General features: G+C 44.2%; 5 protein-coding genes and 1 pseudogene across 22 annotated transcripts in view; 4 read left to right on the top strand and 2 right to left on the bottom strand.

Annotated features, from left to right (window-relative positions):
* Nucleotides 1-7352: 7352 nt before the first annotated feature.
* Nucleotides 7353-19604, bottom strand: YWHAH (tyrosine 3-monooxygenase/tryptophan 5-monooxygenase activation protein eta). The gene is made up of 2 exons (XM_035017458.1): nucleotides 19330-19604; nucleotides 7353-8820 (listed from the first exon to the last, which is right to left on the bottom strand). Exons 1-2 carry the CDS (start codon nucleotides 19414-19416, stop codon nucleotides 8167-8169), a joined length of 741 nt encoding a protein of 246 aa, XP_034873349.1. The 5' UTR covers nucleotides 19417-19604; the 3' UTR covers nucleotides 7353-8166.
* A 4594-nt stretch (nucleotides 19605-24198) lies between these two features.
* On the top strand, nucleotides 24199-27526 carry CUNH22orf24 (chromosome unknown C22orf24 homolog). Its single transcript, XM_035016723.1, is given in 3 exon segments — nucleotides 24199-24797; nucleotides 27413-27476; nucleotides 27478-27526. Coding segments are annotated over 3 exon segments (408 nt in total). The 5' UTR covers nucleotides 24199-24502.
* A 21862-nt stretch (nucleotides 27527-49388) lies between these two features.
* On the bottom strand, nucleotides 49389-171766 carry DEPDC5 (DEP domain containing 5, GATOR1 subcomplex subunit). Of its 11 annotated transcripts, none has more exons than XM_035017450.1 (43): nucleotides 171724-171766; nucleotides 170758-170881; nucleotides 168084-168171; nucleotides 167642-167688; nucleotides 166169-166254; nucleotides 165420-165503; nucleotides 164368-164417; nucleotides 156051-156120; nucleotides 150164-150242; nucleotides 148832-148893; nucleotides 143746-143815; nucleotides 143352-143424; nucleotides 133387-133490; nucleotides 133030-133104; nucleotides 131525-131659; nucleotides 130637-130698; nucleotides 130438-130511; nucleotides 125693-125762; nucleotides 123562-123598; nucleotides 122758-122878; nucleotides 120282-120502; nucleotides 116578-116781; nucleotides 114504-114639; nucleotides 113421-113518; nucleotides 103056-103121; nucleotides 99738-99894; nucleotides 99110-99270; nucleotides 95529-95646; nucleotides 94880-95047; nucleotides 93480-93699; nucleotides 92317-92450; nucleotides 86138-86246; nucleotides 82798-82863; nucleotides 72824-72978; nucleotides 70394-70471; nucleotides 69746-69878; nucleotides 68007-68115; nucleotides 66521-66745; nucleotides 61035-61204; nucleotides 56226-56397; nucleotides 53423-53483; nucleotides 50613-50695; nucleotides 49577-50445 (listed from the first exon to the last, which is right to left on the bottom strand). In XM_035017450.1, the coding sequence occupies exons 2-43, from the start codon at nucleotides 170813-170815 to the stop codon at nucleotides 50156-50158; spliced, it is 4779 nt and encodes a 1592-aa protein (XP_034873341.1). In that variant the 5' UTR covers nucleotides 170816-170881; nucleotides 171724-171766; the 3' UTR covers nucleotides 49577-50155. The 11 variants fall into 11 exon arrangements, 9 of the variants coding, with proteins under 9 accessions (XP_034873339.1, XP_034873341.1, XP_034873340.1 ...); XM_035017449.1 differs by lacking the exon at nucleotides 171724-171766 and adding an exon at nucleotides 171555-171710; XR_004681453.1 differs by lacking the exons at nucleotides 170758-170881; nucleotides 171724-171766 and having other exon boundaries at nucleotides 49577-49707; nucleotides 50051-50445; nucleotides 168084-168826.
* On the top strand, nucleotides 156353-156761 carry LOC118018681 (annotated as a pseudogene).
* A 3498-nt stretch (nucleotides 171767-175264) lies between the features above and the next one.
* PRR14L (proline rich 14 like) lies at nucleotides 175265-231411 on the top strand. 6 transcript variants are annotated; one of them, XM_035017442.1, is made up of 10 exons: nucleotides 175977-176188; nucleotides 177165-177287; nucleotides 183383-183908; nucleotides 197643-197715; nucleotides 207073-212236; nucleotides 215927-215998; nucleotides 216675-216846; nucleotides 217417-217523; nucleotides 224808-224879; nucleotides 226963-227238. In XM_035017442.1, the coding sequence occupies exons 3-10, from the start codon at nucleotides 183435-183437 to the stop codon at nucleotides 227225-227227; spliced, it is 6399 nt and encodes a 2132-aa protein (XP_034873333.1). In that variant the 5' UTR covers nucleotides 175977-176188; nucleotides 177165-177287; nucleotides 183383-183434; the 3' UTR covers nucleotides 227228-227238. The 6 variants fall into 6 exon arrangements, with proteins under 6 accessions (XP_034873335.1, XP_034873338.1, XP_034873333.1 ...); XM_035017444.1 differs by lacking the exons at nucleotides 175977-176188; nucleotides 177165-177287 and adding an exon at nucleotides 175265-175408; XM_035017447.1 differs by lacking the exons at nucleotides 175977-176188; nucleotides 177165-177287 and adding an exon at nucleotides 175313-175329.
* A 27938-nt stretch (nucleotides 231412-259349) lies between these two features.
* Nucleotides 259350-288358, top strand: part of PISD (phosphatidylserine decarboxylase) — a 48315-nt gene continuing 19306 nt past the window's right edge. Inside the window, exons 1-3 of one of the 3 annotated variants that reach the window (XM_035017436.1) lie at nucleotides 259350-259455; nucleotides 269248-269327; nucleotides 280401-280576. In XM_035017436.1, coding sequence (XP_034873327.1) covers nucleotides 259391-259455; nucleotides 269248-269327; nucleotides 280401-280576 — 321 coding nt within the window. In that variant the 5' untranslated portion in view covers nucleotides 259350-259390. Of the gene's footprint in view, nucleotides 259456-269247; nucleotides 269328-280400; nucleotides 280577-288358 lie in introns of those variants that run through there. The other 2 variants (XM_035017437.1, XM_035017439.1) reach the window with 2 other exon arrangements.

Here is a 288358-nt window from a genome sequence, read left to right as displayed (position 1 = left end):
CACTCCTTTTAAAGGCGGCCCCGGACACTGCCTGCCTCCTTAAATACTGCACCCTGTGCTCCTCTCTTGCCTGCTCTGCTTCCTTATTTGAGAGAAAGCAGGGTCACGCCCCCACCCCAAGTCACTCATGCTATCCCAAGTGCCATCCCAAGTCCTTCCTCACCCTCACGGTTTTTGTTTTTTAAAGATTTTATTTATTTGAGAGAGAGAGCGTGAGCAGGGGCAGGGGCAGAGGGAGGGGGAGAAGCAGACTCCCCACTGAGCAGGGAGCCCACCGCCATCCCAGGACCCCAGGATCATGACCTGAGCCAAAGTCAGACGCTTAACTGGCTGAGCCCCCCTGGTGCACCATCCTCACGTTTTATCTAGTGCTTCAGCAAATCCTGTCAGCTCTACCCACTGTGTCTCTCCATCCCATTGCCACCACCCAGGTCCCCACCACCCAATCTCCCTCATTCTTCCCCACACAACAGCAAGGACAAGATTTTTTTTTTTTTTAAGATTTTATTTATTTATTTGAGAGAGAGAATGAGAGAGAGAGAGAGCATGAGAGGGGGGAGGGTCAGAGGGAGAAGCAGACTCCCTGCCGAGCAGGGAGAAGGGCAAGATTTTTTAAATGCAGACCGGATCATGTCTCCCACTCCTCAAAACACTTCCATGGGGCTTCCCAGTACTCCAAGGTCCTCCGAGGCCTGGTCCCTGACATCCTCTCTGTCCTCACCACCGACCCAGCTCCCTCCAATGCCACATTGGCCATCACCTTTCAGTTCCTGGTGCTCTGCATGCTTCCTTTGCACATGCTGTTCCCTCTGCCGAACACTTCTCCCCATTCCATCCCAACCCTACTTAGTGAACTCCCCTCCTGCCCAGGCTGCTTCACATACTTTCTTTAAACAGGTCTCTGGTGTTCTATGCCTTCCCTTCCTATTCACTGGGTAATTAGGATTAGCCCCAGCCCCAGCACATACACCTACCTCTGTGAGGTAGGGCAGGGACCCAGGTTGGTTTTGCTCACTATGGTTTCGCTGGTGCCCACACAGAGTTAAATCAATGCTTGTTCGATGAACAATAGGTGAGGTTATGAGTAAGGTACCTGCCTGATTTTGGGTGGGGGCCACACTCCCTGGTTTAGTTGGAGAGGCCCAGTGTTTACCTGTCATCCCGGTGTAATAATAATAATAATGGTGCCCATGTTCACTCTCAAGTGTCCCAGTTTGGCGATACATTATATGGTCAGCCTAGTTATTAGAAAGGAGAAGAGGTTTACCCCAGAGCTTCTTTCCCACCCCCACACTGGTTTCCCATTTTTCCCCTACAAGCCCAAAGCTTTTTCTTCTTGCTCCTGAAATATTTATCTTCTTTTAATATTCTCCCTGCATTGCCCCAAACCCCAGATATACATAAGAATTGTTTGCCCATTTCACTGCAGGACTGTCCTCCCGGAGGGTTGCCATGGTGATTGAATGATGTCACTGCCCTGGAAACAGTTGCCTAGGAGATGAGTGATGTCACTTCCAGGAGGTGATTGCCATGGTAACCGTCTCATGAAACTAGGGGGTGGCCAGGAAAGTGAAGGGGGGTGGAGGGCGGATGCAGAAGGGACAAATGTGAAGGGCGGAAGGAAAGGGGGGGGGCACAGGAAAAAAGGCCAGGAAGAGGATGGGGACCATCCCAGAGCAGTTGAAAATAACAGAATCTCAGAAATGAAAAAGCACGAGAAGACCACCAAAAGCACCCACCTCGGTTTTAGAGGCTGCCGAGAGGCCAGGACTTGCTCAAGGTCACACCACCGATTTACAAAGAACAAAGAACAAAGCCTGAGGCATCATGAGATCCCTGTTTCTTATGTGGCTCATCGGCAGACTTGGGTGGTGAAATAAAGGATTGGTTTTGGTCATTTCTTTTTAAAAAAATTCTGGTTCAAATCAATCAATTGTTCATGAATTCAACAAATTCTTGTGTGCTGTGTGCTAGGCCCTGTAAAGAACCTGAGTGACATCTTCATGGTTACTATAATATTTATATTTTTACATAGAATAGAATAGAATATATATATTATGTGTTTTTTGTATCTCCCCCCACTAGAGTGTTAGCCCCATGAGGACAGGCAATACACCCTGCCCAATGTCTACCATATAGTAGGAGCTCAGTGTGTTTGTTGAATGATTGAAGATGGAGTGATGCTGCCATTGTGTGGTACAGAACCATAGTACAGGAACCCAGAGAGAGGGTGGTAAGTCACTATCAGGGAGGAAATGGGATTTCATAGATAGGATTTGAATAGGTCAAGAGAAGAAAGCCATTGCAGAAGGGAAGAGTAATGGCTTGAGCCAATGTGAGAGCAGGTTAAACAGGATGGAGCCAGCTGCATAGAGGTGTCACCTAGTGGTGCTTTGGTTCACCTCTTGAGTCATACTGTGGCTGTAGCACCTATGGGCATCCCCCCTTCTGGAAGAAGGAGCTCCAAGGATTAGGAGGAAGAAAGGCATTGAAGTCCATGCTGCTGGATATTCCTGGAGTCCTGGAGGTAGGGGTGGTGCAGGGACTGATTTGAAGAGGCAGATGTAAAGAAGGGAACTGAGAGAAGTCTGGCTGACAAGGAAGGAAAGGGTCCCACAAAGGAAGACCTGGAATGTCAGGCTTCCAGCCTCTGCCTGAAGGCAACATGCTCATGAGAAGAACAAGCACTTGGGAACCCTGTGCATGACATGCTTTGCCACTTCCCAGCTGTGTGCCCACATGAAAGTCTGTTTCCTCTCTGAGCCTCTCAGTTGCAGCTACAACCTCTTTCACAGGATTGTTGGCTTTGATTTTTAAAATGTATGTAAAGCCCCATTTAGCAGGGTGACTGTTAAGTCACCCACAGAAGGCAGTCAGCAAATGTCATTTTCCCGCTCCTCCCTGGTACAGTCTCTGCTTTCCAAAACGGCATGGGAGATAGACTTTAGGAAATTGAACTTGACAGTGAATTCCTTCATTCTTTAGCTCACCCAGTCTTTTGGAGCCCTTGCTTTGCTAGACATAATAGGGCCCCACGGCCCAGTAGAGGTGAAGGAGAAATGTACACAGTAATTTGGAATAATAATGCAAAGACTGACCCAAAGTCACCTGGCAGAAGGGTCCCAGACAGATCAGAGGTTTCGTAATAGACAACTTTTCATTAGGCCTGAAAAGGAGGATTTGATTTGAGTGGGATGTTGGATAGATTGGAGAAGAGAAACCAGAGAGGCAGGAAGGCAAGCTATTTATTGTACTTTCCTAGGACTCCTTTTCTCCAAATGGGGATCAAAAAACCCATGGTGTAGTGGAAAGAGCCTTGGAGGACGGCCCCAGTTTTGATCTCAGCATTACTCTTACTAGCTCATACCACCTGATACCTGGTTTCCTCATCTGTTAAAAAGATTATCAAAAAAATAATTAATTAAAAAAAAATTACCATTCCTACCTTCCAGGGATGCTGTAAAGATCCAGAGACCACACACCTGAGGTGTACAGAACATAGTAGGTATTTGAAATGGTTGCTTTCATCAGCCCAATGACTGGGTTTTATAATGGAAGATGATCTGTAAGTCCCAGCTAGCTGTGAATCCGTGTTTGTGCTTCCCTGGAGGGTCTCCTGAAAACTGAGGACCCTCCTGGTCTCTTGAATGACAGGCAGTCTGTAAGAGTGTATAGGATGGGGACACCTGGGTGGCTCAGTCGTTAGGAGTCTGCCTTCGGCTCGGGTCATGATCCCAGGATCCTGGGATCAAGCCCCACATCGGTCTCCTTGCTCAGCGGGGAGCCTGCTTCTCCTTCTCCCACTCCCCCTGCTTGTGTTCCTGCTCTCGCTATCTCTCTGTCAAATAAATAAAATCTTTAAAAAAAAAAAAAGAGTGTATAGGAAGAGTGTGTGGAGGGCCCAACAGTTGGAATGCAGCCTAGTTTACAGAGCCAAGAGACATCCAGAACTCCCCAGTCTCAAGAGATTTAAGATGGCCAAGTATTTACCCAAGAGTAACTCCATTATCAAGAATCCTATACCCTAAAGTAGTCCAAATGTCCATCGATTGATGAATGGATAAAGAAAATGTGGTATGGGGGCGCCTGGGTGGCTCAGTTGTTAAGCGTCTGCCTTCGGCTCAGGTCATGATCCCAGGGTCCTGGGATCGAGCCCCGCATCGGGCTCCCTGCTCCGTGGGAAGCCTGCTTCTCCCTCTCCCCCTCCCTCTGCTTGTGTTCCCTCTCTCGCTGTGTTTCACTCTGTCAAATAAATAAAAAATCTTAAAAAAAAAAAAAATGTGGTATGTGTATACACACACACACAGAGTGGAGTATTATTCAGCCATAAAAAAGAATGAAATCTTATCATTTGCAACAACACGGATGGAGCTAGAGATTATGCTAAGTGAAAATAAATCAGTCAGAGAAAGACAAATACTGTATTTCACTCGTATGTGGAATTTAAGAAACAAAACAATAAGCAAAGGGAAAACGAGACAAACCAAGAAGCAGACTCTTAACTATACAGAAAAACTGACGGTTACCAGAGGGGAGGGGCTAAACAGATGATAGGGATTAAGGAGTGCACTTCTTGTGATAAGCACTAGATGATTAAAATAAAAACTTTAAAAAAAATCCAATACCCTTTCCTCCAACTGAAACAAATGAATTTTTTAAACATTTTTTTCTTTTGTTTTTTAAAGATTTTATTTGAGAGAGAGAGATTGAGAGAACGAGTGGGAAGAAGGGCAGAGCAAGGAGCCCGACATGGGACTCGATCCCAGGATCCTGGGATCATGACCTGAGCCGAAAGCAGACGCTTAACCGACAGAGCCACTTAGGTGCCCGGAAAGGAAAAGAAAAAAAAAAAAAAAGGATTTTTGAGCAGTTTGAGGAGTTATTGAAAATCTGAAGCAAGGGCGCCTGGGTGGCTCAGTTGGTTAAGCGACTGCCTTCGGCTCAGGTCATGATCCTGGAGTCCCGGGATTGAGTCCCGCATCGGGCTCCCTGCTCAGCAGGGAGTCTGCTTCTCCCTCTGACCCTCCCCCCCCCTCATGTGCTCTCTCTTTCCTCTCATCCTCTCTCTCAAATAAATAAAATCTTTAAAAAAAAAAAGAAAATCTGAAGCAATAGCACCAATAAATTTAAAAATCCCTTTCCAAATAGAATTAATTCAACTCTAAATGAAAATATTAAAAGTGGGGCGCCTGGGTGGCTCAGTCGTTAAGCGTCTGCCTTCGGCTCAGGTCATGGTCCCAGGGTCCTGGGATCGAGCCCCACATCGGGCTCCCTGCTCCACAAGAAGCCTGCTTCTCCCTCTCCCACTCCCCCTGCTTATGTTTCCTCTCTCACTGTGTCTCTCTGTCAAATAAATAAAATCTTTAAAAAAATATATTAAAAGTACTGAAAGTGTCCCCAGAATGGGATGTATGCCACATTCATTTTTCCTTCTCAATCCCAAGAGCATAGTAAAGAACCATGAACAAAGATTTAAAGAATCTGAATGTTAGTCTGGGTTCTATTACCAATTTTCCAGTGTGACTCTGGAAAAGCCATTTCATTTCTCTGGAGTTTAGTCTCCCCTGCTCTAACACTGAGATGACCCTATCGTTTCATAAATTCATCTTGACAAGTTTTAAAACATGAATGAGCAAAATGGGAAGGAAAGCTTTGGGATCGTGCAGTTGAGAAGGCTGCCAGGTTTATGGCACATGTATAGTTCCCTCAGGTGCTCTCAAAGAATCCCATTTATCACTTATGGAGCTGAAGTGTTAATTATGTGTCCTTACTTCCCCACAACCCCATTCCCAGACCAAAGAAGATGCCTTACACACAGTACTTTGAGTTGAATGAAAACATATTACAAATCCTACACTTACTAAAAATGAGACGTAAGTCTCGAAAAGTTGTGTGGCTTGTCAAGGCTGCCTGCCTGGAGCATGGCACTGGCAGAACCCAGGGCATTTAGCACTCTGGATTAGGAGTCTTCGGCCGTCCTCTGCGGCTTAACCAGCTGTGTGAATTCCAGAGGTCCACAAGCTCTGCACCTCAGCTTTCCTCATTCACAAGGTGGGGACAAAACCTTTCATTAGACAGCTATGAAATGAAAACATGAGTGTTTTTCTTAAAGCTCTTCCTGTGAAGGGCATTTCAAATTTAATAAATTTTAATGTCTACATGTTTATCACAGGCAAGTATCTTGGCTACATAAAGCTGGTAGCCTTAAAATACCTGACCTACTAACTGAAGAGAAACTTAATAACCACTTTTAGCTAACAATTAGGTCAACCTGAAACAGGCTTTTTTTTTTAAATTTATTTGAGAGAGAGAGAGAGACAGCCAGAGAGGGAACACAAGCAGGGGGAGTGGGAGAGGGAGAAGCAGGCTTCCCGCGGAGCGGGGAGCCTGATGCAGGGCTCGATCCCAGGACTCTGGGATCATGACCTGAGCCCAAGGCAGATGCTTAACAACTGAGCCACCCAGGCGCCCCTCAAACAGGCTTTCTAACGAGTATTTTAGGAGCACATGGGTCCTACCTCTACTTCAGAATGAGAAAACAGGTTAACTTCTAAGCTTAAAAGATCTGTGCTCCACCACAACAGAAAAGTTCAAGGACAGAGACCATTGCCATTCTCACCAGTCTAGTCTGAAGCTTTAGTCAAGATTAAGGTATTTTAAGACCTTTGTGTAACTGAACCAATCCACTAACAAGCACGTTTGGTTCCTGGGCACCAAGCTGCAGGTGATAGAAACTGCGAGGGGCTCGAGTCCGTATCACCAGAGAATGAGGTCTAGCTGGGAATGCTAAGCCTCAAGAGAAGCCTTGGGGTAAATGCAGATGGGAGAGAACTTAAGGTGTCCGGCCTTTTCCTTTTTTAAACGTAGATGGAGGCTTTAAAGATTATTTCAGGGATCCATTTTATTGTATCTAATACAGAAAGAATATGAAGAAAATGAGGACATGTGTAAGCTCAGTATCTACCTTGAGTGTTAAATATCAACCGACATTCCGGTAGGGTGGGTCAAGCTACACCCTCCCAAGTTAAACAGAGGCTTGACCTTTCACTGGTCAGGTGCTATACTGAGGAAGACCGAGCATTTTTGTTTGCTCAACTCCCATACCAGCACCAGTTATCAGGAAGAGTGGATCAGAGAGGCTATGTAGACTGGGTTCACAGAAAACAACTGAAAATTCAGGAGTCTAATTAGTGTATACTGCAAAATGTGTAATGGAATCAGAGAGCAAGAAATCTTACTATGCCAAAAATGCTTCAGTGTTTGAGACACTAAAAGCAGGATTAAAAATGGTAACCTGTTAAGAGAGCTCCTTGGGGGAGAGGGGAGGATGTAAACCACACACATAGGCAGAATATCCCCAAAGCAGCATTTATTTACCCACTGAATTCCAAAACATTTAATTTAGAAGTCTGGCATTTCATAATCACCCATCTTGATTGACGTGGGCTGACACACATGGTGCTGTCAGGATGCACAAGGACAATAGCCAAAGAGTTTACAAAAACTAAATCCATGATTCTTAAACAATCGCAACCAAAAAAAAAAAAGTTACAGGTATCAAAACTTTTAGATGCATTGCATTGAAAAAGAAGGTTTGTGCACATCATAATTTAAAGAGGCAAAACAAGGCGCTACTGAAACCTCACATTAAACAGTTTATTATAAAGCTGATGGAAAGGAGGAGTGGTCTCTTTGTAATCAGCTTCCCTTAACAGTTTTCCATTAGCTGAAGAAAGAGGTGGGAGGGGTGAATTCATTTTTTTGCATGCACAAGATGTACTGCTTAACAAAACACTATCAGCTTGTTTTAAATGATCATTTAAATATCAATCGTAGCCTGTGTTGGCTAATTCTCCTTTCTAAACTTCCCCATTGCTTTTGCTTGGATTTCACATAGATCAATAGGCATAGAATGCCTCATTCAGAACGCACTCATCTGCACAATTCGAAAAGGGAGCCCCTAAGGGCTTAAAGCAACCATCAATCCAGCAATGCCCATGAAGATTTATCTGCAACTGCTTCCCAAGGGGCAGGAGAGCAGATCTGAGTAGCTGTGCTGCCAATACAGATAGGTTTAGCACTAGATATTTAGTGATTGTGGCAAGGAAGAATCAAGTGATGATGGGGGGTGGTGGGTGAAGGAAGGGCCCGGGACCCGAAGACTCTTCAGTTGCCTTCTCCTGCTTCTTCATCCTGCTGGTCGCTGGTCCAGAGGGTGAGGTTGTCTCGCAGCAACTGCATGATGAGCGTGGAGTCCTTATAGGAATCCTCGTTTAGTGTGTCCAGCTCAGCTATGGCATCATCGAAGGCTTGTTTGGCTAAGAGGCAGGCCTGCTCAGGTGCATTCTGGATCTCATAGTAGAACACGGAGAAGTTGAGGGCCAGACCCAGCCGGATGGGGTGCGTTGGCTGCATGTGCTCTTTGCTGATTTCAAAGGCTTCTTTGTAGGCAGCCTCAGAAGCTTCGACCACACTGTTTTTCTTCTCCCCGGAAGCTACCTCTGCCAAGTAGCGGTAGTAATCGCCTTTCATTTTCAGGTAAAATACCTTGCTCTCATACTGGAAATCATTGCAGTTCTTGATTAGGAACTTGTCAAGCAGAGCCAGGACATCATTGCACACTGTTTCCAGCTCCTTCTCAATCTTCTCCCGGTAAGCTTTAACTTTCTCCAATTTCTTTTCATTTCCATCAGCCATGGTTTTCTGCTCAATGCTGCTGATGACCCTCCAGGAAGATCGCCTGGCACCAACCACATTCTTGTAGGCCACAGAGAGGAGGTTTCGATCTTCATTGGAAAGAGGTTCATTGAGCTCTGTCACCTGCAAAATCCCCAAAAGATAAACACTGAGATCCAAATCCAAAAATCTTAGAAAGAAATCTTCCTTTGAACCTAATCAACAACCCTTCTCAAGCCAGCGTGGACAAGCTGGAGAAAAATCAATCAGACATGGATCCTGTCTGAAGGAAGACTGTAGTCTAAAAAGAAATAAATACTTGAAACAAAATATTCAGTGATAAGGGATTTGAGAAATTCGTAATTCGGGCCTTTTAAGATGTTGCCTTCATCTTGGTAGAGGTATGGGGATAAAGATAACCATGGAAAGACTGTGGTGGTACATAGCAGTGGATGAAAAAGCCCGGAGGTTCAGCTATTCTACAGAAGGTATCGTCAACAATAAGATCATACAAGTCCTTTGCCAAATGTTTTAAGATTATAGACTGGAAGTACATTCCAGATTCTACTTCCAACTTTATATTCTAGAAAGAACTAATCACACCTCCCTCAAATACATATTAACAGATAAAAGCTTCACAGATGAGATCAAACACAGGTCAAGTGGCCAGAGTTTTGCCCTGAGTGGTTACACAAGAGAATCCTACTGGTACACTCAGACCTCCCCCAATCCAAATGGATACATTAGTGACAGGAACCTGCCCCCAGCCTCTGCTAAAAGGAAGCACAGTTACTCAGCAGTAAGCGCTACTTTGACCTACCAGTCAGGAAACCCTGACTGGCCATCAAGGATGGAAGCACCAATTACTTTTAGGAGAAATGTTAAATTTCATAAGCTGTAACTTTCTTTCAGTAGTTCATGATGCCAACTCTACGTGAGCCAGCTATGTACTTAGTAAAAAGGGCGCTGGACTTTGTTGTGTTGTTGAATTGTGTCCCCCAAAGTTACACTGAAGTCCTAACCTCAGGACCTGTGAATGTGACTTATTGGGAAATAGGACCTCTACAGATGTAATCAAGTCAAGATGAGGTCATCCTGTATTAGGGTGGATCCTAAATCAAGGGACTGGTGCGCTTATAAGGAGTGGGAGATCTGGAGACACACAAACACAGAGAGAATTCCATGGGATTACAGAGGCAGAATTGGAGTGATGGGTCTACCAGCCAAGGAACGCCAAGAATTACCAAGAGCCACCAGAAGCTAAAAAGTGAGGCAAGGAAGGATTTTTCCCTAGAGCCTTTAGAAGGAGCACGGCCCTGCTGACACCTTGATCTTGGACTTCTAACCTTCCCAACTGCAATAATATAATTTGCTCTTTTAAGCTACCCAGCTTGTGGTGCTTTGTTTGGCAGCCCAAGGAAACTAATAGACTTGAAATCAGAAAAACCTGGGTCTGGGCCCCAGCAAAGCCACTAATTTCTAAATTGGCCTCTATAAAGTAGGGGGATTCCTTAATTGTTACTGGTAAATGTCTTTAATTTCCAGAAAAAAAGAAAAAAAAAAAACATTTAGGAAACCATACAACACTCAACAAAGAAAAATATTACTTAAACTATAAGGACAGAAACTCCTGCAATTGAGGGGAAAGGGTTTTGTAAAGGCCAGGTTCCAGGGAGAAAGTTATTAACAGCATATTAAAACAGACATGCTTTAACATGGATTGAAAAGACCGAGCAGTGAAGAATCAGAAATTCTAAAGATCAAAAAAATTAACTCAAGAACATAAGCAACAAATATAATCATTATGTGTAAAATTAGAAAACTTGTGCTAAGTTCTTCATTGTCTACTAGGAACCCCCTCCCCAATAAAAATACCAACAATTCCCCCATTTCCCTGTCCCCAGCACCCCTACTCTTTTGCTACAAATCCCTAGCCTGGGATTGTCCCTCCACCTCTGCCTACTCAATCAAACCAACCCCACTTTTTTCTTCAGTGTGGTCTTTGGCTACAGGCTTCCTCTGCCTATCCCCTAGGAGGGCTGCCTGCAAACCAGGTTCCTCATTCCTCCTCACACAGAGGTTGAGTGGTCTCCACACTTTTCTCAGTGCTCTGCCCCAGTCCCAGGCAATCTCTCTACTAACTCCAAATCCATGCTCCCTTTCAAATCCAGGTGAAGACCTGTAAGCCCAATGGTTTTCTTCTCCAGTGAGTTCCTTCAAACACATGCTCACATTTGTTTATTGGAAATATAAAGAGACTTTATTTTTGTTAATATGGTCTTTTTAGGAAGAAACCCTTATAAATTAAAATTCCATCTTGAATCCTCCGACAAATCTGATTGTTGAATCCTCTCAAACGACTCACTTTTCCAGGGCAATATTCAGTAAAACATGAGGCAAGCACAGAATTCCAGAGCTCCTTAGCTCCTGCAATAAGTCAGTCTAAGGGCACTTGACATTAAAATGCAAATGATATCTATAAGGAGTCACTAAGATTTCACCCTGTGGCTAATAAAGCTGCTTGTTAAGTTCACAAAGACACACCAAGGTAACTCCCCAGAGTGTATCTTTAAAATTGAGTGCATATGTGAAATACAGAACACCTTTATCACCCAGGGTGTTTGTACAATAGATATTATCATCACTAAAAAAAAACACAAAAAACCCTAAGAAATCTGGAGCTTAGCCTGAGCTAGCTATGTGACCTTGTCTGGGGATCAAAAGTAAAATAAGGGGCACTGGTCTAAATGATTTCCAAGGACCTCTTCAGCTCTAATATTCTAGGATTCTGTTTTTCCTGAGCAACAATAAAAGGTGTGGAAAGGCACGAGGTTGGTATTAGTGTAAATGAAATTTGGTTGTTTCTGTAGGTTTCAGGAATTCATGCGGCCCTTCGCCATCAGCAATAAATTGCCCAAAAAGGCTCCTGGGCAATATTTATAATGACACCTTCACATGAAAAATCATTTACTAGGAGTATTAGTGTTTATGTAACAATCATCTGGTTTCCTGCCAGTCTGAATGAATCACTATCAGCATCAGCTGAGTGTGACTAACAGCTAAGCAAGCATTGTTCTTAGAACCCCAGCCAGGGCCTAATTAGGAAATAACTAGATACGTTTAAATATAGTATTTTTAATCCTCCTGGGTTACAACTCAGGAAAGGGAAACTTATGGAAGGAAGATCATTTTATTACTTGATTGGATAACTAAAGGAAACTGAGCTTTCCCCAGATTGGAAAAGTATAGACCAAAGTGAAATCAGATGGCCTATTAAAACAAACAAGATTCACAGCCAGTCTTGATTTGTTAGCACCAGTTCCCAATATTTCAAATTCCAAACTACTGGAGGCAGGAGAGCTAAGGAAAGTCGGTCACACACCGAGAGAAGCAGACACTGGGAGGCAATGTAGCGCAAGAGAAAGGAAAACGTAACTAGCAGTCCTAACCCCTCGGTACTAAAGCAGCTGGATGGTCATCTGCACGCATAGTCTGGGGAGATGATTTAGTGCAGCTTTACAATTAGAAGTTTCCAAATGGTTTCTAACTGGGAACGTGAAGCAAAGACAAGACACAGAATTTTCCAGATAAAGAGACCTGCCCAATGGTTCTCAACCTCCTCTCTACTCCAGCCATTTTCAACACAGCCTCATTTCTGCCCCGCATCGGCTACCCTCAGGGCAGCCATTCCAAACACGACGTCCTCATGGGGCAGCACCACCTCTAAGGGACTCCTCACCTCCGTTCACAGCCTCTCTGCCTTCTGCCTTCCTGTTTGCCTGCCCACCTCCCACCCCACTTAATCCAACTCACACACTTTGGAAACCTTAAGTTGGTGAACCATTCCCATTTCTAAAGGCCCATCTCTCCACCTCCCTTAAGGATTGGACACCAGGCCAGCCACTTGACTAATGTTCTGACTGATGTCCTTAGCATACCGCCGCCTTGGCTGTGCCAACTCCCAGCCCGGGGGCACTCACTTCACCCCATTTCCTCTGCTCTAGGACTACACAGTACTCAAAGTTACAAATAACCTGATAGGCTACTAACTCATTTATCTTCCTATGACACCATTCGCTTACTCAAAAATCCCTAAGGGCCTCCTCCCACTAACTCACCAGGCAATAAACTATGTGTTTGTGAGTAAAAATAGATCCACTGCCAAAAATAGCACAAGGACTATTTGGGAAAACTTAAAGTCTTAATCTGGGAAACATCCAACCTCAAAAGTAATACTGAGCAAACAAAAAATGCCACCCCTGGACGGCCAGGCCACACTGCCAAAGTCAGGGTAAATGTTACTTCTCCGGAAGGGCACTCCCATTCTTCAGAGCTACACGCACCCACTACTATCCCATCTGTGATAGTTACCCACACCCACTTGCTACCAACAAGCTTGCCTTTGGTATGAGTTTACAACAGGAGAAAACGATTCTCGTGAACAATTAGGTAAACATAACCACATCATAAAATCTTTAAACTTCTTTGGCAGAGTCCTGTATGTATTAAAAAAAGAAGAGGGGCGCCTGGGTGGCTCAGCCGCTGGGCATCTGCCTTTGGCTCAGGTCATGATCCCGGGGTCCTGGGATCGAGCCCCACGTCCGGCTGCCTGCTCAGCGGAGGCCTGCTTCTCCTTCTACCCACTCCCCCTGCTTGTGTTCCCCCTCTCGCTGTGTCTCTGTCAAAATAAAATCTTTTAAGAAGAAAGAAAGAAAAAGAAAAAGGAAAAAGAAAAGTGAGTCAGGGTATGAAAGATTTTTTGGCTGACTCTTCCCCAATTTACTACCCTCCGAGTGAAGATTCTGCCTGGTCCCAAGATGGCAAAGTACCCATCTGTCACCATTTGCCCAGGCCTGGATAGACCACTCCCTGTCCTCACTAGGGCAAGGCTGCAGTTCTAGAAAGCCAAAGAGAAGCTAAACTTCAAGCTTAGAGCCGATGAGTTCAGGTAGTTAATATCCACTCAAAGCTTAACATTAGTCAAAACAGCCACCTTTGTTATCATGGAGAGACTGCCTTTTCTTACTCTTGACATAACTGAACATTTCTGTAGGGATTGGCAGGGATTAAATACAACCCATCTGAATGGCATTACTGCACGCTACTGTCCCTGGAGGCACCAACACTGAAAGCCTCAGAAGCTGTGCCAGGTTCCGATCGCAGGGAAGTGCCACCACCCACCACCACAACGGGAAAGCCACTGCAGCGAGGAGTGGGAAGAGCACCCGAACGGTGGGGCAGCAGACGGGTGTCCTCTACTTGGACGCTGGAAGGAATTTTACCAATAACCCAGACAATGAAATGTTAGGGCCTATCAGCTTATAAAATAGACTAAAAAAAAATGTGTGAAAACAACTGGTGCCAAAGATATGAAACAATTTCTTAAAATACCATGAATATAATTTAACATAGTTCTGCACTTCTTAATTCACAGCAGGAATTCAAATTCAATTAATACTTTACTTCTTAAGCTAAACGAAACTCCTGGTCTTCAGAACAAGCAAATCCAAATGCGTGAGTCTGCCTTCTACACTCCCCTGCTATAGCTAACAACCATACATGGCAGATTCTGTTTTTAATCAAACTTGGCAAAAATGACTTACATCTGATAGATGAAACTACTTGTTCACTAAGCCCACTTGTGTAAAGGGCCCGCAAGTTAGTCACCAACAATGACTAATGCCAGAACATATACTAGAAATACTATCCCTTTCGTGATCCTGGGGTCCTGGGATGGACCCCTTCAACGGGCTCCCTGCTTGGCAGGGAGCCTGCTTCTCCCTCTCCCCACCCCACCCCACTCAGCCTCTCTCACACGCTCTTTCTAATAAATAAAACTTTAAAAAATTTATGTATATTATGCCTTAGCCTCATGGGCCATTATTATACAGTGGTTATAGTGAGAGTTCTAAATTCAAGAGTTCAGGTCTTGGCTTTACAACCTGACCTCGAGAAAACTAGCCTCTTTAAATCTCATTTGTAAAACGAAGTTAACAATTATCCATAGTCAGTCCATCCAAAGTTGTTATGAAAATTAAATGAGAATGTACACATGGGAGTACCAACTACCATTTACTGAATGCCTAGTAAGTAAAATGTAAGTTCCATAAACTTGATAAATTGTAACATAGAAAACACATTTGGGGGCGCCTGGGTGGCTCAGATGGTTAAGCGTCTGCCTTCGGCTCAGGTCATGATCCCAGGGTCCTGGGATCGAGTCCCGCATCGGGCTCCCTGCTCGGCGGGGAGCCTGCTTCTCCCTCTGCCTCTCTCTCTGTCTCTTATGAATAAATAAAATCTTTAAAAAAAAAAAAAGAAAACACATTTGGGGTATCTCCTTCCAAACCATATCTGGAAGTGTGACACTGCGTTCTACCACTAATATGAAATTCAAAGCTCTGTGAACTGTTCACCAATTGAAGTCCTTTTAATTCAGGCTACTGCAAGAATCGAGAACCTTCTTTCTTTCCTCAGCCAATACATGGCAAAGCAATACTTACGTTACAAATGACCACTTAGGGCGCCTGGGTGGCTCAGTTGATTGAGCGACTGCCTTCGGCTCAGGTCATGATCCTGGAGTCCCGGGATCGAGTCCCGCATCCGGGCTCCCTGCTCAGCGGGGAGCCTGCTTCTCCCTCTGACCCTCCCCCCCTCTCATGTACTCTCTCTCATTCTCGCTCTCTCAAATAAATAAAATCTTAAAAAAAAAAAAAAATGACCACTTAGTGGGAAATAGTACTCTCTAGTTTATACATATTTCAAACTACAGTACTGATGTGGCTTTGAGATTTCACACTAACCACAATTTTGGTACACCTCAAAATCATCCTTAGTTTTAATATCTGCAACACGGGTTAGGTCTCACCCTGAGAAACTCAGTCGAGCTCTCCACTTTTATACACCACCTGCTCATTCCCCCACTTCCCATAATCTCACAGCTGTTGGAGTAAGAGCCTTTTGCCGCTGGTTGGGCCAAGTGCCTCTTCCTCTCAAACTGTTTAAGCTGCAGCTTTATTTCCTGCACTCAAGATTTCTATAGATATTCTTCAAGTCCTTCAGATGTATTTCTGTCCTCTGTCAACTTTGTAATCAACTGTATCAATGTTAAAACACACCATGCTATCCCAAATAATTTTAATGTTTTATAAATTTAATTACAATCTGTTTTAATATAAAAAGATGACTTAAGGCAGTAAGAGACATGAATGATGTCCACCCATGAGTATTCACCAGAAATCTGGTTATTTACCCTCTTTCCTTAAATCACTTAAGTCTAATGCACTGACATTTTTATCCCCCTTTATAGGTTTCATTTTTTAATTTAATCATTTGAGACACAGAGATACAGAGAGAGAGAGAGAGCATGAGCAAGGGGAGAGGCAGAGGGAGAGGGAGAAGCAGGCTCCCCGCTGAGCAGGGAGCCCAATGTGGGGCTCGATCCCAGGACCCTGGAATCATGACCTGAGCCAAAGGCAGACACTTAACCATCTGAGCCACGCAGGCGCCCCTATTTCACTTTCTTATAAGATGGTATGATATCCATTTTTCAGAGGTTATGTTTGCGTAAGGTCATTTCAAGCCCAGCAGAGAGAGGACCTGGGTTCTTAATCTTTCACAATGCTTCTTCCCACTGTTTCACTCTTTGCAAGCTGCTAGGTATGAGATGAGGAGATCTTGAAGACACTCCTTTAGTTCACTTCAAACGCATTTCTTGCCTCCTCACATTATGGGGTGAGGCAGGGAACTGCAGTTCTCAAATGATTTGAGGCAACACTACTGTTTCCAATATGCATGATTTTTCTTAAAGCTTACCGACACCATCCTCCAGGTGACACTGGTAGCATAAGGAACATCAATGATTACAGGCAGGCATTATTAGGTGACCATTTAAATTATAAAGAAAACAGAAAACAAGTTAGAAGAGTAAGACTGAAAAATGACTTGATAGCAACACCAACATTACTAGTTTTACACTTCAAAAGACTCGAAGCCAAGAGATGTTAAAGTTCAAGGTTACAGTGTGGTGATATCAGAACATCTCACTCAGGTTGCTTCCCTGTCCACCCTAGAGCAGTCTACTTACCTGTCCACCACCCTGAAGAAAACCCACATAAAAAGGTTACCAGAGGGCGCCTGGGTGGCTCAGTCGGTTAAGCGACTGCCTTCGGCTCAGGTCGTGATCCTGGAGTCCCGGGATCGAGTCCCGCATCGGGCTCCCTGCTCGGCAGGGAGTCTGCTTCTCCCTCTGACCCTCCTCCCTCTCGTGCTCTCTGTCTCTCATTCTCTCTCTCGCAAATAAATAAATAAAATCTTTAAAAAAATAAAAATAAATAAAAAAAAAAAAGGTTACCAGAATTCCTTTTTTCCAAAAGCTCAACTTTAAGCCTATGATATTAATAAAATGGGGGCTGAGTCTTCCCAATAACATTAAGAATTTAATGTACAAATATCAACTTAATAGGTAAAACTAAGAAACTGTCTCCCACTGAACCCTGCCAAGTCCTTTCCAATTAATATATTCTATTAATTTAGATGACAAAAAAAGTTCTGACTTTTTAAAATGAGTTACATTGAAGGAATGGTTTATCACAATTCTCAGATGACATAATTGGAGCTTGGATTGATTTTTCAATGCTGAATGGCTTATCCAACCCATCAATCATTTCAGATAAGATATTACAGATTCTCAACACACGGGAGGGTCCATTACTTTGCAAAATGCTACCTTTAAGCCTCAGAAAAAAATCTGTGAACACAAGTTTCTAGCTACAGGATAGCATTATTCAAGCCTGCTTATGAAGACCAGAAAGCCAATTTTGTTCTCTCCCCAAACTGTATTTCATTCCGGTTACATCTCTCAATCCTTTCCTTACTTCCCATTTCAAGTTGCCTCAGGTTTCCCAGAGCTCCAGAATGTCCTTTCTAGCCATCTTCCCTTAACCTCAATTCACCTTTATTCAAGCCCCACTCACAGGGTGAACGAAGGCCTCACTAAAATGTCTTGAGGCCTCAGCCTGCACAATCCCAGTGCCACTCCATTATTGGGGAGAAGACGTTCACTCAAGTGTGACTTGCTGTGTGACTTGCTGTGTGAAGAGAAGTGGCTCTTATCCCAAAGAAAATTAAGCTCAGAACCCCTTCAGAGGAAATGTATTCACAGATTCTGTAAAATTTGCAAAATTAATATTTTACATTTGCGTCCTTGAAGAGGGCCCCCTGAATTACAAAGGCTTCAGATCCCAAACCTAGCTTGTCCCTGGTTTAGACTAACCGGTGACAGCATGCCAGGGCTCAAATCAGGATCACCTTTATCAACAAATGAGTGGTAGTGCTGGTTTCTAAACACACCTAGTGCAATGTTTTAAAACAAGGACACCACAGGAAAGCTATCTCTTCAAGTGTCTGTCTTAGCTGGATAAATCCTAAATATTGACCTCAGCAACGTATTTCATATGATACTAATACCAAAGCCTTAAACGCAGCTCTTCAAATGATTCTGAAATTTTAGGGAGCCTCTCGATTTGTGGATTTATAAGAAATCTCACAAAGCCAGCAAAAGGACAAATGAGCCATAATTCGGGTCAGTAACTGTCAGGCTTCAGCCCGCTCAAAATTAGGGTGCAGATTTCTGAGTCCCAACCCTAGAGCTGCAGAATCTTTAGGTCTAAGGTGGGGCCCCGGCGGATCCTCCCAGATCTCCCGGAGGATGTACACTGGTTGAACGTAGCAGGCTGGTGGCCGTCAGTTGTACCTCTACCACCGTGTGACCTTGACGCAGAGAAGTAATGTTCATTTAGAGAAAAGGTAAAATAAAGAGACAGGGACAGTAAGAGGATAACCGGAACTCTTAGTCTCATATATGCAGGTGGTGTCTAATCCACGGTATGCGCTAGGGTGTGGCCGGGCACGAGTCCTTCACCGGAAATCAAGTTGCAGAATCAATCTACGAAGATCTCGGGAATGCAAAGGCACACAGCCCTGTCTTGCCAAGAAGTCACGTCTCATTTTAATCTCCAGGCAGATGCTCGCTGCATCAGACCTGGGAGTGGGGCCCCACACCCACCGCCCTCCAGCTCGCGTCCACGTCTAGACTGCAGGGTGGGGGGTCTTCGCACACAAAGCCAGCCCCGGGTGTGGGAAGATGGAACGAGAACGATTGCGGCGAGTAGAGCGTAACAGATCGGGATCACACAGACTTCAGGTGGTGGCAGAGAAAACCAGGAGAGACAGAGCGCCACTCACTAGGTGATTCTTTATTACGAGTTGGGGTATGGAGGAAGGCGAGAGGGAGGCGAGCCCCCACGTTGGGCAGAACGGTCTAGAACGAGGAATGTGGCTCTCTCACGTTTCCTCGGGCCCCCTCCCCCCCCACCCAGGGCTCCGAGCTGGGATACGGCGACCCCCGCCCGCCGGAAAGGGGCCACTGTCGCCCACCCTTCCTCGTGGGGCTGCATTCCTCCCCCGAGACCCCACCCCGGCCCGGCCGCAGGAAATGGCGGGGCGGGCGCGGGAAGCGCGGGCTGCCGGCGGGCGGCCGCGCCCAACGAAGTCGCGGGGTCGCCCGGGGCCGGGAGGGAGATGCCGCCCGGCCGCCCATCCCTCCCCTACGCCGGGCCCCCCCAGCCGGCCAACCCGGCCTCCCGGCGCGCTCACCGCCTTCATGGCGGAGGCCATGTCGTCGTAGCGCTCCGCCTGCTCGGCCAGCCGCGCCCGCTGCAGCAGCTGCTCTCGGTCCCCCATGTCGCTCGTGGCTCGGCCTCGCCTCGCGCCCGCACCGCTCGCCCGCTAGCTCGTGCGTCCGCTCCCTGGTCGCCGCGGAGGCCGCCGCCGCGCACGCGCACTGGCTCGCCGGCCGGCCCAAGGCTGCAGGCTGCAGGCAGCGCCGCCGCTCGCGCCCTCTCGCTGGCTCGCCCCGCACGCTGTGGCTCGCGCCGCCGACGCCGCCGAGGGAGGAGAGGCGGCCGCGCGGGGGGATGGGAGGATGGAGGACGCCTGCGCAGTGGGAGCAGCCGGGCCTGGCGGCGGGGAGCGGCGGGAGTGGGAGGGGGGAAGGGCGGGCCGGCCCTAACGGTCTATTTCAAGGTGACGTCACCTACTATAAATAGCTGCCGCCGCCGCCGCCTCCGCCGCCCCGCCCGAGAACTGCGCAGGCGCCCTGTGAGTGCTGCATTTTACCGCCGCATAGGTGGAGGTGGGAGAAGGGAGAGTGGGGTGGGGACTGCGGAGCCCGAGGAGGGGGCGCGGTGATGGCGGTTGCGTAGGTAGCTCAGTGTCACAGCTCTTCTTTGAAGCGCGTCTCTGAGGCCAGGTTGGAGGTGTGACTGCAGAAGGACCCAAAAATCAAATAACCCTACTGTTTGGAAAAGCCAGGAGGCTGTGTGCCCGGGGGGGCGGGCCGGGACCGCCCCCGCCGTGTCGCCAGCCTTGACTCCAGGCTGGCCCATGGGCTCCCTGGGGACGCACCCTCTGCTTGGATCCGTACTGGCCAGGGCAGGATCGGGCCTAGACTTTGTCCAGACGCCCACCTGCCACTCCCAAAGACACGTTTCACACCCAGCGGGCTGCAGAGCTGTGCTCCCACCTTGACAGTTGACTTTGGGCATACTGTGCCTTCCATGAGAGGAGGGACAGGATGGCCTGGATGGGATGAGTAACATGACATATCTACTAGGAGCCAGCCCAGTGCTAGGCCTGTATAGGTATAAACATATTTAGTCCTCACAGCCCACCACGCAGGTGGGCACACCTGGTCTCCCCATTTTTCAAAGCCAGATTAGTGACTTACTCAGGGTTACACAGCTGGTAATTGGTGGAGCCAGGATCTGAGTTCAAACCCAGGCTGAACTTCCTTCTGTGGCAAAAAGGGGGGTGGATGGGCTGACTGGTCACTAAGCCCATCCCTGTTGTTGCATTCTATGCTGAGGGTCCCTCATGCTAGGCCCTGGGCTGGGCCTTGGACAAACTAGGAAAATCCCAATGACTAAAACATAGCCCCACTTAAGTACAACACGCCAAGGGTGGCACAGGAGAAGGGACCTTAGGCTCTCTGAGAATTTTATCGCATGCTCAGCACTGGGGGAAAGAGTAGCTATAGAATAAGTAAGATACATCCTCTTGTCATAAGCTAGATCTAAATACACAAGTGCAGGTAAGCCGGACTTTGAGGGAGATGAAAGTCAGGGAAAAGGTATTAGGGAGTGGGGTCCAGCACAGACAAAGGCTTAGCAGTGAGGACAGAAACAAAATCTGAGAGACAATGAGAAGAAAGGCCTGGCAGTGGGGAAATGAGGTTGGGCAAAACAAGATAATGGAGTGTTTTAAATGCCAACCTGAAGATTTGAGTTATTATCCTTAGGTAATTGGGACCAGAAGAGGTGTGGAAGTCCCATTTCAAGCCAAGAATCTTGGTCTGGAGAGTACGATGTATTTGAAGGGAGAAGTGAGGGACTGGACCTTAGTTTTACCATCTAGCAATTGGACTCAAAGGACTATTAAATGCACCGTAGAATAGAAATCCTGAAATGTCCAAGCTGGTAGGACATTAAGAGTCACTGTCATCCAACCCTTTATCCCATATAAGGAGAAACTGAGGTCTGAGGAAGAGAGGCTAGCGCCAGTTTGCACAGTGAGCAAGCAGAGCTGGGGTCTCCATACTAGGTCTCCTGTCTCTGGGCCTTCTTCTCCCTGCTGTGACACCAAAATGAGGACCTCAGTACCCATGAAACAGGATTTCAGTGTGAGTCTGAGCAGAGGCCCCCACCACAAGTTTTCACCATGCTTTGAAGAGTCACCTTTGCTAACTACAAATGGAATTGAGGTTAACAAACTAGGCTGATCTTTCCCCTGGTGGATATCTTTAAAGAGCATGATAGATGATAATTAATTGTCCCCCCCCCCATGAAAATGGCGTTCCAGTGAGAGGTGGGAGGAGAGCCAGCGCTGGGAGATTTCTATGTTTCCTTCCAGCTTTTAGAGAGATTAGAGGCCTTCCAGCTTTTCTGATCATGCTGGATTCAGACTGATTTCAAAACAGTGAAAATTAGGTAGAATAGGGCATTCTAATTCTAATAAATGTCAATGGGGGACACTTTGGTTCTCCCATGAAGCTTTTCTTGTCTTCTCACCAAAGTTCACTGTCTCCACTTCCTCACCCCCCACCCACCTCTCAGTCCAGTGTACTCTGGGTCTGTCTGCCCCTAGTCCTTCACCTAGACGGCTCTCACTGTGGCCACCAGCAAGTAGCCACCTGTTGCCAGTCCAAGGTCATTTCATAGTTCTCACCTTCCTAGCCCCCTTGACCACCCTGGGCACAACTGCTCTCCCTGCCTAGACAGGCTGTCCTCTAAGCCTCCATGACGCTGCACCCTCCTGGCTTCCCTCTGCTGCCCCACTGCTCCCCTTCTCTGGTCTCCTGCGTGGGCTTGTCTTCTCAGCCTACCCTGAAATACTGGGGTTCTGCCCCAGGCCCTCCGCTTTCCTCACTCTGTTCTGTCCTGGGCGACTCCATCCACACCCACTCTTGAGGGAACATATGCCCCATTCCCAGCTCTGGGCAAGGAGCTTTGCAGAAATGGGTATATTTTTTTCCCTCAAGATTCCCCCCTGTAAGGTAGGTACAATTTCCATTCCCATCTTATAGATGGGAAAACTGGCTCAAAAATGTTCCATGATTTTGGGTGTTACACGCAACTAATGAATCGTTGAACACTACATCAAAAACTAATGAGGTACTATATGTTGGCTAACTGAACGTAATAAAAAATAAATTTCAATGTTCCATGATTTGAATAGTCACAGCTGGTAATCAGCAGAGTCAGGATTTGAACTCAGGTCTGTCCGACTCCCAAACCTGATGGTCCAACACTGCCTTTTGGTGTTAGCTGAGAACGTGTGACTCCCTTCCAGGATCATTCAGATTGTAAAAAGTATACACAAGCCTCCCTACCTGGAGGTTACACACTCTGACCAGCACCCATTTTCACCCTTCGGAAAGGGCTGCCAACTCAAGCCTTACAAGTAAAGCCCAGGACAGCTGCCTTGGACGGGACATTTACTCCCAGGGTTCTAAGTCCCACCAATAAAGTTGTTCTCTTTGAACAACTCCAGAGAGAGCCCCTGAACCAGGTCAAGGGGACTAACCATGAAGGCCAAACACACCATGTTGCCCAGAGCTCAGAGCAAATCCTCAGTGCAGAGGCCACGTCTGCCGCATCTTCGTCCGGTACAGTGTCTCTTGCTCTGGGAACAGAGCAATCTGCCCCTGGCTACCTGAGGACATGTGAGTGGTGTGATGGGGAAGAAGGATCTGCACTTAGTTTCTTTTTTTTAAAGATTTTATTTATTTATTTGACAGAGAGAGACAGAGCGAGAGGGGAACACAAGCAGGGGGAGTGGCAGAGACAGAAGCAGGCTGCCCGCGGAGCAGGGAGCCCGATGCGGGGCTCGATCCCAGGACCCTGGGATCATGACCTGAGCCGAAGGCAGATGCTTAACGACTGAGCCACCCAGGTGCCCCAAGGATCTGCACTTAGTTTCAAATTCTACCCTGCTAGTTACCAGCTGAGTACCTTTGGGCAAGTCCCTAAAACAGGACTAACCACACCTATTTCTTTGGGTTGGGGATCGGCAAGAGCACGTATATTCCTCACCTGCACGGTGGCGACACATGGGAGGCACCAGCCATCATGACCATAGAACGAATAATTCCTTGCTGCGTCCCACCCTGAGCCAGGGGTAACAACTGTTCCTCCTGCAGAACTGGATTTCCAAAGCAATGCCAGAACCCGCCACCAGAGCTGAGTGAATAGGTGACCCAGAAAAGGCACGTCCTGTTTTTTTTTTCCCCTCAGGTACTCTGGGACACTCTGAGGTCCCTGAGAAGTCTGGACACCAAGGGACATACGACAGAGGAGATGTGGTATTATTCTGGAGAGATGGCTTTCACCCTGTTGGCATGGTTACCATCTTGAGCAAGAGGGGCCGCCTGCCCACATATTAGTGTCACCCACATAGGATTGTAGGGTTTTTCCCCACCAAATGAGGCCTCTTGCTGCCCAGGTAACCTTGCTGATCCTAAACCAGTGATAACACCACCACCAACAGCATCAGCGGTAGCTGCCCAAGGGTCGACATTTTCCCCCCTTATATTATCTCACCAAATTCTTACAACTCGTGGAAGGAGGTTGTTATCCCCATTATATGGATGAGGAAAATGAGACCTAGAAAGATCACCTGCAGCCTCCCACTCACACCCACATTCTGCCACTTGCTGTGGCCTCAGGGTCCTTTTACTGATACCAAATTGCACCCCACCCCTTCCCGCCCGCCACTCTGTGTCTGAGACCAGCCTGAGCCCACAGATCTCAGGACCATCCAGAGCCCTTCACCACTCTGTCAAAGCCCACTTTGGGAGCAATTGGCTCCCCAAGGCAGTTTTTGGTATTACGAAGTGTGAAAATGTCCTGGTAGCTACAGTCTGTGAGCTGGTGGAGCTCAGAGCCCATTCTCAGCACCCGCCCCCCACAAGCTGGTTCAGAGGAGTTCAGCTCTGAAGAAGGACGGCAAAGCTGTCCCCCATGGAACCACAGTGAGAATAAGGGCAAAAAAAAAAAAAAAAAAAAGGCTTTTTTTGCTTCAGTTCTGCAGATGGTCGAGGAGCTTGTGTTTCTTCACCAGAATTTTCTAGATCCTTTGACTGGAACCATCTGGGTAATTGTCTCAAGCTTCTGTGTGATTCCCACTGAGGTGGAACCAGGTGGGAGGGGCTGTGTGGCGCGTGTGGTGCTGTGACTTCCCCTCTCTGAGCCTTGGACTTCTTGTCTGTGAAATGGGAGTCCGCACTGACAGGATGGTAGAGTTCGTTCTTTCTTCCAGCCCTGAAGGTCTAGGGTATTTCACTGCTGGAGGTTCAGCAAACAACGGCATGGCAACTCGAGAGGATGAAACGGGGCTGCTTCAAAGGTCCAGTGTTTGGACCCCGAGTCGAAACGAGTGGAGGAGGGTAACAGGGACCCACTCCATAGCAGGCCGGGCGCTGGGGGGGGGCAGTGCACGCCACTCAGTTAAGGTAAGGTCAGTATTGTCGTTCGATTTTACAGATGACGAAACTGAGGCCCAGGGAGGTTAAGTGTCTCGCTCAAGTGCAGCGCAGACAGCAGGGGTCAGGAGCCTGCATCCGGACCCACTCCACCTTCATTCTTCCCACTGCAGCCCCTGATCTCCTGAGAGCCTTTTGGTTGTTGAGCTAGGAGCATAACCGTCCTCCACTGCTGCTTAAACCACACCCCGGCAAGTAAGCAAGGGGATCACTGAGTTTCCACAGAGGTTTCCTGCCAGGCAACTGTGCTAAAAAAAAAACCATCTTTTCCTACCTAGTATGTTAGTAGGAGGTGAGCAGATTGCGACAGCCTTCTGTCTTCTTCCAGACAACAGTGGCAGGCTGGTCCCCAGTCAGGAAACAACAGAGGGACCCGGGAGGACCAAAGCCATAGGAGAAGGCTGACCCCAGGGGCGTGGCTTCTGCACACACAGGAGACACAGACCCACGGCAGACCCACTGGAGTCATAGATAGGACCCTCTCCCGCTTAAAAGATATAAGCTCCTCCCTCCTGGCCTTTCATCACGTGCCCCTGGGCCGCCTTTCCGAGCTCATCACCTACTCCCTGAGCATCCTAGGTTCACCACGTTCCCAGCCTCCATCCACAAGTTTCTACCAACTAGAATGTCCTTTCCCATCCTGCTGCCTCTTCCTCTGCTTCGAAGTCCTTTAATGGCCAGCAGAGACCTCACCTCCTCAAGGGAGCCTTCCAGGTTCTCCGTCTCCTGATGGAGAACTCTCCCCTCTGCCCACTCCCCCAGGGACTCTGGCATCCACCACGTGCATAGAGTTATTTTGGTAAAGCTGATGTGTGCTGGCCAGCTGTTAAGCACCGAGCATGATGCTATGCAATTTCACATAGGATCTCATTTAATCTTCACAACAACGATGAGGTGGGGATTCCTCTTATACCCACTCAAACGGATGGGGAAACTGAAGCTCACTTACCCACGGTCATGGAGCTAGTGGGGGCAGTCAGAATGTGCACCCAGGTCTGTCTTTCTTTCTTTCTTTCTTTTATTTGACAGAGAGAGAGACAGTGAGAGAGGGAACACAAGCAGGGGGAGTGGCAGAGGGAGAAGCAGGCTTCCCACGGAGCAGGGAGCCCAATGCGGGGCTCGATCCCAGGACCCTGGGATCATGAGCTGAGCCTAAGGCAGACGCTTAACAACTGAGCCACCCAGGCACCCCACACCCAGGTCTTTCTGACTGTCAAGTTCACGCTCTGCCACTTAACACCACCACTTTCTAAGGAAGTTGCCATTTCCCTTGCAGAATGTAAACACTGGGGAATCATTCCTCATCTGAGCCCCCACCCCCGGGGTGCACCTCTCCACGAGTGAGTGCTGAATTGAATCTGATCACACCTTGTGCATACTGCAGAAATTCCACCACTAGAGTCCTCTTGGTGAGTGGCAAAGTCTTTCAGGAGGCGGGGCACTTTTAATCAGCTGACAGCCAACTGACTAATTGACAGCTCGGGGGGAAGATAAGCTAAAGGAGTGAGCAAAGGGGAGGAAGGCGAGATTGCAGGTCAGAGGAGGCTGAAAGGCAGAGGAGGGCTCCTGGGTTGAATGGGGCAGTTTTTCAGACCCTCCTCAAATCCTGGCAATTCCACAGTAGCTGGGGAAGCCTGGGCAAGGGGCTGCACCTCTCTGAGCTTCGGTTTCCTCCTCCGTAAGATGGGCCTGTTGCAACAGTGCTTGCTGTTCACGCTAGACACCCCGGGCTTCCACCAGAGGAATGAGGTTGTGCTGAGGGAAAGAGTGGATGCTGCCTCCTGGGACAGTTGGTGGATCAGCCCAGACTGAAATGCCCTCCCCATGAAATCACTGGGCCCTAAAGGCCTGGGGGCATCCAGGAACTCACAGGATCACAGACTCACAATAAGGGTCTTAGAGACAGCTCAGGTTGGCTTTCTAGCTCTCCGAGACAGCCCCAGATGGTTCCAAATCCAGCGTCCACTTGCTCTGTGGCCTCGTGCCTGTCACTTTGCCCCTCTCAGACTGGTTCCTCATCTTTAATATGGAAGTAAACGTAATTCCTTTGCCATAGCTCTGTGGATGGAGGATGAGACCCCAGACCCCTCTGGGGTCATGTGTCCAGCCCAGGGTCTAATCCACAGTATAACCCCAGGCATGTCAGGTCTCCCCTCTGAGCGGCACTTTCCCTACTCACCAAATGGGGGTAAGGATTCCTGGCAGAGCAAAGGGATTACATGAAGGCTGTTTTCCTAACAGCTACCCCTGAGCTCTCATGATGCCCCAAGCCCTGTGCTATCACCAGCCATGGCTGCATTTAGTCTTCATAGGAACCCTGTGAGGTGGGAACTCAATTTGCAGATAAATGGCTAGGAGGAGTCAGAACCAGGATCTGAGCTCTGAGCCTGTTCCCTCTGCCTGGCACACTTATCCGCCTCTTTCCACGCCTAACTCGGGCTCCTTCTTCAGGTTTCAGCGTTAACCCTGGCTTCTCTGGAAGGATCCCTCAGCCTCAGGCTGGGCCGGGCACCTGCTCTGGCCCTCTGCCTTGAGACTTTTTCTCCCTTCCTCCGCCAGCCAGTGGGGGAGGGAGCCCCAGGAGGCAAGGTCACACTTAGAGCTGTATCCCCAGAGCCTAGCACTGTGCTTGGCTTACAGAATGCATCATGTCAGCATCAGGATGCCACCCAGTCCCTGAGGAGCCGGGGAGATGGGAGGAAAACTTGGAGTCCTGCCATGCCTTACATTAGCAGCATCTTCTCTGAGTCCTGACAGCCAGCCCCTGGGATGCCATTTGAGCCAGCTGAATTCCGGTCACTGTTTCACCTTGGAAAGGCAGCCACGGCCCTCACCAAGCAGCCCGGCAACTGATGTCACCGTTAATATTTAATGTGGACTCCACTGCGGCAGAGCTGCAGGCTACAGGAGCTGGAGGGGGCTGGGCCGCATCTCCATGGGTCGTGGGGAGGGCATAGATGGAAAAGGGGTGCATAAACCGGAAAGCCCCCAGCAGAGGAGCATTACACTGGCCCGTTTTAGTCCCTGGCTTAACTCAGAAAGAGCCAGCGCAGCATTTGCCTGCAGGGGGACAAGGAGACTGCTGACTGAGCCCAAGCGATAAACATATGGGGGATTAGGGGCTCCCGGGGAGATTTCCTGGAGACAGTGGGAGGGTGAACCCTGGCGCCAGCCAGACCTGGACTCCACTCCACGTTGGCACTGTGCAGCTATGTGACCGGGGAGCAACTGCACCACTGAGCCTCTGTTCTCCGATCTGTGAAATGGGAATGATACCTTCCTTGAGGGGTTGTTGTGAGAGGATTCAATAAAACAAGTGATCTAGATAGAGGACCCAGTTCAGTACATACTAGGACCTCAGTAAATGCTTCCCCCAAACCAGGTGCAGGGCCTGAGGTTGGAGAGAGGAGACCTGAAGGTGTTTCACCCATTCACTGGCCAGAATGGCCGGAAGAGAAGGGTCCTTGTGGACCATCTCTTCTGATCGACTGGCCCCCTCATTAGACGGACGAGGATGCCGAGGGCCCGGGAGGGAGCAGAGGCTCACACAGCAGAGCTGGGGTCTGACCTGGCCTGCAGTTGCCTGCTTGCCTTCCACCAGTGATGATGAGGAGATGCCCCCATTCCTTGATGGGTGCTAGACAAAGCAGGACCCTCATCCTCCACCCCATTCCTGGTCTCCCTCCTGTATGTTTCCCTGCAAATCCTGGGAGCTTCCCAAAGTGTAAATCTGACCATGGCATTCCCTGCTTAAAACCCTTCTGTGGTCCCACGCTTAGGGTTGCCAGAGAAAATACAGGAGGCCCAGTTAAAACTGAATTGCAGATAAAGAACAAACGATTTTTCAGTATAAGAATGTTCCAAATATTGCATGCACATAATTACACTAAAAAATTCTTCATTGTTTGGGGCACCTGGGTGGCTCAGTCAGTTAAGTGTCTGCCTTCGGCTTAGGTCATGATCCCAGGGTCCTGGGATCAAGCCTCACGTTGGGCTCCCTGCTCAGCAGGGAGCCTGCTTCTCCCTCACCCCCCACCCCCCGCTTGTGCTCTCCCTCTCTCCCTCTCTCTCAAATAAATAAATAAAATATTTTTTAAAAAAATTCTTCATTGTTTATCTGAAATTCCAAGTTAACAGGACAACCTGTATTTTTATTTGCTAAATCTGGCAATCCTACACAAACAGCCTTCAGGAAAAAGGTCAGAGTCTCTCATCAGCCCACGAGGCCAATTGTAGCCCCAAGCTCATCCTTTCCCTCTCTTGCACATGAACTCCCTGCTCTGGACACAACTTGTTGCCTTTTCTTGAGAATCCCAAGCTCTCCCTCCCCTCTCGCCTTTGTAAATGCTATCTTTTCCACTGGGACCTTCTCGGGACCTCTTCCTCCTGTCGCTGCCCCACTGAGCTTGACCCAACCCATCCTCAGGCTTCTCCAGCATTACTGTTTTCTCCTGGAAGGCTTCCTGACTCTCCAAGCCTGAACGGTGCCTCCCCTGGGTTCCCACTGTGGGGCAGGTCCTCTGCCTATCTCGTTCACTCAGTGCAGAGTAGAGGCTCATCAAACATTTATTACATTGGACTGCTAAATTCTACAGCCCCCTTGCACCTCTGCTATCAAGAGTTTCCTTCCTTCAGCTAAATCCTACATGCCCTCCAAGGCCCTGTTGGAATCCTGCCTCCTCTAGGCCTTCCCCAGGGCCCAATCCTGCCAGTTCAGTCATCATCCAGCGTAGTGAGCAACCTTTTCAGCCCATAAGCTCAGCAAGAGTAGCACCCCTCAGACTCTCCTGTGACCTGCAGTGCCCAGCACAGTACCTTCCTGCCAGATGGTGCTCAACAAATGCCAGTGTTTGGAGGATACCAAACCAAGCTCCTGTGTCTGATTCTCCTCCTCCTCCTCTCAGAGGTCAGTAACTGAAATCCTAACCCTGCCCTGAAGCAAAGCCTCCTATGGATGACAGGGAAGCATCTTTAGTTCCCATCTGACAGAACAGCAAACGGAGGAAGTGGAGGAACCATTAGTTTGTGGTTCAGGTCTCTGGACTCCATCCTACCCCAGGGCCTTTGCACCTGCTCTTCCCTCTGCCCAAAGTACTCTTCCCAAAGATCTTTACTTGGATGATGTAGCAGATTAAATATGACCATAAATATTTTGGCACTCACCCCTTCAAGAGGTGGTGTCTCTCCCCAGCCCTTGAATCCAGGCTGGCCCTGTGACTTGCTTTGACAACAGAATGTGGCAGAAGTGACCCTTTATGAGGTCAGAGCCTAAGCCGTGCAGCTTTTGCCTTCCCCCTCTTAGAATGCTGCCCCTAGATCACCATGTAAGGCCAACTGAAGGATGAGAGGCTGTGTGACAGGGGGCTGAGGGGCCCCAGCCAACAACCAGTACCAACTTCTAGAAGGCTGAGTGAGGCCTTCTTGGACCTTCCAGCCAGCTGTGCCTCCAGCTGCATGTAGGAGAAATGGACAGAGGAACCACCCAGGCCAACCGCAGGCTCATGAGAAATAATAAATGGTTGTTATAAGCCACTAAGTTTCGGGGTTTGTTACACAGTTTGGGTTTGTTACGCGGACATCAATAACCTACAACTGCCTCCTCTTCATTCGGGTACCTGCTCAGATGTCACCTCCTCTGAGACAGTCCTTTCTCGACCATCCTGGCCAAAACAGCACACTCCCCACCACTCGCTCTCTATCCCGTTATCCTGTTTCATCCTTCCTGAGCATGTGTTACCATCTGAAATCACAATGTATTCACTCACAGACTTGTTGTCCATCTCCTCCACCAGGCAGCAGGCTCCATGAGGCCAGGGGTCCTAATGGTTTGTTACCTGCCATCTCCCTAGCACCCGTGTGGGGTCTGACACAGGGAAGATGCCACAAATTGGTGGTGGTGGTGGTGAAATCATGTGCCTGCCCCTTGCTGGTGCGGCACTTCAGGGGGCAGAGTGGCAGGCGTGAGCTCCCACATTGCTGAGTCCTCCAAAACCAATGTCCTTAGGAGGTCAGGAAGGCAGGCCAGGTGTCTGGGTTTGTGTCAGGGGCAAGAGCTCCAGGGAGCCCAAGTTGAGCAGGAATGAAAGGAAATTGCCAAAACGTTCATTTTCAGCAGGGGCTCAGATTCAGACCAAGGAGGTCACTGGCTTTCTCCCTCTGTTGCCGATTACCGGCAGCCCAGCCATGCTCTCCTGAAAGATCACAAAGCTGAGAATCTAGGCAATGGGAGACAGTGTCGAGGACACTGAGTCACTTCTCAGGGGCCAAGGGTTTCCGAGTCCCTAACACAAAGCAGATCCTCTGAGCCTACTTTCTCCAGTGCCAAAAAATAGGTAAAGCCACAGCCTCAACTGAGGAAAAACTGCACAGCCAAGAGCAAAAGATGCTCTCAGATGCCCCGTCAAGTTACCATGCTGCGTTCTGCGGGGGCAGCGCGCGCATCACCACTGTCCAAGCCCGGCTGCTTTCAAGCAGGTCCCATGCTGAAATTCTGGCTGCAGTACTGAGTAGCTATGTGACTTTGGCACGCCACCTAACCTTCCTGAGCACCAGCTTCTGCATCTACAGATGGTGCACAATGAAGACCAAACGTCTAAGGTTGTGATGAGGAGTCAATTAGATTGCACATGCTCAGCACAGCTTCAAGCAACAGAAATGATAAATGGATTGTAGTTCAGTTTGTGAGTATTTCTTCACCTATTCGTGTGCTGGCAGTGGTTGGGTGGGGGGAGCAGTGTGTGGAGAGCAAGGTTTGAATGAGACACGGACCCTTCCCGGGGATTGGAGCCACATTTAGGGGTTGCCTGGCAGGGACTAGGTTTACAGTGTGAACCCCTTGGTCCATGTTGGAAACATTGGAATGCCCGATCCTACTTAGCACTGTTCTCAGGCCTTATGAGAGGACCCCTCAGAGCAGTCCTTCAACCCTCCTGGAGGCCCCCTGGTATGGATAAGGCAATGGTTTGGAGGTAGAGCCCTGGTAAGGATTTAGGAGGCCAGGGTTGGAGGCCCAGCTCTGGCACTAATAAGCTGTGTGACATGGAATAAATCACTTGCCCTCTCTGGGCTATGTCTGGTGTCCTCATCTATAAAATGGGTCATTCGTCCCTGAATTACCAACTCACAGACTGGTTGGAGGATCAGATAATGATTCAGATGCAAGAATGCTTTGGAAAGCATTAGCTGTCTGATGAATAAATCTATTAAAACTGAAAGGATTATGGGAAATCCCTGTAACCTTCTGTTCAATTTTGCTGTGAACCCAAAACTGCTCTAAAAAAGTCTATTTAAAAAAAAAACCCGGGCGCCTGGGTGGCTCAGTTGGTTAAGCGACTGCCTTCGGCTCAGGTCATGATCCTGGAGTCCTGGGATCGAGTACCATATCGGGTCTGCTTCTCCCTCTGACCCTCCCCCCTCTCATGTGCTCTCTCTCTCTCATTCTCTCTCTCAAATAAATAAATAAAATCTTAAAAAAAAAAAAAAAAACCTGGATTCTCTAGCAAAAACCCTCCAAAGCTTTTAAATTAAGCAATATAATACGAGTTCAAATCCTAGATTGCAACGTGCATGATTCTGGGCAAATGAGTTAATCTCTGGCACTGCCAGAGGCTTGGTTTTTTCTTCTGCAGGAGACAGGAGCCCCGAGGCAAGAGAAAGGCAGGGAAGAAGCTGTCAGATACAAGACAGATGAGATAAAGAGATGAAGCCTACCAGCCTCCCAAACCCCTGGGCAACACATGGAGGAGGGTTCCCCACCTGACTGCGAGCTGAGGTGGGGGCTACCTGTTCCTTTTGCATCCCCTGCACCCCTTTGGATCTCAGCTCCACCCCAGGTAGATGGTGACTCAAGTTCTGCAGAGACTGGTCCCTCTGCCCCTGTTGCCATGGCGCTGCAGCACAGCCTGGCCAATCAGGGAAGAGACGGGTATCTGAGCCTCTGTTGCTAAAGCTGGAGCAGGACGCCTGGCCAATGGGAAGAGCAGCAGAGTGGGGCCACCATGGAAACCTCAGCCCCAAGGTTCCAACTGCGTTTTGTCTCCATGCCTCATTTGCAGGGGCGGCAGGGCGGGGGGGGGGGGCGGGGGGGGCGGTGTTAGGCTGGGTTTTCTGCTTTCCTTTTTGGCAAAGAGCATCTCCTAGCCCCGGGAGGACATTCAGGAGTCACAATAGGGGTGCATGACAAGACGCATCTTCAAAGAGTCAGAAAGGACGCCAAGCTTAGCACAGCACAGCTTCGGATGTTCCCTTCGTTATGCTTTCCCCATACGCTCAGTATCACTTGCGTCTTTGATCTTAGCCCATCCCCCTGGATCTACCTAGCCCCATCTGTCCTAAGAAATGGCTGTAGACTGCAGAAAAAAAAAAACCCACCTCCCAAGTAAGAAAAGGAACACAGGGTTTACCCCCAAAAGGATGCTCTTCTGTCCTGTAGCTTTGTGGCTTGGCACAAACTGCCCCACCGCTTCCTCCAGGTGCAGGGTGTGAAGGAGGATCGAGACCAAGGTCAGACACAGGTGCTGCCCCTGTCTATCAAATTTGAAGATTGGGCAAATGGGCTCTGTGATTCCTTTCAGATCTCACATTCTAGACTTAATGCTCTTCAGGCTCTGAAAAAGCAGATCTACAAAGAATAACTTTCCAAGGGGGGGGGGGCTGTAAATGGTGCCAATGGACACAAATAAGACTCAGGCTGCTTTGTGCCCTTAAAATGCCAGACTAGCAAGGCCATCGGTGGTAGAGCCGAGGCCCGGAGGGGTGCAGCTGCCCCCTCAAGGTCACACGGCTAGCTAGATGCAGAGCCAAGGCTAGAAGCCCTAACTCCCAGGTCCAGCTCTTTAGCTTGTAACGTGCAACCTCGTTAAACCAGCCTTCTCACCCCCGTGCAGGCAACCAGGGAGCTATGCATGCCCATGCTGCCCCACCCCTTATTTTGCAAACATGGGCATAATAACTTCAAGGAAAAGTGTGTCCAACCTGTGCCCCACTCTCTCCAGTCCTTCACTCTGTTGCCTGGCAACAGTTCTATCCAGAAGCCTAGGTGTCATCCTAGAGACCACTCCTTCACCCTCATCCTTCCCACCAAACCTACTGCCTGATCATTTCATCTCCTAAATGGCCTTTGAGTCGCCCACTACTCCCCTCCCCCCACTGCTTTCCCCGGCTGAGGTTCCATCATGAATTTCCTGGACGGCTGTTGGCTTCTCACAGGCTTCCTGCTTTTGCACTTGCTCATCCCATCCCCCACTTTCATTTTCTGTAACCACAGCCAGACAGTGTTTTAAAAATACAAATCTGCTCATGTTACCTGAGGCTTGCTTAGAGCCTTTAAGTATAGTAATCAAAATCCTTAACATGCCCCGGAGGCCTTCATTGTCAGGCTGACAACCCCAACTTCATCTTGCCCTTCCATGTGCTCTGCTCTAGCTGCCTGGAACATTCTCACCCCTACCACACCCTCAATTCTTCTAGTTACTCCTCCTCACCCTTTGGCTGTCTGTTCAATGGTCACTTTCTTGGGGAGCCTTTCTTGACCTCCCTGAATCGGTCACATTGCCCTGTTACAGGCCCTCCTGGCACCATGCACGCCTTTCATCTGTACCATATTATCACAGTTGCCGTTTTACACTTGTCCATGTAATTATTTGATTCATATCTGTTAGCCCTGCCCCACTTGTCATAAGCTTCAAAAAGGCAGTGACTTTTTCTTGTTCTATGCCTTAAACATATGGATGAGTGGATGGATGGATGAACAGGTGTATATATGGATGGATGAATGGATGGATGGATGATGGATGGGAGTATGGATGAATGAGTATAGAATGGATGGATGGATGGATAGACAGGTGACTGGGTCTACGTATTACTGGATGATAGGTGGGTGAATAGATGGGTGGGTGTATGGACATATGGATGGATGGATACTCTCATTTTCCCCAATTTACTTAGAACTAATCATATCTCCCTCTATTCTGTGGCTAGCCTTTCTTCCCCTTATTCATCAACATACACCAAGCATGTCTGATGTGCCAGGAATGTGCCCACAGTGTTGTCAGAGCCCAAGAAAAGAGGGATCATCATGCCCTTGCAGCTTATTTTTTATGTGTGTTTTTTATTTTTTGAGAGAGAGAGAGAGAGAGAGAGTGTGTGTGTGTGTGTGTGTGTGTGCAAGGAGGGAGAGGGGCAGAGGGAGAGAGAGAACCTCAAGCAGGTTTCACAGCCAGCACGGAGCCCAACATAGGGCTCAATCTCACAACCCCTAGATCATGACCTGAGCTGAAATCAAGAGTCGGACACTTAACCAACTGAGCCACCCAGGCGCCCCTGCCCTTGCAATTCAGATATTCATAGCTACTTCCAGTTAACACTTACTACTGTGTGCCAGAGACCACTGAATGCTCTCCTCCTGGGAAACACACTCCTTGCTCTCTACTTATCCAGAGCCTAGCGGTGCCTCAAGGGTCAATTCTTCCCTGATCATCCAGCCCATGCCTGATCTCCCAGCCTCAGAACTGCCCAGCACATAAGTCTGGGCCACTCTTGCTGGTCCTTGCCCACAAACTACTTCATATTATCCTTTCTCTGTGAGTCTCTTCCTCTCCACCAGACGCTAAGTAAGCTCCCTGGGGACAAGATTCACGTCTCAGGGAAGGCCAGTGTGTGGGCTGGGCATTGTAAACACACTCCCTTATATAATCCTTGCAGGAGCCTGAGGGAGGCATGATTACCCCTATTTTCAATAGGAGGAAACTCCTGCCTGAGGTCACACAGATAGTAAGTGGTAAAAACGGTGCTGAAACCAGGTGGGTTTGAATCTAAGGCCAAGGTCCTTAATTGGCATTCACCCCCAGCCTGAATATTTTCTCCAACAGCCCCGGATGTAGCCGCTCCCTCATCCCCCCCTCCCCGCCCCCGCCCCGCCGCCTGAATACTGCCTGGGTAGAACGGCCTGGCCTATTGTTGAATACTGGCCTGGCCTATTGTTGAATACTCACCTGTCAAAAACCTTATTCTAGGGGTGCCTAGGGGCATCTGCCTTTGGCTCAGGTCATGATCCCAGGGTCCTGGGATCGAGCCCCGCATTGGGCTCCCTGCTCTGCGGGGAGCCTGCTTCTCCCTCTGCCTCTGCCCCTCTTCCTTGCTTGTGTGTTTTTTCTCTCTCTCAAATAAATAAATAAAATCTTTAAAAAAAAACAACAACAAACTTTATCCTAAACCGGGGTGAAGTTTGGGGTCACTGGGTACCAGTTTCAGACAGGCACATTTTGATTTTGCAACTGCTACCCAGTGACCCCATTTCTGCCCCCTGTGCAACCAGAACAAGCATGCCCCCCTTCCACACGGCAGCTTGTCATTAATTTACAACCAGCTCTTATGTCTCCCCTACGTCTTACCGTCTTCGGGGGTGAGAGGGCTGCAGAGAGAGTACTAATCTGGAACTAGAGAGAGCCTGGGTTCTCATCCTGGCTCAGCCACTGTCCACGGACCGGTACATTTCAAAACAAAATTAAGTAGGTGATTTGACAAACAAGGGCATTAAAAAACAAAACAAAACAAAACCCTATCACCACCTCCCATCACCCTCATTTCATAATAGAAAGGGCATCCTGACACATAAAGTAGGGCAGACAATCTGAGAATTCATTTAGCTTTATGAAAACTCCCTACATTGTCCCCATTTCTCTCATTTCACCGTGTCCCGGTACAGACCCTGTTGGGGACTGGCCCAGGTCTACAGCCTGCAAGGACCTCTGCTCCAACCAATTAAAGAAAACGCCATCAGCCAGAAAAACAAGAACAGAGCCCCCTGCTATCAGGACACAGTTTCGAGAGGGAAGGAAAAGCTGAACATGTCTGGCACCATGGGTAGCGGAGCTCAGGAAGCGAGACAGACTTCTCCATTGTGTCACAGCCTCATGTCCAGGTTCTGTCTTGGCTTAGATGAGCAAAGGCCGTCCCTACCCTTGTAACTCTGTGGGCACCCCTGAAAGCATGTGGCAGGCAGGGTCTGCCCAGGACCATGTTGCTCACAGGTGGAACCTACTAGAAGTCAGGAGGACTGCTGCGGCTGGAAGGCCGGTATAAAGCCTGGTCGGTTCTGAGAAGACAGCAGATTTTTCTCTTGGGGCAGATCTGTGCTTGATCTGATCAAAGCCTCCAAAACAAAGGCCTCCTTGCCACTCATTCATTCTCCTATTTATTTACTGTTTATAGAAGGCCTACTGTATGCAAACCTGTGCTAACATTGGCAGGGGTGAAGGTGAGCACGGAATGACTTGGTCTCTGTCCTCATGGGGCTCAGAGTCTATTAGGAAAGGCAGATATTAACCTAAATGTAGGGGATGGGTGCAAACGTATGCGTGTGCCAAGTGCTGGTGCAAAGGCTCATGCTGCCGCGGGAGCGTGAGAATAAGGGAATTGAGCTCGCCGGTGGTCACAGAGGCTGGGGCGGTCATGACCAAGCTGGGATGGGAATGAAGAGCAGGCATCGACTGACCAGGTGAAGGAGGAGGGAAAGCAACTTCCAAGTGCCTGGTGTGGGACGAGCATCCACCACGGGAAGAGCTGAATGGGGCCGGTGGGACCGCACAGGGGGAAAGTGCCAGAAAAGACGTGCAAGAGGCTAAGGCTAGAGAAGGAGGTGGGGGACTCACGGGCTAGTTAAAGGCGCTGGGTCTTTTTCTTAATTGAAATAGGAGACCACTGAAGGGTACTGTAGGCAAAGTGGCACGAGGTAAGTATTAATACTTGATGGCAGAGAGGGAACACCTACCTCCTCCAGGAAGGAAACTGGGGTGGATGTTGACCTGGCTTTGTGCTGATCACTTTGCAACACAGACACATAGCGAACCATTATGTGGGATGCCTGAAACGAACACGGTGTATTACATCAAGTATATATCAATTTAAGGAACCAGTGATGCAGGGCACCTGGGTGGCTTAGTCGGTTAAGCATCCGACTCTTGATCTCAGCTCGGGGCTTGATTTCAGGGTCGTGAGTTCAAGCCCCACGCTGGGCTCCATGCTCCGTGTGGAACCTACTTAAAAAAAAAACCAAACAGTGATGATGGTAGTGATGGTGATAAAACTAATAATAGAAGGGCACCTGGGTGGCTCAGTCGTTAAGCGTCTGCCTTTGGCTCAGGTCATGATCCCAGGGTTCTGGGATCAAGCCTGCTTCTCCCTCTCCCACTCCCCCTGCTTGTGTTCCTTCTCTCGCTGTGTCTCTCTGTCAAATAAATAAATAAAATCTTTAAAAAAAAAACTAATAATAGAGTTAATGTTACTGAACGCCATGTCCCACACACTGCTTTAAGATTCTTTATGCATCGGGCACCTGGGTGACTCAGTCGTTGAGCGTCTGCCTTCGGCTCAGGTCATGATCCCAGGGTCCTGGGATCGAGTCCCACATCAGGCTCCCTGCTCTGCGGGAAGCCTGCTTCTCCCTCTCCCACTCCCCCTGCTTGTGTTCCTGCTCTCGCTATGTCTCTCTCTGTCAAAAAAATAAATAAAATCTAAAAAAAAAAAAAAAAAGATTCTTTATGCATCCATTCATCCAGTCCTCACGTTTGCCCTGTGAGGCGGGCACTATTAATATCCCTGTTTTACAACTGACAAAACGGAGGCACAGAAAGAGTAAATAACTTGCCCAAGGTCACACAGCTTGTAGGTGGTAGAGTTGGCAGATAAGGGAGTGACCTCTGAGCACCTAAAGAAACTGCTCTCGTAAAAAAGTCATAGGACCGGGAAACACTGTCCTACAAGAGACGGCTGGGGACAGCAACCTGTAATAAACTTGATTTGAACAGGCACTCACTGAACACCTACCATGTGCTATGTATTCACATTGAGGTGAGTACTGAGGATTTGGCAGGGACAAAAAACAGTCCCAGAACTTACATTCCAGTGTGGAGAAAAGACAATGCACAAGTGGGCAAACAATGCAGATGATTTCAGTGACGAAAAGGGCTGTAAGGGAGAGATAACAGGGTAGTGTGATGGGCAGTGACAGCAGGGGATGGTGCCTCTCTAGACAAGGAAGGCCTCGCTGAGAAGGCAGCAGGTGACACCAACAATGAGAAAGCAACTCAGCCATGATCTTGGGAAGACGGTTCCAAGAGGGGAGAGTCGTGCAAAGGCCCCAAGGCAGGGACAACCTTGGGGTGTTCACGGAACAGAGAGAAGAGACGCTTCATTGTTCTGAGTGAGCAGGAAGAGATGAGAATGGAGACAGATGCTTCCAGATGCCCAGGCCCCATAGGGCCTTGTGGGCTGTGCAAAAAGTTGGGATTTCATCCTGAATTGATGGGAAGTCACTGGAGGGTTTCAGGCAGGGGAATGGCACAGCCTGTTCTATGTTTAAAAGAGAGCGTGTTGGCTGCTGTGAGAAAAATACATTCTTTGAGGCAAAAGAGGACGCAGGAGGACAGTCAGGTTGCCGCTGCATCAGATGAAGGTGGAGGTGGTGAGAAGGTCAGATTACAATATATTTTTGCTAATGGATTAGATGTGGGTGGAGTTGAGGGAAGGAAATACAGGATAACTCCAAGGCTTTCTGCCTGAAAAACCGGGTAGATGATGGTACAGTGACTAAAATGGGGAAGACTGTGGGAGGAGCAGGCTTGGGTGGGAGCCGGGAGGACACAGCTAAATCAAGAGTTGTGTTTTACACATATCCAGTTTGTCACCCTCTGAGAGCACTCAGGAGAGGCTGAGAAGACAACTGCACAGACAGGCTGGAGTTCAGAGGTGGGGTCGGGGCTAGAGATCTCAGGTTGAGATTCACGGGCATGGTAAGGTGGTGGTTAGAATCACGGGACTGGGTCGCCCGAGGAAGGAAATGCAGAACAGAGGTCCAGGGCCCACAGCCCGGGATCCTCCAGTGTGTGGAGACTGGACGGAGCCATGGAGACCAGCAAGAGAGGGTGAGGAAGGTGGTGAGCGAAGGAGACCGCAAGGAGAGTCCAGCCTGGCCCAGCTCTCCGCTAAGCTACCTTGTTGTCTCAGGCAAGTTGCTCCCTGTCTCTAGGCCTCAGTTTCCTTTTTGTAAATGGGGGCAGGGGGGGTGGTGGCCCTACCCATCGCTGAGGTGGTTCCCCCTGGATCATTGTGTGATACTCCCGTGGCCTCTTGCCAGATGAAGAATCAAAGCTCAGGCTTGACCACTTTGTTTCCAGGCCTTCTACGATGGGCTCTCGCTGGAAGAAATACAAAATACAACAAAACATAGCCCAAAGTCTCACCACCGAGGGGCAGGGGCAGGGCAAGGTTATGGGACCTGGAGTTGAATCCAGATCTTGCCATGTGCCAGCTGGGTGACCCTGATCCTTACAGGTACTTATCTGTACAAGGCAGCCAATAATACCCACGACGAGGGGTTGTTGCTAGAAATAAACCAGGTGGCAAGCCAAGCACCCCACACAGCTCCAGGCATGTGGTCAATGCCACACTTCCTTTCTCCTTCAGGAAGATTTCTTCCCTGAATCAGAAGAAAAGGACTCCAGAGTGGCTCTACCCTTGCCGAGCAATGCAGCTCTCCTGCCGCTCTCCTGCCACTCAGCCCTGGGGCTGCCAGCTCTGTGCCGCCTCTGTCCCTCACCTGCATGGCAGGTGGAGTCTGCCAAGACTGACTGGTCAGCCGGCTGGAGCCTGGGGCCCTGTAGGGGCGGGGAGGCAGGAGGGGGGCATCCGCTTCTAGGGCTTCTAGGGAGCTGGGCCTGGAGCCTGGATTCCTGGCCCGGCTCGGTCACGGTTAGACTAATGGCTACACTTACCAGGCATCTCCAGGGTACCAGATGCCCAACTAGCGCTTTACCTGAGGGTTTTTCAGCAATTCTGCTTGCATGGTGAACATATTCTTATTGAAAAGATGAGGGACCTGAGGTCCAGAGAGGAGAAAGGCTTGTCTGAAGTCACCAGGCCTTCCAGATATTTCTCTTCAAGATGTGTCGAACAGGGGGGGACCCCCTTAAGTAGCCTATATCCTGTGTGTGCTGGTCTCTGCTTCCTTCTCCAGCCACACAGGCCCCCAGCCTCTGCCCAGGGCTCACCAAGCTGCTTTCCCTCTTAGGTTCTTCCAGCCGGGAACTAGCCCCCTTTCCTCCCAACTCTGCCCATTGCAAGCTCTGCCATCCATCAGATTTCCATGGAAATGCCCAGAAATCCTTCCCTGGGTCCTAGACTAGGTTGGGGGCTCCCCTTTAACCTCTCACAGCAACCCCTCCTTGGCCTTTGCTGCACTTCTCACAACGAATTATTTCACAACCATAACACTAGAGAGCTATGTAACATTTTGTTGGCCATCCTTCTCCCTCCTGTATCCACGCATGATACCTGGCACATAGACAGCTCTCGATGTTTGTTGACGGGAGAACGACCAAACTTGTGAACATGAATGAGAGAATGAACCACAAGTGAATCTCCCTCTTGCAGTGATGAGCTAGCTGCGATTCTGCCAGGAGACAGAATACTTGTATAAAGGGCCGTCTCCCTTGGAGTCTAAATAACAGAACCTGGGAGAAACAGTGTCTTCCAATCATGCAGAAGCCGCCCAAGGAGGCATGCGCGAGGAGACCCCAAGCCATGTGTGTTGGGAGGTGGACACCCAGCTCCCTGCATGGGTTAGGTCCCCAGACCTTGTCTGTCCCCCCCACTCCCAATCTCGGACCCCAGAGGGGGCCACCAGTCTCCTGGTTCCTGCAGGAGATGGTGGCAAGGGGGTGGTGGTCAGACTTGCCTTGTGTCGCAAGGGGAAGTGCGCCCCGTTTTACTTCTGCTTTGAGGCAAGACACATCCTGTGTGTCAGACCACCCAGGATTGCTCCTGTCCTAGCACCAGCCACCAACTGTGGCCAGTGTGGAGATGAGGCACTGGAGAACCTGGGAATGTGGCCCTCACTGCCATGTGGGGAGCCCAGGCCCCAAGCCCTGAAATCCCTACTTCCAGGACTTGGCTGCCCCACCATGGAAGCCACCTTCAGTGGGCTTCTTGCTCCCATGCCCCCACTTCTTTCTCTCTAAGGGAAGAGCCCTGGGGGTGGAGAATCCCTGCGTTCAATCCCTCCCCCACCATGTGTGCGCTCAGTAACCTTGGCTAAGTCCGTCCATTTCCGAGACTCAGTTTCTCCTCGGAGGAGTGGGGGTACCACCACCTAGCCGCTTCCCTCGGGCTGTCCTCAGGCTTCTAACACTCGGCCCATGGGCATGCACTTGCTTGGAGTTCACTGTAAGAGCGCTTGCTATTACCTTTCTTCTGCTTTCTGTTGCTCCCTTCTCAAGCTTCAGACTAGCTGGTGCTGGACCAGGTTCCAGGGACATCTGCCAGACACATCCAAAACAGAATGTTTGGTCTCCATGAGGGGAGTATTTACAGGCCTGCCTTAAAATTATGGTATATTTTGTGTGCCATTCGGACCACTTCACAAAGCCGATGGCATTGGGTCTTCAACTCCGATTCCTTGAAAGAGGCAGAAGAAACACCGTCCTTGCCCCACCCCCAAACTTGAGTTCCAACCAGTCAACTTGCTCAGGATCATGCAGGTAGTGGGCATGGAAGTCAGACAAGAACTGCAGGGACTCCACCTGGTTGTGCAAGGTCTCAAAATATTTCATAGAACTTAACCCCCCGGGGTCTCACACCCATCCCCCAGACTCAGCGTGGTTTTGGGAGCTTGGACAGGCTGAAACTGGAACAGGGTTTCTGGCTCACTGAAGAGAAAGGGGATAATGAAAGAGGATCATTCCCCGCCTGTCCCATCAGCGATGCCGGTTGCCTCCTCGGAGCCTGGGTATGTTTAAAGCGGACTCTTCAGATTTAGGACCAGGAAGAGCAAAGCCTGACAGGTGAGCAAGGTGTCTTGTCTCTGTCCCCTCCTCCCTAAGGTGCGACCCCAGGGCCCAGGCTGGCTCAGGGCTTCCCAACAGTGGACTGTTTGTCACTCTGGTTTGCACCCTGGAACTTGACAACACTAAGCTTCCCTCTGGAAATCAGCTGTTGAAAGTGTGGGCTGAGGTGGGCAGGTTTGGAGAAATTGCTCTCCAGTTTTCTCCCCGTCGGGTTTTGACAGTCACGTTCTCTTGTCTGGTCTGGTGCCAAAGCCGTCCCGCCCTCCAGAATCCCTTCCCCAACCCGTCCTCCTCACCTGCCCGGAGAACTCTTACACAGCCTTCAAATCCCAGGTCAAATGCCCCTTTCTGCAGTCTTCCCAGTTCCTCTGCATAGAATTAGGCCCCCTCCTCTATTTCTATAGCGCTTTACGTCTGTGTCCCTCCACCAAGAGTGCAGGGCTGACATGGGTTCAGTTTTGCATAACTGTTGGCCGAATGAATGAATTCAACCAATGCTAAATGAGCCCCTTTGTGTGACGGGCACTTGCAGTGGAGGACACAAGGATGAGCAAGATGCGCTCTGCCCTTAAGGAGGTTATATCCTGGAACGCCTGGGTGGCTCAGATGGTTAAGCGTCTGCCTTCGGCTCAGGTCATGATCCCAGGGTCCTGGGATCGAGTCCCACATCGGGCTCCTGCCTCAGTGGGAAGCCTGCTTCTCCCTCTCTCTGCCTCTCTCCCTGCTCACGCTCTATCTCAAATGAATAAATAAAACCTTAAAAAAAAAAAAATTCTATGTTATTGGAGAGACAAACTCTATGTACAAGGAAAGAGAAACACAAGAGCCGTGCCACAGCATGTAAACACTCAGTATGGCCAGGATTCTAATCCTGCTTCTGTCCATAACTTGCAGTGTGGCCCTAAGCAGGTCCCTTAGCCACTCTAGCCTTGGCACCTAGCAAGAGTAATGGCTATAGGAGATTGGGCATGGGGCTGCCATCAAGAAAGGATTTAGAGCCCCATAATCAGGGGCAAGTGGCATGTATCTTTTCCTCCAAAGTCACAGGAAGGAGGGGCCTGCCATCTGGACCTCTTCCCCGATCAGAATCTAGTTCAGGGTGTCTCAACCTCAACACTACTGATGTTTGGGACTGAACAATTCTTTGTTGTAGGGGTTGTCCTATGCATTATAGGGTGTTTAAAAGCACCCCTGAGATGCTGGTAGAACTTCCTACAGTTGTGACACCCAAAAGTGTTTCCAGACATTGCCAAATGTCCCTAAAAGGGGGGCCAAAATTGCCCCCAGTTGAGAACCGCTGGCTAGCACCTGGTTCTCCTCCAGTGCTGTATCCGATGATCTGGAAAAGGGGTGGGGGTTTTGAGAAAGCGTCAGGACAAAAATCTCACAGGCCTCTGGCAGAGCCCTGCCCGCCCTCTCAAGCTTGTGTCTGCTCAGCTGCTGATGACACACAGGATGAGGAGAGGCAGGACATTTTGCCCTGTAAAGGGGTGCCTTTCCTAGGACAGCGCCTGGTCACACCTACCTGTTGCTCCCAGACTGCGGGGAAGAGAAGAACCCAGAATGTGAGCTACTGGGGTTGGATGAACAAAGACATTAGGAAAATGTTTCTCTCCCAGGATGCCCTGGGCTTAAAAATAAAATTCTCTGTCTCTTTTTAAGAGACACATGAGTATTAACGGGGAGAAATTGGGCCTGGATAAGCAATCTGGTACAATCCACAGTGCGCAGAGAGGAGGTAAGGGACTCAGCTCCCATCCCAGCTGCCACCAGCCACCTCAGAGACCGACAGGGACTCCCATCCCCTCTTGGCACTCAGCTCTCCTGCCAGTCGAGGAAAGATCTGACATCCTGTGATCCCCAAGGCTTCTCCCAGACTCATTGCCAGAGGAGTTCAGATGAAAATGTCAGGGCTCAGAGAGACGGGTTGCTGGTGGTCATAGAGCCACAACTCCCACCCACCCCTGTGCTTCCCACAAGGGTGGGAAGAGATTTTCTTCCTGAAGGACTATGTGCTGATTCATTGAGGAAACAGATGAATCTTGCTGCAGCCAGAGAAGCAGATGGAGAACAGATCTAAAGACTGGTAGGAATGAGTCCTTGGCGCCTGGCTTTGCCCCCACAACCCGTGCATCCCAGGCCAGGCACTGGGCAAGTGTGTGGCATGGCCTGAAAGCCAGGAGCTGCCCAAAGCACGTGCAGGCTAAAGTCAGGGGCTGTGGGGCTGGAAGGGAAGGAGCAGACAGGGCCTTCCAGAGAGGAGCCTGGAGGTGAGGAAAAGCCACCGGCCCCCGCTCAAAGTCACAGCGTGCTCCCAGCAGAGCGCCTGTATGTGAGGCCACATTCACATGTTACACAGCATCTGTACACCAGCAGGGCTGGACCACACACAGTGCAGTCAGCTGAAAGGAATACGGGACCCCTAGCCAGAGCCCCAGGTCCGAGCAGTGGCGATGCCTCACTGACCCAGCCGAGGGGGTCAGCACAGCAGGCCAGGCTGGGCTCTGGGGTCCCACAGGCCTGATTCCCAGCCCCGCTGTTAGCTGTGTGGCCCTGGGCTTCACTGCCTGGGCCTTCCACTCTCATCTGGTATGATGATGGTTGATAAGATTACCCGATGTAGTGGCACGTAAAGTACCTAGGCTACATTGCCCGGAACACAGCCAACACTCAAGAAATGGAGTGACTGGGGCGCCTGGGTGGCTCAGTCAGTTAAATGTCTGCCTTCGGCTCAGATCATGATCTCAGGGTCCTGGATCGAGCCCTGCATCGGGCTCCCTGCTCAGCGGGGACCCTGCTTTTCCTTCTCCCTCTGCTCCTCCCACCCCACTCGTGCTCTCTCAAATAAATAAAATCTTAAAAAAAAAAAAAGAAAAAGGAGTGACCATTACTATATGTACCTGAAATGTTCGGGCTCACTGTAAATTGGCTTCTATTTAGCTCTCTGTCCCACTATTTCCTATCCATGTTGGCAAAGCCTCACAGACTTCCTCAGTGTGTCAGGCGTATACCATGTGTTTCTTCCTTGTAATACCTCAAGTTTCCATTTTAATTATTTTGATGGGTCTCTTCCTACACAGGGTATATGGGCGTCCATGCCTATCCCATGTAGTACTTGGCAGTTCCTGGCCCAGCCGCGTGAGCTTTGGTGGTCCTGTGCCTTCGGCAGCCCCGTGCAGCCGTCTGTCTGCTGTCAGATGTCATTTCTCTCAGCTGTCAACTATGTTGCCTTTCTGTGTGTGGCTTCTAATCTGCTTTGGTCTAAGAATCAGATTTCCAGGCTAGTTGAAGCTGCGTGTAGAGTACTCAGGGAGAAGCCCAGAGAAGGAATCTGGAACAGGGTTTCTCAAATGGACCACTGAGAACAGAGTGTCTGTTTATAGTGGAGAGTCCCAGACCCCCCCGAATCAGAATCTCTGGGAGAGGCTCTGGAATCTGCAATTTATGCGAACTCTTTCACACGGGAGCACTAGAGAACTAACACAGCTACTACTTCTGCTTTGAAGCCTTCTTGGCTTATTTCCATTCCTTTGGTAGAGGGGAAGGGTGTTATGCTAGCTCATTTCTTTTCCCATCAGGTTTTTCTGCATCTCACACTCTGTGTGGTTCCCCACCCCAGATTCATTTCTACATTCAGGAGGCCGATGGTGCTCCTCAGGTGTCCGAGGGCCTGGGTATACCCCAGCACAACCACAAAACTGAGAAATGTCTCCAGAGCTGCTCAGCTTCAGGCAACAACCCTGTTCACGACGAGAAGGGGCCAGGGTGGCATGGTCAGAAAGCCCTCTTCCTGCTCTTGGCAACGTGGCACCTCTGACAAGAGAAAAACTTCTCAGCAGAGGTTCTTGGGACCTAGATAAGGCAGAACGACCATAGCAAATAGTTAGTGGAGTACAGACCTCTGGGCCAAGTGGGGACACTGGGCTCAGCCTCTTGACCACTCTGACTCCTATACATCCCACCAGGTCCAAGGCTACTTCCTCTTTAAAGACTAGCCTGTCCACTCCAGCTCTCTGATTATTCCCTTCTCTAAACTCCCGGGGGTCACAGAGTCTGGGGCAATTTAACAGTTGATGTTGAGGGAGGGCACAATGTTCCAGCCACTGTCCACGCTCTCTACCCACATTCTCTTGTGTGGTTTTCAAGACCCTGGTGGTGGTACTAGTGTCTCATTTTACAGATGAGGAAACTGAGGTTCAGAGAGATGCAGTAACTTACTCAGACTCACATGCTGGCAAGTGGCCCTGCTAGAATATGAATCCAGCCACTTGCCTCCTACGCCTGCCCTCTCAACCTCCATACTACTGACTATAACCAAATGCTTAGAAAAACACTGGGCCTGGGAACTGGAGGACTGGTCCTTGTCCCGGTGCCACCTAGAGCCTAGGACAGGTCACTCCCTGTTTCCTTAACTGGGAGAAAATGAAAGGGTTGGGCCAGATCTCCAAGAACCCCTCTGCTCTAAGGCCTTGTCTTACTGGACCACCCTCATCCCCGCTTATACTGGGGTGAGCCCAAGGCATGTCATGCATGTATCTGGGCCTTGATGCCCCATTTCTGAACATTAATAAGCGCCCTCCATGACTTAATTTAGGGAACCAGATTGGTGATTGCATCAAGATCCTCCTTACAGTCCATGTGCCCCTCCTTTGTGCTGGACCCTGTGAGGGGCCCTGCCACGTGTACCTGCTCCCTTGGTCTCACCAGCTCACTCACTCGACTCTCAGTGACTAGACAGTGTGCAAGAAGAAATTCTCAGCCTACGGGGCTGAAAGGGGTCAGCAAATAATTACATTGTCACAAGCAGAGTAGAAGAGCAACACTCAAGAGAGGTGTGTGTGGGGGGGGCGGGGTTGGGAAGAAAGGTGAGGCCATGTCATCTCTATCTAACCCATGAGGAACCACACTCAGGAGACAGAACATTCTTAGCTCTCACAGCGAAGAAATGGCAGAGCTGGGATTTAAACCCAGGTCCTCTTGGCCCCAAGCTTCCTGCCTTTCTCTCTCCACCAAGGAATGGTTATTCACGTTTATACACCTGGTGTGGGGCGTCCCATCTGCACGCACACATCCCTCATGTCTAACCAAATCACACATTTCCCCAGGCTGGGCTCTCTCCGCATTTGGGCAGCAGGCATGGAGGGAGGTGGGTGGGCCTGAGGGACGGGTGATGGTGGAGTTGAACGAGGCTTGAGTTCTACTCCCAGATTCTGGCTTGGACAAGTGGGTGGAAGGAGGTGCTGCTGGTCAGAGAGGAAGAATGTGGGGGAACTAGGATTCAAGGGCATAGGTGTTTCAGGCCCAGCTCTGAAGGGTGAGTGGCTAGCATTCTACTCTCTAAGCCTTCTTTTCTCGGGTCATTTTTGGAAGAGAGGAGGGCGGAAAGTAGGATACTGAGGACCACACATGTCTGTGCCACACGATCTGAGCCGGACAGGCCAGTGGCTGCCACATCCAGCAACATCCAGCAGGAAGCTGGCTCAGAAACAGGGCAAAGAGGACTTTCCATCCGGGAATGTCAGAGCCGCCGGCGTTTGTTTACTGCCTGCTGGGTAGTAAGTGCTTTCATACACCTCTGTCTTCTGGTCCTCTCACCACACTAGCAGACAGTCTCCCATTTTATAAATGAAGGACGTTGACGCTTAACAAAGAGTGAAGGTTTGTCTGAGGGAAGGGAAGGTGAGAAAGGAAAAGAAAATGGGATTTTATCAGGGACCAGTTCCTCACCAGGAATCAACCCGTGTGCTTTCACCTATATTAACAGATGCATTCTCTCAAAATATCTACATGTAGCACAAATAGCTCCAATTTATAGATGAGGAAACGGGCTCCATTAAGTAACTTAAGAACCCCGTGCGGGGAGATTCAGATGCAACACCCAGCACCTGGCCCTTGAGTCCAGAGTTCATTCATTCACTCCATGTATTCAGCCAACATCATTTCTCCAGCATCTGCTATCATGCTGCACATTTAGGAACAAAGAGACAAACAAAATAGGCAAGCTTCCGTCATGCTAGCGTGGAAATGTGCCGAGTGTTGCCGGGGAAGTACAAGGTGCTGTGGGAAGACCTGACAGGTAGCCCACTGTGCTTCTCTGGAGAAGTAACACATGAGCAAAGAGCTGCTGAACGATGACCAGGAGTTAGCAAGGCAGAGTGGGCCTGGAGAGGAGGAGTGTTCTCAGCAGATGGAACAGCATGTGCAAAGGACCTGAGCCGCTAAAGAGTTTGTGATGTTCCAGGTGGCTGGAGGAACAGCCCGGGACCAGATTGTACATGGCTATGTCTAAGATGTTTGAAGTTCAAGTACCCAAAGACGTCTAAATAAGTTTAAATAAGTGGCGGGCACAATCAGAGTGGTTTTTAAATAAGACTGTGAGTGCCAAGTGAAGAATGACCTGGAGGGAAAGCAGAGATGGGTTAGGGGGCTCTCCTAGCCATGCAAGAGGAAGAGGAAGATGAAGGAGGGCTGCGCTGAGCTGGGCGAAGCAGCAGAGGGCCTGGGAAGAAGTGGGTGGATTCGCAAGCTACTGAGGAGGGAAATCAACAGGGCTTGTGTGGAGGGATTGGGGGGAGGGGGGTGGCAGTACCTGTCAGGTCCCCTCTATCCTGCAGCCCCTCACCCCTGCCACCAGCAGGTTAGGGCAGGGTGCTAAGGTTGAGGCACCATGTTGAATCTTATCCCTTTAAGAAGTGGGTTCTAAACCTTGGAGTCAATAGACTTCCTTTTTTTTTTTTTTTTTTTTTAAGAATGCCTTGACATCCGCGTGCCACACCTGGGCTCACCCACTTAGCAAAGATTCACTCCGCCAGCACAAGCCTGCGGCTGCGCCTACTACTATCTGCTCTGCACACCAGGTCTGAAAGAAACGATTTTGCTCTTGCCCAAGGGCCTGTGAAAAGACATCTTTCAGAAAATCCACAGCCAGACTCTCCAAGACAGTGAATTCTGCAGTTCTCCTCACCTTCTGTGGCTGCCTCATTTGCCACTATGTCCCTGGCGATGGGGCCCGACTGCCCAGCCGAGGATGGGACTGCCGCTGCCAGGAACCAGCTGGGGGCCAGAGATCCTGCATGTGGCACTTTATTCCTGCTTCTGATATGTACAGGTATATACAGTTGGTGTGAGCCTATGGTACACTATTTCACAAAATTATCTTACATCCTGTGCACACTTTCGGGCGGGAAGTGGCAGACGGCTCCGAAAAGCCCACGGCTGGCAGAGGGAAAGGATGCTCCCAGGAGCCACCCCCTCTCCAAGGACATTCATGGGGGCTGCTCACCCCCCGCCCCCAGTACTGAGGTCCTCCCACGGACCATCTGGGCCTCCCACCTGCTCTCAGCGCTCGTTTCTTCCTGAGTCTTTCTCCTCGAGGGGAAGAACATTTCGTGGGGTGGGGTGGGGTGGGGGAGAACCAGCAGCAACGGCCCCCACTCACCGGCAGGGGCACTGCCGCCTGCCGCCCAAAGCCCGCCTGCCCCTACTGGACACGGACAGCAAGAGCCAAACCCTCCCTGCGCTTGGACCCGGGCGTGGCCTGGCCTCATGGGGCGCTGGCATGCATCTTCTCCAGGCAGCTTGTCCAGAACGTGACCAGCCGGTTGTCGCGGTTGATGCAGAAGTCCGTGAAATCCCTGAGCAGCCGATCAGCGAACTTCTCGTCCCCCGTGGCACTAGAGCGCCACGTCTTGGTCAGCATGGTGTTGTAGGCCCAGTTGTAGCCAACCCGCTCGTCACAGAACATGCTCTGGCTGGTGGAGCTCGTGGAGTTCCGCCGCCGCCGCTGCCCCGAGAACTTGCGCCTGGAGTAGGGCAGCTGCAGGAACACTGTTCCTGAGGAGCAAGGGGAGGCCCCGTGTCACCGCCACCAGGAGGGCCCCCCCTCCCCAGGCGGCTGCGGCAGCTTGGCAGACACAGGCTCAGTGAAGGGGAGGAGCCCCCGTGCACAGGCTCCCACCACAGGGACCCACCTGCCCCACGTTTCGCCTGGAGAGTCTCACCTGTAACGTGGATGTACTGAGGCTTGTTCTCGGCAGGGAAGTTAAAAGCAGAGGCGGAATATTTATCTTGCACAAACCCAAACCTAAGGACAGGAAGACAGACAGATTAGGGCCTTCTTAGATAAAGGGACAGGGGGAGCAAATGTGGCCAAGAGGACTTTCTGACAGCCTGAGCTACAGGGACCTGGGAAAATCTCTTTCAAGACAGAACATTCAGGCTGCTTGTTTTCCCTCACCAGACCTCCTCCTGCCAGGCCTCCAGTCATCTCCAAGAGGCTGAGAACCCTCTTACCAGCTGCACTCCACACCCAGCCCTGTCTCTGCCCTCTACCCCTCCCCCTGCATGCCCCCCAGCTGTTCAGTCAGACCATCCCTCTGGGGACTGTCGCCCTGTCCCCTCCCGCATCTCTTCTCTGCCTCTCCCTGGAATCCACATCGGGTCCGACACCGTGCTGGGTGCCCATCCACATAAGGAGAAGGGGAAGGTGCTTATCTTAATTCACCTTAGCCACACCTCTTTCCCTTAGGTTCTCCCAGCTAAGCACATAGTAGGTTCTCAAAAAAGGCTCCAAATTGAAATAGAATGAATTATCTTAATTGAAATCCTCTTCTTAAAAATGAGGAACCGAGTCTGGGGCTCTCGGCTTCGCTGTTCCATTCTGGAAATGGGCAGGAGGAGCCACTTTTCATCTATGACTTACTCGATTCTGCTTCTCATCTATGGTTTGTTCTATTCCGGGTTTTTCTATTTCCATCATACACATTTATTACAGCTCTACCTGCTAAGTGCTGAAAAGGACGTGTTAACAGATGTGGCTCCCGCCCCGAGTCTGAGAGGTTTATGTAATGAAGGCAGTGATGTCGGCAGAACTGAAGGAGGTAAAACACCTGTCTCCTTGCGTTGCGTCCTCTGTATAAGCCGCCAGCTTCACACTGGCTTTCAATAATTACTTATCAGAGAACACATGAAGTCAAGGCAAGTTACATGGATCAGTTAACGTGCACAGCAAGCCCCAACATCTATAGGCTGATTCTACCATGTGTAGGAATGCCTCTGGATTTTGCCTTCCTTCCCCTTTACTTTTCAACCAAGGCTGTTTATTTACTCAGCATGGATCAGCCTGACCAGATTCTTGCCTCATTTCTTCCTTAGGTCACCAGGGAAGACCTTTAATTTTAAAATGGCAATTGAACCCCACGGTGCTTGGCCCCCCTCACTGTCCACTTGGGGAGCACTCGAGCCAGGACTACAGCGAGGGTGGGGGTGGGGGGCACCCATCCCACCATGTAAATGTGAAGGAGGAGCTGGGGAGCCACAGCAGGGGGGCCCAGGGAGGCTGGACCAGTTTCTTCTTTTTTTAAAAGATTTTATTTATTGGACTAGTTTCTAACTCTTTCAGAGATGAAACTTATGGGCGGGCTAATGTTTCATTTCAGAGCCACATTCCACCTAGAGTTCCATTCTGTGCAAAAGCTACTCTGGGCAAGGCACTTTGCTGGGTGCTGTAAAGGGAAACAAAAATGAGAAAAATGCATACCCTTGCCCTCCGGGGGCCCCTAGATTAGGATAAAAGATGGACAGAGTATGTTGGGAAAAAGGGAAGGAGGGATCGAGAGAGGAGGGACCTGGGAATCTGGTGGAGCAAAGTAGTGGGGGTTTAGAGGAGAATGTGTTAGGGGGGAGATATAGGTGAGTTTGGTGGGTCTAGGTGGGGAAGAGAGCGCAGGTTTAGGTGCAGGGACATGCAGCGGAGTCCACGCAGTGATTTGTGGGGATGGGACAGAAGACATGAAGAAATCAAAAGGCCACGTCGCGCGTGACATCTAGCCAGCAAAATCCAATCACCACCCAATGATATCCAAGGGAAGTGTCAAACCTGCTTATAACTCATCAGTTGGCTGGGGTCTTCCTAATGATAACCCCTGCCTACCCAGGGCTTCCTAGGTGCCAGGAACTCCAGAGAACCCTCCCAACAACCCAGTGAGTGGTGAGAAAACAAAGGTGAAGCAGTTCCAGAACTTGCTCACGGTTCCTCTGCCGCATGCTGGTGGAGGCATGCTTCCCAGATCGGCGCCCTTTGCCACTGACCCACTGCGCTCCCTACCTTCTGCCCCCAGTCGGCACCCCCTCCTGCTGGAAGGAAGAAGCCAGACTGTGGTGGGCCGGGGGCGGGAGCGGGGTGCAAGGTGGAGTGGTAACAGCTGAATACACTTGAATGAGGAGATGGCAGGACACTGCAGACGGTGCCACAAGAGGATTATGGAAGTGGGAACAGAGGACTTGCTACTGCCATGATTAACACGAAGCAGCAAATGAACACTGCGTGGTGCGTTCTAGAGACAAAGCTGGACTGGCCTGAGGGGTAGGCAGCTAAGCCCAGGGAAGCCCCTCCCTGGCATATATTCTAGTGCCTGTAAATACCTATGGACTTATCTATTGCTTTTTAACCCCCATTATCTTCTCAGCATGTGTCAAGGGGCTCTTGAAGCGTTTTAGTTTTTCATCTCATGTCATCTCCTGGACAGCTTGGCTCAAGGTCTAGTTGGAGGCTAAGGAGGGAGCTCTGTGCTTTCCCCTCAACTGGAAGAAGGTAATGTGGTCTGGAAAACAACAGCTACAGAGATTGGAGGGCTAATGCTTATCTTTGAAACCAAGGCAAAGGGTCCTGCAGGGTATTGGCAGCGAGTCGCTCTTTGGTGAACTAGATCCGCTTCCCCAGAAATGAAACAAACTGGGTTTGGGTTTGGTGACTGACACTCACGACAGTCACTGACGCCCTCCCATGATGCCCTCTTGCTAGGGGACAAACCTGTGTGCTATGGCTTCCTGGAAAAGGTGCATTCGATCCCAGTACGTTTCCGGTTCAAAGCCTGAAAGGAGAAAAAAATAAATGCCAGGGTGTGATCCCAAGGTTTGTAAATCTCCCTGGGTCTGGCCTTCTGTACCCTTCACTTCTCTGGGCCATTCTTCCCCCTTGAGCTTAAGCGTGGCTTTCCACACTACCTGCTTTTGAGAGACCAGCCGCCGTCCCAAGGAACAAAGGTGCATTCTCACCACCCCTTCCCTGAAGCTCTATTAGGGTCTAGAAAGGCACTGAATTGGAGTCCTCAGCAACCAGTGTGAGCTACCAGAACTCGAGGTAAGACTCATTCTAATGACTTCCTATGCCAAAAGTGGAAAGGAACATGATATTAAAATACAAACAAAAAGATAAGCTTTAAATGCATGTTATCTGCTTCTAAGGAGAAAAGAAGAAAAAATTTATTACCCATTCTCCATTTCCCTACAGGAAAGACAATAGTACAAGCTCCATTTTAGGGGTGGGGAAATTGAAGCAAATAAATATAAACACTATTTTTGGAAAAGTGATGGGCTGGGGAGGGCAGGGGAGCAGACGAGTGCCTCCCCCCATCACCCACATCATGGCTCCAGCCTCGCTCCTTCTGCGGTGCTGGTGTGAAGACCAAGAGCTGACGAGGAGGTGGAGCGCTGAGGCAGGCTGTCGCTCGGCAACAGGCAACGGGCCAGCGCTGCTCTTGGGACTGAGATGCTGAGGGCTGGAGGAGCAACTGCACAAGACATCCTGAAGAACAGGGGCTCTCTACTCTCTCTACATTTGGAATCTTCTATCTAGAACACATTTGAGGGCTCTCGGCAACCAAAGAGCAAACAAGAAAAAAGACTTTGGCTTTAGGAGGTAAAAACACAGCAGATCCCTTGTCAGATTTTTAAGCTTTTGAATCCACTGTTATCGGAAGGGGAGGTAACAGGAAGAGAAGTAGCATAGGAGCAAGAAAAGTGATTTTTAGAGTCAAGCCCTTATTCCTTTAAACTGGGACTCCTTTCTTCAGCTGTAACCATGGCAACCAACAGAGGCTGCTGGTCCCGAAGCCTGGGTTACACCAGGCAGGGAAAACCAGCAGCTCATACAAAAATGTCCTCCAATGCCAGCCCTGCCAGCAATCCTGTGCGGTGACAGTGAAAGTGGAAAACCCCCAGAAGAGTCTGGCTGCTGTGGGGGAAGTGTCTCCCGAGCATATTAAAAACAGCAGCGTGAGGCGGTTGCCTGGCTGGAAATCATCAGATACGAATATAATCATGTGGCACTGCAGGACTGCAGTGGTCCTCTGTTAGCCACCGTGAGGTTAAACGAGAAGGGGTGTGTGTGTGTGTGTGTGAAGAGCACTTTGTCAACTCTACGGGGCACAGGATCTATGGCCTCTGGTGGCTCTGTGGGGCCCACCTCGAACCCCAACCATCACTGAAAATACTGTGTCTATATAAAAATGTCTTCTGAGGGGCGCCTGAGTGGCTCAGTCGTTGAGTGTCTGCCTTCGGCTCGGGTCATGATCCCAGGGTCCTGGGATCGAGCCCCGCATCAGGCTCCCTGCTTTGCAGGAGGCCTGCTTCTCCCTCTCCCACTCCTCCTGCTTGTGTTCCTTCTCTGGCTGTGTTTCTGTCAAATAAATAAATAAAATCTTAAAAAAAAAAAAAATGTCTTCTGAGATGTAAATAAAGAATATACAGATGGGCCTCTGGAACACAAGCTGTTTGTACCACTGGGGCAGCCTGTCACAGGAAAAGCGCAGGAAGGTTTAGTGTGGCCTCCCTGACCTAGCGAGACCTCTCACCCCCTGGGCTGCTTCTCTTCTACCCACCATGACACAGACTTACACAGGCACGGGAAGAAACCATCTTCCTCACACCAAAAGTTCTTCCTTTCACATTTATAATTTCTATATCTGAGAAATGAAAGGGCTGCTGACGTATCAGCAGCAATTCTAACTTTTTTTTAAAAAGGTCATTTGTGAGCTCACCAAGAGCTCTGTAGGGGCTATTTATATGTTCATCGAAATAAGCAATTAATTAATGATAGAAAGTTCTGTGCTGTGTGAAGACTTGTCCTTCGATCTGTCCTACACCTGCCCTCAGAGATCTGCTGGGCCAGGGTGGAGCAGCAGGGCAGCCCCGCCCACTGTCTGCTCCCGACGGACAGACAACCCCGTCCCAGGGAAAGGGCTGTGACCAGAGTCCTGCTGTCTTCCTCTGAGCCCCCTCCTGCTCTGTCTTCCTTGAGATGCAGGACTCGAGCCACATGTGTGTTCCAGGTGCTGACACGCTACAGCTTTGCACAAGAGGACGCTGTAACCTGTTTTGTATCAATGCCTCCCTTTTTCTAGCCTGTTTACATGAAACAGCAGATTCAAGCCTCCCATAAGGTTCAAATTCCCAACCCCAAAGCCAGTCAGGTTGCAGCACGGAAAGGAGAGCGTGGGGAGAATACCAGTGCCACTCGTGATTTACAGTGTATCACACCCTCTCCCACCCACCATCTGCTCCAGGCCTCCTGAGGGTCTTCCCAAGTTGGCAAGGCAGCGTTAAACTTTATGTGCTCTCATTTGAGGAATAAGGAATTTAAGACAATAAGTGACTTGTCCAGGGTTACCTGGCCACTAAGTGAAGAACCAGCATGAAACCCAGATCCTTTTGGCCCCCGTGTCCAAAGGCTCCCTCTGTGCCCTAGCCTGCCTGGATTTGATGCCCAGAGAGGTGGCCCTGGGGGAGAGGTCTTACTCGTGGAGACAGAACGTCCAGAGGGGAGTGTCTCTTACTATCAAACAGGTGCTCACTGCCCTCCTTGAGCAGGCAGCTGGTGTTGAGTGGGATGAAGAGCTGGGCTCGGAGCGGATCGCCATACAGGTAACTGGGCAGTGCAAAGGGACCCTCCAGAACGGGGACCAACAAAAAGCCGCAGGAAGTGGCTTTGCGATGCCAGCCTTGGACCTGGTGGGAAGCACAGAAACAGTGTCACCTCCAAGTGAACTCAGACAAGAGAAAGTACTTCCCCAGGAGCGAAGCCGCCACCGTGGCAGCTTACATATTGATTGGCATGTTCATTTATTCACGTTCACTGGCTCCAAACGGGTCCTGGGTAGGAAAGAGCACAACTTAACCTCCTCTGACAAATACTTGAAGAACTGTGAGTTAAGCACACAGCTCCTCCTCCCAGCCCGAGCTGCTGCAACTCCAGTTTCTTCTGGAAGGAAGCGATTGGAGAGAACTATTTCTTGCCTCCTAAACAGCCTTCTCATTCTATAGGATGTTGGCGGAAGGTCACAGGATATAAGTTAAGTCCTTCTAAATTTGTCCTTTATCAAAAATTTACGAAGCCCAAAGTATCAAATAGGAAAACAATCCACTCAGCCTGGCTGGAAGGGACATGATGAGGGCGCAAGATGACAGTGGTGGCCTCTGGCCAAAAGCGATAAGCTCTGACCTGGCAGAATGAGAGTCTTTCTTCAGCAAACTCCCAAAAGCTGTCTGTCCAAAGACTCCAAACGAAAGTTAACTGGGGCAGCAAGACAAACCTCCCCAGCAGTACCATTTCCTTAGGGAACAGTGGCGATTTTCTACGTCTTAAGATACTTTTTGAACCAGAAAACTACGTATATTGAAAAAAACAAAACTGATGCATGTGGCTCTGTCATACAGATAAGATTTGTGTCAAATGTTATTTCAAGGGACGCCTGGGTGGCTCAGTCGGTTAAGCGTCTGCCTTTGGCTCAGGTCATGTCCCAGGGTCCTGGGATCGAGTCCCGAGTCGGGCTTCCTGCTCAGCGGAGAGTATGATTCTCTCTCTGCCCCTCCCCTGCTCATGCTCCCTCTCTCTCTCTCTCAAATAAAATCTTAAAAAATATATATATTTATATATATATATATATATTAGTTTGAGCCACAACATGACTTAAACCAATATGACTACATTAAAAATTGAGGGGAACCACTCTTAGCTTTTTTTTCCCCAAAAACACTCATAACAACAATACATCAACAACAAAAACCAAGATCTCTGTTTGACCAAAATAATTTCTTCTTTCTTTCTTTTTTCTTAAAGATTTTATTTTTAAGTAATCTCTATAGCCAATGCAGGGCCCAAACGCACAACCTTGAGATCTAGAGTCGCGTGCTCTACCGACTGAGCCAGCCATGTGGCCCTGCCCAAAATAATTTCTAAGGCTCTTTTTATTTTACGTAAATTTTAAAATGTCATATTTTAATATAATAAATATTACATATTATAAAATTACATAATAAAATGTGATTTATAACAAATTTGGACACTACCTTAAAATAATAATTAATCTACACTAGAGATTTCTAAAAACTTAACAAAATACCATTGACCCTTGAACAACACAGGAGTTAGGGGCACCAACATCCTATGCAGTCAAAAATCTGAGTATACTTTTGACTCCCCCAAAACTTAACTACTAATAGCTTACTGTTGACCAGAAGCCTTACCAAGAAGATACACAGCTGATTAACATATATTTGTATGAGTATTATGTACTGTAGGCTTACAATAAAGTAAGCTAGAGAAAAGAAAATGTTACTAAGAAAATCATAAGGAAGGGGCGCCTGGGTGGCTCAGATGGTTAAGCGTCTGCCTTTGGCTCAGGTCACGATCCCAGGGTCCTGGGATAGAGCCCCACATCAGGCTCCTGGCTCAGCGAGGAGCCTGCTTCTCCCTCTCCCTCTGCCTCTCTCCCTGCTCATGCTCTCTCTCTCTCTCTCTCTCTCTCTGTATCTCTGTGTCTCAAATGAATAAATAAAATTAAAAAAAAAAAAGAAAATCATAAGGAAGAAAAAATACATTTACAGTACTGTATTTATATATATTTTAAAAATCCATGTATAAGTGGATCCATGCAGTTCAAACCCGTGTTGTTCAAGGGTCAAAACTGTAATGATAAAGGGATTAGCAGCTTTCATGGGTTTTACATGAATTGGTGTGAAAAGTGTATTTTGAAAAGACAGTTGCTATATTCCCCTGGGGAGATAAATACTCTTCTTCCTGCCAAACTGTGACTATATGTGTGTGTCTATGAATGTTACGGTTGTGTTGTTTGAGATAGGATTATCTGGTAGGTAGGGCTTCCAAGGAGAAGGCTTAGCCTACTGGGTCAGAGGGTTAGTTCTGGCTGGAGGGAGTGGTTATGCCAGTGTTGACTGGCTGGAGCAGAGCCAGTGTCCTCTGTAAGCTGAGCTGGACAGGTGGCTGGGTGTCTTTTCTTTTTTTTTTTAAGTAGGCTCCATCCCCAGCATGGACCACAACACAGGGCTTGAACTCACAACTGTGAGATCGAGATCTGAGTCAAGATCAAGAGTCAGATGCATAACCCACTGAGCCACCCAGGTGTCCCGCTGGACATCTTTTTTGATCTGGACCTTGAAAACATTCCAGTGTTCCAGGGTAGGGGTCCACAGAGGTGCTAATGCCATGTAGAGGCAGACTGGGGCTGGGCAGACGGAAACGCAGACAAATCCCTTCCCCAGGATATCATGCCCTGTGGGACAAAACTAAGCCTCTGAGCCCTGGATAGAAAAACGATACGCTGCCAGCATATGCTGTGCTCACTCTCTTTGGTCATCTCCTAGCTTTCTGTAAAGTCTTTCTGAACCTTCTGGCTGCTCTCAGCAAGGCGATGGGATGCTTGCGCCAGTGTGGGAGGTGAGCAGGACTCTGTTAAAGCCACAGAAAAACATTCTTCTAAGGCGAAGGGGAGAGTGTATTAAAGGAGTGGCAGGCTGCAAAGATGGTTCAAGAAGATACCTGGAAGATCCTGACAGCCTGGCTAAGGAGGGCTTATTCTACAGACACTGGACCAGGGATGGGGGTGGCTGGGCTGGCTTCTCAGTGCGAGCACCGAGTGACCTGATTAGACAGACTGGCCAGGCGGACTAGGAGGACGAAAGACAGGTAGAAGACCAATTAAAAGACGGCTCCTCAGCTTTGGCACTCGTGACATCTGGGCTGGTTAACTGTTTGTCCTAGAGGCTGTCCTATGCGATGCATTGTAGGATAATGCACAGCATCCCTGGTATCTACCCCGCTAGACGCCAGTGGCACTCTTCCACCATTTGTGCCAAGTAAAAATGTTTCCAGATATTATCAAATGCCCCTCTGCCTACAGGGGCAAAATCACACACTCCTCCCACCCCTGTTGAGAGCTAGAGTTAAAGGCAGTGATGTTCACGGATGGGGGACTGGTTAAGTAAACAATGATACAAACAAACAGAATATTCTGTAGCCCTTAAAAACAATGAAGCAAAACAAAAACACGACAATGAGGCAGATTTATTTATACCGATACTGAGGATATATAAGTAATAGGACAAAACACATTGCAAATACAGTTGACCCTTGAACAACACAGGTTTGAAATGCATGAGTCCACTTACATGTGGTTTTTTTTTTTTTAATAAACAGAGTACTGTAAATGCAATGTCTCTTCCTTATTATTTCCTTAGTAACACTGTCTTCTTTCTAGCTTACTTTATTATGAGAATACAGTATATAATAAATAGAGCATACAAAATATGTGTTAATCGACTGTTTATGTAATCTTTAATGCTTCAGGTTAACAATAGGCTATTCGCAGTTAAGTTTTGGGGAAGTCAGAAGCTTTACTTGGATTTCTCACTGCACAGAGAGTCGGCATCCCTAACCCCCCGGCTGTACAAGTGTCAGTGTCAGTAGTCCAAGCTACCATATCTGTTAAAAAGAAAAAAGGTAACAAAGCTTTGTATGTGCACATACTCTCTAGAAGTACATTCAACAAAGTGGTAGGGTGGCTGCTTTTATTTAATGATTAAAAAAATGTTTTTTAAGATTTTATTTTTAAGTAACCTCCACACCCAAAATGGGGCTCAAATCCACAACCCTGAGATCAAGAGTTGCGTGTGCTCTACTGACTGAGCCAGCCAGGGGCCCCAGGAGGCTGCCTGTATTTTTTCCTTCAAATTTTTATTTAAATTCTAGTTAGTTAACATATAATGTAATATTGGCTTCCGAAGGAGAATTTAGTGATTCATCACTTACATATAACACACAAGTGCCCTCCTTAATACCCATCACCCATTCAGCCCAACCACCACCCACATCCGGGTGGTTGCTTTTAGATGGAAGTCCCCAGGAACAGGGTAAGGGTGGGAGAGGGACTTACTTTTACTCTAGACCAGGGATTCTCAATTGGAGGCAATACTCCTCCTCCCTGGGGACATTTTTGGTTGTCACAAGGCGGGTGTGCTCCTGGCATTTAGGGTAGAGGTCACAGATGTTGCCCAACATCCTACAAAGCACAGGACTGTAGGCAGTCCCCACAATGGAGAATTATCTGTCCCTAGATGTCAAGAGTGCCAAGGCTGAGAAACCCTAATCTAGCTCCTTGTCGACTGTTTGAATTTTTTACTGTGTTTAAATTTTTTTACAAGGCTATTCCAAAGAGTCCAGGTGAAAGGTAATGGGAGCCTGAACTAAAGGGAAAAAAAAGGGACATGAATCTCTACCAAGCACCCGCTGTGCCCCTTGGCAAGTTGAGCCAAGGCCCCGACCACGACACAAGGGAGGAGGCTCTCACCATCTCGAAGAGGACCGCGGCAGTCACGGCCATCCAGTGGAGCTTGATCTCAAAGGCCGCATTCAGGGAGAAGTTGCCATGATAGTAACAGCTGCACCACTCCAGCCGGTCTGTGCGGTTGTTCACGTCCACATCCAGGGTCACGGTCCTCTGCTCTGGGACAGTGGCCGCTGCATCAGCACATTGGAGGGGCCCAAGGAAAGAGAGGGAGAAGGAGTGGGATGAGGTGGAAGAACAACCAACCAGGCATCCAGATATAAAAGTGCAGAGTCACCTATTAGAAAATCACAGAAACTTCCTGCAAATCACCTAGTCCAGAGGTCAGCCAACTTTTCCTAGAAAGGGCCCAGTAATATGTTGGGTTTTACAGGCTACGTGGTCTCTGTTTCAGCCACTCAACCCTGCCATCACAGTGCGCTCACTAGCAGCCAGAGGTCTATAAATGAATAGGCCGGGCGGTGTTCTAGTAAAACTTTACTTTCAAAGCCAGAAGGATTTTTAGGGCAGTAAAACTATTCTGTGTGGGCGCCTGGGTGGCTCAGTTGGTTAAGCGACTGCCTTCGGCTCAGGTCATGATCCTGGAGTCCCGGGATCGAGTCCTGCATCGATCGGGCTCCCTGCTTGGCAGGGAGTCTGCTTCTCCCTCTGACCCTCCCCCTCTCATGTGCGCTCTCTCTCTCTCAAATAAATAAATAAAATCTTAAAAAAAAAAAAATTAAAAAAAAAAAAAACCTATTCTGTGTGATACTATCATGGCGGATACACGCCATTACCCATGTGTCAGAACCCAAGTGGATAGTGGGGGAAGTTGTGCAGGTGCTCAGGCAGGGAGTATATGAAAACCCTGTGTACCTTCCACTCAATTTTGCTGTGAACCTAGAAGTGCTCTAAAAATAAAGTTTATTATAAAAGAAACAAACAGATGGTAGTCCAGATTTGGCTCGCCATAGTTTGCCTCGCCCTAATTGGATCCAACTCCTTCATTTACAGATGAGGAAACAGCTGCCCATGGAGGAGAAATGCCTTGACCAAGATCAGAGTCGGAACCTCAGCCAGGCTAAACCCCAGATCTTCCCCCTCCAGTGACCCACAAAGGGACACCACTGGACAGACAGCCCAGACCACAGTGAGGAGGAAGTCTTGCTTTTCTGGTTTCAACCCAGGAAGACAATAGTTCTAGAATCTTTTCTCAAGAAATGAAACCTCATGATGAAGCTCAACACCCTGTTCCATCAACTGTGTTGCTCAGATTCCAGGTTGGTATCAAACTAGTTCATCCTATCTGGAACTCTTGCTCAGAAATCCTATTCAACCCAAGATAGGGATGTTTTAAGGATGGGTCAAGTGTCAGTGGCAGTTCCTGACCAGACTAAAGGCCTGAAAGAGGCTCAGAAGTAACGGAAAGATCAGGGCTCTGCTCTGCCTGACTGGGCAGTGCCAGATGTAGGGTTTCTACAGACTATTATCAGCTCCTCATTCTCCCAGCCCCCACGAATCCAAAGGTATCTCTTTATCTGAAGCCATCAGTTTAGTTCTGGGTTTTGCAGGTAGAAGCCCTGAGTGGCTTTTATCACTGACAAGGATAAAACGGCTCTTGAGTCAGTGATTTTAATGAACTTCTGTTGGGAGAGGTAGTAGAGCTACAGCTAAGATGCTGACGGCCCCCTGGGCGGACTGATATTCAGCTGCTAGGTATACAGCTCATGCTCTCAAAACCAGAGCATGCAAAATGGGAAACGTTCTTCCTCTGGAGTTGGAAGATCTATGCTCTGCCATTTAGCCAGGTGCCCCTGAGGGCACTGCTTCAGCTCTCCTGGTTTAGTTCCTCATTTGCAAACTGAGATGGTGCCCACCCAGCTGCTTCCAGGAGGAGGGGTGAGGATCAAGGAAAACATGGCTGCCAGGAGGTTGCAGACTCACCCCTCTTGCCTTCTCCTTTAGCCACCCCACTTGCAACTCTCCTGTTATTCCTTCCTCCCCCATTTATGCTACAAGCTCACCAATGCTCCATCTGAGGCCTGTCCATGACTCCCATGGACACGGCTCAGCTGCCTGGGACACTTCAGGCTAAAGAACATGGTGGCTCCGATGCTAAAAGTCTCATGAGAACTAGTTTCTGTCCCCGCCTTGTGTTCCTGATTCATGGCCCAACCACTACACAGTAGTCTTTTACTTAATAGCCCCAGTCAAAGGAAGAAAGCTTTGCTCTCTGGTCTTGGACGGTGTATTCCTCCCCAGGGTGCGGGGGAAAGCCCGGGTCACAAAACAAAGGGCACTTGATAAACACCAGCAGTGACCTCGCCATCTCTCCTTTCCCATCTGGCGTATTCAGTTCAGAACAGGCCAGTCTGAGGAAGCCCAAGGAAGTGTCCTGTTCAGCCAAGTGCTTACAGGCTCAAGAGTCCACTGGCTTTCACTACTTTCAGGGTGAGATTCAGCAGTATGGACATGGCCAGTAGGCTACTGATGTTGACAAAGGTGTAAGCCCCAGCTGAGCTGCAGCTTTCGGCGGCGAGTTCTCTGAATCACTCCTTAGCTGCATAAGAACAGACTTACTCATGTTGGGACAGTGAGATACAGTGAGTCCCAGTAAATAGGGGCAAACCCAGAGAAGGAGCCGGCTGAGGGTCCTTCACCCGGGTCACAGTGAGGGGGCTAACAATGACCTGGGGAGGGGATCAGTGCCACTGAAGGAGAAGAGACTGCAGTCTCAGGTAGGGCCCCAGGGATCAACACTCACAACCGGAGCTGCTGAGAAACAGGAAGAGAAGTCACAGGAGTGAGTGCCCTGTTGGGGGGAGCTTTCAAGAAGCAGCTGGCTCCCCACTTACAAGGAGTGGGGATGGAAACTGCTCACGCGTCAGGGTCTGGACCGAGGGGCTTGGCAGCCTCTTCTGATCCTGAGATCCAGTGGGGTGATCAAAAAAATGAGCCTGCTTCTCCCTCTCCCTCTGCCTGCCACGCCCCCCTGCTTATGCTTTCTGTCAAATAAATAAATAAAATCTTTAAAAAAAAAAAATGGTTGAGGGGCGCCTGGGTGGCTCAGTCGTTAAGCGTCTGCCTTCGGCTCAGGTCATGATCCCAGGGTCCTGGGACTGAGCCCCACATCGGGTTCCCAGCTCCACGGAAAGCCTGCTTCTCCCTCTCCCACTCCCCCTGCTTGTGTTCCCTCTCTCACTGTGTCTCTCTCTGTCAAATAAATAAAATCTTTTTAAAAAATAAATAAATAAATAAATAAATAAAAATCAGATAAAAAAAAAAAAGGCTGAGAAATCAAAAGGTGTGTGAGTGGGCTTAAGGGATGCGGTGCTGCTTCTCCCTGGGTCTCAGATGCCCCTGCAGCTTCACAGCTCAGCGACACAGGATGACATGAGTGGAGAAGGAGGAGTCACCACGGGCCAGGGCAGACAGGATGGGTGGCACCCGTCAGGAATATTAACACAGCTTTCTGCTGAGAAAAACAGATTTCCAATTGAGAATCTGAAATGTTTAAAAAGGAACACGTCGAAACAAACAGAAAGGGGAGCAGGTCATAAATGATATACAGGCCTTCTTTCCCCTATAAATCATGTTAATTTTTTTTTCTGAGGCAAAAAAAAAAAACCCAACACCGGCGACGGTCCAATTCAAAGACAATTCCTCTTTCTCACTTCAGTAAATGACACAGCGAAAGTCTACATTCTAACCTGAAAAAAAAAAAAAAGCTGGGAAGAAGTAGCTCATACCCTAACACAGAGGTCTGAGGGATGTTACTGGACAGAATGAGCAGTGATAATGCTGTGCTGGGTTTAAAAGGATAAGAAACCCACTTCCTGTGCGAGGGGTGATGGGAAAAGAAGCAGATGAGTGACATTCTACTACAATCATGGGAGCCCTGGAAAGCTAATAAAAGGATAGCTTCAAGAAAATATGCAGACACGTGAGATTCTGTCCGGTTCAGAATCAATGCCGACCCCCTAACACCCACGTGCAAACCCCAGGGGAAAGACGCCTGCTTAATAAACTACCTGCTAAAGACATAAATCCTCTCTTCTCCCTTACTCTCCCTCTGTTTTGGACAGATGACTTATTTTTCCATACGCTGCTCCTCTTTAAGTGCAATTTTTCTGACGTGCCTAAGAACCAGAGCTAAACTGAAATGATTTGAATCTCACCTCGAGCTTGGGACTGTGGCGGACAGGAGAGGGTCCTGCCAGCCTGCTGCAGGAGGAGACTTTGGAAATGAGGATGTTCATGCAGAAACTGTCAAGACAGCCTCCAGAACCAGGATGATGACGCAAAGGGGACAGTTCCTAGGCGTTTTCCAGAAGCAGTAACTCTAACCCAGGAGTAAGTGGGGACATTGGGCAACGTTGGGAGATATTTTGTCACACTGGGTGGTGGGGGGGGTGTGTGTGTGCTACTGGTAACTAGCAGGTAGGGAGTATGTGGCCTCTTTGTTCCAAAAGACTTCAAGGAGGGACAGAGTCAGAAATGCAACACAAGGAAGAGGGTAAGTCGTGACTACCTGGGGGAAAGAGGAGCCACTCTCTTCACAGTTTTGTCTTCTCCATGCCCCCCTCAGCTCTCACACACAGTGCTGGGCATGCTGGGGTGAGGTTCAAAGCCACATCTGGATCCAAGTGAATCTGAGGATCTGGAAACTATGATGACTATTAACATTTCCATTCTACCAGCTACGTAAGACTTCCAATGAGCTGGGCATTTCCAGGCAAACTAAGTAGAAGGTGGAATTTCCCTGGACTTTGGTCTATGTTACATTTCCTTCCTTCCTTCTAGAGGGTTTTTAGGATCTCTCCAACCTGCCATTGAGGTGAATCTCATGACACTTTACCTAGAGCATGCATTGCCTAAAGACATTTACAGCCCAACCCATCAGTCCAGTCCTTGAGAGCAGAGGTCCAATCTCCTACCAGAGGTCACCACCATTCAATAGTGGGTAGGTACCCCTATCTTGGAGCTGCAGGAACCGAGGAAAGGAGGGAAGACTCTTAATTTATATCCCTTGATGTGGTGAGCACATTTGGGGAGGAAAGGCGGAGAGAAGATTCACGCTCAGCCTCAGTGTTTGGAATGGACAACCTCTAAGATTCCTTCCTCTTTTGACATCCTAGGTCACTAAGGTCCCAGGAAGGCTTCTGGCAGGTACTAAACCAGCAGTGAGCACCAGTTCACATCCCCTGTAGTCTGGGTGCTTCTTGGGAAAAGTGGCCCCATTGTCTATTCTCTCCTATTTGTGCAGGTTTAGCACTGTGCCCTGATTTGAGAGCTCTTGGACACTTGTTCATTGGTTGGGACAATAATGAGCTTGACCCACTCGGTCAGTGGGAGCTATAACAGAAGCCCACTGTGTGGACAGAGTACCAGTATAAAAGGCCCAGTGACTCTAATCCTGGTCCACATGACGTTGTCCCCTTGGCTGACTGACCCGCTCCCTCAGCCACCCACCAGCGCATCCCCAGGCCCCATCTGGGCCGAGCATCTACCTAGAAGCGCAGCTGCCTGGCTCCGGCCTCCAAAGCTGCGGCTGAAGGAGCTGTGCCTGCTTGCATAGGAGGCTGGCCGGCTGGGCAGCCAGGGCAAGAGGAAAGCAGGAATCTCGGAGTGCAAGAGCTCTTCAGCTACAAAGGCCACCTCAAACCACTTGCGCTGGAAGCTGGCGAAGTCCTCCACGGCTGTCGTGTGCCAGGTGGTGGGCTGCTGCATGGCCACTGGGAAAAGCAAAGGGGAGAGAAAGTGCCCTCAACACAAATGCCTATTTTCTTGCTGATGCAAGGCTGAACCTTGAAAACACGATGCTAAGTGAAAGAAGCCAAACACAACAGGCCACTTAAATGAAATATCCAGAATAGGCCAATCCTTAGAGACCAGGGTGGCCAGGGGCAGGAGGGAGAAGGAGTTTGGCAGTGATTGTTAATGGGCACAAGGGTTCCTTCCAGGGTGATGAAAATGATCTGGACCCTAGACAGAGGTGGTGGTGTTTGCACAATACCGGGAACATGTGGAATGCCAGTGAAGTGTTCACGTCAGAATGGTTCATTTTTATGTTGCGTGAACTTTTCTTCCATTAAGAAAGATTTTTTATCTTTTTTTTCAGTTTCATACCTCTAATTTCAGAGCAGGTAACAGTAACCAGGTTTTTTGGTTTTTTTTTCTCCTTGAAGGTAAATAACTATTAGTCCAAGTGAGAATTCAAGGGGAGAGGCGGCAACGGACACACTAGTCGCTACCAGGAAAAAACCCGCACAGCTCCACTTCCAACACGTTCTTGGATAAAAGAGCATAGCGAGGGGGCACTTGCTGCTTCATCTGATGTATGATTCCCGAAACCCAGAGGCTGAGAAGCCGTTTGTCTGCAGGATGGAGTCACTTCCAGCCAAGGTCCCTGTGGGCTCTGGGTGGACTGGAGCCGTGGCTCTGAATCCTGGGTGTCTCCAGCACCATGTGAGCCAGCTCTGACCTTGCTGGAATGGGTCCCCTCTTGGGAATTATGTTTTCTCATTGAAAGGAAAAAAAAAAAGTTAAAATGTATCTTAGAAAACTTGCTAGGACTTGAGTCTTTCTAGGGTAAGAAATGGGAGTCTAGCAAGTAAAAAGTGCTGTAAGTTATAGGTAAGAGCCTATCTATACTCAGAACCACCTGCACTGGATGGGGACGGGGGACGGGGCTCTATAATTAAAATTAGTAGCCAAAAAATGGCCCATGGGAATTTCCTCGAACCAGATTCCTTGGCCTCTTGTAGGTTTATCTTCCATCCACACTGTTCTGACCAAGAACATACCATAGCTTTAAGAAATACTCGTCACTCCAGTTCTGCTTAAATTAAGTACAAATGCTCAGGAAGTTGACAGATCTGTCTACTTAGAATACGAAGTCACACAAGGAACTCAAGAAGCACCATCATTTGAAAAAGCAAGCCACCAGGAAAAACACTTGCTCCTGTGGGCAACAGCAGTCGCCTCATCTCTGACCTCGGTCAGGTTCTTTGTCCATGACTATCTTGTAGAAATAGAAGCCGTAGATGAAGGTCCGCCAGACTTCACCAGATGCATGTGTGATGAGCTGTTCTTCCAGCATTTTCTAAAAGGACAGACATTGAAACTTTGAAATTCCTGTGGAGGAACATCTTAGAAGTGCAGCCCTCAGTTCCCTGGAGTCAAGGAAGTGACTGGAACATTGAGGAGACCCTACTCTTCACCCCCCATCAGCCATGATGATTGCTCTTGATAAATGCTGCTCCTGAAGTAAATTATATTATACAATGCAAATGCATATTATAGTATCATCAATTATTTCAAATATACAGGGAACTATAAAGACAATCCATGTATACCACCACGCAACTTCAACAAACTTAATATTTTGCTATACTGACTTCAGATCTTTTAATTAAAAGACAAAACAAAATGTTCTATGGACTCTCCCATGTCCCATTCCTCTTCCTCTCTCACCAGAAATAAATGGTTAGTGTAACATTATTCTCATGCATGTTTTTAATAATTTTATTATACACACATGTATTGATAGAGAATGAGGTATTTTTGTGAGATTTTAAATTTTAAATAAAGGGCGTAATACAATTATCATTTTGTATATTGGATTTTCACTCAACATCCTGCTTTGGACATTTGTCCATGTTGATACATGTCCCTCTAGCTCATGCATTTTAATGGTTGTAGAAGCATTGCATTGTGTGAACAAGGAAATCTGATTCTCAGGGAGATGGGAGTATAAGTAATAGGGCAAAGGCCATGCAAAACTCCCTAAGAGACCCTCAAAGAGAGAACTGATGATTGCATGCTTATTCAAATCAGTTACTGATTTTACGTTTCAGGGATGACAAGCCTGCTGGTCAGCAAATGGTACTGATTTCTGTGTGGACAGGATGGTGTGAACCACATCAGCCAACTTGACCTTTCCTACTCTTCTCCTCTCCAGTTTAATTCCAGTTCTGAACAGTGTCATTAAATTTAGCAAGTGTTTTCTAAGTGCCTACCATGTGCCAAACAGCATGGTGATATGGAAATGGGATGATAAGAGGTAGCCCAGGGACGCCTGGGTGGCTCAGTCAGTTAAGTGTCTGCCTTCGGCTCAGGTCATGATCCCAGGGTCCTGGGATTGAGTCCCAAATCGGGCTCCCTGATCAGCAGGGAGCCTGCTTCTCCCTCTGCCTGCCTTCCCCCGCTTGTGCTCTCTCTCTCTCTGACAAATAAATAAAATCTTAAAAAAAAAAAAAGGTAGCCCAGCCCTCAAGGAGCCCAGTCAAGGTGGGAGACAGTGGAATGAGACAGGCAGAATCTTCCTTTTGTTGTGCTAAGTGCTCTGACAGAGCAAGGACAGGGTGCCAGAAAGTCCCTGCGGCAGAAGCTTGGGAGTTGACCAGAGGGAGATGGGGGCTGGAGGTCAGAGGGAAGGCAATTCCTGAAAATCTTACAGACTCCTCCAAGGTTTAAGAGGGTGGACTCCCTCCAGAAAGCTTCAGTTCTGATGCGACATTCTGCCGGGTTTTTAAGTCAAGGAAGGTATAGTGTCTTTCAAATCAAGACCTGCGTGTTCATCGACTGCAGACAGGCCTCACACTTACTAAAAGCAGAGCCTCACCAAAACCGGCAGGTCTCATTACTAGAAAGACAGCTGCTTCAGAGACGGGCTCTGGTTTCACGGGGGCTCTGAGCGGACGGTCCCACGGGCCCTGCCCGCGCTGTCTCACCTGCATGATGTCGATAGCCATCGCCTGCGTCTGGACGCCCTCCACGTTGTTCACCAGCCAGTGCACCACCTCCGCACTGATGAAGCAGCATGGCGAGAGGCCCTTCTGTTCCGAGAGCAGCTGGACTCCTGTCCTGAATTGCAACGTGGCGGGCACGGAGCAGGGTTATGTGTGCACGGTGGCAACAAGCAGAAAGAGAACATGAAAAAGGAGGGACTCCCACTAGAGCATTTAATATCTGAAGGCTCCGCACAGTACAATTTCTCTACACTATTCCTAAACCCACAGAAATCTGCAAGACAGGACAAAAGGAGGTGTTATGGGGGGAAAGGAGAAGAGGAAGGAAGAAGGATCTGACACTTAAGAGAATTACCTTTAGCTGTCAAGCATTATACTAGGTAATTTACATAATTATTTCATTTAATCCTTAGGCCAAACCTGCGACTTAACCACAAGTATCCCATTTTACAAACAAGGTAATAAAGGCTCAGAGAGGTCAAGTAACTTATGCTGGGTCTCACAGCTGGTGAACAATACAGCCAGCTATGAATCCACCAAATCACACTGTCTGAGCATCTGAGCGTCACTGTGGCTCAGGGCTGTGAGATCCTCCCGCCCTTACACTCCTACATGTGACGAACCACTTACGAGGGGTGTTTCATGGCTTCTAGGATCTCTGTCAGGGTGGAGGATGAGGTTAAGGAGCTTGCTGCCGGCTGCTGAGAGCTGTAAACAGAGTGTCCAGTCAGCAAAGCAAGGGGGTAAGAGCACGAACCTCAGGGACCACTCTCCCTACTTCTTACAGAGCCAGAGGCCAAGGATGACGTTGATACTGACGGCGTTCAAGCAAATCCTGGGCACCTACATCCTAGGGCCATCTCATGGGGGGTTTCCTACTTCCAAAGCGTCCACGTTAAGATAAAAAAAAAAAAAAAAGAATCAAAGTGGTTTTGTGTCCAAACTTGCTTCCCTTAACAGGCATCTCCCCTTCTAATAACACCTCAACCACTTCTAAGAGATCTCCCTGCACAGCTCTGGTTTTACCCCCAAGGCTTTCCCCACCATTTAACCTCACCAGAGAATGCTAGGTAACCTGGTAAGAGCAGGGGAGGCAGAATTCCAGTATCATCACTTGTCAGCCGGAGGGACTCTAGTTTCCTCATCTGAAGACGGGGATGATATTATTCCTATCTCTCGGGGGTGTTGTGAGGCTGTGTGTAGAGCTGATACCCACAAAGCCCCAAATGGTAAACAATACTGAACAATAACAACAATGTCAACTTTTTGAAACTCTGAGACGTTAAAGGTGCAGGTGAAGGTTGAAGAGCTGGGAGGTGTTAGGGTTCGGGTTTGAATCCAGATCTGCCTGTTTCCAGAGCCCAGATCTTTCTTGCGCCTGAGTTCTTCCTCAGTGGTCTGGCAGTACCTTTAAACATGCGTAATACTCAGCAGCTGAGCCCAGATCACTGGGCATGGGACACTCCTAGCAGCCCACCATACCAAACCTGGGGCTTATTCCAGAAGCTCCTCAAGTCCATAAAACCTCTCCCTTTCCTCAGTCTCAGCCCCCTCTTCCTATTTGGAGGGTCCAGGACTCAGTGGAGCATTTCCGAATCTCAGGTTTAAAAAAGCCTGTGAAGAACCCCCCCCCGCAACAAAGAGAACTTCTTTCTAATGCCTGCGTCCCCACTACAAGAGTCTGAACAAGAGGCTGTCCCGTCTGCACGAACGTCTTCAATGGCAGAGAACTTAGCTCCTCTACGCAGCCCATTTCCCAAGGGGCAGTACCAACTGCTGATCAGTTCTTTATCACAAAATGGGACCTGTTCTTTGTCATTTTCGTCATTGGTCCTGATTTGTGTCATTTTTGGTCTTCTCATCTCCAGCCTAAGAATCCCCAGTTTCTCTTTTCTTCCAAAAGCAGAACAAAACCTGCTGCTCAATGAGGAAGCAGAGAAATGCACTCCCTCCCTAGGCAGGCCTTCCAATCTCCACGTCCAGAGCCAAAACTCACAGCCAGGCTTGACAGGGATACGGGCCTGGGGGACAAAAGAGACTAGAGAAGTCCAGGCTGTCTGCTGCCTATGAAGTGATCCTCATCCCTCCTGGCCAGAGGGAGTCAGGTGCCCTGCACCAGATGCAGGTAAAACCGGCAGACCAAGGGACAGAAAGGAAAGTGGGTGGCTGCTGGCTGGGGCCAGCCAGGTGAGCTGCCACGGAGGCCTTCCGCTCTGAGATGAAGGCATGTAGAAGTCACATCTGAGACCGTTTCGCCAAGGACTGGTCAGTCAGCAGGACAGTGAGGCAACCAGAACAGACTGGGCAGAACATTGTAAGGCTAACACAGCTGGGAAGGAAATCAAAAAGAAGTTTTTCAGGGGCGCCTGGGTGGCTCAGTTGGTTAAGCGACTGCCTTTGGCTCAGGTCATGATCCTGGAGTCCCGGGATCGAGTCCCGTATCAGGCTCCCTGCTCAGCGGGGAGTCTGCTTCTCCCTCTGACCCTCCTCCCTCTCATGCTCTCTGTCTCTCATTCTCTCTCTCTCAAATAAATAAATAAAATCTTTAAAAAAAAAAAAAAAGTTTTTCAGATGTGACGAATCACATTAAAAGCTGGGGCTCTTTCTCAAGTAAATGAGGTCCAAGCAGCTTCTTTTTCCTCTGAATACTCAGGAATAGGAAAAGGACAGCTGTGGTCGGGTACAACCTGCTGCTCATTCATTTCCTCAAGCTGTCGATACTGACGTCCGCAGTCACGCACCAGGTGTCATGCTGGGTGCCAGACTCAACAGGACAGACTGGGTCCTGGCCCCTTTCCCAAAGCCCACTCCTGCACAATGTCTGACACTTTCCTGTGTCTCTGTGGGCACCTGTTAGCTGTCCGGTAAGGCAGGCAGGGCACAGATCCTGAGCCCCATCAAATAGGTGCTGCTAAGACCTGAGTGCCCCGGGCTTCCAGGTAAAACTCATGGCTGAGTCAGAACGTGGGTCTGGGACTCTGGACTCCCAGGCTCCACAGCCTTTGAGGCCAGACCATCCCCAGTGCCCAGAAGCATAAGTTCGGTCATTCTGAATCTCACCTGCTGTCACCGGAGTTTGCAGAGGGGAAGCTCTGTTCCCCTGAGTTCTGGGAGTTCCCAAAGGCCTGGCTGTTGCCTCTATCCACAGATTGGCTTGTGCTTACCCCCAAACTGGTGCTGTCCAACACTGGGGTGGCCGTCTGGTCCACAGACACCTGTAGGGGATTTGAAAATGAACAAAAAAAATTGTTTAAGGCTATTTATACACGTGATCCTTCCCATTCCTCTCTCCTTCCCAGTCCCCAGTGGTCCCTGGTGGAAGAGCTAAAGGGGTCCAGCCCAGGCTCATGAATTCCTGCACCCCACACCACGGCTGATAGGAAACCGTCGTTCACAGTGAATCCCCAGAACCAAAGAAATGGCTCCAGCACCTGACTCAAACCACAGATTTACACTAAAGAAAAATCTCCACAGAAATAGTAAGGAAGGCAGAAGTATTCCTGTGAGACTGAGAAGCGGGAGAGAGAGAACACAATTAGAGACAAATGGGTGAATATCCCAGCAAGTGCCCTCCCTCACCATGGCTTACCCTTTGCCACCCCAACCCTCCTTTCCTGTGTCTGTCTGCTAAGTGCCCAGGCTCAATCCTCAGAGGCATCTGATAGCTCCCTTCCTTCTCCAGCTTCACGTCTAAAGAGAGGCCTAGTCCTGTGGCCTCGCTCACCTCTGCCGACTCAAATGTATGTCCAAGTCACGCCTGTTCTCCCAGGGGAGGCTGTAACAGTCTCCCACCCGACTCCCCCGACTGCAGCCTCTACCCCCGAAGACCTTACCTGCCAGCCACCTCCATTTTCATCCTGCTAAAAAAACCCAGCTCTAATCCCATCACTCCGTGACTCTGAAATCTTTCAGGTCTCCCCATGAGCTACCAAACTTGCAGAGCCTTGTGGGTCCAACACAAACAGCCTGACCTGTGATGGCCCTGCACGGCCCGCCACTCACCCACATACACATTTCCAGCCAAATGAGACCCCGTGTGTTTAATCCCATCTGTGTGTTCCGCCGACCTGAGGTGCCCTTCCCTTCAACCACAGGCTAAAAACCCATCAGTCTTGAGGGCAATTTCAAATGCTGCTCCCTCCATAAAATGTCTTCTGACTCCACCCCAGCTCCCAAAGGAAAACCATCTCTCTCACTCTCTACTTTGGATCTCTATAACCCCCTCCTGGCAGGTGCCAAATTTTGCTTCATGTAATATTGTATCGGTCTCATTCCCTTTAAACGTCTTGGAGCACAGGACTATGACCTGTTCACCTAGAAGGGCCGTACTGTACCTCACAGCAGATATCTGGAGACTAGCAAGCCTTTCAGAGCACTCCAGGAAAAATCTTACTTTTAGTCCCTCTTACATGGGGTTGGTTCTTAAGTACTTCCGAATGGAGCCTTCTATTACCAAATCTTTTGTTGGATGTTGTAAAAGTCACTCCTTCTAAAATGGGGTGTCCCAACCTTGGCAACACTGCCATTAGGGGCTAGATGAGTCGGGGGGAGGGGGGCGCTGTCCTGTGCCTTATAAGATGTTGAGCAGCATCGCTGGCTTTCACCTACTAGATGCTGATAACACCAGCCCCCCATCATCACCCCCTATTCCCAGCTGTGACAATTAAAAATACCTCCAGATACAACCAAATGTGCCCTGGGACACAAAGTTGCCCCCAGTTCTTAAAGAACCATTCTCCTACATCAGGCTCAATGATTTGCAAAAAGACCACACAGACTTTGCTAGCACCATAAATACACAGAGAAATGCGGCAAGAAGCAGCTTGCAATTACCAATCACCATCTGCCTCTAACCAGCAAGACTTAGAAACAGGTACTTTACCATAAAATTAAATGAGAAGAAGCTAACTGAGGGGCGCTAGACCCAGCTCTTAGGTGCTACCTTCCAGACCCCTACAGTGGGGTTAACTCTCATCTACAGCACCTGAGAACTGCCCCACCAGCCTAAACTACCAGAAATTTACATGATTCCTACAGCTTTATTTTAGCAGGAATGTGGTTCAGGAGTTATCCTCTGAATCAGAAATTGGCAAACATTTTTTGTAAAGGAGCAGAGAGCAAATTATTTTAGGCTTTGTGGGCTAGATGGCCCTGTTGAAACTACTCAACTCAGCATGAAGGACAGAGGCAGCCAGACAATGTAAATGAATGGGCGTGGCTCTGTTCCGGTAAGAATTATTTATAAAAGCAGATGGTAGGTCAGATTTGCCCCATAGCTTCCTGACCGCCTGTACTATATCATATGATGTCCATCTTTCAAGAGGCTGCTTAGATCTTAATACCATGAAAGGTTATGCTTCCCCTGAGCAAATGGTTTGCCTTTATCTCATGACCACTCTGAATCCTGGAATAGATATTTCCCACTTTTCTTTGGCTCCCAGAGAGTTCAGGACTGAATTTAGCACAAAACTCTAGATAATTTATAAGACCTCAGATGACGTCCTATCTTATGTTTTTCTTTTCCTATATTTCCCCATTTAGTCACATTTTATTCTGGAGGTTGCCTTTACTTTTTAATGCACCTGAAGTAACTTTCTGGAATAAACAGAAAGCCAAGGAAAGCTGGATAGACAGAAGGGCAGTCTTTGCGCAGAGGCCTAGAAAAGGCAAATAGAGGGAGGTGCTTGGTGTTGGATGTAACTCCATTAAAAAAAAAAAAAATTTATTTTAAAGTAATCCCTACACCCAAAGTGGGGCTCAAACTCACAGCCCGGAGATCAAGAGTCACATGCTCCACCAACTGAGCCAGCCAGACACCCCAGAGGCAACTCCATTTTAAGAACCTTGTCCCAAATCCTCCTTACAGAGGGACTCCATGTAACTTGCGTAGACACCCCCACCTCCAGGAGCTGCAGTTGAATCTCTCTGTCCTCTTTTGAGTAGGCTACAGTTAGGGACTTGCTTCCAAAGAACAGAGTATAAAAAGGGAAAAATAGTAACTTCATAATGGAGACAGCTGACAAATACTACATTACTAAGTGATGAAGGTTCCTGTGACCAGTGATGTGTGGATCCCATGTACCCCCTGGTATGATGTGATGAGAAGCATACTTCACCGCTGAGGTATTCTTGTCAAGAACCTATAACTCCACCATGAGAAAAACATCAAACCAGCCCAGAATCAGAGGCATTTTGCAGGATATCTAGCCAGGGCTCCTCAAGACTCTCTATGTCATTAAAAAACAAGGAAAGACTGAGAAACTGTCACAGACCAGAGGACACTGGGGAGACATGAAAACTAAATGCAACTTGGTACCCCTGGATTGGAGACTGGAACAGAAAAAGGACATTAATAGAAAAACTGGTGAAACCCAAATAAAATCAGGGATTTAGTTAACTAAACAAACAAACCCTCATCAGCAACACCAATCCCCTGTCTCCTTCCCCTTTCCCACATGCCCAAAGCCATGGGAGAAGATGAGGGATGGAGCTCCACCAGGGATGTCTTAGAGGTTAGCACCATCCACAACAGGCACCCCCAAGGACCCTCCAACTTGTGTGCCTGTCAGAGCCCCACTTTCTTATGCTGGAGGACCGTCAGCCACCAGGAAGCTGCCAGATCTGCCAGCCCAGCACTCTAACTGTACCTTGAGGGTGGGTAGACATAACATACTGCTATGTCTTACCAGGAGACAAAATGGGCTTTCCCCTCACCTGGCTCCTTTAGGGCATTTAGTGGCATTATAAAGGGACCCGTGACAGAATCTCATATTCAGAGAGCTCGGGAATAACTCCCAGTTCCATAGCCAGGTTTCCCAAGGTTTGTAATATCAGGGAAGGACAGAATATCCTTCCAATCAAACCTCTCCCCGCTGCCCTCATGGAGCTTGCCATCTGGGAGTGGGAAGGAAAAACAGACATTAGACAAGGAATGTCCATATTAGGACAGCTCTATGCCCAGGAGGAGCTCAGGATTTCTGATCTCAATTGAACCACATTTTCTTCACAGGTACAGCCTCCCTCTTCTATATGTCCATCCCAGCCTCTGATTCTGAGTGGTTATTTATATTTTCATATCTCAGCACCACTCTAAAAAAAAGAAAGAGATTATCAATAAATAGACATATAATAAGATAAAATAAATACATGAGAAAATCCAGTGAACAATGATAGAAAAAGCGAGAAAAAGAGTAAACAAGGGTAGGAAAAATGTGACATTCTAGATTCTCAATAAGTACCTCGATGATAACATTTTTTTTTTTTTAAGATTTTATTTATTTATTTGACGAGAGAGAGTCAGCGAGAGCAGGAACACAAGCAGGGGGAGTGGGAGAGGGAGAAGCAGGCCTCCCGCCGAGCAGGGAGCCCGATGCGGGGCTCGATCCCAGGACCCTGGGATCATGACCTGAGCTGAAGGCAGACGCTTAACGACTGAGCCACCCAGGCACCCTCGATGATAACATTTTAAATGTCTAGACCTGTTCCATGCAATACAGTAGCTACTAGCTATATGTGGCTGTTCAAATATAAATTAATTAAAATAAAATGTAAAATTCAGTTCCTCAGTTGCACCCGCCTCTTGTCAAACGCTCACTAGTCATGTGTGACTAGCCATCTGTGTTGGATAGCACAGATACAGAACATTTCCATCAGGGCGGAAAGTTCTATTGGACAACACTGCTCTAGAGCAAAGGTGGCAAACAAAAATATGATAGGGACCGTAGATCTATATTGGCACAGCTGGCTATTAAAAAAAGGAAAGGAAAAGAAAAGGAAAGGCCACGGGCTGCTCCAAGGCCCTGTGACTGTTGCCGGGAAGGAAGCCAGGCCCCATGTCTAGCTTATTTTATAATACAAGACAGAAACCTGGTTTCTGTATGAAACCTCCTGATTTTTAAATATTTCCAACCACTTCAAAAATTAAAAATGCACAGCAAGGCTGAACATGTTTTCAGGAGCTGGGAATGAAATGAATGTCCTGCAAAGTAAAACTGTGCTCCTGGCCAAAGTCTTGCACATAGATTTCTGATAAGAACCTGACTGACGGGGGAGGGTTTAGAAGAGGGTAACAGTTGATTAATATGACCCTAAGGTCCTCCGGGGGTGGGGGGAACTGAGCCCCCGGGGACATGAGCTTTTTGTTCACTCATGTCTCCAAAGAGAGAAAACAGATCAAAGGGTAAAAAGTCCACTTCGGTCAGTGACTCTGACTTCCCAGGGCTCCCACGAGCATGCAGAAAACTGCGGCCCTAACAGCCGTGGCTTCGAAGTGCACTCTGCAAAAGCCTGGGGGCCTGCGGTACATTGCTGGGGCCATCACAGGGCGCCCCTGCTGGGGGCTGGGACCCTTCTCCAATCTCCCACATACTTAAGCCAGAATGGTTCTGTTTGTTGGGTGATAGTTCGGGGTTTGGTGTAATTTATCCACCAGGAAAAAAAAGGGTTCCACTTTTTTTGTTCTTGTTCCATTGTTTAAATAAACATTTTTTGTGTCTATCTCCCCCATCAGTATGTCCAAGACAGCACTTACTGAGCCACTCCTAAATGCCAGGCTAGGTGCTGAAGAATCAACAGGGAGCAACACAGACATGGCAGCCGCCCTATGGGTGCTTACAGGCTTACGGTCTCATGAAGTTGGGCACTAATCAAATCCCAGTCATACAAACACAGAGGTAGAACTGGGAGAAGAGCGGAAAGGAGGCGCACCGGAGCTATGTGAATCTAAGACGTAGGATTTGACTAGATGGCTAGGAGTTAACCAGGCACAGAGAGAATACTGTGTGCCAAGGCACTGTGGCAGGAAACCTGGTGCCTAGAGCAGTGTGGAGAAAGGCTCCTGTCACTAGAGTCCAAGAGTGAGGAAGAGGATGACAGAAGATGAGGCTGGAAAGGGAGGGAGGGCCTTGATCATGCAGGCCCTTCCAGGCCATCATAAGGATTTTGGCCTTTATCCTAAAGGAAAGAAAGGATAGACTGAATGTGTACCCCCAAAATTCATATGTTGAAGCCCTAATCCGTAAGTGATTATATTTGGGGGTGGGGCCTTTGGGAACTGATTAGGTTTAGATGGGGCCATGGGGGTAAAGCCATGATGGGATTAATCATAAGAGGAGAGACCAGAGCTCGCTCTGTCTGCCACCTGAAGACATAGGAGAAGGTGGCCCTCTGCAAGCCAGAAGAGGGCCCTCACTAGGAAGTGAATGTATCAGCACCTTGATCTTGGACTTTTCAGCCTCCAGAACTATAAGAAGCCAATGCGCTGCTTAAGCCCCTAGTCTATGGTGTTCTGTTACAGCCGTCCAAGCTAATACACCGTGGAAAGGTAAACCCTGGACGCAGGCTGGGAAACAGACTGCCAAGGGCCAGGATGGAAGCAAGGAGACCATGCTGGAGGCTCCTTCAGGACCAGGGTGAGAAATGGTCATAGGGACTGGGGGTGGGGCGGTGGTGATGGAAGTGAAAGAGAGAAGCAGGTGAGTTCTTGCTGGACTGAGCCCCTGAGACCCACGCCTGCTTGTGAGAGTAACTGGCTGGGGGTCAGGGGATGGGGGAGGAAAGAGAACCTAACATCAGCTCAGGCCTCAGGTGGCAGGAGCCTGTTCCGCTTGACTGTGATATTCCTTCAGGCTCCAAACTACAGACTAAAGATATCAGGCTGACTTCTGAGGAAAATCTCATTACCAAGGTCTTCTCATGCCCTCCAAATTCTTGTGTCAAGTTTGTGATGATAAAAATTGATTTCCAGAGAGCAGGGCACAGAGAGAACTGTGTCGTTCTGTTCCAGTTATCAGACAGAGTGACGTGTTCATTATCATTAGAATGATGAACTGGTGGCACAAGGAACCTATTTTCCAAGACTGGTGCACGGCCCTGTTCCCTGGAACCCTCTGCGCACAGCTGTCTGTTTTAATTTTACAGGCACTTCCTACCGTGAGCAGTGTCAGAGTCTAGGTGATGCCCTCCTCCCCCTTGGCCACAAGGAACCCCTTCTGAGCAGAGAGCTATTGTGAAGGGCAAAAATCACAGGCAACACCCTGGCGACTCAGTCAGAGCTGCAGGACTTACTTTTATGAGGTCCAACAGGGTCACGCCAGAATTTCAGAGATAAAAGGCATAGGAGAGGTCACCCAGGCCCAGCACATTTTTACACACGCACACACTCAGGGAAAATAGCTGACTGGCCCAATCAAGCTTGTTCACTACCTGGTACCCCCAGCCCCTGTCTTCCCTCCCCTCTCCCACACATAGATACATGTATGGGGAATTTACTACGTGCCAGGGTCTGAGCTAACCACACAGATGCTTCATCTCAGTTCCCTCTCACAGAAATCCTACAAAGAAAACACAATTAGTCCTATTCTGCAGATGAGAAACCTGAGGTTCAGGGAGGTTAGTATAGCTGCCAAAAGGCTCACAACCAGTCTGACGCCAGAGCCTCCACACTGACAGTCTTTTTTTTTTTTTTTTAAAGAATTTTTTTTTTTTTTAATCTACTTACTTGACAGAGAAAGAGAGAGTGGCAGGCAGAGGGAGAGGGAGAAGCAGGCTCCCTGCCGAGCAGAGAGCCCAACGTGGGGCTCGATCCCAGGACCCCAGGATCATGACCCAAGCCAAAGGCAGATGCCCAACCAACTGAGCCACCCAGGTGCCCCTACTGACAGTCTTTTAACATGTAGCACCATTCTCTTAAGGAGCTCATGACCCACTCTTCGTACTTCCTGGTCTGGGAATTAGGATGGAGAGCAGGGGCTGCAGGAATGGGGGAGTAGTCTCTAATAAGCAGCTGTCTGAAATGGACACAGAAACCTGGCACCGTAGGAATCCTATCCTAATCCCAGCCAGTATCTGGCCACCACATCCCATGCAACATGCAATATTGTTTCTGCCTCAGGCATTATTAGAAGTGTGTTACCTAGTTTCCAAATACGTGGGGCTTTTCTAGTTATCTAGTTGTCCTTGACCTGTTACTTAACTGCTTGGTGCACAGAAAAATGCTTTATAGGATTTCATTCCCTTGAAGTCTGTTGAGAAATGCATATTCTTTCTAATTCTCAAAACTACACTACAAAGAAGATATTTTTATTTCCTTCAAATGAGGAAACTGAGGTTCAGGAGGTTAATTCACATGCCTAAAGCAGCTCCCTGGTACAGTGCTGAAGACGAAACCTGAAGGGAGCCCTCTGACTTCAGTGCCCCTCTCCACGCACCGTGTTAGAAAACAAACACAGCAAATTCCATGTTACGTATATTTTAACACAACAATAATAAATAAAACAAACAAAAACAAATCAAGCACAATTTCATTTGTATCAGTATAGAGGATCCCTCACTATATATGAGCAGAGACAATTTTTTGATTTATGTGTAAGCTTAACAACACACTTGGTCGGTCATATAAACTTTATTCACGTGCCTCTCCCAACAGCTCATTTTTATATGTGATTTCCAACTGTGGGAACTTGTCATTTTTGTTCCATCTGGAATTCCACCATGTGAAGCTGTGGGGACTGCTACATTATTGCGGGACTTATAAAATAATTCTCTTCTGGCTCTGCTGATTTTTCTTATGTTAAATTCTAACCCAAGTCCAAAACTTTTCACCAGAGTCTCTTGTTAGAAAGTAAAAGGTTAATAACTCCACCCTGAGTTTGATTTACACCAAAAATGCAGCGTGCCTCCCACACTCAGAGATCAGAGATTCTTGATTAGAACTCAGATCCCAATCAGGATTTGGCCAGGGTCACACAGCTCACTGGGAAAAGGCAAGCACAGACCTCTGAAGACCTGCACAGACAGGCACAGCACCATCCAACCTCTTAAGAAAGGGAAGACTCCAATGCTCACTACCCCCTTTCCCTCCAGGCACAGTGTGCTAAATGGTGCAGGGGCTCAGCCACTCACGACTTGTGTGCCTTTGACCAGATAATGTATTAAACCTCAGTTTCTTTATCTGGAAAATGGCGTGATAACATCTACACCTCATAGACTGTTGCGAAGACTGTGTGTGCAAAGCCCTTTGCAAAGTAGCCAACGGAGTAAGGACTCAATGTTGGCTTTCTGACTTTCACCAAATAGGGATCCCTTAACCTTTGCCCTTGAACCTCCCAAGTCCTGTCCTCCTTAGTCCACCTGTTCCTCCATAAACCCTCTCAACTCTTTCAAATCTCTGTAACTAAGTCGATTTCATATACTTAGGGGCCTCGATAAAGGGCAGAGAGTCCAGTTTCTCTTCCCCTAGGACCTGTCAGAACAGTAATTACTAAAGCCAATTACAGAGCAGGGGTCACAAGTCAAGCCTGTTGGTCCTGGATTTAAATCCCAGCTCTATCCTGTACTGTGTAAAGCACAACGTCTTTGTCCCCCAATTTCTCCATGTATCAACTTAGGATAAATTAACTCACAGGCCATGTAGTGAGGATGAAATGAGAGAATACTACGTGCTTGGCACAGAGCAACTGAAGACTGTTTCGTCTTGGAAGGCCTATGGAGGTCTGGTCTAAACCCTTTATTTGACAAATGAGTTAAGGGAAGTCCAGAGGCGAGGTGAGCTGCCCAGGTTCATCCACCACTAGCCTATGACGGAGCGTATGCCTATTAATAAATGTTTGCTGTTTCTCCACCACTTCCTGCCACACTGCTATGAATTTATCAGGTTGTACTTGGAGGAAAAAAGTTAAGTGTTCAGTTCTTAAGAAAGCATATTTTACGTTGCTTATATTATATGGACAAAACATCTAAAAGGGAAGATGCTGCTGATGTGGCAGAGACTCAGTGGCAACCACACAGAACAGACAGGCAGACTTGGGACACACGAGCGTCAATGCTGATTACTACTCTCCTGCATTAACCATTTGCATCCCCCTTTGCCGCCGCCGACCCCGCGGAAGGGACTGCACACCTCTGAGACCGAATTCAATTTCAGCTGCCCTTCAAACTCAGTTTCAGCCCACTTCCATGTGTTCAGAGCCGAACAGAAGGCCTCTGCTGATGGGACAGGCATGCCCAGGCTGCAGAGCCCTCGGAGTTTGACTGACCTGTGGGTAGAAGGCGGACGACGCTGTGCGCGGGCTGCGGACAAACTCCATAAAGAAGGCCCCGTCCTGAAGTCAGAGGAGGAGGAAGCAGCAGCAGCAGCGAATGCGAGGGAGTGAAGGGGTGAGTGTGGACCCGTGGTGAGCCGTCGGGGGGGGGAGGGGGGTGGCGAAAGAAAAAAATAAAAATAAAAACAAGGAGGGAAGGAGAGAAACAAGGGCACGTGAGGGGAATGGAGGGGAAACAGAGAGAGAGAGAGAGATCCACCCAGAAGGACCATATCCAAATGCAAAGCATTAGCGGGAACTCACACCTTCCTGGGCAGAATGTCCCATCTGTGTGGGAGCAAGCACAGGGACAGAAGGTGCGTCCAAGCTCCCTCAGGTCTCATCAGAGCCTGGCTTGGATGTCGCACCCTCCCACATAGCTCTGAACTTTCTTCAGACCTATGTCAAGGGAGAGGAAAAGGCCACAGAGCTGCTTGGTGGGAATGGTGGGGGAAAGCCTTCAGGGGTTGCTTCCTGGCCTCCCGCCTGGCTGGGTGACCAGCAGCCCTCTTGGAGACATACAGAAGTTTGAGGTTTTCAGTTAATAAACATGGCAGCCAGATGGGAGAAGAGGATTCAACAGCAGGAAAAGTTGGGATCCAGAAGCAGCAATACCTTCTCCTCCACTGTTTGTGTAACAAAATAACCAAGGAGTTGAGACATATATAGTGTCAGAAACATATGCATTCATTAGGTGGGGGTGGGGAGGTGGGAGAGTTCTGAAGCGGCCTTCCCCTCCGAACCCTAGTCTTGTGGGGTCCAGGCTGCCCTGTATTTGAAACAAAAATGACATAGAGGACTTTCCCGAAGACCCCTCCTTTCATCTTTCTTAAAGTCAAGAAGTGTCCTCTTGTCCCTTCCAAATATTTTTACTTTTTAGTTAAATTTTATCACTGAAATTTGGAAATGGCACTTGATAAGTCTGAAGGTCGGCTTTCTTACAACTTTTCTTCAATTCTCAAAGTAGAATCACTGAACTATGCAGGGGTCCATTTTATCAATACTGCTGCCATTTCCCATCAACCACTTTGAACTCAACTAACAAACCATGGACACGCGTGGCTATGGAGATGCAATTTCAGGGACCACTCTCCGTACCCTAACACAAGATGCTAACTGGAAACACTGTTGGCATTTCTGAGTGTGTCACCTAGAGGCCTTCCCTTTGACCACCTCAAAACATCTTCGCTTCCCTTTGACCATCTGGGGATCTACATCTGCCACAAATGATAACCATCCAGGTGGATTTTAGCATTCAGTTGGAAAATGAGAAGAATGTTCTAAACGGCCATCTAATATTTGGCCATTGGTGCATTTTAACCTTAATGCTTGTGGTTCTATAAGTTTCCTACTCTCAGGCCTGTCCCAGACACTGGTTCTCATCCTCAAAGATGGCAGTAAGTATGGGTAACAGTTAGTGGGCAGCACGCAGGGTGCTTATGCATTCTCATCTGTGTCCCTTCTCTGCTGCAACATACAGAAGCAGAGGGGCTAATGCTGCTGAGATTTATGTACATGTGAAAAGATTCTTTCTTGCCGGACAGATCATTCTTTATGCAGAGACTATCCTTGGGACTATACCTAAAGTCACTTCCTAGAGCTGGGTGAGCAAACTACAGCCTGCAGGCTACTGGTGTATTATACTCTGTGAGCTAAGGGTGGGTTTTAAAATTTTAAATGGGGGGCGCCTGGGTGGCTCAGTTGGTTAAGCGACTGCCTTCGGCTCAGGTCATGATCCTGGAGTCCCGGGATCGAGTCCCGCATCAGGCTCCCTGCTCGGCGGGGAGTCTGCTTCTCCCTCTGACCCTCCTCCCTCTCATGCTCTCTGTCTCTCATTCTCTCTCTCAAATAAATAAATAAAATCTTAAAAAAAAATAAAATAAAATTTTAAATGGATATAGAAGTACCTAACACTTAAAAAAAAAAAAGTGCCTACATACAGCCTTGATCTTGCCTCTTGGCTCACAAAGCCTAAAATGTTTATTTAGATTTGCCAACCTCTGGTCTACAGAATACATAAGCTGCTTATAGTCTCAGTTGATACACCTTCTCGGATTTTATTTTATTTATTTTTTAAGATTTTTATTTATTTGACAGCTAGAGACACACAGCGAGAGAGGGAACACAAGCAGGGGGAGTGGGAGAGAGAGAAGCAGGCTTCCCACCAAGCAGGGAGCCCGAAACGGGGCTCGATCCCAGGACCCTGGGATCATGACCTGAGCGGAAGGCAGACAGTTAACGACTGAGCCCCCCAGGCGTCCCTCTTTCTCGGATTTTAATCCCTCCATCCTTGTGGGATAAATTTATCCCAAAGAAATAATAAGAGAGGTGGTCAAATAATTATGTGCATGGATGTAGTTTGCAGTATTATTTATAATTGTGATACCATGCAGAATAACTGTAAAAACTTAAGGAATAATTACCAAAACTTCTTTTTAAAAATCAAAAACCATCTACATTTTTAACAAAAAATATAAATGAAGGTCTATCCATATGATGAAATATTATGTATTTTTAAAAAATCATGCTTTTGAAAAATACTTAACGACTAGAAAATTTTCAAGGTAAGGAAGTGAAATAAACAAACCCATAGATAGATCTACAAGTATACAAATTGGCCACAGTTTTGAAAAATAAAATACATCTATTGAATCTCCTTCATCTTCTAGTGATAGAGACCAGGTAAGAGAATGCACAGTCAGCTCACCGTGACGCCCATACCAGAATGATCTCACATTCTGAATTTCCCTGAATAAGTAGACAGAGCCAAGTTTATTGGTTTTAAAGGATACAAAAAGCCTGACCTATGGAGTTTTGGGCCCCTTTACTGTACTTGCTATTCCATACAGAGGCCCAAGGCCCCACGTTTTGATCTTTTCCCCCAGGAGATGCTTCCATTTGACTATATTTCTCAGGAGTTTAAGCAGACTGATAGGAATTTCTTTATCAAAGAGTGAGCTCTCATAGGAGCTGCCCCACCAGCTTTCTACCTCCTGTCTGGGAGAGCCAAAGATGTGGCTGAAGGAAAACCAGATGGCCAATTTCACAGCTCAAGCCAGATCTTGGGACTTGACCAATATAGTTGAGCTCGACTATGTTGTATCTGCATTTATCTAGCAGTTAACTTCCTTACAACTGCGAGCAGAAACTGCTTCCACAGAAATCATAATGCTTAAGAGGGTTCAGGGTAGAATTCATCCAAATCCTCAGCACATTCATCCCTGGATTCGAACGACCCTCCACATCAGGTCCCTGAGAGCACGAGGCAGCTCCGTGCTGGAGTGGTCCCCTTTACCTTTCGTGGGCTGTCCACGTAGGTGGGAGTCATGGCAACACTGCTGCTCTCAGCCGGCTGGGAGGAGCTCTTGGCACCAAGCACAGCTGCCTGCTGTTCTCCTAGACACCTGAAAGGTGAAAAACACGTCTGTAGCTTGCTGAAAGGCCCCTGGTAAAGGGCCCATGTCAGCCAAGATGAAATGAAGGCAGTTCTGTTGTCACCTCTGAAACACACACTTCTGCTCTGTTTCTCCTTCAGGCCCGACAAATACCCTTAATTGCATTCATTGTCCTGAACAATCAGCCTTCCTCCAAGGTAAAGAAGAAAAGAGCCCAGTTTATTTATTTATTTATTTTTAAAAAGATTTTATTTATTTATTTGACAGAGAGAGACACAGCGAGAGAAGGAAGACAAGCAGGGGGAGTGGGAGAGGGAGAAGCAGGCTTCCCGCCAAGCAGGCAGGGCTCGATCCCAGGACCCTGGGATCATGATCTGAGCCGAAGGCAGATGCTTAACGACCGAGCCACCCAGGCGCCCCGAAAGAGCCCAATTTAAAAAGCACTATGGCGGTACCTATTACTTTGAAAAGTGACGTGACATGGTGTGAGTGACTCCATCCATGAACACCATTTTTTTAATCTGCTGGGAAGACTTGTTCTCAGTTTTTCTTAAATATACCAGCAGAAGCACATTCTGAAAATTAGGGTTGCATTAACATGTGGCATAAACTATATGGGGAAATGTGTTGATTCCCCATACATTTTGAAGGCTTATATGCTAATTTTTCAAATGTAAGCCCTTATATCCCTGCCTCACCCCCCAACCACACAAATCTAACAGGCACTATCTCATAACCCAAGACAACTATGGTTTCTTAGGACATCTTATCCCATCTCAGTTCTGATGCACATAAAAGCGTACCTCCATGTTTATTTTCCTTTTATCTGTACTAAAAATAACTATGGGCTATCGTAACTTAAATGCTCCCCCAAATTAGACTGCTTCAACACATCACTGAATTTTTATTTCGTAGATTCCAGAAGTCTCACATTATATATAGTCTTAAGTCTTCATTCTTATTGCAACATATACTTCGTGTGGTGGACACTGTGAGGCGCCGCCCAGATCCCTCTGCTGTGGCCTTGCTGCCACAGTATCTGGGCACATTGTCCAGCTGGCTCAGCTGTCGGCCCCTTCAGGGACAGCCCCAACTGCAGAGCTCTTGCTGCCCCTCCCCACCCCCACCCCCCGCAGCGGCCCACAGACAATGAATGATCAACGAGGGGGTGTATAGGTCTGGCCATGTTGGTCCAACTGGGCTCATCCCTGAAGGCTCTTCTAGCTCCAGGGCTTGAGTGAGGTGGCCCAAGGCTGTCCCTGGCCCTGCGCTGCACCTGGACTTCTCCCTCTGTCCACTTCCTCCTCCCTCCCGCACATCCTGAGCCCACGGACTTGCCTTAATAAACATCCTGCATGTTAAACTCCATCTCAGTCTGCCTCCCCAAGAACCCAGTCTGTGAGACTGCCCTGCTCTTACATTCTGACATGTTTGTTACAGATTGTCAAGCCATCTCATACCGGAGATTAAAAATCAGTTTCCATGGTAACCTGTTATACTCTTTTTTCCCCCCTACTTTTTATTATGGAAAAATTTCAAACACAAACACAAGTAAAAAGGCTAAGATAATGAGTCCCTACAAACCCAGCCCCCCAAATTATATACTTAGAGCCAATCATGTTTCATCTATACCCCTTATCTACACACCCCAATTATTTTGAAGCAAAACTCATACATATCATTTCATCCATAAGAACTTCAGTACGCACTGTATCCCTAAAAGAACTTCTGAAAAAACATAACCACAATTCCAACACACTTGAAAATTTTTTAATTTTCTAATATCAAATATTTCGCCAATTGTCTCCCCAAAATCATTTGTACAGTTTGTTCAAAACAGGTTTCAACTAAGGTCCCTACGCTGCAATAAGTTATGTCTCTTAATTCTCTTTTAAGCCATAAATTCCTCTTCATTTCTCTTTATCTTTACAATTTATTTGTCAAAGAAAGTAGCTCATTTGTCCTGTAAATTCACAGTCTGGATGTGCTGATTTTCTCCCTTTACTGTTTATCATGTTCCTCTGTGCCTTGTTTACTTACTTCCTGAGAACTAGAAGTTCTACCTAATGGCTTGAGCAGTTCAGGTTCAATTTTGGGCAAGAACTCTTAAGTGGTGTTGTGTATTTCTATCTGGAGGCCTATAATGTCTGGCCCTCTCTCTCTGGTGATATTAGTGGCCACTGGTGAACTCTGTTAGATCCACAAGTTTGTTAAAGATCACACATGGTAATAGTCTATCATTCCTTCTGAAGCTATGAGCTGCAATATTGAACAAAGACAAACCTCCCTACACCAATTACTTGTTTACTCTGAGGTATAATTCAGAGGAAAAGCAGAACAAATGCTCAATTCTTTCCCATGTCCCTACACCACACTGTCTCTCTCTATCACATTGAAGTGTGTTTTCCTCTGAGCCTCATCTACAAATGCACACTGTAACATTCTCTCGTACTTCCCCAAGGCTGCGGGGACAGGAAGCCCTGGTTACCCCTCCCGTGTCCCCTCAGATGCACATGACAATCCCCATTTACTGAGTTGCCTTCCTTGTGGGGACCTGTGGACTAAGAATCAGGGATTCAGAGGCGAGTAAAACCCTGTCCTTGCCCTTGGAGGCTCCTGTCTAATGGCTCAGAAGGGAACCTGCCCGAAAACAAGCAGTTATACTATATATATGTATATGTGAAAACATACACGGAGGCACACTGCCTTCTGCCGGGACGGAGTTGCCGGCCAAGCCTCCACGGAAGCAGTGACAAAAGCCTTTTGGTGGTCTCTATCCTGACTTGGCTGTCATCAGGTTATCCTCATCTATTAGGAGCAGCTGAGCCAGAACCAGCTGCCCAGACTGGTCCCAGCCATGCAGACAATGAGCAGAAGGCTGAGACTTCTGGGGCCTCTCTCTATCTTCCACAAGAGCCTGACAAAACGTACATGACTTCAGATACAGACTAGAAGGGAAATGGAAGAAACAGACACAGTTTATGGTAAGATGGCAGGACTACAGATGAAATTTTATAAATTCTTTTCCATATCGCTATAGCATTGTTTTTCATAATAAATAAAATTGGATCTGCTTGGTGCTGCAAAAGCAAAAGAAAAGCACACAAATAAAAAACACCGTGAGCAAACATTATATAAAGGTCTGGCTCCCTCTGCTCTACCTCCTGCATTGAGAAAACATAGCAAGTCACCCAAGAGCAGTTATCTGGGGAGAGAATAAATCTCGGGTCTCTCTGTCCTGCCTCCTGCTGTGAGGTTAGCTGAGAATCTTTCCCTACACATGGGGGGACACTACTACCCCAACTACCCTTCCTCTTCCAGTCTGAGCAGAAAGAGGCTCCTTGGAGCATATTAAACGATGACTCACTGACAAATTATAAATAAGATCTCCCCCACCCCCAGCTTCACACCGCTCCCAGCAACATATGTTCCTTGTTCTTTTTTCCAGCGGGAAAGATCTGTGATTAGTTACAGGGAGAACCTGCCAGGCTGAGTTCTGGGCTCTTCCCTTGGTCAGACAAAGTAAACAGACCCAGTTCCCTCAGTAATGAGCCCAACATTTGCCCACACCCCCCAGTGTCCCTTCCTTTCCATTCTTTATCACCCTCTCTCCAGCCTCTGTGGCCTCTTGCCTGACTAGTAGGAGCCTGCCAAAGGGTCTCTGCCTCTTGGGGCCCACCTCCCAGGCCTTCCTATACATGGGGTTCATCTTAGAAAACACTTCTACCAAAGACACTGACTGGATATTTCATGATATTAAGGAATGACTATAACCTTTTAGAGAAATTACAGTATTAGGGTTCTTCTTTTTTTTTTTTTTAAAGGGGTACTTCTCTTTCAGTGATACATACTGAAATATTATAGATGAAGAAATATGATGCCTGAAATTTAATAAAGAATAAAAAGGGAAGGTGAGAGCAATGCATATGTTGCAATAAATGAAATAAGATTGGCCATGAGTTGATAATCATCGAAGCCACGTGACAGGTAAACAGAGATTTATCATACTAGCCTAGTTTATCTGTTTGAAATTTTCCATTAAAATTTAAATTTTCCATTAAAATAAAAAAACTTGCAAAGGATCCCTCTTGCTATGAGAATGTGTAAGGACAGCTTGGCATCCAACTTCCCACCTGTCGGTCCAATTGCATCTCCACGATGACTCAAGCTCACTCAATGTGACTTCTGGAAAGCCTAATGTGCACAGGTTCCTGCTGGGCACCACACAGCCCAGACAGACAAGCTCTAGCCTCCCCCAACATCTGTATAGGGACCCTCAGCACCCCTTCCTCTATCATTCCATGACTACTTACTGTGCACATCCTATGTGCCAGGCACAACCCACAGCCTCTACTCTCAGAGCACAGGCAAGCCAGGGGGACTGTGAGCAAACCTTGGAGAATTCTGGAAAGGGCTCTGATGGATGTCGGCCCAGGATGCTGGGAAGCACAGAATCTGAGTTGGCTGGGAGGACGAAGGGGCAGGGAAGACTCCCAGAGTGGGTGCCACCTGCACACGGAGGTACTTTCTCCTCTTGCCCAAGTCCCGCCCCCACTCCCCCCCACCCCCTGCGCCTCTGTATAGATGCTTCCTTTCCTGCAAGGCCAACTCAAATCCCCCCTCCTGGGATGCTGTCACTTCCCCCCCAGGCAAGATGTGGCCCTACCAGTGTCCTGGGAAATGCAGCACTTAATGTTTAGGAAGGGACCACACAAATGCCTAGAGAAGCTGGCCAGGTCACACGCCTGAGGGAATAAGGCAAGTCCAAGACTAGAGGGTGTGCTGGTTCTCCGGTAAACCAGAGGGCACGTGCCCATTCTAAAGGACCAGCCTTCCCATGGCTGGGTATGCATGTGGACCCAGTACTATAACTGAGGCTCTTCTATTTCTCAAAAGGCTGGATTTTATCTATTATCTGTAATACAGTGTTGTGCTATATTATCTGTAATATATTGTTGTTGTTTTAAAGATTTTATCTATTTGAGAGAGAGAATGAGAGAGAGAGAGCACATGAGAGGGGGAGGGTCAGAGGGAGAAGCAGACTCCCCGTCGACAGGGAGCCCGATGCGGGACTCGATCCTGGGACTCCAGGATCATGACCTGAGCCGAAGGCTGTCGCTTAACCAACTGAGCCACCCAGGCGCCCTGTAATATATTGTTTTATATATAATATAATCATGTATCATGTTGTATATACTATATAATTTCATATAAAATCCAAATTTGTATTTGAAATCTTCAAACTAAAAAAACATGGCTCAGATATTTTAAAAATATTTTGTGCCTTTAGGGCAGTGAAACTACTCTTTAATGGTAGCTACATGTCATTACAAATTTGTCTGAAACCCACAGAATATACACCACCAAGAGTGACCTGTAAGGTAAACTGTGGACATTGGGTGATGATGATGTGTCAGTGCAGCTTCATCAATTATAACAAATGGCCCACTCCGCTGGGGGTGTTGACAATGGAGGAATCCATGCAGGTGTGGGAGACAGGGCGTATATGAGAAAGCTCTTCCTTCCATTCAAGTTTGCTTTGAACCTACAACTGCTCTAAAAAATAAAATCTATTAAAAAAAACAAACAGGGGCACCTGGGTGGCTCAGTCGTTAAAGCGTCTGCCTTCAGCTCAGGTCATGATCCCAGGGTCCTGGGATCGAGCCCCACATCGGGCTCCCTGCTCGGCGGGAAGCCTGCTTCTCCCTCTCCCACTCCCCCTGCTTGTGTTCCCTCTCTCGCTGTGTCTCTCTCTGTCAAATAAATAAAATCTTTAAAAACAAACAAACAAACAAAAAAACAAAGAAACAAACAAAGAAACCTCACTTTGTGGGCCAAAGCAAATGTATTTGTAGTTCAAATTAAGCCCCAGACTGCAAGTTTATAATTTCTGCATATTTCATGTTATTTGACACTTACCAGGTATTAACCCAGCTCTCTGCTCATGTATGCATCTTTTTCTTAATTTCAGGCTCTGTACAGATAGAAATCATATTTCACCCCCACTCACAAGGTAGGGTACTGAAAACCTGTGGAGCCTGTGTGGTGGGGACGAGTCTCTCCCCAAGCAGGAACTTACTTCTGACTGGCCTCCATCTCCAACAGGGCAGACAGAGCTGAGGTTCCCTTCTTCCCAACCGGGGGGCCGGTCGACTCAAGGGAGTGTGTGGCAATGGGCCCGGTCATCTGTAAGCCTTTCATGGTGGTCCCTTTCTAAAGCAGAGAAGAGAAAACAAGGCCATCAGCCCAAGTGGGCTCCCTCAGTGGATGCCACTCACAGCCCAGAGCATGCCTGCTGCATCTGTTGTGTGTCAGGCTCTCTGGGAATCCAATTCACAGAGGCAGCAACACAGGCCCTTGTTACTCGGTAAATGCTGAAAACTGCTTTTTGCTTGAACTGAAGGCTCAAATGCCTGTTGACTCAAAACAAACTGCCTCTTTGAGGTGGATTCCACAGATCATTTCACCCTTGTCCTGGATCTAGAAAGTAAATAATGTTTTATCTAAGTCATGGAAGAAGAAACTGAGTCCCAGAGAAGTGACTTATCCCGAATCCCACTGGAGCTGGAGGTCAAGCTTTAATCATCTGGTTTCAAGACCAAAGCTCTTTCCACCATGCACGGTCTTTTGGAAATGTTTCTTTCTTTTCCTTCCTTCCTTCCTTTCTTTTTTTTTGAAATGTTTCTAATCATAAGCAATGCTGTGGACAAAGCGTAGCTCGTATGCAGGGAAGAACACTGAACTTGGGGTTAAAAACACAGTTGGTGATGCAACACTACTCACACTAAAAAGGAATGAACTACTGAGACGAGCGACAACTTGGATGAATCCCAGAGGCATTGTGCTGAGTGAAAGAAGGCAGCTTCTCAAAAGATTACATTATACGATTCCGTGCATATGACTTTTGGAAAAGACAACAGCAAAATGACAGAGAATAGACCAGTGGCTGCCAGGGGTTAGAGGTGGGAGCAAAGTGTGACTATAAAGGGTAGCATGAGGGGTTTTTTGGGAAGTGACAGAACTACTCTGTATCCTGATTATAGTTGTAGTGGTTACATGAATCTATACATCTGTTAAAATTTACAGAACTGTATACACATACCCAGAATTCCAGATCTGCCCTTAGTTGGCTGGGTGTCCTCAGACATATCCCAACCCCATGAGTAAATAAACCGGCCAGAGAGAGGCCCCCGAGACAGGACGAGACCAAGCACAGTCCCCAAGGGGCCCAAGGAGCCCGACCCGCATCATGCGATCCGAACGATGTCGCCTGCGGATCCGGTTCAAACCCTCCACAAAGCGGATAAAGCCATCCAAGAGCTGCCACTCATCCTCGTCTGCCCGGGGCCTGTCCCCATAGATGTCGCAGTGGGCTTCCCCTTCTGTGATGCGCTTAGTGGCAGTGACACAGGCTGGCAGCAGCAGGAAACGGGTCCTCCAGAACTTCAGAGACTCAATTAAGCTGTGAAGGGCCAAAGGAAGGACAGGGGGTGGTGGAGAACAAAAGCAGGTCATGAAAGCACTCATGGGGCACCTGCGTGGCTCAGTCGGTTGAGTGTCTGACTCTTGGTTTCGACTCAGGTCATGATCTCAGGGTCAGGAGATCAAGCCCCTCATCGAGCTCTGCATTCAGTGGGGAGTCTGCTTCTCTCCCTTTCCCTCTGCCCCTCCCCCCTGCTCTCCCTCTCTGTCTCTCTAAAAGAAGTACATCTTATGTATGGTGATTAACATAACAATACAGAAATTTTTTAATTTTTTTAAAAATGGGAAAAAAAATAAATAAAAGAAGTACATCTTTAAAAAAAAAAAAAAGCACTCCCAGTAAAGGTCCCATTTCAAGCCTGTCTTTGCAGTTGGTATGTGAGGGGCCATCTCCCCTTGAGAGAGTGTTCATCTGATGCTACATCTCATGGCTTCATTTGAAACACAAGCTCTAGAGGAAGAGCACAAAGGGTACTTTTAATTTACATCCCAGAGATGTCAGGATGGTTGGTTCTGTGCACCCAGACCCAATGGGGTTGTGGTTTTTTATCATCACAATCATAAATGACACATAGAAATTAAAAATCAAAAATCAGTACCACAGGTAGTCAGGAAAAGGTTCAGAACATGATCTACACTGACATTCCATCAAAGAGCACTTCATCACTGAAGTTTCTGTCGTTGTTGTTTTGTGGTAAAACGTGCATAACAAAATGTACCACTTTGGGTGCCTGGGTGGCTCAGTTGGTTAAGCGACTGCCTTCGGCTCAGGTCCTGATCCTGGAGTCCCTGAATCGAGTCCCGCATCGGGCTCCCTGCTGGGCGGGGAGCCTGCTTCTCCCTCTGACCCTCCCCCCTCTCATGTGCTCTCTCTCTATCTCATTCTCTCTCAAATAAATAAATAAAATCTTTAAAAAAAAAAAAAAATGTACCACTTTAACAATCCTTCAGTATACGATTCTATACCATTAAGTACATCCACATTGTTGTGCAACCAATACCACCACCCTTGTCACTGAGTTTTTTAACTAATGCAGATGTGCTTTTGTTCTTGTTTTCTAAAACAAACATCATTTTGTAATCAGAAAAAAAGGACAGATGTGTTAAAAGTTGGGCACACCCAAGGTAGCTGGATGGAAAGTCAAAGTATGTTCTCTGACCTGAAGTCCTCAGAGCCGGCCGAACAGATATACTGATCTAAGTAATTCCACTTGTACTCCTCCAGCCGCTCATGGGAGAATTCCACCCAACAAGACACAAACTCCGAGTCTGAGTGGGAAGGGCAGAGGCTGTAGGTGTAGTGGATCTGGGCAGACTCATAAGGGTACCTGAAAAACAAAGGGCATGCCCAGAAGTCCAAAAGAGAATCATTCCCTCCACCCAACCCCTTTCTTCTGGACCTTTCCATCTCAATACAGTTAGCAACATCCTTGGCATTCAATCCTAAAGTGCAGTAACAAACTCATCCCAAGGGACTGGTAATGGAAATTTCTCAGTTCTTAAGCTCTGTCATTCTTTTATCCTCCCATTCTTTATTTCTTATTGGCTTGCTAAGAATCAGGCTAAACATTGTAAGCTGAGTCAAGTCCCTTTTAGAAGCAGGTGAGCTACAACGGTAAAATAACCCTAGAAAACAAACAAGTAATTCCAAGAAAGGGAAAACCAACCACTCAACCTACCTTGGTTTTAATTATGTGTCACATAACTAATTCCATATTTACTAGGTGCACAGTATGTGTTATAAAGAGAAGTTCAGAGTGGACACAATTCAGGACAGTAGCTGAAAACCTGAAATTTCCAAGGACTCACTTGGGAAGGTAACGTGTCACTGTGATCATCTTATCCTTCAGCGTCACTTTGTGGAACGTTCTGCCCATACTCAGCCAGTACTGGTCCTCCTCCTCAGGGCGGTTTCGGGACACAAGGCCTAATGGGGGGGGGAAAATCATATCCTCCATCTGGCTGAGGAACATTCTTTTAGAAGCAACAGCTTCTCTTCCATATACAGTCAGAAAAGGAGAAACAAAAGAAGCAACTCTTTCTCTTGAGGGACGGTTTCATGGAAAAGACTTATTTTTGGTTAAAAATAAAAAAGTCCTAAAGTTGGCAGAATTTTCTGTCACTAAACCAGCCAGCAGCAGATTAGAGCCCAGAAGTGCAGACAGCATCCAGAAGACGCACTCAAAGAATGAACAGCTTGATTCCTCGGCCTCTGAGAAGGAAAGTTCTAGATTAGATGTTAATAGGCCAAGAGTCAACTCCGGGACTGAAATGGAACTCTGCTCCGCTCAAGCACAAGCTGCCGCCCCAGCAGTGGAGGTCCTCACCCCATGGTGGCAGCCGACCTGGCGTCAGCTTCCATGACTCCCACACCACAATAACCCTGCATCAGTCTTAAAGGACTACTGTCCTTTCTTCTCCAAACATTTGCTTGGGTTGCTTTTTCTGCCTTCTCTTCCTGAGCCACCACCAAGATCCTATGGGTCATTTAAAGTCACCGTCAAAGGCCACTTCCTCCAGAAAGCTAACAGATCCCATCAGCTGTCTGAATTGTACCCTGGATGTGGCTCCACATGTGCGTGTCTCACAGCCAGACAAACTGGAAGTTCCAGGAGGCCGGGGACCCAATCTTGTTTGTCTTTAAATTTTCCATAGCACCTGACAAAGTGCCGTGCCCACAGCAGGTATTTGAAAAATATTAGTTGAACTGAGTTGTGCAACAGAAAAAGGGAAATTATGAGGAATCGAGAAAAATACAAGCTTTCAAGAGAGTGACACTATGCCTCGATGGACAAGAGAACCAAGACAAGATTCCCATGATCTCGAGATAAAACAGTCCCCTCGTGTGGTTCTGAGAAACAGTCACACAGTGTAGGCAGCATGGGAGTTGTCAGGATGAGAGAGGGTGGCAGAGGTTGAAAGGACCTTCATCGGGAATGTGGAAACTTCCTAGGTGATAGCAGCGAGGGACAGGCTGCCTATAAGAGGCCAGGCTTTGACTCAGAGGACCCTGGGTTAAACCCCAACACTTTCATTTGCCAGCAGTGTGACCTTGGGTACCAAATCTCCAAGTCTCACTTCCCATAACTAGAAAGTGGGCTTGCGTCTGACTTCAGCTCAGGTCATTATCTCAGGGTCCTGGACCAAGCCCTCCCCCCACTTGTGTGCTCTCTCACTCTCTCTCAAATAAATAAAATCTTTAATAAAAAAAGAAAAGGAAGGAGAGAGGGAGGGAGGGAGGGAAGGAAGGAAGGAAGGGAGGGAGGAAGGAAGGAAGGGAGGAAGGAAGGGAGGAAGGAAGGGAGGAAGGAAGGGAGGAAGGAAGGGAGGGAGGAAGGAAGGGAGGAAGGAAGGAAGGGGGCTCGCCCCCCATCCTGCATTCCTTCTTTCTTGCAACCACCCCCTGCTGGCTATCAGGAAGACAAGGTCATGGGATAATGTTCACGAGCACCTAGCATAGTACTGACCCCACTCTAAATTACTTCCTGTTTTTATCCTGCACAGCACTCTTTACAATCTGCAATCAAATAAATACTTGTGGTTTAATAGTTCAACAACTATCTCACCCAGTAGACAATAAACTTGGAGGACAAGGGCTGATGCTGTTCTGTTCACTACTGAAACAGGGTCCGTCTCATAACCTGTAGTCAACCAATCTTCAATCAGATGCGATCTCACTTATGGTGGTCACTTTTCCAGTAGTAATAACAACGATACCATTTCTGTTACTACAGAAATAAAAGGATTAAATTTATTGAAGGAGGAAAAACAGCCAGAAAGGGTACAGTAAGGTGAGTAGGCTCTGGCCAGCTAGCCATGACATAAGGCTCATGAATCAGCCAGAGCAGAACTGGATGCCAGAGGAATTATGAACCACCAAGGGAAACTGATCAGCTATTCTAGAGAAAAGCACGTAGGAAGGCTGGATGGGGCCACTGACACTAAAGGTGAATTCATTCCACTACTCTTGGGATAAAGAACAAAATCCTTCACATGGCCCTGTGAGGCCTGGGTCTCCTGACATGTCTGGACACATCTCTGGCTTACTCCCTGTACTCCACCCCACCAGTCTTCTTTTTGGTGCTCAGAAAGTATCACAGTGCCTCCTGCCACAGGATTTTTGCACATACTAATCCCTCTGCCTGGCATGCTCTTCCTACCTACTCCTGCCCACCACTCCCAACCTGCTTCTCTTCCTAGTAACTCCTTCACACAGTTCAGGTCTCACCTCAAACATCACCTCCTCAAGGAAGCCATCCCTGACCCTCCAGACCAGATCAAGTCCTGTATTAAATATTCTCATAGCCCTTTGATTTTTCCCTCACAATCTTTATCACAACAAGTAATTATACTTCATAGTTTGACTTACGTTATTTTTCCTCACTAAATGCCCCACAGAGTGGGATCTTCAAAAATACTGTTGAATGAATGAATGAATTCCTATATTCATCAACCCATTTTGTTGTACACCAGGCACAATGGTTTCCATTAAAGAGGATAAAAACATGGAGCCGACAGTCCTGGCACTCAGGAACATTACTGTTCAGTGCAGTCTAGAACATGAAAAGCTTCATCATAAGCAACAAGACCTGAACTGGATGGACCACCAAGCTCCCCCTCACAGGTCCACACTACTTTGATCCTGTGGCCCAAAGCACTTTAATGGAGCCAAAGATGATCTGAGGCTTTGAGCTGGGAGTTTAGGAGAGCGGGGAGGCTCATTAGCGACAAGGAGGAAGCAAGAGACTACTGGTTACTCATGGATTGTTCTGGGAAGCCATCACTGCTTCTTGATTCTAGGCACCCACACTTTATTCTCTCTACCTGACTTATTTTAGAAGAGCTCTCCAGAGCCTGGCTGTAACTCAATCGGCCTCACTGAGTCTCCGTCACTTATTAGTCTCTACCACTCACAGATGATCCATTCCTGCTTCATCGTGCTAAGCTTCAGTGACAAAAAGAAGAAGATGCATCCATAACGGGGCGAGGGGAGTATAAATTCCAGGTTTAGGTAACATCTGAGAACCTGCTGTGTGCCAGCTACTGTGCTAGAAATAAATATCGGGTCTAAAATATTCACAATGTACTTTGATAGTTCACGCCTGGCTCAGCTCCCTGCTATTGGTAGGTGTTGCCAAAGCCAGGCTGTGACATTCCTGAACTGGATCATATCCCCCTTCCTTAAAAGGAGAACAGTAGATTAAAGAGAGTTTTAAGATAAATCTGGGCCTAGCAGAGACTTTATTCCTCATGTAAAAGTAAAATTCAGAAAGCAAAACTTTGGTGTTGAAAAATTACTCCCGAATTTATCTGTTCCCTACCATCCTGAGAACCTACTTGCACAAATTCAGTAGAAAAGAAAAAATACAAGTCCAAGGAGAACAACTCACCTCGACTGTACAGCGGGCTGCTGCTCAGTGGGGGCGGGACGGCAGGGTTGGGTTTCTGCGCCTTGGGCTGCACTATGATTTGGTAGCCCTGCATGAGACGCTGGCAGATGAACTCTTCAAACACCTGCTGGGCCGTCATCTGCACACCCTCCTCGTCCCTCCTGAGGAAACAGACGGTTGTTCACATGGACATGCTTGGTCCAGGGCGGAGTGACACTCAAGAGTCCACACTCCCATCCTCTGTTTTGCTTTGACTCCACAAGTCAGCCCTGATGACCATTCCATGGTGGTTCATAAAACTAACAATCTATAAACCAGTTTGCGGAGACATGATCAGTTCAAAGAGGCAGAAGAAGAAGGCAGGTAATAACTAACAGCCATTCCTAGAATAGCTCAAATAGCTAATCTTAGAAAAAAAGATCAGATCTAGTGTGTCCAGAAAAACCACCACAGAAAAATCTGAGAAAGCACCCGTGAGGAGAAATGGCTAGAGAAGGCATGTCAATAGAACCCTGAAGAAAAAAATGACAGTTCTTTGCTTCATAAGATTCTCTAACCAGAAAAGGAAGACACAGGTTTGAGAATGCAGTGCCTGGACGCCCATCCGAAGCCCTCCTCTGACACCGACCTGTCGATGTCTGCTTCCGGAAGGAGATCGTAACAGCCCTCCGTGTAGTCGTTCTGCAGGCCCTGGCGGTCGGGGAAGTAGTCGGTGGTGAGGGGGAGGCACGCCGGAGTAGTGAGAGACTTCCAGTCCACTCCAACTGTGCAACAGAAGCCTGGCACTACAGGGGGAGCAGACAGCGTCAGAACTGCCTCGTGTAACAGAGGAGAAAGGTGCGTGCGGTCACCAGGGCAGGTGCGGGGGACGTGGGCAGGGCGGGGGGAGGAGTTCACAGTGACCGGTGATAACATTGCCAGGAAACGGACGGAGAGGAAGAAAGGGGGTGGGGGGAGGGAGAAAGAGAGAAACAGAGTTTGTTAGACAATGCAGTGCACGTGCTCATCCAATCCCATCATGCAAATGGGATTCACAGCTGGTACTTTTCATTTTCTGCCGATCTTAAGCTACAGCCACAATGCCAGTGAGGTTACTGCAGGGCAGCGCAGGCAGTTACATGTGGAAGAAATCAACATTCCGAGGGCTCAAGCCAGAGCCTCTCTGGAGGACTGCAGAGTGGCTGGTAGGGAAAGAAGAGCTCAGCCAGATTTCGGAGCGAACAGCACATGGTAGCAGAATTTAGGAATACTTTCAGAATTGTAAAAATAAGTCACAGATCCAAAAGGGTAGGAGGAGAAATCAAGGAAGGATGTCTGGGAAGGTCACAAGGCCAGAACTTCAAGAGACAGAGTTTAACAATCTAGAAAGGAAAGCTGCAATCAGCAGAGCGGGCCCGATCACATGGTGTCCTGAGTTGCCTGCTCTTTGGTTAAAGCAGGGTTTCTCCACCTTGGCACCACTGACATTTTGGACTGGATAATCCTCTGTCATGAGGGGCTACGCTTTGTATTACAGGATGTTGGACAGCATCCCTGGACTGTACTTACTAGATGCCAGTGGCATCTCCTGATTGTAAAAACCAAGAACGTCTGCAGTCGTTGCCCCATGTCCCCCCAGGGAGCAAAATCCTTCCCCAGTTGACAATCACTGAGTCAAGGTAATAGGGCAGTTATCTCTTTAAGTAATTTAAGCAAAGATTATTTTTCAAATCTCTAGACAAGGGGGCAATATGAAGCAGAAATACTCCATGCCTTTGTATCTTAGTCTCAAGCAAGGGACACCTTCAACACTTTATCTTTTGCACAGTGCTAATGTGGCTTACAGCGTGATACACCGCTGTTGTCTCATCAGCCCTCACATGGCCTCCTTGGAGCAGGGACTGCAACATCATTGAGCCCTTTAAACACCTGGCCAAGCCAAACCTCCCAGAGGTTACATGATCAGAAGCCTCTCTGCTTAGGGATCGTTCCACCATATAATGACAGAGACACACACTACCCAATACAACAGAGTCCCACTGAACCCAGAGTTAAAGGACAAGAAGAGGACCCGTGTGCTAAGTCGTAGTGGGAAACATGCCCCATGTAGCCACCACTGCCTTGGGAAAGATGATTTGACCTACAAGAGGCCTAACTCCATGGTCTACACAGGTCTGGGGTATTTTGTTTGTGTGTTTGAATTCTGTCTTAGTGTGGTAAGAACACTTAACATGAGTACTACTCTCTTAACAAATGTTTAAGGGTACAACACAGTATTATTAACTTGGGCACAGTGCTGTACAGATCTCTAGGATTTATTCATCATGCATAACTGGAACTTTACACCACTGATCCACAACTCCCCACTTCTGCCTCCCCTCAAGCCCCTGGCAACCACCATTCCACTCTCTTATTCTATGAGTTGGACTATACACAGGTCTTGTTAACTTATTAACACTTCAAGAATTGAAAACACAACCCAAAAAGAGCCTAACTGATCACCCCAATTTCCCTATATGCCAGATGAAGGGATGAGCTTATTCCTACTTCCTTGTTTTAGGACCAGAGCAGAAGGAAGACACCAGATCAAAACCACAGTGGAAAGCCAGAAGCAGAAGACAGTCATATCTTTATGCCCTCTTAGATCATTCTGACTCTCATTAGCTTCCTGTCCCTCAGGATCATAAATATCTTTCAGACACGTTTTCTGCTGGGTACACACCGAGATACAGAGAATTCAAATGCCTGGGCCCAAATCCCATGGTGAGAAAAGCTCCTGATTCTTAGTTTAATGGTGTTCTTTCCCTGGGAAAAGACTGTGGCCTCTTTTCTAACTCCAGTATCTTCAGGCCCTATAAAGAGGGCCTCTGAGGAGGATCCACATCAATACCATTAACAATGATAAAAATGGATTACAAAATCCAGTGCTAGGGTTGTACAGAAGAAATAGGCTCATCTATTCATTGCTGGAAGCTTTCTGGAAAATAATCAACCTCCCAACCATACTTTGGGGGAAATATATCCCAAGGATGTGAAGGGAAAGAAAAGATATACCCACTGCATCACGCATTATACCTGCATTCTACATTATTGCTAAGAAACTAGAAACCACCCAAATGATCGCCAATAATAAATGATTATTCAAACTGGGATGTGATGTGTTTGATACTGCTATTAAAAATGACTAATACGGGACACCTGGGTGGCTCAGTCAGTTAAGCGTCTGCCTTCGGCTCAGGTCATGATCCCAGAGTCCTGGGATCAAGTCCCGCATCAGGCTCCCTGCTCAGCGGGGAGCCTGCTTCTCCTTCTCCCACTCCCCCCTGCTTGTATTCCCTTTCTCGCTGGGTCTCTCTCTGTCAAAAAAATAAATAAAATCTTAAAAAAAAAAAAAATGACTAATACAAGGGGCCTGAAGAAATAGCAAAACGGTTATTAAGGTAATCATAAGCGGGGGAAAAAAGACTTAATATATCTCTACTGGTTATAGCTAAGTAAAATAAAGTCTATCGGGTGGTAGGATTTTTTTCTGGTACTTTGCTATTGTGGACATTTAGATGTGCTCTTCCTGCACAGATATTTCAATAGATAAAGATGATTAAAAAAAAAAAAAGCAACCCAGTCAAACAATTTCAACTACAGGTCTGTAAACAGTTCCAGGCCCTCTTATTCCTTTGTTCCTCAGAGCCATCACAAGGCCTTTTAAGGGCTAAAGCCAGCTCTGCACGGGTGTAAGGACTTCATGGGAATTCTGTTACCATTCTCACGTGCCCTGAATCACATTCCAGAACAGGTTACCTGGCCACTCCCCTCTCACTTTCCATTGGAGAGGCTGGAGAGTTTTCCCTTACCACGTTGTCTTCTGGTACCCCAGAGATGTGTGGACTGCCCACAGGGATCCCCCTTGCTTCCTCATGCTCTGACCACCCCCGCCCTGACCCCACCCTAATCAGCTGCCCCTTCTTACTTGGGTCTGGAGAGGTAGAAACACTGTCCTCTAGAGAATCCTTATTCTGAGTCCTAGGATTCATACCTATGGAAAGATGAAAACAGGTTGTTTTAATAAGGCTCATTCTGCAGAAAAAAAGTTCTGGCCAGTTATGGTTGAAAGAGCCCAAAATTATAGCTAAAAATAAAAATGTGAACCAAGTACAAATTCTATGCTGAATATTTCAAATAGCACAAAAGAGTCAATCCAAGAAAAATGAGCAATCTAAAATTTGGGAATGAGCCAAAACTTTGCTCTGAGGTTATCAATACCATTCTTTGCCCAATGACACTGTTAGCATTCACATACATGCGCGCGCACACACACATACACACACCAGCAAAAAGCAACCCACCACTTATTGTAAGAAAATGGACACATTTCAAAGTCATTTCAACGAACTGGAGAAATCTTTTGCAAATACAAAATGACCCACTTAAAGTTTATTTCACTCATCGGTCATCCTTATCATCTGGAATTTTCTTCTCCAAATCATGGCTTTCTGGAATATGACCTAGGACACATCAAAACTCACCACTTTTAAGAGAAAAACAATGATTTTCCCTATAGGTGGTCTGAAAGGAAAAACAGAAAGGTTCTCTGAAATGCAACTTTTTGCCTGAAAAGTAACAGAACTAATTTTAAAGTACATATCAATATTTAAATATCCCTTTCTAAACATATATATTTACTAGAAAATTATGATACTATAGAAAAGATTGAAAAAATCCTCACCCAACTGTCAACAGTGGCTATCTGCGAGAAAAAGGTGGAGGAGGTAGTGGGAGGTAAATCAGAACTTGTAGTTTTTATTCTAGGTATTTGTGTGTCATGTGAATCTTTTATAACAAGAATAAATATATATAAATCCCTTGTGGAATCTTTGAAAAGACAAGCCACAACATGGGAGAAAGCATCTGCAAATCACTTATTTGGCAAAGGACTTGACCCAAAATATATAGAGACCTCAAAACTCAAGAACAAGAACACAAACAACCTGATGAGAAATAGGACCAAAGATGTGAACACTTCACCAAACATATACAGAAGGCAAATAAGCACAGGAGAAGATGCTCAACATCCTCAGCCATGAGGGAAATTACCTCTACAGACCTCTTAGAATGGCTAAAATGACAAGTCCACACCAAGTGTGAATATGGATGTAGAGCCATGGAAAACCTTATCCATTGATGGTAGGAATGCAGAATGGTGCACCACTTTGGGAAATAGTTTTGTGGTTTCTTTAAAAGTTAGACAAAAAAAAGTTAAACAGACAGGGGTGCCTGGCTGGCTCAGTTGGAGGAGCATGCAACTCTTGATCTCAGGGTCATGAGTTTGAGTCCCCCATTGGGTGTAGAGATTACTAAAATAAATAAACTTTTAAAAATAATATTAATGGGGCACCTGGATGACTCAGTCAGTTGAGCATTGGACTCTTGAGTTTCAGCTCAGGTTGTGATCTCAGGGTCATTGTGAGATCAAGCTCCACATAAGGCTCCACACTCAGCAGGGAGTCTGCTTGAGATTCTTGTTTCCTCCCTCTCCCTCCCCTTCTGCTCCTCCCCCTGCTTGCAGGCACACACACTCTCTTTCTCTAAAAATAAACAAATAAAATCTTTAAAAAATAATAATAATAAAAGTTAAAAAGATATTTACCATCTGACCCAGCAATTCCATGCCTAGGAAATTACTCAAGAGAAATAAAAACCAATGTTTACAAAAACCCGTTATGTAAATGTTTATGGCGGCTTGATTCATAGTTGCCAAAACCTGGAAACACCCCAAATATCTTGCAACTAGTGAAGGGATAAACAAATTAATACATACATACAATGGAATGCAACTCAGCAATAAAAAGTAATGAATATTTAACAACTTGGATGAATCTCAAATGCATTATATGCTGAATAAAAGAAGTAAGACTCAAAAAGCTACATACTGTATGATTCCATGTGCATGACATGCTGGGACAAGACAAAACTAGAAGGACAGAGAACAGATCAGCGGATTGCCAGCGGACAGGGGGTGGGGCTGAGTACAAAGGGACCACACAAAAAAATCTGGGGGGTAATGGAAATGTTCTTTATCTTGCTTGATGTGTTTGTTGGTAGTTATATGATAGTATGCATTTGTCAAAACTCACAGAACTGTACACTAAAAAGAGTGAATTCTACTGTATGTAAATTTAAAAATTAATAATTTTTAAAAATTTGACAGAGAGAGAGTGAGAGTGCACACAAGTAGGGGAAATGGCAGAGAGAGAGGGAGAAGCATCATGACCTGAGCAGGAGACAGGTGCTTAACTGACTGAGCCACCCAGGCGCCCCTAAAATTATTTAAAAATTTAGAAAGATGATGGCACTTGGCCAAAACAATTTTAGAACTTCTTTTTTGGAACTGCCTTCAGTAGATTTTTCTTTTTTTATTACTAGTCTTCAGAATAAAAAGATAAAACTTATTAAGTCAGACAAATACAGTGTTTCATTTTATTCAAACCCTTGCTATAAGGCAGGTATGAGGTAGGTACTAATCCTTTTGTACAGACAAACTGAAGCTCAGAGAAGTGAATTAACTTAGGGAAGATCACACAGTAAATAGGTGAAAGCTGCATTTAAACTCTGCTCAGCTCTACAGATGCTTCATTTCCTGACTCTCCATCTGGGGCACCAGTTTTCAGCTATTGAAAATGTTAGCTGTTCTTTGTCAACAGCCAAAAGCCATTTGGAGCTAAATTTTCTGAAAAAGCTATCTTGGATAACAATATCCATCTTCATGCAAACACAAAGCATGGCTATTAAGAAGCAATGAGGTGGGGGGCACCTGGGTGGCCCAGTCAGCTAAGATCAAGCTCCGAGCTGGGCTCCCTGCTGAGTGGGGAGTCTGCTTCTCCCTTTCCCTCTGCCCTTCCCTCTGCTCATGCTCGCTCTCTCTCAAATAAATAAATAAAATATTTTTTAAAAAGCAATGAGGGGGATTTTCTTGTTCAGCCTGAGAACTGGTATGAAGGCAACTGGTATAAAAACAGCCTTCTCAAACCATACTGAGCACTAGGAAATTATTAAATATATTACCTCACAGGTTTAGATGCTAAATTTTGTCATTAGTGCATCTTTTTCTTTTTTTTTAAGAAAACCCAAATCCAGACTGGGTCTATAAAAACTGAAATTCTTACACTAATAAAGGACCAGTTCAACTTATAACTGTGTGGGCAATTCTTTGAGCTCAAAGAGGCAAACCAGTAGGGATTCTCAGAGCAGCTCTGGCTTCTAGGTCAAAAGTAGCACTCTGCCATCTCCTAACAGACAAAAGAACATTTAAGGTCACCAGCCTTTTATGCCACACACACACACACACACACACACACACACACACACACACACACATTTTACTTTTAAAAAACAGCAATGAGGGCGCCTGGGTGGCTCAGTCGTTAAGCGTCTGCCTTCGGCTCAGGTCATGATCCCGGGGTCCTGGGATTGAGCCCCACATCGGGCTCCCTGCTCCGCGGGAAGCCTGCTTTTCCCTCTCCCACTCCCCCTGCTTGTGTTCCCTCTCTCGCTGTGTCTCTGTCTGTCAAATAAATAAATAAAATCTTTAAAAAAAAAAAAAAAAGCAATGAAAAATATTTAAAGAAAGGTATTTTGTGCTCTTTTATGAGGCTCTTTATACACAGTTTTCTTGCAGTTCAAGCCCAACAAACTGCTGCTCCCACCAGCTCTGCCTTTAAGATTTTATTTTCAGTCAAATGGACTGGCTATCGGCATATGATGGCCTCACTACTTGAGATGACTGAGGGGAGACCCCCATGGTCAATCAGCTCTGCTCCAACCTAACATTTGTGAATGAGACCTCACTCTCAACATTCAAAGCCAGATATTCAACTTGGGGAACCAATGCTGAAAATCACCATCTTAGCTTTGTCTTTTGACATCTCTTCAGAGTCAAGAAATCTGAATTTTGGGGCACCTGGGTGGCTCAGTCAGTTGAGCATCCAACTCTTGATTTTGGCTCAGGTCATGACCTCAGGGTCATGGGATAGAGCCCCATGGGCTCTGCGCTCATCAGGGAACCTGCTTAAGATTCTCTCTCTCCCTCTCCATCTGCCCCTCAGCCTGCTCGTGTACATGCACATGCTCACTCTCGCTGTCAAAAATAAATAAATCTTTAAAAAAGAAGACGAAGAAGAAGAAGAAGTCTGAACATGTTCTTTGCTTGCTAACCTCAGGCCAAAATGGGTAATCAGTGTGGAGCCTTCAGGACTGGTCCTGGGTGACATCTACAAGCCTGTGCGTGGGGCTAGTCACTTCTCCTCTCTGGGCTACAGAAATGGCCCTTACCCACAAAAATCCCAGCCTGGCCTGGGTGAATGACTCTGAGGCCCTTTCCTCCAGCCTCAGTGTGCTATGATTTACTTTTTACTTCAGCTCTCAGGCTGCCACATGTTCCTAATACTCAACACAAATACCAAGTTGCAGATTCTGAGTCCCAATACCACAGGGAAAGAAAGCATGGCATCCAGTTGTTTTCTTTCCCAAAATTATCTACAGCATTTATAACCAAGGATGGGAATGACAGTGACTGACAAGTCTTATAAATGGGTGCCAGGGCGCCTGGGTGGCTCAGTCGTTAAGCGTCTGCCTTCGGCTCAGGTCATGATCCCAGGGTCCTGGGATGGAGCCCTGCATCGGGTTCCCTGCTCAGCGGGAGGCCTGCTTCTCCCTCTCCCACTCCCCCTGCTTGTGTTCCCTCTCTCGCTGTGTCTTTCTCTGTCAAATAAATAAATAAAATCTTTAAAAAAATAAATGGGTGCCCAGTTAAAGAAACAAGAGGGATAAAAACTATCTCCCCAGGGCACCTGGGTGGCTCAGTTGGGTTAAGCATCTGCCTTCAGCTCAGGTCATGATCTCAGGGTCTGGGATCGAGCCCCACGGTGGGCTCCCAGCTCAGCGAGGAGTCTGCTTCTCACCCTCCCTCTGCCCCTCCCTCTGCTTGTGCTCACTCACACTCTTCTCTCTCTTGCTCTCTCTCTCTCAAATAAATAAATAAAATTAAAAAAAAAAAAAAAACTATCTCCCCAGTCTCATTGACCACTGGTCACTGCTGGGCAGCATGGTGAAAAACAAGTGAAGAGTATAGGTACGAGGTCCCAGCCAACAATGCTTGAAATGAAATTCTACAGGGCCAGGAGGGAAACCCACAGAGGCACCACTCCTGTGAATCGTGACTCGCATATGAATCATGTCCAAAGGCAGGAGAAAATCTGAGTCATGCTTGAGTGCCTGCAGATGGTGCAAACTGTCAACCCCAGCAGGTCACAGATAAGGTTTTCCTGTTTCTTTTCTATTTTTTTTTTTTAAGATTTTATTTATTTATTTGAAAGAGAGCGAGTGAAAGAGAGAGCATGAGCAGGGGGAGAGGGAGAAGCAGACTCCCCGGCTGAGCAGGGAGCCCAACGTGGGGCTCAATCCCAGGATCCTGGGATCATGACCTGAGCGGAAGGCAGATGCTTAACCGACTGAGCCACTCAGGCGTCCCTCTTTTCTATTTTTTAATGAATGAAAAGATAACTAGTTGCTCATTTAGACCCCACTTTGTCCCCAAATGAGAACCTACTGTGACAATTTTGCCCTTAAGGAGCCCAATCTACCTTTGCTCCTTACAACAACACTGTGAGGCAGGCAGGCAGGTAAAGATCTTTATCCCCTTTATAAGATGATGAACCTGAGCATCAGCAAAGGTTGAAGGCTAAACTCTAGGGCTGGGGCACTCCCCCATCTATCATATCAGAATGTAGCAGAGGTCACATGTTCAAACTGCACAGTAACCACTAAGTCGAGCTCCCCACAAGAAGGCTTCCCTTTCATTGTTGTGACCCTGCACAAAACTGCTTCAAATAGAACTGCAAGTGAATGGCGAGCCAGAGCTCCCTGAGGTGAGAACTGGTATCTTAATCGTTTTGTTTCTTCTCAGGCCTTAGCACAGTGCCTACAGTTCCATAAACATTTCTGGAATGGGTAAGAGTATAGTGAGTTTGAAGAAAGCAAACCATATTCCATGAAGATTGAGCATGGCTTGAAAGGAAAGTCACTTCAAAAACAAGCAAGGCAGAAAAAGATTATCCAAGCCTTTGAGAAAAGGAATCCAGTTAATTGTTCAACAAGGTTATAAGACAGGGAAGAAAAGCACTCTTCAGTGGAGGGAACGCTAACCTCAGAAAGCTTTTAGTATTCATTCAAATACCTGATATGTGCCAGGAACTGTTTTAAGTTCTGAAGATACAGCCATGAGTGAAACAATCCTTGCCTTGTTGGAGCTTACAATAAAAAATACAAAATGAAAAGAACTAGTATGACAGGTGGTATTCTGGAGAAATAACTGGCAGGGAAGATGGATGGGGAGTGCCAGGGTAAAGAGTGGCAATTTGGGTAAGACCTAAAGGAAGGAATAGAACAGGCTGTGGGTAGGATGGCCATATCATTTATCATCCAGGACACCTTCAAGAGTGAAAGGGGACACTATTAGTAATTATACAGGACAATGAATTCAAACCAGGACTGTCCTGGGCAAACTCAACATGTGCACCTTATCCATAAAGCTCTTCGCTGTGAGGGCAGAGCAGAGCACAGAGCAAGAGAAAGCACCTCAGGTGCAGAATGTACCTGATACATTTGGGAAACCACTTCACCCAAGTGCGAGGGGGAAGCAGGAGATGAGATCTGAGAGTAACAAAGGGGTCGCAAGAGGCAGGGGGCTCTGTCGGCTACTGTAACACCTTCGGCCTTTAATCCGGGTGCACTGGGAAGCCCCAGAGGGTTCTGTGCACAGAATTTTCATGATCTGACTTCTATTTTCAGAGGGTCACAAAGAACTGCTGTGCTGGAAATAAACTACATGAAAGGACAAAAGAAGGAAGCTGAAAGAACAGTTTGTGGGATACTGCAACAATCCAAGCAAAAGAGGAAGGTATCTTGGACAGGGCTGGGGCTAGTGGAGGTGATGACATATATGGAAAGATTAGAGATATATCCTGATAGCTCTGACATTAATTGGTTATTGTACATGGTAATAAAAATTGGAGTGATTTTTACCTAATCCTTTCTGTGGCTGGCTAACATAATTGATCAGGAAGCACAAGATAGAAGATGGGAGGGGGCGCCTGGGTGGCTCAGTTGGTTAAGCGACTGCCTTCGGCTCAGGTCATGATCCTGGAGTCCTGGGATCGAGTCCCGCATCGGGCTCCCTGCTCGGCAGGGAGTCTGCTTCTCCCTCTGACCTTCCTCCCTCTCATGCTCTCTGTCTCTCATTCTCTCTGTCTCAAATAAATAAATAAAATCTTAAAAAAAAAAAAGAAGATGGGAGTTCAAGTCCTATGGGAGCCCAATGCTACAACCTACCTCCTGATGACCCCTGGCCCCTTTGAAAACACATGCTACTGGTTGTAAAGGGACTGGGCAAAGGTAAGGATGATCCTACTTAACGCTCTCACCCTGACTAGAAAAAGAATCCAAGGAGCCCACACCTTCTCTAAGAAGCTACACATTCTAGAACATATTTATGTAATTGTGCACTTGCATACCAATTAAAGAGAATAATTTTGTGGACTGTTCAAATGCTTCTCACATATGGCAGCTTGGTCGTGGAAGCACAAATTCATTTGTCAATAAATGTGTAAAACACTGTGGGGAGAAGATGAATAAAGATAAGCTCTCTCAGTCTAGTGCAGAGACAGACATAGAAACAAACAGCGGGATCATGATATGCCAAGTAGTACAATTGCATTATGCATATGGAGCTCTGTGGAAACATGCCTACCATCTCCTGGGAAGGCCTGGCGATGAGAGAGAACCATCAGGGAGGGCTTCAAAGATAAGGTATTGTTGGGCTTGAATCATAGAGACTGAGCTGATGTCTGCCAGGAAGAACGAGGGTTGAAGGTAAGGGAAAAGCATATTCTGCAGGGGGACTAGTCCATGCAAAGGAATAAGAGGACAAAGATCTTCAGAGGAGCCACAAGCAATAGCTGGAATGTAGCATATGCACATCTCATAACATACCCGGCAGTGGCAGCTCTCGTTCAGCGAGCACGCCCCGTGCACGCCAGGCACCATTCCAAGCACCTTACGTGGTTTATCACATCGAATGATACAGATGATGAAAGTGAGACACACAGAGGTTACCTGGCCTGAGGGCCTCACTGCTCATTAGAAGTGGAGTCAGGACTCACATCCAAAGAGTCTACAGCCTGAGTTCTTTCTCCGTGCAGTGATGTGTGGATGTGGTGGCAAATGAAGACACAAGGCAGGCAGGAGACAGGCAATGACCAGTATTATAGGCCATGAACCACGGGAGGGTTTTATACATGGGGAGGAGTGGCTGATCAGATTTGCATTTGGAACTATCTCCTTGGTGACAGTATGGAAGATGAATCAGAGGGGATAGGAACAGAAGCAGGAAGATCACTTAGAAGGCTGCTATCACAATCCTGGCCAGAAATGACAGGGGTCTGAAACAAAGCAGTGACAGTTGAGAATGGAGGGGAGGGGCCAGAGTCAGAAGAAAGAGGGAACAGAAGAGGGAGAGGGGGTGGGGGAACCACAAGACATGATTTTCGTTGTCAGTACACTAAGGATGAGGTCCTCCGGAGTCATCCAAGCAGAGAGGCCCATCAGATGCATGGATCTATGGCGTAAGCGTGATGGTGTCATTAGAGGATTTTCCACAACCATCCCCAAATAAGGATTCTTTGAAACTTCCTTTTTTCCTCAAAGTAGATTTCAAAATTCCAAAAGACTCATCTTCTGAGGAATCATCTGGTCTACCTTAGCTATCCCAGGCCCAGAACCACTCCAGGACTAGTCAGGGTAAATACTAGTGCTGTTACCACTGGAACCCAGAATCCCCTGCTTCAGGTCACCAGTAAAACTAGCTCAAACTGTAGTCTTGCGAGCCCCAGAGCAGCCCTCCTTGGTACAACCCACCCCAAACAGCCTGGGAAGTTCAAAGTCTGGGTTCCTATAAAATGGCCCCTTGGTTTATTAACAAAATGGAAAGGTTGCCTTTATGATATTCTGAAGGCACTTTACAGGAGTCTGGCAGCCAAGTGACATTTTCAGAACCCTGAGTGCAGTCATTAAAAGTATCTTATCCCCAAATTGTTATTCAATTCGTGTTCTCATTTAAAGAGAAAGAATAAAAGAAAGAAACAGAGATAGAAAAGAAAGGAAGGAGGGAAGGAGGAAAGAAATGAATTAATTATAATCCTTTAGGGATTCATTTACTACCAACTGCTTTTCAAGACTTAGCCACAAACCTTTAGAAATACTGTTGGATGAAGCAACCAATGAATGAAAGAATTCTTCATTAACCACTCTCGTAACCACTCACTTTCACTACACCTACTACTAAAACTTAGCTTAAAGTTTTAGAAATGCAAGTTAGTTATAGAAAACTAAGACAGAGAAGAGCAGCCCCATTTCCACCCTGCCCCACCCCCCAAGTTTTAATGTTTTTCACACTCATGTTGAACAGCAGCTGTCCTTTGAGGCTTTCCAAAATCTGCCCTTACCCATCCCAACTCCTGCTCCCCTACATCCTAAAGATACTCTGAACAGTGTGGTCGAAATGAGGAACAGCAGTCTGAGTCAAGACACCTGGCCAAGGGCTTGAGAGATTCATGTAATATCTCTACACCTCTGGGCATTAAATTGCCTCATGTGCAAATTATATTTAATAGCATATGCCCTCTTAGAATGATTGCATGACAGGATAGATATACAAGTGCTTCCAGAAAGCATATAACCTGTGTTAGTAGAAGTTCATACTCTCCCCACCTCCACCTAGAACCCTCACCTGCTAATTCTCTAGGTAACCAAATTCTGTGCCTTCGAGTCTGAGGTGCATGCCCACTTCTCAGACGCCACCCTTCTCTTTTCTGATCTCACAACTGGAACCACACTGTTTCCCTCTGGGCCTCTCCTGATTGTTTTTATGTTGCTGGGTAAGCCCCCTACTCACAGATCTGGAAGCTTCTCCACATCAGAGGCCACTCCTGCTGTCCCTGGTGTTACCCTCCAAACTAAGCTCATAAGGGGCCCTTGGTCACGACTCACTGACAGGTCAATGATTAATGAGGCTTAACCAATGTATTCTCGGCTAAAAACATAATGTGCAGCCCATTTATAATTCCATGCATTATACAGCACCGCTTCTAAATAGGTCACCCAAAATTGTGGCTGAAATGATCCCAAAATAGACTTGGCCCTGCTTCTCTGGCCCCCATGTCTTTTCTAGATGTGAGCCTGCAACTCTAAGCATCCCAACTCTGTTACCTCTTGGATTGGTTACCTGCACCACTGTTGCTAAGCAGGCTGACAGAAAGCTCTTCTGTTCCACTGAAGTTCAAGAAGGACATGCTGTCACCAGGCTGGCGGGAAGTGCTGTGCCTGCAGAGAACAGAGCCCAGCCACCTGGCTTAATGCAGATCATCACCTCTTTCATCCTGCTCACCCTGTATCCCAGGAGCTTTCATCAAAAACAGCTCTGAATATCTGGCCACATGGGCTGGCAACAACTGGGAGCCATATCAGAGGCTACCAGGCTGCCATGCTCGGTATGTGGGCCAGCTTTGGCCTCCTGTGGCCTGCTTATCCTGCCCTGGCCCCCCAAAAACTGCTCTCCCACTGATATATTGGGCGGCCCGCCCTTTCCTGTCCTCAGCCTCCCCCTGCTCACATGGACAGGAGGATATGAGGTGACTGAAAAGAGGTACCAAGTTAACCTGATGAAGAGGGTCACGCCCTGCCCATATCCCATCCAACCCATGGCATGTCGAGGTGATTGAAAAAGGGGTCAAAGACTGCCCTTTGCCAAGTTGTTTCCTAAAGCATCACAGGAACAGTGAGGCCAGCCGTCACCCCAGCTCATGTCTGTCAAGGCTTAAATGACTTTCTTCCTGCACTGACTCTCTTGGATGCCTTGTAACGCATTCAGAACTTGGGTTCAAAGAGTTGTTTCTATAAACGCAGGCCTTGATTTCCATTGCTTTTGCATAAGAAACTTCTAAACTCAACAGTGGAATTTCTCAGAAGTCACAGACTGCCCAAAACACGCAGCATGAACCACCTGTCTCAGCACTCGTTCTCACCCTTGGCTGAGGTTTAGACAAAACTCATGTTTGAGGTTTACAAAGTGTGCTTTGAATGAAAGCTACAGCAGGGCCTGGGTAACATGTGTGGCAACAGTGTCAGGCTGTTTGCTTTGCATGTGACCCCGTGAAAAGAACGGCACTGACAAAGGAAGGGCTTGATCTCATCCCGTCCCTTCAAGTCTTAGAAACATAACATTTTGTCAGCAGACTGTGTTCTGCCATGGTCCTGGGTGCTGGGGAGTTTCTCAAGGGACCTTCTGAAGGCCTACGCACATCCTCACCTTCCAGCAGCTTCATGATATGCTAATTCCAGCAGCTCTGCAGAGGAGTGAGTTGGGTCCCTCTGCCAGCTGCCCTGCAGCTCCGCCATATTCTGTCGGGTCTGGTGATGGATCTGGATGGCCTCTCCGGATGGTCCTACCCAGACAAAGATCCACTGAGCATCATTCCCACCCAAGAGCTACTGCTTTGTACTTAGCTTTACTCTTCCTTCTTTCTAGCTGCTGGGACATGCGTGCTGGGAGAGACCAAGAGGAGAGCACACCAAGGGGAACATTACACACATGACCCTCCAGCTTCCCAAAAGGACATCTCCTCTTCCGAGCAGGACTCATCCTCCTGTGGGGCCTCATATTTGTCACCCTGTTCAGCCTAAGAATACGTTAGGAGCCGCTGTTTCATGCGTGTCAAGCTGAGACACTGGGGAGAAACACTGACGTAGAGGAGTAGAGGGCCCCTCCCAGGAGGGCTAACACAAACTAAACGACAAGGAACACACAAGTGAAATGTCAGTGACTCTGTTAATACATGAGACGGTGACAATGGTGACTCTAAGGAGCAGAGGATGAGCAAGTGCAGAAAAGACATCGGGTGGGCGGGAGAGAAATCACGATTAGTGAAATCTACCAAAAAAAAATGCTTCCTGGGGAAGGAGAAGCTTCCGAGGGGAGTGTTCAGCAAGGCTAGCAGGAACTGAAGGAGAGGGTACCTGGGCAGAAGAAACAATGTGTGCGAAATCCCAAATGTGGAGGAGGCAAAAGACAAGCAGGAGACCACCAGATGAGCTTGGGGAAGAACATCTGAGCATAGGAGCGAGGAGATGCCAAGTTGGGGAACTGGGCAAAGGATGGCCTCAACTATGAGCAGGCCAGGTGGGCAGGAGGAGGAAACAGAGGAAGTGGGGCCAGACAGTCGTGTTTTAGTAAAGTGTGCCTGACAATTGGGAGCAAGAAGAGCTGGAGGTCACACAAGAAACATCAACAGTTCTCGTAAGAGAATCCAAAGGGAGCCTGTGGGGATAACAACATAGGGAAAGAGACATTGGAAAGAAACAAATCATGTGACGGATTATGGCAGGGAGAAGGGGGGCAAAGAGGAGTTTGGGAGTGACCCCCCCCCCCCTTACAGCCCAAACAACCAGATTCATTTCTCACTTATTTAACTTTTAACACTAAAAGCAAGTGGAAAAGGAAGTAACTAGACATGCACAGGCATTCAGCAGGATCACTTCCATGAAAAAACCCTGGAGTTTAATGCATCTGTTCCTTCCTAGCCCAGTCAGAGCCCATTAAGCTGAAGTTTAATTTTAGCCACAGCTTTATAAAACCTTACTGTCATCCTCTGTAGGAGAGAACACAGATCAAAAAGGACGGGCTAGGAAAAACAGTGAATTTGAAGAAAAAAATTTTTTTAAGTTTTGATTGCTTTTGAACTTCATTTAAATGGAATCATACAGAATGTACTTTTTTTTATGTCGGGCTTCTTTCATTATGTTTGTAAATTTAAACATAGGTTTGGATGTGGTTGTAGTTCATTTTTATTTCTGTATAGCCTCTCATTATAAAAAATAGAACCCACTTATTTTATCCTTTGTGTTTTTTTTAATTTATTCGAACTAAAAAAAAGAAATGGTTCACCCATTTCTCAAAAACTTTTTGTTTTTTTTTCAGTTGTCAGAGAACCCTGAGAAAACACAGAGTAACATAACTTCTGTGTAACCAAGACAATAATATCACTACCAGAGAGAGCTAGGAGAGGAAGGAATGAACAAGAATGAAGGGCATTAGTCTTAAGAAAGAAAGCAGGTGACAAAGTACAGTCCTTTCCAAACAAAAATGAGAAGCCCTTAGGTTTACACAGCTCAGTAATTACAAAGCCCTTTCCAAGTGTGTCCTCAAGGATCCTCACAAGAACCCCTGGGGTAGGCAGAATGGCCATGGTTATCCCCATCTCATGAGTAGGGCACTGGAGGTGTAGAGAAGTTGAGATACTTGACCAAGGCCACATGGTTGGTTAGTGACAAGGACCAGGACTAGTAACTCCCAGCCCAGGCTCTTTCCTGAGCAACCAACTTACCCACAGGAAAAGTGTGCATCCAGCGCCTTCTGTTGGATGTGAGCTTCATGGGCATTCGTGAGGGGGCAAAAGGGTTAATCAGTGCCCGCTGGGGTGTGTATCCCCCAGGTCGAACATGCAGCATGGACTCCGCACTGCCTACGTGGAACCTCCCCGGAGCACTAGAGTCTCGCTGTGGTGGCTCCATCATGTTCTCCAGGACATCTGTCAGGTATTGTGGAGGCACAAAGAGAAAGCACAGAGCCACGGTGAAACCAGGAATAGGCAGGCAATTAGCCAAGCTGACCAGAATCTTGGACATCACACGTTAGGGAGTGAGAGAAATGAGTAAAATCATTTACCAAACTATAATGAAATGCAACATTTGATTTACTTTTTAAACACTTGAGAGAGGGGCACCTGGGTGGCTCAGTCAGTTAAGCATCCGACTCTTGACTTCAGCTCAGGTCATGACTCAGTGCTGGGGGTGGAGCCTGCTTCGGATTCTCTCTCCCTCTCCCCTGCCCCCTCCCCCATGCTTTCTAAATAAATAAATAAATACTTGGGAGAAGGGGGTTCCTAAATTACTGGTTCCTAAATTACTGGCCCAATGAAGCCACCCCAAAACCGGATAGGGAGGACCACACATCACCTGGAGACCTTACACTTTGAGTTCAATGTAATGACTTGAGTTTTTTCCCTGGGAGATAGATGAGTATATTCTATATGTGGAAGGAACAATAAAAACAGATATTTGGTGCCTAGAAGGGCAGACCCTGGCAGAGATAGCCAATGTGTAGGTACACGAGACTACAGCCCCTTTGTGCTGGGGCTAAATAACTTCATTCCACCTCTTGCACTATTGGTGGGAATGCAAACTGGTGCAGCCACTGTGGAGAAGAGTATGGAGGCTCCTCAAAAAATTAAAAATAGAATTACCCTATGATGTAGTAATCACACTACCAGGTATTTACCCAAAAAATACAAAAACACTAAATCAAAGGGATACATGCACCTCTATGTTTATAGGAGGATTACTTACAATAGCCAAATTATGGAAGCAGCCCAAGCATCCAGCATTGATGAATGGAGAAAGATGTGGTATATACATACAATGGTATATTATTCAGCCATGAAAAAGAATGAAATCTTGCCATATGCAACAACATGGATGGAGCTAGAGAATATTACACTAAGCAAAATAAGTCAGTCAGAGAAACACAAATACCATATGATTTCACTCGAAAGTGGGCCCAACAGATGCAAATTCCGTGGCACAAGGAATCTGTCTTGTCCACCAATATTTAGCCAATGTCTACCAAAGAACGTGGTATATAGCAATAGTTAATTCCTCAAAGCTGATTTGCATGCAAGAGAACATTCAGATCTCCGTGAAAGCTATATTTTTCACTGTTAATGAATTGATGTTCTGGTTTACCAAATAAAAAAGAATATGGTCTAGTTATCATGAAAATAAAAGGAGAAAACCCAATTAAAAGAAAAGATAAGTTCATGCTTTGAAAAGGATGAGAAATAGGACTAAGGGATATAGTGGGTCAAAAATACATGTAGAGGAAAGGGGAAATGTTTTCTATGTTACATTGGGTAAGTAAATAGATTAAGACCCCCTAAACACAGCAGAGAAACAGTAAACTAAGGGCCTAGAGATTATACTGCCTTACAATATCCCAGTGAATCGCTTTTTAGCTTTTTCAATAAACTCCCAAATATCACTAAAGGACATTGAAATCAATTCTACTATTCAGACAATTTTTAAGAAAACTATTTTCAAAGCTACAATGTTATTTCCTCAGAGATCTGGCTTTTAGAGTAATAAGGGTTTTGAAAGAATTAACGTTTAGTTTAATTTAGCTTTTGTTACAGACCCTACTAAGAATATTTTCAGCAAAATGGGAGTAACTGTCATGCAAACTTAGAAATTTCTAGAAAGTGGGAAAAAGCTAACTTAGAAAATTTCAAATGTATTAAAATTCCTTTGAATGCTAAAACTAATTAATGTAGGTGACACAGGTTATATACTATAGTCACGTAATTAAATATCTGCTCCTGTCACTTTCAGCATTTCCTTTTTATTCTTTGAGCCAGTTAAAAAACAAATGAACTTTATTCTGTTGTCAAAAATTTTCCTAGGCCTTTGGCACAGTGTATATGGTGCTGGAGCTGATGCCTTCCTCTTCAACATCCTGGGGCATAGAAAACACTCCTCACCCTTCAACAATCCTTCCAGGAGGGCAAAAGGGGTCAGCTGTGTGTATACAACATTCCTAAGTCAGTGATCAAAAGTCAGAAGGGCTATGCTTCCATTTATAGAACATCCTTGAAATTAAAATTATAGAGAAAGAGAATGATTAGTGAGAGTCTATGGCTATAAAGGGGTAGCACAAAGAGCCTTGCAGTGATGGAATAGTTTGGTATCTTAATTATGATGATAATCATAAATAAATAAAGCTACACATGTAGTAAAAACTGCATAGGGGGCACCTGGCTGGCTCAGTTGGTAGAGCATATGACTTGATCTCAGAGTCATGAGTTCAAGACCCATGTTGGGCATGGTGCTTACTTAGAAAACAAACAAACAAACAAACGGCACAGAAACACACATGCACAAATGAGCACATGTTAAGCTGGTGAAATCTGAATAAGCTCTGTGGCTTGTACCAATGTCAGTTTCCTGGGTTTGATGTTGTCTGTAGTTACACAACATGTTGCCATGGGGGAAAATGAATGAAAGGTACACAGGACGCCCTTGGCGGGGGGGGGGGGGGGGTGTAGGGGGCATGTGTAATTTGCAATTTTCCATGAATCCATAATTATCTCAAAATATAAAGTTTATTTTTTTTTTAAGATTTTATTTATTTATTCATGAGAGAGAGAGAGAGAGGCAGAGAGAGAGAAGCAGGCTCCCCGCTGAGCAGGGAGCCCGATGCGGGACTCTATCCCAGGACCCTGGGATCATGACCTGAGCCGAAGGCAGATGCTTAACCATCTGAGCCACCCAGGCGCCCTCAAAATAAAAAGTTTTTTAAAAAGTCAGGAGGGGCCTGTAGACTCCAGCTGCAGGTGCTGTTGGATGGCAGGATAAGATACAGAGAAAGCAGCACCTGTGCTCCTTAGTGCAAGCCAGGTTAGCAGGTAACTGCGAGGAGAAATCTTAAAGCAGACTATGGGGCGAAGGCTGTTTTAAGGATGGCACAAATGGCAGTGATAAGTAAACAGGGCGCCTGGGTGGCTCAGTCAGTTAGGCATCTGCCTTCAGCTCAGGTCATGATCTCAGGGTCCTGGGATTGAGCCCCATGTTGGCCTCCCTCCTCAGCAGTGAGTCTGCTTCTCCCTCTGCCTCTGTGCGCTCTCTCTTTCTCTCTCTCTCTCTCTCATTCTCTCTCAAGTAAATAAAATCTTTAAAAAAATAAAATTTTTTTTTAAATTTTTAAAAAAGGAAATAAGCAAACACCTTTGACTCGAGGCCTAAGAAAAGCTCTACATTAACATAAGGAACGGTATACAGTTACAGTGAAGGGGGAAAAGGTGTTAGAGGCACATACATACAGCTCAGGTGACTTAAACTCATTGCACTGGCATGGAAATAATTAAGATGTGGGAGTTACACCCCACACCTGGCACATCCCATCCCCCCCAACCCCCTGCTACAGGAAGGGAGCTGTCCCCATCTGTCCCCAGCTGTGCCCGTGCTTCAGCTCTCTGACCTCGAGTGCTGGTATAGCCCAAGGAGCTGCTGACTTCATACTGGTGCAGGTGGGGGTGTGGGATCATCAGGATGTTGGCGCTCCTGCCCAGGGAGCTGTCGTCAGAAGCCTGGCTCCTCACCTCCTCGGTGGGCAATGCGCGGCTGGGCAGGGAAGGGCTGGATGAGACGTCACAGGAGCTGGCGCTCTTTCGATTGTGACTCTCCCGCTCTCGCACAGACCTGACAGGTGAGAGACGACGAGTTACCAACAAGCAAGTGATGCTGCCCCACCTAGAACTAAAGCACCCAAACCTATTGCCAGCCCAAGCTACTTGGGAAACCAATAGCAAAAATCCCCAATGTGATCTATGACTGGGAAATAATGTAGGAGGTATTCTTGCTTGACCAGCTTGAGACGTTGTGTAAGAACTGACCGTTTTCAAATGGCCCAAGTCCTGGGGTCATAGCTATAAAGCCGTGACGGCTCCAGTCCAACCCTAGTTGATCCCCACCGATCCATCTCATATCACTGAAAACGGGGCAACTAAGCAGGATATGATATGATGCAAGACAAAGTACACAGTGCCACCTCAAGAGTCTTCCTGCACGAAAAACTGAGCCTAAATCTAATCAAGCCTCTGAAGGTAATTGCTAGTTTATAGGAAATCCAGAGAAGAGAGGACAAGTTAAACATTGTAACACAACAATCAGCCAAATGAAGAAAGCAACACAATCTACAGTTACAGAAAAAAGACATTCCAATTAAATGCAATGTCTGCATCTTCTTCAGATCCCAATTCAAACCAACCAACTGTAAAAACACATTTTTGAAACAATTGGGAAATCTGAATATAGACTGGCTATTAGAAGATATTAAAGAATTAGTGTTAATTCTGGTACTTGTGATTATTTAATTCTTATCTGTTAGAGACATACACTATGGTATTTACAGGTTTAAAAAAAGGTTTTGCTTTAGAATACTCAAGCAAAATGTAAAATGTGGGGAAAGTAATGAAATGAGTCTGACAAGACACTGATCACTCTTCATTATACTACTCTATTTGACCATGTTCAAACATTTCCTTAATAAAGGTTTAAAAAACAGTATACCCTTATTAAAACATAAAACTCCCTAAGGGGGAAAACTCTGGAAGCAGTAGGAGGAAGGATCAAAAGGGGAGAAGCCCAATGGGGAGACAAAAATTCAGAATGGAAAAGTTAGCACCTATAGAGAGGGCTTTCCCTCTGGCATCAGAGCTGTTCTCTTTCCACCTGGAAAGATTTTGTCTTAAGTCAGAGCTTAAACAGCCTGAACACAGATCCCCTGGGCTGACCATATGTACACTATTGCAACAGTAAACATTTGGACACCAGTGTATGCGCAGTCCTGCACAGGGGACAGAGCACCAATTAAAACATGGTCTGCTCCCTCAGGGAACACATAACCCAAGTCTCTGAAATACCAGGTCTTGCCAACTTTGATTAGAAAAAAGAAAACCAAGGATCTTGGACCATGAAAGCATTCTTAAATACTCCAAAGGAGGGGTGCCTGGGTGGCTCAGTCGTTAAGCGTCTGCCTTCGTCTCAGGTCATGACCCCAGGGTCCTGGGATCGAGCGCCGAGTCGGGCTCCCTGCTCAGCAGGAAGCCTGCTTCTCCCTCTCCCCCTGCTTGTGTTCCCTCTCTCGCTGTGTCTCTCTCTGTCAAAAACATAAAAATCTCAAAAAAAAAAAAATACTCCAAAGGAAAGCACTACCGAGCGCCTAAGCAGCATCTATGTGTGGGAGAGCTGTAGTTAACGGCACTAAATGTTCTCAACATTTAGGAAATGTTTTGTCTGAGCTCTAAATGTTTTCATCTTAGGATGAGATGAGGAAAAAGGACAGGAGACAATCATATGGCCACTATAAGCTCATTTATCAATGTGAAGGGATGCATATTCTTCCAATCATTGTGCTTAAATAAACTTGCATATATAAGAAATCTGGAAAATGGACTCATGGTATTTGGTCCACTGGTGGGGGGTGGGGGGAAGCCCTGGGATAGGGATGGTATTTTTTTACATAATACTCAGAAATGAATACATTGGTAAATCTAACTACATCACAGTTAAAGACTATCATATGACCAAATACCATGGAGCAAATTTAAAAGGCAATTAAAGAAAGGTCTCTTGCCTTCTGGGAATAAAAAACCCAAAAAATTGGCAGCCCAGTGAGAAAAAGATTCTAGAATCTGTGAATTATTTCTCTTGGTTAGAAAAAGCAGAGGAACACTCTCTTTATTTGGGGAAAATACTTCCCACAAATATAGCTAACAAAATGGGTGGGCCAGAGAACCTGGAAACAGAATCCCCAATGATCTACATGGGATAGCTTCCATTGGCTAATTTTAATTTTAAACATTTTTAGGGTTGCTCTCATGAAGGTCCCAAGAGGCCCTCAGGTTTTCCCAAGCAATTTTTGTATACACCCCAAAGTGAATCTGGCAAAAAACCTGCAGGTGGCGAGGCGCTGAGCCCGGGACGGGCCTGGCAGCCTGAACACTTGGGCGTCGTAGGCATCATAATCTACTTGGATGGGAAGGGCGTTCTCAGATTCTTTTGGAGTCCCAAGAGCTGAAATGCATAAATCACACGAATTGTCATTAAAACACATTTCAACCAGATGCCTTCAGAGGGCCTTCATCAAAATCTGCAAGGCACAGATGATCACCATCATGTCCCCCTGAGAAAAGTGGGGGTTGCTGAAATTAAATGACTTACATGTCAAAGTGACATAGAAAATAACATTAGCACTAGGGCACCTGGGTGGCTCAGTCAGTTAAGCATCCGACTCTTGATTTTGGCTCAGGTCATGATCTCACAGTCGTGAGATCAAGCCCCGCATCGGGCTTCGCACTCAGTGTAGAGTCCACTTTAGAGTCTCTCTCTCTCTCAAAATAAATAAATAAAACATCTTTTAAAAATAGTATAGCACTAAATAAAGGGAAGATTTTGGTGGTATTTCATTCTTCTGTGATCCCACTTAAAAAAGATCATCTTAATATGCAGTGCGGTTAGTACTTTAAAATTTTCTACCCAATCCCTATAACTGACCTATGGAAAAGAAAAACAAGGTTTGTCACCATTAATTTTGCAGTTGACGGGACAAAATATACAAAGTGGTTAAGGGACCTTCCAAAGGGAACTCAAGTCTCCCAACTTGGCTATGAACTGTTTATATGACCTCACATAATCTTGTTGCTATGGCTTAGCGACTCTTTCTAAAAGGGATGAAAGGAGATCTCAAAAATACTCACATGTATCACGGCCATTTTTTGCTTTCTCAGAGGCAGGCTGTAAAATTAAATAGATAATTAATCACTCCCTCCTCTGCCAGAATAGAACTTCTCAAAAGATACAATATGTAGGTGGCTGCTCTCCAGGGAAGGGACCATGCCTTACCCCCTCACTGTAACTGATGGAAAGGCAGGAGGGAACACTTGATGCCCACCCACCTCAGTGTCAGGCCCTATTAGGCCCACCTCACACCTTGGTCACCCTCAAAACTCTATCCAATGGGGGCATTACACCCCACCTTACAGGCAAGGATATTCAATTCTAGAGAGAAAAGGGGACTTGCTCAAAGTTACACTGTTAGTAGGTGGAAGAGCCAAAATCCAAGCCCAGCCCTTCATGCTCTTGGTCAGTCCACTGGCATGTATGTCCTACCATGGCTAGCTTCTACCTGACCCCAAGCCCCACATGCACGCTTCCCCCTTCACCATGGTACTCTCACCAGTCTGCCTACACCTACAAGAGCTCAGCACTCAGTGGATCACCCAATTTGCTGAAATGGCGTACAGAGGCAGAGAGAAAATGGAAAGAGCTGCTTTTTTTTTTCCCAAATAAATCTTTTTCAGGACCCTTTAAACTTTCGTAACAATACTCATTCTTTCTTCTTTAAAACGATTATGTTGCAGGGGCGCCTGGTGGCTCAGTCGGTTAGGCGTCCACCTCTTGATTTCAGCTCAGGTCATGATCTCAGGGTCATAAGATCAAGCTCCACATCAGGCTCTGCGCTTGGCAGGGAGTCTGCTGGAGATTCTCTCTGCCTCTGCCCCTCCTCCCCCGCTCACACACGTGTGTGTGCGCTCTCAAATAAATACATAAATCTTAAAAAAAAAAAAGACAAAATGATCATGTTGCAGAGAAGTTCCTCTGTGTTCCACTTTGCCCAGAAGGGTTGTGATAAAGGCATAAAAGGTTGTGATGAGAGGGCAGGAGGTGCCCTTTCTGGGCAGAGTCCCTTTCTGTCAGCACTTCACTACTTGACATGGTCTATTTCAGGAGGAGTCCTCACAGTCCTCCAAATTAACATTTTCCTTATTAGACAAATAACATTAACTCCCCATTACCCCCAAAAAGGAAGAAATGGCCCTGATACCACTAACACAGCCACAATGGGACAGCTTTCAGAGTTCAGCTCTGCTAGAAACGGGCAGATGGGTGAGAGCACCCTGGTATGCCACCTATATACCTAACACTCTGCTTTTCTCTTCATCTTACATCAAACATACCCTTGAAGGTTCTTAAAACTGGCATTTTTACTGGCTGTGAATATATTCCATCAAGTGGGTATCTCATGGTTTATTTAGTCATTTCCCTATTATTTTCAACTTCTCACTATTATCAATAATACAGGACAAAGACCTTATTCGCATTCAACATCCTCGGTTATTTCCTTAGACCACATGGCCAAAAATGGAATTATCTGATCAAGTGGCATGAATATTTGCACTGCTCTTGATACACACGGTTGAACTGCCTTTCATAAGTATGTGGTACACCAACCAGGTACTCAAGCACCAATTTCACCACTTTTTCCAGGACTTGGTATAATTATTTTGTTTTAAGCCTATTTGGTAAGCAGGGGCACATGGCTGGCTCAGTCCGTACAGCATGCGACTCTTGACCTCAGGGTTGTAAGTTCAAGCCCCACGTTGGGTGTAGCAATTACCTAAAAATAAAATCTTTTAAAAATAAAGTAAAATAAACCCATTTGGTGAGATAATCCAATTCCTGTTTGAATTTCTTTACTGCTAAGATTTGATCTTTTCATCATATTCCCCTTTGCTGCAATGCATGCTCACGTCTTTGTCCCCAAAGGTACCTGAGAGGTCCCAGTGTCTGAATAAACCAGTGACATCATAACAAGAATAACTCTTTCATTATTAAGGAACTACAAATAATTGTCATACTTTTCCCAAGGATATTTCTTACAGTCTGAGGGTATGCCTTGTTATTGATGTATTTAATGTGGAAAATCATAAAGTTCTAAGACAAATATCTTAAACTTATTAATGACTATGGGGGGAGAAGGGCTTATCTCGGGACCAAAACAAACATGAGTGACAGTCCCTGAAGGCGCTGCAAGTTGGTGACACCTACCTTCTTTCCTGCCAGTTTTATTCGCGGGGTGAAACTGTTACAAAAGAGCTGGCTTTTGGACGTATAGAAACTGTGAAAGGAAAAAGGGTCATTAATCTAAGCGCCTTTCATTTTAAACTTCAAGACACAGTTAAAACCCCAGCCGTGGATTAGCTCTCTCGTGACTGCCTATGTCTCAGGCTTCACAGATTCCCCCAATTCTAACTTGTTCTGTAGTTACTATAAACATTAAACATATGGTTTTAATTACTGTTCTTTATTCTCCATAAACTACTTCACGCTAGGCCTGATTCTTAACTGGACAAGACTCTCCTCCTTGTGACAGGGATTAAATCTATTTATACCATGATACTTTTGCATCTTGATACTCAGCATGATGCTGGGCCCAAGGGTGGTCCTTATCACTCATGGGTTGAATGGCATTTGGTAAGCAAGAATAACTCAGGTAAGAAAAAAGTGGTCTCAAGAAAATATGCCACGGGGGTGGCTCAGTCCATTGAGCATCTGACTCGATCTTAGCTCAGGTCTCGATCTCAGGGTTGTGAGTTCAAGCCCTGCACTGGGCTCCACCCTGGCCATGGAGCCTACCTGAAGAGAAGAGAAGAGGAGAACAGAAGAGAAGAGAAGAGAAGAGAAGAGAAGAGAAGAGAAGAGAAGAGAAGAGGAGAGAAGAGGAGGCACAAACCATCAAATTCCTACCCCTCTGAAAATTATACCTTAATGCAGTCATGTCAGGCACAAAAGAAAACTGGGGGACCCAAGCTGGCCCTGGGTATACTGAATGAATGAGTAAATAGAGGCTGTACAGCTTTTTCCATTTCTCAGGCATGTCTCTCTGTTCTCTTTGATCTATAATTAACTTATGGGAAAGATGTTTTGAATACTAACCAATCCCCACCTTCCATCATAACTCTGATCATAGGCAAAAAAAAAAAAAAAAAAAAGGCAGTATCAATAGATAACCAGTGGACTGTAGGGCAATCCCAGTAACTATCTAACACTTCATGTGCACAAGAACATAAGAATACTAACTGCAGTCAGACCTGGAGTCTAACCAGCCCCTGGCACTTGGCCCCCTCAAGTGGTACCAAGTAAAGTACTGGGTAGAGGATGCTGCTTTCTTTCCAGATATTAATGACAAAAGATCTGAGTGGAAGTGATGAATCACTAAATTCTATTCCTGAAACCAGTATTACACTATATGTTAACTAGAATTTGAATAAAAATTTGAAAAAAATATAAATAAATAAAAAGATTTGTGTGGAAAAGTGATATGAGCCAGAAGAATGGGTTTCTATTAGATTTATCCACATGAAGTTGCTGTATTTGAAGGTCAAAACCAGTCTACTATCACAATTTCAAATGGTTAAACCAATAGCTTCAGCTTTGCCATGAACTTGCTGTTCAACCCTTGCAAGCCACTTTACCTCTCTGGAACTCGGGTTCCTCTCCTATACAGTGTGATTGGAGGGTCTCTATGATCTCTAAAACAGACTCCAGGGATAGTCTGTGATATCCCAGTTTTATAACATATATCTGCTATTAATTTACTTTTTGGATCAATTTTCATTACTAACCAACAATACTTTGAGAGTGATAATTTTTCACTGAAGACAATTTGATTATGCTTCAGGTAAGCTCTCTGGCCTTGTGGGACACTTCTGAAGAGGCTCGTGGACAGGATGAGAACAATGGCCTCTATGAGCAGCCATGCATCTCAGGCCATGAGCCCTCTTTGCTCCTGTCCCTGCCTGGCTCAAGCAAACAAGGCTCACAGTGAGAAGTGAAAAGCAGGCCTCAGGCCATCCCAGCTCTCAGATTCTGAAGCCCCACCTGTGTGAATCTATTGTCCATCTTAAATGGCATCAGAGAGCCAATTTGGCATGAAAAATAAAGTGATGAATCGGGAAAACTTCAAGTTATTATTAATTAAAATTTGAGGAAATTACAGTGTTTAAATTCATATATTTTTGGGTGCTATAGCTACTCTGTCCTTTAACCATTTCCTAAACTAAACATAAAACCATGAAATATGGTGTATAATTAAACAGTAGCTGTTTTCTTATGGGCAAAAGAATCTGAATGTCTATTCAAAGATTACAAAGCCAAAACTAATTAGAGGGCTGACAAAAAAGAAGATACATTGCTCTCTGGAATAAGTGAAAAAACAAAAAAGTTCAAAATACTATTTTACTTGAACCAAGTTTTTAAAATGGCAGTAACAGGGGCGCCTGGGTGGCTCAGTTGGTTAAGCGACTGCCTTCGGCTCAGGTCATGATCCTGGAGTCCCGGGATCGAGTCCCACATCAGGCTCCCTGCTCGGCAGGGAGTCTGCTTCTCCCTCTGACCCTCCTCCCTTTCATGCTGTCTCTCATTCTCTCTGTCTCAAATAAATAAATAAAATCTTTACAAAATAAATAAATAAATAAATAAATAAAATGGCAGTAACATAAACACAAGACGAGGAAGATTCTGAAGGCATCTTCTTAGGAAGCAGGCACTTTGTCTTAAAGTGACCTCGTCAAGCAATGCAATGACAACATACAAAACTGAGCATCACTGAACAGTTACACATACATGTACGTAACAGAATCACATGTATGACCAGCCAGAGAGTCTCTCACTGGGCTGAGAAAGAAGAGGCATACTCAGAACAGGGTAATTACTGGGTGACCAGACCATCCTTACACAGCTGGCCAAACCACTATTCCTTCTTGATTCTGCGCCTACGAATGAGTAGAGCTGACTGGGAGCAACTACCATACAAGGGCAACAAGGCCCATAACAAAGGTAAAGGAAAAACTACAAGGCCGGAATCAACATTTGTGATGAATTTTCAGGCTGGTCTCCAGCAAAGATTTGCAACTAAACAGAAGACAGAATTAAAGGTTCTGTTTAGCTTGGGGCACAGCCAAGCAGTCTTCTGCCCCTCGTGGAGTGCCAGCTTAAAACAGAAATCCAGAGAAGGGCAGAATGCTCTAGAAGCACTAAAGAGGAAGTGGCTATTGGCTCTCCAGGATAGCACAGGAAGAACTCACAGAAGAGAGATGTTGGGGCCGGGTTTTAGAGGATAAATAGGCATTTGCGAGGAAGAGGGCAGGTGGAGAGGCTCTCTAGGTGGAAAGGCCCAGAAGTGGGACAAGTGTGCATCTGCTATGCAGGATAAAAGACAGCAAGAGGTGGGAGAGAAGGCCTCGGATGTCAAACACTTTAGTCTTCATCAGGATGGTGTGAGGAATCAGAGAAAAAGAGCAACAGGACTTAGTTTTCATGAAATGACTTCGGCAACCAGGTAGAGCAGCAACTGACAGATGCTGGTCCCCAGATCCCTGGGGTTCCCTGGTGCGACATCCAGGCCTACTACATTAGGACACAGAGTACTTTTTCACTATCTTATATTTGGTTGCAAGTAAGACTTTTACTTAAAAAAAAAAGAGGAGGAGGGGGTACCTGGTGCTTAAGAAAAAAAATCAGAAAGGAAAGAAGAAAACCACTGGTCCAAAGAACTGATTCTCAATGGGGGGTGGGAGTGCGGAACAAGGGGGCATTCTGCCACCCAGGAGGCATGTGGCAATGCAGCAGACATTTGATTTTTTTTATTTTGTTGTTTTTTAGTCTAAATGATTTCCCTTCCCAGTTTCCAATGGTTTCAATTGCACTTTCCATAAGCCTGCAGGAATTTTTAAAAATCATAAAACATTAAAAAGAAGTAATAGCCCAAGGCTTTTCACTTTTGGCAGGTTTGAGGTTATCTAGTTCTCACAGTTAGTTTCCAGGAGGTTATGAGCTCTACCAGAAAATTTCAAAGAAACAGTTTAACTCTCTCCAGGTTTTTTGATAGGAAAATTTTGAAAGGAAACTTAACTACGGTTCTTGCAGACATTTTGGTCGTCACCCTGGGGCTGGGTCCTGTTGGCATCTGGTGGTTGGAGGTCGGGAATGCTGCTCAACATCCTACAATGCACAGGGCAGCCCCCCCACAACAAAGATGATCTGGCCCAAAATGTCAGTAGTGTCAAGGTTGAGAAACCCTGATCTAAAGGATGGACTGAAGGAGAGAGATCAGAAATAGACACACTATTAAGATTATTGCAGTAATTCAGGGCGCCTGGGTGGCTCAGTCTGTTGAGCGTCTGCCTTCGGCTCAGGTCATGATCCCAGGTGATGGGATCGAGCCCCGCATCAGGCGCCCTGCTCAGTGGGGAACCTGCTTCTCCCTCTCCCGCTCCCCCTGCTTGTGCTCTCTCTCTCTGTCAAATAAATAAATAAAATCTTTAAAAAAAAAATAAAAAGATGATTGCAGTTATTCAAAAAGATGAGGATGGGACAAGGCAGTGGCAATGACAGAGTCATAAGACACTCCACACAGAGGCATGAGCCTCAATCAGCAGAAACACTGAGGCCTTGTCCCATGTGAAGAAGAGGCATGGGGATTTTTCCACAAACAGAATGCCAGGCACAATGTTCATCTGCTATGATCTGTGGGAGCTGGGAATCGTAGGAGCTGGGGCTAATAATAGAAATAAGTCCTTCGAATTTGCCTTTATTTTTTTCACCCTAGACTGTTCTTACGTTACTGCCACTGCTTTGCACGTACAGAAGCCCTAAGCAAATGTTGGAACTTTGGTTTCCGCATTTTCTTAACGAAAAAGTTTTATCGTAAGAACTTAACAGATGTGAAGAGAAAATGGCAAGGAAGTTATTCAAAACCCGTATCACCTACCACGAATCAAGGTCACACCCACCTGTGGTTTATCCAGTGAGGAATATTATAGTCATCACCCAGACGAGAATCACAAGGCGCACTTCGATTATGTAGCTAGAAGGGAAAAAGCCAGTGCACAGATCAGCTAGAAAACAAGGAACTTTCCTGTTCTGAAGTATTCTCAAGATCACCCTAGTACTAGGAACTGGCCTTTAGGAAGCAATCCAAAATCGAATCACCTTGAACAACGGGACAGCATGTAATGGCTGCTCCCCCATGCACACCAAGTCCACACCAATTCCTAAAAAAAAGACAAAAAGAGTTTGGGGTGGGGGTGAAAAGAAGTAGAGATAAGTGTCCCAATCTATTAACAGTACTATTGAACTGGGTCAGGGTATGAGGCAAAGCCGACTTCCCATCCTATGATTTATAACCTCATTTGCCTACATAGCAAAGAAGTAAATAGAGGCATTTTGTCTCTTTCCACTTTACCAGGTCCCATCACAGCTTGCAATTACTGAATGCTTGACAATTAGCCTTTGACCACTTTGTAGATGATGATTTGTCAAAAAGACAACCCAGGCCTCCATGACTAAAGTTTCGAGGCCAGAAAGGAAAAGGAACCTTGTTATTTCAGGAAAAAAGCAAAACAATCCATATCATTTAATGGAGCTTCTTTATGGACAATCAGGATTTACAGTCCACCTCCATCTTGTTGTTGAAGCACAAATTTAATGAGGCCAGGGGTACAAGGTGGGGAAGCATGGCACATCATGGAGGGAGGCCTGGATCCAAAGAGCTGACGGTCCTCCCCAAGGCAGACTGATGGCACACTGGTCACTTGAAACAATCCCCCCAAAAAGAGTTCTCCAGTGTCATATATGTTTGTGAAACTCTGAGTACCATTAGCGATAGACATGATACACTAACACATTAAGACCTGCAATTAGAGAATCTGCCTAAACTGTGTATGACCCAGCATTTCCCAAACCGACTTGACCATGGAACTTTTTTTGTCCCCTAACATTATTCACATCTCCAGGATCTCTAGCCAGGGAGAGCTCAGAGTTCTAAGGGTAAGTCAGGCTATAAACACTCGGGAGACAGCACAAACCAGGGAGCATTACCGTTATCTATCATCCGCTGCTTGGTCAAGATCATGAGTAGACGGTCCACTTCAAACACACCTACCCCAGGAGTGATCACCACAGACATCTGCCCAGTCCGGTCAAAGTTGCGGTTGATGTAGTGCTTGTCAAACACTTGAAAGAAAGCAAAAGTTCTCAAATGAAGAGGTTACAGCTTTTCAGAAACCAACCACTGGCGAGCCTCTCTGTGCCCTCGGAGTATTTTGTCCATGTTTCTATTGCAGCAACAGACACATTCTGACCTGAATTCTAGTTAGTCGTGTGCACATCTGTCTCTCCCCATCTACATTAAGAACTGCTTGAACACAAGACTATGTCACTGTTGCCTTTACTAACACCCCCTCATTGATGCCTAATACTTGCCTTGAGCAGCATTAAATGCTCAAGTTTCATGTCGTTTAAATTTAAACAATCCATAAATGAGTCTGTATTGAAATTCACAAAAATCAAATATTAATTTAAGACAATATTTAAAAGAGTGGACTTTGTAAATCTGGCAAGTTAATTTTTATTTCTGTCCTATATAATCCTGATTTTAGAAAACCAAAGATATTCCAATATGACAAAAAGATTCACTAAGACAACACCCTGTGCTTTAGAATCCCTGGCACCTGGGTGTAGACACATGGGCAGGTTATATGCACAGTGAAGTGACCACACATCATCACTTCCACCGCTGGCCAGTGCCAATGGATGCCTAACCAAAGCTGGGCTGATCAGGCCCTGCTGGGAACACGGAATTCTGAACAGAGAGGAGAGAGCTGACAGCAGAGCTGGGAGCTGAACACTGTTCTAGGAATACCTGCTTTTGCAGTTTCTGGAGCCACCTTGGTCCCCACCTTCTTCTGCATGATGTTCAAGCCTTTCCTGGTAGCCCCACCAGGTCCCTATATCCTGAGAGTAAATTTCCCTTTTTGTGTACACCAATTCAGTACGTTTCTGTTATTTGCAAACAAAGCATTATCAGCTAACATATAAATGCAGGAACAAACCTTCAGAAGAAATCACACCACGCTGTTAACAAGGTTCCCTCTTAGAAGGGAAATGACAGTAGAGGGAGGGGGGAGACCTTCATTTTTACCTGATATACCTCTGATTATTAGAATTCTAGGAACAATGAGTTCTTTTTGTATATTAAAACAAATTTTTTTTTAATTACCTAGAAGCAATTGAGGGATGGAGTAGAAAACAGCAAGAAGACAGTTTTAGTAAAACAGCCCAAGGAAGATTCCTTCTAGCTCTTTATTCTCAGGTTACCATGAGAAGCAGATGAAAACAGCAAGTTAATTCCCAAAAGTAGACCCAAAAGCTAAATGTTGGCCATTAAAACCATCCAATCAGAAGTTACTGCTTTCAATTAATCTTTGGGGTAGGTAGGTGGGGAGATTATCAACTGGTTTGGGTCTTTGGACATTAGTAAAAAGAAGTTCATAGCCATGTGGTACACAAGATGCCAGCTCACCATGACTAGTATCCTTACTCACCATTGAATGACAGATTGATGGCCTCTAAGTAGTTTCCTTGTGCTGAGGTAGAATTGTCTCCTTGAGGAAAACCCTCTGAAGCAAAAGACATAAGAGAGGAAAAGTATCCCATGTAAGATGAACTCTAAAAGAACAAGTGGAAAGTGGCTCCACAGGGCCCGCCACCCTGTAGTAGGGACATTATTGAACTCACTGCATACCTAAAGAACAACTGGACCCAACTGGAAATAGGAACCTGACCAGAAGCAGAAACTAGGCCCAGCACTGGGAGGGAAGCAAGCATGAACCTCTTCATCTCCTAGCTCCCATCCTACACCTCCTTTCCCTGCCACACCTCCTACCATATGAATGCAGTACCTGCCTGTTCCAGTCGCACCAACACTGGATACTGGATGAAGAGTTTTTTAATGGTCACAAGGAGTGAGGTCCACTCTTCTCTCCTCTCATTCTGCACCACCACTCTGAAAGGAATATTGTCATAAAATACTGAACAGCTATTACATATATCAGGCCCCTCACACGGTTTCGGAGGAAAGGAGAAGATGGGAATCCCAAGGTTAGGGTAACTTACCATGCAATAATAAGTATTAAAGTCAAATGCACGTAATAAACATTAACAAAGAAAACTAATCACATCAATAGTCACAAAGACTGAAAACAAAAATAAAATATTTAAAAATTGCCTTGAGATTATATTAATGCCTAGCATTGAGTAGGAATATGAAATTTTCACACACTGAATTACAATTAGGTGGTATATAAAAAGCCTAAAAGAAAACATCTATATGTATGTTTTACATACATATCCAATAAACACGTCTAGGTCAGGGAACTAGATTAGTAGATAGGGATGGGTTGGGGGGGAGCCTTGCTGGCTCACTCAGTGGAGCATGAGACTCTTGATCTAGGGTTGTCAGTTTGAGCCTCATGCTGGGTATAGAGATTACTTAAAAATAAAATCTTTAAAAACAAATAAAAATAAAAATGGGGCACCTGGCTGGCTCAGGGTTGTAAATTGGAGCCCCACTTTGAGTGTGGAGATTACTTAAAAATAAAAAAAATTTTTTAAGATTTTATTTATTGGGGTGCCTGGGCAGCTTGGTCATTAAGCGTCTGCCTTCGGCTCAGGTCATGATCCCAGAGTTCTGGGATTGAGCCCCACATCGGGCTCCCTGCTCAGCGGGAAGCCTGCTTCTCCCTCTCCTACTCCCCCTGCTTGTGCTCCCTCTCTCGCTTTGTCTCTGTCAAATAAGTTTATTTATCATAATAAATATATATTATATATTTATTTTATATATAAATTTATATAAATTTATATTTACTTATATAAATATATTTATTATATTTATATATTATATATAATATACTTATATATTTTATATATAAATTTATAAATATATATAATAAAATATATTTATTTATTTAACATAGAGAGGGAGCTTGAGCAGGGGCAGGGGAGAGGGATAAGCAGGCTCCCTGCTGAGCAGGGAAGATGAAGGGCTCAATCCCAGGACCCTGAGATCATGACCTGAGCTGAAGGCAGAGGCTTAACGGACTGAGCCACCCAGGTGCCCCTTAAAAATAAAATCTTAAAAAAAAAAAGAAGGGATGGGTGGGAATCTGTTTACTGTAGACCTTCTGAACCTTACAATTTTTGAACCATGGGACTGTATTACAAAAAATAAAATGTAAATGTAAATGAAAAAATATACATTTGCATTAATCTAGTAATGTTAATGCTAGGAACATATCCTAAAGAAATACGCAGTGGGGGGCGCTGCTTCTCCCTCTCCCCCGCCCCTGCACATGTTCTTTTGATATTTCTCTCTCTCTCTCTCTCAAGTAAATAAATAAAATCTTTTTAAGAAAGAAAGAAAGAAAGAAATACACACACACACAGGGGGGCGCCTGGGTAGCAGAGTCAGTTAAGTGTCTGACTCTTGGTTTCAGCTCAGGTAGTCTCATCACTGAGTCTGCTTAAGACTCTCTCTCCCTCTTCCCGTGCCCTTACCGCCCCCACTCCCCCTCCTCTAAAATAAATAAATAAATCTTAAAAAGAAAAGAAAAGAAACACACAGGATCCAGAATAGCCAACCCAATATTGAAGGAGAAGAACAAAGCTGGAGGACTAAGATCATCCAACTTCAAGAAGCTATAGTAATCAAGACAGTGTGGCATTGGTGGAAGTGTAGACAAATAGACTAATGGAACAGAATAGAGGACCCAGAAATAGAATCCCCAAAATATATCAACAGATCTTTGACAAAGAAGCAAAGATAACACAATGGAACAAAGATATTCTTTTCAACAAATGGTGCCGGAACAACTGGACATCCACAGGCAAAAAAAAAAAAAAAAAAAGAAGCTAGACACAGACTTTACACTCTTCATAAAAATTAACTAAAAAATATGGTTCGATCCTGGGTTTTGGCAGAAAAAATTTTAAAAACCAACTCAAAATAGATCATAGACCTAAATATAAAACGAAAAACTATAAAACTCCTAAAAAATAACATAGCACAAAACCTAGATGACCCTGGGTAAGATGATAACTTTTTAGATTCAACACCAAAGCCACATCCATGAAAGAAAAAAATTGATAAGCTAGACCTTATTGAAATTTAAAAACTTCTGCTCTGGAAAAGACAGTGTCAAGAGAATGAGAAGACAAGCCACAGACTAGAAGAAAATGTTGGCAAAAGACACATTTGATAAAGGACTGTCATCCAAAATACACAAAGAACCCTTAAAAGTCAACAATAAGAAAACAAACAACCCAATTTAAAAATGGGCAAAACACCTAAACAGACACCTCACCAAAGAGGATACACACATGGCAAATAAGCATATGAAAAGATGCTCCACATGACATCATAAGGGGAAATGCAAATTAAAACAACAATAAGGGACCACTATATATTTATTAGGATGGTCGAAATCCAGAACACTGACAACACCAAATGTTGGTGAGGATGTGAAGCAATAGAAACTTTCATTCACTGCTGGTGGGAATGCAAAATAACACAGCCACTTTGGAAGACAGTTTGGTGGTTTCTTACAATACTAAACATACTCCTATCATATGATCTAGCAATCATACTCTTTGGTATGTGCCCAAAGGAGTTGAAAACTTAGGTCCACACCAAAAACTACACATGGATGTTTATAGAAGCCTTATTTATAATTGCCAAAACTTGAAAGCAACCAAGATGCCCTTCAGCAGATGAATGGATAAACAAAATTGTATATCCAGACAATAGAATACTATTGAGTGCTAAAAAGAAACGAGCTATTGAGCCATGACGAGACATGAAGGAACTTTAAATGCATATTACTAAGCTAAAGAAGCCAACCTGAAAAGGTTACATACTGTATGATTCCAACTACATGACTTTCTGGAAAAAGGAAAACTATATGGACTCTAAAAAAATCAGTGGTTGCCAGGGGCTAGGGGTTTGGGGGAAGGGATGAGTAAGTGGAACACTGAGGATTTTTAGGGCAGTGAAAATACTCTGTAAGATACTATAATGATGGAGACATGTCACTAAATATTTGTCCAAGCCCACAGAGTGTAAAATACCAAGAGCAAGTCCTAAGATAAACTATGGATTTTCAGTGATTACAGTATATCTGTATAGGTTCATTAGTTGTAACGAAGGCATCACTCTGGTAAAGGATGTTGATAATGATGAGAAGGGCATTATGTAGGTGTTGGTAGAGAGAGTGTATGGGAAATCCCTGTACCTTCTCTCAATTTTGCTAGGAACCCAAAACTGCTCTAAAAAAATTAAAGTCTTAATTTAAAAAAAAAGCAAGAAAGACTTAGGAATGCATAACTATGTATCTATTACAGCAGACAGAGATCAATTAAAAAAATTAGAAAAAGACTGGGGCGCCTGGGTGGCACAGTCGATTAAGCGTCCAACTCCTGGTTTCGGCTCAGGTCGTGATCTCAGGGTCAAGAGATCAAGCCCCACATTGGGCCCTGCGCTCAGCATGGAGTCTGCTTGAGATTTTCTCTCCCTCTACCTCTCCTGCTTGTTCTCTCTCTCTCTCTAAGAAATAAATCTTTTTTAAAACATCAGAAAAAGATTAAATATCTGGGCGCCTGGGTGGCTCAGTTGGTTAAGCGACTGCCTTCGGCTCAGGTCATGATCCTGGAGTCCCGGGATCGAGTCCCACATTGGGCTCCCTGCTCAGCAGGGGGTCTGCTTCTCCCTCTGCCCTCTTCCCTCTCGTGGTCTCTGTCTCTCATTCTCTCTCTCTCAAATAAATAAATAAAATCTTTAAAAAAAAAAGATTAAATATCTAATAAAGAATTAAATTATGATAAAATTTTAGACTACAACAAAATATTATATAGTTATTAAAAATGGTATGATCCTCTTTGATAACCGTTTAATATGAGTAATGGTATATGAAGGTTCACAATGCTATTCTCACCCGAGTATATTTGATTTTATTAAAAACAAAGCAAGCTAAAAAAATCATTCAACTTAAAGGGGTTAAACAGGGGCATCTGGCTGGCTCAGTTGGTACAGCATGCAACTCTTGATCTCAGCATTGTAGGTTTAAGTCCCACATTGGGTATAGAGATTACTTAAAAAATAAAAAAAATAAATCTTAATAAAATGGGCCAAACAGAAAAAGATCCAGAGAAACATACCACAGTATTAAAAGTATTTCCCTTTGGATTACAAAGTCAGACCCGAGATAAGACAAAAAACAAAAAAGATGAAAAAATTAGCTAAGAAGATGAATATACAATTCACAAAAGAGAAGTACAAAGGCCGATAAGCATGAGAAAACATTCACTCTTGGTAATAAAAGAAATGACTATTAAGACTCAGTGTGCTAGGGGGGTGGGTGGGGTGAAGGTAAATGGTGCAGGTGGGAGGAAACTGCCTGCAGCTTAGGGCAGGAATTGTGAGATCCAACTTGTAAAATTCTTCATATTTTACAAATCAAAAAGTCGGGAGGTAACAAACTTATATGTCAAATAAATAAATGTTACTTTCAATATAAAAAAAAAAAAGACTCAGTGTGCTAACTTTTCTTCCACTCTAACTGGGAACTAGTCAAAAAAAAGGAAGAAAATAGTATTCAGTGTTGGCAAGGACAGAGAAATAACATGACTATTGGGAAAACAGGATTTTTTTACTTCAATGGTTTTGCAAGGCAATTTGGCTACACAAATGAAAAGCCTTAACAGATCTAGAATATCTTTGACCCAATAACTCCATTTCTGGGAACTTATCCTAAGTTTATGCTTAAGGTTATGCTAAGTTATAAGGTTATACCTAAGGTTATAAGGTTATGCTAAGGTTATAACTAAGGTAATGCTTAAAGACTGTAAGACCATGCACTGGTAGAACTTTTGACAATAGTGAAAAGTTGAAAATCACTTCAGTGTTCAATAATAGTTAGCAATCAAATGAAATGTCTGCATAGCAATAAAAATGATGCTATGGAAACAGAGTATTTGATAGGGAACGCCATTTGTGATGTAGTAAGTGGAAAATGCTGGTTTAAAACATCATGTAAAAAAAGCGTGGGAGTCTGACCATATCTCTGTGAAAACTACTTTTTGTCTCTATAAGCAGAGAATAGGGTTTGATGCACCCAAGTGATGATGACTGCATCTCGGGAGTGGAATTGAGGGTGTTTTTTATTGTATTACCCTGTACTTAACTGTATTTTGTGATTTTCCTAAAATAAACCTGTATTATTATTTTTTTTTTGAAGATTTTATTTATTTGACAGAGAGAGACACAGCAAGAGAGGGAACACAAGCGGGGGAGTGGGAGAGGGATAAGCAGGCTTCCCGCTGAGCAGGTTGCCCGATGCAGGGCTCAATCCCAGAACCCTGGGATGATGACCTGAGCCAATCAGACGCTTAAAGACTGAGCCACCCAGGTGCCCCCTGTATTATTTTTAAGTAAGAAAAACACAATCAAAGCTTCTTTTGATCTAAAAAATGTTGGGGTTGACTTTTTAATGATGTGAGGAAATTTTTAATATATTAATGATATAGTCCTATACATGGTAAATCTACATTTGTAACTCATTCATGCTTTCTACAATCTGTTTTAATATGTCCATAATTATACTCAAATGAATTCATACTCATTCATATTCATTATGTAGAAATAACTTCATATATTCTTAAGCCAAAAGAGGTTCTCAGGTTCCAGGAATCAGGGGAGGCTGCTGGCTCAATCGGAAGAGCATGCAACTCTTGATCTAAGGGTCATGAGTTCAAGCCCCACATTTCATGTAGAGATTACTTAAAAATAAAATCTTAAAAAAAAAAGTAAAATAAAAAGATTCCAGGAATCCACTGAAGTGGTATGAAGAATTTAACAGCATGAAAGGATAAATGGTTTTGTTGGGGTAAGAAATGGCCCATTACTTTCATGAAATTCCCACAGGGATACAGGACCCAAAAGAAGATCAACCAATAAATTAAAGTATGATCAGTATGGGGTTGAAGAATACAGTGGTCAAAAGCACAGACTCTGAACCAGACTTTCTGAGTCAAGTGCATACTCCATCACTTAATCTTCCATGGACTTTGGATAAGTTACTTAAACTCTGTGTGCAAGTTTCTATGTAAAATGGGATAACAGTAACCATCACAAGGAATGCTATGATATTTAAATGAAATCAAGATACTAAAAAGTGCTTAGAATAGTGAGTGTCCTATACACAGTAAGTCCAGAATACAAATGATAACTATTACCATCTTATTACCATCTCAGTTGGGAGTGGAGCCACTCTTATTTTCTATCTTATGCTCTTCTGTAGATTTTTCAAAATTTCTACAAAGATGCATTATTTCTTAAATGATATAAAAAGGTAATCTGATAAGTGATAAAGGAAATAGAGTTGACCCTTGAACAACATGGGGGTTAGAGGCACTGACACCCCTGCCCTGTGCAACCAAAAATCTGCGTTAAGTTTTGACTCCTCAAAAACTTAACTACTAACAAACAGCCTACTGTTAACTAGAGGCCTTACTGATAACATAAATAGTCCATTAATGTATTTTGTATGTTATAGGTACTTTATACTATATTCTTACAGTAAAATAAGCTGGACAAAAGAAAGTGTTACTAAGAAAATCATAAGGAGGGGGTCCTGGGTGGCTCAATCAGTTGAGCGTCTGACTCTTGATTTCGGCTCAGGTCATGATCTCAGGGTTGTGGGATAGAGCCCTGAGTCCGGCTCTGTGCTCAGCAGGGAGTCTGCTTGAGATTCTTTCCCTCTCTCCCTCCCTCTCCTTCTGCCATTCCCCCTGCTGCCATGCACGAGTGCTCTATCTCTCTAATAAATAAATAAATCTTAAAAAAAAAAAAAAAAGGAAAATACCTTTACAGTACTGTATTGTATCTATCGAAAAAATCCACATATAGGTGGACCCAGGCAGTTCAAACCCATGTTGTTCAAGGGTCAACAGTATAGTGAATGGTAATTATGGAACCCAGGTGGTAGGTATACGAGTGTTCGCTATACAATTCATTCAACTTGTCTCTGTGTTTGAAAATTTTCACAATAACATATTGTAAAAACAAACAGAAAATTATCTAAGCTAAAAACAATACATGATTCTATAAAGAAATCTGGATCAGGAAAAACACCTCAAGAAGGAATATTAGGACAATTGGCAAAATCTGACATTCTTCTACAATGTCCTTGTTCTTAGGAGACAGATAATGAAGTATAATCATGTGTCTATTAAATGTTAATAAGTAGTAAATTTGGTGAAAAGTATACAGATATTCATTATATTCCTCCTTCAACTTTCTCATAATTAAAAACTTTTTGTAAAATTTTAAAAGGTTGCCCAAAAAACTGCCTAAAAACTTTCCATAACTTCTGTCACTCTTTGGGGCTTATCCACAATCACAATTTAAAAAAATATATACAGTTATAAAAGATTTCTTCTTTAGGAACACTATGACAAAGTTGAGAAGGGGGGGAAAATACTCTACAAATTGGCATTTGGTGCTGGCTTGGGACTTGGGAAGGAACTAGCTACAAAGAAATATGTTTAAGGCTCCAGGTTGGGGGTAGGGGAGAAGACTGGTCATCCAAGACAAAAAACAAACCCACATAGTAAAGTGTTTCTGCGAAACAGAGACACTAATTTCCCAGTCTGAGGTAGTAAGGGAAATTAGCAAAGGGTTCCTCCTCTTAGTTACAGAAGGAAATAGCCTGAGGCAGCAAGACTGAACCAATAACAGAGTAGTATGTTTGAGAGAAGCAGTCTCTAAGGGCTTTAACAAGTATAGTAAGATGAGGAAATGTGCTTCGTATAAAAGGAGTTGCTTTTTATTTAAACATAAAATCCTGGGGGGGCGCCTGGGTGGCTCAGTTGGTTGAGCGTCTGCCTTCGGCTTGGCTCATGATCCCGGGGTCCTGGGATCGGCCCCGAGTCGGGCTCTCTGCTCAGCGAGGGGCCTGCTTCTCCCTCTCCCTCTGCCTGAGGCTCCCTCTGCTTGTGCTCTCTCTCTCTGTCAGATAAATAAATAAAATCTTTAAAAAAAAATATTGGTACCTCAGGCAAGAATAAAACAATCCATCTAAAACCTACAAAGCAAAAGGCTTTCTAAAGCCTTGAGATCTATTCTATCATCCACCTGAAGTGCCAATAGTCACATGATAAACTTCCCCAAGGATCCGAGGATTTAAAAGATCAAGGGTGTTCAGCTCCAGGCCATTGAGCAACCCCATCCAACTGCATCTGCTATGCTTCTATCATCTCACAAAGTGTCCCCTTATTCAGTGGCACTGTCAGGACAACTGGACTGATCTACATCCTGTGCTGATGCAATGAGAAGTACAGGGCATCAGCAATGAGATAAGTCTTACTAAAAAGGTCCAACCTAAATCCAATCAAGTCTTTAGAGAGGGCTTCTCAACCTCAGCAACTGGTATCTTGGGCTAAGTAATTTTGTGGTTCGGGCTGTCCTATGCACGCTGTAGGATGCATAGCAGCATCCCTGGCCTCTGTGCAGTAGATATCAGTTGTACAACCTCCCCATCCTACCTCCCCCACACCATTTTGACAATTAAAAAAAAAAAAAAATCCCTAGACAGTGCCAAATGTCCTTGGTAAGTAGCAGCAAAATTGCCCCAGTTGGAGCCTCTGGTTTACAGAAAATAAATAAACACCACCATAAGGATGCAATAAGACAAATCCAGAAGGGGTCTTCTATAGCCTTCCTACTCAAAATGGGATACAAAGACCAACCTATGCAAGCAAAGGAGCTAGCTAGACAAGCAGAATCTCAGGCCCACCCCAGGACTCCTGAACTTACTGGAATCAGCATGATCCCCAGGGGTGATTCATATGCACATGAAAGTTGGAGAAGCACAGTACAACCCAGATTCTTCAACACATCAAATGTTTAGGGGAAAAAAGGAAGGGTGAAACTGCTTTAGATTTAGACTTAACAAGCAAATCAAACATAAGTTATTTCAGAGACAATTAATAAAATCTGAATATATACTAGATATTGGATATTATAGAATTAACTCTGTTCAATGTGACCATGATATTGTGGTTATATGTGAAAATGCCCTTATTTTTTAGATATACAGAAGAACAAAAACGTCACAATATCTATAATTTACTCTAAAATAAAATCTAGCCAAAAAAACACAAATGGAGCAAAACAAAGAAACAAACAAAACAGATGAAGCAAATATGGCATAATAATAACTGTTAAATCTAGGTGTTGGGTATGTGAATTCATTATATTATTTATTCTTCTTTCCTGGGAGTTTGAAATTTTTCACAGTATTAAAGTTTGGAAAGTCTAACTGCAATGTGGTATCCTAGGTTGGATCCTGGAACATAAAATAGAAAAACTGAGGAAATCTGAAAACCATCTGAAATTTAGTTAATAGTAATATACCAGGGCTAATCTTGCAGTTTTGACAAATGTACCTTGGTTATGAAATGTTAACAGGGGAAACTGGGTAAAGGGTATTTGGGAACTTTCTCTCTGGGCTATCTTTGCAACTTCTCTGTAAACCCAGAATTATTCCAAAATGAAAAGGTTAACTTTTTTTAAGTTAGGAAAGAAAGAAAGAAACAAACAAACAAACAAAAAAGGCATAGACGGTGCCTGGGTGGCTCAGTTGGTTAAGCATCTGCCTTTGGCTAAGGTCATGATCCTGGGATCCTGGGATCAAGCCCCACATCAGGCTCCCTTTCCCTCTGCCCCCCGCCCCCGCTCATGCTCTCTCTCTCAAATAAATAAATAAAATCTTAAAAAAAAAAAAAAAAGGCATAGCAAAGCACTCAAACATACTTATAAAAGTCTTCATAGTACCGTCCCTTGTGATCCTGTCGAATTGAGGCTCGGTTTATTTCAGGAAATTCATCTGAAAAAGAGAAACAACATACACAGATCAGAATGAGAAGAGAAATTCAGTTTCTATGCTCCCTCTTCTGGGTTGAAAATTTGCATCACCAAAATAAATGAACAAATAAATAAATTAATGAATAAAATTATATATCAAGTTGGCTTTAAGATGAATCACAGCCCGCAGACTTCTTGCATCCACTAATGGACTGTACGATTTTCCATTTTACCCTGGGCTCGTAACAGAAAAAGTAGGAAAGATGAGCATTGCAAAGGGAAAGATGTAAGGAACAGGAGGCAAGCTTAACAAAAAAGAACTATAGGAGAAAGACTTACTCACCAAGAGATTTTGCTTCATAGAAAGTTCTAGAAAATAGGACCACTGTTACTTCATGACTACAGTTCTTCTCCTAGGAATAAGTAGAGAAAAAGAGGCTCACGTTTATTTCATTCACTTCACAATGAAGGAGACTGCATTAACACAATATTCTTAATTTTAGGAGAGGCAGCACACTGTTTTGAATGATGTTACATAACTACAGGTTGCATAATGCAATGAACACAGCACTGCTGGAGTGAGAAGATCTGGACTGAGTCCTGGCTCTGAAATTTACCACTACGTGACCAGAAATGCAGAAAGTACTTAAAAACAGCAATCACCAATAAGTATGGATCACTATCTCCCAGTTCTTGATTTGGCATGAGCTAGATCAGCCCAGTGTCAAATGATCATGGTATTTGTACCTGCTTCATGGTGTTTTTAAAATTTCTTCAGAACAGCAGCTTAGGAAACAAGAAAACCCATGGTGGTGGATGTGAGAATCAAACACATCCCCACATCCTACCACTGTCATAAAGATGAGGCTTGGGAGCTATCTGAGATATAGGAGTCGAAGCCAAGGCAATGAAGTACCTTTGGACTGGGATGGGGACTAGTGAGAATAAACATTTCCATGGAGTCTGGAGATCAAGGTTCTGGAAATAGGGTGTTTACAGACAGCATGAAATTTGGCTTGCACCAGTGAGCCAGCAAGCCCAGTTTCAGTTCCTCCCAGATCTTTGAAGACGAGAGCTCACAGTGACCCATCTCTAACCCACCATACTCACTGACTACACAATTCTGCATTCACTATGTAGGTTATATACACAACATGATGTACATTACATGCCACCTTATATTCCCCCATGGATATATCTCAAGTGGACAGAAATTCCTAAATACAAGCCACAGCACCCAGAGCAGAGTGCTTAGGAAAGAGCAGATCTTCATTAGCCACCAACAAATTTATTGGATGCCCAGAGCTCCAAACTCAACTCCAGATTTACCTGATTTTGGTGTAAGTGATATACAGAAAAAAAATGCCTTACAATGGGCTGGTGTGGCCATATGAGCCTCTCAACTCATGTGATGACGGGGATAAATATGAAAGGCAACATGGCCTGGGATTATAGTAATACAGACAGGACAGGACAGCACAGAGGTTATGATCTCAGGCTAGCTCTGGGTGAATGGAAGGCACCAGATTAGAATCCTCATTCTGCTTTTACATGCTGTTGATCATGGGCAAGTTACCCAGCCTCTTTGAGCTGTATTTTCCCTACCTGTATTATAGGGGCAAGAGTTTAGTGAGATAATGTGGACAAAACACTTATCAAGATACCTGGTATGTCAAAATAATCAATAAATATTAACTAGGACTACTACTATTACTCCCACCACCACTATATTTTGGGCTCTGAAATGAATTCATGAACTCCTATGCTCAATCCTGCTGTCCAAAGAGCTAACTCTAAGTTATTAAACAGGAGGAATAAAGAATAAACAACCTTCACCAAACATCATTAAATCAATACAGAGTGGTTACAGAAAGTTATTTTAATTCATTTTCAAGCTCCTGCTTTAAAACCAAGTTCTTGAGCGCCTGGGTGGCTCAGTTGGTTAAGCATCTGCCTTCAGCTCAGGTCATGATCCCAGGGTCCTGGGATCGAGCCCCACTTTGGACTCCCAGCTCAGCAGGGAGTCTGCTTCTCCCTCTACCTCTTCCCCTGCTCATGATTTTTTTTTCTCTCTCAAATGAATAGATAAAATCTTTTTTTTTTTTTAAGATTTTTTTTTTATTTGAGAGAGAGAGAAAGCACAAGAGGGGGGAGCGGGAGAGGGAGAAGCAGACTCCCTGCTGAGCAGGGAGCCTGATGCGGGACTCGATCCCGGGACTCCAGGATCATGACCTGAGCCGAAGGCAGTTGCTTAACCAACTGAGCCACCCAGGCGCCCGATAAAATCTTTTTTTTTTTTTAAAGATTTTATTTATTTATTTGAGAGAGAGAATGAGAGCGAGCGAGTACATGAGAGGGGGGAGGGTCAGAGGTAGAAGCAGACTCCCCGCCGAGCAGGGAGCCCGATGCGGGACTCGATCCCGGGACTCCAAGATCATGACCTGAGCCGATGGCAGTCGCTTAACCGACTGAGCCATCTAGGCGCCCCTGATAAAATCTTTTTTAAAAAATTAAATTAAATTAAATTAAACCAAGTTCTTGGACGCCTGGGTGCCTCAGTCGGTTAAGCATCTGCCTTCAGCTCAGGTCATGATCCCAGGGTCCTGGGATCAAGTCCCGCATCAGGCTCCTGCTCAGGAGGGAGTCTGCTTCTCCCTCTGCCTCTGCCCTCCCCACTGCTTGTGTGCTCTCTCTCTCTCTCAAGCTCTCTCTCGCAAATAAAAATCTTTAAAAAATAAAAAATAAAACAAAACCAAGTTCTTGATTTTAAAAAATAAATCCTAAGAATAAAGTCCTGTAAACCAATGACTGGGCCTATGCCAAATCCTGCAGCTACATCTAATCATACATCTACTTACAGAATCTTGGGTTAGGGGACATCTAAGAGACAACTGAGCCAGACTTGAAATGAAGGTTTTCACAGACTGAAATGGCCATTATGTGGTCCAAGGTAACCATTATTCAGCTCACCCCAAACTTCAGGTACCATACTCAGGAAGACACCAAGGCCTGATCACTGTTAAGCCACATGACTGCAGAAGCCTCCTGGCTGGTCTGCTTAATTCCAGCGTGTCCCTTCACCAAACTGCTCCTGGCCACTGGACTCTTCTTTCTCAAATTCTCACTGACTTTGATCATACTGGCCTCTTGAGAATCTTTAATAGCTCCCACACTTCCTGTCAAGTCCAAAACTGCCTGGCTTGATGCAACCCTATCCTTCTAATCCATCTCATTACTTAATTATTCCCCACACAAACCCTCTGTGAAGTGACCTAGACCACACCCCACTCTCACGCCTGTCTACATCCTTTTGCTCGAACTGTTCATCTGACACACCCTCTCCATCTTCCTTTCCAACCATCCAAAACTTCTTCAGCCTTCCAGGCCCAAATTCAAAAGTAAATAAAGTTTCAACCCCTAAAACATACGGTTTGCTATTGCTTCAAATACAGAGATGTAAGCTCCCTAGAAGATCTGTAAGTCTCTGGGGGCAAGCATTGTACTTCTACTTCTGTACCCTTCAGAGCTGAAGGACATTGCTCCCGTATGGCTGAGGAAGATGGGACTTAGATTCAATTGAGACCAGGATCCTACTGAGACCTTACTATGTACAGATGCTTTAAGACACCTTGTGAAGCAGGAACAATATATTATTAGCTCCATTTTGCAGAAAAGAGAATAGAGGCCCAGGAGACTGACTACTTCTCCAAGATAAAAAAGCAAATCAGAGTAGAACCATAATTTCAAACCCAGTCTGTTTTTATCCAAACTCCATGCTCTCTTCCACTACATAATGTGACCTCAAATAGCTCTCCTATTTAGGTCTCTGATCCACCTTGAGTTAATTTTTTTAATTTTTTTTTTTTTAAGATTTTATTCATAATGACAGAGAGAGAGAGAGCACAAGTAGGCAGAGCAGCAGGCAGAGGAAGAGGGAGAAGCAGGCTTCTCGCTGAGCAGAGAGCCCTATGCGGGACTGAATCCCAGGACCCTGGGATCATGACCTGAGCCCAAGACAGATGCTTAACTGACTGAGCCACCCAGGTGCCCCGAGTTAATTTTTTTTTAAGATGTATTTATTTATTTGAGAGACAGAGAGCACTCGAGCGAGGGCAGGGGCACAGGGAGAGGGAGAGAGGAAGATTCCCTACTGAGCAGGAAGCCCAAAGCAGGGCTTGATCTTACAACCCTGAGACTATGACCTGAGCCGAAATCACGAGTTGGACGCTTAACCAACTGAGACACCCAGGCACCCCACCTTGAGTTAATTTTTGTATATGGATGTGTAGTGAGAATCCAAATTCATTCTTTTGCATATGGGTATTTGGCTCAGAACCGTTTGTTGAAGAGACTTCCCTCGTTGAATGGATTTCACATCCTTGTCTAAAATCAACTGACCATAGATGTATGGATTGATTTCTGTACTCTCAATTCTATTCCATTGACTTATATCATCTATCTTTATGCCAGTACCATGCTATTTTGACTACTTCAGCTTTGTAGTAAGTTTTGAAATTTGGAAGTAAGAGTCTTCCAACTTTGTTGTTCTCTCTCAAGGTTGTTTTGGCTACGCAGGATCCCTTGCTATTGCACATAAATTTTAGAATCAGCTTTTCCATCTCTGCAAAGAAAAAGGCCGTTGGGATTTTGATAGGGACTGAACTACAGTTTCTTTTGAGTAGTATTGCCACTTTAACAGTATTTAGTCTCCCAGTCTATGATCATGGGTTGTTTTTCATTTATTTAGATCTTTGTTAATCTACTTCAGCAAGTTTTGTAGATTTTAGTATACAAATCGTGCACCTCCTTGGGTAAATTACTCCAAAGTATTTGAGTCTCTCTGATGCTCTTGTAAATGGAATTGTTTTTTGATGTAATTCTCTTTTTAAAATTTAATTCTGTTTTTAAATTTCCTGTTCAAACTATTCATCGCTGATGAAACACAAATGATGGTGTGTGTTGATTCTGTACCCTGAACTTTGCTGAATCCATTTATTAGTTCTAACAGTTTTTTGTGGATTTTTAAGGATTTTCTACATATAAGAGTTCATCTGTGAATAGACGTAGTTTTACTTCTTCTTTTCCAATATGGGTGCAGTCTATTTCTTTTTCTTGCCTAGTTGCTGTGGCTAGAATTTCTAGTTACAACACTGAATACGAGTGGTAAAGGCAGGCATCCTTATCATGTTCCTAAATCTTAATGGGGAGAGTTTTCAGTCTTTCACCATTGAGTCTGATGTCAGCTGTGGGTTTCTCACAAATGACTTTTACCATGTTGAGGTGGTTAAAGTAATGTAAATCTAGACTTTTATCAATTTAGGCTTTAGCTAAGATACTTTAACTAGAGGCAGCTTAAAAGAAGTGGGTGTATTTCTAAAATCTGCAATAGTAATGTCTATGCAATGAGATTTAGTGCATAAGAAACATACCTTCCACTTGGTAAAGAGATCAGCAAGGAAACCATTCACAGCTTTCTCAAAATATAGATCCCCTGAAAAGCAACAATGAGAAGAGGGTGAAGATTATCTTTATTTCTTGTTTACAATATCTTCTCTCAGTAAAATAGCAGGAATGGGACCAAACACACGGTGGGTTCTGCTATACTTAAAACAAGATCATAAAAGCCGGATGTATAAAAGTAGTTTCAACCTAGACTTTCTATGAAGCCAAATTTAATATTTGCCTCACTCAGTAAGAAGCTGTGGCTCTAAGGTAAAAGCCAAGATTGAAAATGTTTTGATGGTTGAAAAATGCAGTGTTACCTTCAGAATGAGAGGACCATCTAACCTCTAATTGTGAGTATTCTCACAATGATGCTTAAAATTGCTTAGAAGATGACCCTGGGCAGTCACTGAATTATCAGCTCCAGTTTCTACTGTTCTTGAGTGACTTTGATGACCCATAACAGAAATTAGTTTGTAGACATGGATGGAACTAGAGAGTATTATGCTACATGAAATAAGTCAATCAGAGAAATGTGGAATGTGGAATTTAAGAAACACAACAGAGGATCATAGGGGAAGGGAGGGAAAAATAAAACAAGACAAAACCAGAGAGGGAGACAAACCATAAGAGACTCTTAATCACCAGAAACAAACTGAGGGTTGCTGGAGGGGAGGGGGTTAGGAGGGATGGGGTAATAGGGTGATGGACATTAAGGTGGGAACGTAATGTAATGAGCACTGGGAGTTATATAAGACTGATGAATCACTGAACCCTACCTCTGAAACTAATAATACACTATATGTTAATTCAATTTAAATAAAAAATTTTTTAAAAGAAATTAGTTTGTAATTTTGCTAAACCAAATTTGAAATACATGTACCATAGGGCTGGTGTGTTGGTCACAGTAGCCACACCTCATAGCAGCTTTATTGCCCTCTACTCATTACATAGTAACTCTAATAAAATGAGACAAACATGGAGATTTCTGTGAGTGACAGGAAGAGAAATGAATGGTATCAAAGAAAGTGTTGGTTCCTAGCCATAGAGTGACTTTATGACTTTTCAGAACAATTAAAGATCTGAGAAGTCAGATTTCTCATTAATACTTTATAGCATTTCATGGAATTCACCATATATATATACATATATGTAAAATATTTACTTTCAATTTGTTTATTTTGGCATTTGATGATTTGTAAAGATTTCAGGACACATTTTTAGAGAATGTCAATAGCTTACTGTAAAATGATACCAACTTGGGAGAAACCAGAAATGTCTACCGAGTGGCAGCTACAACCAGCACTTAGGAACTGTACCATAAATATCGAAATCCCACATTTCACAGCTCATCTGAATAAATATGTAAACCATAGCCGACGTAGAACGGAACACCACCTGAAATAAACAAAAATGTAGGTGCATTAAAAACCAATGATGATAAAATCTTTAAAAAATAAAAATAAAAAAATAAAGATTTTATTTATTTATTTGACAGAGAGAGATACAGCGAGAGAGGGAACACAAGCAGGGGGAGTGGGAGAGGGAGAAGCAGGCTTCCCGCTGAGCAGGGAGCCCGATGTGGAGCTCGATCCCAGGACCCTGGGATCATGACCTGAGCCGAAGGCAGACGCTTAACGACTGAGCCACCCAAGCGCCTCTGAACTATATACTTTAAAATGGTTAAGACAGGAGCCCCTGGGTGGCTCAGTTAAGTGTCTGACTCTTGATCTCGGCTCAGGTCCTGATCTCAGGGTCATGAGATCCAGGCCCGCACTGGACTCTGCACTGGGTGTGGAGCCTGCTTGAAATTCTCTCTTCCTCTCCCTCTGTCCCCACTCGCTCTCATTCTCTCTAAAAATAAAATAAGATGGTTAAGACAAGGTGGGGGGACCTGGCTGGCTCAGTCAGTAGAGCATGTGACTTTTTTTTTTAAGTTTTGTTTTTTTTTTTAAAGATTTTATTTATTTATTTGAGAGAGAGGGAATGAGAGAGAGCACATGAGCAGGGTTAGGGTCAGAGGAAGAAGCAGACTCCCTGCTGAGCAGGGAGCCCGATGCGGGACTCGATCCAGGGACTCCAGGATCATGACCTGAGCCGAAGGCAGCTGCTTAACCAACTGAGCCACCCAGGTGTCCCAGCATGAGACTTTTTGATCTCAGAGTTGTAAGTTCGAGCCCCACACTAGGTATACAGATTACTTAAAAATCTTAAAAAATAAATAAAACAAAATAAAATGGTTAAGATAGTATATCTTATATGTTTTTTACCACCACCACCAAAAAAAAAAGAGCAATGATGGAAGATTTTTCTTTTCTTCTTTTTTTTAAGCTTTTATTTCTTTGAGAGAGAGAGAGAGACAGTGAGAGAAGGAAAACAAGCGGAGGAGTGGAAGAGGGAGAGGCAGGCTTCCCGCTGAGCAGCAAGCCCGATGTGGGGCTCAATCCCAGGACCCTGGGTTCATGACCTGAGCCGAAGGCAGATGCTTAACGACTGAGCCATCCAGGTGCCCCTGGAAGATTTTTCTTAATTGTGACATGGGACTTCTAAAAGCAAGCTTCATCCCTGGCATCATAAGCCATGAAGAGAAGATCTTGTCCCTACCCTCTAGGAGCTTAGAGTAGAGGATTAAAACATGCAAAAGACTGCAACATACACAAACATTCCGTGAAGGTTCTCATAAGAAATGTAGGAGAAGGAGCAGTAAATCAACCTAGAAAAGTCAAGAAAACCTCATTATGAATGTCGAACCTGGGCTAAGACATGCCAACTGATGAGCTGCCAGTCTAATAAATTATAATTCACATCGGACACGTCCTTCATACCCAGACTGCCTCAAGGAACCAGGAAGGCTTTCCAGAAGCAAGGGAGCCTGAGACAAGTATGGAGGGATGGATGAGTAGCTTGTAAGGAGGGAAGGCAGGACCTAAATGCTCCAGGCAGGAGAGAGCAGTATGTGCAAAGACACAGATGCAAGAGAGAACCTGGCATGTTTGAGGAACAAACAAATGGTTCCCAAGGGCAGGACAGGGTGGGGTATGGGGACATATGGGAGAAGTGACAAAATGAGCTCCAGACTCCACTGCCTCCCCGGATTTCTCCTCTCAGAAGTCCAACAGGTATCTCACAACTTTCTTCAATTGCTCCCAAATGTCTCGTCCCCAGTCTTCCCCACCTCATAAAGGACACCACCATCAGTCCATCAAGCTGATCAATTCTTCTCTCTCCTTCACGCTTCATATCCAATCCATCAGCAAGTTTTGTGGACTCTACCCCAAAATACATCTCGAGTCTGCCCACATCCCTCCAATGCTACAGCTCCTACCTTAGTCCATGCCACAGTCTTCTACCTTCCTGACTTGTTTCTCTGCTTCTGCTCTTGCCCCTACAAACAATGCTCTACACAGAGCCACTATGGGTGCCTATGGCACAACCTTTCTTCCTAAGTAATGGGAAGCTGATTCTATTCCAAGAGGTAAGGGACCCAATCAAAAGACTAAACCTCCCGGCTTCCTGAGTAGCTATGTGTGACTAAATTCTGGCCAATAAGATGTTAACAGAAATGTCACATCCTGAAGCTAACATGACTGGAAGGTGCATCCCTCTTGTCTTTCTTCCCTTCCTCTCTCCTCTACCTGGAATATGAATGTGGTTACAGCAGCTCCAGCTCATCATGGAAGCCCAGTCCTGAGGATGGCAGAACAGGAAGACAAAAAGAGCCTTAGCTCACCAATAACAGTGACGCTGCCATACCAGCCAGGAACGGTCTTCCCATGGACTTCTTTTACCAGAGAGAAAAAAGTTGACTTTGGAGCATCAATTTGCCATTGTTACTTTGGGGGTTTTTTGTTCAACAAAATCCAAATGAATGGCTCTGAACTCGGACCTAGTTTGTGGTGACATGGCTAAATGCACCATGAAGGTCAGAATCGCTGGTAAAGACAGCACCCATTATGGTGTCTCCCTCAGGAAAATGGTGAAGAAAATTGAAGAAAGCCAGCACACCAAGTACACATGCTCCTTCTGTGAGAAAACGAAGATGAAAAGATGAGCTGTGGGCATCTGGCACTATGGTTATTACATGCAAACAGTAGCCAGTGGTGCCTGGGCCCACAACACCACTTCTGCCATCACAGTGAAGTCAGCCATCAGTGGACGAAAGGAATTCAGAGACCAGTAGAAGCTCCACTATTTGAAACATGACTAGCCTGTAATAAATAGGTTAACTTATGTAACAACAACAAAATCCAACTGGATGAATAAGTGATCTTTTGAAAGCATAAATTGGGAATCACTCCCCCCACTTAAAATCCTTCAATGGATTCCAATTATCCTTAGAATAAATTCTACACTGGTTACAAGGACCTGTGTGAACTGGCTGCAACCAGTCCACCTTCCCACCGACATCATTCTCTCTATTCATCTCCTATGCTTCTGCCACACTGGCCTCTCAAAATTGTTTCCTTTGCCTGGAAAGCTCTTTGCCTCAACCTCCATACACCGGCTAAGTTTCACCTTTCTAACATCTTCTCAAAGACACCTCCCTGACCACCTTTGTAATGATCTGTTACTCTCTCTTGTAATGCTGTTTCCCGAAGAATGTTTAATATATCTCATTTGTTTACAAGAAGGCCACCTTCAGTTAGTCTTTCTCATCACCCAATTAATTTCTTTTGGAGTACTCATCATAATCTGTAATTACATTTACGGACTGGGTGCCTACTTACATATGTCTCCCCACTAGGGTGTGTAAACTCTTTACCAGGAAGGATTTCATCTGTGCTGTTCACCCATGCATCCCCACAGAATGGGAATTCCCCACTCTGAATTCCCCTCTATAATGAAGGGTGTTCATAGGGATGCCTGGGTGGCTCAGTCGTTAAGTATCTGCCTTCGGCTCAGGTCATGATCTCAGGGTCCTGGGATCGAGTCCTGCATCAGGCTCCTTGCTCAGCAGGGAGCCTGCTTCTCTCTCTGGCTGCCGCTCCCCCTGCTTGTGCACTCTCTCTCTCTGACAAATAAATAAAATCTTTAGAGTGAAGGATGTTCATGGATAATGTTCTACACCAGTTTGGTGTTTGGTTTTTTTTTAAGTAATCTCTACACCCAACATGGGGCTCGAACTCATGACCATAAGATAAAGAGCCACATGCTCTACCAACTGAACCAGCCAAGCACCCATCTTTACCAATTTTTTTCAAATTAAGTGTCTAAAAAAAAAAAAAAGCACAGTAGCTGACACTCAGGAGGTGCTTCCATATTATTTATTAAATATGTGAATGAATGATGTTGAAGAGGTAAGCATATGCCAAATTATCATGGTCTTTCTAAGTTAAGCTTAAGAGTGAATTTCTAGAAAAGTGGGGAAAAGCAAAACTAGATCACTATAAAATAACAATTTGTGCCCATTAGAGCTGCAAAAACTTTAAAAATCTAACACCAAATGTAGGAAAAAGTGAAAAACAACAGGAGATTTTATATATTGCTACTAGGAGTATTACCTGGTCCAAAGAATTTGAAAAATAATTTGCCATTATCTTACCTAAGACCTATACACTCCTAATTATAGATTAAAAATATAGTATTGGGGGCACCTGGGGGGCACAGTAGATTGAGTGTCTGACTCTTGGTTTCAGCTGAGGTCATGATCTAAGTCGTGAAATCTAGCCCCGTGTTGGGCTCTGTGTTCGGCGTGGAGTCTGCTTGGGGCTCTCTCCCTCTCCCTCTGCCCCTCCCCACTGCACTCTCTCAAATTAAAAAATAAATCTTTAAAAAATATATATATAGGGGCTCCTGGGTGGCTCAGTCAGTTAAGTGTCCGACTCTTGATTTCAGCTCAGGTCATGTATTCAGGATTGTGAGATCAAGCCCTGCATTTGGTTCTGCGCTCAGTGGGAGTCTGCTTGAGATTCTCTTCCCCTCCCTCTCCCTCTGCCCCTCCCCCTGCTCGCACACCTGTGCTCGCTCTCTCTCTCAAATAAATAAATCTTTAAAAAAAAAAAATTACTCTCTCTCTCTCTTTCTCTCTCTCTCTCTATATATAGCATTAGGTACAAAAAAGCTACCTAAAACCTTAATAGAGCTCAAAAATAAGCAAAACAAGTAATACACTGTTTAGGGTAAAATACATATGTACTAACACTACGTAAACAAGAAAAAAACACAAAAATAGAATTCAGATAGGGGTTCCTATAAAGGCACTGGTTCTCAACCAGAAGCAATTTTGCTCCTCCAGGGGGCCCTTGGTAATACCTGGAGACATTTCTGGTTGTCACGACTCCCAGGGTGCTACTGGTATATAGTGCACAAAAGCTAGGGATGCTGCTAAACATCCCATAATGTGTGAGACAGCCCCCCCACCATCACATCACTGCGATTTTGGACCAGGTAATTCTTTGTTCTGGAGATCTGTCGTATATACTATATCATGTTTACCAACCTTCCTCACAAAATCCTGGCTGTGACACATAAAAATGTCTCCAGACATTGATAAAAGACCCCAGTGGAGGCAAGATCACCCCCCATTCAAACCACTGCTCTCAAAGGAGGCACAGGATGAGAACAAGGAAGAGCAGACAAGTGGTTTCACCAGCATGGGTAATGTTTACAGCTGTTCAGTTTGGATTTTTCCAATTGGAATAGAGAGCCAAAGAAGGAAATTCCTTTGCAAAAGTCTCTGTTGATGTTTACCAACGGCAGTCTTCTACTGAGTTTAACTTCTGCTATGTATTAGCAAGCATCGAAGCCTGCAAGTGCTAGATACTGTATTTCCATGTTTAGACCTCTTTTAGAAAAGAAAACAAAGGGGCGCCTGGGTAGCTCAGTCAGTTAAGCATCTGCCTTTGGCTCAGGTCATGATCCCAGGGTCCTAGGATCAAGTCCTGCATTAGGCTCCCTGCTCAACAGGATGTCTGTTTCTCCCTCTCCCCTCCTTCCACTTGTGCTTGCTCTCGCTCTCTCATAAATAAATAAAAATTTTAAAAAAAAGAAGATAAAACAAAAGATTGACCCCAAACTGGAGAGATCCAACTATAAAACATTAGAATTCCAGGAGTCCTTGACAATACTACAATATTCTCTACCTGGGTAAACAGTACCCATCAGGAAATTATCAAGTTTTTACTTGTTTCTGATTTGTTTTTGGTTTCAGGACTCAGACATAATGGTATGAAGAAACAAAACCAAAAGGCATTTTATCAATCTCACCCTGGTATCTTCGCTGATATAACCACACATGACCTTCTCATTCTTGACCCACAGCTCACCAGCCTGTGCCCTGAAAAGATATACACACAAGGGTTATTGCAAGTCCTACATAAAACACAAAGAAACAGGGATGACTTCAGGGTGGCTCACTGTACTCTAATACTTATCCCCATATGAGCTGCCCAGTTACAGATTTCCAGAGAGAATGCCATGAACAGATTACACAACATAAAGAATTCTCAGAGTGGAGCAGAAGTGCCCTTTCTTCCTTTCAGCTATAGGCTGGGGTGGCTGGTATCAAGATGGGCAAGTTCATGAAACCCGGGAAGGTGGTGCTGGTCCTGGCCAGATGCTACTCCAGACACAAAGTGGTCATCATGAAGAACATTCAAGATGGCACCTCAGACTGTCCCTACTGCCATGCTCTGATGGCTGGAATTGACCGCTATCCCTGCAGTAACGGCTACCATAGGCAAGAAGAAAATCACCAAGAGGTCAAAGATTAAGTCTTTTGTGAAAGTTTGTAACTACAATCACCTCAAGCCCACAAGGTTCTCTGTGGATATCCCCTTGGACAAAACTGTCCTCAACAAGGATGTCTTCAGAGACCCTGCTCTTAAACGCAAGGCCCGACGAGAGGCCAAGGTCAAGTTCGAGGAGACGTCTGAGACCAGCAAGAACAAGTGGTTCTTCCAGAAGCTGCAGTTTTAGGTCTGTTTTGTCATTAAAAATACCAAAAAAAAAAAAAAAAAAAAACCTCAGAGTATATTGAATTTTATGACAGTTCTTAATCTGGAAGTCCAACAGCAACATGCAAGTCTCAGGAAGGGCTTTGGCACACCCATGAATCCTCTGAAATCATGCAAAGTTTTCTGGGCAGAGATTTACAGTTTTTGTCAAATCTCAAAAGGGTCCATGTCACAAAAATAGTTAGGAAGAACCGACGAACAATTTTGCTCATCCCATCTTTGATATAAGTTTTTTAAGATTTATTTTTATTTTTACTTTTTTTTTTTTTTTTTTTTTGACAGAGAGAGACACAGCAAGAGAGGGAACACAAGCAGGGGAGTGGGAGAGGGAGAAGCAGGCTTCCCGCAGAGCAGGGAGCCCGACGCGGGGCTCAATCCCAGGACCCTGAGATCATGATCTGAGCCGAAAGCAGACGCTAAATGACTGAGCCACCCAGGCACCCCTGATATGGTAAGTTTCAACAGAAACAAAGTCTATCTTAATATCCGGATTAGAACACAAGCAATCAGGAGGCATGGGACAGAGTCCCTATTCAGTGGAGGCCATTCTGCTGAAAAGTTTTCATGGCAACGTCGTATTGCACTTTGGGGGCTTAATTAAGTCTTTTCCTCTGCAACTTATTAAGGGCATAAAATGGATAGCACAGCTCAAAGAGCATGGCCTTCTGAGCTGACCAGCCTTGAGTAGAACTAGTCTTGGCAGGAATCTCAGGTCTGAGTGTCCTTAACTAGTTGAATGGCCATGGGGAAATAACTCTGAGGCCCAGCACCCTTATTTTAAAAAAGGAAATAATGACATCTACTTTATAGAGCTGTTCAGAGAATTAAACCAGATACTGTGGGGAAACTATTCAGGAAAGCACTGGGATACAAGGTGCCAGAGTTAAGAGTACTAGTAGCTACCTGTATTAGCAAGAACTGTAACAATGGTAAGTATTTCTTCTTTAAAGATTTTATTTATTTATTTGCCAGAGAGCGCAAGAGAGCACCAGGCAGAGGGAGAAGCAGGCTCCCTGCTGAGCAAGAAGCCCAATGCAGGACTTGATCCCAGGACCCCGGGATCATGACCTGAGCCGAAGGCAGACACTTCACCGACTGAGCCACCCAGGCGTCCCAACAATGGTAAATATGAACACAAAATCCTATCCCAGAGAGGGATGCCTGGGTGATACAGTTGGTGAAGTGTCTGCCTTCGGCTCAGGTCATGATCCTGAGGTCCTGGGATTGAATCCTGCGTCGGGCTCCCTGCTTGGGAAGTCTGCTTCTCCCTCTCCTCACCACTCATGCCCTCTCTCTCTCTCTCTCTCTCTCACTATTTCTGTCTCTCTCTCTCAAATAAATAAATAAAATCTTAAAAGAAAAAAATGCTATCCTGGAGAGAAAGGGATAGCTGTTATCTGAGAACCTTGTAATCATCCATCAATCAACCACTCAAGTCCTTCTCTTCTACCAACCCCAGTGCAAATTCCTGCCTGGCCCTAAGCAATCAGTCCTCATAAAAAAGAAGAAAAGATAAAATCAAAGCAAGGAAAATGCTGTATACCATGAGTCACAGCTCAGGCTACCTGAGAAACACTAGACAATCAGTCAGCCTTGCTGGCTCTCCCTCCCATCTGTAAAATGAAGAAAGCTGGACCAAGCCCATGTTCTTTTAAATATGCTTCCCAACTCTGCTTTCACCAAAAGGGGTGCCTCTTGGTATTCCTTTGCCCAAGTGTGTCTGTGAGTGGACAACTGCCACGAGCTCATCTGAGAAGGGACTTCGGTTTGTTTAACATAAGGAAGGTTTCCAATGTTCCCATGATCTCTGAGTTCTATTAGCAGAAAGCACTCTGCATACAGGCTAATAAATACCGGATTAACCAGGCCTCTAACATGAGCTAACTCACCAACTTCTGCTAATAGTGTTACAAAATTTGGGCTTAGATTCCAGCCCCTCCACTCCCTGTGGAGGTCAAGCCACAATCTTTCCTTCTTTTTCTTAAGATTTTACTTATTTGACAGAGAGCAAGAGAGAAAGAGCACAAGCATGGGGAGCAGCAGAGGGAGAAGCAGGCTCCCCGCTGAGCAGGGAGCCCCACATGGGGCTCGATCCCAGGACCCCGGGATCATGACCTGAGTTGAAGGCAGATGCTTAACTGACTGAGCCACCCCGGCGCCCCAAGCCGCAATTTTTCTGAGCCAGTTTTTAAAAAATCAGTAAATGTGTTAATAAGAACCCTGCCCCATCCATCTTCTACAGCTCTTGAAAAGATCCAGTAAGATACTGTAAATGAGAGAACTTGGTGAACTGTGAAAGTTATTATTCCAATGTAAATGGTTCTTTTATAAAACACATACACACAGAAAATGGAATCTTGACCTTTGCTCCTAAACCCAAAATCTGCCCTTACCCAAACAGGAACTGAGAATGGCCCCGAGGTAGCTTCTCTTCTCTTTTCTGCTGGTTCAAGGGAAGAAAAACTGCCACTGACTGATGCAACGCAAAATCCATTATCACCCAGGACAGAGCCCAGGAGCACACATGGCTTTCTACAAGAGGCAGAATGGCACACTGCCAAGCCCTGAGGATGAAGGTGACCTGGGAGGCACTAGCCCTTGATTTATGTAGAAGCTTGGGTAGGTGCTTTCCCTCCCTTTTCTATGGAGTGAGCTGTGGGGGCTCAGTGATCTCCACTATCCTTTACAACTAAATTTCATCATTCTGTGAATGTGAAGTTAAAATAAATGCAAAGTATATTCACTGTAGTGTTATCTGCATTAACACACCTTTGAACAACCTGAATGTCCAGCAATGGCAGACAGGTTAAGTAAATTATGATGTATCCAGACAACAGAATATCATGGAACCATTAAAATCATGTTTACAAGGAGTTTATAAGCTTTTAAGTGGGAAAAAAGAATACAAAATAGTACACACAGTATTATCATCTATGTAAAAATACATGCATGTGCGTGTATGTATGAAAATAAAACACTGAGGGGTGCCTGACTCAGACAGTAGGGCACGCAACTCTTGATCTCTGGGTTGTGAGTTCAAGCCCCACTTTGGGCATGGAGATTACTTAATTAAAAATTTTTTAAAAAGGGGGTGCCTGGGTGGCTCAGTCATTAAGCGTCTGCCTTTGGCTCAGGTCATGATCCCAGGATCTTGGGATCAAGCCCTGCATCAGGCTCCCTGCTCAGCAGGGAGCCTGCTTCTCCCTCTCCCACTCCCCCTGCTTGTGTTCCTTCTCTCACTGTGTCTCTGTCAAATAAATAAATAAAATCTTGAAAAAAAAATTTTTTTTAAAGAAAGAAAGAAAAGAGGGGCACCAGGGTGGCTCAGTCAGTTAGGCACCTGCCTTTGGCTCGGGTCATGATCTCAGGGTCCTGGGATCTAGCCCTGCATCAGGCTCCCTGCTCAGTGGGGAGTCTGCTTTTCCCTCTGCTTCTCCCTCTGCCTCTCAGCCTCTCACATGTGCATTCTCTCTCTCTCAAATAAACAAGTAAATCTTTTAAAAAAATAAAAGAAAAAAAATACTGAAAGGTCACACTAAAATTTAATAGTGGTTATCTGTACACAGTTGGCTTATAGTTCACTGTAAGTTTTTTTCTTCTGTTTTTTTTTTAAGATTTTATTTAATTTGAGAAAGAACTCGAGCAAGCATGAGTGGGGGGGAGGGGCAGAGGGAGAGGGAGAAGCAGACGTGGGCCAATGCAAGAACCCTGGGATCAGGGCCTGAGCTGAAGGCAGAAACATAACTGACTGAGAGATCTAGGGGCTCCAAGTTTTCTTCTTTATACTCTGTACTACCCAATTTTCTAGAATAAATGTTTTTTTCAAATATGAAAACAAAGTTTTTGGGCTTGGGTTTTTTTTTTTTGGACAGTACATAACATCATGTATACTATATGTTCTCAAGCCAAAAGGTGGGGAGAGGAAGACAGAATATTTTGGCAGAACTGTGTCAAATGTTAATAGTGATTGATTCTGAGTAGTAATGTAATATTTCTTTTTCCTGCTTCTTTATTCTATCAAACTGTCTACATTGAGCATGTATTATATATAAAAATACTTAGCATATGCCTAGTATCTAGCATGTGATAAACAAGTGGTACTTAGTATGAATTCTATAGTTAGGAAAGACATTCTAAGAGAATGGCCACCACAGAATCAGACTCAAGTCAGAGAAGATCCCAGATGATCCTCTGCGGTACAGATTTACCAGGAAAACATCCAAACTGGATATTTCAAGGGGCTTTAACTGTGACTCTCCACACTGGTCTGTCTGCTTCTGTACAGCTGAGAAGTGAAGGCCAGAAATTATTTAGTGTTGCTCCCTCTGGAGTGTGAGTCAGAAAAAAAATTTCTTTAAGTAAAAACAGAAACCTTAGCTAGTTAGCAGTCCCAAAATTATCTGGAAAAATGAGATCTCTTCATGATGAAATCAAACAGACTAGGTTTCTAAGTTCCATATTTTTAAAAAGGCAAAATGCTAATTTTTAGGAGATAGGATTTTAGTACAATATTTTTCTTGTAAAATTTTTTTTTTTTTAAGATTTTATTTATTTATTTGACAGAGAGAGATATAGCGAGAGCAGGAACACAAGCAGGGGGAGTGGAAGAGGGAGAAGCAGGCTTCCTACCAAGCAGGGAGCCCGATGCGGGACTCGATCCCAGGACCCTGGGATCATGACCTGAGCCGAAGGCAGACGCTTAACGACTGAGCCACCCAGGCGCCCTTTAATTTTTTTAAAATACTGATTGCAGGGTTTATTTTTAACATTTTGAAGAATACATTGGGAATTTAGTTAGAGAAAATAAAAATGTTTACCTTTGAAGGAAAAACGATGCTTCAAAGGCAAGGTCTCAAGGTAATGAAACGGTCTCATATGTCCTTAAGTATTAATTAAATTACTAGGTAAAGAGGCTAAATTACAGAAAAACTCAATAATTATGACTTTATATAAATAACGACTGTCTTTTGTTATGTGAGGCCCAGAGCATCTTTTTTTTTTTCTTTCTTTCTTTTTTTTTTTTTAATTTGCATGCCTCCTTGTAGGAAGGAAAGTGACTTTTGATTCAGTGTAGGAAGACTATAAATATATAGTCTTCTGGAGAAATAGTAAAAGACTGTGGTTTACATTTGACTATGAATGAGTAAAATATTAGGAGAGATCTTTGAAAGTCTAAACCTGACATTATGTCAGGGTTTTCATTTCTGTATCTGGCACCATGTGGATATGGGCACTTGCACAGAAAAACAAGAAATTTAAGAATGAAAGGTATCTGAGTGGGTTTCTAAACCAGAGCTCAGCTAACTATAGCCTGCAGGCCAAATCCAGCCCATCTCCTATTTTTATGTGGCTCACAGCTAAGAATGGATTATATATATATATATATTTTTTTTTTTTTTTTTTTACTTTTTTTTTAAGGTTTTATTTATTTGTCAGAGAGAGCACAGGCAGGGGGAGCAGAGACAGAGGGAGAGGGAGAAGCAGGCTCCCCGCTGAGCAGGGAGCCTGACGTGGGACTCGATCCCAGAACCCTGGGATCATGACCTGAGCTGAAGGCAGATGCTTAACTGACTGAGCCACCCAAGCATCCCTGGATTTTATATTTTTAAATGTTGGAAAAAAAACGAAAAACAAAAAATTTGCAACAGAGACCTGAGACCCATGTGGCCCAAAGTGTAAAACATTTACTTTCTGGTCCTTTACAGAAAAAGATTCTAAACCAACCATTTCATTTTGCAGAGGAGTAGATACAGAGTCTCTCTGACCTGCCCAACATCACCCCCACTAATCACTGGCAGTGCAGGAGTAGATTATAGGTTTCCTGACTCCTGGCCCACCACCTCGGAGAGACTAAGTTGTACTGGAAAGCATGAATCTAGGTTGCATTTCTTATTTTGCTCGAGGCTTAGTCACTTCTTGGGCTGTGCTTTAAAATCTTTTACTAAAATTTCTCAAAGGGGCGCCTGGGTGGCTCAGTTGGTTAAGCGACTGCCTTCGGCTCAGGTCATGATCCTGGAGTCCCGGGATCGAGTCCCACATCGGGCTCCCTGCTCGGCAGGGAGTCTGCTTATCCCTCTGACCCTCCCCCCTCTCATGTGCTCTCTCTCTCATTCTCTCTCTCTCAAATAAATAAATAAAATCTTAAAAAAAATAAATAAATAAAATAAAATAAAATTTCTCAAAGAATCTTGACCCTCCAATTTTTAAACCATCCCCTTTTTTGGGGAAAAAAATTAATCCTTTATCCTTTCTTTCCTTTAGGATCAATAGTTCAGATTAACCAATTTGCCCTAGCTGATGATGAAATGTTCTTTACAGAAAGGATTCTGGGAGCGCCTAGGTGGCTCAGTCAGTTAAGCATCTGCCTTTGGCTCGGGTCATAATCCCAGATCCTGGGATCGAGTCCCACATCGGGCTCCCTGCTCAGCGGGGAGTCTGCTTCTTCCCCTCCTTCTCCCTCTGGGTGCTTGCACGCTCTCTCTCTCTCTCTCAAATAAATAAATAAATAAATCTTAAAAAAAAAGAAGAAGAAAGGATTCTGGCTAATAAAGGTAGGAAAATTGACTGAATTAGAAAATCACCATCTTGCAACAATCATCAATGGGTGAAACCATTAGGTGAAAAGTTGATGGGGAACTTCATAATGGAGGACGAGACTACCTCACTGGAACCCACTGGTCAATCCTAGTGCCATTAAAAATGAGTCTACCAGGGGCACCTGGGTGGCTCAGTTGGTTGAGTGTCCGACTCTTGATTCTGGCTCAGGTCATGGTCTCGGGGTCCTGGGATCGAGCCCCACTTTGGGCTCCATGCTCAGCATGGACTCTGCTCAATATTCTCTTGCTCCCTCTCCTGCCCCCACTCGCTCACTCATGAGCTCTCTCTCTAAAATAAATAAAATCTTAAAAAAAAAAAAAAAAAAAGGTGAGTTAACCAGATGTAAACATGCTTGTGTTATACATAATAAATTTCAGGTAAGAAACCATTTCTTCTAAGGAGAAGGATTTGTTTTTCATTATACACCTTTTTGCACTGTTTGAAGGCCTTACTCTGTGGACCCTGTGCTTTTTGAATTAAAAGGGCTTTCAAAAAGTCCCTTTCTCTCTCTTCTTTACAAACTGAAATTTAGGAATTATTTTAATAAATCAAAGGCAGTACAATATGGTTAAAAAGGCAGCAAATCAGGAACTACTGGGCTAGTCATTTTGTATCTCCAAGCATGTTTCTTAATCTGTAAAACGAGAAGGTTTGATTAAATACATTCATCTAAGGCTTTTTCTAGTTCTAAAATTATGAAGCTATGCTTCCTTTGCTACAGAATACCATGTAGCTTCAGCAACTTCCACTCATCTTAAAACTACTATAGTCCATTTGGGATTTTTTGGTTTGTTTTAGCAACAACAGTCTAACCTTTTATGTATTTATTTATTACAATCTAACCTTTTAAGCTATCGTATATTTTATTATATGTACATCCACATGCCTCAAATGCTGTATGTAGCCCAGTTACTGCACTAGATCCTACTCCCAGGTATTAGCTGGTAAGTCAAGAGTGATGTAATATCTACCTGATGCCAGCAAATTCCACCTTCTGAGTGATATAGGCACATGTGCTGACCTAAGGAAGATAGAGAAACAGACAGAGAGAGAGAGAGGATATGAGATTCAACAACACATCAAGGACATAAAAGGTCACAAAGAAAGTTTCCTGCCTTTCTAATTTCTTCTAACAACCCAAGGTTCAATTAACAAGGGAGTAATAGATTTATCCCATAGGCAAACCTGCTGGGGCAGGTATAACAGTAGGTTCTTAAGAGTGTGACAAGTATAGACAATAATAAAGACCAGATGGAAAATAAGTGCCCAGCTTCACTAACATGTTTATCTTCACATACATTTGCATACATTTCTATATTTACATACTCATTTAATTACACATTTATTTATCATTTTAGCTCTCGTTTTATAGAATGGAACCCTCCCCCAACCAATACAAAATGAGCAAACATATTTTTTTCTGAAAATATACACTGTATGGAAATTCTACCTACAATTTGTTGCTTCATAATGCTCAAAATGCCCAATAAGAAAAATTTTCAGCACCAGCTCACAATGAACTGATCATTTTAAGTAGAAAATGTTAATTCAAAATAAATAAATCAGGAAAATGGGAGAAGGGTACGGCAAAAAGCAGTCTAACTGGGAAGCGACAAGATCTGGGTTCTAGCGCGGTGTCCACTGCTGACTATAGCTTTTTAGTCTTGAGTAATCGCTTATCCTCTCAATCTCAATTTTCACATAAATGAAGAGTAATAAATACCTGTCCATGGGGAGGTGACAGGAACATGTGAAAGCTAAAGTTCCATTCAAATGTAAAATAATATTATAATTTCCCGTTCTAACCAAAAATGTGGAGTAAAAATCTATAAACAAGCAAAACAAAGCTCAAAAAAACTACAAAGAGAATGGAAGAAGATACACAAAGGGTTTACAATAATTATCTGTGATGCTGGAATTAGAAATGATTTTATACCCTTCTCCCTACTAAATCTCTACAAGGAAAATGGATTAATATAACAGGAAAAGTAAGAGACTTTTTTTTTTTTTAATCACATCTTACCAAACTTTTCTTTAATCGCCACATATCCCCACGGCCAATATATTGATCCTTAAAGGTTAATTCCACTAGGTCAAGGGTCACATCCTAAAAGGGATAATCAAATATATCTCTCTGCGTTACTCTGCCACACTTCATCTTAAGATAATGCACACTCACCATGCAGAAACCTTTTAGCAAACAAGAAAACTACTAGAAGAACATTTGATAACTGAACACCGACACATAGCATTTCATCCTGCCAGAAAAGGCTTTTGAGTACAGATGGTAAGTCTACAACAGATGCTACAGCAGCTGGATCATGACTAAGTGCAAAAAGTACCAAAGTAATAATTCTGTGTTTAGTCTTGATTCTGGCACATACATAGGACATTGAGCTCTGTGCTTTATTTCTCTAGATAATGTCAATGATACCTTTTAGACAATGATTTTTACCTATTACAGCACCATTTCTCAACTCAGAAAAAAAAGGAGAACACCTAGAGAAATTATAGTATTTTAATAGAAAATTTTACATTGAGCTTGACATGTACCTATATATAAAGAATCTTTTGAGGAAAGCTTTTAAAAAAGGGTGAGGGCTTTAAATGCAACCTATGTAATACCTATAATCTAAGTGACCTATATATGACCACATATTTAAAAGTCCAACACTATACTTACATAACTCATTATTTCCTTAAAGACCTAACCTTTTAGGAACAGTATTAATCATTCCCCAAAAGATATTCAAGTCCAGAGCAAAGACATACCTTAGGGTCTACAACATTCACATAAACATCTTGATAAGGTCTTAGTCGGAACACTTGAGTCACAGTCTGGTCCACACTAATAGTTTCTGAAACAGAAGAAATCTGGATCAGAGAACATACTCTGAAAAAGAAGGTAAATATATACATATATTTTCTTTTTTTTTAAGATTTTTTTATTTATTTGAGAGAGAGACAGAGAGCGTGAGAGGCGGGAGGGTCAGAGGGAGAAGCAGACTCCCTGCTGAGCAGGGAGCCTGATGTGGGACTCGATCCCGGGACTCCAGGATCATGACCTGAGCTGAAGGCAGTTACTTAACCAACTGAGCCACCCAGGTGCCCCCAAGGTAAATATATTCTAATCTATAAACAGTCATTTGACAAGCAACACAAATGATCCTTGGCCATGGGCAAGAAACAGTCTCTGCCTTCCAACATCTTAAAGCTTAGAATGTTCTGCTTTTTAGGTGAAACAAGCATGTGAAATAAGACCTGAGCCTTCAGCAATTAAAAAATGAGAGAGAGGAAAAATAAAGAAATTAAGGAGCAATATAAAAAAGTTCAAAGAACTGTGAAAATTCAGAAAAGGAAGGAGATCATTTCTCGTTTGGAATGAAAGTAGCTGAGATAGTTAAGGGAGAAACAAACTTTTCAATGAGCCCTTACATCTGGTAAGTAAGAAACATACCAGATGGCAGGAGATGGGGTGGTGAGGAGGAGGAGGAAACTCTTAGGATTTGGGTTTTATAAAGTGCTTCCACATCATACTGAATTATAAAAGTAGTGGATATCACAGTCCTTTAGAGCAAACCAGAATCTTCTTTTAAGTACTATTTAAGGAATTACCTAATTTGCTATCAATTAACATTTTGGTTCCTTGAACAGCATGGTACACTCATTAGAGGAAAAAAGAAAGGATCTGATCCAGAATGAGTAAGTAGAATGGCTGCTCTGGCTCCCCCACTTACTGACATCGAGCAAGCCAATTCACCTCGGTGACACTAAGTCGCATCCCTCAATCAAGAGTTGTGTGGGAAGATAAAAAGAAAGAGACATTACAAAAAGCTCCTTGTACAGTGCCTTACATTTGTGATAGGTAATCATCAGTATGTTTCTTTACCCTCTCTCACCCAGAGTAGGTACTTAACAAACATCTTGTGAAAAAATACAATATTTAGGAAAGCACACTTTGCCAAATTTTTTTTTTCTTGAATTAAGAATAAAGCTTCACCTAGTCAGGTTAACTTTCCTCCTGACAATAAAGATGGTTTCTTCAGTGCCCTTAGGATGCTGACAAATGCGATTCCTTGGCAGTTTTGAAATCTGACAATTTTTTTAGGCGAACACATTTTGACAAGGAAAGAAGTACTATGCCCTCATTCCCTGAGATTATGAAGAGACTTTCCTTACCGTTTCTGGAACAGTTTCTCTAAGCGTAAAAACAAAAGCCTTAGAGAAGAGAGGTGAAATTCTTACCTTTCTGTAGATCTTCCTTAAGTGACTTGACCTGCAAAAGCAGAGGGCTGGGGGAGAAAGCAACAAAGAGATGGGGTGCTGTAAGCTGTAATTAACCAGCTTTCTTCACCCCCTACAAAAGGCAAACAGATCCCTCTGGATATATTGTAACCTACAGCACAACAAGGGGGGGGGGGAGGTTCTCTTAGAAACAAAGAAACTCTGCACTTGCCCTCCAGAAATGGCTAAATGCTACACAATTTCTCACAGAGTTGTCATCTTGACTTTAAAAACAAAAAGAATAGACTACTTTTTAAAAGATTATTGGTTTACCAAATCCTAGAGGACAGAAACAGTTTTATGTAAAGGCTAAGAGCTGTCCTGCCCTGGAAGCCCCTTAAACAAAATACTTGACAACAACAGGCTGCCCAGTTAGTTCCCTTGATCCTAATGAGATGTTTACCTGTATTCATCATTGGGGTGAGCAATCTCCACAATGTCTCCAAGCTTGATGTGAGGAAACACTTTAGGGTTCATGACTAGCTCATCATCTGAAAGACAATTTAGCAATCTCAAGCAGAAAACAGACTCACTGGGCGACAGGTTGTGGTATACATTCTCATGTTGGGTCCTCATGACCTCATCAGGTTAGTATTACTACCCCATCTCGAAGATGAGGTTCCATTTTAAATCACAATTCAGATGAACTAAAGGATTCACACAGAGACACAAAGCTAGTGAGTAGCTGAGTTGGACAGTGTTCGGGACCTTTGTCTTCAGAGCCCATGTTCTTTCTACTACCACCCCACTGATCCCAGGGAAAAAGCAGCCCTTGCTCTCTGGAACTTAAACCTCTGGGATTAACACTTTACTCCCTCAAATTATCACATACCTGGCGTATCCCAGGAACAAAACAGCCTGAGTCCCACAAATGCAGCACCATCCCTGATATTTATAGTGTTCAAAGAATTTCCAAAAATACTGTCATAATGTGATCCTCACAATAAATCTTTGGATCTAACAGAAGTGAAGAAATGACCTAGGTGATAAAGTGACTTGCCTAAGGGTAAACAGCTAATAAGAGCCAGGACTGATTACTAGCCCAGGATTCCTTCTGCTTAAAGCCCACCACCTCTCATATGTCATAAAAAAACAAAACAAAACAAAACAAAAAACCCACAAGCCAAGTAAAATGCCCTAGATTTTGGAAGGCAGCACTTGATTAGGGAAAAACTTTGGATACCAGTTCACATGGTATGTGAGACTCTTAAAATATAGGGAGGACATAGTTTCATATGTTTATCTACTCCCACCCCCACCTTCACTGGGGGTGGGGAGAACGCTTTCATATATAACAAACTCAGAACCATAAAGAGGGAGTGATTTTTTTTTTGTCTTAATTTTGAGGGAAAGATACAGCCTTTAATTATGCTAAAACCATGACACATAAGTATATCTAAATTTCAAATATAATCAGACCCAACAAAAGCTCAGCCTAGGAAAGCAAAGCACTGGGTTAATCCCAAATTTTATTTGGTATATTGCTTCCATTGACAGTTTTATGCCAAATCCTCTATGATGCCTTCCCCTAACTTCCATAGTCTGAATTAAACTCCCTGAGCACAAATTCCACTGTTTCATTTTACCATTTCCTTTTTACATATCTGTCTCATCAAGCTAAAAGCTCCTTAGGGACAAGGGACCTTGTCATATTCATAACCTTTATGTTTAGCACAGATGCGCACCTAATTTTGTTTGATGTGTTTTTATTTAAAGTCCTACAGGAGACAGTATAGCACCTATCTTTGTTTTATACACATGAAAAAGTAGACTTGTATACATTGTATATACACTGTATATACTATATCCTTGCATCCTTCCCTCTGTCAAAAGTTATTTCTGGGGCACCTGGGTGGCTCAGTCAGTTAAGCAGAGTCTGCCTTCCGCTCAGGTCATGATCCCAGGGTCCTGGGATCGAGCCCCGCATCAGGCTCCCTGCTCCGCAGGAAGCCTACTTCTCCCTCTCCCACTCCCCCTGCTTGTGTTCCTTCTCTCGCTGTGTCTCTCCCCGTCAAATAAATAAATAAAATCTTAAAAAAAAAGTTATTTCTGTTGTCTACTCAATTCTACCCCACAAATGTTCAGGTGGCATCAACTGCATACAAAGTCTACTATTAACAAGAGACTGTGCATTTTAGCAGAAATTGTGTTTTAAATATAGCAATGCCTGGTATATCCTTGTCCTGGTAATTATAATGGTTATATTTACTGAGTAGCACTGAACCTGGTACTCTACTAAATACTTTACATACATCATCTTACTCAATCCTCACAAACTTTATGATATCGAAACTAGTGTTTTCCCTTTTGGGGAGTCCTTGCCCTTGGGAGGCTTACACATATACAAGAGCAAATCCAAAGTAAAATACAATTTTAAAAAGACTCATTATGTTGTTAATTCCAATTTCTGAAGCAAATAAGACTGTTAGGACAAAAAGGAAAATTATTCCTTTACAAAAAGAAAAATCAAATCATATTACTAATTGCCATCCTATTCTTCAGATTTATAGACCCAAGGTACTAAGAAAAACAGAGAAACTTTCTAATGTGCTTGAAGTTGTAGATAAGGTAAACTAGGGGCTTGCCTGAGGTCACAGGGAAAGTTAGAGGCAGAGTTGAAAAATCTGGTTTAGTACAGAACAATATGCTTTGTCCCGCTCCTTCTCACTATGCCTCCAAGCCAGGCAAAGTTTCATGCTTTGATCATACCTGTCTAATGTGTATCTACTACTGCTCTCATGTAATGTAAGTTTCTTTTATCTGCCAAACCAGTGCAGACTACAATTTTATAAGACGTATGCAATAAACATGTAATATAAAATACAAATAAATGAAAGGTAGTAGACTGGCAACACTCACAGTGTTCCTTAAAAGTCAGAATACAAATGCTTTTAGGAGGGGCCTCTGCTCTCTGGTGCTACTGCCCTCCCTGCAACTATATTATACTTGCTGCTTCACTCAGTTAAGTTGCCTCTAGCCTCTATTGTCACATGAGTCAGTGTGTCATTTTCAAGGCACTGCACACACCAAGAACCTCAGCCAATTTACACAACCCCCAAAGATCAATCAATACTGACCACTGCCCCCAAAGCCCTTCTTGTGGATGACGAGTTTGTAGACCTTTGTTGTTCTCATCTTGTACTGTTGTTTCCTTCAGCTGTTCCAAGCTTGGGGGAGAGAAGTCATCTTGCCTCTCTGCCACTGAAACACAAAAAGGCTAGAATGTCAGACTTTTCCTTGCAATTGCTCTTTGATTTTAGGCCATTAAATATACTGGTATTGTTCAGAGGAGAGGTAGCACCAACCCTTGGATGAAATCACTCCTCCAATTACAAGGAGGGTTAGAGGACAAAACAGAATCTGGGAACTAAAGGGAATTTGGGCCAGGGTCTGTTCCAACCTCCAAGAAGATATTCTATCACACCCTAAAGGGAAAACCTGTATTAAATTGGGCACTCACTGCCTTGTCTCTAACTAAAGCAATAACACCCAAATACTAAAGAGATCTTGAAAGAGGTTAGCGCACTCATTTTGTAGATAAAGAAAGGGTGGGCCAGAGCAAGGGACTTGCCCAAGGTCACTCAGACACTGAGACACTCCCACCGTTCACGTTTCGCGGTCAGTTTCCTGGGCAAGGAGAGGATAAACAGGAGGGAGGCAGCGCTTCGTTCCCTGAACGTCCATCTGTACAAACTCTCAGCGGCTCCTCCTCCCCACCCTCATTTCACAGCTGCGGCCACTAAAGCTCAGAGAGGCACGGAGACTTGTCTAAGATCACACAGCAGGATGGGGAGTGGGGTCAGGACTCGAACCTGGGCCACCACCCCCTCCCTCATACTCCACAAGCCCGGGCCCGGCGAGCAGCCCCACTCACCCGCAGCTCGGGAGCCCCTTCCCTCTTCAGGCCGGGGCTCCGAGGGCCGGACCCTCCCGAGGTCCCCCGCGCCTCCTCTGGACGCCCCGCCCTCGCCCCCACAGCCCTCGCGGCTTCCGTGCCCAAGCTCAAAGCTCCTGCCGGCCCGCCCCAGCCACAGAGTGCTCACCTGAGAACCCGCGCAGCTCCGGTGGCTCCGCCCCGCGGCCCCGCCCCCTTCCCGCCCACACGCCCCGGGCCGCTCTGGCCCGGCCTCCGCCTCATCTCGGTGTCCGCTCCACTTCCCCATCCGGGGCTCCCGCCAGGGGCGGGGCGTCGCCTGTGGCCTCTAGCTCCAGCTGTCCGCTACGTTTCCCGCTCGCTGGCCCGACGGCAGAAAGGAAATCCTTTGCTTCCCACACATTCTCAGATAGATCCATGCCCAAAAGCTTTGTTTCCGATTTAGTGATCCCCCAACAGGGCAAACTCAGGCGAGTCTCCCCGAATCTGTAAACGAAGTTGTGGACCCTCGCCTGGTCTCACGGGGCTACTGAGAAGCACAAAATAGTTTCCGCATTTGTAAAATGCAAAGGGCTGAGCACTTGCGACTTAGTGCGATGGACCCTGCTGGGAAGTTTTCACTTTGAGGTGTGCTTTTCAAATCCCTCGAAACCCCAAATGAATTCCGTTCCTCCCTGGTTATAATAATAGCTACCGTAACTTTCACAGACATCCTTATGAAATGGTCACATCCCTATTAGGTGGCAGGTACTGTTGTATTTCACAAAAGGTAAACAGGCAGGGGACACGAAAGTCCTCAGAAGGAAGCAAGGATGGATCCTGTCCCAGTCGAGTCTAACTGGGCTCTGAAGGCTGAGCTTTTAACCAGCATCCTCCATACACCCAGGAGCTCAGCCTAAGCCCCTGTCAGGACATCTTTCAGTCCTCAAGAAGAAAATCAAAGCTATGTGGGCTGTGCCAGAAACTCGCCAAGGGCTCCTGACAAGTTGCCAGCTCCATCTAATTGACTTACGGTTTTTGGAAATTTTCTGAATGTTTAAAGAAAAAAACGCATACCACAAAGGAGACGGGAGTGGGCGAAGGCAGGGGAGGGGAGGGCTGAAGACAAGAGCTTCCTTAAGCATCCATACTTTTACTTTAGGATTCAGAAGTTTAAAACCTATAAAATAATTGTAATTTTTTATAAAAGTAAGAACATGTAATCAAGTAGACCGCAACAGTTACAAAAACTTTCAGTGATAAAATGTTAACTATAAAAGATTTTAATGTTGCTAATTCAGGGGACACATTCAGATCCCCCTGACTGTTTTGTTAGCAGCAGTGGCTGGTAGGAAGTCCTTCCATTCCAGGGGGACTAACGGGATTCTTTCTCCCTGGCCCTCAAGGAAATTTGATTACATCTCCTGAGAGATGTCTGTAATTGGTGTCCTATCTTAGAACTGCAAATATTTCACTTTTTAATTTGGCAAAAACTTGTAAGAAACCTTGACAGGGAGCGCCTGGGTGGCTCAGTTGCTTAGCGTCTGCCTTCAATTCAGGTCCTGATACGGGATCCAGACCCTCATCAGGCTCTCCTCTCAGTGAGGAGCCTGCTTCTCCCTCTCCCTCTGCCTGCCGCTCTGCCTACTTGTGCTCTCTCTCTGTCAAATAAACAAATAAATCTTAAAAAACAAAAAACAAAAACCTTGATAGGTTTTGAGCTTTTAAAAAATTGTCAAAGGCTGGTCAAGGTTAGTGACGGCTGGAGCAGTTAGTTCCTGAACTGGGGATCTAGTCTAGGGGATCCTTGATTCTAAGATTGCTGTGCTACAACCACCTGCACAATAGCCTGTTTTTGGCAGCGTGGCTTTGCACCAAATTCTCTTTTCTCAATTTTCTCCCTTGTCAGATGGAAATAAGAAGTACATGTATTTCCTTGTTCAGAAAGTGTTTGAGGACCAAATGAAATGAGGGACATGTTACATTAGGTCTTTAGTGGGGCACAAAATATTAGGGCACAAAATATTAAGGAGATGTCAAAAAAGCTCAGGGAACAAGATAATATTTAAAAATAATTTTTTAAAATAAAAATTAATACAAAAATCCACTATTAACAAAATATCACATTAAAAAAAAAAACACGAGATCAGGGCTCTTGGGTGGCTCAGTCAGTTGGGCATCCAACTCTTGACTTCAGCTCAGGTAATGATCTCAGGGTTGTGGGATTGAGCCCTGTGTCAGGCTCCGTACTCAGAGGGGAGTCTGCTTGAGGATTCTCTCTCTCTCTCCCTTTGCCCCTACCCCCTTAAATAAATAAATAAATAAATAAATATTTTAAAATAAAATGAAGACAAGATCAACAATGGTGCTGGGCAGTCATGCTAGAGCCTGAGGCAAAAAGACAAACCAGTAATACTGGGTTTCTCAGATCCCCTTCTATAGGCAGGTAGTTGCCTGAGAAAGAACTGGACAATGTGGATACTGTAAATGTAGAAATGTTTTAAAGTGAATTTCTAGTTAAATCATCCCAGTACCATCTGTAGTAGCCTATGTATGAATTGTACACATATACAGATGATCTATGCATTCACAGGCTGTAGAATAATAGGGCTGGCATTTGGGTTTATATACCTCCCGCCCTGACCAAAAGTGGGAAAACCACTATCTTGGCCAAAATGGTTCACATGTTGACTGGCTCAAAGATATCCTGATCAGAGAAGAGAGAATTAAAATCTCCCATAAACCTCCAAACCTCTAGTTCTATAGTCAGCCAGATTGATAAGGTCCAAAAAGCAACAGATTTCTGTGTTTAATACAAGGCTGTGTGATTTGGATCAAGTTGACTCTATTCTCTGAACTTCCTTAATTCACACCCCCCCCCCTTTTTAAATATTTATCTGAAAGAGAGTGCATGCAAGCAGGAGGAAGGGGCAGAGGGAAAGGGAGAGAGAATCTCAAGCAGATTCCCCACCAAGCACAGAGCCCCAAATGGGGCGCAACACAGTCTCAATCCCAGGACCCTGAGATCATGACCTGAGCCAAAATCGAAAGTTGCACACTTAACCGCCTGAGCCACCCAGGTGCTCTTTTGATTCCCTTTTGAATAAACCTTGTTTCCTTCCTTCAAATGTCTGTTGAATGTTTACTTGTGCCCAACACCATGCTAGGTGCTGACCACAGAATGATGAACAAGCATGGGAAGGGACATATGATGAACTAATCAATAAATAGATGCAACGTGACAATTTCAGCCAGTGTTTAAGCCTTGAAGATATTAAAACAAGATGCCTTTCAGGACTGGAGGCAGAGGTGCCTTTTAGATTTAGTGGTCAGTGTGATTAAAAGGAGCAGGGCACTGACATGACCTAACACACTGATTCAAATTATAAAAATATCTCCTGGGCTGCCAGAGAGAGTCCCCTAGAATTGCAGCCATTCGGGCCAGGAAAATAGTGGACTGGACCAGGGTAGCAGCAGTGGAGACAATGGGCCCTATGGTTCAATAAGTGCTGGGGCAAAACGTGTGTTCCCCTTTAAGAATCCGAACCGCGGGGGCGGGGCAGAGGGCTGCTAGGGCCCGCCCAGGGCCGGAGGCTGGACGCGGGAAGGGCCGCCCCTAGGATTGCGCGCGCGCCATGCGGGGGCGGGACTTGGGTGAGCCCGCATGGCTGGCTCGGGCCCCGGATGAGGAAGTGCGGGTGGGGGTGGGGGGGGCTCGAGGAGGAAGAAAACCATAGAGACGAAGAGGAGGTGGCGGCTGGAGCGCCCCCGGGCTCTCTCGGCTCGGTAGGCTCAGGTAGCTTTGGCGGCGACGGGGCTGCGGCTTCAAAGGCCGAGCTGGCGGGGCGAGCGCTGGCCGCGGAGCAGGCCTCGGGGTAAGAGGCCGGGGGCGGGAAGGCTTCGGGCGCAGCCGCCCCGCCCCACTCCACCCTGAGGGGACCCTCCGCCTGGCGTTGAAGGGTGAGGGGGAGCCCGGGGCTCCCTCCCTCTTGGGGCGCTGAAGGGAACGGAGGCTGCTCTGCGGGCGGCGGAACGACCGGGGGAGAGGGAGGAGACCAGGCCCCGCGTCGCGAGGGGGAAACGGCTTCTCCAAGTCATGGCTCCGACGGGGGAGAGATACTCTTCAACCTCGATACGGCGGGGGACCCCCAACTTCTTGAGGAGGGCGACGCCCCTTGTTGTGGGCGTACGCTCTTCCCCAGCTCCTGTGCGTTTGTCAGCGGCGCGATACCCGCTCCCGGGGTGTGAGAGGGCGATTCTAAACTTATTTCAATAGGAGGGGTAGTAGATAGCCCCTCAACAAGACCTTTCCCCCGATTTGCTCAGCGCTCCCCAGATGAAGAGCGAGACTCAACTTGCCCAAAAGTGTTGGGGGGGGGGGTCTTCCTTTCCTGTAAAAGAGAGACTTACCTTCTTTCTTTTATTTTTCACCTTTACCCCTAGATATAAAGAGGAAGACCCTGAATTTTCTGTGTGGTATTAGAAGTCAGTCTCTTCCCCCCCACCCCCAATCATGTCCACCGACGGAGCCTCGCTTCTCTTCCCTCAAGTCTCTTGGTGTGCAATGAGCTCCTTTCCCTTGCACAGTTAAGAGCATGGCGTCTGGAATGTGGTAGTTGCAAGTCTGTCTCCCACTTCCCATCTTCGTGACCTTGGTTAGTTGTTTAACCTTTCTGAGTCTCAATTAGCCCATCTCTAATTTGGGTCCTCTTTGTAGAGCATTGTCTTGAGGGCTAAGGGAGAATTTGTGTAAGTGCTTAGGACATTAGTAAGCTTTTGGTAAATTGTTGCTGTCATTGTTACTTAATTTGCTGCTGCTGTTTTTGTTGTTTTTAAAGAAAGAAAACTAGTTATCTTCCATAGAGACCCACATTTTTCCATGCATGCCTCCTCCCATCCCCACCCCCACATCACAGGTGTTCAACCCATCCTTTCTCACTGGAAAGGAGACTTTTACCCACCCTGGGGTGGAGAAAGGCATATTTACTCCCTTTAGATTCTTCCATGCTCCCCAAATTAACAAAAGAGGGCCTCAGAATGATCAAGAGAAAAGACTTTGTTTTTGGAAACAGGTCTATAGTCCAAGAGGGAGGGAGGGCTGATACTAAAAGCCAGCCTTCCCTTTGTCCACAGAAGCTATCACTTCTTCCTGACTGGTTAGAGATATCCTCTCCCACTCCCCCTACCTGCTGTAGTGATTAAAAAGCTTCCTGCTATCTGCACACCTCCCCCTCCTCAAAGAGGGAGCTTCCAACTTCTTTTTTTCTCTCCCAAGAAAAATAAGGCTCTGTACCTTTGAGAGGAGGACTCTTTCCTGCCGTGTATTTAGAGTGGCACAGATGGTTTCCTTCTCTTCTTCCTTTGAAAAAGAAATGAAAATCTTTTATGCAGAAAGCCTTTGTCAGAAATCAGGAGCATTTTCGCTGTTTCACTCCCCATGTGGAGACAGAGGGATCCTTTTTCTGCATGCTAATAAAGGAAGGAAAAAGGAAACAGTGCTTGATGCTTTTGAGATTTCCTGCACACTCCATGTTGAAGAGCTGGGCCCTGTTTAGTATATAGACTTCCCTACCCGACTTTCTGTTTGTCTAGAGATCTTGTTAAAAGATTCTTCTTTCTCTGTCCCTCAAGAAGAGGCCCCTTCTCCGAATGCCCTCATGGAGGCATTGGCTACAGTGTCCGAATCTTGGAAAAGAAAGCCCCTTTCTCAAGGTGAAAGGAGTGTTGTGAACTTCTGAGGGCCTGATCGATTTTGTGAGTATTGTCCCTTGACACAAGTGTGGCAGCACCCGGTGTTACTAACTGTTCTTCATTTTGAGCAGCCCTTTTGCTTTGGAATTAAAGACCTTCAGACTGGGGATTATTGGGCACATGGTTTTCTGTTCTGCTGTTTTCTTTGTTTGATTCTTTTTTCTACATTTTACTCATTGCTGTAAACTTTGTACCCCCAGAACTTTTGTTTTAGGGAGTGCTTGAACTACTAAGCTGAAAGGGCCACTTTGTCAAATTTGTAGTATTATAAAATGTATTCTAATGAGATTGAGAACTGCAGCACTATATTTTCTTTTTTTCATGTTTTTGTTATTTGGTAGGATAGGAATTAACACTGCCACTAAGAAAAAGCTTTCCATCTTTTTTGTGTATAAAGTGTTCTTAAATTACCTCCTATGCCCTGAGTGTCTGCAGTGGGGCTTAGTTGGAACTCTACCACCATTATTGGTATCTATAGATGTACTTTGAGAAACAAAGAGAAATAAAAAAGTTACCATTTTTTAAATTTTTTTTTAAAACGTTTATTTAACAGAGAGAGACACAGCGAGAGAGAGAACACAGCAGGGGGAGTGGGAGAGGGAGAAGGAGGCTTCCTGCTGAGCAGGGAGCCTGATGCAGGGCTTGATCCCAGGACCCTGGGATCATGACCTGAGCTGAAGGCAGACACTTAACAAAGTCCCACCCAGGCGCCCCGAAAAGTTATCATTTAGGGTCATGGGATGTTTATGGGCGGCAGGACCCTTTGAGATTATTTTGTTTAACTTGTTCTTTTTACATGTGAAAAACAAGCCCAGGAAAGTTAAGTGACACATTCAAGGCCATAACAGCCAGCAGGATAGGGACCCTGGTCTCTCAATTCGGAGACTAGCAACTAGATTGCTTCCCAGCACCGCTGTTGGATTTGACATAGAAAGGTTTTGAGATGATTGTTCTCAATTCAAAAGAATTTCTTCTTTTATTGGGATAACTTTACTGCATACTCCGTACAAATATGGGTCTTTTTTCAGGGATAAGTCCATTTCCTAAACAATCTAATTCTCATTTGTGTCATGGTAAAGATGACAAGCCAGTAGCAGTTGTAAGAGTTGTTTGTGAATCTATGATTTATTTTTTGCTTATACCTCAAACTAGATATTTATCCACTGTGCTCACCCAGTAGGTTGGTTATAAGTCATTAGTAAGGATTAAGCTATAAATCCCTGTCTTCATTTTATGAGCATATGTAACTCACTGTTTTCTCTTCAAGTTTACTTAACGCTTTAATGTAAAAATTTTTATGGTTGAGGCAGAGAGCTGACATTTGGAAAGATACTGATAAAAATAAAGGGCTAATACACTTACCAGTTATTCTTTATTCCTATTTGGATCTTGGGAAAATATTTTTTAAAATGTTTTAACAGAAGAAATACATATTTACTGTAAAAAAAAAAAGTAACAACGTATAAGTTGTTTGTGATCTTCTCACTCAGGGTAATACTGTTAATATTTGGATTACATTCTTTCAAACAGTTTTCCTATGTTCATATTTTACCAAAATTAAAGAGTTTTGATGTTTAGTTTGATGAACTATGCCAGGCAGCCTTCTTTGTAGAGTTATGTTTCTCTACACCATCATTTTAATTGGTCCAGTGTATTTAGAAATTTAAAGAACTTGAATGTCTTGTTAAAATTTTGTTCTGTTCCTGCAGTCTGTAACATTACCAATATTTTTTTTTTTTAAGATTTTATTTATTTATTTGACAGAGAGAGACACAGCGAGAGAGGGGACACAGGCAGGGGGAGTGGGAGAGGGAGAAGCAGGCTTCCCGCCGAGCAGGGAGCCCAATGTGGGACTTGATCCCAGGACCTTGGGATCATGACCTGAGCCGAAGGCAGACGCTTAACGAGTGAGCCACCCAGGCGCCCCCATTACCAATATTTTGATAGATGGCTAAAATAAGAGTTTGGTGGTGCAAGCTAGTGAGCTGAGAATAATTTTAATCTGCTGCTCTAGACTTACATCTAAATATTACTTCAACTCTGATGGTTCCAGCCGAGGTACTCCCTGTTCTGGGTGACTCAACTGCAGATACTGCTCAGAAACTCGAGGACCCAGGATGGGGCAAGGAGAAAAGGAGAGAAGTCTGTTTTGTTTCAACAGCCAATGTGCTTAGTTGTTTTACAGGTTGAAAGTTCTTAGAATTATATTTTTACGAAATAGAAGATTCAAGAGGTGTTTGGCTTTTGAAAATTAGAAGTTATTTGGGGGGAACCAAAGCTTTAAAAATCTGTTTTGACCGATGCCAGTTTACAGCACAGAGGCATGCATAAGAAATGTAACGGCACTGTTTTCCTTGAAGAATATCTGGAACCAGTCTATGTGATTATTAATATTGCCTCTTCATGATGCAGATCTGTTTAGTAAATGTGTGTTTGTGCATGATCCTGTGTTTAGAACAAATCTTGAATTAAGGCCATGGGGATGGAAAGGAGTGGGATTTGTTAGAGACACCGCGGGAGTTGAGTACGTGGGCTACAAGTGCTAATGGAACAACAGGTGGAAGGTCAGATGTAGTTGTTTCTGGGGGTTCAAGTCTGAGCTCTAGAATAATGGGGGTGTTGTTACTGAGAGAGGCAACAGGATAAAAAATAAACATGTAAGTTTACTGAGAACATCTTACTCATCTTCGTTACTCAAATAGCTGTTTATATGTAGTAAGACTCAATTATTCATTGGGTTGAATGGGTTCTATCTTAGACATGTGAAGTTTGGGAGGGGTACCACCCTTATAAATGAAACATAGGTCAGGAATTTGAGAAAAGATGGGGGCTGGGACAGGTGTTTTTGTTTTAAATCAGCTTTCAGATATAATTTGCATATCATACAATTCACCAACTTAAATTGTACAATTTAGTGGTTTTTAGCATAGTCACAGAGTTGTGTAACCATCACCACAATCAATATTAGGACATTTTTATTGCCCCCAAAAGAAACTCTGTTAGCAGTCACTTCCAGTTTTTCCAGCTCTCACTAAGGAACCGCTAATTCACTTCCCAACTCCATAGATTTGCCTATTCTGGCTATTTTATATATATGAGAACTTATATGGTTCCTTGTAACTGGTGTGTTTTACTTACCATAATATCTTCAAGGTTCATCCATGTTTTATCACAAATCAGTATTTCCTTCCTTTTTACAGCCAAGTGATATTCCATTGTACGGATGTACCGCATTGTTTATCCATTCATCGGTTGATGGCCTTATAAGCTGTTTCCATTTTTTGGCTATTGTGAATAGTGCTGCTCTGAACATTTGTGTACTAGTTTTTGTGCATATATACCTAGGAGTGGAATTGTTGGCTCGTGTGGTCACCTATACTTAAAGGGACAGTTTTGAGTCATCCACATATAAAGACTGCAAAAACGATGAGATCATCTGAAAAGTGAAGCCTGGGAGGCGTGTCAAGGATTAAACTTTTGAGAACACTCATACCTTAGTGGCAGGTAAGGGAGAGGAGCTCTTGAGCATGTGGTGGCAAGAGATCCAGGGAGCTGATCTCCATCAACAAACCTGCTCTTCTACAGTATCCTTTCCTGCACTTACTCTTCTGGTCTGTATGTGGTGTGATAACCAAAAACTGGATTGTATCTGTTGTTGGGAAAGGGAAACTGAACCAAATGAAAATGAGGACCTCCTCCCCTTTTTTGGCATCCAATAGTAATTCTACTTTAGCTGTTAACCCCCACATGCACACACAGACACTAAGTGGCCTAAAATCTAAAGTGCCTCTAAAAATATCCAGGAACTAGAGGAGAAAGGGGAAGATTGTAGCTCCAGAAAGGATACGTTTTTGTCAGCACCATTTATGAAAGTGTCTCATTTGATTCTCACCATACTTCTGGACACAACAGTTTCTCTCTCCTTGCTGCTTTTTTGGATCCAGATTTTTTCATCAGCCTTCCTGTGTTCTCTAAACTTAATGGACCAACAGTCTGATTTCCTATAATTTCTAGTATTTAAATTAGTACTGTCATGTTATATACTTTTACCTTTGGGGAAGAGTCCTTCAAAACATTAAGGACACCCAGTTTGAAAGCATAGGAATGTGCGTAAGTAAACTATCCACCACAGGTTGGAAAACCAGAAGAAAGGCAGAATGGTCCAAAGTGAAAGGACCTGTCATCTGTCCCGCCTCAGCCCCCAGCTTCAGTCTTGATAGCACATGTCAATGGATGGGATCTTCTGTGCAAGGAGGAAAGGTTGTAAACCCATGAATAATCAAGGAGCAGGTGCTTCTTGACCTGGAGGTAGAGCAAGTGCCTTTTGTATAAGTGACGTATGGGCTCCCCCCCAGAAAATCAGGGCAGGAATAGAGACAGGGTCCAAGGAAACTGGAAGGCAGCTATGCTCACCACTATACCACCAACGCAGGGTCCAAGGAAACTGAATTGTAAAGATTTACATGGTGTATTGGAGAGTCCCTCCTGCTCAGAAATCTGAATGTGATCAGTGGAGAAAAGGTGAGACAACTCAATAGTCAAAACAGTTGGGTAGCCAACAATGGATTTTGCTTGTATGTAGTATGTTTATTTTGGGAAAAGATGGATGTTAGAAAGTGGTAGGAGTAGAAATCTGCTGGCTTTCTGAACTGTCCTTTCCTGTGTGTATTTTGGCCAAAGGGATTTGCCATCAATACCTCAGGTAAATCCTTGTTACAAACTCAGTTGCCAGAAAATTCTCACCTTTTCTCTCCTTTTATTAGGATTAGGGAAAGCATCAAGAATGAAAGCAAGTAGTATCTTATTTGGTTAACCAGTTTCCACCTTGGTTAGGTCAAAGTGGATTTTGTTGTGGAAACTGCACACATTTGGTAGGCTAAAATGGAAAGGTTACCAATCAGGAAACCCTAGTTCCAAGTGTACCATTCCCTAGCTGTGTGTGTGTGTGTGTGTGTGTATGTTTTAACTTTAATAATGTAGTTTTATGAACTAAACAAATATACATATTTTAGCAAATAACTCATGTTTCCACTATCCAGTGCAAGAGGTGGAACATTCCCAACACTGGAAGCCCCTTGGGTATCCCCCCCCACCCCGCCCCCTCAGATAACCCTGTAATGTTTTAGGCAGGTCATTTTTACCTCTTCAGTGTGATGTTAGGATCTATAACGGGATGGTGATAGCTGCTCTACTTTGCTCACAGGGTTGCGAGAATCAAATTAGTTGTGTCTGTGAAGGCACTTGGAAACTGAATAAAAGAGAGGATTCTGCTGAAGGTCTGGTTTAGTAGTGTCTTGTGCCAGTCTGGGTAGACACAGCTCAAGTGTTTGGTAAGCAGTAAAGGAATGGAATTCTGTTGTCTCTAAACTTGCATAGAGAATTATTCTTTTTTTTTTTTTTTTTTTAAGATTTTATTTATTTGAGAGAGAGAGAGAATGAGAGACAGAGAGCATGAGAGGGAGGAGGGTCAGAGGGAGAAGCAGACTCCCTGCCGAGCAGGGAGCCCGATGCGGGACTCGATTCCGGGACTCCAGGATCATGACCTGAGCCGAAGGCAGTCGTTTAACCAACTGAGCCACCCAGGCGCCCCCATAGAGAATTATTCTTGAGGAAAAGTCAGTATATCAAATTCCTCAGAATCCCTCAGTATATGTTTATTCCACAAGTATTTACTGAGTACCTTCTATGTGCCGAGCGCCTCTCCCAGGCAGTGGGGATAACAGCAATGAACAAAACAGGCAAGGTTCATGCCCTGAAAACAAGTAGAAAATCATCTTTATCTTCTAATTTACATCATTTCTATCCTTGGATGCTCAGACATGTCTTATTCTCATCTACATTTGCTGGCCCTCCAGGTTTAAATTGAGAATTGTTCATAAGGCAGTATTTGAATTGAGATTAGACAGATGTCTATTAAAGGTTTAAGGTATTTATTTTTCCACTAATTCACAGTCTTTAAGGAGGATGTTTTGGTGCCAGATTGTTGTCAGCAATTGAGGTGGAATTTTTTGTCCTTATTTTAGCCAGTTTTAGCTGAAACAGCTTTCTTCTACCCTGCAAGGTTTTAAACTTTTATCCCTTCCTTTGATTTGTGTCAGGGTGAACCATTTGATGTAAAAGACTTGACTCCATAATCTTCCATCTGCCCTAATGCTGTCATCCGGAGTAGAGACTCAGCCAGTTCCACTTGATTCCTCCATGTCTGCCGTGGTACAGGAATTATACTCTGAACTCCCTGTGAGTGTCTCCAAAGAGCTTCATGCTGACCCTGAGCCAAGTGTGATTCCAGATGTAAAACCTGGAGCCTCAAGCTCTCTTATAAGTCAGAGTAGGGCAGTGCCCTTGGAGCTGCAGAGGACTCGTGCGGAAAGTTTTTGTGAAGAAACTTCTGGCGCCTTGGATCATGGGGGTGAGCCTGGGCGGTGTGGGCTGGTGGACTCCACAGCAGGAGGTTCTGTGGCTTCTGGGATCTTGGATAGGGAAGAGAAAACCAAGAGCATGGAGCTAAAGGTCTTCAGAGATCAAGGGGACCAGGCGGAAATTGTAAGAGACCCCTGTGAGGGAGCAAAGGAAGACCCACATCAACATTCCACAGCTACTGAAGAAAAGATCAGCCCAAGTCAGGTAAGGCATGAGATCTCAATTCAGATGAGTGTGAATGACAGCTTTCCAGAGTAACACTTCACATGATAAAGTACAGATGCTGACAGGTAGCTTATGATTTGTTCTTGAAACATTTCGAAAATGTTGAGTTTGATGTTAACTTTCTTTTGATGATTTTTTAAAACATTTGTGTCACATCAGACACTTGAAGAGAGGAAGTGCTTATCTAATGAAAAAGTGTCACTTCTCAGAAGCAGCTACTGTATGTGGAATGTTGAGTCTTATGGTAGTCATGTGATATTTCTGCATCTGATTTTGAGAAATGATGGGCACTCATTCCTTAAGTTTTGGTAGCATCACAAGTAGGATGGAGGGATATGTCACAGAAATATCTCTTGAGGGACTCTGCTGACCCAGGTAGGGCTTCATAGGATGGATACCCTAGAGGGGTCTCCATATTTCAGGAGCTGGTCCTTAGCTTTGCAGGTCCAGAAACTTGACTTTTATTTTTTGGTATATCAGAGGTTATCGTCTCCAAAGGACTGACCCATGCTAATCTACTTCATGAGAGACTAAATCAGAAAGCCAGTTCTTTAATTCACAGTGAAAAGTGGAATCATTACTTTGTAGGAATGGTCACACTGGCTGATCAGTATGTCTTCTCCCTGTAGGCAAGCCTACATGGAAAGTGAAATCTCTCTCTGTAAGTGTGAAATTAGAGTAATAGGGTTCAGGTAGGTAAAACTAATGATCAGTGAGCTGTGATAGCCTGAGGAACCTAGACTCCTAAAGGAATATACCTGCCAAGTACACTAGAAAACTTACTTTCTCCTCTGGATGGTGCCTTAGACCAGGGTTCAGCAAACTTTTTTCTGTACAGGGCCATTTTAGACTTTGTAGGCCATAGGGTCTCTGTCAGAACTACTCAGCTCTGCCCTTGTAGCATGAAAGCAGGCATAGACAATACATAAATGAATGAGTGTGGCTGTATATCAGTAAACCTTTTTTATAAACACAGGTGCTGGCCCATGGGTTATAGTTTGCCAACCCCCGCTCTAGACCCACAAATAAATTCATATTCCCTGGGCTTTCTGGGCTAAGCTCCATTTCCCACTATATAAATATGTCATTTGTTTACACAGGTTACAGGGCAAAATTGATTGTTGTTAATAGGTTTCATACATTGACCGTAGTTAGGAATAGGTGAATCTTTAGATAGCAGTAATTAAGTAACATATCAGATTTTATGCTATGATAACCTACCCTTAAAAATATAAATGAGGGGGGCGCCTGGGTGGCTCAGTTGGTTGGGCGACTGCCTTCGGCTTAGGTCATGATCCTGGAGTCCCGGGATCGAGTCCCGCATCGGGCTCCCTGCTCGGCAGGGAGTCTGCTTCTCCCTCCCCCGCTCCCCCCTCTTGTGCTCTTTCTCTCTCTCACTCTCTCTCTCAAATAAATAAATAAAATCTTTAAATAAATAAATAAATAAATAAATAAATAAATAAATAAAATAAATGAGGTAACAGATTCAGGATCTAAAAATTTCTTACTTCTTGATATGGTGGGCTCGGTCTAACAAGATGAAAATTATCTGTAATTTACCTAAATCTTCATGTAATATTTGGTATAAAATAAAAGTACATATACATAAATTATGAAGTACATAATGAATACAGTACATATATATATATATATGCCTCCCAACCTAAGATCTAGAAAATTACTGTCCCTTTCTTCCTCCCAGCTCCACCAGAGATAAAGACTATTTTGAGGTTTTTGTTTTTTTTTTAATTAAAGATTTTATTTATTTGACAGAGAGAGACACAGCGAGAGAGGGAACACAAGCAGGGGGAGTGGGAGAGGGAGAAGCAGGCTTCCCGCGGAGCAGGGAGCCATATGCGGGGCTCGATCCCAGGACCCTGGGATCATGACCTGAGCCGAAGGCAGCCACTTAACTGACTGAGCCACCCAGGCGCCCCCTATTTTGAGTTTTGTAAAGCAAAATGAAGTTTAATAGATACAAATGTAAGATTTTTTTTACTTGGTTCCAAAAAGTGAACTTCATAAGTGAAAAAAAAAGTAGAAGTACTTTTGGAGAAACAAAAGAGCTATAGGCTTTAGCTAGTCAATTAGAATTAACTTTGTGGGATAGCCACCAAGAAAAGCCAATTTGCTCTTAAATGTACATGAACAGAAATGTGTTACCTGGACTGAGAAGTAGCAGTTATAGTCTGTTGTGTGTTGGTTAGTCTATAGTTAGAATATCACACTAACAGGCCCCTCTCCCCACCCCAGCACTCAGATAAGCTCAAGAGGCCCCTGTGGTGGGGAGGACAGAGGGAAAGCAAGGAATGTGTCAGGGTTGGGGTCACTGGCCAAAGTGGATCCTGTCCTCTCCTCCCCATGCTGAGCCTGGTGTCACATGTATCAGGTGTAGGAAGAGTATAGAAAACCAGAAATGCACTCATGATAAAGAATTCACACTAATGACAAAATCTAAAAATACACCATTAGAGGCCAATTGCTTGGGTGTGTCCTATGAAAGAAGAATCAAGAGAAGCCTTCAAGAATTAGGAAAGCTGTCAAGCAGAAGTGGTTCTATTGGGCACAGGCTCCGTAAAAGACTTAGTGATAGCTCAGTCATTCTCAGGTCACAGGACCCTTTGAAAATCTGAATGAATGCTGCAGATCTCTCAGAAAAGCAGACTACTATTTCAGAAGGTTTGCAGAGCCCGGACATCCTTGGACATCAATATAAGAATTCTTGCTAGATTGGGAAAACACCACAAACAGACAAAACACAATTGATGAATTAAACACGATTGATGAATTAGGAGAACATTTTGCAATATATATCACAGATAAAGGACTTATCTCTCTAATATATAAAGCACTCTCTCTTTTTTAAAAAAGGTTTTATTTATATGAGAGAGAGAGGAAGAAACAGGCTCCCTGCTGAGCAGGGAGCCCAGTGCGGGGCTCAATCCCAGGACCCTGGGATCATGACCTGAGCCAAAGGCAGACACTTAACCAACTGAACCACCCAGGCACCCCATAAAGAACTCTTTTTTTTTTTTTTTAAGATTTATTTATTTGACAGAGAGAGACACAGCGAGAGAGGGAACACAAGCAGGGGGAGTGGGAGAGGGAGAAGCAGGCTTCCTGCTGAGCAGGGAGCCCGATGCGGGGCTTGATCCCAGGACCCTGGGATCGTGACCTGAGCTGAAGGCAGACGCTTAATGTCTGAGCCACCCAGGCGCCCCTTAAGATTTTATTTTTAAGTAATCGCTATGCCCAGTGTGCGGTTCGAATTTACAACCCTGAGATCAAGAGTCATATGCTCTATTGACCAAGCCAGCCAAGCACCCCACTAATATATAAAGAACTCTTAGAGTGAGGAATGGAAAACCCAATAGAAAAATGAAGGAAAGACTTGAATAGATGATTCATTTGTGTACGTGTGTGTGTTCGTGTGCTTGTTCTTAAACACATGAAGAGATGGTCAACCTCACTTATAATTAGAGAAATGTAATTTTAAACAGTTGAAATACCACTTTTTACCTATTAGACTGGAGAAAATGAAAAATTATAACAACATATCTGCTTGGCAAGGCTGTGAGGAAAAAGGTGTTCTCACAGGTTGCTGGTGGGAATGCATACTGATAACACCTTTCAGAAGAGGAATTTGGCTGCACCTAACCAGAAAGCATATGCTCTGACCTGTTGACCTAACATTCTCAATTCTAGGAATCTACCCTGAATATATACCTCCAAATTATAGAAATACACATACTCAAAGTTACTGTTTGCAGCATTGCAAAATGTTGGAAGCAACCTAAATGTCCACATATAGGAGAAAGGTTGAATAAACCATAGTGTATGGTACATCTATACATGGAACACTATGCACCTGTAATAAAGAATTGAGGATTTCCATGTACCGATATGGCGTGATTTCCAGGTGTGTCATGGCTCCCCAAGACTACCTACAGGTTTGGGGATTCCCTGGAACTCACAGGACTCAGCACATGGTCATATTTGTAGCTAAGATTAATTTTAACAAAGGATATAAAGCAGTCAGCAAAGGGGAAGAATGGTGCAGAGTCCAGAAGATCTCAGGTGCCACCTTCCAAGAGTCCTCTCCCACTGTAGTCACATACATACACATACTTCTCCAGGAACAAACTGTGACAACACATGTGAAATGTGGCCTACCACGGAAGCTTTTTAGAACCCAGGGTTTTTACTGGGTGCTGGTCACACAGGGATCTTCTGCCTGGCACATACCAAAATTCCAGATTTCCAGAAGGAAAGCAGGTGTTCCAACATATACCCCATTGTCATATGGATGCACCGAGCCACTCTTATCATTAGGGAATGTTGGAAACTCTCCCAAATATAAGTTCCCAGATGAGCGAAGGCAACCCTTGCAAGCAGGCCTTTCTATGGATAACAGGCCTGCTGTGTTAACTCTTTTCTGCAAACTGGGATATGCTGGTAAATGAAAAGAGCAAAGGGCAAGTAAACATCTATTGTATCCTCTCTTTCATTCAAGAAAGAAGGGGAGACAAGTATACAAGTATCTGCTTGTTTGTATAAAGCACACACGTGTACACATAGGAAGGACAAACCAGAAATGAATGGGTGTGATTACCTGTAAGAAGCCACTGGGAGCAGGGTAGAGAGTGCGGGAATGGGACAGAAGGAACAGAAGGAAGTGTCACTTCTCTGAGTACATCTTTTTATATAGTTCTGAGGCTGTACCTGAAGAATAACTAACTAGACAACCAGGATGTGAGGGGAATCCAGAATTAAATAAAAACTCTAACAGACGATTCTTAACTGTATTACAAATAAATAATGAAACCACACTAAGGGAGGGAAGATAAAGAAGAAAAGTAACCCAAGAACCTTTGGGAAAGAGTATTTTGACTATATACTTTTAAGTCTAAATCCAATAACCCCCCCAAATTATTATTATTATTTTTGTTTTTCGTTTTTTGAGAGAGAGAGAGCATGCAAGCAGGGGGTTGGTGCAGAGCGAGAGGGAGAAAGAGAGAATCTTAAGCAGGCTTCATGCCCAGGGCAGAGCCTGATGTGGGGCTTGATCTCCTGACCTGAGATCATGACCTGAGCTGAAATCAAGAGTTGGACACTTAACTAACTGAGCCACCCAGGTGCCCCAAATTTTAGTAGATTTGTTTTTCACAGGGGTGTGACTTAGCAATTCCTAAACCACTGTATGTGTGTTCTAGGATTGAGCAAATAGGTAAATATTGTGGATAATGAGAGTGAGCCAGGCTTCTCACTAATAGAACGAAATTACAGATAGGGGTGGGTTGAGGGCTAGAATGAACCCTGTGGTGTGGAACTAGAATTGGAGTTATCAGTATGAACTTCCAGTTTTTAATATATGTAGATAGATAGAGAAATGCATACTATACATGTGTGGGTATGTGAGGTGGGGTCTAGATGGAGTGGAGGGGTTCTAGATACAGTTTTCAATATATGTAGGTAGATACAGAAATGTACTATATTTGTGTGGGTATGTGACGTGGGTGACACCTCATAGCAGTGAGTTCTTGGTTTCTAAATAACATTTTCCAATTAAAGGAACCAAGACTTTTTGGGAAAATGTTTTGGAGGCTGGCACAAGAGAAAATACAAGATGAGTTTGGAACAGTCTATGGCTAATGCTTAGAAAATTAGGAGACCTAACAAAAGGACACAGGAGCCAACTTGAAAGGACTCCTAGTGGCTAAGACTGGGACAATTTGAGCTTAAATAATGATAATAATGAATTATAACTAATAGAATAAAGCAGGTATCATGAGCCCATGCTGATATAAAATACTTGAATAAATAACTTGCAAAAAAAAGTTCTTAAAGAATTCTAGTTAATAAATACAAAAGGAATCATGACAAGAAATCTCCATCTGGCAACCATTACAGTAATAGTCATCTCAAGCAAGAATCCTCAATGGATGTTAAAACTAGTGGCTAAAAGTTTAAATGAGAAACAAGTATTTACACTGTCTCCAAATATCTCCCCCATAAGATACTTAGTAGTTACATATTAACAGAATCATTACGACGTTTACAAAGGAGAAGATAATCACAGTGGAGAAACCTGACAGACCCCCACCTGAACCAAGTGTTGGAAGTTCACCTCCACAGGAATGAGACCCCCCCAAAGCCATGTACCTCTTGAGAGGATCCACCGAGAACCAACATCACTTCTGTGAGATTCCTGCCGCCAAAATGCATAACCATAATCTGATGAAACATCAAACCCAAATCGAGGGACTTTGTTTTCAAAAGTGTCAAAGTCACAAAAGATGAGTATCTGAGGAACTACCTCAGTTTAAGGGAGAACTTAAGGAGACATGATGACTAAATCATCATGGGAGCCTGGATTGGATCCAGGTCCTGAAAAAGGACTTTGGGAAGCCATTAATAAGAGTTGAGTAAATTCTATAGTTAATATTATATTAATAGCAGTTTGCTGGTCTTAATAACTATATGGTGGTTATGTGTAAGATAGTAACATTAAGGAAAGCTTGATGAAGACCACAGAAATTTTTTGAACGGTATTTGCAAACTATTTTTTAATACACCTGAGAAAAATTACCTCTAAATCAATTGTTTAAAAACATTAGAAATTTTTAAATATAATAATAGTAAAAACAACCAAAAAAACCCTTCTTATTTGAGGGAGACAGAGTTTAAGTCAATAGGAAAGGTACTTTTTCACATCTAGGCCAGTTTAGAAATGGGTTAGGTGTGGGGAAGTCATGTTTATAAAGAGGCTGAATGACTGAATGTCCGGAATATAGCAGAGGGGGTTCTAGTTTGGACAAGCAACCTGAGAGCTGTTCTTTTCCCATCCCAAGGTTCTGTGATTTATTTTTAATAGCCTTTAGCAGCATTCCACAAAGTTCTTTTCCTTCGGCTGTTCCTCATCTCAAACCAGCAAAGAGGCCCAGTTGGGCACTGCCTCGGGTTTGCGGCACAGTGAGTACTCAAAGATTACCACTTACCCACTCCTCTGTTCCCTCTGGACCAAAATCCGTCACGACAGGAAAAGTAGTGACTTCAGCAGAACCTGGCTCCAGCAGTAAGAACTTACTGTAATTGTGAAAGACAGACACCTAGGCTTCCAGGGCATGCATTGTATGAATCGAATGAATTTAACAGAGTCCAGTTTGCTTGGTGAATTTCCCGGTTCAAGGGGAAGGACTGTACTCATTTTTAGAATTAGAAGTTTGCACTTTCCTGTATCATGATTTCTGATGAAGCCTAAACTGGTTTAAATTCACTTGTTTAATCACATTTAAAGTCATTATAGGTTTTTGTTGTTAAAAGAAAAAAACAATGTGTTATTTTATGAAGCAACTTATTTTTTTTTATTTTTTTTTTTTTTTAAAGATTTTATGTATTTATTTGACAGAGAGAGACAGCGAGAGAGGGAACACAAGCAGGGGAAGTGGGAGAGGGAGAAGCAGGCTCCCTGCCGAGCAGGGAGCCCAATGCGGGACTCGATCCCAGGACCCTGAGATCATGACCTGAGCCGAAGGCAGACGCTTAACGACTGAGCCACCCAGGCGCCCGACTTATTTTTTTTCCCCAAAGATTATTTATTTATTTATTTGACAGAGAGAGACACAGCGAGAGAGGGAACACAAGCAGGGGGAGTGGGAGAGGGAGAAGCAGGCTTTCCACACAGCAGGGAGCCCGATGCTGGGCTCAATCCCAGGACCTTGGGATCATGACCTGAGCTGAAGGCAGACGCTTAACAACTGAGCCACCCAGGCGCCCCTGAAGCAACTTATTTTTAAATGTTGGTGTTAAATTCTTTTTTTGCTTTTTTGTATTGCGGTAAACGCACATAACATAAAATTTACCATTTTAATCATTTGTAAGTGTACAGTTCAGTGGCATTAAGCACATTCACATTGTTGTATAACCATCAACACCATCCATCTCCAGAACTGTTTTCATCTTCCCAATCTGAAACTCTGTACCCATTAAACACTAACTCCCCATTATACCCTCCCCCCAGTCCCTGGCTACCATCATTCTCCTTTCTATCTATGAATCTGTCTACTCTAGGGACCTCATCTAAGTGGAATCATATGGTCTTTGTCCTTTTGTGACTGCACTTAACATTTTTTTAAAGATCCACTTAAAAAAATAAAATATTCTAACCATGAAATACTTCAATCATTGAAATACTTCAATCGTGAAAAGGAGAACCAGCAAAAAATAATTCTTTCCTGCCTTATGATTGTGTCAAAAAGGCATAAAAGCTTATAATTAATAGTTTGGTGCTTTGATCAGGAAACTACTCTGTTATTGAGGAGGAGAGAAGAAAGGCAAAAAGGAAGGAGGGGAAAGTATCAGAACAGGCTCAGTGGCGGGGACAGCTGCAAGAGTCAAACTGAATGGTGAAAGAAAGAATTCAGCTCTGAACTCACTTGTAGGACAAAGGTCGACAGCTCTGGTGTACGCAGAGGTTACCAGCCAGGATGTGGACAACATTGGTATTATTTAAGAATAAGATAGAAAGAGATGGGTATGTGATATTCCACATAGATGATTTAACATTGAAAACTATACAGTGAGTGGTTGTTTCTTTTTTCCCCCTTCAACATATGCTTGTTCTTTTGTTTTTCTTGGTACTTAGATAAAAGCTGCAGGGTGTTTAAGTTTTTATATATTTTACTTTTTTTTTTTTTTTTTTTTTACCTCTCATAGTGGTTGATGTGCCTGCGTTGAATGTGTTATAAAAGCTTTGGTTCCAGGATATGATACTTTATTTGTGCTCAACACAGACACAGAAAAAGTTCTGATTGTCCGTTATTTGTTAGCTGCACACATGAAGAGTCAGTATACATTTTTGACAGATATTTGAAGCTGTCTGGACAGGGGACATCAAGTGAGGACGCACAGTGGCTGTTGATCACTCGAACCATGTTATGCTTTTGGAGAAATTTGTTTTTTAATGGCGTGTTCATCAGACCCAATCTTGTGCAATTTGTATGGCTTCACTTAAATGAAAGCCCATTGAACTAAATGCCCATTAAGCTTATTTACTTCTTACCTTAAGACTCTGTGATCCTACACGAAATTTGTGGTAGAATACAGGAGCTTGCTATTTGCCTAAAAGGATATCTTGGTGGAAAAAATTCACATTCGGTGATTTAAAGGTGGAAAAAGTCTGAACTTCATGCTGTTAGTAGTAAAACCGGTGGCCGTAACCTGTTCTCCAGGTCTGCCAGGGCACTGTTGTCCACACAGTGATGGTTTGCCCTGTAACATCTCATGTTGTTAAAAGTGACAGAAAATTGTCCAAAGCACCAGTGGTGTATTGCTGAGACTAAGAACTTTCTCCTAATTATTATAGCAGTTCTCAGATAATCATTTTGGGGAGAGGGGGGTTATTATCAAATGCCTTTCCCAGCTAAGGTGATCAGTGCTTTACTTAAAGTCACCAGTTGTTTCCCTGAATTGAAATACGTGAAGGAAAATTCCTTTTTAAGCTCTGTAAGGATGATTTAAAGTTACTGTTCTACAGCTGTTCCTTTCTAAATATGCAAGGGGTAGGAAACTGAAAGATCCATTTAGAGATACAAAAGTTTCTTTTATTTTCAGAGTATTCTTCACTATGAACATAATCATGGCTATTTCTACAAATGCCACATAGTAGGAAGAATCTCATTTGCTGCATATTGTTGCCCCATCATTGCACACTTCAGTGTATAGACAGTCCCATCTGAAGGTGGGGCAGTCACTGCCCTTCTTACTCATCTGTTTCTGCCTCCAGCTCAGGAAGCTCAAGTTTTGGAGGAGTTCAGTGGAGTCTGCTTACAAGCAGGACTCACAGCTCAGAGATAAATCAGGCCCTTGAGGAGCTTGTAACTTACCCTGCGTAAAAAGCTGAAGAGCCTGATGTATATTCATTTCCTTCCTTTAGATATTTGTGTTGTTCTCCTACTCTAAACTAGTCTCACAGAAATGAATCAGAGAATTGCATCTTTTCCAGGACATACAACTTTTAATGGGAAATAGATTACAGATGAACAGTAAGAATGGTTTTTCAAGACCTTTCTAAAATCTGCCACCACTTTGAAGTATCAAAAGTTAATTTTGATTCTAAGCACTTGGCAGGATAGTATATTGGATGTGCAAGGCAGAGAATCTGTTTGCTGTTGATTTGAAAATGAATTTGTACTGTTTTGTGGCATTTCTTACTTTATACAGCTAATAGAGTATTATAAACTATAGCAGTTACCTCATTTGATGGTGAAAGAAGATCTTGGAAGTTGATTCATTCAAAACAGATTTTGCAGAATCTAGGTGGAAGAGAAAATGTTTAGGACTCTACCTCTAAAAATCCTGAAAGTTAGAACATTTAGCCTATAAAATATTACAAGAAAAGGAAATTGATAAATTTCTGCAAGTGTTTATTATATGATTAGTTGACCTTGAGGGGGTTTGAGGAATGACAGGATCATTACGCTGCATGTCCACTGCTTGTAGGTGGGCTGTTCTGTTCTCTTATCCACACTTGAGGCCCACACTTGGTAGAGTTCCCACCTGATATGTAGATTACCCACCACTGTGGTGGTGGTAGTTGCCAGGTCAGGGGGGTCCTCGCATCTGACCTCAGCCTGACAGTCTGTTTTCTTTTCAACCCAGTCAATTTCTGATCATATTTAAGACTTTGAACTTTATAGGGCTTTCAGCCGTCTGAGGGTTCTTAACTCAGAACCTTTTAAGAGAAGTCAGCAAGGCAGAGGGAGAGGGGAATCACTTACTCCTAGCTTCTGCTTCTCTTCTTCCCTATTACAAATCGTGACTAACCAAGAAGAAGGGGACATGGCTGAAGCAGTTGGCTTGGCACTCCACCAGGGTATTTTGAGTCCTCCAGCTAAGAACCTTAGAGCAGCAGGTGGAGCAAAACTAAAATTCCAGCAGCCCCTCTAGGGGCAGGAGTCAGTATGGTTGGTTGTACAAGCTCATCACAATTCATTCTGAAGGAACTATATAGAACTTGTATGTTGCTGACCTGAGCTCAGCTCTTACTTTGCAGGCCCAAAAAAGCTTAGTCACTCCAGATGACATCCTAGGATCTATTGGTGATAGTTCTATTTGGCTTTTCTCACAGAAAGGGATAACAAGTGTCTAAGGTCTAATGGATGATGAGAGCTTCTGTTTATGGAACACCCAGTGCTGATAGGGTATCTTGCTAGGTGTTACTGTGGTCCCCATTATTCCTATAGCCAACTTAAGCTTGTTCTTAGTGCTATATAGCTAGTAGATAGGAGTCCTGAGGTTGGAGCAGAGCCCTGTCTGACTCCTCATCCCATAATCTTTTACTCCAGCACTCTGCCTTTCCCATAGAGTATTAACCTGAAAAAATAATTCTAACTAGCATCTAATGTCACACCCCATTCAGCCTGAGAACTGGAACATCAAGAGAAGTATCATTTTGGAGAAAGAATCAAATGTAACTACAAATAAAGATGTTTCCATAACGTCTTATTTTGAAATAATTTGAGACTTACAGAAAAGTTGCACAAATAGTACAAAGAATTCCCATATACCTTTCATGCAAATTCCTCACATGCTAACATTTTACCACATTTGCTTTTTTTTCCTGAATAATTTGAGAGTATAGTTGCAGACATGTTGCCTAAATATTTCAGTGTATATTTCCTAGCAAACAAAGACATTCTGATACATGACCACAGTAAGTTGATCAAAATCAAGCAATTAACACTGATCCAAGTATTTTTATTTAATCCACAGACCATATTCAAATTTGGCCAATTGTTATACTGATGTCTTTTGCAGCAAAAGAAAAGAAAATAGTTTTTTTGGTCTAGGAAAAATCTAGGATCACTTGTGGCATTCAATTGGCATGTCTCTTTAATCTCCTTTAATATGTAACAGTTCCTCAGCTCATGACCTCGACACTTTTGAAGAATACAGGCCATGTATTTTGTAGAATTTCCCTCAGTTTGGACTTGTCTGGTGTTTTCTCATGATTAGATTCTGGTTATGCATTTTGGCAGCAGGAATCCCACAGAAGTGATGCTGGTTCTTCTTGGTCTATCCTCTCAGGAGGCACATGGCTTTGGGGTGCTTCATTTCTGGGAGGTGAAGTCCATACTTGGTTCAGGTGGGGTCTGCCAGCTTTCTCCACTGCGAAGTTACTATTCTCCCTTATGGAATTATTAAGTATCTCCTGGAGAGATACTTTTGAGACTATGTAAATATTTCTGTTTCTCATTCAAACTTTTAGCCACTAGTTTTAACATCCATTGATGATTGTTGGTTGAGATCATTATTACTGTGATGGTCACCCAGTGGTGATTTTCTAATTCTATCATTCCTTTTATGGTAAGTAAGAGCTTTCTCTTCTCCTCCTTTACAAATAAGTTTGGTCTGGCATCATGCTAGAACTCATACTTCTTTGTCAAACATGGTGGTGTTACCATAAATTATCTGGGAGATACTTGTTGTTAAGTTCATGCTTTGCAAAAGTATTCCACACTAAGGGAATGAAAAAATAGTCCTGCTTCACATGTGACAGTCCATGCTCTCAGTTCAAATGATAATGTTTTTTTGTTTTGTTTTGTTTTTAAAGATTTTTATTTATTTATTTAACAGAGATAGAGAGAGAGCACAAGTAGGCAGAGCAGCGGACAGAGGGAGAGGGAGAAGCAGGCTCTCCGCTGAGCAGGGAGCCCGATGCGGGGCTTGATCCCAGGACCCTGGCTGGGATCATGACCTGAACTGAAGGCAGCCGCTTAACCAACTGAGCCACTTAGGCGCCCCTCAAATGATAATGTTTTATTTCTGCCTGTATCCATCTTTTCTTGCCACTGCTTTTATCTTCCCTCCCCATTCTGGGTTCTGTTTCCACCACAGAACTTTGCCTAGGGTCCAAATGGCTTTTGCTAGCTTTGAGTTTGTTTGAAGTGCTATAAAAATTATCTAAAGATACAGTAATGATACTACTATCTGTAGATTTAGATGTGTACCATGTCAGTATCTTGCACTTACCAATTAAATCAGTGTGAAAAAAACCTTAAATCTTAGGGCAGGGGGAAAGAGGTGACTGAGAAGGAGAGCTTAGCATAGAGATCTTAGTTCTATCAGTGTCTCCTAGCTAGTAAACCTTCCCTCCTAGGGCTTGAAGCCATTTGCTGCCATGACGTGTACATTCTGCCACTGACCCCTCCCATTTTTCTGAATTTCTTCTGTAGGATAAAACTGGTTGTCATTGATGGTGTTCTCCTTTGCATGCTCTCCCTCCAGTGAAGGGAGATGAAAAGAAAAAATAGCCCTTCTAAGAAGTTTGGGAAGAAAATGCATACATGATCTCTAGAGTGGTTGAGGATTGAGATACTTCCAGTTTGGTGATATTTTCCTTTCAGATGAAATTAAGGTTACGTTGCAGCAATGTGTTTCTTGATTCAGAAGGTATTTAATAGGGTCAGCATTTTAAGCCTCTGTTATTGTCCAGACCTCCGGAAACTTGGCTTTTCAAGCTCAAATTCTAGGGAAGTGGTAATTTTTATTGATTTTATTTCTTTAAATTTGAGGCTTCCTTCAGTTGCCAATCTTTGTGACTGCTATCAAATTTCCAGGAATCCTACTAAAGAGGTTTCTCAGACGGTAATTTGCATTCATGAGTTCGGGCATCTCTGAATCCTCCCTGACCACTGGATTTTCTTCCCGCAGGAAGACCTCCTGATGCAGTCAAGCAAAGAACGTTTATGCACGGGCTTCCCTGAAGACTGTCTGAGGAGCAAAGGTATTTATTTTTCTCTAGTCTTTTCCTTTTTCTACTTATTACACACTGTTTTAGTTCACAGTTTCTTTTTTGCATCAGGAATGCAGGTCCCTGCCTTGCAAGATGGACTTAACTGTAGAAATTCTTGATCTTGCCCATTGACATACTTGAAGACACCTAATATTATTGAGCAGTGCCTTAGGTTTTCTTGTTTTTCGTTTTAATTTTTTTAATTTATTTATTTGACAGAGAGAGACAGGAACATAAGCAAGGGGAGTGGGAGAGGGAGAAGCAGGCTTCCCATGGAGCAGGGAGCCCAATGCAGGGCTCGATCCCAGGACCCTGGGATCATGACCTGAGCCGAAGGCAGACGCTCAACAACTGAACCATCCAGGCGCCCCTTTTGTTTTAATTTATTTTATTTTATTTTATTTTTTTAAAATTTTATTTGAGAGGGAGAGAGGGCACGCAAGCAAACATGGGGAGGGGGAGGAACAGACAGAGAAGCAGACTATCCGCTGAGCAGGGAGCCTGATGCAGGGCTGGATCCCAGGACCCTGGGATCATGACCTGAACTGAAGGCAGACACTTAACCGACTGAGCCACCCAGTTTTATGTAATGAATGAATATAAAGCCTCCCCTTTTATATAATGAATCCCTATCGATGTGAATTATTTGATTTTATAAAACTAAACTGCTTATTTGGAAAGGTTAACATGAATGGGGAGGAATTGACCCAGTCCAGTTGAACACTGTGGAGTGCATCCTGTTCCTGTTCCCCTGGACAGGGATGGGAGAAAGCGTTCACTCCAGGTCACCTGTCAAAGCAGTTTCATTTCCATTACTTCGTTTTGCTTCTCAAAACAATGAGTGGATATAGGCATCTGAGATATCACCTTTAGATAGATTGATTGATTGATTGATTGAGGAGGAAGCTGAGACCCAAAGAAAGAGTGCTGAGCCAAGATTTTCTCCCCAGGCTGAAAATAATCTTAGGTAACTGTAGAAAGGACTGTGTCTATATATTATGCAATTAATATAATCAAAACACAAAAAAAGGAAAATACAGCAAGTATGTTTAATTATATGAACATTTCGTGATAAAACATCAGATTTGACTCTCTGCTTCTTGGCAGCCCAGACAGAAAAGGAAGCACAAATTGTCCTTATGTGAAAGGGTACTTGTCCCACTTTATCACCCTGCTTCCTGCTGCTGGAGATTTCTTCTGTGGCTCAAAGGCTTTGCTGTCCAGTATAGATTAAAACTCTGAGGATGAGAAATGTCCTTTTGTACATGTCTCACCCAGTTCCTAGGGCCTTACTTGGGACCATTTTAGCCCCCCACCCCTGCCCCAAATATCTTTTCAGCAGGGCTCCAGTATTGCTATATTGAGTCTTTGGTATATATATATATGTATTTTTTTTTTAAGATTTTATTTGTTTGACAGAGAGAGACACAGCAAGAGAGGGAACACAAGCAGGGGGAGTGGGAGAGGGAGAAGCAGGCTTCCTGCAGAGCAGGGAGCCCGATGCGGGGCTTGATCCCAGGACCCTGGGATCATGACCTGGGCCAAAGGCAGACGCTTAACGACTGAGCCACCCAGGCGCCCGAGTCTTTGGTATATTTTTGGTATATTTTCACCCACATCTTAGCACAAGTTTAGTGTCTATTTGTTGAACTACACTTTCATTTAATAACTAAACTGACCTTTAAACAGGAGAATTAGGGGGTGCCTGACTGGCTCAGTTGGTAGAGCATGCAACTCTTGATCTCGGAGTCATGAATTTGAGCCCCATGTTGGGCATAGAGATTACTTAATAAAGAAAAAAAAATTTTTTTTTTAAAAAGGGTGCCTGGCTGACTCGGTCAGTAGAGTATGTAACTCTTGATCTTGGGGTTGCAGGTTCGAGCCCCACGTTGGGTGTAGAGATTACTTAAAAAAAAATAAAATCTTTAAAAAAAAATAAAAACAAAAACAGGAGAATCAGTTATTTTCTATGAGGAAATCTGCCTTCTCAGACTTACCTGGTTACTGTCCACCTAAAAATCTGGTCTACATTGGACATGGATAAGATGAGTTCTTCAGATAAGCTACTTTGTGGCATTTTTCTTCCTGATCTAATACCATTCTTTAATGACTTAAATTGGGAAAATGAATTATTTTTCTTTCTCCAAAGCTGTGTGCAGGGTTCTCAGTTTTAGATGGAGGAACTTGAAAACAGCAGCTCTACTAGAGTTTTAAGCAGCAGTGACCTAGTGCCTGACTGTGATACGTTCTTCCATTCAGTCCCCAGAGAGCCTTCAAAGGTGTCCCTTTGTTACACATGAGGGAACAGCCTCTGCCCAAGCAATCATAGCAAGCAGAAAGGAAGGTTCTATGAAGGCAGGTCTGTGAAAGACATGAACACACAAGCTGCTGCCGATTTCAGTTAAACAGATACACATGCTGTCCTGTAATGTGGCCAGCATCTCAGCTCGCTTTGTCGGGGTTAAGGTAAAGCATCTGGCAACCTGTCATTTCCTACAGAATTGAGAAGTAAATGATGTTTCTTGGAAACTTGGTTGTACACTCCCTCTGGGAGCCCCAGCTGCAGAATTTTCACTCTGCTCCAGATCCTGGTCCCACACATTTTAGATGTAGATTTCCCTCATAAAAACTAGTATACTCTTCCTACTTTTGTTTTAAATCTCTGCTCTGTTGAATGCTGTGCAAATCGCTTATAGAGTTTTATTTATATTCCATTTTGCTTATTCTGAATGGGGGCACCTCAAAGGTCAGCACTGTGTGATAATTTATAAATTTGCTGAGGAATGAATTTGGGTCCCCTGCACTGAGGTGTTCAGCAAGTGAACCTAAGGCTGCCACACTCTCCCCTTGGTGTATTGTTCTTCCTTCTCTAAATAAATGTCCTGTTCACAGTACTTCCAAGTTAGTGTGATATTCAGAATTTTTAGGTTCTTTACAGTCATGTCTGCTGTAGCTCAGTTAGGTGAAATTAGAAGAAGCTTAATGCTTTAAAAGGACATTTGTGTTAACCAAAAGTCATCTTTAGTTGGTAGGATGCTATTTTGCAGATCATTCCTTATTTCTTGATTGCTGTAGGGCAGGCCCATGAGAAGTGGGCATGGGGGAGCTGTGATGGGTGTTGGATGAGGGGCCATTTCACAAAGGGAGGGTGTCCTCCTGTCAGACACTCTGCTGCCTCTCCTCTTCTACTAGTGTGGCTTTTCTAATGTGGCTTTTTCACCATAATTCTGTTTAATATTTTACAGAATTGACATTATCAAGTTTTTTTGTTTGTTTCTGTTGTGGTTTTTTGTTTTTTGTTTTTTCCTGCGTTCCCTGTAACTGGCTTGGTTTGGGAAGGTTGTGACTTAATTCTCACAGTAGCAATCTCCACGAAGGCTTATTTGGGAATTCTCTGAAGTAGGAGAGTCACAAGAAATTGGAAGAGAATTGGAGGGAATACATTTTGATGCAGAGGTGAAAGCAGTCAAGGAGAGAAAAGATACCTTATATAATTTTTGGAACTAGATAGTTTGAATTATTTAGAAGAATTAGAGTTGAAACAATCTTTTAAAGCCCTCTATGTCTGTCATACAAATAAGTATTACAAGTAGATGGAAGAAACCCCATCGATAAACTCCTTATGCTTTACATGAGTCTAGATTCTTGGAGTTTATTGATTCTTTTTAATACATATAATTGGGAAAGAATATTTCCTGTTTATATTCCTTATTTATGTCATTGTCCTCCTATAATTTGCATTTTAGGGGGAGAAAAGTTGAAAAATCAGCCAGTACCACACCCATTTAATAGACAGCATGAAAGAAGTGTGGACATTTTGGGTACTGAATTTTTTTTTTACTTTCTTTAAATTAAGGTATAGGGACCCCTGGGTGGATCAGTCGGTTAAGTGTCTGCCTTCAGTTCAGGTCATGATCCCAGGGTTCTGGGATCAAGCCCCGCATCAGGCTCTGGAGCCTGCTTCTCCCTTTCCCTCTGCTGTTCCCCCTGCTTGTGCTCTCGCTCTCTCTCTGTTAAGTAAATAAATAAAATCTTTTTTAAAAATTAAGGTGTAACTTAACCTACACTAAAATTCACCCTTTTTTGTGTGTACAACCCTGTGAGTTTTGACAAACACATTTGTTCAGTTATCACCACAATCAAGATATAGAACATTTCCATCACCCCAGTGATTTCTCAAGGCTTCTTTTATAGTGCATCCCTCTTGCCAGCCTCAGCCATTAGCAGCCACTGATCTTTTTTCTGTCCCTATAGTTTTACGTTTTCCAAAATGTCCCATAAATGTAATCATAGAGAAGCCTTTTTTTTTTTTTTTAAAGATTTTATTTATTTATTTGACAGAAAGAGACACAGCAAGAGAGGGAACACAAGTAGGGGGAGTGGGAGAGGGAGAAGCAGGCTTCCCGCTGAGCAGGGAGCCGGATGCGGGGCTCAGTCCCAGGACACTGGGATCATGACCTGGGTGGAAGGCAGACGCTTAACAACTGAGCCACCCAGACACCCCAGAGGAGAAGCCTTTGAGTCTGGCTTCTTTCACTTAGCATCGTGCATTTAAGATTAATCCATATAGCTGTGTGTATCAGTACTTCATTGCTGCTTCTTGCTGAAGAGTATCCTGTTGTCTGGTTGTATCACAGCTTGTCTATTTCCCATTGAGGGAAAGTTGAGTTTCCAGTTTGGGCAATTATGAATAAAGCTGCAGTGAATGCTTGTGTACGAGGTTTTGTGTGAACATGAGTTGTCATTTCACCTAGGTGAATAGTTAGGCATGACACTGCTGGATCATTTGGAAAGTGTGTTTATTTTATAAGAAACTACCAAACAGTTTTCCAGAGTGGTTGTACCCTTTGGGACCAGTAGTACATGAGTTGTATCCAGATTTGGAAAGCCAGATGTTCAGTAGTCAGAGAAGCTGAGGAGGTGACAATAGCTTGTAGGGTTGTCTGCTGTCTTCCTACCTCTTGGTAGTCTTTGTGAGCCTCCACACAGGAGAGCTTCCACACAGGAGAGCTTCCTTTTATAGAAGACATTACAATATTGCTAACCCATTGCACATCTTTCTGAGGACGGGATGTAGAATATGCCAAAACGGATGTCATATTTAGTGTCCGCAGTCTAACCACTTAATTTTTTGATCCAGGAAAAGGTTTTGACAGAAATGCTATTGAATCCTTGTCAACCTCCAGCATGTCTGTCCCCAGTTATAGTTATATGGAAATAACACCAAAAAAAGTCTTTTTTTTTTTTTTTAAGTTTTTTTTTTTTTTTTTTTATTCATGAGAGACAGAGCGAGAGAGAAAGGCAGAGGGAGAAACAGGCTCCCAAGGAGCAGGGAGCCCGATGCGAGACTCAATCCCAGGACCTGAGATCATGACCTGAGCCGAAGGCAGACGCTTAACCATCTGAGCCACCCAGGCGCCCCCCAAAAAAGTCTTTAAGTTTTCTTGTATTACTTGTATTATGATTGGAATGTAAGCACTTTTTAAAAAACAATTTTATTGAGATATAATTTACACGCTATAAAGTTCGTGCATTTGAAGTATACTTTTCAGTGGTTTTCTTCTATACTTACAGAACGCAGGCATAACCCTAATTTAATTTTCATCACTCCCTAAAGAAACCTGTTTGTATCCATTAGCATTCATTGTTCATTCTGTTCTTCCTTCTCCCCAACCTCTTCCAGCTACTAATCTGCTCTTGTCTGTATAGATTTGCCATTCTGGACATTTTATATAAATGGGGGCTGGTATTTTATGACTGTTTTCACTTGGCATAAAGATTTTTAAGGTTCATCCATGATCTAGCATATATAAGTGCTTCATGTTTATGGCTGAATAATATTCCATTGTATCCATTTATCTGATAGACATTTGGGTTGTTTCCACTTAAAGACTGGGTGGCTCAGTTAAGCATCTGCCTTCGGTTCAGGTCATGGTCTCCAGGTCCTGGGACCGAGCCCGGCATCAGGCTCCCTGCTCAGCAGGGAGTCTGTTTCTCCCTCTGTTCCTCCCCCTGCCCATGCTTGCTCTCTCTCTCTCTCAAATAAATAAATAAAATCTTAAAAAAGCTGGACGCTTAACTGACTGAGCCACCCAGATGCCCCAAGATTTTAGTTTTGATGAAGTCCAACTTACCAGTCTTTTTATCACTGTGTTTCAGTATCTTAGCTAAGAAATCATTACCAAAATCATGCAGATTTACTCTTGTGTTTTCTTCTAAGAGTTTTATAGTTTCACCTCTTATATTTAGGTCTCTGATCTACTTTGAGTTAATTTTTTTGTATGACGTGAGACAGGGTCCAAATGTATTCATTTGCATGTGGATATCCAGTTGTCCCAGTGCCATTTGTTGAAAAGCTGTTCTTCTTGGTCCCTTTGTCAAAAATCAGTTGACTGACCATAAATGTTAGAGTTTCTTTCTGGATTCTCAGTTCTAATATCCTTGCTCTTTATTAAAAATCCATCCTGTGCCAGTGCTACACTGTGTCCATTACTGCAACTTTGCTTTTGAAATCAGGAAGTTTGGGGCTACCATCTTTATTCTTTTTCAAGATCATTTTGGCTGTTACGTGTCCCTTGCATTTTCATTTGAGTTTTAGGATTAGTTTGTCAGTTCCTGTAAACATAAGCACTTTTTAAACTGTTGTTATAAAACAACAAATCTGGGGCCTTCAGCTGAGGTCACGAAATGCCTGTTTCTAAAAATGGGCTCATACCTCACAGAATATATTTTACCCTCCAGTATACCTAAATACTTTTTTTTAATATGCCACATTTTCTTTATCCATTCATTCACTGGTGGATACTTAGGGTTGTTTCCATGTCTCACCCACCATAAGTAATGCTGGAATGAACATGGGGGTGCGGATATCTTTTCAGAATAGTGATTTCATTTCCTTTAGATGTATACCCAGAAGTGGAGTTACTGGATGGAGTATACCTAATACTTTGAACAACTTCCCTAACCTTCTCATTCTTCATTCAGACAGCATCTATTATGTACCTGCTATGTGCCAAGGTCAGTGTTGGGTACTCAGTCCACAGTGATCATTAAGATCCTATTTCTGCCCTCAAATAGCTCCAGTCTCATGGAGGTGATATATTAAACAAATACTTGAGAAACAATATCGCAGAGATTTTCATAGAAATACTGTGCAAGGGAGTGGGAACCCAAAGGAGTGGCTAGCCCTAACCAAGTGTGGCCTCTGGCACGTCTAAGAGCTCTACATGTATTAACTCATCTTTACAAGTCCTGCAAAGTGGGTACCATCTTTCTCCCCGTATTACAGAAGAGGACTGGGTCAGTATTCCATAGCCTTTAGAAAACTTTCTAATAAATATAATTGCCCAAACTCTCCTTTAAAATTCTTTGAGATTTCCAAGTCAGTGTGGTTAATTATAACCAAGTAAAAGAGTAGGTAGAGTATCCTTTGGCTTTCAAGCTGTACACAACCCCTGTTTTCCTCCCAGCCTTCAGTGTTACACTACCTGTGAAATGACTGTTCCCCTGCCTCCTCCCTAAGATTCTCAACTAAGTTGAGAACAGTTGTTCTTCTAGCGGGTAAGGGCACTGAGGTAGAATCTTGCCTTAAGTGCCTTGCACAGTGAGTAGTTTGGGGATGGGTGAAGAGTTTTGCAGTTTTCCTGAGCAGATAAAATGAAAGATTCAACTAGGATGGTGCTGGACCAGCGTGGAAAGGCCCAGAATTTACATGAATGGCTTAGTGCCATAGTATCCAGTGAAGAGATACACTAAACCACTTGGGGTAAATGCGGTTAGAAATTCATGAATAGGGTAGAATTGTCTGCTATGATGTGGAAAGTAAGCTAGTTTCAAAAAGATAAATACTGTGTGGGGCATTAGGATTTCAAGGCCATAATATGTCAGTAATTGGAATCTGTGCAAGCTTGTGGAATCCAGTATGCATTTATCAATCTAGTATTTGTTGACTCCCGGTATTTTTAAACACTGTGTCCTATCCTAGCATAGTTATTAAGTTTATCATTTTAACTGTTCTCAGGTCCAGTAAGATAAAGAAAGCAGAACAAAGGAAAAGCACTTTTTCTTTAAATGGCAGGCACTGTACCAGGTGGTGTTTTACATGTATTATTTAATTTAATCCTCAAAGTAGCACTGAGGTAAGTGTACTTCGTACCCTCTTTTTCAAAGGAGAAAACTGAAACTCAGAGAGGTAAGTAAGATCACAGAGCCCACCTGCCTTCAGAGTTGCTGTTCCTTCTCTCAGAATTGCTGCTCTCAGTACCAGTTGATAAATGGATAGGGAAGCTCTAGGAAGACAGTATTGATAGTGTTTGTTGATTTGACCTAACCATTTATTAATTCCACAGATTTATTGAGTGCTGTTTTGTACTGGGTATTATGCTGGGCAATAGGGAAAGGGAGAGACCGAGACAAACATAATCCTTACTCTCATGTAGTTTATATTCTAGAGAATAATTATAGAGAATTATAATGATCTTTAGGTTGATTTGCATTTAGCTTTATCTGTTTAGTGCTCGTATTTTGTTATATATTGTGTGCATGCAAATACACATATACACATATGCACATGTATGAGCATAACTGTGTTTTCTAAAAAGAAAGTAAGGATAAAAAATTTGTTTGTAGACTAACAAGTTTGGGGAATTTCTTTATACTGCATCTTTTACCTAGAATTTCAGAGACACTGAACAGTAAAACTTCTTTATGAATTGCATTTACATTCTGCTCAAAAAGGTTTTTTGTTTTTTAATATTTCATAATAGAAAAATTTTAATTTATTGAAAAGTGGAGAGTATACTAAACCCACATGTATCTGTCACTCAGCTTCATAAATGCCAGCTCATGACTAGTCTTGTAGGGAAGCAATTACTGTAAGTAATTCAGTTCAGAACTAATATTCAACTTAAACATTTATCTTTTACATAGGTTTTACGTAAAACTTATGTAATTACTTATGTAATTTATTTATGACTAACTTAATATTATTCAAGTAATAAGAAGATGGTCATTGAATAATATAAGCTGTTGTATTGTGGGTCTGCTTTATTAATGTTTTAGAAAGGAAGCTTCTTAAGACTCTGGATTACATGTATATCTCCATATTCAATTGTCCAGCTAAGTAAGTATATTTAAATAAGTAACACTTAGAGAAAGGCAGATGTTCAAAATTAGCCAAGTACACTTTTGGCCCTCTGTCATATTTTGCATAAAAGAACAAAACCAATGGTACAGTGCACTAACTTTGTAATTTGCTTTTTGAGTTGGGTCTTTTTTGTTGCTATTGGTTGCATGATTAATTTTTTTATGATTGCATACTTATTTGGATTTATTTCTCTTGTGCTGAAGGAAATGTACAAATTAAAACTGGAACTCTGCTAAAATCTACTGAAGAAGTACAAGGTATGAAGGTCAATGGGACTAAGACGGATTATAATGAAGGACACAAGAATGGCAATGTGAGTAAAGGTCTCTCAGCTGGGTGCAGCGAATACCCAGAAATAGACAAAATCATGACCAGTGGTGAGGTTTCAGAAACCAGCACATTAGTTTCCCTAGAGCCTTTAACCTTTGTGGACCCTGGATTAACAGAAGCAACTTCTAAAGAAAAAGAATGTGAAGAATTAAAAACTTGTCCTTCTTGGTTGTCATTGTTACCAGGGAGCAGTGCCATTTCCAAAGTGAACAATGGGAAGGAAGAGGTGTGTAAGTTAAACCTTGTCTGTGAAGCAGATGACAATCACCAACAGATTCTCAGCCACCATAATGAAAAACACAGTTCTGCCCATGGCAGTCCCAAAGCCACGAGAAATGTAGTTGTTGTAGAACCCTTAGAAGAAAACTCTGGCATTTCATATTTCTCAAGTTTGTCTGGTCCAGAATCCAGGACACCATCCTTAGAAACAAGTGGTTTTGAAGGTGATGGCTTGCCAAAGGGATCTGCTGAAAAGACAGACAATTCCTGTTTTGATGGAGATGGTCAAAGCAAGAACGTGGCTACTAGAAAAGAAAATGAACAGTTTTTGAACCCCAGGAGTGAAAGAGGGGAACTCTTTCTTGTTAATGCCAGGCAACCAGAAGAGGATGCTAGTGGTCATTGTCCTGGTGAAAAAGAGACTGTTGCCGCCCCCAAAGAGAATATCCATGGTAACTCTTGTGTTCAAGGCAGTATCCATACAGACAGCCCTAGTTCTTCAGTGCCTGGTTCTTTCACTGAAGCCACAGAAGTAATGTTAAAAAAAAATTATCTGAAAATCACTTTAGACATTCAGGGTAGCTTGACAAACCATGAGGACCATAGAGAAACTTCTACTGATATGAGCCATTCAGGCAGACACTCTGAAGAGAGCAGTTTTTCCTCCTTAATGCAGATTGAAGAGCCAGAACAGACAACCACTATAAAGGCCAATATGGTAACTGAAAAGATTTACAGTAAAGACTCTAACTCATTCCGCTCCCAGAGAAATCTGGAAGACGACACCCAGTTAAGTGAAGCATCCTATAATGAATTTCTGATTGAAAGAAAATCCCTTGTGAGTTTAAAGCGTGAGGACCAGATAAGTCTTATGAATGAGATATCAAAACCCAAGAAAGATATTGCTCAGTTACCACCATCCCTAGAATTTGATTACAAACCTGAGTCAGAACAAGCTATACAGACCGCACAGGATGATAGTTCACATTTAGATGAACAGAACATAGCCTGTGAGATGAATAAACTTCCTTGTACCAATGAACTGGTTTTAAACAAAATAGAAAGTGAATGTGTTTTAAATCAAGTGCCCCTTAATTCTCAAGACCACGCGAAGTTGCCAGCTAACAAAGAGATGCCTTTAGCAACAAGCGAGGATTCCCAACAGAGCCATCACCCTCCATTAGAGGATGGAGCAGATGTCATTGCTCATACCCAAACTGTTCCCATGAAGACAAAAATGAAAGACATCGCTCCATCAGGTGACAAATCCTGTGGTGCCTCTTCAAACAACCCCACCTTAAACATCAAACCAGGAAGCCTAGAAAGGAAAAACGAACTGGCTGATTCTGGAATAGTCGATCTACCTTCCAGACTTCTCTCAAGCAAGAAAGAAGCAGCAGGCTTGCCTCAAGAGGTCTCTGTTATGGAATGTCAAAGTGTTCAATCTCAGGATCTCTCTAGCTGTCATTGTGTAAATAAAAATGCGCAAGAAAAGAGCGTGTGTTCTGCTTATGCTGCTTTTGAGTCCAGCAGAATCATCCCAAAAGTTGAAAACTCTTTGATGACCAAGTGTGAAGATGCATTTCAGCACAGCAATCACCACTCCCAAGGAAGAGAAGACTCCACAGAAAGTAGCACGCATAAAGTGAGTTACACATCAGAGGGAAGTGAACTTGCTGAGGAAGAAACTAAAGGCAGCCTCCCAGGAGATAAGATGCGAAATGAAATGCCAGGAAGCGTATTAAATAGTGAAGCTTCAGACAAGACCATTCCCACCACCAGTCACACCCAGCCCAGTGAGGAATGGTTGGAAGGAAAGGAACAGGATGTACCTAAAGAGACTGTGTTTTGCAAGTATAACATCTCTGACTGTGTCACATCAGAACTAAACTTATCTGCAAACATTCCAAGCCCTGAAAAATTGTTGGACCAGTCTCTAACTGTTATGCTCTCCAGTTTCAAAAGCATAAGCCAAGCAGTTGAAACTCTTGATCAGAAAACAGATAAAGTCCTTGACTGCCAGAGTAACCAAAATAGACCAGATGAAGGCAGAAATGAAGATAAACCAGCTAAGGAGACACTAGATGGTGACAAGAGAGAGACTGTCACAGAACCTAACAGAGAGGTAAGCCACAACCAAAAGGATCTGCTAGTTAGTTCAGCCAGTAACAACCCATTGTCCAGTGGTAGTTCAAAGAAAGGCGATTTGAAAGGAGACTCTGAACATATTTCTGTTTGTGAGGAGTCCACAGATGGCATGGTAGACATCATCTACACGAACTGCAGTAATGAGTCTACAGAAGGCATGTTAGACTTAAGAGCATCTAGTACCCTTGACGGTGGTGCAGGGCAAGATGGACTGACATTACAGGAAACCTCAGTGAGTACTCTTTCTCAGAGAAGAGAACTGAGTGCTGCATTTATCAAAATGATTGGCCAGGACTCAGATTTCCCAGATGCTACTTCCTCTACAGGGGAGCCTCTGGAAATTAAAAAATCATGTGAAGAGAAAGTATGCAGATCATTAAAAGATTGTGAAATGGAAATGTGTACAGACTCTTGTGCCCATGAGCTAGAGTCTATTGCAGATCATGAACCAAATATAAGAACATTGGGTAGAGTAAATGTGTCCTTAGATTATAGTCATCATGAACAGCTAGTTAAAGAAGCATCCCTTAGAGAAACAAAAGGAATGATCGAAGGATCAAGACTGGAAATAATTTCTGAGTTTGACAAGGACAATACCTTTGGAAGTTCCTCAAAAGAGTTGCTGTCTTCTGGATGCCCAAATGAGAACCCTGTTCCTGTAGGGAGCCTGAAATCCATTGAGATAATGCCTTCATATCTGTCTTCTCACAAAAATTCAGAAAGTAATGTTAATAGTGAAGAAACTGACCTGAAAAATCTTTTTAAACCGAAAGATGGTGAAATGCTTTGTGAAAACGTGGAGCACCACACAGTCCTGCTTGAGAAGAAGGAAGGAGAACCAGGGGATGGGAGTAATTCTGGTAAAGGAGTCAGAATAGACATTGGTATGCAAAATTTGCCTTTGACAATGGAAACAGAAACTAAGTTGAGAGGAGAAAAAACTGAAGAACATCAGAGGGGACCCATGGGTCACGTAACTGTCAGGGAAGAGTCTGAGGAGATGATTACCAGAGAGGCTGGTCATGGTGATAAAGGAAGAGAGATTTTTCAGTCCCATTCTAAATCCCAGAGGATGCTTGCTGATCTTGAAGAGCAACAAAGGCAGAGGGCTTTGGACTACATGTTGCAGAATGAAGAGGAATATATCCATCAAAAAGAAGCATACACGATATTGGAACAATGTACATCATCTGACATTTTACCAGATGAGCTGAAAGATAAGAACCAAGCCAAGTATTGCAAAGGTGAGTCCACCATGATGAAGAAAATCACCCTGGCACAGCTGGCCACGGGCGGCGGTGCTGCACAGTTCCGAAAGTTGGAGGATCCATTAAAAAGGGCCATGGAGTCGTACACAGGCCCTTGCCTTCGTGTTGCCCCTCAGAAAGCACAAGACCCCAACTCTGCTGGGTGTGGTGAAATACACGGTGCCTTTGGGAACACTTCACACCAGAAAAGAGTGCTTCCCTTAAAGAAGCAGCCCCATCGAACATGTAAGAAAGTTTCCTGTCAGGAGCAACTCAAGATGGGGAAAAAAATAAGTAAAATCAGAAGTTCTGCCTTTTTAAAGAGTTCCTCTGAAACCATCCCCACAAAAGCACACCGATTTCTCAGTTCGTGTGCTGTGCCTGCACCCGCACAATCGGAACCCGGAACAGAACCAGCCAGGAGCTTAATGAGCCACATACCAAAGCAGAAGGTGACTCCGTGCCATCCCTTGAGGAGCCTGAATGTTAGGAAGCCTACCAAAGAATCAGCCTTACTCAGCAAGCTGTCCATTCTCGCCTCCAAACTGGTCCCAGCCACAAAGACCCAGAAACTAAGATACCGGCGTTGTTCCTCGGAACTTCTTCCAGTGGCTAAAAGCTACAAGCGGCTCAGATACAAAAGGCTTCTGGATGGCTTTTCATACAATACAATGCAGCTAAATCCATATTTGGCAGCTAGTGGATGGGATAAGAGACCCAACAGTAAGCCCTTGGCACTTTATTCGCTAGAAGCCATCAAAATGAGCTTCATAGATTTGAGCAACAAGGTGCCATCACTGCTGTTTGGTTCCGAAATTTTCCCGGTATCTTTTCACATGAAATCGGGCTCTGAGTGCATGACCGAGTCCCCAAGGACTTTTCCTGAGCACTGTGCTCCAGCCAGGCTCACCTTAGGAGAGGCCCCCAGGTGCCTGTCTCAGCCTCCCAAGTGGACCTTTTCTTTCTTCTTGTCCCACAGTTGTCCTGGGATGGCCACATTCAGGGAAGACACTGGCCTCCATGGTCAGGCATGTGCCCAGGCTCCTTCACAGTCTCCAGGTCCTCTCCAAGACTATGGAGGCACTGCCATAGTCCAGACCAGAGCAGGCTGCTCTGTTCTTGGCCTTCACACACTTCTAGCACTTTGTTCTCCTGGATGTTACCGAATCTGGACAAAAAAACGGAGCTTCTCTAGTCACATGCCTACCATGCAGAGGCTCTTCATGACCCAGTTTACACAGGGCTTAAAAGGGTTAAGATCTCCAGCCTCCATAGCAGACAAGGTCTTCTGTTCTCTTCCCTACTCGGTGGGCCGAGTGCTATCCATTTGGAGCCAGCATGGGCCTTCTGCCTGCCCCTTCGGAATCTCTCCTCTTCATTCCACTCACGGCAAGCGGCAGCCGACTCTGAGCACCACGAGCAGGTAAAATCCGTGTTTGCTTTTCAACCTCTGGGGAAAGTTGAGGGCTATTTAGAGTTTCTGTGTCTGCATTTTCCGTTTACCTTGACAAATCTCTGCTGAGAAAATGTAGCTGTAAGTCTTGAGTGTAGACCCCTCTAATTTTCCTGCAGAATCTACCCCTGTATTTTTACCATTCTATGTTTTGTCCATGTCATTCGCAAACCATCAAATCTTTTGAATCTCTTCTTTTCTACCCATGCCCTCGCCTTCCAAAGAACGCCATTACACGTCAAAGACTTATAAATAGTGACAAATAATGGCTTCTAACTATATCTTATTGACAAAGTATTATACAGTCAGCAACTACTTCGGTGTTTGATGTATAAAGGATACAGAATAAGTACTTTTTTTTTAAGATGTTATTTATTTATTTGACAGAGAGAGAGAGCACAGCAGGGGGAGCGGCAGGGAGAGGGAGAAGCAAGCTCTCCACTGAGTGGGGAGCCCAATGCAGGGCTCAGTCTCAGGACTCCAGGATCATGAACTGAGCCGAAGGCAGACACTTAACCGACTGAGCCACCTAGGCACCCCCAGAATAAATACTTCTTAAGTAAATAAACTAATTATGTAGGTATCACCAAATCTAGTTCATGAACCTTTGGATTTCTCTCTGGAGCAGAGAGGCTTCAAAGATTGACACTTACATACTATAGTTGTACAATTTATAGAATTTTAAGTGAGCTAGAGAAGAGTGGTTTGACCACTTAGAATAGTTGAAAATAATTTCACCAATATCATTTTACCTTTTTTTTTTAAGTTTTCATTTATTTATGTTAGAGTGGGGGGGGGCAAGAGGGTGATAGAGAAAAATCTCAGCAGACTCCCTGCTGAGTGCAGTGCCCTACACAGGGCTCAATCCCACAACCCTGAGGTCATGACCTGAGCTGAAATTGAGAGTTGGATGCTTAACTGAGCCACCCAGGTGCCCCTCATTTTACCTCCTTATTGGAAATAAGAGGAGAAAGAATTAGAGAATTATATCCTAAGGATCTGTCTCAGACATAATAAATCCTCCTATTTGTAATCCCTCAAATAAACAGAAACTGAAATTTTTTTAAATTGGCCCTCATCATTGCTATAGTTTAAAAATTCAACACCAGCAAAGCCATAAAATTAGGGAGAGGCCTTGTTCTTCATGTGTCTGTGCAGTCTCTTATGCAGAATCATTCTGTGTCACTAAAACACTGTCTGGTGCATATTACAAAGTTCCCTGACCGTCTTAGCAGAAAACTAAATCAAAGGGTTTCAGAAAGACACCGCAGAACCTGAATGTGGCTGATGGAAATTGAGAGATGAATGATCTTCGAAGTACTTGTCCTGTAGTTAATAGAAAAATGTTCTTACAGTGTAGTCACAAAAAATACATTGGAATGAATCAAATTGTTTTATTTTTTTCAAAGATTTTATTTATTTGTTTAAGAGAAAGATAGCGAGAGAGAGCACAGCAGGAAGTGTGCAGAGGGAGAGGAAGAAGCAGATGCTCCACTGAGCAGGGAGCCCGACGTGGGGCTCGATCCCAGGACCCTCCCTGAGATCATGACCAGAGCCGAAGGCAGACGCTTAACTGACTGAGCCACCTAGGCGCCCCCGACACACATTGCTTTAAATCATAGTATACTGCTTTTACTTTGTCTGGTTTGTCAGTATACCTCTAGAACCGCATAACCACGCTCTGCTCAGTGTCTGACATGCAGCTTTAAATTGTCTTACCTTCTCTATGCTGTGTTCATGCCTGAGGTTCAAATATAGGCCAGTTCTTTGTTGCACCCTGTGAAGACGTGCGGCCTTTGGCCCTTTTTCTTTATCCAGAACGCTTTTCCCTCCTGACTTTTCTGTTTCCTGGCATGGAATATTTTTTCTCTGCCTTCCTTCCTATGTCTAGCATTTTATTTTATTCTTTTTATTTTAATTTAATTCAAGTGGAATGTTGGGGTGGGGGGTGTTTCTAGGGACTTTTCCTTCTTCTTGGCTCTAGAAGTGCGTTATCATATGCCTTGACTTTAAGTTTGGAAGTTTGCTGTTTTTCTAAACACACTTAGAAATATTAAGCATGATAAATTGAGTAACCCAATAAAGCAGGACTTAACAAATATTAAATTATGTTTCTGTTGGATTTTTTTTTTTTTTTTTTTAACAGAGAGAGAAAGAGAGGAAGTGCACAAGCAAGGGGAGCAGCAGAGGGAGAGAGAGTAGCAGGCTCTCCGCTGAGCATGGAGCCTGATGTGGGGCTCGATCCCAGGACCCCGGGATCATGACCCGAGCCAAAGTCAGACGCTCAACCAACTGAGCCACCCAGGCGCCCCATAGGATTTTTTTTTTAAGTTTTATTTATTTAATCTACACCCAATGTGGGGCTTGAACTCATGACCCTAAGATCAAGAGCTGCCTGCTCGTCTGACTGAGGCAGCCAGGCACCCCCAAAGGATTTTCTTATTTGAACCTTCAGCACTCTCTAATGAAAGTTGAATGGGCTTCTTTTTTGCTGTTTTTATAGATGATGAGCTTGAGGCACATGGTTTTTTCTAACCCAGATCAGGTTAGTGTTTCAGCTGAGCTAGACCTAGATGCAGGGTCTTCTGATTTCTGATTTGGTCAGCTCCTTCTCCAGTGTACACCCTGCCTCTTTCCTTTTATCAGTACCAGTCAGGGAATCCTGAAGTAGTTAGTGCTAAACCTTCTAAAAATCTGAATTGTCTTTGTTTTCTAGACATTGAGCAAATCTACTACTTCTAAGAGGAGGTGGATTGTTTTTATGGTCATCATACAAACCGCTCATTGATTAAACCTGTACTGTGTTCCAAATTTGGTAGAAACTGATACAGGTTTTACTTTGAGAGGCATTAAAAAGCTCTCCACCTTCATTTATTGATGTATCTATAAGTGATGAATACCATTGCTTCATCTATACAAATAAAAGCTTAATTACAAAGGAGTTAACTCTATTAATGGTTTTCTTCTACATAACCATGTTTTATGTGCAACTTGGCTTTAAAGAAAATAAGGTTTCTTCATAATCTTCTTTAAGGATATAGAAATTAGGCTTTATTTTAATGGCATTAATAAAGAGATGAATAATACAAGATTTGTGGGGCACCTGGGTGGCTCAGTCATTTAGCGTCTGCCTTCAGCTCAGGTCATGATCCCGGGATCCTGGGATCGAGCCCCGCATCGGGCTCCCTGCTCGGCGGGAAGCCTGCTTCTCCCTCTCCCACTCCCCCTGCTTGTGTTCCCTCTCTCGCACTGTGTCTCTCTGTCAAATAAATAAATAAAATCTTAAAAAAAAATAATACAAGATTTTTTTATCTGTGAATTATATTTTGAAATCTTTAAGATATATATTCAACAAAAGAAGCTGTAAGACTCAAAGCCATTCTTGTTCCCCTCCTTTCTCTTACTGTCCTCTCTTTATTCCTCTCTCTACCTTCTTTCCATATAAGTTAGAAAAGAATCTTCCGTCAGCCTGCCTCCACTCCAGTGGTGGGCACATAAATGTAATGCTCAGGACTGGAGGGCTTTTTCTTCTTTCTGAGTGACTGACATTTCTTGTCTTCCTAGGGCCCCATTGAATATCATGTGCCATCAGTGGCATCAAAATTTCCCTGTTGTTCCACTGCCCTAACCTGTTGCTTTTGTACTTTTGCTTCACTTCAGCCACACCATGTTACCGTATGTGCCTCTTCCAGGCATGGAAGCTACTTATAATACCAGTGGCAGTCAGATGAGGTAAGCCTCCAGCAGCGCCTGCTACATAAGGGCTTGCGGCTTGCAGTGTGTGTGAGTGTGTGAGTGTGTGAGAGAGAGAGACAGACAGAGAGGAAGAGTGAATGTGCAAGTGAACACAGAACCTGAGAGGGCGCGCTAGCGGATGGTGTGGGTTGAGCATAGCATGATTCTGACGTCTGTTTTCCTTCCAAACCTGATCCGAGATTTAGATGCGTTTTATCATAAGTAGTGACTAAGGATGTGTAATCAGTACCATTTATTGAAAAAGAGTCAAAATCACTAGCCAGCTCTTTGTACCACAAGTTCCCTCTCAAGCTATCTCTTGGTCATAGAGCCAGCTTCATTGCCTTGATGGGATCGATCTCATTGAGCACAGTTCATTTGTTCAGTTCACTAAATGCCTTTTTCCTCCAAAAAGTCTCTTCCTTTTTACATTTTTCCTTATAAAACTTCTCTACACCAATGAAATGGATGGACCACATCCTTTTAATTTTTTAAATATATAGACACAGGCTGTGTCCAGAAATAACTAGAGAACAGGTTGGCTGGAAACGTCATTGCTGGAAAAAGGGAAGATCTTCAACCTTAGTATGTTGTTAGGAAGTTGAATGTGCCAAGGGAGAAAGTGAAACCCGTCTCATATTTTCCTTCTCTGTTTTTCTTTTCATGGTGCTAGACTAGAGCCTCCATTCCCTGCCTTGGTACCAAAGTCTTGCTTGGTAACAGACTCAGCTGTCAGCAAGCTCTTGCTTTCAGCCTCCGAGTTCCAAGTTCCTGAATTTGATGAGCTGGATACTGTGGCAGCGGCATGCCCCCATCCACAGAGCAGCCCTCCAGAACAGAAAGAGGTAAAGTGCTGATAGAGTCGAGGGCAATACTGGAAGTGTCCATCGAGGACCAAAGATCACATGATGGGTACACACAGGCCCCTGTGTGTCTTTGCTTATCACTGTTACCTTCAGCTGATTGCTGGAAATTACCAGGGCAGGAGTTTTTCTGCTTGGCCACTGAAGGCTACTCTGGATCTCTTAGTCTGCATTGTTTTCCAGAAACTTTTTTCTTGACAGTAGCATTTAACAGTATTTAGAGAGTTGGACCAAAGAGCTGCTTGCATTCAAAGATGAGTGAACAATGGTATTCTTCATTTTGCAGTCTCTCTCTGTCTCCCAACAGTTAACAGGCTTTCATATTGCTTATCTCAATATCTGAGCTGAATGTGTAGATTCTCTTCTAACAATATAAAGGGAGTGGTTGCTGAGAACACTGTCAGCAGGAGTAAGTAGAGCTTTGTCATAAACTATGAGTTAGAGTCAACTGTAAACTGAGGAAGCAAAATCTTAGAGTGTCAAGAAAAAGGACTTTATGTATTTAAAATGTCTTCTAACTTGACCATCTTTCTTCTTAATCTTTAAAAATAGGCTGAGCCAGAGAAGAGGCCAAAGAAAGTCTCACAGATTCGTATCCGGAAAACCATTCCTAAGCCAGACCCTAATCTTACCCCCATGGGCCTTCCTCGACCCAAAAGGTGAGCTCCTTCTCTAATACACATAGGTTCACATTTTTTGGAAAATTGTTTGATAGAATATAATGACCTTTTAAGTGGTCATATACTCTGAGCTATTTATTATACTTCTAGGAATTTATCCAAAAGAATTAATTGATAATATGACCAGAGATTTATGTGCCAGGGATATTGTTCTGCATTCTTAATCATTTTTATCAAGCTCACTATGCCAGATATTATGCTGTCCCTTTGTGTACATAGTCTGTTCGTCCCCTAGTGGTGCTGGGAGGTCAGCACCATTGTCACCCCCAGGTTTAGGTGAGGATGCCAAAGCTCAGTGGTTAAGACACCTGTGTTAGGCCATGGTGTCAGTCGCATGGCTCAGGTGGTTTCTCTCTCACCCAGTTTTTACCCAAACCCACAGCCCAAGCTCACAACATTCTGGTGCAAAATTGACAAGGGGCCTAATGTCATGAGGGAAAGAAGTTTAATTTTTTTTCTCTCTTTTTTTAAGAAAATACCAGATGCATGCTATGGTCTATCTCATGGCCTTTAAAAACTTGGTTTCTAAAGGTTTATTTTTTATGACAGACATAATTGCTAACCCTAAAAAGGGAAGTGGAAAGAAAAAAAGGATTACCAAATTATGTATTTGATGTACTATACATTACCCAGACACACTATGAAAATACAAACATTTTATAAAAGATCTCCAGAGTTCGGGGCGCCTGGGTGGCTCAGTCGTTAGGCATCTGCCTTCGGCTCAGGTCATGATCCCAGGGTCCTGGGATCGAGCCCCTCATCGGGCTCCCTGCTCTGCAGGAGGTCTGCTTCTCCCTCTCCCACTCCCCATGCTTGTGTTCCCTCTCTCACTGTGTCTCTCTCTGTCAAATAAATAAATAAAATCTGGGGCGCCTGGGTGGCTCAGTTGGTTAAGCGACTGCCTTCGGCTCAGGTCATGATCCTGGAGCCCCGGGATCGAGTCCCGCATCGGGCTCCCTGCTCGGCGGGGAGTCTGCTTCTCCCTCTGATCCTCCCCCTCTCATGCTCTCTTGTCTCCCATTCTCTCTCTCAGATAAATAAATAAAAAATCTTTAAATAAATAAATAGGGCGCCTGGGTGGCTCAGTTGGTTAAGCGACTGCCTTCGGCTCAGGTCATGATCCTGGAGTCCCTGGATCGAGTCCCGCATCGGGCTCCCTGCTCGGCAGGGAGCCTGCTTCTCCCTCTGATCCTCCCCCCTCTCATGTGCTCTCTCTCTCTCATTCTCTCTGTCTCAAATAAATAAATAAAATCTTAAAAATAAATAAATAAATAAATAAATAAATAAATAAATAAATAAAATCTTTAAAAAAAAAATAGATACAATTAAAAAAAAAAAAAAGATCTCCAGAGTTACATTTACTTGTGGTGGATTTCACTCCTTCATTTCTCATTGGCAAATAGAAGCCTAACAGTAGTCCCTTAAGTAACCCCAGGGTAAGTTATTGGACCCTCCTGAGCTTCAGGAATGTGTCTGTAAAGTGTAGTAAGAATTCCCAACACTTAAGACTGCTGTACAGTCCACTTGAGGAAAAAAATGTGTACTGTACCTATTATATTGCTTCACACAACACAAATGCAATAATTATTACTGTGATCATAATTGACGTTCTACTTTTCCCACATGGTTTTTGTCTTAATATATTTTATATTACAGTTCTTTTATTGATCATCCTACCATATGTCTTTATAAGAGAAATTTCCTAGGTTGAATAGTACTTATTCTTAGAATGAAATAGGATTCAGGGGCACCTGGGTGGCTCCGTCGGTTAAGCGTCTGCCTTCAGCTCAGGTCATGATCCTGGAGTCCCTGGATCGAGTCCCACATCGGGCTCCCTGCTCAGCGGGGAGTCTGCTTCTCCCTCTGCCTGCCGCTCCCCCTGCTTGTGTTTACTCTGTGTCAAATAAATAAATATTAAAAAAAAAAAAAAAAAGAAAGAAATAGGATTCAGAATCAAATGTATTCTGTCTTGCATTTATATGTAGATATAAGTTCTAAAAAAACCTTTTTATTATAAATACGTAGTTGGGAGTGGAGAGAGTTTTAATATTGTAATGACATTCAGTCCTTTGAACTTCTTTCAAGTAATATGCCAAAAAATCACAGTGATCTATCATCAAATTATATTTAATGATTTACTGCCTAATTTTTTTTGAAAGCAAAGGATTGAAAAATGCTGACTCACATAGGTTCTGTTACCAGGCATCGAAGCAGTGAGTATCTCATTGTATGAGCAACACACCAAAAAGATCTGACCAGTAAGTGTCAGATGCCCAATAATTTGTATGCTGGTCTTTCACTTAAAGATACTTTATTTAAATCAATATAGTGAAAGAGGTTGAAAAAATAAGATTTTTAACAAACTTTAGCCTAAGATACCTAATAATAAAATGCTTTTATTCACATCCTCTTTTGTCAAAAAACCTTGAAGTTGTTGATTTAGTGCATTAAATTTATGGAAAAGCTTTGACATACAACTTTTTTTTTTAATATACTTGACACAATGTTACATTAGTTTCACATGTACAATATTGTGATTCAACAAGACTATACATTATGCTGTGCTCACGACAGGTGTAACTACCATTTGTCACCATACAATGCTTTTATAATACCGTTGACTATATTCCCTATGCTGTACCTACTCATTCCATAACGGAAAGCCCTAATCTCTCACTCCCCTTCACCCATTTTGTACATTCCCCCACCCCTTGACATATAACTTAATTGGCAAAGGCAGCTTTTATCATTCAAGCCCATCAGCCAAATCATTCTTACTTCCTAACTTTTGTTTTCCAACTCAAGTAAATGTGTTAATTCGCACTTATGAAAATCATACAAACCGTTGAGAAATAAATTATGGAACACATCTTATAAGGTAAATTTGTAAAAGCCATAAGTCAAAATTAAAATCATGTAACAAATATAAATAAAAATTTATTTTAATAGCACATTATTAAAACAACATGGTAATGCTGTTTCTCATTACTGGATTTGTAATAAACCAATGTAATGTGTAGTTAGAATAATAAATTATGAAGTGAGAAGTATGGTAGAAAGCATAATATTGCTTCAGTAAATGTGTATGCATATATGAATCAAACAACGTTATTGGACTTTTAGGAACAATTAAGAGTCATGTAAAAAATCAGAAATAAACCTATTAATTTATGTAAATCTTAGGATTGCTTCAATATTTAATGTAGGAGAAAAATATATTATGAAACCAACTTGCATGGCAGTATCCTGTAATATTTGCTGCTGTTAACAGGGGTAGAAGTTATAACATTTTATAAGCTAAAATAAAATGAAGATTAAATAATTGAATTAAATATTTCCTTATGTGATTTTTTTAAAAGTTTATTCCTTTACTGAAGGAAATTACTTAAAATTTTTGTCTGTGGGTTTTACATACTTCATCTTCAAATGTTTGATAGTCCTAGTAAACATTTCGGTTATATTCTTTTAAAAAAAGAAAAATTGACTGTTGAGTGGAACTTTTCTTTCGAAGTGATAACAGACTGTCAATGAGAATTGAGAATAGTTTTGGAAGAAACATTGGGTACAGTTAAATACATGAACAAGCTATGTTGGTATTTGAAGCTCTTTTTCCTAAGTAGGGCCTCCTTCTGAAGGAGGCATTGTTTGATGATAATCAGGAGATAAATGAGGCAGGGTCACTCTGACAAACCCATTCTGCAGCATATCTGAAATCTGAATATTCTGACACCAGCCAAAGTACCCTATTTCTAAAGCCACTTCTCTCTTAATCAACTATATGTAATGGGGAAAGACCAGTCCCATACAAGTTTACTGCGCTTTCATTAATTACTGAAGGGGACTTAGCAAGATCAGGGATTTGATTCATATACTGAAATAGCATTCAGGATGGATAGGTGCTATTCTGAAAGAATTTGTGGGAATGGAGAACTCTGCATGATCATTCAAGGACACTTCTCAAACATATGACCAGAAGTTCTAGGAAATTAAAGATTAGGAGGTTGATTCCACTAAAACTGGGTATTCATGTACTCTGTGGCATGTCTTCTGGTATACTAGTGTGAATACCACTGGTATTTAGTAGCAACCTTATTTAGCTAGCTCTTGGGGGTTCACGTGTCTGTCGGTCTAGTCAGACAAACTATACAGTATTTTAAATAGGGGAACTTTAATATAAAATGTTAAACTATAATAGGAGAGTAAGCACAAGATGTACAGAGAATTCTGAGGGACCCTAAGACTGAGAGCACGTACTCAAGGAAGGACAAACTTGGAAGAGGGGCCACCTCCCTAGGTTGGCATTTAGACTTTGTTGGAAAGGGTATGGTTGCAACCCATTAGCTTGCTCTGGGTTGCTAAGGCCAGAACTAGGCACTCAGGAAATAGCAACTTTGCAGGGTGCGGACAAGCTGAGGCAGGCAGGCATGCAAGGAGAGTGCGGGTGCTACTGTGGATGTAAGGCATGGAGCATGTTGTATTTCTTTCAGGAGGGCCACAGGAAACAGCCCTCAAGAAGTTGGGGTGTAGACTTATAGCCTGGAGGTCACATATGTGTCAGGAAGCATATGGCATGATCACCAGGCTAGGGTTGCCAGAGCACTGAAGGGACTGCATGCTCTGTCCACACAACTAGGGCTGAGCCCTCTCCAAATGCCCCCTCCTTGACATCCCAACAAACATGCACAATGACAGGGAAAAAAGTTTACCAGAACCAGGAAGAGAAACTCTTTTCCTCCTACAGTGTTCCCCAGTGCCCACTTTTGCCAAAGCTTTTAGCATCGTACTTAACTATAAAGAAGAAATGCTTAAGAGTCCAAGATTCCATTTTCACAAGAGTAGGTACTGAAGGGTACATTTTGAACTAAAAAACAATAATTTGATAACTGGTACATGACAGCATACCCTACAAATTTGAATAGAATTCACTTGACCAAGAGCTGTTCCTTATAAGGAGGGATTTGAATAAATGGAAAAGTTGTATTTAATGCAATCATATGGAAAAATAAAGAAGCAAGAATAGCCAGGAAAATTCAGAAAAGGAATGAAATAAGAGAGGTACTAATCCCAAGAGATATTACACTATATTGTAAAGTCTTAATAAATAAGAACAGTGTAGTGCCAGAGCATAAGCATACAGATTGGTAAATTAAAGTAGGAAGTCCAGGAATAGACACAAATACATAGGGAAATTTAGAATGTGACAAAGGTGTCCCCTCAAATCAATGGTAAAAAGAAAGACTAAAGTGCTGTTGGGGCAACTGAGTAGCCATTTTAAGAGTAATAAACTTGCGGGGGGAGGGGCACGGGGGCACCTGGCTGGCTGTCAGTAGAGTATGTGACTTTTGTTCTCAGGGTTGTAAGTTCAAGCCACATGTTGGGTGTAAAGATCACTTAAAAATAAAATTTGGCGGGGCGCCTAGGTGGCTCATTCGTTAAGCATCTTCCTTCAGTTCAGGTCATGATCCTGGGGTCCTGGGATCGAGTCCCCAGGTCAGGCTCCCTGCTCAGCAGGAAGCCTCCTTCTCCCTCTCCCACTCTCCCTGCTTGTGTTCCCTCTCTCGCTGTCTCTCTCTCTGTCAAATAAATAAATTTTTAAAAAATCTAAAAAAATAAAAATAAAAAAATAAAATTTGGGGGGCACCTGGCTGGCTCAGTTGGTTAAGCGACTGCCTTCGGCTCAGGTCATGATCCCAGGGTCGTGGAATCAAGCCCCGCATCAGGCTCCCTGCTCAGCGGGAAGCCTGCTTCTCCCTCTCCCACTCCCCCTGCTTATGTTCCCTTTCTTGCTGTCTCTCTCTCTCTCTCAATTAAATAAAGAAAGAAAAAGAAGAAGAATTCTATCTAATGATTGGAGGAGTGATAGACTATTACCGTGTATGACCCTAAAGAAGTAGTAAATGTAATCAACATTTTTCAGTGGCTATTAATATTACCAAAAAGTCAACAACAGGTACCACAAGGTACACCACCATCTAAAAATCTTCCTATCAAAACACCTAAATCTGGGGGCATCTGGATGGCTCAGTTGGTTAAGCGACTGCCTTCAGCTTAGGTCATGATCCTGGAGTCCCGGGATCGAGTCCCGCATCGGGCTCCCTGCTTGGTGGGGAGTCTGCTCCCTCTGACCCTCCCCTATCTCATGCTTTCTTTCTCTTTCTCTATCAAATAAATAATAAAATTCTTAAAAAAAAAAAAACCAAAACACCTAAATCTCATTATGCCTCTGTATCTCAATTGTCAATCTGTAGGAAATACCTGTAGTATTTCCCATATGTTTGGGTCAGAGGAATAGGTTAAATGATACTATGTGGGTGTAATCAAAATCTAGACTGTGGAAGCCACAGGTCAAATGACCTGGTTTCTTCACCAAATAAATTACAAAATTTAAAAAAAGGAGACAAAATAGAACATGAGTAACATATAAATTGAGATGGGTTTGATTGGGATTAAAAATTCCAGGGACCTGTGTTTGGGAGAAGGGTAAAAATATTGATGCACTTCAGTTTCCAAGTTAAATATACTTATTAAAATGCTTGCCAGCCAATAAAAGGGGAATGTATAATTTCTAAGCCAGAAAGGGGGGATAGAAAGTAAGGAGTCAGTCAAGGAGAAGAAAAACATTGGAAAGGTAGGATTAAAAGAAGCTGTAAAATATGATAATAGATATAAATACAGTTATATCATTGCCAGCAAGTATAGACAAAATTTCATAAAGCTGAAAATTGGCAGCCTAGAAATATGTGTTGTGCACATGAGACACATCTAAAACTCATTGCAGAAGGGCTGAAAGAAAAGAAGCCCATCGAGTTGGGAAGGCAGTCTTTTCTCTCAAGAGAGCGTGGAGAGGGGTGTCTGGGTGGCTCAGTTGGTTGAGAGTCTGCCTTCAGCTCAGGTCATGATCCCAGGGTCCTGCATCAGGCTCCCTGCTCAGTGGGGTTCTGTTCCTCCCCCTCCCCCTGCTCATGATCTCGCACTCTCCTCTCATAAATAAATAAAATCTTTAAGAGAGAACAGCATGAAGAACTTATTTTGGGGGCGCCTGGGTGGCTCAGTCGTTAGGCGTCTGCCTTCGGCTCAGGTCATGATCCCAGGGTCCTGGGATCGAGCCCTGCACTGGGCTCCCTGCTCGGCAGGAAGCCTGCTTCTCCCTCTCCTGCTCCCCCTCCTTGTGTTCCCTCTCTCACTGTGTCTCTCTCTGTCAAATAAATAAATAAAATCTTTAAAAAAAAAAAAACAACAAAACTTATTTTGTTCTCTTTTCAGGTTGAAAAAAAAGGAGTTTAGTTTAGAAGAAATCTATACCAATAAGAATTATAAGTCTCCTCCTGCAAATAGGTGGGTACATGAGTAGGACTTAATAGACTGGGAGGGCTTCTGAAATGATCGATGTAAATCTCCAATCCTTTCACTTCAGAAAGGGTTTTATGTTCAGTTATTGGAAATAACATGAATTGATATTTTTACTTCCCAGCTTTTGAACTGGGGTTGGTGGTAGGATGGGACAGGAACATGTGTTGAATGAGGTAGGTACAGAAAACGTCTTACTGTACTTGTGTTTTTAACAAATAGGCCAGCTCTCTTCTTCAGGACTAATAATCATCAGTCTTCAGATAGGATTACAAACCCAAATACAGAACGAATTTCATTGGCTACCTTCAAGTCTGAATTCAGTTTAAGTCAGGGAACATTTATTAAATTCCTGTTGTGTCCAGGTTGTAGCAGGAGAGTTCCAGGATTTTATCCTGTAAGGTGAACATTTGCTCTAAGTCATTTGTACAAGATTATTCATTGCAGCATTGCTAAATAATAGGAAAGGATTGGAAACAACTGAAAATATCCACTAATTGAGTTCTGATTAAATTATAATCCAGCCTTATAATGGAATGTACTATATAGCCATTGAAAAGAATGAATCAGGAGTGCCTGGGTGGCTCAGTCGGTTAAGCGTCTGCCTTCAGCTCAGGTCATGATCCCAGGGTCCTGGGATTGAGTCCCGTGTTGGGCTCCCTGTTCTGTGGGGAGTCTGCTTCTCCTTCACCCTCTGCCCCTACCCCCCACTCGTGCTCTCTCACACTCTCAGTCTCAAATAAATAAATAAAAATCTTTAAAAATTTAAAAAAAAAGAGAGAGAGAATGGGACACCTGGGTGGCTCAGTTGGTTAAGCATCTGCCTTTGGCTCGAGTCATGATCCCAGAGTCCTGGGATTGAGTCCTGAGTCGGGCTCCCTGCTTCACAGGGAGTCCGCTTCTCCCTCTGCCCCTCCTCCCACTCGTTCTCTCAATCCCTCTCTCTCTCTCAAATAATTAAATAAAATCTTTAGAAAAAAAAGAATGAGGGGCACCTGGGTGGCTCAGTCGTAAAGCATCTGCCTTCAGCTCAGGTCATGATCCCAGGGTGCTGGGATCGAGCCCCATATCGGGCTCCCTGCTCAGCGGGAAGCCTGCTTCTCCCTCTCCCACTCCCCCTGCTTGTGTTCCCTCTCTCGCTGTGTCTCTCTCTGTCAAATAAATAAGTAAAAATCTTTAAAAAGAAAAAAAAAGAATGAATCAGATACCCATGTACCAAATTAGAATAATCTTAAAAGTTATTGACAGGGGGCGCCTGGGTGGCTCAGTTGGTTAAGCGTCTGCCTTCGGCTCAGGTCATGATCCCAGGGTTTTGGGATCAAGCCTCGCATCCGGGTCCCTGCTCAACGGGGAACCTGCTTCTCCCTCTCCTGCTCCCCCTGCTTGTGCTCTCTCTCTCTCCGTCAAATAAATAAATAAAATGTTTTAAAAAAATAAGTACTGACAGGTCAGAGAGGCACAGTGCATAGGACAGTGTATGTAATTTGCTACCATTTGAGTAAGAGGAAAAAACCAAAGTGGAGGATATATGTCATGGGTCAGCAGACTACAGGCCAAATTCAGCCAGTGGCCTGTTTCCTTTCTTTTCTTTCCTTCTTTTTTTGTTACAGTCTGTCAGCAAAGAATGGTTTCTACATTTTTAAAGGGTTGTTTAAAAACAAAAAAGAATATGTAATAGAGTCCTCTGTGGCTCATTAATTTTAAAATGTTTACTCTCTGGTACTTTATGCAAAAGGGCTATCTCTGATAATATATGCTTATTTATGCATGTCTGTGCATTGAATGACTTTTGGAAGGATACACAAAAAATATGCTGCTGTTGCCAACAGGGGCTGGCCTTGTATTCTTTACCCTTTTGTCCAGTTGCAGTTTTTTTACTCTGTGTTCCCATATTACATATCCATAAAATTTTTTTTTTTCATACAAAAAAAGATAGATACTGGCCAGAGGAAACAGCTGAGTAAGTAGTCATTAGTCATTTAAGCCCCAGTTGACCAGAACGGTTGGTGGCCCAGGAGATGTGCCATGTGAGTCGGTGTGGTGTTGAGTCTTTTTTGTGCTCTGCCCTCAGGTGTTTGGAGACCATCTTTGAGGAACCCAAGGAACGAAATGGTACGCTAATCTCAATCAGCCAACAGAAGAGAAAACGAGTTCTAGAATTTCAGGATTTTACCGTCCCACGAAAGAGGAGAGCTCGTGGTAAGGTCAAGGTGGCAGGCAGCTTTACCAGGGCCCAGAAGGCAGCTCTGCAGAGTCGAGAGCTGGATGCTCTGTTGATAAAGAAACTAATGGAATTGGAGACCTTTTTTGCCAAGGAAGAGGAGGAGCAGGAGTGACCATCTGGTTGTTGAGAAGCAATTCGGTTTGGGGGTCTCGATTTTAGATTTTCCAGGCTCCTTGGAAGAGGTTGCCTAATTTTGCCCTACCGCCCAAACCACTCAGAATGCAGTCCATGGATTTTTACCTATTTTGAGGTGCAACCTTTTTAGGAAATGGTGAAGGAGGGTCCTCTGCTTCTACTGCTGAGTACTGAACCTCAGGAATGCTCCCTTTCTCCTGGAAATGGTCCTGAATGACATCTGGCCTCCTCCCCTCACTCGCCATCCTCAGGAGGAGGACACAGCACACGTTCAGTAACACTAGGATTCCAAGGACTCACAGCATTTGCACGTCTGTGTGAAAGTTCTGCGTTGTTTACGGTGGTGCTAGACCAAGATTATTTAGAGACGTGGCCTAGGGAGGGGGACCTGGCGTCCTGTCCTGTGTGGTCTCACCGGCTCATTTCGGTAGTTGAGGAAAGATGAGCTGTTGTGTTTCCTAACCTTTGAGTCCGTCTGCCCAGAACTGTGTGTGTGTGTGTGTGTGTGTGTGTGTGTGTGTGTGTGTGGCTTCTTCCCATGATTTTCTCCCCTCTGTGACTGTGGGTCACTAGTGCCAGAGGAGCCCGTCCAGGCCCCATTCGAAGTAAGTTGCACTTTTTAATGTTGTGGTGTTGATTATTTTCATTTGTTTTATTTCCTTTTTTTTTTTTTTTTGTATTATTGCTGCATGTTTGGAGCCTTTAAATGTGATTTTAAAACAATTTTTTTAAGACATCAAGGAGAAAGACAATACACGTCTTCAGAATATATGACAGGCATTTGACCCAGTATATCAGTGCATAGTATGGGACAATGGAGAGACATTTTCCCATCATGTGTTTCAAGCAGCCCCTTCCCCATGTCCACCTTCAGTGTAACCATTAGAGGGAGTCCTTTTTCATCTGGGTTCTCATTCTTGCTCACTAAGTTGATGTGTTTATTTTAATGATGGAAGTAAGAGCAGGTTTTCCTCCCAACCATTTAAAAAATAGGAACGTTGGGTGTGGTCTTAATGGGTTTTATCTGAAGTGGTAGCATATAACAAAGTTGGGTACAACAGCTCAGGCGGTGATAAAGTCCAGCCCAGAGTGTTCGCAGCTGTCAGAGCAACTTGCTCCAAAAGTGGGGAGTGAGGACGTGGTTCAGGCCCAGTGATGCATCCTTGCAGTGGGATCATGAAATTCCACCGCCAGCCCTCTCGGAGGACACCATCTTATTGGGGGGGCTCCTGTGTCAAATTGGAAATTTTCCTGGAAGTTTTGTGGAGTGCCAGAGTTAGTGGAGTTCCTTCATCCGGGCCCGCGGGAGTCTGTGGGCAGAAGGATGCTGTGTGGATCAACCAGGCCCAGAGGTGTCATTCCTTTTCCATTTAACTCCTGTGTGCCCTTGCCCTGCTTCCCCCGACCTCCTTCCCTTGTGTTTTATCTTTCTTTCTCTCTTGCTCTCAAAACAAAAGTTCAGAGAACTAACATTCCTTGGCTGGTAAGTGAGATGCTACACCCAGCCTCAGGACACTGGTCACCTCTTCCCATTCTCCTAAGAGCCACTGCTGGGAAGCATCCACCCATGGAGACTGTCAGAACTCCAGAGATATTTTCAAAGCCAGTCTGTTAGGGAAGAGCGAGTGGTGCCGTCCTGGAGTGTGTCTCCTAGGGTTCCTTTGTCTCCCCATTTGTGAGTGGGTGGGGAGATGGGGCGGGGGTGGGGGGTCTCTATGTGCCTTTCCTTTGCAGGTTGACAGTCTGTGCCGCACTGGAGCAGAAGAACTGACATGAGCAAGAAAAAAAATAAAAGTGCCACATCTGTCTTCTAGGCCCACTGCCTCAGACATAGCATTTAGTAAGTGAAATACATACCTGGTGACCCAAGGAGGCTTCTAAGGCCATGGCCAAATAGCATTAGAAGAGAGCCACACTTCCACACTGGCTCTGAATGATGTGAACTAGATTCCGTCGTTCTACATCCGCTTTGCCCAGACTGTATAGACACGACCTGTGTTTCACCTCAGTACCTCTCCCTTCCTGGGACAGGGTCCTTAGACACTAAATGCTTCTCTCTGTCTTTTTGCCTAAAGGAGTGGGATTAGTAATCCATTGCACCCTCCAACAGAGATTTTTAGGGAGTGTTGCTGGACAGCATGCAAACTCCCAGCAACTCAACAGAGCCCTGTTTGCCAGCTCCGTTGCCAGTGTAGATGAGTCAGCAGTGCGGCAGCCGTGTCATCCGGCAGACTGAGGTTGAGTGGGCACAGCTGTGGCATCACCACCATTACAGAGACACAATTTCAAGTTCGCCCTTTATAGGCATGGCACTTGGAAGAGCCAGGAGCAGTGATGTGGAATGTTGGAGGCATGGAGGAGGTGGAGGCCTGGGCTCTCTCCTTGTCCTGGCCATGTGGGAGAGAAGCAGCTCTGAGGCGGCCCTGACTATCCTTGAAATTCTTGGCCCGCCCCCTGACTAAGGGGCCTTCCCCTGCTCCCAAGTTAAGAAGGGGCCCCCATTGCAAACTTGAAATTGCTTGCCTGAAGTTGATACATCAAGTTCTAGCCGCACTCAGCCACACCTGTCTTAGCATCCATTGTCGTCATTGGCCTGGCCAGCTGCAACGCTCTGTGGCCCTCGGAGCCTGTGGAAGCTGCCCACTATGGGAGGTGTTAGTCGGCCGCTGGCACCCCACCTGCCCAGAGCTACTGGAGGTCTGCTGCTGGGGGCTGGTACAGTTTCTGAGTATGGGGACTTCCCACCCCAAGTGGTGGGAACTTACAATTAACTATAATTTACTCAGCTATAACTCAACTCCAGAGGGTTAGTGTTTTTAATATGGGAAAGAGAGGAGAAATCTCAGGTCCAATCAGGGTTCTGCCCATCAGCTTTTCACTGAAACTTCAAAATGTGGGTTGTTGTTTTTTCATCTTTCAATTTATAGCTATATTTGCCCCTCATCTGCTCCCCACCCACTTTCCCCTTCTCTTTTGGTCACCTTTCCAGCTTTATTTCTCCATTAGTTTAAATTTACCTCATCACCTATTCAAGCAAATTATGTCCACTTTTTCTTAGTGACCTTACTCTAAGAGCTACAGCTGAGGGAGGTACAGTGGAAAGACATGTAGCGTTTGCCTTACTTGGAGCCTGAAGAGCTTAGAAACTCATGCTGTGAATCCCAAAACTCAGCGCTCCTTCAAGAGCTGTGAAAATCATGACACTTTGTCACAGTTTTGCCTGAAAGGGTCTTTTGCGTGGGCACCAGAGCCAACCTGAGGTAAATTCCAGATCCTACGCTCTGGGCATGATCCCTCCCCCCAGGGCTCACTCCCTGCCCACCAGACCGAGAGCATGTAGGGGATGCGGGACCGGGGCAGCAGAGCCAAGGCTTTGGTGCAGCCTAATGGAACGCACAGCCAGCGCTCCGTCCCCAGGCTGGGATTCCATCTCATAATACCATGTACGGTAAGATCCACGGAAGACCAACTTTTAGTCAGTGATACTTTTCTCCCATCACCTGAGGGAGGAGTATGCAGTTGGTGCTTTCTTAAATTCCCTTGTTTTGTTTTTTTTGTTTGTTTCGGGAAGCTTTTCCCCTGGTATCATGGAAAGGACCTTTTAAACACCACGTTGTGGGTGGCTGTATCCAAAGTCTAAATAATTGGCCAGAGGTATGGAGTAGCCTTTCCTGGATTCATGCAAGGGAAGAGCTCCTTACCACAACTGCACTCATTAATGTAAACAGCTGGCTTCGGAGGAAGGCTTAGTTTTATGAAAATCAAAGTTTTATATTATCTAACCACAAATTGAGCAGCAAACGCTAATTTGATTATAAAGTGAGGGTCCCCACATAGCCCGCCATCTAGCACGGTATATACTCAGATTTGATGGCTTGTTCGTTGTGTGTCTTCATGAGCCCCTCCCTGGTGCTGAATTGGATCTGAATTCTTGGCGAGAGACCTCAGCATCTCCTTGGGCAGGTCTGGGCCAGTAAATAGCTGCCTGAAGTGTTTATATATTATCATGGTCAATAGTTCAGTGAAATTTGTACATTTTTGGTAACATTGGCATACAAGATGCCCCTGCATTTCCTTTTCTGTTTGGTAGTTTGTGACTCTAAAATTCCCACTGTTATGTGTGTTAATTTATGAAAATAAATTTTTTTTTTTGAAAACCTTTCAGATAACTCTCAAGGCTGTTATCCTTAAAAAAAAAAAAAAAACAGAGGGGCACCTGGGTGGCTCAGTTGGTTAAGTGTCCAGCTCTTGATTTTGGCTCAGGTCATGATCTCAGGGTTGTGAGATCGAGCCCCATGTGGGGCTCCGTGCTCAGCGTGGAGTATGGTTGAGATTCTCTTTCTCCCTCTGCCTCTCTCTTCGCCTTCTCTCTCAAAATAAAATATTTAAAAAAAAATTTTTTTTTAATTTCTGCACCCATCATGGGGCTTGAAATTCAAACCCCAAGATCAAGAGTCACATGCTCTACCAACTAAGCCAATCAGGCACCCCTGTTACTTTATTCTTATGGCTTGGTAATAAGTTAAAATTTTACCTATAATGTCATGAGGTGTCACCATTTTCTGAGGACTGTCCTGTGCTCAGAACATGTATAAGACTCCACCTTTGGGTGACCTTCTGAGCCTGCAGTGAACCTTTGAAACTTTATTCAGTGGGGGAACACCTGGGTGGCACAGTTGGTTGAGCATCCAACTCTTGGTTTTGGCTCAGATCATGATCATGGGGTCGTGGGATTGAACCCTGCATCGGGCTCCATGCTCAGCAGGTAGTCTGCTTCTCTCCCTCTCCCTCTGCCCCTCCCTCCCTCCTTGAGCTCACTCTCACTTTCTCTCTAAAGGAAGAAAATAAATCTTAAATTTATTTAAGGTCGCAAATTATCTCGTGACAGAATTTGGTATTTGGAAACCACTAAGACATATTCAGATCCGAGTCATACCAAGTGAAGTGGGGTTGCTGAGCAAGTATGTTAGGTATGATTTTTAAATCATACCTTAATTTCTCATTTGGCAGAGGCGGGGAGAAAGGAGTTATAAAGTCAAGTCAAAATATGTTTCAAATATTAGCCTATTTGGAATAAGAGCTTGACTTGCTAATGAGACTACAAGGGAGAGAGTATAAGTACATTCATTTACTGTAAAAAAGGTCTTGCCCTTTATCACATCTCCTAGCTGTACATGAGGTTAGGCTATGATAAGTACTCCATCCTCAGCTCTCTCTTTAACCAATGGCAACTAGTGAAAGAATGACTGAAAACATGGCTCTCTAACACCACACCGACTTGTCCCAGAAAGAAGCTAAGAATCCTCTGTGGTGTCCTGCCCTCTTGCAGTGATGGAGACCTCATCTCTGCAGTTCCTTCTGGGACTTTGCTCGAGAAGTGTTCTAGAAAATTCCTAATTTTTTAAGCAACTGGTCATAGGTGAGTCATATCATCTTACACTTCCAGTGTCTTCCCCCTTTTCACGGAGGAGATAGTAGCAATTTGGATAGAACTTACCTACAGACTTTTTGCAGTTCCTTGAACAGACCAGGCATGCTCCCTTTCCAGGGCCCAGAATGTTCTCCCACGTTTCTACATGTTCCCTCAAATCTTTGCCTTCCCAGATCACCCTTCCTAAAGCTGTATCCCCTCCCATTCTACATCACCTTTATGATACTTTCTATTTTACAGCATTTACTACTACTTTGTACATATTCATCACTGTAATGTAAGCTCCTTGAGGTCAGGGACTTTGTTTTACTCAACCCTGGGCTCTCCTGGCTCCTGAAGCACCTAACGCAGTGCCTCACATACACGGTAGGAGCTGCATAAACATGTCGTGGGGCTGCTTTCACAGAACTTGTTGCTGCACAGACCCGGTAAAATCCTCTTCAACGCCCTGACTGAATATGTGAAGGCCATACACATTTCTTCTCCCTTCAAATACTCTTCAAGGGACCTGACCTGCGGCTGCCCAGATACACAAGGTAAAACTGGTCAACTCTTCTTTTTTTTTAGGATTTTATTTGACAGAGCACAAGCACGGGCAGTGGCAGGTGGAGAGGGAGAAGCAGGCTCCCCAATGGGCAAGGAGCCCGATGCGGAACTTGATCCCAGGACACTGGGACCATGACCTGAGCCCAAGGCAGACGTTTAACCGACTGAGCCACCTGGGCACCCTTGGTCGACTCTTCTGATGCCTGGCTCTGCCCAGCTCCAGCTGCAGCCACACTCACAGCTGGCCTCACGCCTTCTGATTGGCTGGAGCTCACAGGCGGGGAGGGGCCGGTTGAGTTACCAATAACAGAAGTGGCAAGGCAGTGGGGTCACCTACCTGGGAGGTGGTACGTGCAGCCCAACCTGGAGACTGCATCCCTGGCTCAAGGACATAAGTGAAGGGTGCTGGAAGACAGAGACTCCCATGCAGAGGAATCGTCTTGAGAATGTTTCTCCTTTTTTATTTTTTTAAGATTTTATTTGTCAGAGAGCAAGCACAAGCAGGAGCGGCAGGTAGAGGGAGAAGTGGGGAGCCCGATACAGGACTCCATCCCAGGACTCCAGGATCATGACCTGAGCCGAAGGCAGACACTACCAACTGAGCCACACAGGTGTCCCAATTTTTCTCTCCTTTTTCTTTTGCTTTTTTTTCCCAAAGATTTTACGTATTTACTTGAGAGAGAGAGAGCGAGTGCACAAGCTGGGGAAGAGGGAGAGGGAGAAGCAGACCCCACTGAGCAGAGAGCCTGACATGGGGCTCAATCCCAGGACTCTGGGATCACGACCTGAGCTGAAGGCAGACATTTAACCTATTGAGCCACCAGGTGCTCCATTCTTTTGCATTTTTAATCTCAGACTCTTGAAGAAGGTGAAATTGTCCTTGAAATAGTGCAAACACAGAGGCAAATATCCCAAAGCATTGCAGCAGTTGATGAGTCTGGCTGCCTTCCCCTACTGCTGCCTGCATAAGGAGGCTTTGGAAAACACAATTTCGCCCTTGTCAGAACCACCTCTTAAAAATCTCTCCATTGCTTTCTCCTCACCCCCAAGTAAAGATAGTAACTACCATTGGGGCGCCTGGGTGGCTCAGTCGGTTAAGTGTCTGCCTTCGGCTCAGGTCATGATCTCAGGGTCCTGGGATCGAGCCCCGCATCGGGCTCCCTGCTCCGCGGGGAGCTTGCTTCTCCATCTCTCTCTCTGCCACTCCCCCTGCTTGTGTTCCCTCTCTCGCGTGTCTCTCTCTGTCAAATAAATAAAATCTTAAAAAAAAAAAAAAAAAGATAGTAACTACCATTTACGGAGCCCTGCCCAAGGGCACAAATTTTGTTCTTAAGACCTTGAATTCTGGGGCGCCTGGGTGGCTCAGTCGTTAAGCGTCTGCGTTCGGCTCAGGTCATGGTCCCAGGGTCCTGGGATCGAGCCCCGCATCGGGCTCCCTGCTCCGCGGGAAGCCTGCTTCTCCCTCTCCCACCCCCCCTGCTTGTGTTCCCTCTCTCGCTGTCTCTCTCTGTCAAATAAATAAATAAAATCTTAAAAAAAAAAAGACCTTGAATTCTCACAGCAACTTGGAGTGGATCATTTTAATCCCCATTTTGTAGCTGAGGAAACAGGCTTAAAGCCCAAGTCTCCTCCGGACCATGAGGCTGTGCTACCAAATGCAGCGTTTCAGCCTGTGCCTTCCTCTCCAGCCTCATTTCCCTTTGCTACTCCACCACCCTGAATTTCTTCTAGTTTCTCAGATCCTCCTTGCTGTCTCTTGCCTTAAAGCTTTTGCAGGAAGCTGTCATCTTGGCCAGAGATACTCTTTCCCCCACCCCTTCGTTGGACTGCCTCTACTTCCTCAGGTCTCTGGGGGCTTCCCCCAGCCCCTTCCCACCGTTCCCACCCTCTGTGCTGCCTGCTGACTCTCCAGGATGCCCCTCCCCTGTGAGCTTCAGGAGAGCGAGGTCTTGTTTGCTATCCCCAGCCCCTTGCACACCCCTGGTACACTCGTGCTCAGTCACTGCTTATTGAACAGATCAGTGTATCATGGCTTGCCTGAGCACTGTAGGACACAAAATAACCAGTCCTCTGGAAGGTCGTTGACAGGTAGGAGAGGCAGACACATGGGTCAGGAACTGAGAGGAGACAGGCTGGCAAGTTTTAGGATACAGATAGAAGTGCTGTGGGGAGAGAAAAGACCTTTTTTTTTTTTATTTTAAGGAATGTAAAAGTTGCAGAAAAGAGCAAAGAATAACAAAAGCACCCATATTTCCACCATTCAGAATTAACAAGGATTAGCATTTTTCAAATTGCTTCCAGTCATTTTTTTTTTAAAGATTTTATTTATTTATTTGACAGAGAGACACACAGTGAGAGAGGGAACACAAGCAGTGGGAGCAGGAGAGGGAGAAGCAGGCTTCCCACGGAGCAGGGAGCCCGATACGGGGCTCGATCCCAGGACCCTGGGATCATGACCGGAGCCGAAGGCAGACGCCGGACGACTGAGCCACCCAGGCGCCCCTCCAGTCATGTTTAAAAGAAATAAAAGATTACCGATATCACCAAGGTCCCAACAGACTCTCAGTCCCTGTTACATCCCTGGCTCCACTCCCTAGAGATAGCCACTATTGGAAGGTTAGTATTTGTGCCTCAGTGCCCTACCTCCTCTCTGTCTGTGTCTCTGTCTGTCTCTCTCTCCATAAGCAACTTACAATATTATTTTTATACTGTTTTGTTTTGTTTAGTAAGCTCTATGCCCAGTGCGGGGCTTGAACTCATGACCCCAAGGTCAAGAGTCACGTGCTCTACTGACTGAGCCAGCCACGTGCACCTATATTGGTTTTAAGACACATTTATTCAGCATCATGATCAGACTATTACATTTAGCAATCAACAGTATGGGTGCGAAAAAAAAGAAAATCTGTATTAAGACTTTTTATTGGAATGCTTCAACTTTATACAGAACAGAAACCAAAAAAACCTATTATACAATTAGTCACAAATATAGTCCTTGTGTCTTTTGCCCATACACATGAATATTGTCTAAAACTTGTCTTCTTTGTAGCAGTTAGGTTCTGCCACCATGGTGTTTGGCTGACTTCACAAATCTATTGTAGCTTCCCTGTTACTTGTCTGGCTCTGCTCTCTTGCTAAGCTTTATTTCCTGGCAGTAATTGGAGCCTTCTCCCACTGCCATAGCTACCTCCAGAACCACCATAGCCACCTTGATTTTGTGGTTTGGCAGAGTATTGGCTTTCAACACCATAGGGCCCAGAGCTTCTGCCTCCAAAGTGTTTTCCTTTCCTGGGTCCAGAATTTGAAGATTGATTGTTGTAATTGCCAAAATCATCATAGCTTCTGCCGTCTCCATGTTGGCTTCCATTCTTCCCAAATCCATTACAGCCGTCCCCACTGCCACTATCCACATGCAACCACCACCATGGCTGCCACCACAGTCACCTCAGCCACTAACTACTCCATGACCAAAGTTGTCATTCCCATCAAAACCACTTCCACCTCTTTGGCTGGACGAAGCAGTAGCCATCTCTTGCTAGATAGGGCTTTCCTCACTTCACAGTTGTGGCCATTCACTGAATGGTGTTTCTGAATGACAGTCTGTCCAGGCAGTCGTGGTCATCCAAGGTCCCAAAATCAAAGTCCCTCTTCCTGCCACTGCCTCCGTCAGCCATGATTTCAATGATTTCAGTTTTCCCATAGTGTTCAAAATAATCTCTTGAGTGATGTCCTTCAGCATCTTCTTTAATGTCAGGTAAAGTGGGCACCAGGTCTTTGAGAATCTTCTCTTCGGTTCCACGACTCTCCATTCCACCCTCCCCTGAAGCACTTAGTGTTTGGATCTCTCATTACCACAGAGTCCGTGAGCATTCTGCCTTGCTCAAAATGGCTCCTCAGACTCATCAGTTGTTTCAAAGCTTCCACAAAGAGTTCTGCAGCTGCTCAGAGTCTTTGGGAGACTGACTTAGGTATGCCAGCAGGAAGAGAAACTTGAACAATGCTTACTTGCCGACATCCACAGACAGGATACGTATTTTGGTTTTATTATTTTTACTTTTTATTTTAGGCTCCACACCCAGCATGGAGCCCAACTCGGGCGGGGGGCAGTGGGGGGGGGGGGGCGCCAAACTCTCAACCTTGAGATCAAGACCTGAACTGAGATCAAGAGTCCGATGCTTAACCGACTGAGCCACCCCGGTGCCCCTGTATTTTGTTTTTAAAGTGCACCAGTCGTCTACTGAGTATGTGTCATTTAGCGTCTTGGTTATTCTCAATTGACATTTTATTTTTGAGACCTACTCAGGTTGATATACGTAGATATGGGTCATTGCTTCCCATTGCTGTAGAGTAGACCATCGTAGAAGCATAACTGGAGAATTTCTGCACCAGTAGGGATTCAGAGAGATGGCGCAGTCTACTGGAGGAGAGCAGGAATGGTCTGGGTCCTCTGCTTCAGGAAGGCAATGGCCAGACTAGGTTCTTTTGGAAAAGGACTTTCCAGTTACGGAGTATGAACACATGCACATCATTAGAACAAAGATGTCAAAGTCTTGGTATCTCTTCTTGGCCTTGGAAGATAAAGAACTTTCAAAGTAAGAGACTACCTTCTCATTTAGCAAATTTTGCCATTTCCCTGTGACACTCCAGGTGGGTGTGATAAAAACAAGTGATACATCTGTTAACTCCAGAACTCAGAGGAAACTTTCTTTTAGAGAACTGGCCACCTCGGAATGTTAATAAGATTTTTGGCAAGATTAAGACTGAAATAAAAATGAGCAAGATCAAGTTACACATTTTGAAAGAACTGCTTTGGAAAGACAAATTGTAAAAATAATAAAGTTTAATAGAATACATTCTGTGTATAAAATCTAAATTAGATGAGCATTCCTAGTGTGTATTAGTGAGCTTTTGTTGCAATATTGCTGCATAACAAACCACCCTAAATTCAAGGGAGAGCAACAGTGAGCATTTACTATCCTGCTCTTGGATCTATATAGGTCAACTGTGGTTTGGCTGATCTAGAGTGGGCTCAGTTCAGTGGCTCTGCTTCAGACTTCAGGTCAGCTGGGTTTGGCTGTAGTTTAGGTTCTAGTGTGGTCCAAGTATCTCTCACACTCCTTGCACCAATAGCTCCCCAGAGCAAGAGAGCCAAGCCAAACCACACAAGAACATTGAAGGCCTCTGCTCTCCTCACATCATTCCATGCTCTGTTGACCAAAGCAAGTCATATGGCCAACCTCAATATCAACAGAGCAGGGGAAAATATTCTACCCATAGTGGGAAGAATCACAAAGCCACAAGGAAAAGAACATGAATGTAATACAGGGAGGTATGAAGAACTGGAACAAATGGGTAATAATTCAACCTACCATAGAGTGTAAATAAGAAAACAAAATTGATAACAATTATGGACAGAAATAGCCAAAAACTTGCTCTACCTGAGAAGTAATCTTATGAACAGCAAAAAATCTGCTTTGCTGAACAAGTTTTTGCCAGTGTTTTTGGCCCTAGCTTCAAAGTCACAAAAATGAAAATCTCAGCAGGGATTCTTGGAATTTCTTCCCAGGACTGCATGCTGCAAATCACTCAGATGTTAAAGCTCCCACAACAATGTAACAAAACTTGTATTTGCTGAATGGGGTTAAATGCCTTTTGCATTCCTCACATCCCCCTCCACCTTAGCTCTGGATTCACTTACCAGCAGCAGAGTTCTATTGTTACCCTTCAGAACCCACATTGTTCCAGTATTCTTTGGAAGGCATAGGATTCATAAAAAGTCATCCTGGAAAATTGTTGGACAATTTGGGTGTAATAGCCCAGCCATTTCACTTACTTGACCCCGTGATCCTTAGAAAGTCACATGACCTTTTTTTTTTTTTTCCACATGACCTTTTTAAAATGAAAGACTTACAGAAGAGCGATCTACCCACAGGCACTCTTGCTCCCTGCAATCCAACTCTACACAGCAGCCAGAATGAGATTTTTTTCTTAATGCATCAGGGCAAGGGTTTATTCCAGAGGCAACTGAATGAGGGGACAGAAGGCTGGCTCAAATCTGTCTGGAATGAGATTTTGGAGAAATCTTTTTTAAAATCTTTATTTTTATTATTTATTTTTTTTAAGTGATTTCTATGCCCAACCTGGGGCTTGAACTCACAACCCCTGAGATCAAGAGACTGAGCCAGCCAGGCGCCCCTGGAATGAGATTTTTATCTATCTATTTATTTATTTAAAATTATTTTCATTTTTATTTATTTTTTTTAAGATTTTCTTTATTTGACAGAGAGAGAGCACGGATAGGCAGAACGGCAGGCAGAGGGAGAGAGAGAAGCAGGCTCTCTGCGGAGCAGGGAGCCCGATGCAGGGCCCAATCTCAGGAATCCAGGATCATGATCTGAGCCGAAGGCAGACACAACCAACTGAGCCACCCAGGCACCCCATAAGATTTTTTTTTAATAAAACATTTTGATTTTGAGATACTTGTAGATTCACATGCACATTCTGCAAGAAATTATAGTACAGAGAAGCCAGTTTTCCCCAATGATAACATCTTGCAAAACTATGCAATATGACAACGGTATTGACATTGATACAGTCAAGATAACAGTACATTTCGGGCGCCTGGGTGGCTCAGTTGGTTAGGCGACTGCCTTCGGCTCAGGTCATGATTCTGGAGTCCCAGGATCGAGTTCCGCATCGGGCTCCCTGCTTGGCGGGGGGTCTGCTTCTCCCTCTGACCCTCACCCCTCTCATGTTCTCTCTCTCAAATAAATAGATGGAATCTTTGGGGAAAAAAAAATACTAAAAAAAAAAGATAACAGTACATTTCTGCTATGGTCTGAACGTGTCCCCCAAAATTCATATATTGAAGTACTAACCCCTAAAGATGATGGTACTAGGAGGTGGGGCTTTGGGGATCTGCCTAATTATGAGGGTGGAGCCCTCATGAATGGGATTAGTGCCTTATAAAGGAGGCTCCAGAGAGCTCCCTAGCCCCTTCCACCAGGTGAGGACACAACCGGAAGTCTGAAACCCAGAAGATGCCTTCACTTGACCTTGACCAAACTGGCATCTTGATCTTGGTTTACCAGAGTCCAGAACTGTAGAAAATAAATTTCTATTGTTTATAAAGTACCCAGTCTGTGGGTATTTTGTTGTAACAGCCTGAATAAGCAAGACAGTTTCTATCAAGATACAGTACATTTCTTTCAGATTGGGTCATTTCTTTTTTTTTTTTTTTAAGATTTTGTTTATTTGACAGAGAGACACAGCGAGAGAGGGAACACAAACAGGGAGAGTGGGAGGGGGAGAAGCAGGCTTCCCGCGGACCGGGGAGCCCGATGCGGGGCTCGATCCCAGGACCCTGGGATCATGACCTGAGCTGAAGGCAGACGCTTAATGACTGAGCCACCCAGGCGCCCCAGATTGGGTCATTTCTACTGTTCTATCTTCAAGTTTACTGTTGCCTCTGTCCCTCCATTCTGCTGCTGAGCCCATGCACTGAATTTTTGTTGTGTTTTTTTTTTTTTTAATTTTTGTTAGTGTTTTTTAGTTCTAAAGTATTCATTTGGTTTTTCTTTCTTAAAGATGTATTTATTTGAGAAAGAGCATGCACACGCATGCAAGAGAGGGGATGGAAAGAGGGAGAAAGAATCCCAAGCAGACTCCCCACTGAGCATGGAGCCTGATGCGACCCCAACCTCATGACCTGAGTTGAAATCAAGAGATGCTGAACCAACTGAGCCCCCCAGGTGCCCCTGGTTCTTCTCTTTGCTAGGACTTTCTATTTCATTGTGAGGACTTACTATTTTCTTCATTTGTTTCAAACGTGTTTGTAATTATTCACTGAAACATTTTTATGATGATTGCTTTTAAAATATTTTAGTCTTTGTCAGGTAATTCTAACATCTCTGCCATTTTGTGTTGGTATATATTGATCAGTTTTTTTGTTTTGTTTTGTTTTTAATTCCATTTGAGATCTTCCTGGTTCTTGGTATGGCAAGTTTCATTGAAACTTTGACATTTGGGTATTATAAAAGACCCTGAATCTTATTGAGAACTTCTGTTTTAGCTAATTTCTAGTGATTACTGCCACTTAAGGGGAAAGCCAGGTTTCCCACTCACTAGCCTCTGTCACTACCTGGGGGGGTCCTCCTCACTAGTACTGGGTTGAGGTGGGAGTTCTGGCTCCCCATACGGACTCTATTGATGCCTCCCTAGCTGGGAGGGGTAAGAGTGCCTCATTACTGCCCCACACTGGCCTCCATTGATACCACAGATTTGGGAGGGGGTGGCCTTGTTATTGCTGGTCAAAGGTTGAGAGTTCTGACTCTCCACTAAATGTCCTCTGACACCAGCCTAGTGGGAAGGGCTAGGGAGCCTTGATCCTTCCAGGTAGGTGAAAGTCAGGCTCCCCACGTGGTCCCCATGATACTGTGGGGGTGAAGAGGGTGAGCTTGGTTACCTCCGGATGGAGATGGAAGTCCTAGCTCCCTACTTGACTTTCTCTGACACCAGCTGGGTGGGGAGGTTGAGGGGCTTTATTACAATTGCCGAAGATGGGGCACCTGGGTGGCTCAGGCATTAAGCATCTGCCTTCGGCTCAGGTCATGATCCCAGGGTCCTGGGATCGAGCCCCACATTGGGTTCCCTGCTCGGCTGGAAGCCTGCTTCTCCCTCTCCCACTTCCCCTGCTTGTGTTCTCTCTCTCGCTGTGTCTCTCTCTGTTCTATAAATAAATAAATAAAATCTTTAAAAAAAAAAATACAATTGCCGAAGATGGAAGTCTAGGCTCCCCATTCAGCCTCTGCTGGTGGGGGTGTAGCCACAGTTATCTATGGTGCTTGGCTGGAGTAGAATGGCTATTGTCCATTCTTTTCTAAGAGGCTCCCCCTTTCCTGGTCCTTTGGCTAGAGACCACAAGCTTTCGTTGGGGTTTTTTTTTTGTCTGTGCCCATAGGCATTTTCTAGTTGCCAACATTTTCAGCTCCAAGTCTGGAGTATATGAGGCAAAAAGAAACCCCAGGTAACTCACCACTATGTTGTTACCTGTACCCTGAGTTACCTAGTCAGTCGGCCTCTTTCTACCTTTCAGTCTTTTTGTATTTTATATACATGCCCAGATCTGGTTTGAAGTACTGTCCTGGGGGGTAGGGATAAGTACGGGTGGACAGTGTGGGCTGCTCCTTGGGTGCCTGCTGCAGTGGGTGGGGGTGGGGGGTATCCAGGGAAACCTTCTTGATCCAACAGTCCTGGGTCTCTGAAGAAGCTGTCCTTGAACGAACAAGGGGGCATCAGCCTCTCCACTCCTTTCCTTGGCCTCAGGGGCTGTTGCAGGTCAGGGGAGTGTCGGGAGACCTTGAAGAAAGACTGCTATGAAGACAGCAGCAGAAATGGGATAAATTCCTTTTGTTCAATGTCCTAATACCCAAAAGCATGGCGCTTTTATTTATTTATTTTTAGATTTTTTTTTTTTTTTAATTTGAGTGAGAGCAAGAGAAAGAGCATGAGCAGTGGATGGGGAGAAGGTAGAGGAAGGAGAGGGAGAAGCAGGCTCCCCACAAGAAGGGAGCCTGATCTGGGGCTCAATCCCAGGACCCTGGCATCATGACCTGAGCCAAAGGCAGATGTTTAACTCACTGAACCACACAGGCACCCCTCCTTTTTTAAAAAAATATTTGTTTACTTATTTGAGAGAGAAAGAGAGCGAGTGGGGGGGACAGGTAGAGGGAGAGAATCTTCAAGCAGACTCCCCACTGAGTGCAGAGCCCAACGTAGGGCTCGATTCCACAACCCATGAGATCAGGACGCGAGCCAAAACCAAGAGTCAGATGCCCAATAGACTGAGCCACCCAGGCGCCCCCAGCATGGTGCTTTTTAAGAAAGCAGTTATTTCACCTTTTCAGCATTTGGGCCCCGGTTTAGGATCACTTGATTCTGCACAAACTGCTTTGAATCATTCATTCTACAAATATTTGTTGAGCACCTCCCATGTCCCATGCCCCATTGTAGCAGGTGCTAGGGACTTAATGAGAAAATAGAGGTATGGATTCTGCCTTCTGGGAGAAGGAGACAGAGCTAAGTGGTAATTTTTAAATTGTAACAATAGATAGACAATGACAAAGTGATGAGTGCTGGGAAGGAAAATACAGGGAGTTGATAAAGGCTCTCACAAGCTGCCAAGTCACTGTTTTTAGTGAGTGTTGAGTGTAATGTCACAAAACAGAAGTTTGCTCATAGAGTTAGTTGTACTTGGGTTACTCAAACCCACTTAACATTGATTTTTGGTTCTTCCTCACAACTAACAATTGATATAATTTCAATCTAAACAGCCTCTGCTTTACCACCAAAAAATCTACTGAGCTCAAATTACACATGCTGATTCCCCTTGTTGATTTGACTTAATGTTTCTCCCTGTCCCCCTCTCTCTGTGTCATAAATAAATAAAATCTCAATTTTTTTTTAAAAAAAGGCCACCTGTGTGGCTCAGTCAAACATCTGCTTTTGGCTCAGGTCATGATCTTGGGGTCCTGGGATCAAGCCCCACATCCGGCTCCCTGCTCAGGGGGAGTCTGCTTCTCCCTCTCCCCCCTGCTCATGCACTCTCTCTTTTGCTATCTCTCTCTCTCTCAAATAAATAAAATCTTAAAAAAAAATAAAAATAAAATGAGACTTTAAAGAGGTGACTCAGTTAAAATGAGACTGGTAGGGCCACCTGGCTGGCTCAGTGGTGCAGCATGTGACTCTTAATCTTGGGTCGTGAGTTGGAGCCCCATGTTGGGTGAAGAGATTACTAAAAAAAAAAAAAAAAGAAGAAGAAGACAGAAAGAAAAAAAAGATGATGAAAGATAAAATGAGATGTTAAGGTGGGCCCTAATCCAAATCTGAGGGCTGTTTTTATAAGAAGAGGAAATTTGGACACACAAAGGGACACCAGGAATATGCACACACAGAGGAAAGACCATGTGAGGACATTTGAGAAGACAGCCATCTGTATAAGCCAAGGAGAGAGATGGCAGAGAAGCCAAACCTACTGACAACTTGATCTTGGACTTCTGGCCTCCAGAACTGGGAGAAAATTAGTTTACATTGTTTAAGTCAGCCGCATCTGTGGTATTTTGTTATGGCAGCAGTAGCCGACTGATACACATCACTTACAGGAAGCCCAGCTAGGACTCCGACATTCTCAAAGCCCAAGCTTCAAGCATTGTATCAGGAGTGATGATATATTCTCCCCACCACCCCCCGGGCCAACTTGAGCGCTATGCGCAGTAGGAAAAATCGTAGGGGCCGTGATAATGCTACAGCAATATCCCACAGCAATGTTCTAATTTTAATTTATTTTATTTTATTTTATTTTTTTTAAGATTTTATTTATTTATTTGAGACAGAGAGAATGAGAGAGAGAGCACATGAGAGGGGGGAGGGTCAGAGGGAGAAGCAGGCTCCCCGCCGAGCAGGGAGCCCGATGCGGGACTCGATCCAGGGACTCCAGGATCATGACCTGAGCCGAAGGCAGCTGCCCAACCAACTGAGCCACCCAGGCGCCCCTAATTTTAATTTATTTAAAATAGGGAAAATATATAATTATAGCAACGAACCAGGCCTGGATTCCATTGTCAACACAGTTGTAAAATGCAATTTTTATTTTTATTTTTTTGTTTTTATTTATTTACTTATTTTTTATGGAGGAAGGGGTCCATTAAGGCAAAGGTGTCTAGGACTCACAAAAGCTATAATGCAGGGCGCCTGGGTGGCTCAGTCGGTTAAGCATCTGCCTTCAGCTCAGGTCATGATCTGGGGGTCCTGGGATGGAGTCCCGCATCAGGCTCCCTGCTCCACGGAGAGCCTGCTTCTCCCTCTGCCTCTCTCTCTCATGAATAAATAAATAAAATATTTTTTTTAAAAAACCTTCTTAAAAAAAAAAAAGCTATAATGCACCGTGGCTACCACCATCCACAGCTTGCAAAACAGCTTTAAAAATTGAAAATTGAAGGGTGCCTGGCTGGCTGGTTCAGTTGGTGGAGCATGTGACTCTTGATCCCGGTTGTGAGTTCAAGCCCCATGTTGGGTGTAAAGATTACTTAAAATCTTTTTATTTTATTTTTTTAAGATTTTATTTATTTGACAGAGAGAGAGAGCAGAAGCAGGGGGAGCTGCAGAGGGAGGGGGAGAAGCAGGCTCTCCATTGAGCCGGGAGCCCGATGCGGGGCTCAATCTCAGGACCCTGGGATCATGACCTGAGCTGAAGGCAGATGCTTAAGGACTGAGCCACCCAGGTGCCCCTTAAAAATAAAATTAAAAAAAAAAGAAAATTGAATCTCAGGGGATTACAAATTCGTTCTTAAATCCTAGGCCAACTCTGCCCCCTAGTGGTGGTATGGAAATTTCGGAAGAAATGAATGCGCAGTAGCTGTTGGGTAATTCACACCTACCAGAGGCTTTGAGATTGTCCTATATCGTTTCATCCTCAGAATCCCATGCACTTAGTGATATTCAACGTCCAGATAAGTCACCGAAACTCAGGGTTCTTAAGGCATTTAACCAGGGTCACATGGCTAGTTAGACGGTTTCCATCCGTGGCCCAACACTGTGGAGAACCCCGTTTATCCAGATTTTCCGTTGTTGAGATGGGCGACTCCAGCAGTGAGAATTACAGTAATGCTCCAGGTTTTCCAGTTTGGAGACAGAGAAGAACTTTTGGAGAGTTTTGCATGGTCAGCATCTTTCCTGCTGTCTGCATTTAGAGACAGACACTGTGCTTAGGGCTGTGATGGGGACTGTCTCTAAAACGAAACTTAAGTTAATGTGAGTCTTCTAAGAAGGTTGCATTTTCGAGGTAGAGAAGAGATTTGACTTGGCTGCCTCATTCACATCTCTTTGGAATCACATCTACTCATACACCACCAGCGTCTCTGAAAGAAATTCACGTGGTGCCTCACCCCTCCCGGATATAGGAGCTGGTGCCTTTCCTTGCTGAAGGAGGGCCAGGGAAGGCAAGCACTGATGGGCAGGGAGCATGTTTTGGGTTTTTGTTGTTGTTGTTGTTGTTTTTGGTGTGGGTTTGTTTTTTTTTTTCTTGGTGCAAAAAGTTGTTTTTATTAAAGCACGGGGACAGGACTCGTGGGCAGAAAGAGCTGCTTGGCAGGGAGCATGTTTTAAAGTTTGGGACTATCTTTTACTAAAACCATTCAGTTACCCATTTCTTTCTTTCTTTTCCTTAAGCTTGAAAAAGAGTAGGCTCTCTCCCACCCACCAGCATTACCGTAGAGATGGTGCTTTCAGGGGTTATTAATCGCAACTGGAAGGGCTAGAGTTTGGTTACTGTTGTCCAAGAGTCCCCTAGAAGCTACCTTAGGGGTAATTCCTTCAGTTTGGCTGCATCATGCAAACTGCATGTACCTGTTTCCGGTAAATAAGCTACTGCCATCCATCAGTTTCTCCTCTGCACCTGCTACATGAAGACAGCTTTTCCTGGGCCAGTGAAGATGGCCATAAGCCTGTAGTGAACTCAGCCTCACTGACTACACGTACCTGCCTGCAGGTCATGCTCCACACTTAGGTTGGCAACAGAGCTTTGAAAAAACTGCAGTGATGTTCTCTAGGAGGCCAGGAGCTGGAGAAGAGGCCCCAGACACCTGCCTGCCCTCCTATAGTCCCCTTTTCCTATTTGCAGCCCATGTTTGTTTCTCATGCTGCATCTTCTTTGTTCTCCCTACGTTCTCTCCCATGTCCAGTCCCTCTCCCTTCTCCCCATTAAAGCGACACAATCTAGAATGTATTCATTATTTGAAAATGTTATGGGACAGGATCCCAAATCAGGCCCATATTGCCTTAAAATCATAGAACTTCATAGGTGGAAGGAGGCCCTAAAGATTTTATATGTAAAGATTTTACACACACATGTATATATTCTTAGCTCTCTCTCTATACACACATACATACATATATTTATATATATGAATATATTTATATATGTGTGCATATATATTCTTAAAACTTAAGAGGGTTGGAATGCATGTATGTGTGTTCTTAAAATATAAGAAGTTGTTGGGGCGCCTGGGTGGCTCAGATGGTTAAGTTTCTGCCTTCGGCTCGGGTCATGATCCCAAGGTCCTGGGATCGAGCTCCACATCAGGCTTCTAGCTCGGCAGGGAGCCTGCTTCTCCCTCTCCCTCTGCCTCTCCCCCTGTTCATGCTCTCTCTCTCTCTCTCTCTAATGAATAAATAAAATCTTTTTTTAAAAAAGTTGTATATTGCTGTCTTTTAATTTTGTTGTTGTTGTTACTCACTCTTGAAAAATGTTATGATTACCCTCATCTGAAAAATTGTGCTAGGATTTCTTTTTTGTTTGTTTTTAAGTTTATTTATTTATTTATTTATTTTAATCCCCACACACAATATGGGGCTCAAACTCACAGGCCCAAGACCAAGAATCACATGTTCTGCCGTCTGAGCCAACCAGGCACCTCTCTTCCTTTCAATACGACTGGGACCTGGTGTGACAGTGTATACACTGGAAGGAAAAGTCTTCATGTTCCTCACCTGTACCTCGAGCTGAGCTCTGAAAGGGTCGTTCCAGAAATGGTCTCTGGAAGAGAAAAGTAGAAAACGATTTGTTTTCCCCTAAAACTTGTTTGGCTGTGGGACCAATCAGGGAGAAACTGGAGAAGTTTTCATGGAGCAAACTTCTTCAGCCAAGCTTAATTCAGTAGTTTTTGTATTTGTTTTTGGTTTTCTTTTTTTTTTTTTTAGGATTTTATTTATTCATTTGAGACACAGAAATACAGAGAGAGAGGCAGAGGGAGAGGGAGAAGCAGGCTCCTTGCCGAGCCAGGAGCCCGATGTGGGGCTCGATCCCAGGACTCTGGGATCATGACCTGAGCCGAAGGCAGACGCTTAACCATCTGAGCCACCCAGGCGCCACTAATTTTTTTTTTTTTTTTTTAGATTTTATTTGACAGAGAGAGAGACAGCCAGAGAGGAAACACAAGCAGGGGGAGCAGAAGAGGGAGAAGCAGGCTTCCCGCCGAACAGGGAGCCCAATGCGGGGCTCGATCCCAGGACCCCGGGATCATGACCTGAGCCGAAGGCAGCCGCTTAACAACTGAGCCACCCAGGTGTCCCGGTTTTCCCAGATTTCTTTCATTTTACTGATTAAATTATAATTTAACCACTGGAGAATGAGCAGAACTTACATTTCTCATTTGATAAGTTCTGACAAGTATACTCCTATGCAACCACCACCCAGATATTTCTGTCACCCCAGAAAGTCACCTCATGCATCTTTCCAGGGTAGCAACTGTTCAGTATTCCATCCCTATATATTAGTTTTGCCTGTTCTTGAATGTTGTATCATTGCAATCAGACAATATTACTCTATGGTATCTGACTTATTTTGCTCAATGTAATGTTTTTGTAATGGATGTTTGGGTTGTTTCTAGTTTGGGAACCTTATGAATATAGCTGCTATATACATTCTTGTAAAAACAAAACAAAATCTAGTGGAATAAAGATGTATTACAGCATTAACACAGAGGGCAAAGATGGGGTAAATGGGATTTTGAAGGTTCTAAGATGCTGGCATTGATTAGGAATGAATAAAAGTACTAACTTATACTTCTTACCATTCTTTTGGCTGTGAAAAGTCAAGGTGGAGAGATTTGTCAGGTCCATGGATTGGGAGCCTCAATATTGTTATTCATCAAATTGATCTCTGGATTCAACACAATCATAATAAAAATCTCAACAGGATTTTTGCTGTTGAACTCGACAAACTGATTCTAACACTTTTTTTTTATAATTTTTTTTTTTAAAGATTTTATTTTTTTGACAGAGAGAGCACAAGCAGAGGGAGAGAGAGGGAGAAGCAGGTTCCCCGCTGAGCAAGGAGCCCGATGTGGGACTCGATCCCAAGACCCTGGGATCACTACTCGGGCCGTAGGCAGCTGCTTAACCGACTGAGCCACCCAGGCGTCCCTGATTCTAACACTTTTATGGGAATGAAAAGAATCTATTTATAAAAGCCAAAACAGGGGTACCCAGCTGGCTCAGTCAATAGAGCACGTGACTCTTGATCTCAGTGTTGTGAGTTCAAGCCCCATATTGGGCACAGAGTTTACTTAAAAAAAAAAAAAAGATTTACGATAAAGCAACAGTAATCAGTGAAACAAATAGAGATCATTGGAATCCAGAAATAGACCCACGTATGTATGGTCAGTTGATTTTGACAAAGATACCAAGGCAATTCAATGGGGAAAGGAAAGTCTGTTCAGCATTAGTGCTGGAAAAATTGCATAAGTTTATGGAAAAATGAACCTAACTTCATATATAATTTGAGATGAGCCATACATCAAAATATAAAAGATAAAACTGCAAAGTTTTTTTTTTTTTTTTTTTTGACAGAGAGACACGGTGGCGAGAGAGGGAACACGAGCAGGGGGAGTGTGAGAGGGAGAAGCAGGCTTCCCGCCGAGCAGGGAGCCCAATGCGGGGCTTGATCCCAGGATCCTGGGATCACGACCTGAGCCAAAGGCAGACGCTTAATGACTGAGCCACCCAGGCGCCCCGAAACTGCAAAGTTTCTAGAAAAAATATGGGAGAATATCTTTATAGCCTTGGGGTAGGCACAGATTTTTTTAGGATTAAAAAAAAAAACTGTAAAAGAAAAAAATTAATCACTTAATCTCCATTAAAATTAAAAACTTCTGCTTATCAAGAGACTCCATTAATAATATAAGAAGGCCAGCCACAGGCTGGAAGAAATACTTACAATACATATATCTAACAAAGAACTTATATCCACAGTATATAAACAACCCTGACAACTCAATAATAAAAATTCAAACAACCTAATTCTTTTAAAGATTTTATTTATTTGAGAGAGAGAGAACATGAGCAGGGGGAGGGGCAGAGGGGAAGGGAGAGGGACAAGCAGACTCCGTGCTGAGCGTGGAGCCCTATGTGGGGCTCGATCCCAGGACCCTGAGATCATGACCTGAGCCGAACTGACTGGGCCACCCAGGTGCCCCAACCTAATTTTTTAAATGGGTAAAAGACTTGAGCAGACTTTTCACATATGAAGATATATGAATGATCAGTAAGCACATAAAAAAGTGTTCAACATTATTAGTCTCCTGGATAATACAACTTAAACCATAAAGAGATATCACATCATAACATTAGAATGGCTAAAAATAATGTTGGTGAAAACGTGGAGCAATCAGAACTCACACATTGGTGGTAGGAATGTAAAATGATACAATCACTTTGGAAAACTTTTTGGCAAGTTCTTAAAAATTAGACTTCTATCTACCGTACAATGCAGGAATTCCAACCCTGAAGAAAAATGAAAACTTCTGCTCACAAAAATACTTGTAAAAGTAAGTTTACAGGGGCGTCTGGGTGGCTCAGTTGGTTAAGCCGCTGCCTTCGGCTCAGGTCATGATCCCAGGGTCCTGGGATCGAGTCCCGCATCGGGCTCCCTGCTCAGCGGGGAGCCTGCTTCTCCCTCTGACCCTCCCCCCTCTCATGTACTCTCTCTCATTCTCGCTCTCTCAAATAAAGAAATAAAATCTTAAAAAAAAAAAAAAGTAAGTTTACAGCAGTCTTATTCATAATAACTCCAAACCAGAACTCAAATTTCTATCCACAGGAGAAGGGACAAACTGTGGTGTGTTTATATAACGGAATATTACTTGGTAGTAAAAATGACAGAACTACTACATTAACATGATTGAATCTCAAAAACATGATTCTGGGAAAATGTGAGGTTCTATATCTTGACTGGGTTAGTGGTTGTATGGCTTGAATCATACTTAATATTTGTGCATTTCTGTGTATGTAAATTTTACCTAAATAAAAAAAGACAAACGTACATGTTTTAATCTCTAGAGTAACCATTTAAAGACTAGTACAGAAATGATAACTATCAGTTATCAGAAGGGGAAGAGTAGAGTAATTAAGAAAGAAACTTGGTGTATCCACAAGTAGGTGAGAAAAAAAGAGAAAAGAGAATATAGAACATTTGGCCAAATAGAAAATACATGTAAGAGAGTCTATTTAAATCCAAATGTATTGATAATTTAATTGATGGACTAAAAACTCCAATTGAAAGATAAATATTGTCAGACTAAATTAAAAACAAGACCCAGTAATGCTGCTTACGAAAGACACACTGTAAATATAAGGACACACAGTCTGAAGACATACTGAACACCAAACAAAAAGCAAAGAGCATAGCATAGCTGTATTAATATCAGATACAGTTAGACTTCAAGGCAAATAGCATTACTAGAGACAAATAGGGACATTGATAATGGTAAAAAAAAAAAAAGGCAAATCCAGCAGGAAAATATAACAATATAGAATTTGCATAAACATTGAAATAATGTTAACTAATAGAACTACAAGGAAAAACAGACAAATCTGTATTATAGTTGGAGATATGAACATATCTCTCTCAACTGATAGAACTAGTAAACAAAAATTAGTAGGTTATAGAAGATCTGAAAACCCGATTAATCCATTTAACCTAATTGAAATATATATATATATATTTTAAAGATTTTATTTATTTATTTGAGAGAGAGAGAATGAGAGAGAGCACATGAGAGGGGGGAGGGTCAGAGGGAGAAGCAGACTCCCCGCTGAGCAGGGAGCCCGATGGGGAACTCGATCCAGGGACTCCAGGATCATGACCTGAGCCGAAGGCAGTCGCTTAACCAACTGAGTCACCCAGGCGCCCCCTAATTGAAATATATTTTAAAAATTAGACAGGGACACCTGGGTGGCTCAGTTGGTTGAGCAGCCAACTCTTGATTTTGGCTCCAGTCCTGGTCTTGGAGTCATGGGATTGAGCCCCACATTGGGCTCTGCTTTCAGTGTGGAGTCTGCTTGTCCCCCTCCATCTGCTCCTTCCCCTGCTCATGCACTCTCTTTCTCTAAAATAAATAAATAAATAAATAAATAAATAAATAAATAAATAAATAAAATCTTAAAAAAAAATTAATCATATTTGAGCCACAAAGCAGATCTCAACAAAGGCAAAGGATTGAAATTCCAAGTGAGTTCTCTGAACACAGTGGAATTGTGTTAAATATCAATTACAAACAAAAATAAAACTAGATAAACCCAAATTCTTTTTAAATTAAGCAATACATGGTTATCTTAAGAGTCAAAGAAGAAATCATCAAATATTTTATTTATATTTTTAAGATTTTATTTTTAAGTAAACTCTCTACCCAATGTGGGGCTGGAACTCACGACCCTGAGATCAAGAGATGCACTCCCCACAGACTGAACCAGCCAGACGCCCCCACAATGTACTTTAATACATTGAGATGGATACATATAGACTTGTTGAATCACTGTGTTGTACTCTTTAAACTAATGTAATATGTGAACCATTCTTCAATTAAAAAAATAATAATTTTTTAAAAAGTATTTTGGGGGCGCCCGACTGGCTCAGTGGGTGGAGCATGTGATTCTTGATCTCAGGGCTGTAAGTTCAAGCCCCACGTTGGGTGTAGAGATTACTTAAAAATAAAATCTTTAAAAAAAAAAAGTATTTTGGGGGCGCCTGGGTGGCTCAGATGGTTAAGCGTCTGCCTTCGGCTCAGGTCATGATCCCGGGGTCCTGGGATCAAGTCCCACATCGGGCTCCCGGCTCAGCGGGGAGCCTGCTTCTCCCTCTGACCCTCTCCCCTCTCATGCTGTTTCTCTCTCGCTGGCTCTCTAAAAAATAAATAAAATCTTTAAAAAAAAAAAAGTATTTTGAACTGAGTAATATTGAAAATATGGTAGCCCAAAATAGAAGGTATAGCTAAGCCTCTACTTAGAAATAAGTTATAGCTTAAAATGCATATACTAGAAAAGAATGCTGAAAAACAAATGCTCTAAGTATTCTCAGAAACTTAGAAAAGGACAGCACATTGAAAGTAGAAAAAAAATACAGCTAAATAAGTACTAATAAAATAAGAAAAACAAATATATAATAGAGGAAATAAAGTTAAAATGTGTCCTTTGAAAACAATATTAATAAACCTCTAGCAAGACTGACCAAGAGGAGAAAAAAAAGAGGGACTTCATAAATTCACCAATGTCAGGAAAGAACATGAGTACGTCACTAAAAATCCTATGAAAAAGAACATAAAAGAATGTTAGAGGGCGCCTGGATTGCTCAGTAGGTTAAGCATCTGCCTTCAGCTCAGGTCATGATCCCAGAGTCCAGGGATCAAGCCCCACATAGGGCTCCCTGCCCAGCAGGGACTCTACTTCTCCCTCTCTCTCTGGCCCTCCCCCCTGTTCATGCTCTCTCTCTCTCACTCACTCACTCTATCTCTCAAATAAATAAATAAATAATCTTTTTAAAAAAAGAATGTTAAGAACAAGTTTGTGCCAATTAACTGAAATTTTAGATAAAATGAACAGATTCCTAGAAGAAAAGACAATTTACCAAACCACCACAAGAATAGAAAACCTGAACAAATACCACATCTATTAAACTTTTTTTAAGATTTTATTTTTAAGTACTCTCTGCACCCAATGTGGGGCTCAAACTCACAACCCCGAGATCAAGAGTTGCATGTTTCACTGTCTGAGCCAGCCAGGTGCCCCGCATCTATTAAATGTATTCAATCTGTGATTGAATCTCCTTCCATGCCTATGTAGCTTTGCTGATGAACTCTTCCAAATTTTAAGGAAGATGTAGCACCAATCTTACGCTTTCCAGAGAATTGAAAAGGAGAAGTGCACATTCATTTATGATAACAAAAACCTGACAAGAGCAAAAGAAAGAAAGAAAGAGAAAGAAAGGAAGGAAGGAAGGTGAGAGGGAGAAAAGAGAAGGAAGGAAAGAAGGAAGGAAGGAAGAAAGAAGGAAAGAGAGAGAGAGAAATAGTCCATTCTCTCTCTCAACGTAGATGCAAAAAAACTAAACAAACTATTAGCAAATTGAATCTAGCGATATATTAAAAAGGATAATACACCATGACCAGCAACGCAAGGTTGATTTAACTACGAAAATCAATCAATGGACAAATGAATAGTCACAGGCAAAAGGATGAAGCTGGATCCTTACCTCACAACTTGTAAAAATTTAACTCAAAATGAATCAGTCTTAAACTATAAAACTCTTAGAAGAAAGCATAGGTGTAAATCTTCGCGACCTTGATTTTGGCGAATTATTCTTAGATATGACATCAAAAACATAAGCAACGAAAGAAAAAGTAGATAAATTGAACTTCATCAAAATTAAAAACTTTCATATTTCAAAGGACACCATCAAGAAATGAAAAGACAGCTCACAGAATGGGAGAAAGTATTTGCAAATCATGTATCTGATAAAGGAATTATATTAGAATATATAGAAAGAACTCTTACAACTTAATAATAAAAATGCAACACAATTTAAAAATGGAAAAGGATCTGAATAGATATTTCTTCAAGGGAGATATGCAAATAGCTAATAAACACTGAAAAGATAGTAAACATCATTAGTCATCAGAGAAATGCAAATCAAAACCATAATGAGAGACCACTTCATATCCATCAGGATGGATGTAATAATAATAATTTTATTTTATTTATTTTATTTTTATTTTTTATTTTTTTTAAGATTTTATTTGCGAGAGCGAGAATGAAAGAGAGAGAGCATGAGAGGGAGGAGGGCCAGAGGGAGAAGCAGACTCCGAGCTGAGCAGGGAGCCCAATGTGGGACTCGATCCTGGGACTCCAGGATCATGACCTGAGCCGAAGGCAGTCGCTCAACCAACTGAGCCACCCAGGTGCCCCAATAATAATAATTTTAAAAAGACAGAAAATAACAAGTGTTGACCAGATGTGGAGAAATCAAAACCCTCATACACTTCTGGTGGGAATATAAAATGGTACAGCCATCTTGGGAAACAATCTGAACAGATTCCTAGAAATTAACAATTAACAGTTCCTCAAACAATTAACAGTGAGTTAACATACAAGCCAGCAATTCCACTCCTAGATATATACACAAGAGAAATGAAAATATATGTTCATACAATAAATTATATATGAATGTTTATAGCAGCATTATTCATAATTACGAAAAGGTAGAAATGACCCAAATATCCATCCATCAACTATGAATGGATAGACAAATGTGGTATATCCATATAACTCACCCTTTTAAGTGTACAACCCAATGGTTTGTAGTATAGCCACAGGGATTGTGCAACCATCACGATAATGAATTACATTTCATCACCCCAAAAAGAAACCCCACACCCTTTAGCTATCCTATGTCCCCCATTTCCACCTCCCCAGCCCTAAGCAATGAGTAATCTGCTTTCTGTCTCCATGGATTTCCCTATTCTGGATTTTCCTATGAATGGAATCAAATAATCTGTAGGCTTTTTTTTTTTTTTTTTAAGAATTTATTTATTTAGGGGCACCTGGGTGGTTCAGTTGTTGGGCATCTGCCTTCGGCTCGGGTCATGATCCCGGGGTCCTGGGATTGAGCCCCGTATCGGGCTCCCTGCTCAACGGGGACTGCTTCTCCCTCTCCCACTCCCCCTGCTTGTGTTTCCTCTCTCGCTGTGTCTCTCTCTCTGTCAAATAAATAAAAATCTTTAAAAAAAAGTATTTATTTGAGAGAGAGCACAGGCAGGGGGAGGGGTAGAGGGAGAGGGAGAAGCAGGCTCCCCACTGAGAAGGGAGCCTGACACAGGGCTCAATCCCAGGACCCCAGGGACGCTTAACTGACTGAGCCACCCAGGTGCCCCTAGACTTTTTTTTTTTAAGATTTTATTTATTTATTTGAGAGAGAGAGACAGAGAGAGCATGAGCAGGAGGAGGGACAGAGGGAGAAGGAGAAGCAGACTCCCCACCAAGCAGAGAGCCTGATGCAGGGCTGGATCCCAGAACCCCTGAGATCATGACCCAACCTGAAGTCAAATACTTAATGGACTGAGCCACCTAGGCACCCCTAATATGTGGACTTTTGTAATTGGCTTCTTTCACTTAGCATAATTTTTTTTTTAAGCTTAATGTTTTCTAGGTTCAACCATGTTGTAACATCTATCAATACTTAATTTCTTTTAATTGCCAAATAATATTTCATTGTATGGACGCACCATATTTTGCTTATCCATTCCATATCTATGTCATTTGATGGACATTTGTGCTGTTTCTACCTTTTGGATGTTATGAACAATGCTGCTATAAACATTTGTGTACAGGTTTTTGTGTGGACATATATTTTCATTTCTCTTGGGTATATTCCTACAAGTGGAAGTGCTGGGACATCTGGTGGTAACTCTATGGTTAATTGTTGAGAGATTGCCAGATTGTTTTCCAAAGAGATCGCATCTTTTCACATTCCCACCAGCGGAGTGTGAAGGTTGTGATTTCTCCATACATATTCTTCTCAACATTTGTTATCAACTGACTTTTTATTATTTATTTATTTATTTTTAAGATTGTATTTATTTATTTGAGAGAACACCAGCAGTGGGGAAGGAGGGGAGGCAGAGGAAGAGGGAGAAGCGGACTCCTCGCTGAGCAGGGAGCCAGACTCAGGGTTCGATCCCAGGACCCTGAGATCATAACCTGAGTGAAAGGCAGATGCCCAACCAATGGAGCCACCCAGGAGCCCCTCAACTGACTTTTTTTTTTAATTGTGATAAAGTATACATAACTTTTTTTTTTTTTTTTTTTAAAGATTTTATTTATTTATTCATGAGAGACAGAGAGAGAGAGAGAGGCGGAGGGAGAAGCAGGCTCCCAAGAATCAGGGAGCCTGATGTGGGACTCGATCCCAGGACCCTGGGATCATGACCTGAGCCGAAGGCAGACGCTTAACCATCTGAGCCACCCAGGTGCCCAGTATACATAACATTTTTAAGTGTACACTTCAGTGACATCAAGTATATTCACGATGTTAGACAACAATTGCCACTATTTCTAGAACTTTTTCATCATCCCGAACAGAAACTTTGTACCCATCAACTTTCCAATCTCCCCTCCTCTCAGCTTCTGGTAACCTCTATTCTACTTTCTGTTTATAAATTTGCCATTCTAGGTACTTCATCATACAATATTTGTCCTTTGGTGTCTGGCCAATTTACTTACCATAATGTTTTTAAAGTTAATACGTGTTGTAGCATGTATTGATACTTCACCCCTTTTTATCACTGAATTATATTCCATTATATGGATTGATCACATTTTGTTTATCCATTTGTCTATAAATCCACTTTCTGGCTATTGTGAATACTGCTGCTATAAACATTGGTGTACAAGTATCTGAGTCCTTGCTTTAAGTTCTTTTGGGTATATACGTAGGAGGGAAATTGCTGGATCATACGATAGTTCTGTGTTTAACTTTTTGAGGAATTACTAAATTGTTTTCCATAGTGGCTGTACCATTTTATCTTGACACCAGCAATGCACAAGGATTCTAGGTTTTCCACATCCTTACCAACACTTGTTATTTTCCATTTTAAAAAATGTATAATCATTGGGCGCCTGGGTGGCTCAGTTGGTTAAGTGACTGCCTTCGGCTCAGGTCATGATCCTGGAGTCCCTGGATCGAGTCCCATGTCGGGCTCCTTGCTCAGCAGGGGGTCTGCTTCTCCCTCTGACCCTTCCCCCTCTCGTGTGCGCTCTCTCTCTCATTCTCTCTCTGAAATAAATAAATAAAATCTTTAAAAAAAATGTATAATCATTCTAATATGTGCAGATGTGAAGTTGGTATCTCATTGTGGTTTTGATGGGCATTTCCCTAATGACTAGTGATGTTGAGCATCTTATTAGCCATTTGTATGATTTTTTTGGAGAAATGACTGCTCATTTTTTGTCCATTTTTTAATGGGGTTGTTTGTTTTTTATCATTGAGTTTTAGAAGTTCTTTATATATTCTGAATATTAGATGCTTATCAGATATTCTCACTTTCTGTGGGTTATCTTTGAGTTTTCTTGATAGTGTCCTTTGGTACACAAAAGTTTTAATTTTGATTAGGTTCAATTGATACTATTTTGTTGTTGTTGCCTGCGTTTTGGTGTTATATGCAAAAAATTATCAAGTCCAAAGTCATGAAGTTTTCCCTTATATTTTCTTTTAAGAGGTTTATAGTTTGGGGCTCTGGGGTGGTTCAGTCGGTTAAGCGTCTATCTTGGGCTCAGGTCATGACCCCAGAGCCCCACTCCCCACCTCCTTGCTCAGCAGGTAGTCTGCTTCTCCCTCTCCCTCTGCCTCTCCTTCCCTCTCATGCTCTCTCTTGCTCTCTCTCAACTAAAAAAAAGTTTTATAGTTTTAGTTCTTAAGTTTAGGTCTTTGATTTATTTTGAGTTACTTTTTGTATATGGTATAAGTTAAGGGTCCACTTCATTCTTTTGCATGTGGATATTTCAGTTTTCCCAAATGCACTTTATTTTGAAATAACCCCACCCCTCCCCTTTTGAGTTACTAGTCTCACTTGAATAGTAAAACTAATTCTATACTTTTTATTTTCTCTCTCATATTTTAAAGACCCATAGAAGGAGGTGTCTCACCTCCAAGAGGAAACCTGATGCCTGTTAGGCTCCCTGGAGGGGCTGATTGTGCACTAGCCGAGCTTAAATAACCACACAGAAATAATTGCGGGCATCAGGCAATATATCCTCTTGTGTCAAACGTCTGGTGAAGACAACTGTGATTAGCAGACTCGGGGAGGAAAAAATGGAGCTGTATTTCTCCAGTTTGGGAAAGTAAGAACGAGACACCGGGCACGCAAAGTGCTCAGAACAGAGCCTGGAACTTAGGAAGGGCGGAATAAATGGTAGCGGAGGGTGGATGCTCTTAGCTTCCCTATATGTAAATAAGGGAATTGGCTAAGTTGATACATTCTCAGATTTTGGGTGACTCATTTTCCAGGCGCATGAGGAAACGTACGACAATGGGAAGAAAGAGGACTGGCGACATTGCACCGAGGCCCCGATTTAGCACAGCAGGAACCTACCCAACCTGGCTCTGGAGGTTCCCAAAGAGCTGGGCTGATGGGGCGGGGAGCAGCCGTAGGGAGGAGCTTAGCCGTCTCCGCCCACAGCCCACCGCGTTCCTCATTGGTCCTGTGAGCTCTATGCTCGTAACGTCACACGCATGCGCCACAAGTGTGGAAAGGGGGCGTGGCCCGCTAAGAAGGAGGAGACAAGATGGCGACGTCCGTGGGGCGGCAGTGCCTGAGGTTGCTGCGCGGGATCGAGCCGTGGCGGAGCAGGTATACTGTCTGGGGAGGCTGTCTCGGGGTGGGAGGCGGCCTGGGCCGAGCCGGAGTGCTGGGAGGAAAAAATCGTTTCTCTTTTGCGGGCTCCCTAAGGGGGGGTCGGGTGAAGACCGAGCCATCCACCTTCACGTAGAGCTCGGGAGCAGGTGCGACTGTCGGCGCGTAGGGAGGTCGGGATTTATTTAGGGTCTGGCCTAAGCGCTCTCGCTTTGCCCTTTCCAGCTAGGTGGAAGTGCAGAAGGGACCAAACAACAACAACAACAAAAATCCCAAACAAAACAGATGAAATAGGCTGCGTGCCCTCCGCTAGAGTCGAGGCTGGGCTGGACGCCCCTTTCGGGGTTTGTGTTTCTGGAACGGCAGTGAGATGTGGGAAGAGCTTTGGACTGGAAGTCGGGGGCTTTCGTTTCAGAGTCTTGGTCTTTGAATCAAGAGGTTGGATTCGGTAATCTCAAATAGTCTATAAGGAATTAGGGTCTTGGTTATTCTGGGGACTGACTCCCACCTCTTAGGTTCTTAGAATTGGAAGAGATCTGAGGGATCATCTAAATCCAGCTGATTTTCGAATTGGCGAAATTGAGGCCTTGAGTGGGAGAGGGACCTGCTCAGTTTTACCCAGCTAGTTAGTAGCAGAGCCAGGACCCTGACCTCTCTTCTCTCATGCATGGACCCCATGAGGGCATTTATTATTCAGAAATAGCTTGGGAGCATTTGGACTCCTGGAAAATGGTTTAAAATGCTGGTAGCTATGACTCAGAGTTGGCTGCTTGTTGTCATTTCAAAGAGCGAGGGTTTGGGAGACGCACGGTGATTTTTGTTTTTCCGGCAGGGTTAATTTTGGCAGCGTTAACCAAAACTTGCTCTGTGACCAGAGGTGGTGGTGACCTGTTATTGTAATTTGGGGAAGTAAAAGGACACTGGATTTGGACTGAGAGGGAATAGAAACTGTGATTGGCCTTACCATGAAAGCTTTACTCTCCTATCATTGACTATTCTGAAATGGTGTAGTTCTCTCAGGAGGGGGCTCTGCAATGTGGTAACTGTTGGGATTTGGGCTGGAGGATCTCTGATTTGATATTAATACCAGCTGTGCTGTTTATGAGTCAGCCATGAATTCAGCAAACCTGTGTCATGAGTTAAAAAGACTAAAAAATGACACTCCAGATATTTTTTTAAAATGATGTGGAGAATGTACTCACTCACCATCATTAAAAAAAGGGTTGGAGGTGGGGAGTCATACTTTAGTATCAATGGAGATAAATGAGACTGGATTTAGGTGCAGTGGTTGGAAGGGATGAGGATTTGGGCACAATAAGAACTTTTAATTTTCAAAGGTATTATATATTGATACACACAAAAACCAAAAAGACAGCATTTTCTTAAGTTTTAAGTAAAGCATGTCTGAGACATATAGATGAAAACCTCGTATTGCAGTTTTTCAGTAACTGGGTGATGTGTGGCAGGTGATAGAACAAAGAGAAAGCAACATCTTGGGTGATAATTAATGGCCACGTTTCCCAAACTTGTTTGATAAAATAGTAGGGTGGATGTTTATCAGAAATTGAGATTCCCAGATATATCCCCAACTTGCTGCCAAATTCGGATTCAGTAGGTGTAGTAGCTTGGGGCTGCAAGTGCCTCAGATGATTCTTAGGTTCAGGTAAGTATGGACTGAGTACCTAGGTAGTGGTTGTTTATGCAAGACTTTCATTCAGAAATATTTATGATATTCCGGGGTGCCTGGGTGGCTCAGTTGTCGGCTCAGGTCATGATCCCAGGGTCCTGGGATCAAGCCTCACATCGTGCTCCCTGCTCGGCGGGAGGCCTGCTTCTCCCTCTCCCACTCCCCCTGCTTGTGTTCCCTCTCTTGCTGTGTCTCTCTCTGTCAAATAAATAAATAAAATCTTAAAAAAAAAATATTTATGATATTCCTACCACTGCAAACCACAGTGCCAGGAACCATGAGGGAAGGGAGGGAAGAGAGGAATTATAAGATACAGTATTTGGAATAGGCTTTGTGTTAAAAGAACTTTGCAGTTTAGTAGAAGAGAGAGACAACACTCAACACTAATACAAGATAGAATGTGGAATAAGGCCTTCAGAAGGTCTGCCAGTTTGTTTTTAGGAGAGCTTTCATAACTTCAGAAAGGAGAGATAGAAGGACTACAGTTAAAGCATCACCACCAGAGATGATGGTAAAGGATTTTATAACCATGACAATATGGGCACAGACTAATCAGCATGGACATTGGTCATAGACAATTTTTTTTTTTTTAAGTAATCTTTACTCCCAATGTGGGGTATGAACTCACAACCCTGAGGTCACAAGTCACATGTTCCACTGACTGAGCCAGCCAGGTGCCCCTGGTCATAGACAATTGATAGAGCCATCCCAGTTTGTGCCACCTGAATATAAACTCTGTTACTTTACATATTTATTTATTTTTAAAGATTTTACCCATCCATTTGAGAGAGAGAGAGCAAGAGAGAGCATGAGCAGGGAGGAGAAGGGGAAGCAGGTTCCCCTCTGAGCAGGGAGCCCGACTCGGGGCTCGATCCCAGGACCCCAGGACCCCAGGACCATGACCTGAGCTGAAGGCAGATGCTTAACCAACTGAACCACCCAGGAGCCCCTGAACTCTGTTACTTTAAATAATGGTAATATGTAACTAGGTGCTGGTTTTTCAAGATTGTCTCAGGTAATCTTAATGAGGTAGATCCTGTTTTTACAGGTGGACAAATTGAGGCTTAGAATTAATTACGTTTCTAAAGTCACACTTTTGGTGAGTGGCAGTGAGCCATACAATCAGACTTGTGTGCCCACTCATGGGCTTTAATCACCTGTTTGCAGGATGCTCGCATGAGTCACCAGCTAGAAGAGACATCTGATTGAATTTATCCATTCATCCCTCTGGGCTTAATTTCACCATTGAGATTGGAGTTCATAGTTCATTGTGAAGGCAGACAGACCCCTATGTTCATCAAGGGATATGGGCAGTTGGGGCACCTGGCTGGCTCAGATGGTTAAGCGTCTGCCTTCAGGTCAGGTCTCATCCCAGGGTCCTAGGATCGAGCCCCGCATCAGGCTCCTTGCTCAGTGAGGAGCCTGCTTCTCCCTCTCCCTCTGCCTGCTGCTCCCCCTGCTTGTGCTCTCTCTCTCTCTCTCTCTCCCTGTCAAATAAATAAATAAAATCTTAAAAAAAAAAGGGATATGGACAGTAAACAAATAGGTAGAGGTATATATATATGTGTGTGTATACACACACATACACTTATATACACACACACACACACGTATATATATATATATATATATATATATATATATATATATATATATATATGTAATCTGTTCATTCCAGGTAGCCAGAAGTGCTATAAAAAAAAATAAAGGCAAGTAATCAAAGGGTTAGTGCTTGATAGGGGCAATGGTAGTCAGGAAGGCCAAACTCAGGAGGAAACCTTTTCACAGAGAACTGACTAATGAGGGAGTGAGTCACATAGAAGGGTGTGCCCAGTAGAACAAACAGCAAATGCAAGGGTGTGGGAAGAGGCAAAGTTGTGGGTACTAGGAGTGGCAACAGGAATGAGTAAGGAGGAGATGGAAAACAGCAGGATATCTGAGAATCCAGCAAGGACCAAGTACATGGGGTCTAGTTTTATTTTCTGTTTTGAAAAGATCACTCTGGGGGGCGCCTGGGTGGCTCAGTTGTCTGAACAACTGCCTTCGGCTCAGGTCATGATCCTGGAGTCCCAGGATCAAGTCCTGCATCAGGCTTCCTGCTCAGCGGGGAGTCTGCTTCTTCCTCTGACTCTCCCCCCTCTCATGCTCTCTCTCTCTCTCAAATAAATAAAATAAAATCTTGAAAAGATCACTCTGGTTGTTTTGCGGTGAATAGGATATAGAGGGCCAAGAATGAAAACTGGAGACTGGAGAACAGGCCTTCATAGTCATCTGGTAAGAGAATCAGTTGTCTTGGGCTTGGGTGTGAGTGGTGGTGGCAGTGAGAAATAAAGATACACACACACACACATACACATTTTAAGTTTATTTTTTTGGTATTCTCTACACTCAGCATGGGTCTTCAACTCACGACCCCGAAAACAAGTTGCATGCTCTTCCAGCTGAACCAGCCAGATACCCCTACGCAGATAAAAATATATTTTAAAGGAAGTTTTCCTGTCTTGGCAGTGGACTGAATATGGATAGTGAGAAAGAAAGGACTTCTGTAAGAATGAATCTTAGGGTTTTGATTTGTGTAGCTTTGTGAAGGGTGATACCTTTTGCTGAGATGGTGTATTATAGTAATGTTGCTGTGGTAACAGATAAACCCCAGGATCTCTGACTTAACACAGTAAGTTTATGTCTTGATCTTGTAAAGTCCCAATGAGTGCTCCTGATCAGTGGGGCAACAGTAATTCAAAGATGCTCCTGCTGTCTTTAGCACATGACTTCCCAAGTTCTGCATTTTTGTCTGCAGCAAGCAGGCTGAAGGGGAAAGCCTGGAGGTGGATGCCTGGGAAACCTGAATGGTCTTCACATTGGTTAGAACAAAGTTCTGTGGTCACACCCTACTGCAGAGGAAGCTGGGAAACACTATGTTTTGGGTGTCCAGGGAGAAGAAGTAGATTTGATAAACACCTGACTAGTCTCACCACAGATGGACACCTCTCAGGGGAGGAGCAGGTTGAAGGGGGGAGTTAGGAAGGGTTAGGAATGAGGGAATCATCAGTATCTGGCTATTTAAAGACGTGACTAGGGGGATGGGTAAAATAGGTGATGGGGATTAAGCCATGCCTTTGTTGTGATGCACACCGAGTGATGTATGGAATGGTTGAATCACTATACTGTACACCTGAAACTATTATACTGTACATTATTAATTAAAAAAAAAAATAAAGGCAGGGGACTGGATGAGCAACTCTAGGAAGGAGTGTAGACAGAGAGGAGATTTGAACATTGGGCATGGCAACAGTTTGAAGTTAGGGAGAGACCAGAGAGGTAGGAGGAAAATCAGGGTCCCAGAAGCCATGTGAGAGATGTGGTTCAGGAAGGAGAAAAGATGACGAGATCAAGAGGTACAAACTTCTAGTTATAAAGTAAATAAGTCATAGGGATGTATAGTTAATAATACTGTATGGCATACTTGAAAGTTGCTAAGAGAGTCCATCTTAAAAGTTCTCATCACAAGAAAAAAAGTTTTGTAGCTGTATGGCGACATATGTTAACTAGACTTACTGTGGTGCTCATTTTGCAATATATATAAATATTGACTTATGTTGTACGCTTGAGACTAACAATGTTATATGTCAGTCATACCTCAATAAAAAAAGAAAAAGGGATCAGTTATGGCAGATGCTGCTGTGAGAGGTCAAATAATATGAGACCCAAGAAACATGCATTGGTGTTGGCAACACGGAGGTTGTTGGTGACCTTGACAAGAGGTGACAGGATAGGAACAAAAGCCTGGTTCAACAGGATTAAGAGAGGGTGGGAAGTGAGGAAGTAGTGACAATGAACCTAGCTCTTTTTTTGTTGTTGTTAAGTTTTTATTTTTTTTAAAGATTTTATTTATTTGAGAGAGAGAGAGAGAACGTGTGCGAGCCAGGGGAGGGGCAGAGAAGCAGACCCCCACTGTGCAGGGAGCAGACATGGGACTCTATCCCAGGACTCTAGGATCGTGACCTGAGCCAAAGGCAGATGGTTAACTGACTGAGCCACCCAGGCGCCCTTTTTTAAGTTTTTATTTTAATTCCAGTTAACATACAGTGTTATATTAGTTTCAAATGTACAATATAATGATTCAACAGTTTCATACAACACATGATGCTCATCACAAGTGCACTCCTTAATCCCCATCACCTATTTAACTCATCCCTCTACCCTCCTCCCCTCTGGTGACTATCCATTTGTTCTTTGTAGTTATAAAGATTCTGTTTCTTGGTTTGTCTCTCTTTTTTTCTTTTTTTGCCCTCTGCTCTTTTGTTTTGTTTCTTAAATTCCACATTTGGGTGAAATAATTTGTTGTCTTTTTCTGACCTATTTCGCTTAGCATTATACTCTGTAGCTCCATCCATGTCATTGCAAATGGCAAGATTTCATTCTTTTTTTATGGCTAAATAATATTCCATTATATATATGTGTGTATGTATATGTGTGTGTTGTGTGTATATATACATACATATATATACACACATACCACATCTTTAACCATTCATCAGATGGATACTTGGGCTGCTTCCATATCTTGGCCATTGTAAATAATCCTGCTATAAACACGGGTACATATATTCCTTTGAATTAGTGTTTTTCATTTTTTGGGTAAATATCCAGTAGTGTGATTACTGGATCATAAGTTCTATTTTTAACTTTTTGAGGAACCTCCATACTGTTTTCCACAGTGGCTGCACCAGTTTGCATTCCCACCAACAGTGCAAGAGGGTTCCTTTTTCTTTTTACAACCTTGTCAACACCTGTTGTTTCTTGTGTTGATTTTAGCCATTCTGATGGGTATGAGGTGATGTTGCATTGTAGTTTTGATTTGCATTTCCTGATGACAAATGATGAGCACCTTTTTATACGAATGTTGGCCATCTGGATGTCTTCTTTAGAGAAATGTCTGCTCATGTCTTCTGCCCATTTTTTATTTGGATTATTTGTTATTTGGGTGTTGAGTTTTATAAGTTCTTTATATATTTTGGATACTAACCCTTTATTGGATATATCATTTGCAAATATCTTCTCCCATTCCATAGGTTTCCTTTTAGTTTTGTTGACTGTTTCCTTCATTGTGCAGAAGCTTTTTATTTTGTTGTAGTCCCAGTAGTTTATTTTTGCTTTTGACCTATCTAGAACAAAGTTGCTACAGCTGATGTCAGAGAAATTACCGCCTGTGTTCTCTTCTAGGATTTTTATGGTTGAGAGTGAACCTAGCTCTTTTAAAGAGTTTGTTATGAAGGAGAGAAGAAAAGTGAGGTGGAAGCTAGAGAAGGATACATGGTGGACAGTGTTTATGTAAGATTGGAGAAAGTACAGGATTTATATGAAGATAGAAATGATCCAGTAATAAAAGACAAATTGGTGTAATGGTGCATTTGCTGGGCTTTTTTTCCAGGAGCTCGGGCTAAGGCGGCATACAAGGGAGCCAAGCTCTGTGTTCTGGGGCAGGGCTGCCAAGGGGGAAGACCCACATGCAAGAGAAACCACCTGAGTGCCGTGTGTCTGGTTCCAATGGATAGACAATTCTCCCTGATTCATACCTCCCCCAGCCAAAGGGGGGAAAAAAAGCCTGATTCAATAGTCTGCAAACATTCTTCTAGGTGGGGGGTTTAGCATTCATTCTGGAACACATAATACAGCAGTGTACAGAACACAACGATGTACTTTTAGTCAGTTTTTATACTTCTTGTTCTAACTTCTTGTTCCTGTTTGGAAAGCAGGGCTTGAGGCTTTCAGCTTTTGTAGTGGGAGTTTCTAGTCTAAGAGATGACCATTGTTCAGTGGGCTGAAAGAAATTCGTCTACTGAAACATTGCTCTTCTTTGTCTTAGTAGCTGAACATCTATCTCTCTGTCCTTCGTGGTGGTGATTATCATGGCCCCATACTTTTTCTGCGTACAGACCTGACTCGCCTACTGGAGAATCAGAGTCATCACATTAGCCAAATTAGCACCATGCTGTGAGGGTGTTTTTAAGTCAGTTTCAAGTAAAAAAATGAAGGTGCCTAAATCTGATCATGTTTGCAGGATATCAATATAAGACATAACTACTAAATATCCATGAAAGTAAATATTATCATAGGAAGGTCATACACGCAGTTCTGTTTTCCACAAAAGTGGCAATGTAGACAGTTTTATTTAATTATTGCTTCTATCCTAAAGAACTGCAGCAGAAAAAGAAGCACGTACTGACAAGGACATAGTTTCTTTACTTTAGATTTCAGGTTAAATTTTGGGGAAACTGATGTGCTATCTGAATTGAAAGGGAGATATTTGCTCTTTGGTTAGGGGAGATCCAATTTTTAACTAAAAGTTCATGAATGTTTTCCTTGCTGGCAGTCACTTATTGCCACTGGGAAATTGTCCAGTTTCCCTGGGTGAAGATGAAACAAAGAGAAACAAACTGAATCAGAAATAATGTTTTCTTAGCCTGGAAAGCTGTGAAAGTTGTTGGTAATTTTTTTCTGAGAAGGCTTGAAACCCATTCACTCTGTCAAACTAGCTTGACAAAATAGCAAGGTTAGCCACAAAAGAGAATTCAAAAATTCTAAATTAAGTGAGCCTTCCAGACTTGAAGTATATTAGAATAGTTCCACGTGGTTTTTTTGTGTCATTTTTTTTCCAGGCTAGACATTTAAAATTTAAAGTTTCAGCTACCAGTATTAGAGTCTTTAATGAGTAGGGGTTAGATGTTTACAAGGCTGTGTACAGTTGTTCTTTTGTGGTATGGAAACATATGGCTTTGTGTAAGAGTGCTGAATTACTGCCTATTATAATTTTATGCTTAATTAAGAAAAAACTTTATTGTGAAATAGTTTCGGACTTACAGAAAAGTTATAAAAATAATAAAATTCCCAAATTCTGTTTACCCAGATTCCCTAAATGTTGATTGCATTTGCTTTACTCTTCTCCCTTCCTCTCCTTCTCCCCTCTTTATGTGTATGTGTGTGTATATATATATTTTTTTTTTTTTTTCCCTAGGACACTTGAGAGAAAGTTACAGCTTTGACATTACTTTACTATGAACCTCAGCCTTTTTCCTACAAGATCATTTTCTCACACAACCATAGTACAGTGGTCAAAACTAAGAAATTAACATTGATATAAGACTTATTGAATCTATACATTGTATTCAAGTTTTGCCAGTTGATCCACATTTTAAAAAAATTTTCTTTTTAGATTTTATTTATTTATCTGACAGAGAGAGACACAGCGAGAGCAGGAACACAAGCAGGGGGGAGGGAGAGGGAGAAGCAGGCTTCCTGCTGAGCAGGGATCCTCAGTCCCGGGACCCTGGGATCACGACCTGAGCTAAAGGCAGACGCTTAACAACTGAGCCACTCAGGTGCGCCTAAAAAATTTTTTTTAAAAGATTTTATTTATTTGAGAGAGAGAGAGAGCCAGTGAGCAGGAGCAGGGGGAGGGGCAGAGGGAGAGGGAGAAACAGACTCCTTGCTGAGTGGGGAGCCTGACCCTGGGATCATGACATGAGTCAAAGTCAGCCACTTAACTGATTGAGCCACCCAGGGACCCCAACATTTTTTTTAAAGAATTTAAATAGATATATATTTTATTTATTTGTCAGAGAGAGAGAGAGAGAGAGCACACAAGCAAGGGGAGCAGCAGGCTCCCTGCTGAGCAAGGGGCCCGATGTGGGACTCATCCCAGGACCCTGGGATCATGACCTGAGCCAAAGGCAGGCGCTTAACTGACTGAACCACCCAGGCATCCCTAAAGAATTTTTTTTTAAGATTTTATTTGAGGGAGAGCGAGAGAGAAAGAGGGAGCACAAGTGGGGGGAGGGGCAGAGGGAGAGGAACCCCTCCCCCACCTTGTGTGCTCTCTCTCTCTCTCAAATAAATAAATAAAATCTTAAAAATAATTTTAAGATAGGGGCGCCTGGGTAGCTCAGTCAGTTAAGCAGCTGACTCTTGATCTCAGCTCAGGTCTTGATCCTCAGGGTTGTGAGTTCAAGCCCCATGTTGGATTCCACGCTGGGCGTGGAGTCTACTTAAAAAAAATTTTTTTTTAAATAAATGTTTAACGGTTCATTTTTGCTTGATTATAGCCTCCTTCACTGTGAGAACACTGCTGTGAGCCACTTCCTACACTCCTTAAGGAAGCTGCCTGTCAGAGGCTTCTACACAAGTAAGTAGCAATTAGAAGTGACGCTGGCCTCTTTGTGCTTCAGTTTGCTATCAGTACACTGGGATAAACAGCTCCTATTTCATGGGGTTGTTAGTAGAATTAAATGACCTTATATCTGTGGGGTGCTTAGAATGTCTGGCATGTAGTTATCCCTGGAGCACATCGTTTTTACTGGCTGCCTAGTATTCTGTTGAATGACTACCATTTGGTGTCGGACATGTAAGTTGTTTCTAGGCTTTTTCTAGTATAGAGATTTCTGTGGTAACACATCTTAGTGCAGCTTCAGGATAAATTTGTAGAGCTAGAATTGCGGGATCAAAAGATTTATGTATTTTACAAGTTGGTATTTAGGTCAGATTGCTCTTCAAAGAGGGTTGTTCCAGTTTACATGCATATGAGCAGGAGGTGCTCCTGAGTACATCAGTTCCCCACACCCTCACCAAAACTGTGGATTATGAACTTTGATTTTGTAAGCAGCCATTTGAACCTGTATGAAAATGTCTTGTCTTTATTATCTAGATATTCTTTTTTAAAAAAATTTTTTACTGTTATGTTAATCACCATACATTACATCATTAGTTTTTGATGTAGTGTTCCATGACTCATTGTTTGTGCATAACACCCAGTGCTCCATGCAGAGCGTGCCCTCCTCAATACCCACCACCAAGCCAACCCATCCTCCCACCCCCCTCCCCCCCAGAACCCTCAGTTTGTTTTTCAGAGTCCATCATCTTTCATGGTTCGTCTCCCCCTCCAATTTCCCCCCCTTCATTCTTCCTCTCCTGCTATCATCTTTTTTTTTTTTTTTCTTAACATATAATGTATTATTTGTTTCAGAGGTACAGATCTGTGATTCAACAGTCTTGCACAATTCACAGCGCTCACCATAGAACATACCCTCCCCAATGTCTATCACCCAGCCACCCCATCCCTCCCACTCCCCACCCACTCCAACAACCCTCAGTTTGTTTCCTGAGATTAGAATTCCTCATGGGCGCCTGGGTGGCTCAGTCGTTAAGCGTCTGCCTTCGGCTCAGGTCATGATCCCAGGGTCCTGGGATCGAGTCCCACATCGGGCTTCCCGCTCTGCGGGAAGCCTGCTTCTCCCTCTCCCACTCCCCCTGCTTGTGTTCCTGCTCTCGCTATGTCTCTCTCTGTTAAATAAATAAATAAAATCTTCAATAAAAAAAAGAATTCCTCATATCAGTGAGGTCATATGATACATGTCTTTCTCTGATTGACTTATTTTGCTCAGCATAACACCCTCCAGTTCCATCCACGTCGTTGCAAATGGCAAGATCTCATTCTTTTAGATGGCTGCATAATATTCCATTATATATATATATATATATATATATACACCACATCTTCTTTATCCATTCATCTGTCAATGGACATCTTGGCTCTTTCCACAGTTTGGCTATTGTGGACATTAATGCTATAAATATCGGGGTGCATGAACCCCTTCAGATCCCTACATTTGTATCTTTGGGGTAAATACCCAGTAGTGCAATTGCTGGATCGTATGGTAGCTCTATTTTCAACTTTTTAAGGAACCTCCATACTGTTTTCCAGAGTGGTTGCACCAGCTTGCATTCCCACCAACAGTGTAGGAGGGTTCCCCTTTCTCCGCATCCCCGCCAACATCTGTCGTTTCCTGACTTGTTAATTTTAACCATTCTGACTGGTGTGAGGTGGTATCTCATTGAGGTTTTGATTTGGATTTCCCTGATGCCGAGCCATGTTGAGCACTTTTTCATGTGTCTGTTGGCCATTTGGATGTCTTCTTTGGAAAAATGTCTGTTCATGTCTTCTGCCCATTTCTTGATTGGATTCTTTGTTCTTTGGGTGTTGAGTTTGATAAGTTCTTTGTAGATTTTGGATACTAGCCTTTATCTGATATGTCATTTGCAGATATCCTCTCCCATTCTGTCGTTTGTCTTTTGGTTTTGTTGACTGTTTCTTTTGCTGTGCAAAAGCTTTTTATCTTGATGAAGTCCCAATAGTTCATTTTTGCTCTTGCTTCCCTTGCCTTTGGCGATGTTTCTAGGAAGACGTTGCTGTGGCTGAGGTCGAAGAGGTTGTTGCCTGTGTTCTCCTTTAGGATTTTGATGGACTCCTGTCTCATATTGAGGTCTTTCAAGCATTTTGAGTCTATTTTTGTGTGTGGTGTAAGGAAATGGTCCAGTTTCATTCTTCTGCATGTGGCTGTCCAATTTTCCCAACACCATTTGTTGAAGAGACTGTCTTTTTTCTATTGGACATTCTTTCCTGCTTTGTCGAAGATTAGTTGACCATAGAGTTGAGGGTCCATTTCTGGGCTCTCTATTCTGTTCCATTGATCTATGTGTCTGTTTTTGTGCCAGTACCATACTGTCTTGATGATGACAGCTTTGTAATAGAGCTGGAAGTCCGAATTGTGATACCGCCAGCTTTGCTTTTCTTTTTCAACATTCCTCTGGCTATTCAGGGTCTTTTCTGGTTCCATACAAATTTTAGGATTATTTGTTCCATTTCTTTGAAAAAAGTGGATAGTATTTTGATGGGGATTGCATTGAATGTGTAGATTGCTCTAGGTAGCAGTGACATCTTCACAATATTTGTTCTTCCAATCCATGAGCATGGAACGTTTTTCCATTTCTTTGTGTCTTCCTCAATTTCTTTCATGAGTATTTTATAGTTTTCTGAGTACAGATCCTTTGCCTCTTTGGTTAGATTTATTCCTAGGTATCTTATGGTTTTGGGTGCAATTGTAAATGGGATCGACTCCTTAATTTCTCTTTCTTCTGTCTTGTGGTTGGTGTATAGAAATGCCACTGATTTCTGTGCATTGATTTTATATCCTCCCACTTTACTGAATTCCTGTATGAGTTCTAGCAGTTTTGGGGTGGAGTCTTTTGGGTTTCCCACATAAAGTATCATATCATCTGCAAAGAGTGAGAGTTTGACTTCTTTGCCGATTTGGATGCCTTTGATTTCTTTTTGTTTGATTGCTGTGGCTAGGACTTCTAATACTGTGTTGAATAGCAATGGTAATAGTGGACATCCCTGCTGCGTTCCTGACCTTAGGGGAAAGCTCTCAAGTTTTTCCCCATTGAGAATGATATTCACTGTGGGTTTTTCATAGATGGCTTTAATGATATTGAGGTATGTACCCTCTATCCCTATACTCTGAAGAGTTTTGATCAAGAAAGGATGCTATACTTTGTCAGATGCTTTTTCTGCATGTATTGAGAGGCTCATGTGATTCTTGTTCTTTCTTTTGTTAATGTATCATGTTGATTGATTTGCAAATGTTGAACCAACCTTGCAGCCCAGGGATAAATCCCACTTGGTGGTGAATAATCCTTTTAATGTACTGTTGGATTGGCTAGTATTTTGGTGAGAATTTTTGCATCCATGTTCATCAAGGATATTGGTCTGTAGTTCTCCTTTTTGATGGGGTCTTTGTCTGGTTTTGGGATCAAGGTAATGCTGGCCTCATAAAATGAGTTTGGAAGTTTTCCTTCCATTTCTATTTTTTGGAACAGTTTCAGAAGAATAGGTATTAATTCTTCTTGAAATGTTTGGTAGAATTCCCCTGGGAAGCCATCTGGCCCTGGGCTTTTGTTTGTTGGGAGATTTTTGATGACTGCTTCAATTTCCTTAGTGGTTATAGGTCTGTTCAGGTTTTCTATCAGGTTTTCTATTTCTTCCTGGTTCAGTTTTGGTAGTTGATACATCTCTAGGAATGCATCCATTTCTTCCAGGTTGTCTAATTTGCTGGCATAGAGTTGCTCATAATATGTTCTTATAATTGTTTGTATTTCTTTGGTGTTGGTTGTGATCTCTCCTCTTTCATTCATGATTTTGTTGATTTGGGTCATTTCTCTTTTCTTTTTGATAAATCTGGCCAGGGGTTTATCAATCATGTTAATTCTTTCAAAGAACCAGCTCCTAGTTTCGTTGATCTGTTTTACTGTTCTTTTAGTTTCTATTTCATTGATTTCTGCTCTGATCGTTATTATTTCTCTTCTCCTGCTGGGTTTAGGCTTTATTTGCTGTTTTTTCTCTAGCTCCTTTAGGTGTAGGGTTAGGTTGTGTATTTGAGACCTTTCTTGTTTCTTGAGAAAGGCTTGTATTGCTATATACTTTCCTCTTAGGACTGCCTTTGCTGCATCCCAAAGATTTTGAACAGTTGTGTTTTCATTTTCATTGGTTTCCATGAATTTTTTTAACTCTTCTTTAATTTCCTGGTTGACCCACTCATTCTTTAGTAGGATGCTCTTTAGCCTCCATGTATTTGAGTTCTTTCCGACTTTCCTCTTGTGATTGAGTTCTAGTTTCAAAGCACTGTGGTCTGAAAATAGGCAGGGAATGATCCCAATCTTTTGGTACCGGTTGAGACCTGATTTGTGACCTAGGATGTGATCTATTCTGGAGAATGTTCCATGGGCACTAGAGAAGAATGTATATTCCGTTGCTTTGGGATGGAATGTTCTGAATATGTCTGTGAAGTCCATTTGGTCCAGTGTGTCATTTAAAGTCTTCATTTCCTTGTTGATCTTTTGCTTAGATGATCTGTCAATGTCAGTGAGGGGGGTGTTAAAGTCCCAGACTATTATTGTATTGTTGTCAATGTGTTTCTTTGCTATTGCTATTAATTGGCTTATATAATTGGCTGCTCCCATGTTAGGGGCATAGATATTTACAATTGTTAGATCTTCTTGTTGGATAGACCCTTTAAGTAGGATATAGTGTCCTTCCTCATCTCTTATCACAGTCTTCGGTTTAAAATCTATTTTGTCTGATATAAGGATTGCCACCCCAGCTTTCTTTTGGTGTCCATTAGCATGGTAAATGGTTTTCCACCCCCTCAATTTCAATCTGGGGGTGTCTTTGGGTCTAAAATGAGTCTCTTGCAGACAGCATATCGATGGGTCTTGTTTTTTAATCCAATCTGATAGCCTGTGTCTTTTGATTGGGGCATTGAGCCCATTTACATTCAGGGTAACTATTGAAAGATAGGAATTTAGTGCCATTGTATTTCCTGTAAGGTGACTGTTACTGTATATTGTCTGTGTTCCTTTCTGGTCTATGTTGCTTTTAGGTTCTCTCTTTGCTTAGAGGACCCCTTTCAATATTTCTTGTAGGGCTGGTTTCATATTTGCAAATTCTTTTAGTTTTTGTTTGTCCTGGAAGTTTTTTTATCTCTCCTTCTATTTTCAATGACAGCCTAGCTGGATATAGTATTCTTGGCTGCATATTTTTCTCATTTAGTGCTGTGAATATATCCTGCCAGTCCTTTCCCACAGGTTTCTGTGGATAGGTCTGTTGCCAATCTAATGTTTCTACCATTGTAGGTTACATATCTCTTCTCCCGAGCTGCTTTCAGGATTTTCTCTTTGTCTCTTGAGACTCGTAAGTTTTACTATTAGATGTCAGGGTGTTGACCTATTTTTTTTTTTTTTAAAGATTTTATTTATTTATTTGAGAGAGAGAATGAGAGAGAGAGAGCATGAGAAGGGGGAGGGTCAGAGGGAGAAACAGACTCCCTGCCGAGCAGGGAGCCTGATGCGGGACTCGATCCTGGGACTCCAGGATCATGACCTGAGCCAAAGGCAGTGGCTTAACCAACTGAGCCACCCAGGCGCCCGTGTTGACCTATTTTTATTGATTTTGAGAGGGGTTCCCTGTGCCTCCTGGATTTTGATGCCTGTTTCCTTCCCCAAATTAGGGAAGTTCTCTGCTATAATTTGCTCCAATATACCTTCTGCTCCTCTCTTTCTTCTTCTTCTGGGATCCCAATTATTCTAATGTTTCGTCTTATGGTATCGCTTATCTCTCGAATTCTGCCCTCGTGATCCAGTAGTTGTTTATCTCTCTTTTTTTCAGCTTCTTTATTTTCCATCATTTGGTCTTCTATATCACTGATTCTCTCTTCTGCCTCATTTATCCTAGCAGTTATCGCCCCCATTTTTGATTGCACCTCATTAATAGCCTTTTTGATTTCGATTTGGTTAGATTTTAGTTCTTTTATTTCTCCAGAGAGAGTTTCTCTAATAACTTCCATGCTTTTTTTCAAGCCCAGCTAGTATCTTTAAAATCATGATTCTGAACTCTAGGTCTGACATAATACTAATGTCCGTATTGAGTAGGTCCCTGGCAGTCGGTACTGCCTCTTGTTCTTTTTGTTGAGGTGATTTTTTTCCATCTTGTCATTTTGTCCAGAGAATAGATGAATGAGAGAACAAAATGCTAACAGGGTAACAACGTCCCCAGAAAATATACTCTAAACAAATCAGAAAAGACCTGAAACCGGGGAAAAAGAAAGGGAAAGAATGAAAAAATAAAAATAAAAAAAGATAAAGATAAAAACAAACAAAGCAGAACAAAACAAAAAAAACAGAATATGATCAAATATCAGGCTGGTGCATAGATCAATGCCACACACTATATTTTGGGTGCATTTTGGTCTGTTAAAAGAAAGTGCCTCCCAAAATTTTAAAGAAAGAAAAACTTATATATGTACAAAAATAAGGGTTGATACAATGAAGGGATGGAATATGACTGTAAAGATGAAAATTATAAATTTTATAAAAGGAATTGATAAGTTGTTTGAAAAAAGAAAGAAAAGGATTTAAAAAAAAAGAAAAAGGGAGAGAATGTGATCAGGCAGGAGACTAGAACAAAGCCATACACTAGAGATTTAGGGTATATTTTGATCTGTTAGAAGAAACTATCTCAAAATTTTAAAGAGAGAACAACTTATATATATATGCCAAAAATAAGCGTAACTACTATGAAGGGATAGAATATGGCCCTAAAAATGAAAAATAAAAATATTTTTTAAAAAAGGGATTGGTAAGATGTTGGTTGAAAAAGGGAAAAAGAAAAATTAAAAAAAAAAAGGTTAAAAAAAAATTAACTTTGAAAGACTAAAGAATCATGGTAAAAAAAAGCCATGGATTCTATGTGCAGTATTCCCCTAGCGCTGGAGTTCTGCCGTTCTCACTGATCAGTAAACTTGGTCTTGGCTGGCTGTTCTTGCTGATCTTCTGGGGGAGGGCCCTGTTGCTCTGGTTCCCAAATGTCTTTGCTGGAGGCGGAATTGCCCCGCCCTTGCCCTGTTGGGGCTAAGTAATCTGCTCGGGTTTGCTCTCGGGAGCTTTTGTTCCCTGCAAGCTTTCCATACAGCTTTGGAGGCCGAGAGTGAAAATGGTGGCTTCCCAATCTCTGCCGCGGAGGAGCCGAGAACTCGGGGCCCCACTCCTCAGTGCGCCCCCAGAGAAAAGCAGTCAGTCAGTCCCGTCTCCCCAGTCTCCGGCTGCACTCCGTGCTCACCCGGCCTGTGACCACACGTTTCTATCTCTGGCACCGGACCCCGCGTGGAGTCTCCAAGCCCAGCAGATCCCTGTGGTGCACTCCCGCGCCGCTCCTCCTGGGGGAGGAAGGGGAGTCTCCCCGGATCTGCCGCTTGTTGGGTCCCTGCTGGAGGAGCAGTGGCCCGACTGTGCCCCGGATCACGGTTTATGGCAACCCCGAGCTGAGAGCCCGTGCCTGGGCTCCGTCTCTGCAGCCGGCTTCCCCGCTCCGATACCTGGGAGCTCTGCCACACTCAGGCACCCCCGGTCTTTCTGTGACCCCGAGGGTCCTGAGACCACACTGTCCCGCGAGGGTTCCACCCCCCACTTAGCCACTGGAGTGACATCCTTCAGCCTAACTGACTTATAAAAGTTCCGATTTTGTGCTCCGCGGCTCTATCACTTGACAGAACAGCCGGTGATGGAGGCCCCCTCCCCCGCCGTCTATCCTCCCGAATATCGCCTCGGATTCACTTCTGCACATGTCCTACTTTCCAGAAAGTGGTCGCTTTTCTGTTCAGAGAGTTTTCTGTTGAGTTTGTAGGTGTTCAGAATGGTTTGACCCCTGTCCAGCTGAATTCCTGGGACCAGACGAAATCCAGGTCTCCTACTCCTCCGCCATTTTGCTGCGCCCCTATCTAGATATCCTTTTTATTCGATTATACCAGAAGCCATTTTGAACTGTCCAGCGAAAGTACGTTGGGAATAAAACAGATTGGTTAATGAGAGTGAGAACGAAACGTTTACTCTGGTATTTAATAGCAGCACATCTGGGCGCTACTTAAGGACTTGCGAGCTGGAACACGTGGGAATCACATGAAGGAAAGAAGGGGAGCCTCAAAAATTGAGACATAATCTTGGATCTGCAGAGAAGCTGTGCTTTTATAAGGTGACAGGCCCAGCAGGGAGGTGGTCAGTAGTGGAGGGCTGTCTCTACTTACTACTTCTTTTTGGAGAGGCACAGTAAGCCTTTGAGAAGGGGAGACATGTAATCGAAGAAAGGGTAATGTGGCCGGCAGCATTCAGTAGAGCGTGACTAGTCAGTCTAGGATGGTGGCTCACTGCAGTGAGGGGGGTACAACAGATCTCTTGTCACCAGATATTTCAGAAAGAGGAAAAAAAAGTTGCTTTATGGTCAGTCTTACTTGGTCAGAGGTAGAATATTTAGTTGTGAAGTAGTAATGCTTCATTAGGAATAATTAGAAGATGAAAGAGATTAATGACATCCACACTTGCTCATTAATAGAAGAAATAGCAACACCCAGAACGTGGTGGGGGGCTGGTGATTTCGGGAGCAGGGGGGTTTCCTCCCATTGGAAGTCAGAGGCAGTAAGAAGGGTATGCCCTGGTTTTGTATAGGATCCTGGGGATTCAGGTCTTGAGGTTTTGTTTTGATAACAGCATTTTTGAGATATAATCCACATACCATAAAATTCATCTTTTAAAAGTGCAATTTAGTGGTTTTTAGTATATTCAGAATTGTGCAACCATCACCACTATTTGTTCTAGAACATTTTCATTCTTCACCCCCCTCCCCAAGCTAGTAACAACACTTGACTCATTAAACTATCACTCCCCATTTCTCCCTCCCCCCAGCCCCTGGCAACCACTAATCTACTTTATGTCTCTATAGTATGTTCCTGTACTGTACACTTCATGTGAATGAAATCCTACAATATGCAGCCTTTTGTGGCTGGCTTCTTTCACATCATGTTTTCAGGGTTCACGTTGTATTATGTGTCAGTACTTCATTCCTTTGTATCATCAAATAATATTCCATTGTATGGGCACACCACATTTTATTTATCCATTCCCCAGTTGATGGACATTTGGGTGGTTTCTAGTTTTTGGCTGCTATTGAACATTCTTGTATAAGTTTTTGTGTAGGTGTAGGTTTCATTTCTCTCAGAAATATCCCTAGTAGAATTGCTGGGTCATAATTGTAATTTTATATGTAACATTTTGAGGAACTGACAAACTGTTCTACAAAGTGGCTGGCGCATTTTGCAATCCCACCAGCAGTGTATGAGTGTTCTACTTTCTCCACATCCTTGCCAACACTTGTCTTTTTGATTATAACCATCCTAGTGGGTATGAAGTGGTCCCTCACTGTGGTTTTGATTTGCATTTCCCTGATTGCTAATAATGCTGTATTGGTTTGCTGTGGCTGCTCTAACAAAGCACCACAGACTGAGTGGCTTAAGTAGTAGAAACGTACTCAGGTTGGAGACTAGAGGCCTGAGATCAAAGTGTCACAGGGCTGCTTCCTCCTGAGGGCTGGGAGGGAGAATCTGTTCCATGCCTCTGGTCTAGCTCCTACTGGTTTGCTGGCAATCTTTGGCTCATAGAAGCATCATCCTGATCTCTGCCTTCATCTGCACGCAGCGTTCTCTTCATAAGCATGTCTGTCTCCAAATTTTCCCTTTTCATAAGGACACCAGTCATATTGGACTAGGGCCCACCACGATGACCATATTTTATCTTACCTTTTTTTTTTTAAGACTTTATTTATTTATTTATTTGACAGAGATAGCAAGAGCAGGAACACAAGCAGGGGGAGTGGGAGAGGGAGAAGCAGGCTTCCCGCTGAGCAAGGAGCCTGATGTGGGACTTGATCCCAGGGACCTGAGCCGAAGGCAGACGCTTAATGACTGAGCCATCCAGGCACCCCTATCTTGTTGACTTCTCTAGAGACCCTATATCCAAGTAAGGTCACATTCTGAGTACTGAGAGCTAGGACTCAGCATGTGAATTCTGGGGGGACACAGTTCAACCCATAATAGATGTTGAGCATCTTTTCACGTGCTTACTGGCCATTTGTATATCCTCTTTGGAGAAATGTCTGTTCAGGTCCTGTGTATATTTTTTAAAATGGGTTGTCTTTTTTATTACTGAATTGTAAGAGCTTATGGGAGTTTGCATTTGAGTATATACTAGTATCTAGTCAGAATTGGGTCTGGATTGTAAAAGTAAGGTCAAAGAGTTCTGGGTGAGAAATGGTGCCTGATTCCCAATCCTGGACCTGGTGGTAGCCAGCCTGGCAACCTTGATCAGTTTCTTTTTTTTTTTTTTTAAGATTTTATTTATTTGAGAGAGAGAGAATGAGAGAGAGCACATGAGAGGGGGGAGGGTCAGAGGGAGAAGCAGACTCCCTGCCGAGCAGGGAGCCCGATGCGGGACTCGATCCAGGGACTCCAGGATCATGACCTAAGCCGAAGGCAGTCGCTTAACCAACTGAGCCACCCAGGCGCCCCCTTGATCAGTTTCTTGACCTCTTTGTGATTCAGTCAGTGTTTTCGTCTTAAATTCTCTGGCTGTGGTGGCAGTTGAGGTGCATTGTAGTTTCATGGGAAAGATGCTTGTCCCTTGGGTGCCTGGGTGGCTCAGTCATTAAGCATCTGCCTTCTGCTAGGGTCAGGATCCCGGGGTCCTGGGATTGAGCCCCGCATCGGGCTCCCTGCTCCGTGGAGAGTCTGCTTCTCCCTCTCCCTCTACTGCTTCCCCTGCTTGTTCTCTCTCTCTGTCCCTGTCAAATAAAAAAAAATTTAAAAAATGTTTGTCCCTTACTTATTGGGAGAATTTGGAGACAGAAGGGTCTTAATAGTGACTTAAGGTTGCACCTGCCTATCAAAGATGCACTGATGTTTCCTGGACCTCGTTTTAGTGCTGTTTGCATGACTCATCCCTGTCCCTTCTCCTAATCTCAGAATTTTCCTGTTTTTTGTTACAGATGCCAGAAGAGTCCACACTGCCCCTGCTCGAACCTTGTCTCTGCTGCGTCCCCTGCCCGTTCTTTTGGTGACAGGTGGCGGGTATGCAGGTTACCGGCAGTATGAGAAGTACAGGGAGCGAGAGCTGGAGAAGCTGGGGTTGGAGATCCCACCCAAACTTGCTGGTCACTGGGAGGTAGGACAAAGGTGGAACCACCTTGAGTTCTCATTTAGCACAACTGTCTGTCACTGTTTTAAATTGCCCCAAAATTGAAATGTTTGAAAAAATGAAATGTGCTTTTTTGGAGCTCATGTCTCCAGTGGGTTTTTGGCCAGCTACAGACATTATGCCTTTGGCATCATGCTGGGCTTCCTTTCTGCGTCCAGACCTACCCCTGGTCTCCCCAAGGCCTCTGAGAAGCAATTACCTGCTGTTGAAATCCTCAGAGTTCATGCCTCGTGTTGGGGCTGGCATCCTAGTCGTTCATGCCCTGCTCTGTCTGAGGATAAGCTGAAACGGTTGGACTTCTGTGATGTGGATAAGTTCTTACCAGGAACCAGACTGAAATAATCAAATTGCTTTGTTGTTATTGCTCACAATGCTTCCCCCACAACAGGGCCACACAGTAGGGGCAGGCTTGGATGTTATTGAACCATGTGTGACGTACAATGAACTGTCTTACTCAGTTGTGCTCCAGTGGCCCAGGATGATACCTAACTCAGAGTAGACATTCAGTAAATGTTGAAATTGAATATTAAGGTGTAAATTTAAAAAATGCCTTCTTTTCAGCCGTAGTGTAACAGTTGAAGAATCTGAAATATCAATAGATCTCATAGCCTGGGCAAAAGGAGGGGGGAGGTGAGAGAGACTTTATGGAATTTGGAATGATGTGTTTGGGTTTCTTCATGAACCTCTCCGTATCAGTAATCCAGCTCAGCTGAATCCTGTGGCCAGGGCATGTCGGTCCTGAAGGCGAGTCTCAACCATGTCCCTCAATAGCTGTGTGAACTTGAACATGTCACTTGCTGTCTGGTCCTCTGTGTGACTATGCTATAAATAGTATAAACAACTATAAGGCGGGTTGGATTGGAACCCATTTGAGATTCCTTCTAGCTCTAGCATAGTTGATCTAGGAATATTTGTTGGCATTGGCATTACATGCTACATTATAGGCTTCCTCCCAAAATCCTATTTTGAATTTTGGTTTTGACCCTCTTCCTCCAGTAGAATCCAGTGTAAAGATTTCATCTGATTTCCAACAGTCCTGTAAAACTGTGACTTAGTCAGCTGGCCATACAGATCCAGATGTGGCTATTACCTAAGAGATACTTTTTTAAAGATGTTATTTATTTATTTGACAGAGAGATAGCACAAGTAGGCAGAGAGGCAGGCAGAGGGGGAGGGAGAAGCAGGCTCTCCCCTGGACAGGGAGCCTGACGCTGGGCTCGATCCCACCTGAGCCGAAGGCAGCTGCTTAACTGACTGAGCCACCCAGCCGCCCCCAGATACCTTTTTGCTTGTCTATGTATATCTACCCTTTTTTTTGGCCTGTTCGTACATCTTGGACTTTATAGTAACCTCAGACCAAAAAAGAAAAAAGGCTTTTTGTTTTCTGGTAGTATATGACAAAATCCTTTTGGTGAAGGATTATTGTGTAGTATGTGAGTCACGCTTTTTAAAATTTGCTGTACTCTATTTCCCATGACATTGGTGGTTTCCTCTGTAAATATGCCTTTTCCTTTAGGCTAATAAAGTACTTGTTAGACTGTGATCATATGACCCCACTCAAGTGTTAGACCCAAGGTGGCTTCTCTCTGACCCCACACATTTGCAGGCTGAGTCACCCCGTGACGAGTTCACATGCTTTCATCAAATTCCCACCCATTTCAAAGGTCTTCCAATAGAACCTACATTTGGAAGAAATGTGACTTCCAAAATCATAAAAGACCAATGTCAGTAGTATTGTTTTAGCATTCACCATTTCTATAATTAGGATTACTGCCATGTAGGAGTCAGTACCTGAAAGATGACCATTTATAAAGAGGACAGGGTTGATGGGCTTATAAATTCTAGGGCCTAGACAGTGACAGAACACTGGATCTGAATGGCCCAGCGCAGTGTGAAATCTGAAGCCCCTGTTGGTTAAGAGCTGGGTTTCAGTTAGATACTGTTCTTTTGGTTGAGTAAAATAGCCACAGGACTGCTGGATTTCCAGGCAGGATGCCAGCATTTCACTTTATGAAGGGGAAGTGGTCTGGACTCCAGGTAGACATTGTAGGATTTCAGGAGAGGTAACAGGTCATGAGAAGGGAGAGTGCTGACTGGCAGTCGCAGACCGGATCCTAATCCCTCCCCTGCCCCACCTAATCACTGTCTTCTCATGAAAAATCATCTGGTCGCTCATCATCAGAATTGTTGGGGAGCTTTAAAAACTATGGATTCTGGGACGCCTGGGTGGCTCAGTCGTTAAGCGTCTGCCTTCGGCTCAGGTCATGATTCCAGGGTCCTGGGATTGAGCCCCGTATAGGGCTCCCTGCTTCGCGGGAAGCCTGCTTCTCCTTCTCCCACTTCCCCTGCTTGTGTTCCCTCTCTCGCTGTCCCTGTCTCTGTCAAATAAATAAAATCTCTTTAAAAAAACAAAACAAAACAAAAACTATGGATTCTTTGATTTCACCCCTGGAGATTTAGAAAGTTTGGGCAAGGTTCAGGATCTTTGTTTTTGAAAAGTCCCTTCAGTGATTCTGATGATAAGCCAGATTTAGGAACCATGGGCAGATGACTGTAAGGTTTCCTTCAGGGCTCTGATTTTAAGTGGCAAATGAAAACTTCTGCTGGTAATTTTGCTGGAATATAATCTCTTCATATCCCTGGGTCAAGTCTGGCATCTCTAGAGTTTGAAAGAGGACAGGCTGGTACTTATGCCAAGATGAGGCCCTGGGGCTCTTTAAGGAGTTATACCCATATCTTTCCTTTATTTCAATTTAAGCCCTTCCTTCCTTCCTCCCTCCTTTTCTCCCTCCCTCCTTCCCTCCCGTCCTCCCTCCCCTCCTCCCTTCCTTGCTTTCCCTCCCCTCCCCCTTCCCCCTTCACTTCCCTTCCCAACAGTGTAGAAGAACTTCACAATCTCCAAAATCTGTTCCACCTCACTCACTGCAAGTTCCACTCTGGGATGTGGGGAGAGGGCACAGCTCTCGCAGAGGGGCACCGGGGAGGTGGGTGTCGGACATGGTGTAAGACTTGAGCTCAGCTACAGCACCTGGGCGAGTTGTTTCATCTTCCTGGGTTCTTTCTTTCTTTCTTTCTTTTTTTAAAGATTTTATTTATTTATTTATTTGAGAGTGAGAGAGAGATCATGAGTAGCGGGGAATAGGGAGCCTGGTGTGGGATTCAATTCCGGGACCCCAAGATCATGACCTGAGCTGAAGGCAGATGCTTAATTGACTGAGCCACCCAGGCACCCACTGGGTTCTGTTTTTATACATTTAAGAAAATGTTTCTGAGATCTTTGCCTGCTCTAAGAGTCATGTTCTTTTCATGGTAGGGAAAAAAGCTCATGCAGTGTTTGAATGAAATGAAACCTATGTGTTTGCTTGATGGGATGAAGGGAATTCTGTAACTAGCAGCAAAGTTAGTAGCCAGTTGAGAGTGTTCAGAAGCATCCAGGTTCCAGCAGCTCTGCTCTTTCTCTCTTTATGTATATATGGCATCACTTTCCCCAATGGGGAAATAGCTTTGTCATTTATCTACTTATAAATATTAAATGTTCATTTTTTAAAAATTAGCATTACAAAATATGACGAAATAGTGGTGACCCAGGGTCCTACAGCGCACAGGAAACCACAGTTCACATTTTGGGGAACTTGGCCCTTCCAGGGTTTTGGGTATTTAGGAATAAGTATTGTTAATTTTTATTTTAAATGAGATAGTTTTAAAATTTTTAAATAAAACACAATCATGTACAAATTCAAATACTAATGAAGAGTTTTACATATAAAGAGGTCTTCCACTCTCTGCCCCTTCTACTAATCCACTCTCCAGAAGCAGACAAGCATTTTTATTTATTTATTTATTTGACAGAGAGAGACACAGCGAGAGAGGGAACACAAGCAGGGGGAGTGGGAGAGGGAGAAGCAGGCTCCCTGCTGATCAGGGAGCCCAATTTGGGACTCAATCCCAGGACCCTGGGATCATGACCTGAGCCGAAGGCAGACGCTTAACGACTGAGCCACCCAGGCGCCCCTCAGACAAGCATTTTTAACATTAGTGTATTTTTGCGGAATGTCTCTACTTACATATTTTTTGGCTATTCAAAGGTGATTTAATTTTTTTCAGTTTTATTGAGAAATAATTGACATACATCGCTATGTAAGTTTAAGGTATCAAGCATGATGGTTTGATTTACATATATTGTGAAATGATTGCCAGAATAGATTCAGCTAACATCCATCATCTCTGTAGATACAATTTTAAAAAAAGAAGAAAGGAACAAAGAAAAATATTTTCTCCTATGATGAGAACTCAGGATTACCTCGCTTTATTTTCCTATGTGATAGACAGCCGTGTTAGCTACAGGCATCATGTTGTACATTCCATCCCTAGTACTTATTTCTCTTATAACTGGAAGTTTGTACTTTTTGACCTTCCAATTCCCTGTCTCCCCCCACTCCCTCGAGTCTGATCTCTTTTCCTCCGAGTTTTTTTTCTTTTTTTTTTTTTTTACCTTTTATTTGGTTTTTTAGATTCCACATATAAATGAAATCATGCAGTATTTGTCTTTCTCTGACTTAATTCACTTAGCATAATGCCTTCAGGGTTCATCCATGTTCTTGCAAGTGTAGGATTTCCTCATTTTTTCTGGCTGAATAATAGTATTCTATTGTATGTATGTACGTATATACATATATACACACAATTTGTTTATCTGTTGGACATTTAGGTTGTTTCCATGTCTTGGCCATTGTAAATAATGCTGCTGTGATGATTTAAGTTTTTTTTTTTTTTTTTTAAGATTTTTATTAGAGAGAGAGAGCACAAGCAGGGGGAGCAGGAGAGGGAGAAGCAGGCTCCCCACTGAGCAGGGAGCCCAATGCGGGGCTCGATCCCAGGACCCTGGGATCATGACCTGAGTGGAAGGCAGATTTTTTTTTTTTTAATTTTATTTATTTATTCATGAGAGAGAGAGAGAGAGAGGCAGAGGGAGAAGCAGGCTCCCAAGGAGCAGGGAGCCCGATGCGGGACTCGATCCCAGGACTCTGAGATCATGACCTGAGCCGAAGGCAGACGCTTAACCATCTGAGCCACCCAGGCGCCCGGAAGGCAGATTCTTAACTGACTGAGCCACCCAGGCGCCCTGATGATTTAATTTTTTGAGTTAACTTTACTGAGGTATTTCCATACAGTAAAACATACCCTTTTAAACAGTTCATTGTTGCTTTTTAATTTTATTTAATTTTTTTATTCTTAAATTTTTTTTAAAGATGTATTTGAGAAAGAGACAGAGCACGAGCAGGGGGAGGGACAGAGGGAGAGGAAGAAGCAGACTTCCCGCTGAGCAGGGAGCCCAATGTGGGGCTCGATCCTGGGACTCTGGGATCATGATCTGAGCCAAAGGCAGACGTTTAACTGAACGAGCCACTCGTTGTGTTGTTTTTTTTTTAAAGATTTTATTTATTTATATGACAGAGAGAGACACAGCAAGAGAGGGAACACAAGCAAGGGGAGTGGGAGAGGGAGAAGCGAGCTTCCCGCAGAGCAGGGAGCCCAGTGCAGGGCTGAATCCCAGGACCCTGGGATCATGACCTGAGCCGAAGGCAGGCGCTTAACAACTGAGCCACCCAGGTGCCCCTCATTGTTGGTTTTTTAATTGAAGTATAGTTGACATACAATATTATATTAGTTTCAGATGTACAGCATGCTTTGACATTTATGTACATTACAGAATGAGCACCTGATAAGTTACCATCTGTCACCATACAGAATTATTACATTATTGACTGTGTTCCCTAGGCTGTACTTTATATCCCCATGACTTACTTATTTTATTATTAGAAGTTTGTACCTCTTAATTCCCTTCACCTGTTGCACCTATCCCCCAAGTTCCCTATCCTCTGGCAACCACCATTTTGTTCTCTGTATTTATAAGTCTGTTTCTGTTGTTTTTTAAATTTTTTTTAAGATTTTTTTTTTTTTTTTAAGATTTTATTTATTTATTCATGAGAGACAGAGAGAGAGAGGCAGAGGGAGAAGCAGGCTCCCAAGGAGCAGGAAGCCCGATGCGGGACTCGATCCCAGGACCATGACCTGAGCCGAAGGCAGACGCTTAACCATCTGAGCCACCCAGGCGCCCAAATTTTTTTTAAGATTTTGAGAGAGAGAGAACGAGAGTGCATGCGTGCACAAGTGGGGGAGGGGGAGAGGGAGAGGGACAAGCACCAGGTGGCTCGTTATGGACTTCTTCTCTGCATGGCTCCTTCCTTTCTGGTTCTCCACCTTAGAGAACCTAGCTCTTTATTGACGTAGTCACTTGGTTTCATTACAAATAAGCAGAACTCATTTCAGCAGAGACACTTGGAGGCGTTTGTTTTTATCCTTAAAGGGTTCTAGAACCAATTCCAATGTGTGTGCTTGTGGGGTGCGGGGTTGTGTTTCACTACACCAACAAGCAGTGCTCTTGACACCAACCGGGTGTCCTACAATTTAACTAACTTCTGACATGGTCTGCCCAGAGATCGCAGCAGATTTTACAAGTTAAGGGCTAAAGTCCTACAAGACTGTCGTCATTCCCCCCCTTCAGATGCCATCAAAAGTTGTCACTTGTGTCTCTGACTGGCTATCGATTGGAGGTTCTAACCACCCCCTCTTTGAGTTACAGGTTAAGAACTCAGTCCTACAAGACTGACTCCCTAACTCCCTTCAGGTGCCAGGCACAAGTCCAGGTGCTTCTGATAGAATGGCTGTAAATCGCAGGTTTCCACAACCTTCTTCTTAGGTTCAGCTAATTTGCTAGAACAGCTCACAGGGCTCAGAGAAACATTTTACTTGCTAGATTACCAGTTTATTACAAAGGATATTAAAGGATACCAATCAACAGCCAGATAAAGAGATACCTAGGTTGAGGTCCCGAACAAAGGAACTTCTGTTCTCATGGAGTTTGGGGCTGTGCACAGTGGCACATAGAAGCCTTCTGGTTCCCCAGCCTGGAAGCACTCTGAACCCCATCTTTTGGGGGTTTTATGGAGGCTTCATTACACAAGCATGAGTGATTAATTAAACCATTGGTGAATGGTGATTGATTTATCCTCCAGTCCCTCTCCTCTCCCCCCCCCCCCAACCTCAGGTCAGGGGGTGGGACTGAAAATTCCCCCTCTTCTTTTGTGGTCGGTTCCCTATCCTTACAGGATTTCCAAAAGTCACCTCATTAACATAAATCCAGTAGTGATGGAAAGGGAGTTGTTATGAATAACAAGACACCCATTTCATCTTTATGGCTGTCAAGTGATTGTAGGAGCTGAGGACAACAAAAGACCACACAGTGTAACAAAAGATGCTCCCATTTGTCACTCAGGAAATTCCAAGGGTTTTGGGAGCTGTGAGCCAGGAACCGCGACCAATTATTTATGAGAAATATGTTTTGCTCAAATGAATGAACAAATATATATTTTTTACAAAATAATGACTGCTTATAGAAGCTGTCACCACCCTTTAGGAGGCTCTCGTGCCCCTTTGCTGCAGTGATAAGGCACTGGCTGTCCTTCTGCCCCCGTGCTTTGAGTTCAGCCAGAGCCCCATTCCATCCCTATGCTGCAGCCATCCAGCACGTCCTTTACACGTGTTACCAGTGATTTCGTTTTCCTCGCTGGCTGAGAGAAGTTTTGGGAGGGAAGGAGAGGTCAGAGGTCACATTAATATGAAACTGATGATCCATAATCTCTGGGGACTGCAGCTCGAGGAGAGGGCCCTGGAGATCACCCTTTCTCA

Source organism: Mirounga leonina, unplaced genomic scaffold (assembly GCF_011800145.1).
Source record: "Mirounga leonina isolate KUSES-001 unplaced genomic scaffold, KU_Mleo_1.0 Mir_171, whole genome shotgun sequence".
NCBI lineage: Eukaryota > Metazoa > Chordata > Mammalia > Carnivora > Phocidae > Mirounga > Mirounga leonina.
The sequence above is the reverse complement of the archived record's forward strand: the minus strand, read 5'-3'. Positions and strand labels throughout refer to the sequence as shown.

Bases quoted from the DNA above. Each gene is read 5' to 3' on its own strand.
- DEPDC5 (XM_035017448.1), bottom strand. From the start codon at position 168,256: ATGAGGACCCAACATGAGAATGTATACCACAACCTGTCGCCCAGTGAG. The intron at 166,255-167,641 runs GTAAGAATTTCA...CTTCTGTTTCAG, and splicing joins TAAGGAAGATCTACAGAAAG to AAACTATTAGTGTGGACCAG. The intron at 50,696-53,422 runs GTTTGTCCCCTA...TCCTGTCCTTAG, and splicing joins CAGGAAGCCATAGCACACAG to GTTTGGGTTTGTGCAAGATA.
- YWHAH (XM_035017458.1), bottom strand. From the start codon at position 19,416: ATGGGGGACCGAGAGCAGCTGCTGCAGCGGGCGCGGCTGGCCGAGCAG. The intron at 8,821-19,329 runs GTGAGCGCGCCG...GGGATTTTGCAG, and splicing joins TGGCCTCCGCCATGAAGGCG to GTGACAGAGCTCAATGAACC.
- PRR14L (XM_035017441.1), top strand. From the start codon at position 183,435: ATGCTGTCATCCGGAGTAGAGACTCAGCCAGTTCCACTTGATTCCTCC. The intron at 216,847-217,416 runs GTAAAGTGCTGA...CTTTAAAAATAG, and splicing joins GCCCTCCAGAACAGAAAGAG to GCTGAGCCAGAGAAGAGGCC. The intron at 217,524-224,807 runs GTGAGCTCCTTC...TTCTCTTTTCAG, and splicing joins GGCCTTCCTCGACCCAAAAG to GTTGAAAAAAAAGGAGTTTA.